Source organism: Rhinolophus sinicus, chromosome 5 (genome assembly GCF_057876585.1).
Source record: "Rhinolophus sinicus isolate RSI-liver-muscle chromosome 5, RSI-T2T, whole genome shotgun sequence".
NCBI lineage: Eukaryota > Metazoa > Chordata > Mammalia > Chiroptera > Rhinolophidae > Rhinolophus > Rhinolophus sinicus.
This window is the reverse complement of record NC_142505.1, coordinates 41,265,624-41,470,456: the sequence shown is the minus strand read 5'-3', so window position 1 is coordinate 41,470,456 and position 204,833 is coordinate 41,265,624. Positions and strand designations below refer to the sequence as shown.

Sequence of the window (204,833 nt, the reverse complement as noted above, 5' to 3'; positions counted from 1 at the left end):
ATGCAGAGTAGAACCATTGCCAAATGAATGGTTCAGACTCTAAGAACTATTAGGAGTTCAAAGGAAGTGAAGATTAATGAAGATTGGAAGACTGAAGAGTGCCACCAAATTCACTGAAGTGGGCCTCAAAGGATGGGCTGGATTTGGGGTAGGAGGAGAGTAGGAGAGAAGACGTTCTAGGAAAGCGAGACAGCAGGAACAAAAAGAAGGAGCCAAACCCAAACAAAACGTGAATAAGGAAGAAGACCCAAGTTCTAGTTCTAATGGATGTAGAGCAGTTTTGCTAGAATTATTCCTGTTGTCCTCCTGGGGACCACCTTGCCCAGCAATCTCTTACTTTTCTGATCTCAAAGGTTAATGCTCCATATCGTTTAGGGAATGCATGCCTTCCCAGCAAGTAGGTTATATGTTCCCTAAAAGCGGGGTCCTTCTTGGCACAATAAACAGATTTCATTGATTGTGGCCACCAAATTCTCTAGCATTGCTTACCGCAAACTTGTAATCCTCTGACTTTGAAGAATGCCTTAGAAGCAAGCTATCCTGAGGTCTCTCTTCACCAGGATGATTATTCCCACTGACCTAAATTATTTTCCTGCTGCTTCTCCCTTAATTTATCTTTCCTTATGGTATCGATACTCAGGAGGACATAACTTTACATTTGAGTCTTTCAAGCCAAAATATCAGGAAAGACTTTTTAATCCTTTACCCCCACCATAAACAGATCTCCAAAGAGTCAGGTTAAAGAAGGGAGTCCTGACCCCAGCCCTAAACATGTAGGTTCCCTATAACGCTTTAGGAGAGACAACTGCTGAGCTCAAACCCTGAGAACAACAGATAAAACCACGCCATTTTCAGACTAGTGACTAAAGCCATTGTCTAAGTGATACCAAAACGTGAGGAAGAAATGTGGCAAATTCAGGTCTTCATATGGCTATTTTTTCTTTCCTTCCTTGATGCCAAACATCAGGATATTTGGAAATAGCCCCATGACTGACTAGAGGATTCACTACTGTTCCATGTGGAGAAGTTATCACCCTGGAGATCTTAAAAAAAAAAAAAAAAAAAAAAAAAAAAAGGAACAGGCAAGCAGTAGATGAGGTGAGGATTCCACCTCAGAGGAATCCCTTGTTTACAAGATTTCCCCAACAAAAAGCCTTTCAGCGCGCTGCCCGCTCTCCGTTCCCACCAGCGCTCTGCAGCCTGTCCAAGTCCTTTCCACATTCTCAGAGCTGTGGCTGCCAATGTGGGGAGGAAGGGGATACTCTCCGCACTCTGGCACTGATGATTAGCATTAAATAGCTTTTAAATCCTGGCAGCTTTCAAATTCCCATCTCTCTGACTTTTTCCCTGCGGTTTGGACGATCATTTGCTACATATTTTATGACAAATCATATACAGCCACAAAGCTCCTGCTCCTTTCTCTGTCTCCCTTTCCCCCAGGATGATTTAATCAACAACTATATCATCAGTTATTCATAGTACTTTCTCCGGACACAAACACACTTATGGATTTGTGTTAACAAAATAGGAAGAAAAGAACTTTGGTCAAGAGTCAAAAAAAGGGTTTCCACGCTCCCACGAGAGCCTCCCCGCAGCACCGCCCTTGCATATGACCTGGCTCCTCTCCCATCCCCATGCTGTACATGGACCCAGGAGCAGCAGGCTGCATATGCAAGAAGCCATAGCTGTGCACCCTGATTCTCTAGCCACAATCAAAAACTGGCCTGGCCTGAGTTTCTGACTTCTTTTTGAAAATGTGGGTGAAGAGCAAAAGGATTGGGGGTTTTTCAATAAGAACTCAAGAGAGTCAGGCAGTACTACTAGCTGTCACACTGCAAATTCTCAACTATTAGTTCGGGGGCAGAAACCAGAGGGACAGCTCCATCCAGTCCACGGAGGAAAAAGGGGTGGGGGGCGTGGGAAATGAGGCTTCTGTGGTAGGCTTCCTTAGCTGCTACTGGATTCCACTGCCTTTTTCTTGGCTCCCTTGAGGCTACCGAAGGCAGATCGTTTTGGTGGGCGGGCCTTGACTTGGTTGACATCTACTACTAACTGGTGCTGATAAAGCAGGTCAGGGTGAAAGGGGTTGGGAATTGGCCCCCGGATACCTATTCCCTTGGAAACACCTACTGGGGAGAAGGGGTGAGGCGGGGACTCCTAAAGAAAGCCGATTTCAGTTCGAAATCCTGAGAGAAAGAACCAAAGTTAATTTCCAGCAGGAACATCCCCTTCGCTTTCTCTTTCCTCCACGTTCCCCGCACACTCACTGGAAGAGTTTGGGGTGAAGAGACAAAGGGACTGAGACACTGGTTCTTCGCTAGGTAGCCACCTCCCTGTTCTTCTCTTTCCTCACCTCACCCTGCTTCTTGGCCTGGCTCCTGCTGTCTCTGTTTACATTATTATCATCCTGACTATCTCTGTAGCCCCAACCCTTACCATGTAATTGTCCATCCATTTAATGTTCATTGAAATTAAATAAAATAGCAGGATCAAACGAGTTTAAAAGACCATCAGATGTCATCTAATCCCCCCTCATTCATCAAATATATACTCAGTTCATACTCCAGTCAAGTCGGCCACCTTATGAAGTTGAGGGTGACTAAGCCCTGCCCTGGGGGGGGGGGGGGGGGTGTCACGGTCTGTTGATGAAGTCAGATGCGTAATTACAATTCAGCATAAGTGACAAACTGCCTAAAGATGTGAAAAAGGACTCAAAGAGGATGTGGGTAGACACAGAAGTATAACAGTGCACAATGTGTTCCTAAAACAGCGAGAATTTAGATATGGCTGCCATAACTTAGGGGGTGAGAAATGAGGTGGCTAGGTCAGCAACAGATTGTGACAAGCCTCACACTCCACGGTAAGGAGCTACCTTGGAGAGTATTCCTAGGCAGTCAGGATCTGGTAGATGTTGCCAGGCAGAAGAGGAACAAGATTCAATTCGCATTTTGGAAAGTCAGCTGTCTAAAAGTCACATGCCCTCTACAGTGCTTCTAATGGCTGTCCAGACCCTGAACAACTACCCAAAGGGACGGGAAGCTCTCTCCCTTCTCATCTCCTTGGTGATTTCCATCTTGTAGGCCTAGCTCTGCCCCTGGGGTCACACGTACCATGCGCTTGTTCCTCCCTCCCCTCCTCGGGGTGCTGACTCACTTCATTCTCTTCAATCAGGTTATACTCTTTTGACCCAATCTTTTGGCCAGCTGACAACTCTGGTTCACCTCTCCCCTGCACTGTCCATTCCCTACTGCTTCTAGAAACCAGGGCCTCACATCCCCCTTACTTGCAAAGTTCTTCTGCCTGGATGGCAAGGTCATTTCAACCCCCATGTATCAAAACTTGCATATTCTACACCCATTTCCAGACAGGCCTTGCAGCTGTCACAGAATTCTAGAAAATTAGAGCTCAGAGGAGTCAATCAACTCAAATAACAGATGAAAACCCTGAGGATCAAAGAAGTTAAGTAACACACCCAAGGTTCTAAGAGTCTACTAGGATTAATTTATTAAAAGGTGTTGTATGACATAATGACACACGTAGTATTATCATCACTGACATGGCCACCAGGGGGATTGGCAGTTTAACCAAAAAATCACAAAGTCTGTGACAGACATGAAGCTACTATGAGTATCTGCATTGGGGAGCAAAGGGAAAGAATGGAGCCAAGTCTGGGAGGGATTATTGTGACGATCAAGAGATTATTATATAAGTCACTTAGGTGGCACATAGTAGGTGCAACTGTTATGGGAGACAATATCCTAGTGTGGACTTTAAAGTTAGTGATTTGGGTTAAAATTCTAACTCCACCACCTACCTGTTCTATAACCACCCTATGGCTTCTGGCCAATCTCTTAACCTCTTTAGGCCCTAATTACCCTCGTATGTAAAATGGGATAATACCCATCTTATATGGTCATCCTGAGGATTAAATGTAATGGTGGTTGTAAAACACTCCACGAAGTTTCTTGGCCCGCCTTAACCAGTCAATCTGTGCTGGCCACAGAGATCATTGTTGCCGTTGTTATTGTAACAGTGCTCTTCATTCAGGAAGGCATCCTGGGTCCATGGTACAGGCTCTTCCTGTGCAAGTCTTCTGGGCCTTCCCCGAATACCCTGTAGATGCAAAGGCAGGTAAAGGGATTGGATTTCAGTATTGGGCAATGCAGTAAAAATACGTTCTTTCAAAAGTATTTTGCCCCCAATCCATAAGTATTAGGAGAAAATAATTGTTTGAAAGACAACTGCTGTGTTCTGATTTAGAACAAATGCTGGGATGAGCCTAAGAAAACATTTTCTCAAAAGAAGTGGGACTTTTCTCTTGTGACTTATGCTCCTAATTTTAGACTGATATTACATAGTTTACATTTCCAGAGGGGTTATGAAGAATAAGAAAATTGCTAATTTGGGTCTGTAGGGAGTGGGTTGGGATATTTCCATCCCCTCTGGAGTTTTGTAAATATGTTCCAGGCCAAAAGGTCCCAGGAGAGTGTCATTCCTGGGATCTATTTAGTGCCATGGGCTGGGCTCAAAGAGGATCCAAGTGGCTTTCTTCAGGAGTTGGGAAACTGATCTTCTGGCCCCTTCTCCACAATACTGGAGGCCATGAAGTATATATGAGAGAATCCACTGTTAGTTTGGAGCTTAGTTCTGCCACTTTCTAGGGGGGTGGCCTTGGGTAAGTCACCTTTCTCTCTGGGGACATAGTACCTGGCTTCTAGAAGTCCCTCAGCAAATGATATCTAACTCATTCATCATGAATAAAGGAATGGGTTTCAGTTTCCCTATCTGTAAAATGGGGATAATAGGAACTACCTTAATGTCTTATAGAATATCACATGAAGGAAGCAGGACAGGCCTGATCACCATTATTCACAAGTGAGGCCTGATGAGGGGAAGGAGCTAGCCCAAGGTTACACAAAAGAAAGGCAGATGCAGAGCTGAGGCTAGGCCTCGGGCTTCCTGAGGCTCACTCCACCTAGGGCTCTGTTTTACTGTGTGCTGCTGCCTCTGGAATAACCTGGTTAGCAGAGTGCAACCTTACGGCATAAAAGACTTCAGTTTGAATGTTGGCTCCACCATGTACTAGCTGTGCAATCTCAGGCAAGTTGCTTTCTGTCTCTGGGCTTCAGCTTCTTTATCTAGTTTGAGAAAACCCCAATTCCTACCTTGTAGGGTTGTTGTGAGGATCAGAGGTCATATATTATATTGGTGACGTGCCTAGAGCTGCTAAACAATTAAAATTTTCTAAAGACAAGTACCTCCAACCTGACCCAATTTGCTAGGCGTTCATCCTGACCTGGGGACATGGGCGACCAGTGTCCTCAATCAGAAAAGAAACCACGCGACTCCACCCAGTGTTGTGGCCTGGGTTCTGACAGTGATTTGCTGTGGCTCTTGGGAAATCACTTTCTCTGGGCCTCAGTTTCCCCATCTACACAGTCAGAAGCTCTGTTCTGCCCTCCCAGTTCTGACACCCTAAGACCTTGGGAGCTCCAGGCGAGGCTGGAAGGAAGACAGAGTTCTCTGGCTGATCATCACAGGACTGTGTTCTCTGTTGCCTGAGCTTTCTCCCCTCCACTGGCCTGGGCCTGGACAGGACAACAGCCAGCACTCATTAAGGGCCTGGGGCTGCTCCAGCCAGAGGGGGCGCCGCCTCCAAGGGGAGGGGAGGGGCCACCGGATGGCTGGTTGGTTCCCACCCAAGCCAAGCTGCTGAGAGAGGGGCGTTGTGCTGAGTCAGCGCTCTGGCGGCCAGGCACTGGGGCTCCCTGGCCGCCTGAGCCTGCCAGATGAGATGCAGCCAGGAGGGCCTCCAAGGAGCCCTGCGTGTTATCAATGATGCTGCCGCTGCTGCCACAGCCACGGGAACCGTGCCCTAAAAAAGCCTGTCCCCAGCCAGGCCTCCCAGGGCTCCAGGGTGGGGAATGGCTGTTGAAGGAAGACATTTTTAGGAGCTGCCTCCTTCTGGGAAGATTCTAGCCAGGGCTGCCTCTGCCCTCCCCGGTCTCCCCACTTGGTCCCTAATGATAGTCATTATTCCTCTCAAACACCAAGTACAAGCTTTACTTATAAAAAGCTTTGCAGCCATTTAATCCTTGCAAAAACCCAGTGAGGTTGTTTATGGGTCAGGGTCCCACAGGAAATAACTAGCTCACTCAGAAGGGACCATTGGAGACAGTTTAGTCCAGGGACCATTTACAAAGTTTGGGATGGGGATGTAAGTGAAACCAGTAAAGGATGGTGAGACACCCCAAGTCTAGCCATGGCAGGAAGCCTTTCCCAGCCCTACACACTGAGGGCAAGAGAAGAAAAGGTTACTAGAACCCCAGAGAGCTGTAGCCACAGAAAAGGCTGCCTGGCAGGAGCTGTGGACCAAGGCGTTGAGGTACGCCATCACTGCTATCCTCCACACAGCAAGTGGGAGATAAAAGCTTCATCCTCCCAGCCTCCTGTCTGAGTCTCCTCTTGGCCAGATCCTACCAGCAGCTAGAACAAAAGAGCCCCTTCGCAGGATGCATAAGATTCAGCCTATAGGGGCACAGAGCCAAGTGAAGAAGGGTAGAGGGGGAATCTGCAGGGGCAGCAATGGGTAGATGGTATCATTAAGCCCATGACACTTGAAAAAGAAACAGAGAATCTTAAGTCTGAGGTCACAGAATGGTAACTGTCCCCTCTAGGATTCAAACTCAGGTCTGTCTAGCTCCAAAGCCACTTCTCTCCATTGTATTAGACCAGCTATAGGAGCAGACCTGGGGAACCAGGGCAGGAAGGAGGGAGGGTTGACGCATTTGACCTCTCGTTAGATCCCTAGCCAGGGTGGCCCCAGTAGCTGGGAACTGCCACAATCCTATTGGGTGCTTTCCACATATTTCCATCATATTCCCTAAGGAGTGTAACCCAAAGCAGCCCATGCGTGTTTTATCCTGAAAGTCATGTGAGCTTTGTATAATAGTTTACTCCTCAAAATACATATTTTTAAAAATTAAATTGTTGAAAATATCACTTGCCCAGCATCACACAGATGATAATCAAACATTGAGTCCCATGCCTCTGCTCCCTGCGTGGTTGAGACACAGGAAATCTGGCCCAAATAGAGCCTAGGAGAGTACTTCCCAAGGGAAAAGGGTCACCAGTGGTCACAGAGAGGTGAGGAGGAAGAGATTTAAGCTCAATGTCAGCAAATGTTCACTGACATTCTCTGTTCCCAGCTCTGGGGATATTCAGATAAACCTGGTATGACTCACACCACCGGGAACTCACAGTCTCGTAGAGGAGATAGGCATATAAGCTGGCAATGCCAATACTACCATGATTTCTAGTTTATAGTGTTTGCAAAGCATTTTCTCCTCCCTTTTTCCCATTTGACCCTCCAAACAGCCTCGCTAAAATGTGAAATTTTAATGTAAAATGGCTATTACTTCCATTCTATGGATGAAAAAACCGGCCCCAGGCCTGAAAAAAATGGGCGTGGAAAGGAAGCATACCCAGGGAATCAGACTGGGGGCTGAATTTCAACCACAGCAAGTCTAGTTTTTGGTGCTGGCTGAGGTGCAGAGACACAGGTTGAGGTAAGGTGAGAGGTCTCCTGTGCTAGAAAGTGGAGGCAGACAGGTGGGTTCAAAGCCCAACCCTGCCATGTCTTGGCTATATGACCTTGGGCAAAGCCATTTAACCTTTTCTAGGTTTCTGTTTCCTCTTTTATAATTGGGAAAGCTCATACCTACCTGATAAGTGATCGTGAGGAAAACTGAGATGAAGTATGAAAGCACACAGCCCTTTGTCTCAGCAAATGTGAATTAGTTACTGTCATCTTACTGTAACAAACATTAGGATAGAGAGCTGTACACACCATGGCTAAGTAAGACAGCCATCATTTTCCAACCAAACATTGCACTTACGTTCCTACATCAAAATGGGTTATCTTAAATTTCCCAGATAATCTGAGCTCTCTGGTTTTTGTTGCTATGGAAATGTGGGAGAGGTTTAACTCTGCCTGGCTTTGGAGGTAAGGGAAGGCTTCACGGAGAAAGTGACATTTTGAGATGGACTGAGAAGATTTATAAGGGTTGTCCAAGCAGACAGGGAAGGGTTGTCCAGGCAAAGACCTCATGCACAGAGGCACATGGTATGTTGGGAAGAATGAGTATTTTGATGGGTACTGAGGGGAGGGGAAAGCCTGGAACAGTAAGATGGAATCAAATTAGGGTGGGAGCCTATTGCATGAAGGGTTTTTCAACTTTATCCTAGGGGAAGCGGAGAGCCATGGGAGATGTAAGTGGGTAAGTGGCAAGTCAGATACATTCACTGTAGTGATCCCTCTGTCAGCTAGAAAAGGGATAGGACATGATGGGAGGTGGGAAGACCACTGAGAGGCTGTGACGGCCTTGTGGACAAGAGGTGATGGTGTGTGGACAACAAAAGGGGTTCCATGGAAAGTAACCTCACAGGGTGACGTGATCATGAATTCCTAGCTGGGCAAGTCATGGTGGGTAGTCCCGCCCCAGGCATATAACTTCTTTAGTGAAAGGTTTTAAGCAAACCCTGTCCATTGTTCTTGTGCATCTAGCTTAACACACCTTTGAAGTGCCAGAAGTAATACCCCGTGAAGAGGGGATTAACCCTCAAGAGAGCACCTGTTCTTGTTAACTATCCTGTAATCCAGTCCCCGCCTTGCTTTCTCCATCTTCTTTGTGTTCCCTCCTTCATTTCAAATGCATAAAAGAAGCTGCAAAACTCATTCTCTGGAGCATTTGAGATCTTGCTCCCCAGCATATGTCATCAGTTTGGCTCCGATAAACTGTTATAAAAATTCCCTATAGGTTTAGACGTTTCTTACGTCCACAGTGGCATGACCGAGGGGAGGGCGTTGGGAATGGGAACAGAAGGAACGGACAGATTTGGAAAACAGTCCAGGATCTGCTTCATGTGGAGGCAAGAGGGCAGCAGTCCAGGCTGATTCTCAGGGTGTGACTTGGGCAACAGGGCAGGACAGGGAAATGCCCATTACTGAGATGACAGCTTGTTTGAGGGAAGGATACCAAGTTCTGCTTTGTAAATAGTGAGGGTGGGAACCTGTTGGATATCCAGGTGGGCGGTAGGGGGGCTAGCTGGCTGTTAGATAGATGGTGTCTGCAGCTGCAGGCGAGGTGGGCCGGCAGGGCAACGTGGGGAGCGATGGAAGGTGAGGTCAGTCACAGGATGGTGAAGTAAAGGACACGTTCAATAAATAGTCCAAAACATGGCCCCGTTTTCTAACCGAGGTCAACAGGAAGTTTGACTGCCTCGCTCTTCTTTTTATCCATTAGTTCCCTAACTATTGAGTGGTTTCTACATGCTAGAGGCTGTTGGCAAAATAAGATTCTATTCAACTACTAGCTCTTAAGAGCCTACATTGGGCAAGGACGTATGTATGTCACCTCATTTCTTCTACACAATGATGAACAGTATTCTTTTCATTTCATTATTGCCTCCAGGAATTGGGGTTTAGAGACCTACCTATACAGGTCCCCCATAGGTGCTTCAATCCAGTCTGTACACTGAGACACACACTCCACTTCAGAGGCGTGCCTTGTTCTGACTCCTTCACAGGACTTTATTCTCTCCCGTAACTCAACAGAAAACTCCCCTGAGCTCCTATCTCTCCTTTTAGAGCAAGAGTTTTATTATCAGGAAGCAGTGGCCCAGACAGAAGGCGGGGCCCAGGGCCAGAGTCCTTTCACTCTTAGATTCCTTTTTCCTCTGGGCTCCTGCCTTCAGTTTCCAGCCCAGGAGACTTCTCGCTTTGCCCCACCTGTGTCCCTGCACCTCGGCCAGGGCCAAAACCTTGACTTGCTGTGGTTCCCTGGATATGCTTCCTTTCCACCACCACCCCCTTTTTTTTTTCGGGCCTGACACCCTGGGGCCTCGGTTTTCTCATCCATAAAATGAAGGTGATAGCCATTTTACATTAAAATTTTACATTTTAGCAAGGCTGTTTAGAGGATCAAATGAGAAAATGGGAGGAAAAAGTGCTTTGCAAACTCTATAAACTAGAAATCATGGGACCACTGAGTTATTGTTACTCTTTTTAGGGCCATAGTCTCTACCTGCCTCCCTGAGCTCGGCCTCAGAGCAGGTACACCCAAGACTAAAGCCCACACTTCAGTCTGAGACTAGGAAAATAGCCCAGGGCACTACAATTCCACCCCAGGGAATTAGCTCTTCTCCCCGGAGCTATGGGAGGTTCCCAAGCCAACTCTGCCCAAGTTTTATGAGCTCAGAGAGGGTTTACACTATGACTAATATCCCATCCTCTCACTCCCCAGGTCGCCACTACCTGCTGGGCAGGAAGTCTGAGGGATTCAACCCCCCTTAATCACCTCCACCTCCCCATGACCTGCCTCAATCAGTCTCTTTACAGTCAGACAGAGCAGGCTGGGCCTCCTCAAACTTCCATATCTACGCTAGGAGATCACTGATAGTGCTAATGGTTTGCTTGCCTCCACGCCCTGGGCCCAGCATTCCAGAGTCACGCAACCCCACAGGCCCAGGGCGGAAACTGATTCCCACAGCAGCGAGGCCTGAGCCGGGGAGCCTCCCCACTCCATAAAACTTGTGAAATGAGCCCTTCTTCATGGCCACCTGACCAGCCAGTCTCAAAGCCATGGGACAGTCTTTCTCCTTCCCAATTACTGCCCACATCCACCACCTACCTACGTTCTCTGGGCTCCCAGGGATCTCTAGATACCTAATCTCCCCTGCCAGGGAGGAAAGAAAGTGCTAACCTGATAGCCACTCCATCCATCCCTTATTTATTCATTCATTCAGCACTCACCTGGCCTCGTCTCTGAGCCAGGCCCTTGTTGCTGAATGCTGGGGACCTTAAGATGATTGAGACAATCACTGCCCTCGAGAAGTGCATAGTCAGGATTGGAAGGGGGAGAGGGGACATCAGGAGGCCATTAGGGCAGCTGTTGCAGAATCCAAGTGTCAGAGTCCCACCCGTATCCCTAGCCCTTGCCAGCTGAGTGCCCACAGCCTGACTTGAGCTGCCAGCCCCTGCATTGCTTTGCCTGATTGAGTTGTCAGGGTCGTAATGCTCCTCAGGAACAGCCCTCAATCAAAGACTGATAGGAATGGGGGTAAATACCCCAGCTCCCTCACTTCCCTGGGAGGATACGATCTATACTGACTCCCAGAGTTTCGAGTGAGATGAAGATCCGGTCTCCCACAGTGGTCACCAGTTTGAGAACACACCTTCCCTTCCAGGTCTCACTTCCTCACTCCCCTACTGGTGTTCTCTTCACCTTCCCAACAAACTGCTAATACTCGGATCAATCCTTGCTCAGAGTCTGCTCGTGGGGGAGCCCAAACTAAGACACCAGGGTAGCGATTACAGTAGCCAGAGTTAGGACAATGGCATTCACCCATTCATATGTACAGTCAGTGAGAACACCCTGTGCACCTACGGTATACCAGACCCTGGTTGCTGGGGACACTAGGGGAGACCCCATCAGGGGCTCTGCCTCAAGAGCTGCACTGTCTAGTGAGGGAGACAGACAAGTAAACCAATCGTTACCAGTCAGAGTGACACGGGCAATGACACAACTCAGGTGAGGATGCTATGGGTACACAGAAGGGTGCCCCAAACTCAGCCTGAGGGATGGAGGCGGCAGCAACTAAGCTGAGTCTTAAAATTCCAGTAGGAGTCCATCAAGTGGAGAAAGTATGGAAGGGTATTCCGGGTAAAGGAAAGGTATTGGTGAGGGCACAGAGGTATGAGCAAGCATGCCCTGGTTCTGGAAACATTAAGGACTCCACTGGTGATGGGACACTGGGTTCATTGGAAAGAACAGTGGGAAATGAGGCAGGATCCAGATCCCAAAAGGAAATAAGAGTATTTTTTCAACATCTGCATTTTCAAAAGGGAAATCTGAATAAAGCAATGGTTAACCGCATGAAATGAAGCTCCACTGGGGGGGTGTATGTCAGACATCTGAGGAACAGTTGTGCTAAGCAAGGTCTCCTTGTCCTGCTTCATTGATGTTCCAGGACTGGCTGCAGCCAGAAGGCTGTTTGCAAAGGATGCTGGGGGCATCTCTGCAGCAAGGACTCCAAAGATTTGGAGCACAGATTAGACCAGAAGGTCACCAATCAGAGTGCACCCAGCTCCCGCACTTCAGCCGGCCAAAGCCAGCCATTGAAGCCCCTCCTTGGCAGGACACCTCCCAAGTCCATCTCCCACTCTACCCTGTCTAGTGAAAATGTGGGGAAATCAGGTTTGGGTTATAATTTATGTGGATTTAGGGGAGGGGTGATTCAGACATGCCTGAGCACCTCAGGTGAGCCAGTGGAATAGAGCCATGGAAAGCCAGTCCCCTTGGACAACTGAGAAGACTGTGAATTGGGAGTGAACAGCCCAATTGGGTAGCAATGCCTTTAGTGGAGGGAGGTACAATTCCAAGCACAGCCGGAGGCTGTTGCACAAATCTCTTCCCCCTGCCCAATTCCGTTGACATATCTTAGGAAAGCCGTCCTAGGAAAGAAGAGGACTCTGGGTAAAGCCCAAAAGGCTATTTTAATAAAATCTCCATTCTAACTTCTTATCATGAGTTCTCAGATTTAGTCTTACGTGAATCCAATGAGGCTCTTGTAAAATGCGTATGCCCCTTTTTAAGAATAGGTAAGTGAAGCTCAAAATTGCTAAGTCATTTGCCCAAGGGCACACTATCTTTAAGTTCAGCAGAGAAGGAAGGGAGCCAGTTTCCCACACTGCACTTCTGCTGTTCAAACTCCGGCTCCCCATAGAAGTCCAGGCAGCCCCAGAACAGGAATTGCTGGTGTTTTGAGGTAGCACATGTGGAGGTCCAGAACGTCAACCTGATTGGACCAGCCAAAGTCATATGATGTATCATGTAACCAATCACTGTTTCCAGAGGAATGCAAAAGCCAATAGGCTTCTCCCTACACCACATACCCACCCCTGAAGCAGGGGAAGTGAGAACATTTCTAAACAAAAATCAGGGGAAAAGAAAATGGATTCTGATGGAGCAAATACTTTGTGACCACTGCAGTCACGTGAGGGAAATGTGATGTATTCCATCCACAACAAGAAATGGAGCAAATACAGAATTGTGTCAGGGTCCCACCAAGAAACAGCAAGCACACTCAGATGGGGTAATTTGAAGAGAGCTTAATAAAGGGATTATCTACAAAGGCATGAGGAGGGTGTTAGAGAAACCTCAGGAATAGGGCAGACCCCAGGGCTAGTCACAATGACAAAGAGAGATAGCAGTCACCAGAACCTGGAGAGAGAGGTATGGAACGAACGTGACCTGACAGGAGCAATGGGCTTGGTCCAGGGAGGTAGCCAGCTCATGGGGACCTCAAGGGAGAGAAGCAGGGGAATGAGCCCCAGTCCCTCTCTCCTTCCCTGTCTGGTCCCCTGCATGTGTCCTATTGACTGAAGCAAGCCAGAAACCAGAGGGCAAGGATGTCTTTTGAAGCAAACCATTCAGGTCAGCCGCCAGGGTGCAAAGCGTGGAGGAGCAAGGTGGGGCATGGACCTGGAGAGGCAGGTGGAAAGTGGCCAGCACATTTGACAACTCAGCAACTCTTGGAAGCAGATTGGAATCCCTGGTCCTCATGCTGGGGTACTACTTCAAACAGCATTCTCCACATTATTGAGAATGTCTCAACATCATCACTGTGGAGCCCAACAAGTTGTACTGTACACAAGCATCCCAGGTGCTCCTGAAAGAGATGGGTAGTAAACCACAATTGGGATAACTTCCATGCAGCATGGAACATCAGGTTTTAGGCACTGGGGACTGTGAGCAAGTCAGAGTCCCTCAGAAGACGGAATGAGTGGTTAATTATACTGTGTCATTTTGTAATCTGAGTGCATCAGTTATCTACCGCTGCATAACAAGTTACCCCAAAATCTGGTGGCTGAATACAATGATAATCATTTATTATCTCACACAGTCTCTGTGGGTCAGAAATTCAGAGATGGCCTAGCTGGGAGGTTTTGGCTCTGAGTATCTCATGAGGTTACATCAAGATTCCAGCATCTCAAGGCTTGATTGGAGGCATGGAATCTGCTTTCAAGACGGTCCACTCACAGGGCTATTGGCAGGAGGCCTCAGCTCCTTGCCATGTACACCTCCCTGCCCGAGTGTCATCACAACACGGCAGCTGACTTTCCCCAGAGTGAGTGATCCAAAACAGCAAGGCAGAATCCACAACGCTTCTTATGACCGAGTTTTGGAAGTCACATTTCATCGTTTCCACAAGATCCTATTGGTCACACAAGTCAGCCCTATTCACCGTGGGAGGAGACTACACCAGGGCGTGAAGACATAGCAGGAGGCTGGTATCATTGGGGCCAAGTGTTAGCCCGACGCCTGGCACGTACAGGTAACTCAATAGGTGTTTAGTAAGTGTTGACTAGGCCCTAGCACTGTGCAAGGCCTGACCCGTAGCACCTTCCCCCAGGCACTTAGATTCTTTTTGGAAAATTAGGAGAGAGATTGAATGAGAGGCCAGTACAAGCTGGTGCTCAAGAGAACCAGGACTTGAAGAGGCATAAGTAGCTCAAAGTGGCCCAGGAGAGTATGCGGACGCCCTCATGGCAGGCAGAGGGCCAGCTGAGCCTCTGTTCTGACAGTGCCCGGGAAAGTTCCTCACTGCTTGGAAGCGGGGGGCGGGAAGACCTAGGCCTCTCTATGGCTTGCTCGGAGCCTCTAGCTGAGTGGCTGGGTGACACTGAGCTGATTCTGCCCTATTTCCTGCCTGATGGCTCACACCACCCAGCACTGTTGTTCCAGTTTGGTTCAAGCCTAGAGGGTGTGAGAGCTGGAAAGGCCCTGAAAGGCCATCGGGTCTCATGTCTGATGTGAAATACAGGTCTCATGTCATCAGATCTCATGTCTAGAGAGAAAAATAGGTTATCTAAGGTTACTGGGGAACTAACACATACTCAGCAGCCACTTCATGCCAGACCTTGTGCTGGAACCTTCATACCCACCATGCTACTTAATCAAAACTGAACTACAGGAATGATAAACCCCATTTTATAGATGAGGAAACTAAGAGTCAGAGAAGGGAAGTGAGCTGCTTCATGGTCACAAAGCTGAGACTCGGTGGAGTCTAGATTTGAACCCTGGTCTCTTTGACCCTTAAGGCCATGGTCTTACAGGGTAGAAGGTAGACAAATGGAAGAGATGGTGGGGTTGGACGTCTGTGCCCCTACCAACGGTGGGCTCTGGGGACTGTGTCTATCTCCAACCCTGGCATGAGCCCTCTCAATGGTGCCAAGGGCACATGGCCATGTTTAGCAATCTCTAAGCAGAGTGGGCCTGCTCTGGGACGGAGCACACAGCGATGACACTGCTGAGCTCTTGGCTGCCTCTACACTCCCCATTGCAAGAAGGGCGGCCGCCATGTGAGACAATTATTGCCACACGCGTGGAGCTCAGCATCTTAGGATAAGGCCATAGGGACTCAGGGGACCTGAGCTCTGGTGCAAAGGCTCATATGATCAGGACCAATGTTATGCAATGGTTTGGGTGAAGGGTTTGCCAGTCAGAGGCCCCGATAAACAGTGCTGGGCTCCTTGGATACAAACACAACATTGAGTGACAGCTACAGGACAGGGCACTAAATACACATTATTTCATATTTTCACAGCATTTCTGGGATGAGGAAGTATCATCACTTTCTTGTAGACAAAGAAACTGAGGCCCAGAGAAGGGAAGTGACCCCCAAGTTTGAGTTATTAGGTTATTTGTTTGAGTTATTAAATTTCAGGTATTGAGTTATTAAGGGCCAGAGGCAGAATTCAAACTCAAAGCTACATGACTCAGATTCCCCACCCTCACCCCAGACTGCCATCTCCATTCTTAAGACGGGGCTCTCTGCACCGAGGCTGCATGGTTGGGGAGGAGGCCTTTTCCTTGTGTTCACAGCAGGAGGCCTCTTGCAGGAAGTGTCCAGATTTGCAGTATAGCCCAGGGGTTAAACATAGGGCGGCAAGGGCCTGGCAAACGTGCATTCAAGTCCTGATCTGCCACTTACGAGTCTGTGGCTTCAGGCAAGCGCCACGGCCTGTGTGAGTTTCGGTTTCCTCATACCTACATATGGTGAGAATCTCCACGTCGGCGGTCACTGTGAGAACTGAAGAAGCGGATGCCTCTGGAGTGCCTAGTGTCCGGTGCACTTAGTTAACACTCATCACTCCAGTGGGTGTTTTTCAATCAATTTAGACTGTTGTCCTGCAAGGCAGATTGGGGATCAGGGCCTCTGTAGCAGGGACCTTGAGTTCCCCATGAGCCTGGAACCCCTTAAGGTGGGACAGGCACTGTCTTATGCTGTGCGTCTCCTGTACCCAGAGCCTAACGAACTCCAACAGATGACTCAAGGCCCCACAGAAATGTCATCACCTCTGAGAAGCCGCCCTTGATTCCTCTGGCTCCATCATCGCGTTCTCACTTCTGTGTTCCTTTCCCACCCTGGACAGACCTCGGTGTTGGCATTTATCAGATTGGACAAGAATGTGATAAATGGCCAAGAGCAAGACAGATCTAGAGTCAGGCCCACCTCTGCCATTTTCTACTTGTGTGGCCTTGGACAAATTACTCAGCCTCTTTGAGCTTCAAGATTCTTTTCTGTAAAACAATGATGGTAACCCTCTTGGGGTGATTATGAGAATGAAACTCTGTTTGTGTTCTTAGCACAGAGATCGACACAAAATAAACGCTTAATAAATGGTAGCATCATCATCATTATTATTGCCATAGTGAGTAAATATTCTTCTAGCCTCTCCCCTCGACTCTGAGTAGGTAAGTTGCAGGAGACCCAAGAGAAGAACAGAGGAGCAGGACCTCTACTAAGCATCTATTATGTGCCAATCTCCATGCTGGGGGCTTTGCATATGATGTTATACCATTTAACCCAGGTGACAGCCTCCTGCAGGGCAGGTGGCAGTCTCCTCATTCTTACAGGGAAATGAGCTGAAGCCCAGAGAGGTTAAGTAACTTGGCAAAGGCTGCACAGCCATAAAGAGGTGTACTTTGGGCCCAGGGGCTCAGGCAGTTAGAGCTCCATGCTCCTAATTCCAAAGGCTGTCGGTTCGATTCCCACATGGGCCAGTGGGCTCTCAACCACGAGGTTGCCAGTTCAATTATTCAAGTCCCACAAGGGATGGTGGGCAGCGCCCCCTGCAACTAAGATTGAACACGGTACCTTGGGCTGAGCTGCCGCTGAGCTCCCGAATGGCTCAGTTGGTTGGAGCACGTCCTCTCAACCACAACGTTGCCGGTTCGACTCCCACAAGGGATGGTGGGCTGCACTCCCTGCAACTAGCAATGGCAACTGGACCTGGAGCTGAGCTGCGCCCTTCACAATTAAGACTAAAAGGACAACAACTTGAAGCTGAACAGCACCCTCCACAACTAAGCTTGAAAGGACAACAACTTGACTTGGAAAAAAAGTCCTGGAAGTACACACTGTTCCCCAATAAAGTCCTGTTCCCCTTCCCCAATAAAAAAAAAAGAAAAGAAAAAAAAAAGAGAGGTGTACTTTAATCCAGGTCTGTCTGAAGAAGGGTATGCTCTTTCCACCAAATCTATCACATTCATCTCTGCATCCCAGGGCCTACAAATGCCTGTTGAATGAATAATCACAATCCAGGCTCACATTGAGTGAAACATGAGAGGCCTACCCTCCACTTATCGGGGCCTCAGGGCTATATACTTTACAGGGGTAGATAAAGTCGTCTTCACAAAAGTTTGATGCAATGCTAATGTGGAGATGGATGAAGGTTTGATGGACAGCCTTTGGAATCCAGGCCCTCTTCCCCTGCCCTGCCCAACCTCCTTGCTCAACACAGGCTCCTGTAGGGATGGTCCTCAACTCCGCCCCAGGCCTTTGCTTAGGCCACCCTGCACCTGATGTCCTTCCTTCCTCCCATTTGTCCAGGAGGGGCTGAGATGAGAGTGACGAGCGTGGCTCTCTACCGCCCCTTTTGAAAATATTTTATTCAGTTTTTCTTGACTATACAATTCATTTTCCTGTTAAAAAAAAAAAAATATATATATATATATATATATATATATGTATATATATATGCATATGTGTGTGTGTGTGTGTATAGTCAATGAAATTCTCTATTCATTTTAAAATGAGAAATTAAGAATCACCTGCAACTTGACCACTATGACACAAGTGCCCTTAACATCTCCCAAGCTTTTAGTCTAAGTGGATACGTACAAACATTTACATACTTTTTTTTTTTTTTAACCAAAATGCTGTTTTCAGACTTGCTTCATCATCTTTAAAAAATGTTATGTGACAAACATAATTCCTGTTCACTATTGACAAAGTACAAACTGTGGTGACACAGGCCAAAAGCCGACATCACCACCACTACCGATATGTGGTGGTGATTTCCTGCCAACCGATTTTTCTGTGCCTATAGAATGAGGTACGACATTGTTCCACAGCACTTGAGTAGAAATTAAAAGTAAGTATATTTTCTTTCTAAATCAGACAAGTATGTCTTTAGGGTGGGGGCAATTTGGAAAGTGGAGGAAAGGCCTCTAATCCCACGACCGCCTCTGCACTTCTCACTGGCCACTCAGAGGCAGGGGGCTCCACCCCTGCAGGCCAAGCCACAGTCCCCAGGTCATGGCCCCAGTGTCTACCCAGGGACCTTTCTGCCTGCCCACCGCTCAGTGGTTCAGCTATCTCCAGACCACTTCCCAGCCCCCCCCCCCCAGGCCCCCGGCTCAGTGGACACAGCCCTTTCCTTCCTACTTCTGTTCCCTCTGACCCTTGAACTCCTCTTCATGTCCAGCGCCCTCACCTATCGAGCACATGCTTTGAGGGCTGAGGGGGGAAGCTGGTAAATTCTTCTCTGGGAGAAATTTAATGTGGAGGAATGGAGATGATGCCTCTCTTTCTTACACTAGCAACAACAAGTCAGAAATGAATATGCCAACACATTATCTTGCCAAAGGCATACTCCTACACTAAACAGAAGTGCAAGTACACTGTTTTATAACCTTTTCCATCCCCTCTTCATAATATTTCCTCTCCTCCTCAAGCTCTTCTCCTTCTCAGTTCACTTTCCTGGTCATCCCTGCCTTCAGTGGCCTCGTCCTCTTTTGACCTTCTGAGGCTGTGAGATCATGGACCACAGGGTCCCTGGACGGGTGACTTGAGCCACTGCTGCATGAGCTGGGCTTGGCTGGTCTCTGAGCGCTGGAGGCTCCGAGCAAGCCATAGAGAGGCCTAGGTCTTCCCGCCCCCCGCTTCCAAGCAGTGAGGAACATTCCCGGGCACTGTCAGAACAGAGGCTCAGCTGGCCCTCTGCCTGCCATGAGGGCGTCCGCATACTCTCCTGGGCCACTTTGAGCTACTTATGCCTCTTCAAGTCCTGGTTCTCTTGAGCACCAGCTTGTACTGGCCTCTCATTCAATCTCTCTCCTAATTTTCCAAAAAGAATCTAAGTGCCTGGGGGAAGGTGCTACGGGTCAGGCCTTGCACAGTGCTAGGGCCTAGTCAACACTTACTAAACACCTATTGAGTTACCTGTACGTGCCAGGCGCTGGGCTAACACTTGGCCCCAATGATACCAGCCTCCTGCTATGTCTTCATGCCCTGGTGTAGTCTCTTCCCACGGTGAATAGGGCTGACTTGTGTGACCAATAGGATCTTGTGGAAACGATGAAATGTGACTTCCAAAACTCGGTCATAAAAAGCGTTGTGGATTCTGCCTTGCTGTTTTGGATCACTCACTCTGGGGAAAGTCAGCTGCCGTGTTGTGATGACACTCGGGCAGGGAGGTGTACATGGCAAGGAGCTGAGGCCTCCTGCCAATAGCCCTGTGAGTGGACCGTCTTGAAAGCAGATCTACAGCTTCAATCAAGCAATGTATCCTCAAACACATGCACTGAGAATGAGCTCAGTAAATAGCTAGTCACTATGCTAGCTGTGTTTCACATATAGGATCTCTAATCTCTACGGCAACCTAGCAAATTAGGCACTGCTTTCCCCCAGTTGAAGAAGTCTCAGGTTAAGTAACTTGCCCAAAGTAATATTTGCTTAGCTTCAAAGCCACAGCTCTTTCCAATGTGTGTCTAATTGTGTCTAATGTGTGTATGCTCAAACACACATATACACACAAACACACACAAGTCACTCTGCTTCATAGAAGTAACATTACCTGGACCTAATCCCACCTCTCCTTTCTTGGGCCTGTGTGTTTTTTGAGCTCCCTACCAGGCACACAACCCCTTCTCTCAGTTTCAATATCCTCAACTGTCAAGAGGCGTGATATTAATAGCTTCCTTCTTAGGCTGATGGAGATAACAGCACAAAGCATGTGACCTTGTGATAAGTCATCTTCCTTCCTGGGTGCCCTGCCCCATCTCCATGCAGCTTAGGTGCCTCATAGATGGCTGAGAAGTGCTGGCTGGGGCAAGGCAGGAGGGCAGGGCCAGGTCCCTCCTAATTGTCCTCCAGAATCAGACATCTGGCTCCTCTAGGTGGGAGGGGGGAGGAAGCCAGGCTCCCTGGATGCTGATGCAATGTGTCTGTTGTGGACCTATTGGGAAATGCTGAAACTGGGGAGGAAGGAGCAGCAGGGTTGTGTGTCCCGGCTGCAGTCGGAGGCAGCTTGAGCAAGCCCCCAGCAATTGCTCCATCTGCCAACCCGGATGATGAAGCCCCAGGGTGGGGTGTTGCACCACATTCTTAGAAAGCTGCCTCTGTGCATGCATTTCCATTGGGGGCCTGGACTGGCTTTATTTAATCACTGCCTTCTTCACTTCCAAATTTCTGAGGGCAAATTGGGAGACAGCAATGTGGTGAAATGATCTTTATTAGCCAACTTTCCCTAAGTACTTACTCAGTGCCCTACCCTAAGTGTGAAGTAGGCATGACATGATCTTGCAGACATGATCTTGTAGAATCCACACACCAACCCTCTGAGATAAGCATTATTCCTCTCCACACTTGCCGGTGAAGAAACTGAGGCCCAGAGAGGTCAAGCAACTTGCCCATGGTCGCACAGCTTGTCAAAGGTGGAGCCAGGCTTTAGGCTCACACTGTATAATTCCTGGACTCTTCACCACTCATACTGCCTCCCATGAGTAAAAATAAAAAAACCGTGGGCCGTGAAATCAGGCTGCTCTGGAGTTGTATCTTAGGAATGCTCCTGGCTTACTACACGTCAGCAGGCCCTTTCTCCTCTCTCCTCTCTGGGCCTCCGTTTCCCCATCTGTAGAGTAAGTGAGTGAAAATAGGTCACTGGTTCTTAAATTTTGCTTTAGCTTTTTAAAAATAAAAAATAATAATAATAAGATGCTTCAAGCAGGGATTGACTGCAAAAGGATACAAGAGAACTTCATAGAGTGACAGAAACATTCTAAAACTGGAGTGTGGTGATGGTTGCACAACAACATATGTTTCCTAAAACTCCTGGAATGGGTGGATTTTATGGTATGTAAGTAGTACCTCAATTAAGAGGTAACTTATAGAACATTTTATGAAACATCGATTCTCCACCACCAGGACCCTACCAGATTGTTTGAAAGTCAGAGGGCTATGTGGATTCTGGACGGCCTTCAGATGCCGACCTTCTGGAATTCTGAGTTCATGTCTTGCACCTTATTTGTGCAATTGCTATGGGTGATATGTGGACAAGGATTCCATCTTCTACACTGTCAGCCCAGCCCCAGCACAGCGTCTGGCCCATGGTAGCTGCCTGAGCATTTGTTGAATGACTGAAGAAGGAATGACGTGTACATTTTTTGCAAGGGTATACCAGGCTTTGGGCTGCTTGGAGACGGGAACTGTTTCATCTCTCTGAAACCCCAGCTCCCAGCACAGACTTGGTACAGAGTACATATTCAGGAAGGATTTGTTGAATAAAGACATGAGTGAATGAATAAATGGCTTACATCCTGCTCATGAAACAAGTGGAGGAGGCAAGAGAGTATATTTATGCACACTGTGTGTTACTGAGAATGCCTCGGTTGCAAGCAACAGAGAACAACTGTAACTGTAGGACAAACAGAATGTCCCAGGAAGGTACAGGGAAGAGGGCTCGCAGATCATGCTATGGAACACATGGGTCAGAAGCAGCTCCCAGAGTCTAGGCAGCAGACCTGGCGCTTCTCTTTAGGGCCCCGCTATGGGATAAAGCAGCTCCAACTATTTCTAGTCCTTGTGTTGTTCCCGTCAAGATTCAGATCCCAGGAGAAGGGCATCTGATTGGCTTGCCTGGAATCAGAGACCCTCCCTTGGCCAAAAATAGTTGGGCACTTCTAGTGACGGTATGTGAAGACTGCATTTAGTGAAGGGAGAGTGGCTTACAACCAAAGTGAATTAGGATTCTAGAAGGGAGATAAATGCCAGGCAGATGAAAACAACCAATGTCCACTGAAAAGTTCCATTACAGCAAAAGATGATAATGAGAGTTGAAAGAATTAAGGGAGATGTCACCCAAGCAGGTAAGTGCAGAACCAGGAATGTGGGGTTACCCTCGAGTGCCATGGGGGGCAGGAGTCAGAGAAAGAAGTGAGCAGGTGGCAACATATACTTTCTTCTTTTTTCTTTCATCCTCCTTTCAAAGTCTTGGCTAAGCTACTGACTAATAACCGATAGCCATCTCTTAGCACCAGGGCCATTTCCTCTGTTCTGGAAACCTCAGGATGCGTTGATTAAATCAGCCAACGAGGACCATTCTGAGCAAGGTGCATTGAGGGTTCTGCAGACCTACTGGGCCTTCTCCCAAGACATTTGCTGTGTAGCACTTGCCTCCAGGTCTCAGTTCCTGCTTGTACTTCAGGGAAAATGGGGGAAAGAAAGAATACTTGCCAAACTCCTGTGGCACATGGTGTGAGTCTATTTTCTGATTTAATGCTCCCAGGTTGTCGGCGAGCTGAGTATTATTAACCCCATTTGGCAGGTGAGGCAATGGAGACTGACAATGTGACTTGCCCGGTGACAAGGGGCAAAGTCAGAATTTGAACCCAGGACCAGCTAGCTCCAAAAACCCTGTTTTCTTGCTATACCAGGTGCTTCCCTACTGGTGAGTTCAGCTTAGACAAGTCATGTAACTTCTCTGGGTTTCCCCCTCTGCAAATCCATAGCCTAAAAGACAAGGTCATCTCCTGCCCTAAAGAGACTATTCAGAAGCGTCCCAGATGGCCCCAGAGGGCCATTGGTGGGTGCAGCCCTTTGGGGTGGATGCACCTGATGTGGTCTGGGCCCACAATGAGTCTGTCCAGCTGGAGATGACTGATTTAAGTGGCTTTCCGCAAGAGGAGAGCCAGCCCACTACAGGCTGGAGGCGAGACCTGAGTGTTTGAGTCACCCCACCCCTCCCTGCCACCCGAGGGGATGGTGACAACCCCATATCTGGTCCCCCTGGGCGCCTACCCCACCCCCAGGGGTGTCCTGTCACCGGGGCACAGTGATTAGGAGTACGTGCTCAGACACACACACAGACTTTGCAAACAATGCAGGGAAATAAAGTTCTCACAGGAAACATTATCATATTGACTCACGACAGACCCATCCATAAAACAAACTCCGGGTACCTGGGGCGGCTCAGAGAGCAGTGGCCTGGGAGATAGCAGCCAGGCTGCTCTCTCCTGGGCCCCAGAGGAAGTGGGTGCCACGGGGGGAAGGGTAACATGCCCTGGCCGCTCTAACGCTGGCCCACGATCTGAATTATTTGTCAAAAAGAGGAAAAAAATGAATTTTTAAAAAGAGGCACAAATCCCAGAGCACTATGACCTCTTTACCTTGTCACAAGAGCTCTGTTGCAAAAACCTCTCTTAATACCGTGGTATTATGCAAGTCATCTGCCATGTGCAGTGCGGAAAGTATTACTCTCTCCAGAGGCCTGTGTCTTCATCAATCCTTGCTTAGCAAAGCAGGCTTATAGAAAGAGATTTTAATCCAAGTCTGTTTTCAGATTTGGGGAGGCAGCTTAGAGCATCTGCCAGGCATCAGATGGACAGGCCTCTTACTTCTTGTCTGGAGCCTCAGTTTCCCCATCTGCAAAATGGGAGTCGTCAGATAATTAAAGTAAGAAAATGTATGTACAGCATGTGGCACAGTGTTCATCTTCCTGAGACTATATGAGAAGCAGCCTGGAAAAGTAACTCTACCCTTTCTTAATCCTGGGAGCTGGGGCAAGCCCCAGCTCCTTTCTGGACTTTGATTTCCTCCTCTGGAAAAACAAGGGATATAATCATCCCTGGCTGCCTGCCCACCCAGGTATGGCGTGACTGTTAGGGGAGCTGGGTTGTCAGCCAGGCTTAGGACACTGGGTTGGGAGGGGTTTGAGTATCAAGGAGATGTTGCAATCCCAGCTGAGTCCTAGCCATTCTCCCATCTTGGATCAGAGTGACAAGTGGAGTCCCAGGATCTGCCCTAAGAGAGGAAGAGGGTCAACATCCCCTTTCTGGTTGTGGAGATGGAGCTGGGTGACCACTGTGAAGGGGTCATTGGTGGAGCAGAAGGCATCCCTCCTTCAGCCCCCAGCAAGCTCTAGCTTCCCCTGAGAGTGCTGTCAGCTGACTTCCAATCCCAGGTACCTGGCGTGGAGTTGGCACATCACACGTCCACGGCCCATGCCTAGTAGTGACTGAGGCCCTCATGAAGTTGTTCCCAGCCTTGCTCTGTTCATCCATTCTCCTAGTGGTGACTAGGGTGCTTTCTCAAGAATATAGTCAGACCAGGTCACACTCCTTATCCTTGGTCCACAAGGTTCTTTGAGATCTGGCCTCTGCTGAGCTCACCAGCTTCCCTTTCACCTTTTCTCTCACCCACCCTATACTCCAGACTCACTCAAGGACCCACAGTTTCAAGAAACCTACCATAGTTTCATGTCTTAGTGCCTTATGCATGCTCTTCCAACTAGTAGGCTGTTCTTTCTGTTATCTTCCAACAAACTTCTATTCATCCTTCAAAGCCCAACTTCAATGTTCCCTTTTCTGTCAAGACAGCCCTAAACCATCCTCCAAACAGTTGCTTTCTCCTCTGTGCTTCCACAGTGCCCTTTCCATTCTCTGTCATCACAGCTTTCATGCCATCTTACCATCTACTTCTTTATAGATCTGTCTCCTACTTGGGACAACGACCTTATTAATAAGTTAGGAATTGATTTCTGAGCATTTTGCTCTGAACTCTTAAAATGTCCACATCACAGTTAGGAAATTTCCCTCTGCAAACTGGTGATTGTGTGGGTTGTTGCTGTTTAAGGAATCTCTGATGGTGGCCAGATTGAAAACCAAGTGTGTTTCAAGGGAGCCAACTTCACCTTGAAGCTTTAATAGCTTATTTTTCTACCAAATAGACTCCAAATGGGTCAGCAGTGGCTGGTGCACTAATGGCAACTGATGCATGCCTGCATTTTTAAAAGGTTTTAATGTGTAACTATTTAATTCTTCCCAGGGAGATATTTTCTGGGCGATAGAGATATTTTGTAAATAATACACTTCTTTCATGTTGGAGGTAAAGTCAAAGCACCAGATGTACAACTGTCTTGCCAGCCCCTAAGTCAGCTCCAAGGATGAGAAATAGGATGCATTTCAGCCCTAGGGAATGAACTCCTTGGGATATATGTCTGTCAGGCAGAGTTGTCTGGAGCACTTCCTAGAAATCTTGACCTGTCGCCGTCAGGGGGAAGGCTAATTAAAGGAAATAAAAGACTAGTAGCCAGGAGATTCCAATGTGCTGAACAAACAAAGGCAGTCCACCTACAAACTGCAAAGTCAGCTCTCTGCTTTGCCCCTGCCTGGCTCCCCCACCTGCCCACCCAAATGTTCTTTCTTTTCTTCGTCCTATTCAACAGATGTTTCCACTACTGACACCTTTTTTTCTGTTTAGCCAGAGAGATCAGCAGAGACAACCTTTGAAGTGGAGGCTATGCGGTAACTGAGGCCCCTGATGTCAACTGTGGACCCCTCAAGAGCTAGTGTTGTCCCCTCCTCATCCTGTGTCCCTTACAGGACCAGGCAGCTGACCATGGTGGTTCAGAGTGAGGGCAGGTAAATGCAGATTAAAACTACTGGACACCTCTATGCCTCTAACAGAACAACGAAAACTAAAAAGACTGACCATAGCAAGTTTTGGTGAGGATGGGGAGCAACAAGATCACTCATACACTTCTGATGGGAATGCAGAATGGTACAATACACACCAGAGAAAACACAGTGGCAGTTTATTATAAAGCTAAATATATGCTTTACCATAGGACCCAGTCATTCCCTCCTAGGCACTTTCAAAAGTGAAGTGAAAACATGTGTCTACACAAAGACTTGTACATGAATGTTCAGAGCAGCATTAGTCATGTGAGCCAAAAAGTAGAAAGAACTGAAATGTCCATCAATAGACAAAGGAATCTACAAAATGTGGTCTATCCATACCATGGAATATTATTTGGCCATAAAAAAGGAATGAAGTACTGATAAATGTTATAACGTGGATGAACCTTGAAAACAATATGCGAAATGAAAGAAGGGATTGACAGAAGACCATATATTGTAAGATGTCATATATGTGAAATGTCCAGAATAGGCAAATCTATAAAGACAAAAAGTAAATTAGTGGCTGCCAGGGGCTGGTGTGAGGGGAGAATGAAGAGTGACTACTGAAGGGTAAGGAATTTCTCTCAGGGGTGCTGAAAGTGTTCTAAAATTGACTGTGGTGGTGAATATTTAAAACTCTCAGTTGTACACTTTAAAAGGTTGACTGTACGTCTGTGAGTTACGTCTCCGTGGAGCTGTCCCACTCGCACATACGTACATCATGGTGACGAGGCCCATGCCTCGAGTCGGACAAGCAGCACGCACATGAGGAGTCTCATCACTCGCCCTGTGGATTGAACTGGGCTGTGGAATCTTGTTTGCCTGGCAGCGTTTGAAAATGCTATTTGATCTCTGTGCCCATAGGCGAGGCATGTGCTCTCCAGTCCTGGTAGGCACACAGGATTTACTCATTTATACAACCTGCCTGGCTTGACGTGTCCGCCCCTACAGCAAGGCTGGGGACCCCTGAAAGCCCAGGGGTGGGGGGACACCACCTGACCTGGAATGAGCTCCTCTAGAAGTCGCTGTGCCTCTTGCATTCACAAGTGTTATGTTACTATCATGGGATGCCACAACGCCGGCGAACAGGCCTACCACGTTTCTGAATTGGCAGAGACTGGCGCCTGGGACGAGGCCCCACGTCAGTCAGTGTGAGCCGGGTCTGAGGTACCATTGCACGCTCTTTTGCATAAGAGCAATAGTGGAGGACATTTATGGAGTGCTGACTGTGTGCCGGCTTGAGCACAAACCTTAGTGTGCAGCACCTCATTCAATCCCCACCACGACCTGAAAGCGGACCTTCCAGTATTACCCTCCAATGTACCCACTGGTGGGTGTGTACCTTGCTTAAGGCCACCCAGCTGTGAGTGACGGAGCAGGGATTGGAACTCCAGTCCGTCAGGCTCCAGACAGTGGCAGAGCCAAAGGGGCTGAAGTGTCACCTGTTCCTACAGCACCTGCACCAGGAGAAAGCGGAGGATGGGGAGGACACAGGGCTTGCCCGAGGGTGAGACAGCCAGAACTGGGCTCTTCAGCCTGTGACTCTCCAGCCAGTCACATTGGCTGCAGGTCAGGAGCCCAGGAGCCGGGCATTTACCCTGTGACAGGTGAGAAGAAAGGGAGAGGAACACCATGGGCGTTTGTCCTGAAGAGTTCAATTTGGAAAATGACCAGGCAGAAAGGGGGCTTTGCATTGAAAGAGGACGGGAGGGAAGGAGTGGGGGTGGAGAAGGAGAGGAGGGAAGGAAGGAAGGAAGGTGTCTTCTCAGCCCAGTGAATGTTTAGAAGGTGAGTGGTTTTATTTCTTGGTTGGATGTTTTTCCAGGTCATTAATAATGGACAAAGCATAGGTTCAGTTGCCTGTTCAAAGTAGTTCCTGAACTTTCTCATTGAAGAAGACCCCGGTAGCCAGGCATTTAGCTCCCCACCATCCCACCCTGCCTGATTCTTCTTTGACAACCACCCCTCTGTGTCTTTACCTCCCACTTAATAGACTCAAAATCTTGATTTTGAAAAGTGTATCCATTTAGGAATACTGGGTTGGGTTCACCCTTACACATAGTTACAGGTCATGTTCTTAGGTACGACTCATTTTAAACTTCATGTAATGAGTCCAAAAACTAAGTTGGCGTCATTGCCACATCGTAATGGTAAGAGTAGCTGGCATCACGGTGAGACTCGGCACACGGTATCATCAGACCTCTCAGTGTCCTTGCAAGGTTAGCTCTGCTTCCTCCATTTTACAGGTGACCAACCTGTGGCTTCGGCGGGTCATGTCACACAAGGGCACATAAGTGCGAGCTCTCAAATTCTCCAATCTTTGAGAGCAGATACTTTTTGTTTTTATCTGTTTTACCTTTTGCTGATGGCTGGCGATAGGGATTTCTACAACTGGGCCAACTTTCTCTGCCCAGCTCTTTGACAAACATTCCAAGTGGACTTATCGTCCTGTGGGTTATATGGGAAATTCTCATTCATTTCATTTGTATCACAGCCTAAAAACAAAACAAACAGGGAACTGCACTCATACAAATATGCATTAAATTTTACTAATCAAAAGAAGTCTATAGATTTTTTTTCAGCATATTTACAAATTCCTTTCTCCTCTATACTTCATTAGTTTAAGTGAAACTAAACTAAACTAGTTTAAGTGAAACATTTCTGGTATCAAGACCAAGACCGCTACCACCCAGCTGCTGTTTTTGCCTTGTGGCCAGTCCAGAAGCGTTCACCGACACCTCTCTGGAGAGGGTCAAGGGTTCGATGGGCACAGATGAGTAAGACCCAGGCCATTGGAGTGATAGAGCATGCTCATTAAATAGCAATGGGTGCCAGGCCTCGTCTGATAAGTGCTGTGGGAAAGGCTTAGATAAGATGCCATGGGTGTGTGAAGGGAAAGGCCTTTCTGTCGAGGGGAATCAGGCCAGGCGGAAGGATGCATAGGGATTGGATAGGAAGACACAGTGAGGAAGGACTTCTTGCTCTGGACTCCTTCCTCCCCGTCACTGCAGCTCCCACGGATGGCCACGTGTCAGGCCCTGGGCCACACACATAATCCACATCGGAAGTTACTGCTATTACCCACGCCTTTCAGATGAGCAAACTGAAGCTCCAAGGTCACAGGAAAGTTCCACAAGCAGCCTTTGAATCCAGCTCTATTGGAAGCCAGAGCCCCTGCTCTTAGGCTGATTTATCATTTTCAGAGTACTTTCAAATATGTTATCCCATCTGATCTTCCTGTACCCGAAGTTTCTCTATGTCTCACCAGCCTGTTGGCACAGATGAGTCACTCTACCAGTAATAGCATGAATTTCACTTGCCTGGCCCCTCCCGCTCCCCTTGCTCACCCTGGTCCTCCGGCCACCTGCAAAGTCTCACCCACCGCTGGCAGGAGTCCCCAGGGGTATCTATAGTCGCCTTTTCCTCCATCTCCCCCTATTAAAGTTCACTGCCCAAGAAGGCCCCACCCCCTCTGCCAGGTATGGGCCCCCTTTGAGATTCCTTTCCCAGCTAGCGACCTCCGGACACTCAGTGCTCACAGAGGGGTACCCCATCATCGCCCCTCTGTGAGCCTCGGTTTCCTTATCTGGAAAGGAGAGGTGTCAGTTCAGTTCCTCATATGTACCCTGAACAGTTGCTGGAATTGAAGGAATCAGGCCAGGCCCTGGATAAGACACATAAGCAATTACATCCCCACGCCCCGAGTGTGTGTGTGTGTTTGTGTGTGTGTGTGTGTGTGTGTGTGTGTGTGTGTGTAGGAAGTGCCACGAGACAATCAAATTGTTGTGGGGAAGGGGCATTCCTGGCTGGGGAGAGACCCATATGGTGGACATTCGCGTAGATCTTAACTCTTAAATAGGCCCGATCCCAGGCTCCGAGCTTTACCAGCATTAACCCATTCAGTCCTCCCCCATAGCCAGTTGGGCAGGGACCAGTATTATTCTCATGGGAGAGACAAGGAAACTGGGGCACAGAGAGGTGAAGTCACTCTCCCAAGATTATACAGCTCGTAAGTGGAGGAATCGGGCAGAGTTAGGTCTGAAGGATGTGTGATCTTAATTGCTGTCTTCACAGACATGGGACCCGTAAATATGGACAGTGACATATCAGCTCAGCCCTGATGCTTCTCAGCTCCATCCCTTCCTACATTAAGCTTCTTGGGCTAGACTCATACATTGTTCCCCCATCTAAACAGTCAGCTGGGACAAGAATTCCTGGAGCTCAAGTAAAGCCATGGGGATTGTCTCCCAACTCATGGAAAAAATCAAGTGGACAGTCAGAGCTATTTTAGTCAGGAGTTCTTCTCCTGTGCAGTTTTCAGAAAACTTGGGAGCCCTGTGTCCCTTGTTCCTGCTGGACCTCACATCTGATGGTATCTGGCTGATCAACAATAATTATAACCATGAATGTCCTCGAGTACTGGCAAGCATTGTACACGCATTGCGTCACTTAATCCTTACCACCGCATGTGGCAGATATCTGATCTCTGTTGTACAGAGATGAGAACCACGGCTCAAAGAAGGGAAGTGTCCTGCCAGAGGTGACCCAGACACTAAGTGACCAGCCCTTGAACCAAGTCTGGCTCCCCTAAAGCCTGTGCTCTCAACCACAACCTGTGTAAGTTTCTTATTTTCCATTTTCTCAGTGGTTCTCAGCCCAGGCTGCACATTTGAAATGCCGGGGATCGTTTTTTCAATACTATGGCTAAACCCATCCCAGACCAATTCAATTGGACTCTCCAGGAGTGGACACAGCTTGAAGATCTCAGCCCTAGGGAATTCTTAGGGTTCCACCAAGAGCCTCAGCTTGACCTGGAACTGAAGGGAGAGTTGGATTGTGGTGAGGGAGAGGTGAAGGTTAGCAGATTCTTCTCCCTCTCACCTTCCCTCCCATCTTCTCCTTTTCCAGCCCACCCAAGAACTGGCCTCCAGATTCCCTCTGCATCTGAGACCATTGTGCATTTGGGTTAAGATCTCTATGTGGCCCCTACCCCACAGGGTGTCTGGTGAGACTGGTGCATAATAGGTGCTCAGTAAACATTTGGTGAACAAATTCATTTAGAGACCCCTCCAGCCATTCCTTCCAAGCAGATGAGATTGCATGGATCTGTTCTGCCGGAGTTTAAAGAACATACACAATAGGACCAAGACTTGCCCACCCCGGCAGGTAGCGTTATGCTCCCATCAGCAGCACATGAACGGGTGCCCTTTGCACCACCCCTTTCCCAGCAAGATGTATTAACTTAAAAAAAGAAATCCTTTCTAATTCAATAGGTAGAAAACAATCTCGGTTTTGGTTTGAATTTACATTTCTTTGACTACTGGTGAGGATGAACTTTTTTTTTTTTTCATGTGCTTATTAGTCATTTGTATTGCTTTTTCTGCGAATTGTCTGTTCCCAATTTACTAATTTACAATGAAAAATATAACTGCCAAAGGGACCGGATACACGTGTCCTCCAGCCAACGCACCAGCTCCCTATAGGCACACCCCACGGGAAGCCAAATTCTAATCAGAACGATGCTTGGTGAGCACAGAATGAAGGGAGGGGTCGGTTACGGGATTCCAGGGTTTACCGGCATCAGGGCAAGCTAGACCTACCACTGGGATCACAGAATCCTTGGCCAGCACATCCTCCCTCTTTCTCTTTCTTCTGCCTCTCTGGCTGCCCAACACTTCCTCAGATGGACTCGTTCTTTCTTTAGAAACATTACTACATTCACTTAGGGTTCCCTCCTGGTTTGTATGCTTCAACTCTCAAGGTAATCTTCATTCCTAGTTCCTTTGCCTCCTTAGACTGCCTTCTCATTCCTCGGGGATTTACAAAGTGTAGCTGATACCTTGTGTGGTGTCTGCCTTCCTTGCTGTCTTGGAATGGCCACCTTCTATAAGGAAAAGCAGCTCCAGGAGGTCTGCGAGACTCCACAACACATTCCACGCTTAGAATATTCATGTGCTTGTGCAGTTTTCAAGACTTTCCTTAGCCTCTCCCAGGGTTGTCTGACCTCCACAAGGTTAAGACCCATTGCCGTAGAGGACTTTGAGAGTGGAGAGGAAGGTGCAATGGCATAGCCCAAAGAATAAGAACTAAAGGAGCCAGGAAGAGGGGCTCCAGGGAGGTATGTGATCTGGAAGGGTGCCTGGGGCAAGAAGGGCAGGAAAGATTTCATTCAAGGACAGGAGGAGAAACAGGATTCTAGGTGGATAAGGGCTGGGTATCTCTGGCCTAGAACACGCAGCAGCCTCCTTCCTGGTGGCCCTCGCCCTCTTTACCCTTCTTTACTCCAGACCTCCAGAGTGACCTACCTACACCAAATCTGACCAAGTCACTCCCCTCCTGTAACCCTCCTGTGTCCCCACCACCCATGGGATAAAATCCAGATTCCTCAGGACCGCATTCAAGGCCCTTCACAGTAAACAACTTTCTTTTCCAGGCTTGCTCCTCTTCCCCAGATGACTACTGGATGGTTGCTGGATATACCATGCGTGGTCACAGCTCCAGGCCTTTGCTCAGGCAGGGTCTGCTGCCTGGGATGCCCCTCCTGACTTGGCCAATTCCTCCTCATTCTTTAAGACCCAGATCAAATGTCTACTCCTGCTTGAAGTCTTTCCTGAGCCCCTCCCTCCTTGACACCCTTAGTTTTAGCATTTACCACATTTATGAGAGTGTAACTTTTCCAAGCATCCTCCCCACGGAACTCTGACAAGTATTGTGTTTGGTTTACCTGGCATCCTAACCTCCAGCATGGTACCACATGTCATAGGGACTGGATGAGTAACAAGTTCACTATTGTAGACTTGCTCATGGGGAAGCACCATGCAGAGAGAATCGGAGAGCTGGATTCTGGTTCTGGCCCTCTGGGGCCTCAGGCAAATCCCTTATTCGCTCTAGCCCTCGGGTTCCTTCTCTGTAGAAGGAGAGCATTGGGACATGACTATCTGCAATGCTATTTACTCTGTACAAAGCACTATTCTAGAAATAAACATAATGATTATATAATGTATATAAATATATCTGGTAGCATGGAAATATAGAAACAAAGTCCCTGAAATTATTTGCAGTCTAGTTCTGGAACCAAAGAAGGCAGGACCAAGACCTCTTAGAGAGAGGGGTTTTAAATGGGAGGGAGAGGTGTATTTCATTACAAGAAACATTATGCCACTCTTGGCCCCAAAGTGGCAATATGATGAAGCGAAATAAACATGGATGTGAGAGGAAGAGCACAGCTCAAATCCCAGCTCTGCAACCCTCCAGCTGTGTGACCTTTAGGAAGTCACTTTACTTCTCTGAGCCTTGAAAATTGGAGTTTTTCTCAAAGAGTTGTTGTGAGGACTCAGTTGAATGTAAGACTCTATGAATTCTAGGAATCCTTTCTTTTTAATCCCAAGGAACATAAGCTACAGGAAAGAGAGTTTGGACAAGGGACTTCATCTTTCTAAGCCTTATTGTCCTTATCTGCCAAATGAGGGCTGCCAGGAGGGAGGGCTGATTTGAGGTGAGGTGATTTGTGGGTGATTTGTGGGTGCAGAGAACTGCTCTGGGATGTCCCATGAATGTCATCTTCTCTCCCAGCCTGGCAGTGTGGTATAAACCCTAGCTCCATCTTCTTGGGCAGAAAGCTAGGAACAAGAGATTCAGCGCTCTGGAGACAGCTGAGGAGGAAGCATAGTCAAGAAAAAGAGTCAGAGGAAGGCTCTGGAACACGTGATGATTGCCTCTCCCATCAGAAAATGCTCTTAAACAAACAGCAAGTTTCCTCCATTAATAAGGCCTGTGGAATGCAGATGAGATTTTTTTCCTCCTCCTTTTTTGCTGATTAAGTTCCCCCAAAACCCCCTTAAGAATTTTAATAAGAAATGCAAAAATCAACAAAAGTCCAGCAAACCCTTTCCTGTTATTAAATAAAGGGAAAGTAAATATTGCAAATTGGACATATTTCATAAGAGGATGTTTTGTTTGGGCGAAAAAAAACGAGAAAGAAAAGAAAAAGCTATTTGCTTTCTGGCAGCAAATACATGTCTTTGCTGAATTTTGGTTTCAAATTTGATGACTGGGGCATTATTCCTGGTTTGCCTGGAATTCAGGCCTTTTGACATCTGAGGTGAACGTAGCCAGGCAAGCAGGAAAGCCAGGTTTGGGCCATGTTGGGCCTATTCTCCCCTGTCTCCTGTGAGCAAACCAGAGTTCTTCAGCTACCCAGGAAATGATGATTCTGAGCTCAGAGGTGGGGACCTGCAGGGGGTCATATACAAGATAAAAGCAACTTCGGACAAAGAAGAATTCTATGAGAGAGAGAGAGAAACAAAACACAAAAGGATAAGTAAGATATGAGACCATAAAACATACGTATGAATGCAGCACAGCGGCCCTTCAGGCAGCTGGGTTTAAAGCTACCTCTGTCACTTTTTAGCTGGATTACCTTGGGTAAATAACTAACTTCTCTGACTCACTTTCCTCACCTTCAAAATAGGGATAAGAAAAGTCGTTACTAATAGAGCTGGTATGAGCAATAAATGAGTGGTAAAATGAGCCAATGCAAGGAAAGTGCTAGGCTCTATAGCTATCCCATATTATTTTGTGTAATATGACAAATGTAAAGGAAGAGGGGAAAAGAGAAAAAGCACTAAGATTTTATTTTGCTCTATTTCTTTTTAGTGATTGATAGTTTGCAAAGAACCTTGGTGTTCGTGACTTTACATGCTGGTCACCTCAGCTCCTTAATTTCCTGTTGGAGTACCTGGTGCTGGAAAGTGGGTGTGGCCTCTCAAAGACACCCATTAAATGTTCTTATATGACCCTGAATTCAGAGAAAATGACGAAAGGAAAGGGAGGAAACGAGGGAGGGAGAGAAGCCAGAGGGTGTGGCCACTTCCGGCCATCTCTCTCCCATAGTGGAGGCATATTTTCCCCAGGGCCCCTGCACCTCCTACTGGTCCTCTCTGTCCTTCTTGTGGGGTTCCCATAGCCTCACCTGGCGCTCGCTTCTCCCAGGTGGGAAGGGCATTCACAGGTGGCGGGAACTTTTGTGGGATGCCAGGAGTTGGACCCCATCAGCCACATTCCCCTAACAGAGTCTAGGACTGTGCTTCTCAGTGCCAGAACCTGTCTCGCTTCCTCTGATGACCTTCTCCCAGTTTCCTCTCAGGCCATCCCAGAGTACTGGCAACTTGTAGTTTTCTAGTTTTGTATTTATTTGTTTGGCCAAAGCATCTTTCTGTGCAAACATTAAAAGAGATAAAGAAATACAAGTAACTTATCATCTATATTCCCACTCCTATATTTGCTTCTAGTTTTGTTTTGTTTTTTTTAAGAAATTAAACATAGAGCTAAAGTCCTATTATTTCCTACCCGACTCCCACAGATAGCTAATGAATTTGGTGTTCACCCTTCCTGCTATTTTTAGTTTAGCTTACCTATAGATACATTTAGTATTTTATATTGTTTTGTGTGTATTTTAATTTACACAAATGGCATCATAGGACTCATATTGTTCTGCATCTTGCTTTTATCACCAAACATTGTTTTTTAAATCTATCCATGTTGTTATGTATGAGTATATAAGAGCTAGTTCATTCCTTTTAATTTAAGATGCACAGTATTGCATTCTATGAACCTTTTAAACCGCACTTTATATGTCCATTTCTCTAGGGACGCTCATTTAGGTTGTTTCCTTTTTTTGAAATTACAAATCACCAGGCTTTAATAAAGAAAAAAAAATGTTGTGTGTATGTCTCTTCCAACATCTATGCCCAAGTTTCTCCAGCAAATTTACCCAAAGTCAGATGTGTTTGATTGTTAGTCACAGGGCAGAAGTAGACATACCTGTGATCCAATTCCCCCTCTGGTGCTTACTCCCTGTGTGACCTTGGGAAAGTCATTTCACCTCTCTGAATCTGTTTTCTTACCTGTAAAATGGGTGCATGATAATCCCTAACTCACTGGGTTGTGAGAGAATTGAGACTATTTCTAAAAAGCACCTGGAATTGTGCATATAGTAGGAGTTCAGCTCTCATCATCCATGCTACAGGTTTTTCTAGCAACCAAAGTAGGATTTAAAGGCAATGCCCAACGCTTTGCACAAGGGCCCAGCAAAGCAATGCCTTGGCGGCTTGCCCAGACAACCTCTTACCACATCGTATCAACTATTTCCCCTGCCTAGCCTGGTGTCAGCTTGGTAAATAATAGAGCAAATGTACCCCTCCGTATCTCAGTTTCCTCACCTGTAAAATGGGGTAATAGCACCTTCCTTGAACGGCTGTCGTGAGACTTAAAGGCTAGATAATATAAGCAGAGCACTTGTTAAAACTGTCTGCCCTTTCCTGCTCACCCTGACACTTTCTTTCAGTTGTGAAATTATCTAAGGTTCCATCTCACCGGCAGGGTGAAGCTGGACTGTGTTCTTGATTTGATTTTGGTTTCACGGCCCTTGCATTTTCTGTTGCGGATGCTGCGAATAAACACGCGGAGGGTTTGCGAGGACCCTGTGTTTGTTTTCCTCGCCGGAAAGCAGCGTCCGCGAGAAGCTGTGTGGTTTAAATTTGCTAAAATATCTCCATCTAGTGGACTAGCTGCAACACTGCAGGGTTCGGCCCTGTCTGGGAAAAACAATGGGGTGACAGCTGGGGCCGCCCTGCCCTGCTCAGAAACGCCAGTGGCTCCCCATTGTCTACGGGGTGAAGTCCAAAGGCCAAGCCTGGAATTTGAGCGCCGGTACAGTCGGGCCCCGCCCTGCCTATCGGACCTTATCGGCAGCTTCGACCTCCTGTCCCCGCCAGGCCCAGCTCCTCCCCGCTCTGGAACCTTCAAGCCCACACCTGCCTGGCACGTGGACCAGTCCTGTGCGACAGACCCCATCTCCCTTCTCCTCTCCACTCTCCCCAGGCTAAACCTCCTTCGAGGCTCAGCTTAAAGGCCACCTCTTCCGGGAAGCCTCCGGGTCCTTCAACCCATCTCTGTCTTCTGTGACTTCCCACCAACATTTGCTGTCGGTCATTTTTGTATTGCCATATTTAAAGCTGTGTTTTGTCAATGCACTACCCTCCCATATCTAGCCTGATGGGTTAAAATAAATGCAAGCCCCGTTGTCTCCCGGATCTCGATCCTCATCTGGCCTCCACTACTTCCTAGCTCTGAGAACTTGGGTGAGGGAAGGAACCCCAACTGTGCAATAGAGATGAGGACACCGTCTCTGTGTGTCACATTCTGTGGTGAGAATGAAATAAGATAGGATGCAAGGTGGTCGGCGCATATTAACGCCAAATAAATTGTCCTTAGGGTGGTCAGATAAAATACAGGATACCCAGTTGAACTTGAATTCCAGATAAACAATTTTGTTTTTAGTATAAGTATGTCCCAAATAGTACATGAAGTTTCCGTGTAACATATCACAGATAAACGCTATTGTTGTTCATTTTGTTAGATGTGCTAATGATATTAGGGATATATATCAGTTCATCCTCACTATTGATGGATTCTGCACTTGCAAATTCACCTACTAGCTAAATTTTACTTGTAATGCCAAAATCAATACTCACAGAGCGTGGTCATTTGTAGACATACACATGCATACAGCGGAGAAAAATTTGTATCTTCCAATATGCACGCTCTCAGCTGGAGTCAACAGGCATATACTTTCTTGTTTTCAGCTCTCATACCCTAAACAAGTGTGCTTTTTTTCAGTCTCTTTAGTGCTATATTTTTCTCATGTTTGCACTTTCTCTTGGTGATTTTGCTGTTTAAAATGGACCCCAAGCAGAGTGCTGAAGTGCTGTGTAGGGTTCCTTAGCCAAAAAGGCTGTGATGCGTCTTATGGAGAAAATAAATACATGTGTTAGATGAGCTTCGTTCAGATGTGAGTTATAGTGCTATTGGCCATGAGTTCAATGTTAGTGAATCAATAGTAGATGTTAAATAAAGTGTCTTTAAACAGAAACACACATAAAACAAGCTTATATATTGATTGGTGGATGAAAATGTTGTGTCCAGAGACTGGCAGTAACCTAACCCTGTATTTCCCCTGGGAGCAATGGTTCAGTATTCACTAATTCAGTGTTCGCAGTGACACTATAGAATTACTGGAATAATGAGAATCAAATATATATATATATATATATATATATATATATATATATATATATATATATATAATAAAATTTAAAAATTAGAGGTACATACTGAAATATTTTGAGTGAAATTATATGATGTCTGGGGTCACTTTAAAATACTCCAGGAGTGGGATAAAAGTGTGTATATGGAGTGTGTAAAAGAAATAAGATACTAAAGGCTGAAGATGTGGAAGTGATGATTTATTAGATAATTCTATTTTATGTATGTTTGAAAGTGAACATAACAAAAGGTTTAAAATACACATTCAGGAGAAAGTCTTGAGGGAAGAATATTTTATTCAGTAACTTCCACTCTGTGGGGACCCTCTGTGGGGACAAGGCTCCAGATGACAGCTACCTAAGATTCCATTATGGGGGAATCCCAAGCCCCTGGCTGTGGAGCAGGAGGAGGTTCAGGAGACTGGCTCTAGTCTCAGCATCCCCCTCAGACTGCTCAGCTACCTATGACAACTCACAGTGCCTCTGAACCTTTTTTCTTATAAGTTAAAATATGAAGTTGTAATGGATAACCTCTGAGTTCCCTTTCATTGTTAAAACTCTAATTCTAAAACCAGTATTTCCTAAACTGGCACGTTCTGGTACAATATTATATCTCGCCCAACTCTGTTTCCTGCCCAGTTCATTCTGATACCACTCTCCTATGAATCCTGCTGAAGTTCTCCCTTTTTCGCAACACTAACAGAAAACTATTCTGATTTTGGTTTATCTAAAGTCTGAACTCTTCAGCTAAGCCATTTAAGGCCCATCGTGTCTTGAGCTCTTTATACCAAGAGTTCATAGACCAGTTAAGGAGGACCAGGAAACAGGGGACACAGAGGAAATTCATCCAAGGTGGTCTAGGGAAGCAAAAGGAAACCTCCTGGAGGAAGAGATATCTGACTGAGACCTAAATGGTGACCAGGAATTACTGCTGCAAAGAGAGTAGGGAAGAATGTTCCGGGCAGGGGCAACAGCGAGCTCCAAAGCTTGGAGACAAGAGAAAATTGGGAAAGGTCCAGATTCCAAAGCCCATCACACCTAGCCCCACCCTTCCGTTACCCACCTTCCCCAACTGCCTAGCATGTGTGGTATGCGCCCTGAGGACCCTGGAATTCATATTTGGGCAGGTATATAGTATTGGACTTCCTACAGGCCGCCTTTAAAATAACCAAGTCGGGAGAAACTTTTACACTTCCCAACACACTTTTGCTCATCCTTCCTAATCCTGGCGACCCATTTTTCAGTAGAGGGAACTGAGGCTCAGAAAGATTGTCACTCACTCAAGATCACACTTCCAGTGAGATCACAAATGCAGATCTGACTCCTGGTCTGCTCTTTTTACTGCACAGGGCAGCCAGTGCACAGTTTTTGATCAGGTGTGTGCGAAGGGGTGCTTACTTGTGCCCTGCATACTGCAGCTTATACGTATGCATTGAGTAAGCTGAAACCAGCGTCAGGGCTGACTTCAGCAGCCTCATTTCCTCAGGGTCGGGGTCGTGTAATAGACTGACTGGTCGCTCAAGAGTCCCATCTCCCCAGGGGCGAGGACTCTGGGTTAAATCTCGGCTCCTAGCTACGTGATATTGGACGAATAACTTCGAACCTCATCTGTAAAATGGGTGGTGAGGGATTGTTGTGAGGATTAAATGAAAACAGCAACTGTGCAGGGGGACTCCGTATAATACCCGGGAGCACAGGAAAGAGGACATGCTACCTCCGCTTTATACTCGAAAGTCGAGACACACGGAGAGGAGAGCTGTACGCAGGCGCGCTCAGTAAAGACTCGGCGGCGGACGGTCCCTCGGGTTCTGCGGCTGCGCATTACGTCCGGCTTTGCGGCCGCACTGCTTGACGGCAGCGGGGTCCGCCCCCCTGGCCGGCGTTGTCAGGGTAACGGCGAGTGCGTGGGGCCGAAGGAGGTAAGATTCTTGGACTTAGGAGCGGGCGGCGTATCCCGGTGTTGGGCGCTGTGGCCCCAGCACGCGGGGCAGGGGCGAGGTTCTGTCAGTCCCAGGAGGAGACGTAGCCTTCTCTGGAAGTCCTCCGGGGCGACAGTGAAAAGGGCCTAGAGACTTTCTCCGGGTTGCACAGCCGGACGAGGCGCTCGGCTTCCTAGTTCTGCCGGAATTAACCCCCCTTCCCCTTCTCCGTGCATCTGTAGTCCTTCGTACTTCTCTTTCTTCCTTCTTTCTGGAAACATTGTCGCCATGTCCAGGGCTGGGGACGTCGAGGTCCATCCAACACCGCCTTGACGCGGGAAGACCTCAGCCGCTAGTGGGGTTGCTGGGGGGTGGAGGGCCCTCAAGGAAACCAGCAAGGGGATAAGTTCAGACAGTGACGGATTTGTTGAGCCCTTAACGCTTTTTGGCTTGTGTGCCATCATTTATTGCAGTTGCAGCCACCGTCTGGCTAACACTTCCCCGTGGTAGTAGGCCCAGTACTGGGCACCTTCACACAATTACCCTTTTAATCCTCACAACACCCTTCAAAGGTTTATCGTTTGTTTGTCTTAGTCTCGGGTTCTAACTTGAAAGATCCCCCGAGGGAGGACTGTTTGCCTTGTCCCTTTTATCCCCGCCTCCCCTAACCCAGGACGTAAGCAGTTGGAGTTTCAAACATTTTTTAATTGGGAGAAGGTGAACTTGCTAGATGGTAGGTATTAACCAGGCTTGTTTGGCAAGGCTGACCCAGGGAACTGGAAAACTAAATGTAGCTTACCTTCCCCGCTCTTTGTTTTGCTTGGAATAAACAACTGAGTGCCTAAAAGGTGTTATCTGCTCAAGGGAAGAATAAAGAGCAAGCCCTGGTTTCCATAGAAAAGTAAATTACTTAATGATCACTGCTGTTGTCTGGAGTCAGGTGTGCCCAAGTTTGGGAAAGGAAAAGGAACCACCTCTTACAGGTGCATAACCCTCAGCCCCCCCCCCCCCCAGTCCTTTTCCTCATCTGTACAATGGGAATAGCAACGTCCTTACCTCAGGCTTATTGGGATTAAGTGTGTATGAATAGGCCATCCTCTCACCAGTGGTTGGCAACTTTGGTTACATGTTGAAATCATCTGGGTCCCACCCCAGAATTTCTGATGTAATTGCAGGTAAGGCCTGGACAGTAGGAGTTTTAAAATTTACCCAGGTGATTCTAAGGACAGCCAAGCTTGAGAGCCATTCTTATGAGCCACCCCGGGTTAATTTTCTTGATCTCTTTTCAGTTGTCATAACCTGCACTGGCTCTTAAGTCTAAACCAACCTTCACATCCCAAACCCCCTGACAATGGATGTAGTCCTTCCTCGTTATATATCTTTGTGCTTCAGACATACAGGTCTTTTAGGCCTGTTTTCTTACCATGCCTTCTCTCCCTACCTTACTAACCTCTTACCTTCCTTCACTATGGGGCTTTGGGCAAATGACCTGTCCTCTCTAAGCCTCCGTTTCCTTGTCTGTGAAATGAGGATAGTACCACCTGTGTAGCATACACCACAGTCAGTACCTACTTCGAATGCTGTACCTACCCATAATGGTTACCCTCTTCTAATCTTGCATTCCACATCTGGCATCATGCTGTTTTCCTATCATGGCACTAAAGAAATATTTCTTAAATGCCTGTGGCAGTTTTGGACAGTAGTGAATTCAGTCCTTTCTCCCCTGCTTTGCCTTCTAAGTTCAGCACCAGACAACTCTTCCACAAAACTATGAAACTAGAGATCATCTGGTTTGTTCTATTGAATCTTTTAGATACAGCTTTATTGAGAGATCATTCACATACCATAAAATTCACCCTTGTAAAATGTACAAGTGAGTGATTTTAGTATAGTCACAGAGTTATGCAACCATCACCATCACTGCAGTCTAATTTGAAACATTTTTATCACCCTGAAAATAAACGCCATACCTATTCAGTCACTCCCCATTTCTCCCTTCCCCCAGCACCTAGAAGTCACTAACCTACTTTGTGTCTCTATGGATTTGCCTATTTTGGACATTTCATATTAATGGTCTACAATATGTGGTCTTTTGTGACTGGCATCTTTCAATTAACATAATGCTTTTAAGATGCATGCACATTGTCGCATGTATCAGTACTTCATTTTTATTATTATTGCTGATAATCTATTAAATGGATATACCACATTTTGTTGATCCATTCATCTGTTGATGGAAATTTGGGTTGTTTCCTCTTTTTAGCTATTACGAATAATACTGCTGTAAACATTCATGTACATATTTTTGCACGAACATGTTTTCAGTTTTCTTGTATTTATACCTAGGAATGGAATTGCTGGATCATATGGTTACTCTGTGTTAACATCTGAATAACTCCAGACTGTTTTCCAATCCTGTTCAAATTGAAGATGAAGAAACTGGGCTCAGAGAGCTTAAGTGGGTTGTGAAGGTCAAATGATAATAATGGCAACTTCCATATGTGGAAGGCCTCCTATGAGCCACGTTTTTGATGTGCTTTCTGTCACTTGGGCAGAAGTGACATTAGATCCCGGATTTTGAGGTTTTTGTGAAAAAACAGTGTTTTGTGGCAGGAACCCCTCTATCAAACACTCTGTTGGAATACAGAGTTCTTGCCATCAAGTATTATAGCTCATTCTTTCTTGTTTTAGAGTAACAGCAGTCTGAAAGCAAAAACACTAAACAAACCAGGATTAAAATATACCTTTTCATTTTTGCTTGTTTGAGAGAATTTAATTGGAAGTTCTAGAAGTTAGCCCTTTTAAACATTTTCTCTTTAAAAATTCCAAAGGTAATATATACAAGTCAAATACCAACCAGAGGTTAAGTTATAAAAGTGAAAATCTCATAAAAGTCTGAATCATTCCTGTAAATCTCTAGAAAGATCCTCATTAGAGATTAACATCCTGCCTCAAAATAGCCAAAATAGCATTGTTTGAGTTTTAGAATAAATTGTGGTTTCTTCAGTTGAATACTAAATGCAATAGTTGGCTTGGATTGAGGAATAAGGCAGCAAGTGAAAATCTAGTTAAAATGTTCTTGGAAGAAAAATACCTTAATTGCAGTATACATGGTTTTGTTGTGAATGCTGTACAGCAATGTGTGTGTGTGTATAAAATGTGTACAGTCATGCTCAGTATGTGATTCCGTTGAGGGATCTTAGAAATTAAATTATTCTAGCGTTTTGCTGCTATGAAGGTTCCAACTTGCTGACCCTTATTTTTCTTACTTATCTCTATAACTGATGTATCAGTTTCTCTAACTCTTCCTTAGTCTGTGTTTGTCTTTGTCCTCATTTAACTCCTCAACTTCTTTGAGAGGGTGAGTAAAGGTACCACGCATTGGACAAAACTTTTAATTTCTTTTGAATGGTCATGAACCCTTAAAACCACTGACCTTCCTTCCTCAGCTTTGGCCACCTTCATTGCTGTGTCAGGCCTGATTACATCCATCGCCAGTGGGATGCTGCTATTGAGTGCAGGAGGCACCTCAATAGTTAGTCCTACTTTTCTCCTTTTGAGGGCGTGGAGCCACATAGGCTAAAGGTGTGTGTGCTATGGCTCCACTGGGTCTCCAAGCACCAGATTCTGCTCTCCGTTTAAATCAAGTCCAGACCTGGGAGTGAAGCAGGAGGAGATTCAAATCTCCTGTCTCATTCCAGGGCATCCGTCCGCTTGCACTGTTTGCATTTTTTCCCCTTGCGTATGGTTGAGTTTTTCCTAAGTTAAATGCATCAACTGTGGCTCTATGTCTTTATCGCACAATACACTCAACTTTACTTCCTTCCTCTAGCCATTATTGAATGGCAGCCTGTTGTGTGTTAGATGCTTGTTTTGTCTCCTCAGGCTGAGTGTAAAGCCTGGAAGGGAGAGGTACTGACTTCAGCTTCCTTGACTCTCTTGTAGTGCTGGGTGCACAGTAAGTAGTCCCACAGTTCTCTGTAACTCTGACGTGCAGCAGACCTGGGAGTGTCCAGTGCCCCTACTCCCTGGAGACTTTTATAAAATCTCCCAAACCTGAGTCTGTTTCCTCATCTGTATAATGGTGTTGGTAGTACTAACCCCTTCATAATAGCTACAGCAAACACATGCATAGCACTCGGTGTGTACTAGGTCCTCTTCTAAGCAATTTATGGGTCTTAATTATAAGACAGAGTCTGTTTTTACCCTTATTTTGCACATGAGGAGACCAAAGCATGGAGAGATTAACTTTTGCCCACAGTCACACAGCTAGGAAGTGATGAAGCAGATTTCTATCTTGGCACGCTGGCTTTAGAGGGCCTACTCTTAGCCATCACCCATGGAGGTATACAATAGAGCCTTAAATGAGAACCGCTGCTATCGTTGTTATTATTTATCAATTTGCCTTAAATATTGAAAAATGATTGACATAATGTTTGGAATGTATTTTAAGGTCCTGTTTTTTGGGAAATGAAGTGCTCACTAGATTTCGTTCTTTGAGGACAAGGTCTTTTTTGGTTTTATCTTTATATCCCCAGCACCTCTGATTATTAGTTGCTGCTGATAGGTGCTCAGTAAATGCCTATTGACTGAGTAAAAGAGTGGGAGTAATCCTAACAGACAGAAATCCTATAGCCATCAGGAGACTGCATAGCAATGTGACTTGGGGCATGTCACTAGACCTCAGTCTTATCAGCGTAATTAGAAGTAATGCCACTGACTTCATGGGTGTCGTTATGAGAATTAATTGAGATATTCTAGGTGAATGAGATTTACACTGCTCTCAAAAATATTCTCATTACTCTGTCATTTAGTTCATTGCTTTATAAATATTTTCCTACAGACTACAAAGTTTTCTGAGCCTAGGGATAAATGTATTTGGAGTTTTGATCAGTGTAGTTATTGATTGACTATGTTTCTTTCTCTTCATTATACTCTTCAAAGAACAGTTATGCTTGAGAAATGGCAGAAGCAGTTTTCCATGCCCCAAAGAGGAAAAGAAGAGTGTATGAGAATTATGAGTCCCCATTTCCGATCCCTTTTGGTCCAAACTGTGGTCCTAAGAAAGACTTCAAAATATTCCACGCTGAAATGATAAACAACAATGTAATTGTAAGGAACGCAGAAGATATTGAGCAGCTGTACGGGAAAGTAAGTACAAGTGGCCATGGCATGCTACCTCCTGGCAGCCCTGAGCCAGCTATCGTTTCTTCTTCTAACCCCAGAAACAAGCCATAAGTGACACATACTCTTTCCTTGCTGCCTGGACACATGTAGGAACACTACAATTTGACTCAGGTGCTCCAAAGCCATATGTCATGAGGATAACACCCATCCTGAACCCACATTTCATTGATGAAGTAGGGTCAGTACATTGACTTTTCTTGTCTTTCAATGATAAAAACAATGTGTGTTCATTTTTTAAAAAGCACGCAGTTTACAGAAATTAAATTAATGGGTAAAAAGTAAAACTTCCCCACTTACTCCTGTTCCATCCCAGAGGACCACAGAGTGGCATATTGTTCTGGCTCATGGACAAATCAAATGGGGCTTCAGCATGTACTCTGGCTCCTTGTCTGCTCTCTCTCCTAGTTGGGGACCTCTCCTTAGATAAGAACAAGTTCTAGTTTTTGCTGCTTTCCATCTGTAATAGGTTTGGTTTGAGATTGGTAGCTTGCTTTCCTTCCCCCCACCCATGGCCAATTCACCACTGAGGGCATTTTTTAAATAGCTTTATTGAGGTATAATTTACAACCATAAAGTTCACCTATTGTAAGTGAACAATTCAGTGATTGTAGTAAATTCCTAGAGTTGTGCAACCACTGCCACAATCCTGTTTTAAAGCATTTCCATCAGCACAAAAAGTTCCCTCATGCCCATTGCACTTAATCCCAGCCCAAGGCACCCACCAGCCTACTTCCTGTCTCCATAAGGTGCCTTTTCTAGATATTTTATATAAAACATACAGGTTGTAGCCACCTTCCCAAAGTGGGATACACTGGGTGGCATTGACCCTGGTGAGATTGGGGTCTAGGCCAAGGGCATTTTCTCTCCACTTTTGCAGTATGTAACATTAAGCAAGAGGCCATTTATTCTGATTGTTAAGTCTAGGCGAAGGGTAAAGGGTGTTCATTTTATTACTCTCTCAAATTTCTGTGGGCTTAAATATTTTATAATTTTAAGAAATGGGGGGAAAAGTCTGTGTTGTTTTTGGAATCAGCTGGAAGAAAAGAAATACTTCCATTCTAGGTACAAAAGAATCCAAGAGCTTTTTGTACCTGGGAGACTTGGCTCTTGCTTTTAGGCACACTGTTCCTGACCCACATGTGAAGAAAAAACCTGCCTCTGCCTGCCCTGTTGCCTTCGACTTATCAGACCTAGACTGAAATCATTAGTTATGAGACAAACGAGGTGTACTAAACACTTACTAGTACTCTTGAAATAATCAAAGAGATAAAATGCTAAGATCCTCATTAGTGATCGTTAGGCAATCAGAGGAAAATGTAAAGCTGTAAAAAGTGAAATGAATCTCTTATTAACTCAAATAGTTAATTGCCCTCAGCCAAGAAATTGATAACTAAAGGTGAACTAACCTTATTTTTCTGTCTTCCCGGAAGGGTTATTTTGGCAAAGGTATCCTGTCTAGAAGCCGTCCAAACTTCACAATCTCAGATCCTAAGCTGGTTGCTAAATGGAAAGGTAAACTTGGGCATCTTTCAGTTCTTTGGGAAAGTTATTCTTTTCTTTTCTTTTCTTTTCTTTTCTTTTCTTTTCTTTTCTTTTTGATCTTACACCTCAGAGTACATAGTAAAATTCTGTTATATAGAGGAGGAGTCAAAATATTAACTAGAATAATTCTAATCAAGGGGAAAGAGTTCTTGTAATTGGTAAAAATGTGTTTTGGCTAATTTCTGGAATTATCAAAAGTGTTATTCAGGCTTTTCTGTTGTTAAGCATTGCCTAGCGGAGTACTGTGCATGTGGAAAGTACTGGTAACTAAGTACCTGCTCACCTGTATGCAAAATGAGTTTTATTTCTAGAATTTACAACAATAGCCATGACATCGATGTATTTGTTAAAACATACTAGTGTGTATAGTTCTCACTTGCTGGCCCTCTCCTCTTTAGTTTATAAATCTTTTATCTTAGTGTATTTCTCTAAGGCCTTCTCGCGGTAATTACATAACCAATACCAGCAGGTTAAAACATAATTAAAAAGGATTTTCTAAAACATTTTATTGTAAGAAAAAATACAAATTAAAACTGTAATGAGATATCATTCCAGCAATCAGATTGGCAAAAATCCCAAAATTTGACCATTGGTAAGGACCTGAGAAATACCCTCTTGCATTGCTGGTGGGAGTACAAGTGATAACAACCATTACGGGGGAAGTTTAGCAATGTCTAGCAAAATTATATATACCTTTACCCCTGCCATCCTCCTCTCCTTCTAATCACTGGTAAACTTAATATGCTTTCTTCGTCTATGAATTTGCCCGTGCTAGATTTTTCATATAAATGAAATCATACATTATAAAGATTTTTGTGTCTTTCACTTAGGATAATTCTTTCAAGTTTCATCCATATCAGAATTTCATCCTGACTAATATTTCATTATATGGAGATGCCATGTTTTGTGTATACATTCATCCAAAGATGGATATTGGGTTGTTTCCCCCTTTTAACTGGTATGAATAATGCTGCTGTGAACACTCATATACAGGTTTTTGTGTGGACATACTATGTTTTCATTTCTCTTGAGTATATATACCTAGGAGTGGATTTGCTGGATCATATGATAGTTCTATTTTAATTTTTGAGGAGCTGCCAAAATGTTTTTCAAAACGCCTGCACTATTTTACATTCCCACCAGCATTGCACAGGGGTTCTAATTTCTCTACATCCTTACCCACATCGGTTATTTTCTGTTTTTGTTTTTGGTGATAGCCATCCTAATGAATGTGAAATGGTAAGTTTTTAATTTTATAAGTCCACTTTATCTATTTTTTCTTTTGTTGCATGTTGTTTTGGTATCATATTTAGGAAACCATTGCCAAATCTAAGTTCTAGCAGATTTTCCCTGTGTTTTCTTCTAAGAGTTTTAATAGTTTTAGCTCTTAAATTTAGGTCTTTGGTTCAACTTGAGTTAATTTTTGTATATGATATAAAGTAAGGGTCCAGCTTCATTGTTTTGCCTATGGATATGCAGGGCCCCAGTATACGCATTTACTTTTAACCCCGCAATTCCATTTCTAGGGATTTATCTTAAAGATACAGTGGCAAAAATATGAAAAGAAATACCACAAGGCTATTTACTGCAACATTATTTCTAATATTAAAAGGCTGGAACCAACTCAAATGTCCATAAGGAGGGGACCAGTTGAATAAACTATAGTGCATTTATATAATGGTACACTATGGAGCTGAGATAGGAACGAGGGATCCCTGGGGTGTATTATTATGTGAAGAAAGCAAGGTAAAGGAAAGCCTGCATAGTGTGCTACGGCTTATCTCAAGGGGGGGGGGGGGAATATAAACATATTTTTGAACTAAGGATAATTTTAATTATGGGAAAGGGTTGGAACACGATGCTGAGAGAGGTGAGATTTTATAGATTTGACTTTGGATCCTTGTAAATGTATTACGTGATTACAAAACAGTTAAATTTTAAAAAGCAGTTCTTAAAAATAAAAAATGGAACTTGTATACCAATTTGGTGGTAAAACTGTTCTAAGAGTTTTGTTAATAATAGTTTCAGCCATTAAATTTAGGTCTTTGATCCAATTTGAGTTAATTTTTTTATATGGTATAAAGTAAGGGTTCAGCTTCATTGTTTTGCCTATGAATATGCAGGGCCCCAGTATATGCATTTACTTTTAACCCTGCAATTCCACATCTAGGGATTTATCTTAAACATATAATGGCAAAAATATGAAAAGAAATACCACAAGGCTACTCATAGCCACAAAAGGGAATCAATTTTGAGTGACTTGAAAACATGGTAATTTGACTATTCAGTCCTAATGGGATAAATAGACTCTGTGCCAGTTATCTCTTTCCACAATGTTGTTTAACAAACCAGCCCAAATTTCAGTGGCTTTCAACAGCCACCAAATTCCTCACAAGTCCGTAGGTTTGCTGGGTAGGTCTGCTGATCTTGACTGGATGTGCTCATCCCTCTGCTTAATTATGGATCAGCTGGCTGCTCTAATGGATCAAGTCCAGTAATGGGTCTAGCTGGACTCACTAGTAGCTGGTTATCTGTTGGTCAGCTGGTCTAGGATGGCCTCAGCTGCAAGTGGGGGCAGGAGGCACCATGTGTATCATCCTCCAGCAGGCGAGCCTAGGCATGTTCTCATGGTTATGGTGAAAGGTCAAGAGCAAGCCCCAATGTGCCAATGCTTTTCAGGCCTCTGATTGCACCATGTTTGCTAATATTCCATTGGCCCGGAGTCAAAGGATTTGGCAAATGGGAGACCTGAAGAATTGGGGCAATCAACTTGCCATCTAGAAAGAGCTACAAAATAATCTTGACATTGTTTTCAGCAATTATTTCCTGGGTGATAGTGTTGTTACCGTTATGCTGGGACAGTAAAGGAAATGAGTGATATGTTGGAGTGGTTGAGAGCAGCCAGGATTTTCCACACGAAACGTCTTGTACCGGGAAGCAAGGAAGCGGTCAAAAACTACTAGGCTGGTTTCAAAAGAGGCTTCCACTGGCCATGGAAACATTTGGGCATTGTTAAGAATAATGCTATAATTTATTTTAAAATCCATTCATAATAATACTCCAAAAATGTTTAAATCCTTTAGTTCTTACTGATACATGCCAGGAGAAATTCATTATTCACCTATGGAGAATGCATCGTTTTGAAAGCCAGTAAATCTGCACTGGTTCTCAGGGTAACCAAATGGTGAGGGATTTCTCTTTATAGCAGAGTCCTGCTAATAAAGAAGGAATAACAGGATTAGAATATCACCATTTTACAACCTCTAATGAATTATTAGATCTGGGCATTGATCAACAATGGTGCTGATGACATAGAAAGAGCCAACAGAACATTTTGTGTCTTCTAATAGAAACATGCGACATCACCTTTGAAGTAGGCTTGCCAAAAAATTGAGCCTGAATCTGATCAAACCTCTAATTCCACCAACTCACAGAAGACACAGGACAGGGGAACTTGTTAAGCCAGTGCTGCTCAAAGTACTGGAGTGAAGCAAGATAAGACCTTTGCACCAGAATGGAAATGGATCCCATTCCATTTAGCTTCAGCTATTTAGCTATTTACCTACAGCCTCCTTCTCCATGAAAATATGGCTGTGAAAACAAGGTGAGCAGAACTAAGCAGTGGGCTGAGTAAGATAGTTATTTAAAGGTTGGCACAAGCCCTTCATCTCTTCTTGAATCAGCAGGCCTGTGACCGCCTTTGAGTAGCGCTGTCTTAATAGCATCTGAAGGGATGCAATCTGAAGCCACACTGGGGGAAGTGGTACAAGAACAGAAGACCCATTTCGTCAACAAATGAATTCCAGAGAAAAAAGTCATGGCAGGGAAACCTATATATTAGAATCAACTTAAGATACATCAATCAATTGCAATGTATGGGCCGGATTTTGAGTCAGACTTTCCTTAAAAGAAAAAAGCTTTGAGACGATGCATAGATTTTGGATAATGCTAAGGAATTAGTATTAATTTTTAAGTGTGATAATGGTATTGTGGTTATGTTTTTCAAAAAGAGTGCTTATAGAAACACATACTGAACTATTTTGAGATGAAATGATATGACATAAAGGATGTGTTTCAAAATAATCTGGGGGTCGGGAGTGGGCAGAAAAACAGATGGAGCAAGATTGGCCATGGGTTAATTGTTAAAGCTGGTCGATGGGAGCATGGGGATTTATTATACTATTCTCTCTACTTTTGAATATTTAAAATTTTTTTGCTAGTAACTATTTTAAAAAGAGAGAAAAAAGGCAGAGCAAATAGCATAATGACCCTGTCTATGCCCATCACCCAGCTTTGGCAGGTACTAATGTTTGGCCAAAATAAAGAGGAAGTTTTCAAATTGTGTGGTTATCTTTCAAATAGTGTAATAATCTTAACAATTGAGAATTTTTTCCTGATCTATGTAGTAACTAAGTTTTAAATGATGATAGAAATTTGAAGGAAATGAATTAATGCCAAGGAAATCGAAATTAAGCTTGTAGACTGTCCTCTAGAAGTAAATCTCAAATGTCCACTTTAGGAGGTTCTGTAAAAACTGGCTTCAGCCGCATCTTTCACCCTCCCCTCTACCCACTCTCTTGTGGCACTGGCCACCTGGGGCTGCTTGCCATTCCATGAGCCTGCAGCGAGCATTTGTTGTGTCTCAGGCTTTGTGCACTGCTCTCCTCTTCCTATCCCTCCCCCCACCCCCACACCCGTCCACCCAGTGAACTCTTACTCATTCTTCACAGCCCAGCTCAGTTATTCCTCCTCCTTTGTGTTTTTGCCTAACCCTTCCGGGTAAAGTTAACCTGTCCCTTTATAGTACTGTTCTTGAACATATATCAGGTGGGGTTAGAATCAGTCATACTGCTCTCTCTCCCCAACTAGACTGTAAGCATCTCAGGAAAGGGGATTTGCCTTGTTCTGTATCTCTAGTGCTTGGCACATGGAAGGCTGTCAGTAAAACTTGCTAAATTGCTGTTTGTTGTTAAATTACCAGGGGAGGGAGGCCATGACACTGAGAAGACAAATTCCTAATGAGGTAGAAGTCTGTGAACTCACTTTCATAGGGTCTTAAAGCAGAACCTCATCTATTTCAAGCCTTTAATGCACTGGAGAAGAGGCTGAGTTTAGGAAAGGAGAAATGACTTGCCCAAAGGCAGAGTCAGGGAGGACCAGGACTAAAACCCACACCATTAGGTGACCCAATAAACATTTTCAGTGGAAAGAGTCTTCCAGCCAAATGCCCAGACCTAGAAGTAGAGATGGGAACTCCCAAATCCACACCTAAAACTAACACCGCTATGAAATGTACTTTAACAACCCTTTCTATAGGCACAGCTTTCGCTGAAGGTGCCTTAGGGAGCACGGGGAATGGGAATAAAGCACGTAACTTTAGGGCCTCCATATTCTCATCTGAAAGCTGAGGGCATGTGCATTGCAAGGTGGCAGAGAGGCTTCCTCTTGTTTTCACCTGCGCAGAGTGTTGAGTTAAGGAGTCCACGCTCACACCGGAGCCCAGCAAGAGCACTGACTGGGCAGCTGTGCCCCCCAAGAGTGTGTGGGGGTGCAGGGAGTGCTGTTGCTGGTTGGACAGGATTAGTCAGCCTTCCAGGTGTGTAATTTTGTGAACCTTGAAATTCTCTTTGTCTTTTCTAGATTTTTCAGTGTTTTTTCCACTTAAGGAAAATGTCTGAACTCATAGAACTTCTTTGTTGTTACAGATATGAAGACAGACATGCCTATCATCACGTCAAAGAGGTAAGTCATGGTGACCTTTGGCCCTGGTCAACACTTTTGGTTTAAGTCAGATCTGTTTTTAGGTAATCTTTTCTGATGTGGTAGTCTACTCACCCCCTTTTTTTGTAGTAGGTGTGTCCTTGAAAATTGTCTGAATTTAACGTGGATCAAATCATATTTGAAATGCACTAATTAAGTTTATTTTTAACAATAATCCTAAGCCAAATCCTTTGCCAGTTGAACTCCTTCCAAAACATGAACTACTAACACGTAATGTATAAGTCTTTAAGTGCTAAGGTGCTGAGATTTAGAACCGGCCTCCTGTGCTGTGTGGGCATAAATGGCTCTAACCTCTTTCCTTACTCTACACCTGTAGGGTCGGAGAAAGAGGCTTACACAGAAGCTCTTCCTCGTCCACTCATAGAGTCGTGACTCCTCCCTCTGGGTTCTTGTCTGCACTGTTCCCATTTCCCAGAACATTTCTCCCTGACCCCCAAGCGCTCACACTGCCTGGCTATTCCTGCACATCCCACGTAGAGCTTACTTACCACTCTTGGAGTTTCTCTTCACCACCTTCTCTCAGCTGTGCTGGGGTCATTCTTCCGGCCCCCTCGGGGTCTGCTTTGGTGCCCTCACTGTGCCGTTTGTCAGACCCCTAGATGTAGATTGTCAGTTCTTGGAGAACAGGGACTATGCCTTGTTCCTCTCTGCAGCCCTCACACTTAGTGCTCCCTTGGTAGGATTTTGTCGACTAAATATTCATCCATCGAAATCCTCATCATCCCTGGGGTGCTGCTTGAGTTGCAACTCTTCCTTCTAAAACTACTCAATCCCACAATGATTTTTCATCTCGCTTCTAGCACTACTGGCAGGATCTGATAGCTCCATTTTGGTTACATGCCCAATAACCTCATGGCCAGAGGCGGGCCCGGAGGTAGTGGCACCAGGGAGACACCAATGGCTGCTTTGGCTAAAACCACAGGCTGAGGATAGGGGTCGGGTTCTAGTCTGTGAGAGGGGCCTGCTAAGAACCTGGCAGATCCCCTATCCCAGGAGGGGCTGCAGTATAGGCAGGTTGCTGCAACCAAAATTAAGACACAAATAGATCAGAAGCCCACCCCTCAGAACTGCATCCGGATCAGGCTGGCAATAAAGATGACATAACGTCAAGCCAGTTTTAATATGTGAGGTTCTGGAGGGGAGAGATTGGCACCTACCTGAAGGTTATCCCTTTGTAAGCTACACAATGTAACATTCCAAGAATTTTATTCATCTTTGTATTAGTTTCTTAGTGCTGCCATAACAAAATACTGCAAACTTGGTGGCTTAAAAGAACCGAAATTTATTCTCCCAGTTCTGGAGGCTAGAAATCCAAAGTCAAGGTGCAGTGGGGCTCTGCTCCCTCCAAAGGTGCTAGGGGAGGATGCCTCATCTTAGCTTCTGACGGTAGCCAGCGTCGTCATCACCACCATTATCGCCAGTGGGTACTGATTGCTCCAACAGTGCCAGTTACTTGTCTGTATAGCTGTATCTAAGTTCATCTTCTCAAGAAAGCTTTGAGGTAGGTGTAGCCATTTCCATCCCACATATGGGAACCTGCAGAGATCTTGCCCAAGATAACATGAGCTCAAACTAGGCAGTCCAGCTCCAAAGTCTGAGAGGAACTGACACATAATAAGAACGATAATAAAGTTTTACATGCTGCATTTCTTGAGTATGTTCCATGTGCTAGATACTATGCTAATAACATGTTTATGGATTGTCTTCATGATTCCTTGCATCATCCCTATGAGATAGGTCCTTTTATAACCTTCTCAGGTTCTGTTTCCCCACCAGTCTTTGACAGGTGGGGAAACAGAACCAGAGAAGGTTAAGTAGCTTGCTCAAGGCCAGTACTTGGACCTAACCAGATTGACTCAAAACCAAGTTGCTGTGAACTTCCGGTAATAAATGGGCATTAATCAATAAGATGGTAGAGAAGGGTGTTCTATGGAAATGGAAGAGGGTGTGTGTTCAGGATTTAGAAACATGAGAAGCTGAGGCATATTCACACGGTACCACTCAGTATTGTCGCTGCCCTAGAATGGGTCTGCTTTTCATCACTCTCATTACTGTTTCTAATCAGAGCTGCCACCTTTCTCTTCCGCCACGTTCCCCCTTATGTTTTCTGACTTTTACTTTTTACCTTTCTCTTCCTGCTGTTTCTCCAGCAGTATTTGGGGTTAATCACAGCAGGACTTGGCTTTTGAAGGCATTACCAGCCAATGAGAGGAGACCTGCTCTGTGACTCATGTGCCATATGTCATTTGTGTATCTGGCTGTTTTCATCACCGGGCCTGCTCAGAGGCTTTCTTCTACATACTTTTGCAGCCACAGTCTCATTTGAGATTTCATAAACGAACACCTGAGGTCATTATATAACACAGGAATGAAGGCATGATTCTGGCATTTGGCTGTGGAGCAAAAGACATAGAGATGCTAAGTGACTTAGCTGAGAATCACAGAGAGCCACCTCCAGAACCCACATGTGGTACAGCGCTTGTCCCCACATGGGTGCCCCTGCTCTCAAAGAACAGTTATATAAGGTGTACATTTCCATTCATTAAAATGTTATTTGCATTTTTTAATGTGATGCAGATTGAATCAAAATGTTTTTATTTTTCAAGTCTCCTTAAAAACCCCACAATCATATAGTAACAAATGTTTATTGAGCACTTACTATGTCCCGAGCACATTACATATCCTGTCTCCTTTAATCCTTGCCACAAATCCATGAGGGAGGTACAGTTGATCCCTGGTTCACAGAGGAAGAACTGAGCCTTAGAGCAGGGTCTGTAGCTAGTATGAGAACATGATGGAGTGAGGGCTTGTACTTACATCTACCTGGACCACTCTTTTGCAAAGACCAGAGCAGTGACCTGTGTGTGTTCTGTCTCTCTCAGTTCTAGACCTTCTTCTGCTCAAAGAAGGAACTGTTGAACCTTTAATTCAGTAATTCTTTTGCATACGAGTTGTAATCAAACAATGCGATGAATGTTTAAATTTTTAAAAATGTTTTATAGTAAAAAATACATTGCCATTAATCCCTCTCAAAATACTCCCCCTTGCTTCAAACACACTTCTGCCGTCATTCTTGCCACTTTCTGAAGCAGTTCTGGAAGTCCTCTTTCATGAGTATCTTTAGTGGCACTGTCTTGGCTGCCTCATTTTGACTTTAGGGAAGAGCCAGAAGTCACACGGTATCAGATCCGGTGAATAAGGTGGATGAGGACACACCGTAATGTTTTTATTTGACAGCAGTTGCCGTACCAGCAGCGATGTGTGACACAGAGCATTGTCATGATGGAGGATGATTTATAACACACTTTAAAACACACCTTTCAACCATAGCTCACACCTGGCTGACTACACCAAACAATTTGAAACTTGTCACACACTGTTACTAAGGTTCGATGTACCGCTTCCTGTATTGAAGATCCCTGCCTTTCTGTTGGATGGCACTCGGCACACTGTATTTGTTGATCATAGTGGAAAGGCTCCATGTCACACATCGCTTCTGATATACGGCAATTTCTGTCAAAGGTTTGCCTTCAAGTTTAAGAAACTAAGCATGTATTGTCTCATTAAAATATACTTTAAAAATTATTACGGAAAATGGGGCCATTTCTATTAGGATGCTTGGCTGTATGTATATAACCATAATAATTTCTTTCCATGTGCAGTGGAGACATTAGGAACTAGTGTGAACAATATTTATTGAAATTCTCGTTTTTGTTTTCCAATACTAAACAAAGGCCCTTTATATTGTGAATGGAATATATATCTGAAAACATGACATCTAAAATTGAAAATAATACAGAATAAATCCTGAAAAGGATGGCCATTTTCTCTTTATATTTACCTAAATCATTTGGTCCACCAGTTTTAAATTATAAAAATGTTCATACTTTGTTAAACTAGGATCAACTTTTTTTCAAATTAAGCAAGTTAAATGAAGCTCTGTAATAAAAACAAACACAAAGTAATACATGCATATTTCAGAACAGTTAGAATCTGTAGAAGCGTATAAAGACATTTATACTATTTACTATAGCCCACCATTGAGACAACCACTATAAACCAGTATTTTGGCATATTACCTTCCCATCTTCTTTACATGCTCTGTTGTCTTTTAAATATCAAAATTCAAGTGTTGTTACTAACAGTATTTCTGTTTTGCAGGTATCAGCGTAGTGTAGAGTGGGCCACAAAGCTCATGCGAAGACAGGGGCAGGATGAGAATACAGTGCATAGAATCCTCGAGGATTACACAAAACCACTTGAGCACCCTTGTGTAAAAAAGAACGTAGAGATTCAGGTGCATGATGAACTGAACTCTGAAATGGTTTCCAAGATGGAAGGCACAGGGGATAGAGAGAATCTTTCTGTGATGAACGGGGACTCGGGGAAGTCAGAAGGTTTGGAGGATCCCAGCAAGCAGTCAGACCTCCTGCAGGACTCTGGGCAGGACCCACGAACTGCAAATGACCTGGATGAACATGGGGTAGAGGTCGCGGCACCTCTCCCCCAAGGGCATTGCAGCAAACAGGATGTTCTCCTCCCCCAGTGTGGTGCTCAGCCTGAGGACAGCAGTCGACAAGTGGGTCTCATCTGTGCCAGGGAGAGAGGGCCTGATGCTGAGTACGTTCTGGTGGAAGAAGCTATGTGTGATGTGAGCGAGAGGGAAGATGCCCCAAATGAGGAAGTAAGTACAGGAAAAGACGTCCCTTCCTCCAAAGCCCTCTCTTTCTAGCCTATAGGAGGTATGGCTAACCGGATGTCCCCTACTTGGAACTGGTAGCAGGCCCATATTACGCACCCAGGGTATGTGAGAGGTGGTCAGGACACCAACCTGCAGACACTGAGGGAACCAGCAGGCACTAGGCCCTGCCCTGGTGGCTCCGTGGTTGTGAGGGCTATTTCAACTAGAACCTTAAAGTTTGTGAATAACTAACTTTTAAAAAAAATGTACAAATTAAAGCAGGTCCAATAACCCCTGCCTTGTTTGGGAGAAAAAGAAATGCAGTGGTGACTGCAAGAGTTTTGAGTATAGCCGTGGGGGCAGGCCTCAGGTGTGGAAGTCGGCCATCACAAGAGAAGTAATGGGAAGTAGATGAACAGCCACTTCATTAAGGGACGCTCTGTCAGAGTTGCCCTAGAATTATCTGTGATCGCTAAAAATGAGAATCAACCTAATGGTCAGTATGGGAAGCACCCACTTGATGAAATATTATCTAGCTTTGCAAATGAGGTGTATGAAGTCTCATTAAAAACGCAGACACACACTTGTGAGGTACAGTTGGGTAAAAAAAAGCCCATAAAATCAACCAACAAAATGATCACAACTATGGGGAAAAAATTCATGGGGGCAAAAAGAAAGGAAATAAATCAAAATGTTAATAATAGAAAAACTAAAACTGCTTTGTCCATATAAGTAATACAAAATTATTTTTTAACAGCATGAATCCAACAAATGTGAATCTGGGAAATTTATAAGAAAATTGTTCGTTTTAAAATGCAATCTCCTCTATATAACATGTAGCGCTTCCATTTGTTCTATATGTATTTTATTTCTCTTCAGTTGGCACCAAAAAAGAAACTAATATGCAGAAGAAATCCATATAGGATCTTTGAGTATTTGCAACTCAGCCTAGAAGAGGTATGTTTCCAGTATGATCTCTTTTCAGCTATTGGTCTCTGGGCCTGGGTGACACCATATAGAGGAGTCTACCTCAAAATGAAGTTCTGTATGTAATTCAGTAACTGAGAATTTGGTAATTGAATGTCGTAATTTAGTATTGACCCTAGGCAGTTTCCAAAGTAAGCCTGCCAAAATTTCACTCCTTAGCCTTCATTTTATCAATTCTAAGATATGCGTTGTGGGGGTGGGGGGTGCTCCCTATATCATTTCGCAGAGGTTTCGAGGGGTTTGCTTAAGCACTTCTTTTCACATCAAGGTTTTAGATTGGCCAAATATAATGTTACCGATTTTCACCAGGTTCTGAAAACAAAAAACAAAAAAAACAGTTTATTGAGATAGTTCACATACCATATACCATTCACCCATTTAAAATGTACATTTCAGTGGTTTTTAACATATTTATGGAGTTTCATCAGCTTTTAATAAGCTATGATGCATGCTTCAAGTCATATGACTGCTAATTACCTGATGGTCTCTAGGTATTTCCTTCTACAGAATTACTAATACATGTTCTCTTTATTTAAAGCAATAGTTGCATTCTCAAAAGTTGACCGAAAAAGTGGCTTTCTAATGATTGTGTCATGTTTTTTCCTCTGATTTGGAGTGCCTCTATCCTGTATTCACATGACTGTCAGCCCCTCCTTTTTGTTTATGTCTGTGCTGTCCACAGCAGTGTTCCTTCTGCCCTTGCAGACAGCACCCCTTCCTCAGTCTTACACCCGTGGGTGTGCCTCTTCTCCAGGAGCACCCCAGCCTGTCTGGGATAGCTTCTGCCATGTCGAGCATAGTTCTTGGCATATATGTAGGTCTCCAGGAGTGCTTGTTGAATGTGTCCACATTGGTAATTTCATAAATGTGTCCACAGAGAAGTAATTGTGTCTCCATATCCCCTTGATCTCCTGGTCTGTGCTTGCTTTCTTGCAGTGAGTCTAATGTCAGGTTGGCGCAAAAGTAATTGCAAAAAACGCAGTTACTTTTGCACCAACCTGATAGTACAAAGAACAGACTTTCCGAGCAGGAAAGGATGTTTGGAATTACTTTAGCTCCTCATTTTACAAATGAGACAGCTTAGCCTACTGTTGAATACAGTAGCTACTAGTTGCGTGTGGCTATTGAATTATTAATAAAATTGAACAAATTCAAAATTCTGTTTCTCAGTCGTACCAGCTACATTTCACATACTCCACAGCACATGTGGCTCGTGGCTACTGTATTGGACAGCACGTGTGTAGCACGTTCTCATCACAGAAAGTTCTATTGCACAGCATGGGATGCCCGTTCCCTAAGTGCTTACCTCTGAGCCTTAGCTTTCTTCTCGTAAAATGAGGGCTAGGTAACCCCTTGTTCATAAGATGTTTTGGAAATTAAATCATGCGTGGAATGTACAGTACCTGGTACATAGTAAATACTCAGTAAGGGTTAGTGCCTGCTATTCTTATCATTATCGTCATTATTAAGTTACTTGTAAAAGCTGTTTAGTAGTTAGTTGGAATTCTTTCTTTTGCAATCAGTACTTTGTGAAAATATTCTTTGGGTATTTACTATATGCCTGGCATAGGGCTAAGTACTAACAGTACAGAAAGAAATAAAACGTGGGTCTGGTCCTAAAGGTGGCCCCAAAATCATTGCAATTCAGTGCGATAGGCAGTGTGGTAAGTGGGTTGTACCAGTGTTGCTCTTCTTGTGTCCTTGTGCCAAAGCCTGACATCTATGAGGTGTTTAATAGTTACTTACTAAATGGATGTGTACGAGGAATGGGATTTGCACAAAAACTGGTAGAGTCCAAAGGGACACAAGCTAGCTGGAAAGACTTACGGAGTCGGCGACATCTGAGGATGCTAAAGGATAAATAGGGGATTGCCAGACGGACACAAGGGACAGCATGGGCCCTTTCATGTAGCTCCGTCCTGGGAGTGGCGGCGCAGGAGGGCTAGATCGTGGACGGCGTATCTGTGAGTAGGGGTCTGACCTGGTCCTGCTGGCACCAGGGCACTGCAGATGGTGATGTAGGGGAGTGGCAGGGACCAAAGCTGGCATCAGTATGAGTGTGGGCCGGAGGGCTGAGGCCAGAAGAGCCTGCCAGCCTCTCAGCTCTGGCAGGCAGCAGCAGTAGGCCTGGAGAGAGTATCGGGCGTCAGAAACTGGGGGTTCAGCCTCATTGTTCCAGGTGGGTGACCGGTTGATGCTTTTTACTGACAAGTAAAAAAAGATGCTGCTATCTGCTGCCTCCTCCCAAACACTCCTGAAGAAACGCAAGAGTAATAGGAAATAGCAGATGAGGTTGCTCTGCATTCTTGGAAGCTACTTGGCTTCTGAGAACATTCCAGAAACATGTTGGAGAAGTTTTCAAGAAGCATGCTGTTAAACCTGGCTCTGCTTCTGAGTTCTGTTTGGCAGATTTCCTTTGAATGATTCACCCATGTTTGGCACACCTCTTGTACAGTTTAATGTGTTTCCATAAATGTCCGTCAGGAACACAAGCAGCCGTTCTGTGGTGATTCAAAGCAGTTCTTTTTAGGGATTGAGAATGGTAATAACACAGCTGACTTAAAGATCTGCTTCTTAGAGATCTGTTACTGAGAGCTGTTTTTCTGTTATAATGTTATAATGATTCTGTTATAGTGATATTATGTTAAATCATCATTAAACTCATCCCTCCATCTTATTAGTACTATCAAAGTAAAAACTAACAGGAACTCAAGGGACATAATCACCAGCCTCCACAGACCTCCCCAGTCTACTAATGACTTAATTCTAAGTAAAACCAATGCAATTGAATTAAGATCCTCTTCATCTGTAATACGTGCCTAAGAGCAGTTTGCATAGATTCATAAAAGCCATTTTAGGCCAATAAAAATGAGGCATTGATTTAATCAGTTCTTAGGGAGATGCATGTTTGCTGATAATGGAAAGTTTCTGAAGAACTTAAATTCTAACAGATAACTAGGAATAAATCTCTTGCTAGGCAAAATTTAGATTGAACTTTCCCTTGCTAGGCTACAATATCTGTATGGTTCTTAGAAAGGGAGGGAAACTAAAATGAATTGAGCAGTCGGGTGCTTTGCATAGCTTTTAAAATCTTTATGAGATTTAACCTGCATTGAATCTCTAACTAAGGAGGCATTATCATCCCCATTTTATAGATGAGGTAGGAGAGTTTAATAAATGAGATGTCCAAGGCCTTAGCTGTTAGTGAAGATTCCGTCCCACGTCTGTCATATCTGAGTTCATTCCTCCTATCACACCATTCTGAACCAAGAAGTGAGGAAATGGAAAAAAGGACTTGGCTGTTTGAGGAACCAACTTTGTCTTTTCCATTGCACCTGTTGGCCACCATCTGTGTCCATCTGAGAAAAAAAAATGGTATTCTGTATTAATAAGTAGTGGGCCATGGGAAGAGAAAGGGTCAAAAGAAGATTGTAGGACACCGGGGAAGTCACCAGTGGCTGAAAGGAGAAGTAGGATGTGTTGGTGTCCACACTGAGGAGAAAGGAGCTGAAAGAGCCAGGCCTGCAGAGACCTGCTCTAGGTGGCTCCTACGCCTGGGGCCTAAACCAAAGGCAGGATCCAGGGACCTAGGTCGTTATTCTTTCAGCACCGGCATTGAACACCGTCAGTGTGCTAGACGTTTGTAGGCCAAGGGAGCAGCAAACAGAGTCTCTGTTGTCACAGCGTTGACATTCTATTTGGAGAGACACCTATAAGAAGGATATCTTCGGACAAAAATAAATGCTCTGAAGAAGACAGTCAGGATGAGGGTTACTTAAACTGGGTGGTCGGGAAGTCCTCTCCAAGAAGGGACCTTTGAGTCTGCGGCAGATTGTGCCAGATGTGGGAACAGCGATTAAAGGGCAAAGGCAGGGATGAGCTTAGTGTGTTCAAGGGCCAGAAGTGAAGCCATGACAGCTAGAGAGAGTGGTGGTCAGACATGCAGAGGCTGCAGGTGGTAGGCGGCAAGAGTACAGTAAGGCCCTCCGGAGAGTTTCAGTCATGGGAGCCACGTGGCCTTCACCTGTTAAGAAGACGGCTCAGGCTGCTGTGGAGAAAGGACTGTGAGGGACTAAGAGCAGGGAGGCCTTTGCAGAAGTCCAGGCAGGACGTGATGGCTGGACCAGGGTGACTGGGACCAGCAGGTAACCACCTGCATTTCAGAGAAGCTGTAGATTTGGTTCTGGGTGAAACTAAAGCAGTAGTTCTCAAACCATTTACTCTCTTAAAAATGATTGAGGATCCCAAGGAGCATGTTCAAGTGGATTGTATCTGTCGGCATCTACCAGTCACCTCCTTGATTAAATTTATTCCTGGGTATTTTCTTCTCTGATGCAATTGTACATGGGGTTGTTTTTCTCATTTCTTTTTCTGTTTGTTACTAAGGGTACAGAAACTCAGCAGATTTTTGTAAATATATTGTGTATCTTACAACGTTACTGAATTCATTTAGTATTAGTAGTTCTAATAGTTTTTTGGTGGATTCTTCAGGGTTTTCTGTATATAATGCCACCTGCAAATAGTGACAGTTAACTTCTTCCTTTCCAATCTGGATGTCTTTTATTTCTTTTTCTTGCCTAATTGCTCTGGCTAGGACTTCCAATACTATGTTAAATAAAAGTGGCGAGAGTGGATGTTTTTTACTGAGTTTAAACCAGTTTGTGGCGTTCGTATTTTCTTAGATTTTTTTTTTTTAATTTTTTAATTTTTTTTTTTTTTACTTTTAATTTATGAATTGTTTCTGTTAAAAATATGTGACCATTTTGGTGATGATTCAAGGACTTTAATTTGTATTGGAGGCAAAGAGAAATCAATCTATAAAATTTCTCAAGAAATGTGGAATAGTTTCTAATGAGAGTTTTCTGCTTGCTCTGTTTTTAGGCTTTCTTCCTGGTCTATGCTCTGGGATGTCTAAGTATTTACTATAAGAAGGTAAGATGTTTTATTTAGATATAATCCACTTTAAATTTTCCTGATGTTAAAAGATGGTTGTAGTAGTTTCCATGTTGCTTCAATACAAATGTACCACTTGCACTAAATAAAACAGGAATTGAATTTTTCTCTTAAGTTTCAGCTTTGGATCTTGAATTGGGACTGTTCAGGCAAAAGCCAGCTTTGACCCTTTTAGACTGAGTTTCATTCCCAGAGGCTAAGAGAAGAGCAATATCTTATATAATGCTCAGGAAATCCGTGTCAGAAGAGTACTACAAATTAACAACAAAAATAAAAGCAACCATTGTTTAGCACTACTTCAGTAAAGGCTGTGTGTTAGGTGCTTTACATCCAATACTTCTAATCCTTAACCTCCCATCTGCTAAGAATTTTATAGATAAGGTAACTGAGTTTTAGAGAAAATGAATAAGTCACCCATGGTCACACAGCTAATCTGGTTAGAATTAGTGTTTGAACCTACCTCAGGGTAGCTCCAAAGCCTGTGATTCTGTATTACAGCCTGCTGCCCTTAGAAGAATGGTCGTCCAGTAAGAAGTGGGCTGGGTGCACAGTTGGGAGGGAGACTTTTCACTATATACTTTTTGTACTTTTTGAATTTTGAACCATGTGCATATAATACCTTTTCAAAATAATTCAAATGAAATTAAAATTGAAAAGACAAATGTAAGTAGAACAGTAACTAGACCAGAGAAAGCATATTTTATTCTGTTCATAGAAGTACATAATTTTATCATTCATCAAATTCTAATTATATAAATCTTTTTCACAAGTATTACAGTGATTTAGAAATGAGTGTCTGGCTGAGGGGTGACTCATTTTCCCAGATGGTGGCCATTTTCAGCCCACCCTGCCTCCTCTCCTGGGCCCTAGATGAAATTTGTCAGAACATTCCAGCTGCTACATAGAATCCTCAATGTCTGAAACATGGTGGGCTACTCATATTGGAAGTTCACCCTTCTCCACAAGACTGTTGCTTCTCACAAGAGGGGATGAGTGTTTCCTCGCAGTGGGATTTGAAGGCCACACACATAGGGAGTTTCCACCTTAGGAACAACTGCCAAAAAAAACCCCACAACTCTAGCTCATATTTGTGGTATTAAAATCTTCGTCTGAGCCAACTGAGCAAATCTTATCAAGTGACTGAACCCTAAACCAACTGAAGAACTGATCATTTTACTGAGCACTTAAATGAAGTGAAAAGCTTTCCAGACTTACCTAGTTTTTTGTTGTTGTATTTTTTTGTCTTGATACATCAGAATGTTCTTTGAACTGAACCATTCTCAGCCTCCTCAAGTCCTACATGAGAAAGTAAATTTTTCTTTTCAGCAGTTGGATTATTAATTTGTGCCACCAGATAACAAATTCTCTAGTTTTGAAGACTAAATGGAGCATTTTTAAAAGCTTTTACAAAGTTATTTGTGACTTTTCTGAATGTGGCCTGACGTGCAGTAGCTACTCTTTAGGGACTGTGAAACGTTTGGCACGTGCTGCCCTTGGGGACATGTTACACTAGAGCATCCCAGCATGCACTCCTTCTTCTGCCTGGAACGTGCGTCCCCAGCTACCACCACCTCCTCTAGGACCGTCCGGCACCCCCTTTCACTTGGCTACTGCCTTCTCATCTCAATGTTACTATCTCAGGGCAGCCTCTCCCAGGTCCTCTAGAGCAGTGCTCTCCACTCGAAATATATTGGGAGCCTCAGACAGGCGCCCCGTGTATAATTTACTATCGTCTGGTAGCCACATCTCAGGGCAGGTATGTGGCTGGTGGCCTCCACATTGGATAGCACAGGTCTAGGTCTAGTGAGAGCCCTCTGTTATGAGTACCATGTTTATTTTATTCACTGCTTCAGCTTCACATTTACACATGTTGATTCACTGGCTGAATGATGAGTGAGTACATACATAATAATGCCTTGTTTTTTTCAATAACTTTAGGAGCCTTTAACGATTGTGAAACTCTGGAAAGTTTTCACCATAGTTCAGCCCACATTCAGGACTACGTACATGGCATACCATTACTTCCGAAGCAAGGGCTGGGTGCCCAAAGTAGGGCTTAAGTACGGAACAGATTTACGTAAGTAATTCTTGACTTGGTAGCTGTCAGAACTAGGGTTTGCTTCAGATTCTAGGGTGCAAATTGAATTGGTTATAGGTGCTGTTGCTGATCTTTTCTAAGAAATGTCTTCCTTCTGGCTTAGATGAGAATATTGGACTTTGGATTGGGTGGAGGGTATGTCCAGAAGGAGTGAAATGGCAGTCAAGGAGAAAAGCCCGGGAATAGAAGCTTGCCGCCCCAAGTCAGGCTTTTCCTATCATCTACTCTAACCTTAGGGAAGAGTTCTACAGTACCCATCCCCCACCTCTCATTAGCCATGTGATATGGAGCAGTCCCTTATGCTCTGGGCCCCCATTGCCAAATGAGAATAATCATATCATTGTAATAATAGTCACAGCTATCATTTATTGAATATTTGCTATATACCAAACATTGTGCTAAGTGTTTTACATTCATCATCTCATTTAATCCTTACAGCAGTCGTATGCAATGGATACTTACTACCCTCATTTTTCTGATGGGGAGACTGCAGTTTTGGGATAGTAGGTCATTTGCCCCCAGTAGTTTTCAGGGCCAGTAACTTACAGAGCTGGACTTTGAATTTTGGAGCGCAGGTTCTTAGAAACTTCTACACAGTTCTTCCTCCCCTGATCGTTCCATAAAGTGAGAAGTCAGAGGCAGGTGAGCACCTCATTTAGGAGATCATTACTGAGGGTCTCCTGTGGGCCAGGGTGTTTTAGATGCCACAAACACAGAGGTGAACAAGACAAACACAAAGCTTGTGTCCTTGATGGAGCCACTTATAAATGGGGGGAGAAGGGGCCACAAACAAGCAAACAAATACCAACATAATATAATTTCAGGCACTGATAAGTACTATGAGAAAAGTAGAACAGAGTAAAGGGATAGAGAGTAAAGGAGTTAGTGACGGTGGTCAGGAAAGCACTGAGAAGATGTGATCACAGTGAGGGAGCAGGTCGCTTGAGAATCTGAGGAAGAACACGCTAGGCAAGGTGAACAGCAAGCATACAGGCCCCGAGGCAGGAACAAGCTCAGCAGGTCTCAGGAACAGCAAAAAGACAGTGTGTCTAGAACTTCGAGATCTTTTTATCCAGGAGGAGAGTGACGGGAGTTGCTGTCTGAGCGTTAGGCCAGGCCCAGGCCACATAGGGCCTGGCAAAGACTTTTGATGTTACTCTGCTGATTGGACATCTGGGTAGATTTCGAGCGAGGGAGTGACTTCAATGTAATGACTTAATTTAACGGGACCCTCTGTCTGCTCTCTTACTAATGGACTGAGAAGAGCAAAAATGGAAGCAGACTAGTTAGGGAAGCTGAGCCCAACCAACTCTGCAGATGGAATGGACGTGAGGTTTGTGGTAAGAGAGGAATCAGGGACGATGCCTAGCTGCTTGGCTTTATGTTTGGTCCAGTGGAATACTGGGAAGATAGGCAGTGCTGGAGCCCAGGAGAGCCTTGAGAGGCAAGTTTGGAACTGTCATGATATACCTAGCACTTAAAGCTACCGGTGTGGGTGAGTGAACATACTCGTAATCGGCACTAGCGTAATGTCACTCCTGCGGTAAGTCCCCAAAACTCATTTTCCTCATCTCCAAGGGAGGGTGCTGCCTGGATGCTTTTCAGAATTCTTAGTGAGGTTCAAACAAAAATTTCAACATGTATGAGGGGCCCTCTAGGAAGTCATGGCCCTTGGGGTCTTTTGAGCTCTGTCACATACTTGTTCCATGTATTTTTGAGCCTTTTTAAATGTTCTAAAATTGAGTGTGCTTAACCTAGATTCATTGGATGGTTCTAAGTGGGCACCTGCACCCCCTGGCATTTTATTCAAAAGATTGTGCTTGTATGATGGTGTGTTTTTCTGTGTCGAGTTTATACCTTTCATTAAATTCTCAAAGGGGGTCAGCAATTCAAAATAAAAGTTAAGGATCACCTATCCCTCTAAAATAAATGGTTTCTTTTGTTTCTTCCATGCCTGGATTTCAGGTACAGATATCCTAACTCAGAGTTACCACACGAATGATCAGGATTAGCTTGAGATTAGTTTACTAGGTTTACAGATAATTGTGTTGGCCACAGGTCACGTTGTTTAAATAAGTGATGTGCCTGTTTCATTTTTCTTCATGGGCTTCCCAGCCTGTTCTCCTTTTCATGCTCCTGTAAGAATAGCACTCACTGTAAATGTTCGGTAGGTCTTCAGCTTTTTCATTATATGGATGAAATTTGAGTGAATTTTCCAGTGGACAAAGCTACAGTGATGCATTAAGAGGTGGCATGGTGTGATGGAAAGAGAGCGCTTTTGGGTTTACAGCCGGCCCTACTTCTTACTACCTGTGTGACCTCAGCCAAGGATTTTCATCTCTCTGAGTTTCCATTTGCTCATCATATGACATGGATAACAACTCCTTCTTTAGAAATAACATCTTTATTTTAAAAAATGAGTTGCAGGGGGACAGGGCCATTGTTGCGTGCCTTCTAAGCATACCTTATCTCCTGTATTTTCAATGCTCAAGCCATATTTGTGGATGATGAGACAACTTTCCTAATTTAAAAATAAACTTCCTTCTAAGGATGGATGAAAGGACAGATGAATTTTTTAAAAACAAAAAATAAATCAACTGCTATTTCCCAGCTCCCTGGAGGCCTTTGTCCCAGCCGGGGCATATCATGCACTTCAAGCCACTTGTATAATTAATGTGAGACCAGGTCTCTAGCCTAGCAGCAAAGGGAGGATATCTTCACAGTTCCTCTTTAGCAAGGGTTCACGAGCAGTGCTAGCCTAGGATGAGAGGATTGACTTCCTGAACTTGACTCCCTTCTCCAGGTACAGCTGCGGGGTGCCACTGGTTTTTGACAATATTATTTTCTTCCTGAAGGCTAGTGATCTTCCCCAGTGTACCCTAGAACTCTCAGCACGGGTTAAACCCAGGACATTCTCTTTTTACAGTTTGTTTCTGCTTACAGAGCTAATGACTCATGACAAAGGGCCGTTATGAAATTCACATCTTATCAGGGAAACTCCTCCTTAAATAAATTTTGTCAATCAAATTTCATTCCAGGAGCAGTATTTGGAACAAATGTTATGGATCTCAAATCAAGTGCAGCTGCTGAGCTAGTTGACCTTGATTGCCCAGTGGTGAAAACCAGACTAGAAACAGGGAGCTTTTCCTTACACTCCCCACCCAAAAGCTCCCATGGCTACTGGCTCCTTTGGTGACCAGGAACCTTGCTTGCCTTGGTGCTTTTCTTCTCTCGTCTTTTTTAATCTTCATACGCCTGTGAGGCGTGTAGTATTCGCCTCCCTGCCACAGACTGTGTACCTCGGAAGGGTTCCCTGTGCGATTCCTGGGTCCGTGTGGCAGAGTCCCTGCCCAGGACCCTTCTCTGGGTGGCAGCTCTTGACCTCCACACATTGAATTACAGCAGTCCCCCGTTACCCGAAATTTTGCTTTCCTTGGTTTCAGTTACCCATGGTTAATGGCGATCTGAAAATATTACATGGAAAGTTCCAGAAATAAATGATTCATAAATTTTAAATTGCGTATCACTCTGAGTAGCATAATGAAATCCCTCACTGTCCCCCTCCATCTCTCCCAGGATGTTGAGTCATCCCTTTGTCCAGCGTCCCCACACTGCATACATTTCCCACCCAGTAGTCACTCAGTAGCCGTCTCAGTTATCAGATCAACTATTGCATTATCGCAGAGCTTGTGTTCATGTAACTTTATTTTACTGAATAATGGCCCCAAAGCTATTCACATAACTTTTATTACAATGTATTGTTGTAATTGTTCTATTTTATTATTAGTTATTGTTGTTAGTCTCTTACCATGCCTAATTTATAAATTAAACTTTAATATAAGTATGTATTCATAAGAAAAAAACCTATATATACAAAACATACATACCCTGTTTCCCCGAAAATAAGACCTAGCCAGACAATCAGCTCCTGATCGTTTGGAGTAAAAATTAATGTAACACCCGGTCTTATATTATATAAGACCCAATCTTATAGTAAAATAAGACTGGATCTTATATTAATCTTTTTCTCCAAAAGACGCATTTAGAGCTGATTGTCCAGCTAGGTCTTATTTTCGGAGAAACACGGTAGATATATTTAGGGTTTGGTACTATCTGCGGTTTCAGACATCCACTGGGGTTGTAGGACCGTATCCCCCTTGGATAAAAGGGCACAACTGTAGTAGGGCAGACTGATCTCTTAGTGGTGCGTATGGTTGTATGATTTTTTTTCCCCCCACTTTCCTTTGAATTTCTTAAAAATAGGCGTGAGTCTTGTTCACCTCTAGCACCAACACCTAAGTCAATACCTATCCAGATTGGCTCAGACACTTTGAATTACACTGATTTGACAGGAATGATAAAATGCTGATCCCCAAACTTCACACTCTCGGTACCCTTTCATGATCTCACTCTGGAGAGCGTAAGAGGCAAGACAAGAGTCACTTGTCCTTGACTTTGGAATTCATTTGTGGGGTGGGAGTGGGAGGAGGGTTTAGGGTCTTAGCAACAGATTTGCTTTACTAACTGCATTTCGTTTCAGGGGTGAAAAACAGTTTGGGTTTTAAAAATAGACTACAGGGCATATTGCAGATCAGCCATATAAAGATAATTGGATGTTTATGTCCCTTTGGAAAAGAAAAAACTTAAGTAATAAAATAAGATTTTCATTTCAGGTGGTTATACATTTTCTTTCTTTTTCTTTGCAGTGCTGTATCGAAAAGGTCCTCCATTTTACCATGCAAGGTTTGGAATGATTTTTAAATAAAGTAATGGCTTAAAGGGACATGAAGGAATCTCTGGCCTCCACTTTAATTTCAGTGCCACAGAAACAATCATGTTCCTGTTGGTTTGATAGGGTTAGATACTATATGTTGGCGCCTTATACACGACACATAAAATAATAAATAGGTCATGATAATGTGTCTTTTATTATTAAACATTGAGTTTATGTAGTAATTGTTCATCTTAATATCAGTGACTGCTAGTATATAAACAGTTGAGTGAATTCTCAGCTTTCATGTTGGGAGAAATATTTCTGTTCCTTTCCTGCATGTGTTGAAATCAGCCTGAAAGTTTGTAACATAAACTGTGAGTTTTCCGTTAATATTTTCTCAGTAGCAGTCTAGGGGAATTTAGGATCAGATAATGTACATTTTATTTTTCATGTATCTTCAATCTTGGTAGGACAGAATATTATTTTTTAACAGATTGATTTCATGCTTTTTATTTTTAAAACACCCTTTGTGTTTTTCAGTTACTCTGTCATTGTTGAGTTAGTCGATGACCATTTTGAGGGCTCTCTTAGAAGACCTTTCAGCTGGAAGTCGCTGGCTGCTTTGAGCAGAGTTTCCGTGAATGTCTCCAAGGTAACAAACAGCAGCAGCTCTGGCATTCACGTGTCACTTAAATGGTTGGATTATTATTTTTTTAATGTAGTAGAAACAGAAAAATCATTTGTAGAGACTTCAAAGCGTTTCTGCCAGAGAAGTTCTGGATGACTGGCTGGAAGCTGTCCTTCCCCTACGTCCCGTCCCACTACCAATTGATTCTCAGCTCCAGGAATTGAGCTTCCGCGTTTCCCATAGTGATTAATGTCAGTGAGTTGCCTTTCTCCCCAGGGTTGGTAAGCCGTGGGTAAGCACAGCTAGCACGTGCTCAAAATGCACATTCACAGAGGAATCCAATCCTTGCCACACTTCTTTTCAGTTTGCAGATCTCTTGAAGAAGACGGAAGGGAATTAATATTTATTGCTAAACACTACGTGTTTTTTCACCACCTGTTTACCGTCCTCATCCTAAGAGTGAGGAGTCTGAGGGTCAGAGGTGTTGACTGAGGAGCCCATGACCATGCAGCTCATACACAGAACTGGGATTCCAACCCAGTCAGCTGACTTGCTGGCTGTGTTCTGTATCCTGCTGCCCTCAAGATAGAAGGGAAATTTCATCTCACACTAGGACTAGTAAGGATGAAAGCTTTGCGTTTTCTCTGTTATCCAGTAACTTGCTAACTGAAAATGAATTGTGGGCCCCCTCAAACTCTGTCCCACTGTTGCTCGAGGCGCAGTGGGAGCTGAGCTGGGAGGTCCAGAGGGGCCCCGGTGACAGCTGTGTTGAGTGCAGGTTAAGTTGCTTAGGCCTTAGTCTGTAAAAAGCAGCTTTATCCTGTAGAAATAGGGAATCTACCCTGTTTATAGTATTTTTATGCCCACTTTTTGGGACTTGTAGCATATAGTAAATATTTTAAATGCTCTGTTTATGACCAGTATACCTACTTTATTTGCATTCTCTTGCCATGTCAATGATGAGTAAATGGTAGCTCCTTAATCTGGCATGCGAGCCCAGTTACGAAGTTCCCCGGAGGGAACTCATACACTTGTGCTATGTCCAGGAGCACACAGTGAGAGGGAATGGAGACAGCCTGCATTTCCTGCTGATGCACTCAAGTTTGTATGATTTTGTGGGATGTAGAGATTGTTTTTCATTGTTTCGATAGGAACTTATGCTGTGCTATTTGATTAAACCTTCTACCATGACTGACAAAGAAATGGAGTCACCAGAATGTATGAAAAGAATTAAAGTCCAGGTGGGTAAACTCAGAGATAGTTTACATCATCCTAAAGATTCCATCCACTGTATTGTGTCCTCTTGAACGTGTGCTCCCAAGAAAAGAACTGAAACCCACCTTCCTTGGTAACAGAAAGCCTTCTCAAGCCCTTTCCTGCTAAATGCGTTCTCACTCCCCCTTAATTCCTGCTGCTTCCTTACCTGCCATGTGATCTGAAACTGCTCAGCTGAAACTGCTCTCCCAGACAGCCCGGGGCCTTCTATCCAGGCAGGTCCTCTCCTCAGTCTCAGTCCCAGAGATGAGAGGTATTGCTGTTGACTCGTTCCTTCATTGAACTTCTTGTCTTGCTTCTGGGGTTCTGTGTTGAGCTGAGTCTCCCGCTGTCTTCCTGGCGGGGTTTTCTCTGCCAGGGCTGCCACGTTCTTTGTCCAGTCACCCAGTGGTTGTTACTGTTCCCATCCCTTGCCCTGTCTGACTCCTCCCTAACACCGAGCATCTGCTTGTTCTTCTTCCGCCTCTAACATTGCACCCTTCCCTCTTGTTCACACTGCCCCATCCCCCTGCAGACCTGCTCGCGGGCCCCAGCGCCTCATCCCCACAGTTGGTCCTGTTCATCCCCACTAGGTTAGCTTTTCATGAAAAGCCAGTCCAGACCCACTTCTCCCCTCTCAGTGCTGACCTGGAAATACCAGCACCATCATAGACGTGGTTCTGATGTTAAGTACGAGCTTTTGTGCTGGCACTCCTAATCCTAGAAAGTGCCAGTAGAGGCAAGTTTAGTTTTTACAATCTTTGCATGATTACAGTAGATACTATTTGCATGTAAGGTTGATATTGCTACATTCACAGTTTCTCCAAATGTTTAGTTACAAGAAATGGGAACAGGTATCCTCATTATATAAACAGCTTTTTCTGAAATGCAGCTATAATGTCACATGCCTCGCATGCTCTTTCATTTCTTTTTCTGAAACTCAGTCACCTTTTTGTTTTGATTGGTTACAGGAGGTGATTCTAAGCCGTTGGGTTTCTTCACGAGAGAGGAGTGATCAAGACGAGCTTTAACAATTCAGCCTCAGATTTCTGATTTCACCAACCAATACTTATTGAGTCTCCTACAGTAAACCAAGTTCAGGGCGAGGTAAAGAGTCCATTTATTGTAATTGTCCATTAATTTAAAAGTTTCAAAGGGCATGGTGCTCCCATCCACAGAAAACTTAGTGTTTTAAGATAAAATTACACAGGGAAGAAAAAGAGCCCTGTGCCAGGACTTGAGATTCTATCCTTGAATCCATCACTGACTGACCGACCCTGAGCTCCTCGCCTCTAGGCCTCAGTCTGTGTCATCATCCATTTAGTGAGAAGGGTGGACTACATGAGTCCCAAGAAGACTCTTCCAGCAACAGGGAAATTCTGTTGTTACTGATTTTGCCAGAAAATGGTAACAGTTCACGTTTACGTGGCACTCTGCAGTTTCCAGAGCACTGTTGTACACAGAGATCTCTTGTTACTCACATCTGATCTGTTCCTAAAAGTGCTAAAGAGCAGATTGGGGGATTGCAGGACGCTGTGTTCCATTATTTTAAATGGAAAAAATAAAGTGTCTCAGCTTATTCCAAGAACTTCAACCAATTACTCCAACCCATAAAAATCCATTTACTATTTTAACAAGGATTTCTGTATCATAGAAAACATTTAAAACATCAATTACCAAATTATTTGTCAATGAACTCATTGGTGAGCAAATTTGTATAGAATATACAATAATATACATTAGATAAAAATTGTATCTTGCTTCAGTGAACTTGTTATGAAATAAAAATAGGTGGTGAAATAATGTATGAAGATACATAATGAGTACAATGAGCATTTAGTGAAACACAATAAACAAAGCGTTTTTAAAATTGGTTAGATACCAATGAAGAGTTGCCTGGGGAATGGCATATGGAGACAGGAGGGAAATGGACAGAGGGCACTGGGGAGGGGGCGGAGCAGGAGGAAGTTAGTGTGGGTCTGAGGTTCATCCACCGTCCAAATTCAAGACACTGGCTGACAGTCTTCTCCTTGGCACTAAATATTCCAGCAGTAGATGGTTAAGAACCATCTTTGGAAGCTGAGATGAAAAAAACAAAAATGGGTTCTTGTTTGCATTCCCGTGACACATGATCTTAGAGCATCTGACAGGCTCCTTAACAAAGTGAAAGATTTCACTATGAATCATCACTTTCTCAAAACCTTGAATGTTGGCCAAAAATTTCAGGAGGCATTTCTTTCCTATTTCATTCTTCATTTGTGGTAGCACTTCTTTCCCGGCCTAATCAGTGCATCAAATACCCTTATGGTAAAAATTCTTCCAGGAATTGTTCATCAAGGTACAGTCATCCTATCAGCTCTCCACCTCAGATGCTTTATCATTAGCGAATATGCCTTGAAGGTTGTGGAGACTCCTTAGTATAAAGGCTACGTAGAGAAGCCAAAGACCACACAGAGATTTGTAACTGAAAGCTCTAAAGGATGTCATCATCTTTAGTCAAAGAGCCTTGTATGAAGGATATGCCTTCTTTATGTAGAAGATTTGAACACCATGCAGCAGGCCATGCACTCTTCAGTGTTACCTGAGGGCCCTTGGGGTTCTGAAATGATACACCAGCAAAGGCTTTGGTTTACGTCACCCTCACAGTTTCCAGCTGAAAGCAGTATTAGTTTATCTTCGGAGCATTAAATCCTAGCAGTTTTTTTTTTACCTTCTGAAATAAATGTACCAGATGGCATTTGTTTTCAAAAAAAGCTCAGGTTCAAGATTGGAAATTTTCTCTGCGGTAAAACCACCATCAAGAGATTCTGCAGTTCACTGGGAGAGATGTTACAGCCTCACTGAGAGCAGAAATTGCTTCTCCCACACTCTTCAAAGCATCATGCTTACATGATTCTTAAATCTCTCAAACTGTCCAGACTTGCTTTAAAACTGAAATCCTTCACCAAGTCCTCTCTCTCTTCCATCACTTTCCAGCTGTCCTGAGGTGTTCAAAGCCACCCACTGTACCACATGTGTTTAGTGGCATCAGGCTGACTGGCCACTCAGGAATTTCACTAGCTTTATAAAAATAACTTGCCACACTCAAGAACACTATGAAACTCTGTGGACCCAATATTTTTCACAAGTTGTATTTTCACAACCCAATGCAAAAAAAAAATATATATATATCTATATATATATAGATATATATATCAAAAAAAAGGCAGATACCTGTTTGGCCAAGAATATATCTTTTATACGATCACCTTTCTCAATACATATCACTTCCACTTTTTTCTTCTAATGTAGGGGGATTTCTTAGGCCTCTAAAACTCACCTACTTCCTTCATGGGCTTTTCCATTTCCACAGGAGACATTTTTGCTTAATGAAGTTGGGAAAAGGATGTGATAACACACTACACATCCAAACAGCACAAGCACCGTGTAATCAACTAAGACAGCGGTGCCTGCGGTGTTCTCTTTCTGGTCCAGACACGCACAGCTGCAAACTCTTACATAGTCGTTTTTTTATTTGGATAACCAAGGTGGGCTACCATTTTTTACAAATCGTTGCAGTACATATTCACATCGTGGGAGTTGAGATGGACAGACACCTGTGTTCTTGTTTATCCCACAATAACCTTTGGAGTTTAGGTGGTGGGACCTCCATGGGAGGAAGGTTTGAGGCTTAGAGATGTGACTGTTGTATGTCACCACCAGGAAGTACAAGTGGAGGACTTGACCTGAGAGGTCCTGGGCCTACATTCAGTGCCCTAATGAGATCTCCACAGCTGACGTGACACCAGCCTAGAAAATCACATGAAGTCAGAAGTATTGCCCCGCTAGGGCTTGTGCAGGTGGAGGTTAAAGAGGAAGCCAGCCCTCCGCGCCAGGCCAAGCCAGGTATCTGCTGGCACGGCTGGGCGGTGGTCCCCCACGTCAAGGCTGGGGTGCAGCCTGAGACCCCTCTCGCCAGGAATATGCTCGTGTATGATTTTGCATACATCTGAAGGAGGTTCACAGATGCAGTGAGGACCACTGGTGGATCCAACATTAAGAACCTAGTGAGCCTTCTAGAAAGGAACCATTCAGATCTCAGCTCTGCCTCTCAGTGGTTATGTGACCTTACGCAACTTACCCTTTATGAGCCTCAATTTTCATACCTCTAAAATGGGGCTGATGATATTTGCCTCGTGTGTGGTTATGTGGATAAAGGAAAACTCAAAAAGTACCTGACACAAGGAGTTTCCCCTCTCTTCCCAGAAGGAATGACTCAAACCCACCAAACAGGCAAGAGACATAGTGTCAGTTTACATTCAGAGCTAAGTCTGGGTCAAGAACTGAAATGTGTTTGTGGAAGTTAGGCCCATCTGAAAACAGACACAAGCACTGTTTGTTCACAGAAAGTGGAGAGACATGAGAGGACGTTTGCAGAGGGCCACCTATGTGCTGAGGGGCTGTTTTGTTGTTGGGGTGAGCCGAATTACCTTTATCCTGCTTTCTGAAGAACCTGCGACCGGAATCAGGAAGTCACCCTTGGAAGGTGCTGGACCTGCCCAGAGAGCAGCGGGACACTAGTAAGTGGTTCTGTAACCTCAGAGCTGCCCTGCCTTTAGATTACCACCTCCTCGGGCTAGAGTCCGTAGCTTACAGTTTCCAAGATTTTTAAACTATTTATGAGACTCTGGCTTTGGTATTAAGTTTCAGTAATTCCTTGGTCTCTGTGATTGGCCTCAGGTGGATGGCAGGATGGCTAAGAGCTCCTTGGTTTGGAGTCAGACCCACGTTTGCATCCCAACTCATCTACATGCAATCTTAACCTCAGTTTCCTCGTCTATAAAATGAAGTTAATGTTATTAACATAAACATACAGTGGAATGCTATTTAGCCACAAAAGGAAATGAAGTACTGACGTGCTACAACATGGATGAACCTTGAAAACATGCCAGGGGAAAGAATTCAGACGCAAAGGTTGCATATTGTTTGATTCCAATTATATACCCCAAATAGGTAAATCTATGCGAGAGAACAGATCAGTGGTTACCAGGGACGGGAGGGAAGACTCGGGAGCAAATGCTTAGTGGGTACAGAGTCACCTTCCAGGGGGATGACATGTTGTAGAACTAGATAGACGTGGCGGTGGCACAACGTTGTACTAAATGCCATTGAATTTTTCGCTTTAAAATAGGCTTATGTAATACGAATCTCACCTCAATTTTAAAAAGTAAAAATGATAATGTTATCAACCCCAGAGGGTTGCTGGAGGATTACGTGGGTTAGTCCTCCCAAGGTACTTCTTAGTACAGTGCCCGGCTCATAATGTACTTTCAGTAATTTGCAGCTATGATGATTCATTTTCGGAGGAAGGTGGAAGCACTCGTGTCCTAAGAATCACAGTTACCTGTCATCTATTAAGGCTGTTACTTGTGCAGTTGATTATTGTATGTTGATTCTCTTCGCTTCTGTTTTAAACCTGAGCTAATGTTTTCTGACCTCATCCCCAAACTGTAAGGGGAAATGGTGACATCTGTGCCTTTACTGTCCTGAGTTCTCTCATAAAGAGATTTACTTCTATAAAGTAACTGATTCATAGGTAACACTTGGCAGGGATTAAAGCAACGTGAATGGGACTTGGTCTTAGGAAGGTTAGGCTGATGTTGATGAGGCTTCCCTATGATTTTGAGCATAGTATATACTAGTCTGAAAATTCCTCATTACTTATTGAATACTTTTTATTTTGTTTTCATTTTATTATTTTGCCTTTATTGTTGAAGCATTTTCATTTTCTCTTTTTAAAAAGTTACTATTTACTTGAATGTGGTTCTTAACTTAGTTTTACCCTTGTGGGGGAGTACTTGGGTTAAAAAGAAATGAAATGCCTCTCCACCACCCTCCCTCCATTTATGATTTTACCAACTGAATTGAATTTTTAAAAATCTGATTACAGACTCAAATAATTATCCCATAAATGTTAACTTCCTCAAAACTGTAACTGAGGCCCATTTCTAAAACTGATTGGGAGATTTAAACCATCAATTTATCTTCAATCTTTGCTTTTTTATATATATATATGCTGAAAAAATGTAGTCTTTTTACCATTTTGTGAAATATAGAGATGCCTCACTTAAAAATACATGATATGAAAAAATACATTTGTGAAATTGTTAAACTAGGAGGTAACATTTTTTATTTCAAAGTAGTTCATTTCATTCTAATTTCTTATAAGTGCAAGTTTTCAAGCATTTAAAATTTTTTAGAATCTTTACATTTTCAGAAACAATATGGCAAAGGTAAATACTTAACTTTTTTTATGTTTTCATTTTTTTACATTTTACTTCACCAGTTTATTATAAAAAGATATAACTCAGAACAATTTCCAACAGATAGAAGAGATGCATAGGCCAAGGTATGAGGAAAAAGCGTGGAACTTCCATAACCTCTCTGAGCGCACCACTCTCCCTGAATGTCACCAACCAGGAAGCTTTCTTCTTAACTTTTAAATGGAACATTCTGATAGAATAGAAACGGTGGAATCAGGAAAACCTGGGTCCACAGTCCCTAGGGAAACAGGGACAATCTGGGGAACATTGCCTAATCACTGAGCCTCAGTTTCCTGAGCTGTGAAATGGGGATAATTACTACCTCCTGAGTTTGTTTTGCAGAATAAATGAGATGTCATATGAAAAGGTCTGGCACATGGTAGGTCTCCTTTTTTCCTTTTCAGATAAACCAAGAGTGTAAGCATTGGCATAATTCTTTTCTCTAGGGGTCATAAGCCTAGTTTATGCCCTGGTAGTTAACACAGTGGAGAAAGAGGTGATAGAAACATAGTGTGAGGTAAAGTGGTGAAGACAGCTCTGGAGATTGGGGGAGGTAATGCTATAAGCACCTCCTGTACAAAGGGAGCTAGCTACGGCCATTGGGTGGGGGGCATTTAAAAAATGTTTATTGGGTTTTCCTGGCAATGAGACTAATCCGTGCACAGTAGGCTTTGGAAAAATACCTTTGCGTGGGCCATTTTAGTCTTTCACATCAGTAACACTGAGGCAAATTCTCTGACCTTGCTGTGAAAAGGAGCCCAGTCATTGGTCATTCAGGGAGCACTGATGGAGGATCAGATGTGTGCCCAGTGCAGTGCTAACTGCTGAGGTGAAGAGGTGTATTTTGGGAGGTGCCGGGGACACTCTGAGACTTCATCAGGAAGGAGAGCTGGTGCCAGCGCTGAACCGCCTCATCCTTCAGTTAGTGTTGAGCTGGTCTGATAAAGGAAACAACCCAAGGAGTCTGTTTATAATTCTAAAAACTGGAACAACATTGCCATCTGTTGGTGTCATGAAATGCTTAATTCCCTTTATTAGGGGTAAAACCTGTAGGGTGGTGCTGTGATTTTATGAGTAGGGAATGTACAGCCTGCTGAAGTGAAGACTATGAGGTCGGCTGCTGTCAGTGTCACCTCCAGGTAGAAGAGTGGCCCCTAAAATAGGGAATGGGGACTGTTAAAGCTTTGAGAAGCAAGTAATGCTGCACTAAAAGAAAGCAGCATGAAATTGGCATTTCTAATATTAACAATTCTTGTTTTGTCTGCATTGTTTTCTGACATTTTTTACTTTCCATATTTGAATGTTGCTGAAAGCAAAATTCTTATTTTCACCTTTATCTTTTCTAATGCAAAAATTGCTGGCCGAGTTACTGTATATTCTAGGTATCACTGGTCTCTTTCACGTTACCAAGTGGCCCAGGAGTTAAGTGCATGGGCTTTGCAGTCAAATTTGGCTTTGAAGCCTGGTTTTGTCACTGTGTGAGTTTGGGCAAGTAATTTCCTCAGTTTCCCTTTTCATCTGTAAAATGGGCATAATGTTAGTACCAACTTCACAGGGTGGTCTTGAGGATTGAAAAGGAAGAATACAAGTGTTTATTCTGGTGTGGAGTCCTTCATGGATACTCAGTAACTGCGGCTGCTGTGATTACCCGTCATCAGGTAAAGAATGGGGCCAGAGAAGTGGGGCCCGTAGATTGCATGTTAAGAGCAGAGGGGCACATTGGAATATTTCCCAAACCCAACACTTTTTCATCTTTACCTACTGAGGTGTTTACGAATTCTTGAACACCACGGAATAGTAGTCACAGTTCTGTTTAAAGTGGTATCACATTCTGGGTGGGAAGTTTTGTTTCTCTTAAAGAGAAGTACCAGAACTTAAAAGTGCAAACATTGGCATGCTGTGCATTTTTTCCCACTGCAGTTGCTGGGGCTGAAATGTTGACCAAACTCCTCTTTGGAAACAAGCTTTCAGGATCTGTAGCAAGTTTTCTTAATATCTTTATTACGAAGTAATTATTGGTACCTTGATTATAGGTACATTGAAGATGTGTTTGGTGCATTGAAGTTGAGTACCTTGAAGATGGGTTTGGTTTGGGGAAATTAGACATCATTTTGGTGCCCAGGCCAGGGAATAAGATTAAGTGGAGTAATATATCACATTTGGCCAAAAACAAAGTGATTTCTGGAAGCAGATTCCAAGGAGGAATTCTGACATGTTTTGCTGATTGGCTGCTTAAAGTTTGATGATTACTTGGGTATACAAATGCTAATATGCTTGTTAAGATCACTTCGTTTTGTTATAGTTGCTCACCCCCGTTTTCCCATTTCTTCTTCTGAGTATTAGAGAAAGAAGACAACCTTTCATTGAGTCCTTTCTGCATTCTGCATTTAAAGTGGGCAGAGAAGTTGCTGTTTTACATGGTAAACCCAACACCTCAATCTTTTTATGTCAGGTCAGGCAAAGTGAGAAGGAAACAGACTGGTGTCACACTACAAGGAATCGCCAGTCCAGTCTGTGCATATGGATTAGAAAGGCTAATTCAGGGGTGCCTGTTTCCTAACTTAAATTCTGAGACCTTTTCTGTTTTGTTTTTCCTTCTTTTTTTACTACTGTAGACCATCAAAAGGTTACCATATCCTTTTTAAATAAAAACAATGAGGTGAAGGTGCTCATTACTTCATAAATTTTAAGTCTCGCTCACCTTCTCACAAATCCCCACCTTCTGGACTCACATTGAAAGGTGCGTTTGTTTAGCTCTAATTAATTTATAGGAAGAGCTTTCATTGCTCTGTGAATAAAAGATGCTGCCGCTTTATGCTGTAACATGGATTCTCAGATTGAAAAACGAAGTGATAGGAAAAGAGTTTAATTGTAACACATACAATTTTGGAAACCCAAGGCAATTTTTATTACTAGTTTTATAAATTCCCATACTGCAATAAGCTGAAATATGCTTAAAGGAAAGCCGTAACACTTTTTTTATTAACCAGAGTTTAATACATTTAGAAATCTCCGATACCTACTAAAGGTAGTAACCCCCAATGTCCTGTCCCTTCTCTCACACTTCGCACTCAGCACAAACCGCTTCCCAGAGCAGGGCTTGGCTCTTGATCAGGGTGGTCAGTCACGTAGAAGCCACGCTCTTCTATCGCCCGGTAGAGTGTGATGTACTTAGAAGCCTTCCTGGTCCTCGGGACCACGAATTTCTCCGTGAACTCATTCTTGTCCAGTTGCTCCTTGCCTTCTGTGGTCAGAATGCAGTTAATGAATGTGAGGGTGTAACTGTAGCAGTTGTGGTGGTCTTCTTCATACCTTACAAACAAGGACATGGAGAAGAGAAGGCTTAGCTTTAAAAGCTGCTCAGGAACAGGTTGAGAAGCTGCTGGGCCATTCATAATTGAAACTGGGCTCACTCAGCGAGCTGGGCCCCTACCTGTGCCAGCCCACTTGACGACAAAGCTCCGAGGGACACTCGGCATCTTGGGCTATTTCTGTTTGCAACTTAAGTACAGATGGGACTCAACTAACTGTTCAGAGTAGCTACTTAAGTTGCACATAAACCCCAATTTGGAGCACCTAATTTCACTTAAATTCTAGATTCTAGAAGTGGAATTCCATATCTTAAGTTTTAAGATATCCCACAGTATCTAAATTTATTTCCAGGGAAGCCTGAAAACAATTGAAAATTTTAAGCATGCTATATATCTAAAATACTGAGGAATTGAGAAATTAATTTCAAAATTGTTAACACCAATAAAAAGCTTTAAATATTTATAAATTTTGAACATCATTTAAAAAAATGTTTGTATTAAAAGAATATATCACAGCTTTTGCTGTACATATTATTAAATGTTAAGTATTAAAAATACCTAGCCAAATAACTAGAGTACTAAGTTCTGGTCCTTTCAGTTCTTAAAATGCTATACTTCTATTAATACTATTTAAATGTTCGTGGGCTCACCTCTGCAGAAACCCCAAAGTAAATCAACCCCTGCTTAAGTTTCTGTTCCAGACACTACTATCTTGGTATGGGCTCATATAAACACAGCTCAAAGTCCTCTGTGACCTGAGATCACACTTGCATGGCGAATGAGGGCCAGGGAACGGGTGGTCTCTGCAGCCCTGTACCTGTGTGGCAGCCAGGCCCCTGTGGTGGAGAAGTCTTCCAGGTACTTGTCCCACTGGTCCATCAGTCCAAACATGCCAGGCTGCAATAACGGGATACTTATACTCTGCTCCCAGCCTGCTTCATCTCGCTGGATGCCGTGCATGGTGTAATTATACACAACTCCTGCAACCAAAACCAGAGTTCTGCAGAAGCTTAAGGGAAAATGCACCTCTGTGAAAAGGGGATGTCAGAAAAAGACAGCCCACTTCATGGACGGTGTAGATGCTTGACTGCACTGTACACCTGAAGCTGAAGTTGAATAATATTGTATGTCAACTATAATTTAATATACATAGTCACGGGATATGGAGTATAGCATAAGGAATAGATTCAATGATGTCAGAGGGGCAATAGATTGGGGGCGGGGGGTTATCACTTTGTGAGGGGTGAAATGTCTTCTTTTGTACACCTGAAACTAAAAAAAAAAAAAAGACAGCAATCACCATGGTAACTACATATCGGAAACTCAGGTTGTACTTTCCGATTACGGTCAGAGAGCCATGGGCCACGAGGGGCTCTAGAACCTCCTTCCTCTAGAGCATCAAGTTCAGGGGGCAGCCACCCACCTGGGAGAGTTAGAGAGGGCCTTGCCTGCAGTCAAGGAGAGGTTATGGAGCCCCTGCCTCCTCTGCTGTCAGCAGAGCAGTTTCTTCAGGGAAACCGAGTTCAGCACCATGAAATCGCCCCCAGGAAAGAGAGACTATAACAGGTGCCAGGATAATCAGCTCCAAATATTTTTGTTGATGTTCTCTATTTACAAATGGGTCTATCTTGTTTCTTTAAATCAGCAATAAATTTCCAGTGATAAGATTGGTGGCAAATTTGACTACTCAAGTGGGTAACAGTTCAAAAACCCAGTCCCAGGTTTCTATTCATAGCGTCCATTTCTACTGCTTCAAGGAATCGCGGAAAGGCTGTGATTACAGCCTCGTCTGGCTGGCCTCACTCACCATTCCCAGGCCTACAACTTTCTGCAAGGGGCTCACCCAGGCCCTTGTCCTGCAGACATGGATATTCTGGTTTTAGGGGTTGCAGACTCCGTGCCTTGAGAGCTAGATCTGGCCAAAGGAACTGTTTTATTTAAACATGCTTCTTTTAATTTTTTATAAAACAAACCACAGCAGGCCCCACCACATGCTCAGGTGTTGTATCCCCTGATTTATCCCTGAGGTCCCTGCCTAAACCCTGGAGACTCTGGAGTATGAGGACCAGTGGCAGGGAGCTGAGTATAGATTTGGGGGTAAAGGGCCTGGGTCCAGATTCTGGTTCCCACACAAGATGAGGTCTTGGGCAACTTAACCTGTCCAGAATTCTATTTCTTCCTCTTTTAAAAACCAACAAAAATTTAACAGGTTTGTGTTGCTCTTGGCTGAAAAAATATCAAACATTTTTCAAATATTTAGTATTGTTAGTAATAATACCTTGCTGTAAAGTCTAGTATTTCTCATTTTGTGGGGTAGCATTGCCCACTTCATGGCACAGCAGATGAACCCAGGGAACAGAGAAATCACTAATTAAATGTTGCCACAATCTCTTTTTTTCTAGAACTACTGCTCTCCTCTGACTGGGTATTTTGGGGACTAAGCTAAAAAAAAAAAAAACAATGAAAATGCACTCACCATTTGTGTTGGTTATTCCAACGTGAAGATCAGACCTTCCATCATACTCCCTGAAAGAAACAAATTTTTTTTTCCTTGTTTGCATGTGTCTGGCATGAAGAATTAGTACCTAAAGTAGGAGGAGAGTGATAGGCCTTCTCTCTTGGCTGGTGCCAGACTTACCATCAGTGAATGAGGGGCTCTTAAAAAACAGTTTGGTGCAACACATTTTATATACTTTGGTTCATTTCAGCCTCATAGTGACAGGAAGGAAATCAGTTAAGGATGTTAGTAGTGAAGTGAATAGTCAACTCTAATTTTCTCATCCCACACACTCTGAAGGGCACGAAAGAGTTGGAAGGGCAGATTTCAAGGAAGCAAGTAGTTCTCAGCATTAGATGGTGAGGATGCACATGGACACCCTTCTTAAAGCATCTGCCATCATTCAATAGCATCCATGCTCTCTTACAACTTGGCTTGTGCAGGGCCAGTCCCAATTCCATGTGTAAACTACACAAGGACTCTAGGGAAGCACAATCTTTTGATTTTTGAAGTCTTTCTTAATTCAATTTAGGTGGTGTCTACAATTGAAATAGACCAACTCTAGTCTTCAATTTAATTCACCTCCATGCAAAATAGTCTAAAAGTGGCCGTCTTCAGACTCAGTACTTTGTCCCTGTTTTGTCACAGAAATTATAAACCAACTCACAGTAAAGGTGCTATTTTGACATTAGCTACTGGGTCATTTTCCCGAATAGCCTCTTATCTCAAAATCTCTGGGTGAAAAAACTCCAGGCTATCGATTTTTCTTGAAATCATATAAGCAGGTTTGACGTTGATATATTCTTGCACTATTGCTCCAGGAAAGTATGCACACCATCTATTTCTATGAAACAAATAGGCCTACATTTTAGAATTTAATGCTAAAATACTGGAAAGATTATCTCCCAAACCTCACCCTGTAAAAGAAGATTTTAGTGAGTACAACACAGAAGGGAAAGTTTACACGATTCAATGTAATACTTAAAAACACTGTACCTAAGAAATGTCCCTTGAGTTGGCCTGAGGAGGAATGAACATTTTTCTTGATGTCCATTGGTAAACGGATTGGAGATGCTAACAGGTGCTTCCTCCAGCTTCCTCGAGCCCACGTCCTGCCGGCAGAGGGGGCAGCATCGCGGCACACTGAAGCTGTAGATGTATTTCCTGCAGTGGTTGAATTTAATTAAAGGCTTTCCGACCTCTGCGCACTGCATTGCTTTCCCTTCCTGGGCAACCGGGAGCGGTTTCCCCAGACTTCCTTTTCCTCATTGAACAGATAGCAAATGCACGCAGCCCGAGTAACTTGATCAACAATGACGTCATTCTGATTGGCGGCTTTAGAAGACAAACCCTGTCGGATTGAACTGGTGTCTTGAAGAGCTTTCATTTTCATTTTCATTTGTGCTGCTTACAAAATTTCTATCCTTCGTACATTTTGCAACTGTCGGCAGCCAGCTCCTACTCATCCCTTAAAGCCCTACATTTCTGTGAAACCTTTCTCCTCTTCCCTCAGCGTTCCCTTGCGAGGGCAGCACTGGATTCATGTTTCTACCAGAGCTCTGTTCTTTAATTAGTCATTAGTCTGTGAACCTCTGGAAGTTAGGGACCCACATTTGTTTTTGTGTTGCTAGAAAAGGTTATATCGTTATGGTTTTGAATAAGCAAATCCACTTTGAAGCCATTTTCTTTTGATGTTTTATATTATAGAAATAATCTTGCCCAGAAAAAATTAACAGCACAGTTAGAAATAAGGATAGCGGTTACCCTAGGTGGGGGTTACTGCCTGAAAGAGGGCTTATCAGACTGGGTTTTAAAATTACTCAACTGTATACCATTTACAAGAGATACAATTTAGATATAAAAGTACCAGGTAAATTGAAACTAAAAGGATGGAAAAAGATACACCATGCAAAAGCTATCTGAAAGAAATCTGATGTGATTATAATAATATCAAAGTACACTTTAAAAGAAAAAATTTCTAGACATTTCCTTTTTAAACTAGCACTCTTTAGAAACATCTGTTATACAGGTATCTTTACGTAGTATATTACAAGCATCAAAGTGTGGTCAACAATTCTTTCTCTGAAAACAGTACCCTGATGCAATGAACAACTAGCATTCTTAGAAACATCTCTCACACACGTCTTTACATAGTGTATTATGTGCACAACAGTGAGGTGAATTGATTCATTGATACAACACTGCTAATTTACATGTGCAACTATAATAGCACAAAGAAGGACCTTTCTTAGTAATAATGTGTTGACAAAACAGAAGAGTGCGATCTTTGTTTGAACCTAAAAACATGGCTTCAAATATATATGAATAAAATGTTGCCCAAACTAAAAGGAGAATAGACAATTCCACAGTGGGATTATACTAGCAATCAAAATAATAATAATATCACTAGAAAATCCTCAGTAGTTTGGAAATTAAATAGCACATTTCTAAATAACTTGTGGGTCAAAGAATAACAATGGAAATTAGAAAATATTTTGAACCCAATGGTAAGGAAAATATGACATAAAAACTTGTGGAATACAACTAAAAAGTGCTTAAAGGGAAAATTATAGCTTTAAATACTTAAAAAGAACAGTTGAACATTAGTGATCTAAACTTCCATCTCAAGAAGCTCTGTCTGAACTCAAACAGAAAAAAAGAAATAGTAAAGAGCAGAAATCAGTGAAATACAAAATCACATGTACAACAGACAAAATGAACAAAGCCAAAGTAATCTCCATGCTGAGATGGCTTCAGTGGTAAATTCTTCCAAACATTTAAGGAAAAAATATATTACACAGATTTTTCCCAGAGAATAGAAAAGAGGACAGACTTCTAAACTCATATACCGAAACCTGACATGGACATTACAAGAAAGGAATACTATATCTCATGAACAAGGATGCAAAAGTCCTAAACACAATATTAACAAATAGAATCTGATGATTTACAGAAAGAATAATAATATGTCATGCCAAGTGGGGTATATCTGAGTCATTCAAGTTGATTTAACATTAGAAAATCAATTCAACACACTAACAGGATAAAGGAAAAAGACTTCCTTAATTTGATCATGGATAACTTCAAAAACCCTAGAGCTAAGATTTTAATTAATGGTGAAATATTAAATAATTTCCCTGAATTCAGGAAGAAGACACTATTACCACTTCTATTTAAGGTTACATTTAAGGTTCTCAGCAGTGCAATAAGGCAAAAAAATGAAGGCTATAAAGATTGAAAATGAAGTAAAATTGTCATTATTTGCTGATGGCATGATTGTGTGCATAGAAAATCCAAAACAATAAACCATTAGAATTAATACATGAATTTAGCATGGAACAAGCAACACACAATTAGGACATTGTAAAAAATATTTAAATAGCATTTAAAAACCCCATCTAGATACCCAGGAATAAATCTGACAAAAGTTGTTGAAGATCTGTATGCTGAAGACTACACATTTTCCAATATATTTCCTAAATTTCTGAGAAATTTCAAAAGTTCCAAAGTAATTGGATTTACATACTGTGCTCATTCATTGGAAGATTCAGTATTTTTACAGCAAAGTACAACATAGACCTATATACAACAACACGTATACATCTCACAGATTTAATGTTGGTCAGAAGACAGACAAAAGAGTATATACTGAATGACTTCATTTTTATCAAGGTCAAGAACAAGCAAAACTAATTTGTGATGATAGAGGTGAGAATAAGCAGTTATCTTTGGGAGATACTGATTGGGAAAGGGCATAAAGAAGCCCTCTGGTGTGTTGATAATGGTCTTTGATCTGGGTGGTGGTTTCATGAGTGAACAGGTAGGTAAAACACAGAGACATGTGTTTTGTGCACTTTACTATAATCTGTTACATTTCAATGTTTACAAATTTAAAAAAATTAAAGCAATGGGAAACTTTTGAAAGGGTTAAAGGAAGTTAATGACTTGATCTGATTTATGTTTTAAAAATTGGTTTCGTGTAATAATTGACTAGAAGACGACAGGAGCAGAAGCCAGAAAACTTAAAAGGCCATTACATTCCATGGGCCCAGGCAAGGACTGATGGTTGCTTAGACTAGAATCATGAAGGTGGAAACGGAGAGAAGAGGGTGCAATTGGAGAGAGTTGTAGGAGCAGGATTTGCAGGATATAGAGAACCAGAGGAATGAATATCTTTGGGTTTCCACCATAGGTAATGGAGGACGAACAGCAGAGGAATGCCAGGGAAGAAAATGACTAAAACTTGGGATGGGAGTAGAGATTTTGTAAACGAGCAATTGGGAGAGGACTGAGGAATTCCTTACTTGGGAGGTGAAGTCTGGCAGGAAGAGTAGAGACAGGGCCTGAGAAAGGGGACCGAGGAATATAAATATGGATATAGGTACGAGTATTTAGGATTAAGGTGCGATGGGGACAGAGCCAGGAGAGCAGTTTCCGGGCTCTAGGCCTCAGGTGGAAAGGTGCTGGCTCAGGTAGTAAATGGCCATCAACTGTGATCGGATGACCATCAGCTGTGGCTAGTTGGCTGTCAGCTGTAACCAGTTAGCCATTAGCCACTGATATAACTGCCATGGCTAAGCTAGCAAGCCAGGATTGCAGCTAACAAGTGGAGTTGGTTGGCAGAGAAGCAGAGGGCAGGCTGCAGGTTGTATGGCTCCTGCTTCCTGTGTCTCCAACCCAGCCACCGGTGAGAATATAGTGGTATGACTCCCCTATCTGTGTCTCCGTGGATGTGCCTTTTTGGCCTCACCATTTCCCACCATATCCTGCGTCCTTATGCGGGGAGTGGGAGCTGAGACCCACCCCCCCCATGACACCCCATGTGACAGATGCGCAGAGGAGAAGCAGGAGCTGGGCCTGGGGAGAGTTGAGGTGATTCTAGGGACGCGAGAGGTCGCTAAGTAATGCTGTTGGAGATGGCGACAGACCCGTAGGAATAAACAGCTGGCAGTCGGGATAAGAACTAAGACACTAGGTAGGCCCCGCCCAGAAAAGGCTTGGAAATGAGTGACAAGGAGTTGAGGGGTTGGGGGTCGGCTATGCCTCACCCCCAGGGCGGAACCAATTGTGACGGCGGCGAGGTTTCTGGCCGGCGCTACAAATGTGACACACAAGAGGGGCGGTGTGCGCCGGCGTGACGCGGCCGCGCTGAGGGGGCAAGGCCAGACCGAGGCGGCCACGGTGATAGCTAAAGGCGGCGGCGCGATCACGGCCCTCCAGCCTGACCACCATGAGCACCAAGCAGGTCACTTGCAGGTTAGTGCGCGCTTCCGCGGAGTCCAGGAGCGCCGGGACATTTGGGGTCCCTCCCCGGGGCCCAGGGCGGTCGGTTTGCCCCAGTCTTGCAGCCAGGGAAACTGAGGCTGGTGCGGATTCGTGTAAAGTTGCTCAGCTGTTCGCGGTTGGGCTTTTCAAGGCCCTGGTAGCGCTGCAGCCCGAGCCCGGGACCCGGCCGGTGCGTGGCGGTGTGTCGTGAATGAGGCCAGCGCGGGAGCTGTCCCGCGAGTTTGAAGCGTGACCCTCGTGGGTTGGAAGGACGTGGTAGCAAGGGCCGTGCACGGCGCTGGCGCCCTAGGACAAGGGCTCTTGGAGCTTCAAGTTTAGCTGGAAAAGGAGATTCGGAGTTGAGTAAGGGGATACTAAGAGGTCATTGACCCGTGGAGATGCAGCACAGGAGTAGGTTGTTAATCGATAAGGGCCTCAAAGAAGCTGAGGCCCCCAACGCGGCCTTCCTTTCTTGCGAGTTTGAAGAACTCCCGAAGCAGCTTAAACTTACAGAGAGCTAGCAAGTAAGCAGTTGTGCAGAAAATAACGGCAGATAGGATTTACTGCAAGTTTAAGTGCCCTATGTATTTCCAAGTCCTTTGTATTCATTGTTTCTAGACTTCACAATAACACTACGAGGCAGATATAATTCCCATTTTTACAGTGCAGGTAACAGACTGAAAGAGGTTAAGTGATACTCTTATCCACCCATTTACGTGGAGAAAGACAATGGTAATCGTTGGATGGTTGTAGAAAATTCAGAACTGAATGATTGCACTGTGACTTAGTGAAATAGAAATAGCTTGGTTGTATAACACCCTCGTTCCTTGGTAAGCTAGTGGCTTACCAGTATTGGGATCCTAGTCTAATTAAACTAATACTGGCAAAATACACGTTTTATTTTAATAATTGGTTTCAGTAAAACTTATGTGGGAAACATTGCTTGAAAAAAACCCAGTTGTTAGCTTGATTATGTAATGAACAGTTTAAGTATCATTTATGTTATGCTCTTCATTAGTATGAATAATTGAGAAGTGACTATGTAAAAATTTTCTGTTAGCATTAGTGTATGTTAACGGTTCATTCGATTTATGTAAGGCCCGGGTGGCTTATGTTAAGCATTTGTCAGAGATTTGCACTTAGTGCCTATAGGAAAGACTTGCGCTAGAAGATATTTTGTGACGACATCTGTGTGTGTGTTTTATTTGTATAAAGTTTCCCGTTACCCTAAAATTAAAAGGCCTTTCAGAGTGAGAGGCATTAAGCATTTATTTGAGATTTTTTTAAAAAGAATGGCTATTTGGGAAGCACTGATTCAGGCAGAAACCCAAATAGTGTTCTAATTAGGAAACAGACAGCGATATTTAGGAGAAAGGGAAAAGGAACAATTACATCTATAGAAAGAAGGCATTTCTATTGATGCAGATAAGCTAACACAGTGATGCTAATTCTAAACAGTGTTTTTCATTTTAAGTCCCTTAGTCATAATATCTCCTTTCTTGTTATCCTTGCAAACAGTTTTTTGGGGCACAATGTTGCTTTAGGCCCAATAAAGGTTATCTTGTCCTGTTTTAACATTCCAAAGGTCTGAGGCTTAAGATGAGCAAGGCAGTACATCTGGGGTGGCAGCTCTGGCTCTATTTAAAGTGTGTGTGTGTGTGTGTGTATGTGTGTGTATGTGTATGTATGTGTGCATATATATATATTTTTTTTTCTTTTTTTCTTTTTTTTTTTTAACACTACTGTTGAAGTAGTTTCTTAGTCATTGTGGATTGTAGCAGATTCTGGCTACTGCTCCTAAGATGGGTCCACAAAACAGTGCCCATTTATATAATGCTTTATAATTGAATCTCAACTCTATATAGTATCTAATTTTACAGATAAAGAAATCTCATGCTCAGAAAGACTTGAGACTTGCCCCAAACTTCACATCTAACTGCAGGAGCACCCTGCAGGGTGTTGTTGCATATAGACTAAGAATGGGTTGGAATGTTGGGAAGAGAGCTGTTTAAGTACTAACTGATTTTGTGTATGGAGGGGTAGGGGGAGGCTTACAATTTGCTAGGTGCTCTTTGAGTTGCTCTACGAGCCATATTGCTTGTAATCCAACAACCAGGACTAGTCCATAGATCGTGAAACTGAGCCTCAGCATTGAAGCGATTGCCCAATGTCATTCAGCTTCCAAGTGGCAGAGCTGTGGCATCCAAGTCCGTTTTCTTGTAGACTGTATGGCCTCCAACTAAGTTTGGGAAAGCTGAATGAAGGTTTCTTTACTGCAGGAATTTTCTAAGCTTTTAATATGCTCATATGAAAGGAAAACACGTACAAAAACATATAAAAGTAAAAGAAGTTCACTTGCAAAGGGTATGAAGGAGTCAGCCCTCATGAGGGCTGCCTGGCCAAATAAAAACAACACATATTTAAATGAAAAAAGCTGCAATATTACCAAGAGTACAAGTTAACATTAGTGTGTTCATGGTGGAAAAGCTTTTCTCACTTTATTATCTTATTCACTAAAATCTTATCTGCAGACATTAGTAACTTATAGGAAGTGTTCAAGGTATGATTTATTTGGGGGAACCAGACCTAAACAGGTATTTGGGTTTTTTGGTTTGTTTTCCTGACTGTGGAGTGTGATGTATATGCTTGTTCTGAATGACAGCAGGACATACTGTTAGTTTTGTTTCCGTTCTGATTCACGTTATGTCTCTCCAAGAAATGGATGTGAAATGCTACGATTTCCAGACTTAATGACAAAGACACTCTATGTTTATTGCCTGGAATGACAAGAATGGCGGCTCACAGAGTTGTGCTGTTAGTCAGCTCTCCTGATTCCTTCATATGCCGCGCTATCCATTATCTCAATCTGGGGATCATTTTTGCTGATTCTTCTTCCTAACCGTCTCCTGTGTCTTCCAATCTGTTTTAAAGCCCTGGTGCAAGCCTTTGTTATAGCTTGATAACTAGTTTCTTTGACCTCATGTGATAAAAATCATTTTGTCTTATTACTACTATTACTAGCGTAAGACCCAGAATTCCAGTTTCCTGAGAAAGTCAAGCCTAGAGCTTTTGATTTTTTGGAAGTCACAAAACATGGGGCACCTTGACAGCCAGTAAGTGGTAGGAAGAACTTGAGCTCCAGGGTTGGGAAGTTCTGGATTCTAATCCCAATAACGCCTGTGCCACAATTTTCTCATCTATAAAATTGGGGTGATAATGCCTAACCAACAGGGTTAGTTCAGAGATTAGATAATAAAACAAATTATTTTGGAGAATTTACGATGTGTTAGGATAAGCACTTGGGGAAATTTTATATTAGTGTAGAGAACAGTTTACAAGCCAACTTCCAAACACTAGACAGGGGCCCACCAGCCCTATAAGCAGGACTTTCTAAAGATAGCAAGCTCAGACTTGCTGTGTTAAATAGCTCTTCTGCATACTTAATATCTGTATTGTGAATAACGATCCCTTTGGAATAGGCCTTTTTTTCAAGTTTCTCTTGTTTCCTTTTTTTTAAAATTATTTTTTAATTACAGTTGATGTACAGTATTATATTAGTTTCAGGTATACAACATAATGATTACACATTTCTTGGAGAGACATAACATGAATCAGATTACCTTACAAAGTGATCACTCTGATAAGTCTAGTATCCATCTGACACCATACATAGCTATTAAAATATTATTGACTATAATTCCCCATGCTGTACTTTACATCCCATAACTGTTTTTATAACTTTTTTTGTACTTCTTAATTCCTTCACCTGTTTCACCCATTCCCCCACCCCCTCATATCTGGCAACCATCAATCTGGTCTCTAGCTATGAGTTTGTTTTTGTTTTGTTTGTTCATTTATTTTTTAGATTCCATATATGAACTCATACGGTAATTTTCTCTGACTTATTTCACTTAGCATAATATGCTCTAGGTCTATCCATGTTGTGTTGTCGCAAATGGCAAGATTTCGTTCTTCTTTATGGCTGAGTAATATTCCATTGTATATATGTATACACCACATCATCTTTATCCATTCCTATGTCTATGGACACTTAGGTTGCTTCCATATTTTGGCTAAATGTAAATAATGCTGCAGTGAACGTAGGGGTGCATATATCTTTTCAAATTAGTGTTTTGGATTTTTTCAGATAAATACCCAGAGGTGGAATTACTGGGTCATATGGTAGTTCTACTTATAAATTTTTTAAGAAACCTCCATACTGTTTTCCATAGTGGCTGCACCAATTTACAATCCCACTAACAGTAAACGAGAGTTCCCTTTTCTCTACATCCTCACTAACACATTTATTGATTTGTTGATGATAGCCAGTCTGACAGGTGAGAGGTGAAATCTCATTGTGGTTTTAATGTGCATTTCCCTTATTAGTGATGTTGAGCATCTTTTCATATGTCTTTTGGTCATCTATATGTCCTCTTTGGAGAAATGGCTATTCATGTCCACCCATTTTTTAATCAGATTGTTTTTTTGTTTTGATGTTGAGTTGTATGAGTTCCTTATATATTTTGGATATTAACCCCTTATCAGATGTATCATTGACAAATATCTTCTCCCATTCTGTAGGTGGTCTTTTCATTTTGTTGATGGTTTCCTTCACTGTGCAAAAACTTTTTAGTTTGATGTAGTCCTATTTATTTTTCTTGCCCAAGGAGACATATCCAAAAAATAATAGTAATGCTAAGGCCAATGTCAAAAACTTTACTGCCTATGTTTTCTTCTAGGAGTTTTATGGTTCAGGTCTTACATTTAAGTCTTTAGTTCATTTTGAGTTTATCCTTGTATGTGGTGTAAGAAAATGGTCTACTTTCATTTTTTGCATGTGTCTGTCCAGTTTTCTCAACACCATTTATTGAAGAGACTGTTTTCCTGTTGTATGTTCTTGTTTTCTTTGTCAAAAATTAATTGACCATATAGGTGCAAGTTTATTTCTGGGCTCTATTCTGTTCCGTGTCTGCTTTTATGCTAATATCATGCTGTTTTGATTACTATGGCTTTGTAGTATGGTTTGATATCAGGTAGCATGATACCTCCGACTTTTCTTTCTCAAGATTGCTTTGGCTATTCCAGGTCTTTTGTGGTTCTGTATAAGTTTTAGTATTATTTGTTTTAGTGCAAAATGTTTACAAGGGTTATATCCTCTTGTTGGATTGATCCCTTTATCATTATGAAATGCCCTTCTGCGTCTCTTGTAACACTTTGTTTTAAAGTTTGTCTAATGTAAGTATTGCTACCCCAGCTCTTTTTTCCTTCCGTTTGCATGAAATATCTTTTCCATCTCTTTCAGATTTGTGTGTCTTTTGATCTGAAGTGGGTCTGTTGTAGGCAGCAGATGTATGAGTCTTGTTTTCTTATCCATTCAGCTGTCCTCCCTCTTTTGGTTGGAGTATCTAGTCCGTTTGCATTTAAAGTAATTATTGATAGGTATGTAGTTATTGCCATTTTATTGTTTTCTGATTGTTTTTGTAGTTCGTCTCTGTTTCTTATTCTCTTGCTCTCTTCTCTTGTATATTGATATCTTTCTATAATGTTATGTTTGGATTCCTTTCTGTTTATTTCTTGTATATATCTTGTAGATTTTTCTTTGTGGTTACCATGTGCTTCATACCAACCTATGCTTATAGCAGTCTATTTTAAGTTGATGGTCGCTTAAGTTCGAACACATTCTAAAAACACTACAATTTTTATTCACCTCCTCCACATTTGTGTTTTTTGTTTTTTTACTTTTGTGCATGTGTATTCCTATGTATCCCTTAACTTATTGTAGTAATTACTCATGATTTTCCTACTTTTGCTGTTTAACATTTATGATTTTCCTACTTTTGCTGTTTAACATTTATACTAGCTTTATACTTGGTCGATCCATTGTTTTTAACTGTTTGCCTTTGTCGGTGAGAATTTTTTTCCCTATTTTTTTAATTCATATTTTTTTATCTTCTTGAATTACCTTTAACATTTCTTGTAATACTGGTTTAGTGGTGGTGAACTCTTGTAGCTTTTTCTTCTTTGAGAAACTCTTTATCCTTCAATTTTAAATGATAGCCCTACTGAGTTGAGTAATTTTGGTATAGGTGTTTGCTCTTTTGTCAGTTTAAATATTTCTTGCCAGTCGCTTTGGGCCTGCAAAGTTTCTGTTGAGAAATCAGCTGACAGTCTTATGGGAGCTCCCTTGTATGTAACTAACTGACTTTCTTTTGCTACTTTAAAGAGTTTCTCTTTGTCTTTAATCTTGGGTATTTTAATTGTGATGTGTCTTGCTATGGACCTCTTTGGGTTCATCTTGATTGGGTGATGGACTTCCTGGATTTGTATATCTGTTTCCTTCACCAGGTTAGGGAAGTTTTCATTCATTATTTCTTCAAATGGGTTTTTAATCCCTTGCTGTCTGTCTTTTTCTTCTGGTACCTCTATAATGTCAATGTTGTTATGCTTGATGTTGTCCCAGAAGTTCCTTAAACTGTCCTCATTTTTTTTTAAGTTCTTTTTTCTTTTTGCTGTTCCAGTTGGATGTTTTCCACTACCATGTCTTCTAGATCGCTGATTCGATCCTCTGCTTCATTTAATCTGCTGTTGATTCCCTCTAATGTAGTCTTTGTTTAGTTATTCTTCTTTTCTGAGTGGTTCTTTTTTATGTTTTTCATCTCCTTTTTTATGTTTTCTATCTCCTTGTTGAAGGTCTCACTGAGTTCATCTTTTTTAGCTTAATTCATTGAGCATCTTTATAACCAGTATTTTTAATTCTGTATCTGGTAGATTGCTTGTCTCCATTTTGTTTAGTTCTTTTTCTGGAGTTTGTCCTATTCTTTAATTTGGGAAATGTTTCTTTATCTGCTCATCTGGACTGACTCCTTGTGTTTGTTTCTAGTTACTAACTCTGTTACATCTCCCAGTTTTGGCAGAGTAGCTTTATGTAGTAGGTGTCCTGTGGGGCCCAGTGGCACAGTTTCCCTGGTCACCTGAGCCTAGTGCTCCAGGGGTGTCCCTTGTGTGGATTGTATGTGCCCTCCTCTTGTAGCTAAGCCTTGATTAGTGTTGGCACATCTGTGAGTGGGGTTGACCCTCAAACTGACTGGTTATCAGGGTTGGCCATGACTACAGTGGACAAGCTGTTGTGCAGGGTCTGATCTCACAGAGCAGGAGTCACTTTACTGGGCTCCCTTGAGGTGTGTCATTTGTGGAACTGGTTGAGTGGTGCTCTGGTGTGGTCTGAAGGAGGCCAGCAGGTATGTTGGTTCTGAAGCCTGCACTCCAGTGCAGGGACTCCAGTGCAGGCCAAGGTCAGCCACTGCTTGTGTCGGGCTTGGGGCCACCAAGTAGGAGCTACAAAGTGATCTGCAGTTTATTTCCACTTGAGCTAGGCCTGTGGCCACTTAGTTGCAGCTACTTTCCAAGCCAGTACTGGCTACTGCTTATGCCAGGCTTAGGGCCACCTGATGGGAGTTACGATGCAAATTAAGACCAGTTGCCACTTGTGTCGGGCTTGGCACTGCTTAGAAAGAGGTACAGGGCATGCCAAGGCCAGCCATTGCTTGTTTGCGGGTTGTGGATCTTTGAGGGAAGCTAAGAAAGTCCACAATACAAGATGAGGCAGGCTGCTTATGTGGAAAAGATGCTGGAAGTGGCTGAGGCTGGGTATGTGAATTGGGTGAGGTGGGGTCTCAGGTAACCACCAGGGCAGGATGAACAATGTTAGCCAGGTTAGTGGAAAGCACAGATTTGGCCCACCTGTGCTGAGCCATCTGGGTGGAGGGAAAGCTCAACAAAGGAACAACAGCACCTGCCAGTGCATCCATCCCCATAGAGAGCTGCCCTGGCCCCTGCTCCTCCAGCCCTCGCCATGAAGCTAGTCAGTTTAGGTCCTTCTGTATATGTTCCTGGTGCTTTATGAGCTTCTGACCTTGTTCTGGGGCTTTGAGTGAGTGAGTTTTGTGAGGAAGCAAGTGTGTAGGGCTGGGACCCCTCGCTCTTCAAGGGGGACCTCTGCAGCCAAGGTATCCCTCCCATTTCTTAACCATTGCATCATGGGGGTGGGGCCTGCTTGTCCCGCATCTCCACCCCTTCTACCAGTCTCATTGTATCTTCTGTATATCCTCAGTTATAGGACTTGTGTTCAGCTAGTTTTCAAGTGGTTCTCAATAATAGTTGTTCCATAGTTTAGTTGTAATTTTGATGTGGTTATGGGAGGAGGTAAGCACAGCGTTTACCTACTCTGCCATCTGGACCAGACTCTTAAGTTTCTATCGAAGACTACCCCTTAGTCTGTTAGGTTCTGTGCCGTTTCCTTCCTTCCTTCTTTCACCTACAGCAGACTTACAGCAAGTTACTGTACGTCTCTGATCTAGAGGAAGACCCACGAGGAGGTGTTACCTGGGAAAAGCCTAACTGATTTCCTAGAAAAGACTACAGGACAGCACCTCGATGCGCTCACCTGAGTCACAGGATCCAGTTCTGGTCTTTGTAGACTCACAGATTTAGTTGTGGCGGTGTACTTAAAGGGGGCTCATGGTAGCCAAACTCAGGAGAGACTGACAGCAAAATTAGAAGACCCTTTTATCATTTCCCTGGGAGAAAAGAAACTGTCATGTGGGCCTGGTCAACACTTCCTCTGCTTTGGGGAAGATGAACAGGTGAACAAAGTTAGAGGAATGCTTGGTGAGCAAGGAGGGTTGGAAGGTCTTCACATTGTATGACTTCCAGCTGAGGCGGCCTCCCAGGCCCGTCTTGTGGGGGCGAAGTGCAGCATGAATTGTCACTTGTGTTGTCTGGTACGTTTTCTCTAGAAAGGGCAGTCTGGGCCTCTTGGGCCTTCCTGACCTACCTTAAAGGCCATTCCCTGCCTTCTACTGTCAAGCCTCTTTCCAGTTCCAGGCAGAACCATATGATCAGTTAGGTTTAGGCTTTCTACATTCAGTGGCATTTAGTGTTCCAGATGTGCCTTCCTTAAGTTATTTCTAGTCCTTCTTCAATAGAGACCAGATGTTCCCGACGCTATGGATATGAGCACTAGCTCTCTTGGGGCAGGGGCCCCAGATTGGGAAGCACCATGTGTGCAGCTGCCGCCAGTGAGTCTGCGCGGCTGGAGGAGGGACATCGTGCTGTGAGCTGGAGGGGTGAGGGGGCTTCTTGGGCCCATCAGGACTCATTCAGGAAGGTGGGTTATAACAATCCAGTGCACTAGAAGATGGGGTACAATGTTTTACACGGGGCCACAGTATGGACAAAGGCAGAGTGACAGGGAAGTCATTTTGGGTGGGAAAGGTCAGGGCTATCTGCGAAGAGCAGAGCTGGGGTCCCCTACCTGGCAGTTAGATCTGTAAGTCATCATTCCTCTCCGAACCTCAGCTTTTCTATTTGTTTCATGGGCATAGTAATAATACTCCATAATATTTTTAGGATTAAATGAAATAAGGAAGTGAAAGTGCTAGACAATATTGATAGTACTGTTTATTAGACCTTTGTAATTTTTTTTCATTTCATATATTTCTTATAATGTACTTGTCGGGTGGGCGGAGTTCTTGTACAAAATTCTTCATTCAAGGTGTATGTGAGTCATCCCTCTTTAAAAAGGATAAATTGTGTAAATCATACAGGAAATGGGAAGAAGGGTCAAAGCAGATTGGTTGTAAGTTGATAATGTGAAAACTGGTCCTGGTATATCTTGAGAGTTCATTCTACCTTTCTGTTTGTGTATGTTTGACATTTTCTATAATATCTTTCTAAATAAGTTACAACATGGTTCACAGATGAATCTCCTTAACAAAGCAACCTCTGAAGAAGGTCCTCACCTCACTTTCAGCCCTCTCCACTCTGTCGTCCACCTGCAGCTCAAGTGGCTTTTTCTGAAAAGAGCATGGGAAGGATGTATATAATAAGAGTAAACAGTTTTCTTTATGACGGGACACCCAGGACCTTTCCTCTGCTGCTGTCTGTTGTAAATCTCCAAGAAAGACCAGACTCGTGGTTTCCTAAGTTGACTTGACTGTGAGACCTTTATTCCTTATTTTGAGATGCACTCATCAATATTTCCGCTGATAACCAGGGTATCTTGGCTCACAATTGGAATATTGGTACTTCAGTCTGGTCACTTAGGAGGCTTCCCTCACCCCCTCACCGTGTCTCCCTTCTCTGCCTTTTTTCTTGCTGTCCACTCTTGTGACACACACTCCTCTTACCCACTGGCACCCCCTTCATTTTGCAGACTCTGCTTGGGCATGACCTCCATGGAGACGTTACCTCCTGTTCTCCCTGAGCCCCTCAGCACTCTGCATACATTGTCATAAGACACAGGTCACTCTTTACTGTCAGTTTAATTGTCAGTGTTCTTTACTAGACTTTAATAAGAGCTGAACTTCTAAGGGCACCTACTATGTGACAGGTACTGTACCGAGCTTTTTATGTATTTTTTTAACCATACCCTCGCTAGTATTGGATAGTATTTATTTATTTATTTTTTAAAGCTTATAAGAGTTTATTTGAGCCAAACTGTCGACAATTGCCAGGAAGCAAAACCTCAATGGATTGAGAAAATGCTCTGGAAAGTGGTGGTTTTGCAACTTATTTTATACATTAGAATCCAAAAAGGAGGCTTACGTGATATCCATTGGTGGTGTATTAAGGGGGTGGGAGAAAACAAAGTGGGGAAATCTCTGGGATTGGATAAAAAGTAGTTTGGTGGGCACAGGATCGTTAATATTAATAGTTCACATTTTATAGCACATAGAGATGGTAATCAAGGGCCAAGAACAACAATGAGGGGTTCTGTAGTTTCCTGCTAGGGTGTGGCACCTTGTGCCTTGAGGGCTCTGGAAAAAGGAATTACTCGACATTCCAAGGGCATGCTATCTTAGATGAAAAAAGACGATGGACAGGCTCGCTTAAGGTAAAGATTGACATTTATCAAGGAAGCTACAGGCCAAGCACGTGACTACCAGCCATGACCTGCTTTTAGTTAGGAATTTTTATGTTCAGACCATCCTATGTGGTTAATTTTGGTCTCTGAGTTTGTAGGGACTGACATGCAGACCCCCCGAGCTTGTCAGGTTTAGTGTGTGGCTCCTTTTTCATCCACATTTCCCCCTTTTGGTCATATCAATCCAAAGGACGCACTGAAGACCAACTTTTTGGTTAGATAATGTGGCCCCATGATGGTAGGAAGGCTCATTCCTAGGAAGCCTTGGTGTCATCATTGGTCTTGCTGAAATGGTGGACCATTGAGGATGGGACAAGACCATAACTCTGGATGGCAGTCAAGGCCGAATTTTTTTTTTTTTTTTCCTCAAGGAAAGGTGAGTAAATGGGAGGCAGTCAGGTCTTATGGGCCTTCACTAAGTAAAAAAAAAAAAAATCACCAAATCATTTCTAACCTGTAAGCTGTCATGATCCAAGTTTTGCTGTCTGTCTTTTCTGTATTTTACACTAGTATAACATTTACTTATAGTTCGAGGACACACCATATACGTCTTCACAATCTAACCATGAGATGGGTTCCCATTTACTGATGGTGGTGGTGGTGTTATTTTAATACGGCCTATCTACTTTCCATTGGAAGCACTCAAGTGTCATTCATTTAATCTGATTTCTGCTAGTTGTATAATGGAACTGTAATTTTAAAGTTTAACAGGGGCCAAGGCTGTAAGAACACAATGATATAAATTATAATTGCCATCTAAAAATTTCTAGAGGACAGTAAGAATTTCATAAATAAATTTTCTGTGCCTCAGCAGCCATTATAGTGGACCTTTAAAAAAAAAAAAAAATACATCCACTTCAGCTTCTATTTGAATTAATAAAGTTAGTAGTCTTTGTTGAGTTAGCGGATGAGCATAATTGGGTTCTAATATTTATATGTAAAATTCCTTTCTTGATATTTTTTCCCACTAACTTTCTACAACTTCGCTTGCCCTTCTCAGTTTGTCTCCTTTTTCTCACTCAGAAATAATCAACTTACTAGGACAAATTACTTCCTTTTAACTTCTCTCAAAAATACACACACATCTCTTCTTCCTTCTACAATAACATTCCTTCTAAATTTCAAAACCATAAAAATAGTATTATTGATAATATAAAAGTTATCTTATGTACCTTCAGCAATTATTAATAGTTGGACTATGTAAGTACATGTTTGAGAAAAGCCTAAGGAACAAGTATAACTATCATTATGACTAATGCTATTAGCAGGCAGGTAAAGACAATCAAACAAATGGTCTTTTTTCTTTAAGTTCAATATCAATTATGTAGGTATAAGGGCCTTCTCAAGGTCGTGGGATAACTGTCTATTCCTGATGATGGTGGCTTCTCATCCTTGAGGAGTCTTTGATGTCCACTGATAAGTCCCTTTCAACGAGGTTAGAGAGTCTTTAATTGATGTCTTGTCCAATGGACAAAATCTCCTGGTTGTGAGTTGTGGTCTTTAAAGGCTTCGCCTTCTGGGAGTACACTGAAGTGAATCAGTTACTAATTTATTAATTTCTTTAAGCTATTATTAATTGGTAAGTCTTTGATAATAATGTAGAATTTCTCCTTTTATTAAGGTTATGTCATATGTCCCTTCGCATAGGGTGAATAATGACTAATGAGGAGAAAGGCTGTGTTTACCAAAAGGAGTGTATCTCAGGTTGAGAAGAAGCACTCTATGGAGAGCTTTTTGCCAAGGGAGATTAAAAGCTGAAAATTTCCCTAGTTGAGTTTTAATTGTATCATTTGTACATTCCACCAATCCAGAGGACGGGGGTGATAAGCACAATACAGATGCTGTAAAATACCCTGTTTCCCCAAAAATAAGACCTAGCCAGACAATCAGCTCTAATGTGTCTTTTGGAGCAAAAATTAATATAAGACCCGGTCTTATTTTACTATAATGTAAGACTGGGTCTAATATTATATTTTATTGTATTATATTATAATACCAGGTTTTATATTAATTTTTTCCTCCAAAAGACACATTAGAGCTGATTGTCTGGCTAGGTCTTATTTTCGGGGAAACACGGTAGGCCAAATATTACAAATAGATTGCATTATTGGCCCAATGAAATGAGTCCCTCAGTCACTATGTAACTCACAGGGAATTCTCCAATTGGGGATTTATTTATTTATTTAATAACCTACCTTTAAGGCTGTTACTCTCCTGCAAGGGGATGCCTCAACCCAGTGACACAACATATAAATCATGATTAACACATATTTGTGTCCTTGAGATGGTGGCATTTGGATAAAATCCAATTACCATACCTCAAATGTACCTAAAGGAAGTGGAAAATGTCCTTGGGACCTCTGAAGTGATTTTCCAGGGTTACATTTTGGACACATAGAACATCTGTTATGGGCTTTGTGAGCTACAGTAGGAGAAAGTTTCCAATAATATTCTTTACGGTATCATCTTTCCAAAAACCCACTGCGTTCACTCATGTACATGTTGAAGTGTAGGTACTTGAGCCCCTATAGGTAAGCTTGGTTTCTGACTAGGTCTAAGCTATATCTTTTGGGGTCAGAGGTCCCCCCTTTTGTTGCCACATTTTCTCCTTCTGCAGCTCACTTCTGGAACATGGAAGTTACTGCATATCCAGATTCACAGTGTCCCTGTTCATCTTTCAGATAAGAGGCAGCCTTATCAATAAGGGCATCCTGTGAGTCATTCCCAAGGTCACCCGATGCGAAGCAAGGAGCCGGTGCAGCACCGTGGGCCCCTGCTGGTACCTAGCACCGAACCCGGGTCCACAGGGTGGTCCTGGGTGGGCTTCTTTGGAATCTGCCGACTATGCCAAGTAATGTTGATGAAAAAACATCCGGCCTAAGAGAAAGCTTATGAGTTTATTTGAGCCAAATGGACAATTGCCAGGAAGCAAAATCTCAACAGATTGAGAAAATGCACCCTATAATTTCTTAAAACTAAAACAACCACTTATTATTACAAAATTAGTATAGTTCATGGTAGAAATGTTAGTACATACAGATCAGCAAAAATGAAATGAACATATTATAAACCGTACCATCGATTGCCACCTTTAACATGCTATTATATATATTTCCAGATTGTTTAATGCTTATATGTATGTGTATATATATTTTTAAATTATTTTTTAACAAAATGAGAGCATATTGTATGTGCTTTTTAAAAAAATGTAATTGTAGTAAATATACATAACACACATTTACCATCTTAACCATTTTTAAGTGTACAGCTCAGTGGCATTAAGCACATCCACTGTGCAGCCATCACCACCGTCCCATCTACAGAACCCTTTCATCTTCCCAAACTGAAACTGTTCCCATTAAAAAATGGGAACATTAACTCCCCGCTCCCCCTCCCACTGTCCCCGGACAACCACCATCCTACTTTCTGTCTCTATGATTTCACTACTTTAGGGACCTCATATAATACAGTATTTGTCTTTTTGTGACTGGCTTATTTCACATAGTATAATATCCTGAAGGTTCATCCATGTTGTAACAGGTGTCAGAATGTCCTTCCTTTTCAAGGAGAAATAATATTTCATTGTATGGATAGACCACATTTTGTCTATTCATTCATCCGTTCATGGACACTTGGGTTGTTTTCCACCTTTTGGCTACTGTGAATAATGCTGCTATGAACATGGATGTACAAATACTTGCATTCTTGTTTTCAGTTCTTTTGTGCATGTACCCAAAAGTGAAATTGCTGGATTGTATGGTAATTCTATTTTTAATTTTTTAAGGAACTGCTGTATTGTTTTCCATAGCAGCTGCTCCATTTTACTGTATATACTGTTTTATAACCTGTTTTTTTAAGTTAATCTTCAACTTTCCATGTCAGTAAATTTTCATTTTATCTAATACATAGTCTATATTCAGATTTTCCAATTTGTTCCAAAAATGTCTTTTGCATCTGGTTTGTCCAAACCAGAATCTAATCCAGGACTAAATATTACAGTTGGTTACTGTGTACCTTACATAATATCTACTAACCTAGTACAGCTCCCTTCTGTTGTAATTTTCTTTTTTTAACAGCTTTATTGAAGTATAATATACATACCATAAAATTCACCCATTCACAACTCAAAAGATTTTTTGTAAATTTAGAGTTGTACAACCATCACAATTAAATATTAGGACATCCCCCTAAAAGACCTCTTGTGCCCATTTGAAGAATTAAAAGTTTTCCCACATTCCTTATATTTATAGGTTTTCTTATCGTGTTTCCTTTAATGTTTTTCAAAACACAGGATGACTGAAGGCTCTCCCATGTACGTTACATTTCTATGGCTTCTGTCCATAATTCACATACTCGTATGGCTTGTGTCCAGTTTGACATCTGATGTACATATTATGGGACGAATTATGCAGAAAGACATTTCCACGCATACTGTATTCCCATGGTTTTACTCCAAAAAGTTTTCTTGTTCAGATTGAGATTTGGAATTAAGGCTGAAGTTTTCTTCACATCGACTTCCCACTTACCTCTCACATAATCTGTCTCCCATATGACGTCTTAGTTTTCTCTTTCTGGTTTTTGTACTGATTTCCATTGTCATGATCTTCCCTCCCCCCCCCCCCCCCCCAGTTGAGGCCAGGTTCCCAAGGTTTCCTGGATCACAGGCCTATAAGAGTTCCTTCTCTTAAGGATCCAGTGAAGCCCACTCCTCCAAGGGCGAAGTTCACGGCCAAATGAGTCCATTTCTAGGTTTCCTGCAGATCACAGCAGGAGAGAAGACGTGACACAGCCACCAGGGCCGTGAAGGGCAGGCAACACGCGATCCTGCCAGTAGATTTGTTGAAAGACTGTTCTTTCCCCCATTGAATTACCTTGACACCTGTATCAGAAGTCAATTAATCGTGTATGTATAATTCTATTTACAAACTCTTCAAAAAGCTTCCATTAGCCTCCTTGAACTCCAATCTCTGTGTCTTCAACTCAACTACTGTGCTCTACTTGGGGTTCCCTTCTCTGCACCAAGGTCCATAATATGCCTGCAGGCAGGAGGCCAAGCTGAACGTGGGACTCGCCTCCTTTGTTTCCCTTCTCTCAAGGACCAGTCCTATGTTGCCTTTGTCCGTGTCTGAAAAACAGCTGTTTCATAAATTTTGGTCTGTTTTCTAGCTTTTTACATTGTAGGGCAAGTTATATACTCCTTCATAGCTAGAAGCAAAAATCTCTTCTCTTTCTTTCTTTCATCTTCTCTGTGCTCCAGTTTGGATCGTTTCTGTTGCCATCTTCAAGTTTTCTGAGATTTCTTTTTGTAGTGTCTAATATACTGTTAAGTTCATACAGTATAATTTTCATTTTAGATATTGTAGTTTTCATTTCTAGAAGTTCCATTTGGCTCTTTTTATATCCTCCATTTCTCTCTATATTCATGTTTTCCTTTAAATCCTTCAGCATATTGAACATATTTATAATAGCTGTTTTTAAAGTACTTGTCTGCTGCTTCCATATCTGTTATTTCTGTTCTTGACCAATTTTTCTCCTGGTTGTGGAGAAAGCATATTTGCCTGCTTCTTACCATGTCTAGTAATTTTTGATTGGATGCCAAAAATTGTGTTTTTGAGCTTTTGGATTTTGTTGTCTTCTTTCAAAGAGCATTAAAGTGTGTTTTTGCTGACAGTAAGTTATTTCCTATCAGATTGATTCTTTTCTTGTTTTTAAGCTTTATTAGGGTATACCTAAAATACTTGTTACTTTAGGACTTGTTTACCCTTAATACTAAGGCATGCCTGTGCCTCTTTACTGTTTGTTCTGAGTATTCCACCAGGTCTCCCTGCTTGCGCTGGACAGAAGGAGAAGGCCTCCCAGTTATTTCGTCAGGGCCAGAATTGAACAGCTCAGTGGAACATTATTATATATGTCTTTTGGTGCTACACTATCTAATTTGATCCTCACCACAACGCAGGAAAGTAGGTAGTGTAATTTTCACTTTATAGATAAAGGTAGCAAGGACCAGGGAAGTTGGTTTTGACTTGCTGATACGTGGCAGGGCTGGATCTTGGGCTCAGGTCTTTTCTACTCCATTACGAGCATACTCTGTAAGCTCCATGAGAGAGCAATTTTTCAGAGAATGTATTCTTAGTTATGAGGCTCACATTTTACATATGTAACATATCTCAAATCAAGAAGATGTATCTTAAAATAGAAATTTATAGGATCATATTTTTTCTGGAAAATCTGTCATTGAATTAGTTGTACTTCTAAAGTCACTTAGAATCAAGGAAATAATGTAAATCCCCAGTGCCTAATAGAGCCTTGATACGTAATATGTGCATAATAGACATTTGTATGCTAGGTTCAAAATTGTGATTTTATTAAGCAAAGTGTACTTCTAAAAGTTTTATGCCTCTGTTTGTCTCTTCAGGTATTTCATGCATGGTGTGTGTCGGGAAGGAAACCAGTGCCTCTTCTCACATGACTTGGCAAACAGCAAGCCATCCACCATCTGCAAATACTATCAGAAGGGCTATTGTGCCTATGGAACTCGTTGCAGGTAAGAACCCCACAACTGCCCCCAACTGTTACATTGAGTTAAATACTATTGGAGATTGAGATCCTTCCTTTGGAGCATGGGTCTTGATGAGGGGAAAATTTTAATTTAAGTAATATAACGTTACAAAAAGTATGGCAAATAATTTTGAAACCTCACTTTCAGTACCCGCAAATTTTGATTTTTCGAAATCACTTTTCAGGCTTTATTCTTATGAGTCTCTGGTTGTAAAATTGCACTTATAGTATACGTAAGATTTTTGTATCTTGCTTTTTTCCCCACGTAACATGTCATAAGCTTTTTCCTGTGCTGCTACTTTATCTCCTAATTGTAATTTTATAACGTTTCATGATGTTAATAGACCATCATTAAGTATTCCTATATTGGATATTTAAGTGGCTTCCAATTTTTTGCTGTAACCCTGTAGTAATTTATGTGCATAGGGAGTCTTCCTTTTTTCCATTCACATCTGTATGCAACTTTTGTAGCTTCTAAAAATATTCCAGAAACCTGTTGTTGTCCTTTTGTAGTGAAGCGCTGCTTTGTTCCTTCCTGGACTGCAAAGCTCCTTCCAGTGCCTCCTCTGGCTAGTTGGGGGATGACGGAAGTTGGCCAGCCTGCCCTCCCCCTGCCAGTGGATGCCCAGAGAGACAGCCCAGGGAAGGCTGGTCTCCAGCTGTTACATTGTCCATCATGAACACTGTGGAGACGCCTGCCCAACAGAACACTGGATTGGGTGTCAGAAGATTTCAGATCAACATCTGTCTAGAATTTTCAGGGTCTTTTTGTGTGGTCTGGGGCAGTATGTCTGTCCCACTCGAGTTCTACAAGGACACGTAAGGGTAGGTGATAGACAGCAAGGTACCACTCATCCTGAATTGCCAGGCAGTTTGATAAGCCTTTTATCAATTAAAATACAGGAAAAGATTGTTTCATTCTCCAGCTCCCCAAGTGGAGCAGAAGGAAGGACGTTCACTCTGGGCAGGGTGGGAGGCATGTGACTGTATGTGCCCATAAAGCGTCTGCTGTGTGTTTTGTTTAGATATGACCACACAAGGCCCTCTGCTGCAGCTGGTGGTGCTGTGGGCACCGTGCCCCACGGGGTGCCCTCCCCAGGTTTCCACAGTCCTCAGCCCCCTTCCGACCTCACTGCATCTATTGTGAAAACTAACTTACATGAGCCTGGGAAACGTGAAAAGAGAACATTGGTACTTAGAGACCGAAGTGAGTAAGCAGAATCCTTTTGTTACCTCTGTTTGAAAAGCAGTCTTGCTTGTTCTTGATGTTCCTTTCTGGCCTTCTCTTGTCACGAATACTGCTAACCTAATGTCCCTCCAAGGTGTTCGAATGTAGAGACACTGGATCTGCCCTGAGAGTAGACTTCATTTGGCTACAATGTTCGGATGATACATTCAGCTTTGTACCCAAGGCTGGGCTGAACCCCAGCCTTGGCAACATATAAACAGGGACCTTTTTGTCAGCATGTAACTGCCCTCTGCACAGTGTGGTTGCCCAGTTCTGAGAAGCACCAAGCTGTTACTACAAAGTTACGTATTTGTGGATAAAGAGCATATATCACTGTTTGACTTCTAGGTCGTTTCATAGTCTTAGTTCCTATGCTAGGCATTTTAGGTTGCACCTTTGGTAACAGAATACCATGTTGGGGTTTAAGGAGTGGTCTGTACCCTGGAGAAGTGTTTGGGGAGGAAGAAGGCTACAAATCGTCAATGTTTTTATTGGCTAGTCCTCAGCCTGTGAAGGGATTTCTAGTTCTCAGAATTGTGCAGCATAAGATAGGCAGATTCCATCCTAAGCAAACAAGTAATCAATCCAGTCAAACGTGTCCCCTCTAAAAAAGCCGGAAGTATGTGTGATGGGAAGGGGAAGGCTCCAGGTGTGAGAAGAGGGCCCATCGGGCAATTTAACCTTGACCTCAGGACCCAGAGACTTGCTCCAGATTTTCATTCTAGTTCACTTTAAAATGATAAGTAACTTTACTTGTGTAAAGTCAACCACTATATTCTATTGACCTCATTCTAAATTGCTTTTCACACACACACACACGTATGTGTGTGTCTGTGTTTATATATATTAGTGTTAACTGGTCCACGTGTTGATTTTGCCATTTTTAAATAGCGACTTTAGTGTTCTTTTGTATAAATATATCATAGTCTGTTTTGCTATTTCCCTATGTTGCCAATTATGGGTTTTTTAAATTATCGTAAGTAATGTCACTAGGAACGTTTTATACTATCCCTTTTATTTTTCCCTCTTGGCCTGTTTTTTCCTATATGTTCCCAAGAGTGGAATTCACGAGGTCAGAGTTGCTTAATTTGTTAGGTTTTGACTAACTGCTTACCAGGATGGTTGGGCCAATTTTTATTTGTGTTATGTGGTTTGTATTAAGATCTCTCTGGTATGGCTGAAGAAAAGTCTTACCCAAGTGTGCTGAGTAATCCAGGAGGTGGCAGTGAACCCCAGAGCAATCCAGAGATGAAGCCACATTCCTACCTAGATGCAATCAGGAGTGGCCTTGATGACTCAGAAGCTAGCAGCTCCTACAGCAGCGAGGAGCCGCTCTGCCCCTATGCAGCCGCTGGGGAGTGCCGATTTGGGGACACTTGTCTCTACCTGCATGGAGAAGTGTGTGAAATCTGTCGGTTACGAGTCCTGCACCCCTTCGACCCAGAGCAGAGGAAAGCTCATGAGAAGGTAAAGTTGTAAGCCTTTGTATAAACTCGTTTAAGAAAGTTGAAGTGCACTAAGTGACAAAATTGTTGGTATTTCTGCAAGCATCTTTCTGCCAATAATACCCGCTTTATGTACCTGGCATTTTTATACGGTATTTTCAAGCCTTTTTCCTGTTGTCATTTTGCCAATTCTTGATTATGTAGAATAAATAAAAAAGGAACAGGTATCAGAAACAGAAAGCTATGCAAAGTTCAGAGAATAAACCTACCTCAGGAGCACTGTGTGTGTGTGTGTGTGTGTGTGAGAGAGAGAGAGAGAGAGAGAGAGACAGAGGTACAGAGATACATCCACCCTCCCTCTCTAGGTTTACATATCACTGTGGCTGTGATCCAGCCAGGCTAAGTTCTGGAGAATTCCAGGAGACCAGATCACAGAGTCGGGAGCTTTCCTCTCCACCCAGGTGTGTAGAGGTGTTGTGCGGGCTTGTTCTGTCTCCTATCTGTGTCCAGCGTGAGCTCCCAAGGGCAGGACCTAGGGCTTCGGACTCTTTTCACTGACTCCAGTGACTGATACACAGCACTGTACATGGAAGGTATTCAGCACCTGCTTCCTGAATAAATGAATTCATTCAATAATTTGTTCTCTTGAGAAGTACGCTGCTTACCTCTGACTCTCGACTACCAGACTGACGTTTCAAGTTAAGGACTGTTCGGCATTTCTGTTATCACTGTGGTTCAGAGCCGGGAAAGCTGGTGCCAGAGGAAGCAGGAGACCAGGGTCCTTCCCACCCAGTCCTTGGGAACTCTGTGATCCCACAGCAGTCCTCTAACCTGTGGGACCTCTGTGGTCTCAGCTCTCAGCTGGAGGTGAAGCAGGGGGCTGGGCCAGTGATGGTTTGAAGTCCTGTCTGTGGTCCGAGAGCGCTTTGTGTCCTGACTCCATGGATTGCTGGGCCTCGCCTAAGGAGCCACGGTCCGTGTTCCTTCCTGACCCTGGTGGTGGCAGTGTGGCTGGCAGCTGCTCCCGGCAGCCCAGGACCTAAGGGTTCCCTCCTATCCCTCCTGCAGATGTGCATGTCGACATTCGAACACGAGATGGAGAAGGCCTTTGCCTTCCAGGCCAGTCAGGACAAAGTGTGCAGTATCTGCATGGAAGTGATCCTCGAGAAGGCGTCTGCGTCTGAGAGGAGGTTCGGCATTCTCTCCAACTGCAATCACACATACTGCTTGTCCTGTATCCGGCAGTGGAGGTGTGCCAAGCAGTTTGAGAACCCAATCATTAAGTAAGTACAGCCTGAGTCTCAGCTGTGGCAGCAGGGAGAAGGTTTGGCTGGGGACCTTCTTCCACGCACTCTTACGCCCTCCTGTCTTCTAGAGGTTTCAGTGCAGAGGCTAACTGCTGAGTCCTGGCCCTTGGGCCAGTGAGCTTGGGCCCATCATCCCCCTTCCTGAGCCCAAGTGCCTTTTCCTTTGAAGTAAGGGTAACAGTTCTGCCGAGCTTTCAAGGTGTTGGGGGGGGGGGGGGGGACACTCAGCAGGGGTGTCTGTGTGATGAGGTATTAATGGCACTGGCCTGTTTGACTCCGCGCTCTGCCCTTAGGCCAATTGGCAGGTGACCTTTTTAAGCTTCTTTGTTTTCCATCTGTAAAATAGAGTTACTTGAGGATTAAATGAAATAAAGCATATAAAACATTTCACATAATGTCTCATACGCAGGGTCTACTCTATGGAGCCAACACAGGGTTGTTGGTTTTTTTCCAGCTTTTTTGCAATACAGTTGACATATATGTCAATTATTCTTACATTATACAGTGGCACAGGGTCGGGGGAGGAGAGCTAAGTCATACTGAGAAGTTACTGCATGTCACTGTTTTAGAAACTCCTTACACACATTAACTTATAATTCTCTCAGAGACCTACGACCGTCATCCTCATTTTACAGATGAGAAAACTGAGGCATGGCGAGCCCAAGTAACTTGCCCAAAGTCACACATTTGTGTGGTAAAATAACAGCTTTATTGAGATAAAAGCATACAGTTCAGTGGTTTTTAGTATATTCATGGAGTTGTCAATCATCACTACAACCTACTTTTAGAACATTTTCATCACTCAGAAAGAAACCTCCATTTTCAGTCACTGCCCGTTCCTCCCTCCTTCCAGCTCCTGACAACCACTAATTTACTTTCTGGCCTATGGATTTGCCTATTCTTAGCCATTTCATATAAATAGAATCCTCCGATATTTGGCTGTTTTGTATCTGGCTAACTCTTTCACTTAGCATGATGTTTTCAAAGTTCACCCATGTTGTGGCATGTACCACTGCTTTCTTTTTATGGCCATGTGATAGTGCATTGTATGGATATCCACATTGTGTTTCTCTGTTATCATTTGACGGACATTTGGGTTTCCACCTTTTGGTTATTATGAATAATACTGCTATGAATATGCACGTACAAGTTGTTGTGTGGACATGTTTTCATTTCTCTTGGGTAGATAGCTAGGGAGTTGTTGGGTCATATGGTTACATATGTTTACATTTTCAGAAACTGCCAGACTGTTTTCCAGAGTGGCTGACCCATTGTACATCCCCACCAGCAGTGTATGAGGATTCCAATTTCTCCATATCCTCGTCAACACTTTTTATTGTCTTTATTTCTGATTAATAAAGACATTCTAGTAGATGTGAAGTGGTATCTTATTTGTGGTTTTGACTTGCATTTCCCTGATAACTTAATGATATTATGCAACTTTTTCTCTGCTTTTTGGCCATTTCGGAGAAATGCCTACTCAAATTCTTTGCCCATTTTAACACTGGGTGGTCTTTTTATTGTTGAGAAAAACATGTTTTTAACAGTAAATAAGGTTTGGTCAGGAAACACTTGGAGTGGTCCACGCATTTGAGCAAGAGGTTTAGTGGTAGAGTACGCACAGGATTTGTAACTTATTCTCTTTCATACTAACCTGATTCTTATTTCAGGTCTTGTCCAGAATGCCGTGTGATTTCAGAGTTTGTAATTCCAAGTGTATATTGGGTAGAAGATCAGAATAAAAAGAACGAGCTGATTGAAGCTTTCAAACAGGGAATGGGGTAAGTGCTGGGAGTCCAGGCGTCATCCTGGCGCCTGCCGGGGCTCTTGTTTCTGTCTTTGCCGTCACCTGTAGAGCCTCCCCTTCTCTCCCAAGAATGTGGTCTTGGGCGCCTGAGGCCACTCAGCGTCTCCTCTCAGACATCACGCTGGGCTGTGGAGATGCAGAGATGAGCAAAGCCGTGATGCAGTGGACTTACTTAGTGTTTAAGCTAAGCAGTATCCCGTAGAAATCCTGTGTCTAGTGCTGAGGTCGACTTGTCATCTGCAATCATTCATTCAACAGACGTCAATTGCAGATCCGTATGATAGGCATTTTCTAGTTGCTGGGGATACAGCATGAAAAGAAATCCGACAAAAATCCCAGTCCTCACACAGGTTACATTCTAGTGAAGGAAAGAAAAGAAGAAGAAACAAAAAAGATGAATGAGGAAAATATTATACATTAGATGGTGGTCAGAGGTAAGGAGTGAAATATACCCAGCAATGGGGACAGGAAGTGCAAGGATTATAATTTTAGTGTGGAAGATCACAGAATGCTTCAGTGGGGTGACATTTGAGCAAAGACCTAGAGCAGGTGAGGCAGTGAGCCATGCTGCTGTGAGAACATTGTAGATGGAGGGAATGGTCATTGCAAAGACAGGCTGAAGCCAGTCTGCCTTGTTCAAAGAACAGCAGGGAATGGCTGGACGAGAGGAGCAAACTGGGGGAGAACACGAGACACGGCCGGGCGACGGGTGGGGTGGGGGCCAATTGTAGGACTTTGTAGGTCATTGGACGGACAAGCCTTTTTATTCTGGATGAGATGGGCAGGTGATTGGAGGAGTGACGGAAACCCATTGATACTGTGACAGGATCACTCTGGCTGATGCACTGAGAATATATTGAAAGAGGAGGCAAAGCTGGAAATAGGGAGACCAGTTAGGCTATTGCAATAATCGAGGCAAGATACGACAGTGGCTTGGAGCAGGGTAGGAGGTGTGGAGGTGCTGAGAAGTGGCTGGATGCGGGATCTGTTGAGAAGAATTGCTCATGGAATCCGGTGTGGGTGTGAGAATGGAGAGGTGAGGATTCAGATTTCACTTCCAGCATCACCACTTCCCATGTATTTGCTGCACTTCCATCTTTGTGGACCAGTTTTCCTTTTAATTATCCATTTTTGTAAAATATCTTGTGCGTTTATCACTGGGAAACAAGGGGCAACACAGAACGGTGAGGACCCACTTCCTGCTTCAGAGCTGGTGCCTTCTCGCTGTCCCCATGTGTGGAAGGGGTCTCTTCTATAAGAACCTCCCATTCTTGAGGACTCCACACTTGACTTAATCACCTTCTAAAGGCCCCACTTCCTAACCTTCCCATGTCAGGCATTAGGATTTCAACATGAATTTTAGGGGGCTAGACATTCAAACCATAGCACATGGTAACTGAAAGTATGCAGATCAGAACTGTGCAAAGCAAACGCTGCCTGTTTACCATTTTGGATACCTGTGCTGTTTCTGTCTGTTGGCTATTCTAATATTTTTTAGAATTCCATTTTAACTTAGTTTTCTTTTTTAGCTTCTTTTTTTTCATGTTTTTTTCTTAGAGCTACAATACACTCTTAATTTTTCCACAGTCAGAATTCATGTTCCTACTGTCTTATATAATATGCAATTACCTCATTACCATCTTTTATACATATACATTATATTTACATACGTATACAGCATAATGTAATTTTTTAAAATTTCAGCTTTATTGAGCTATAACTGACAAACCGTAAGATGCTGAGAGTGCACATGAGGATGACGGGATGTGCGCTGTGCACGGATGCCTTTCGTCTAGTGCACTAACAGCGTTGCCTCATGTCGCTTTTTTTTTGGTGAGAACATTTCAGTTCTCTGATAGCAAATATCAATTATGTGATACTGTTATCAACTATAATCACCATGTTTTGCATTATATCCTCAGACCTGGTTCATCTAATAGTTAAAAGCTTATTACCTCGCTGTGTTTTATGGTTTCGGGTCTCACGTTCAAGTCTTTAATCCATTTTGAGTTGATTTTTGTATATGGTGTAAGAAAGTGGTCAGTTTCATTCTTCTGCATGTATCTGTCCAGTTTTGCATGTATCTACACCATTTATTCAGGAGACTGTTCTTTCTCCATTGTGTATTCTTGGCTCCTTTGTCACAGATTTACCATATAGATCAATGTGGGTTTATTTCTTGGTTCTGTTCCATTGATCTGTGTTGTCTATTTTTATGCTGGTACTGGACTGTTTGATGAGCTTTGTAGTACAGTTTAAAATCAGGAAGTGTGATGCCTCCAACTTTGTTCTTCTGTCTCAAGATTGCTTTGACTATTTGGGGTCTTTTGTGGTTCCACACAAGTTTTAGGGTTGTTTTTTTCTATTTTGATAGGGATTGCATTGACTCTGTAGATTGCTTTGGGTAACATGGACATTTTAACAATATTGTTCTAATCCGTGAGCACATGGTATCTTTCCATTTAGTTGTGTCTTTGATTTATTTCATCAGCGTCCTATAATTTTTCAAGTATAGGTCTTTTACCTCCTTGACTAAATTGATTCCTAGGTATTTTATTTTTGATATAATTGTAAATGAGATTATTTTAATTTCTCTTTCTGATAGTTCATTTTTAGTGTATAGAAAGACAACTGATATTTGTATATTGATTTTATACCCTGCAACTTTACTGTTATGTAATATTTTACATACATTAGAACCGTGCAAGGTAATAGGACTTTTTGCTTTTAAAAGCTTGTATATTTTTTAAAGAGGAAAAAAAGTTGTTTATATTTACTTAGATATTTACTATTTCCAGTGCCCTTTCTTTGACACATAATTCCTTCCAAATGGTGTAATTTCCCTTCAGTCTCAAGAACTGCCTTTAACATTTTGTTGATCTGCTAGTGATTAATTCTATTTATCAGAAATAGCTTTTCTTTTCATTCTTAAAGGATATTTTCATTGAATATATTGATCTGATCAGACCTATTCCGTCTTTGCCTCCTCTTTCAATTAATAGAATTCTAGTTTAATAGTTTCTTTTCTGGCCCTTTGCAAATGTTGTTCCACTATGATCAGGCCTTTAACCAACTGCTCCCTGTTTCCCCCACGCCCCCAGCCTCTGGCATCTGCTTTTCTGCTATGTTCCTATGAGTTTGACCTTTTTTTTTAAGATTCCACATATAAGTGATACCATACAGTATGTGTCTGTCTCTGTCTGGCTTATTCCACTTAGCATAGTGCCCAAGCCAGACAGAGTAAAACGAAGACTGTACGGTACCACAAAGTGACAAGATTTCCTCCTTCTCCAGGCTGAATAATGTCGCGTTGTATACATACACACCACACCTGCTTTATCCATTTATCTGCTGACTGACACTTAGGTTATTGCCATAGTTGGCTATTGTGACTAATGCTGCAGTGAACAAGGGAGTGACAATACCTTGTCTAACAGGTGTGAGGTGGCATCTCATTGTGATTTTGATTTGCTCCCTGATCGGTGATGTTGATCACCTTTCCAGGCACCTGTTGGCCATTTGTATTTCTTTGGGAAAATGTCTATTCAGCTCCTCTGCCCGTTTTAAAATGAATTGTTGTTATTGTTGCTATTAAAGTATGAGTTCTTCATATATTTTGGATATTAAGCCCTTATCAGATAGTTTGCACATATTTTCTCCCTTTCAGTAGGTTGCCTTTTCATTTTGTTGATGGTTTCCTTTGCTGTACAGAAACTTTTAGTTTAAGATAATCCTACTGCTTTATTTTTGCTTTTGTTGCGTTTGCTTTTGGTGTTAAATCCAAAGATTATTGCCAAAACCAATGTCTAGGAGCTTATTACTACCCCTTACAGGTTCTGATTAGATAGAATTCACTGGTAATTTTGATTGTAGTGAAGTACATGTGATAGATGTTTTAATATTGTCCCACAGGTCTTGTATTCTGTTCATTTTTCCCCCTCTCTTTTCATCACCTTGAATACATTTATAGTAGCTGTTTTGAAATCTTTGTCATCTTGAACTTAATAGTAAATCATTTAGACTCAAACTCTTGGGCCGCAGTTCAAATATCAGTTTGGTTCTTTTATCCTGGGGCATTGAAGTGGGGGTGAGAGATTTGGGCAGAGTTAATGCACAGTGTTTGGAGTACTCTCTCAGGCCCTTTTCTCTGTCGTACTGCTTTTTCCAGTGACTGATTTCCTCCAACTCTGTCTTTTGGTTCTTCAGGCTAGGAAGACTGGATATTTCCACTGCAGTTTTAGCCACCCTGCGCAGACACCCGACTTTGACCTGCTTTAGACTAAAAGCTTTTTTTCCTAAGATAGCTCACCTCTTGCCTTTCCATTCTTCCAGGTGTCTAATCTTTTGAAGAATCTTCCTGTTGCTGTTCATTCTCCAGTGTCTTTTAAAAATATTTATGTTTCTAATTATCTGCAGGAGAGACAGGTCTGGTAGAAGCTTACTAAAAACAGAACTGTATGTTACCTTTTTTAGTGGTTCCTTTAAGTTGCTTATCACGTATTAAAGGCTTGGTATTTTCCTGTTTTACCATTTTTTCCTTGTGTGGTGTTAACCTGTGTCCACCAGAGGGCAGGCGTGGCAAGGCAGAGGGGTCCAGCCTGTAGGAAGGAGCTCTGCTGGAGCCGCCTGAAAATTCGCGTTGTTGTTTGGGTCTTTCCTGGCCTTAGTTTCCATTGGTGACTGTTTTTATGCATTCCACAAATACTTACTGAGCACCGTCTATGGACCAGGCACCTTCTAAGCACCAGTGGGGGCTATAGAGTAGACATTAGTAAGACAATTTCATGGGAAATTACAAAAGGGCAATAACGTTTTCTGGTGACAAATTCTTCATCAGAGGCCCAAGCCCGATGTTACAACAGAGAAAGCATTTGGATCCACCTGGGTGAGAGCGTCAGGGAAAGCCTCTCCCTGGGTGTTAAAGGTTGGAAGTGGATGAAAGGCAAGGGTGCAGAACAGTACAAATTTCATGTTTGGGGAGCAGTGGGAGTGGTCAGGGGGGCTGAAACAGGTAGGATGTGGTAGCACCTACCACCACGGGCAGATGGACTGGACTGAAGTCTAAGGGTGCAAAACAGGTGACTGCAGTTTTGAGAAGCTCCTCTGGTGGGTGGGGTCCAGTTAAATGTCTGACAGGCAGGCAGCACAGGATGGCACCCCCAGTGGCTTCAACAGTGTGGGAGCTGAAAGGACAGCTTGATTGGGGAGGTGCTGTCAGCAGAAGACAGTTGGATGTGAGAGCTGAGAACAAAGGGGGTGTGAACTGGAGGCTTTTGTCTTTGGTGACCAGATAAGGCTAGAGGAAGAAAAAGAACAATTATTTTGGGGGTGTAGACTAGAGAATAATGTTTTCAACCTGATGAGTTTGTTAAAGCCGATGTCCAGCAGACCGTGGTGAGAGCTCACCACTTGAGCAGTCATTTGAAGATCTGCTCAGAACCTCGGGGGAAAGAGGGTCCTGGGTGGTGTCTGGTCCACACACCTCTGCTTGACTCCTCCCCAGCCGCCTGTGCTGGCACCAAACCTGGTGGGAGTAGCACCCGGGCCGGCCAGGTGCTCCTTCACTCTGGACAGTCGGAGCTTTTCTTTGCGCTGCTCTGAGGTGAGGTCTCAGAGACCTTCAGCACTGGTCTGAGAAACACTGGAATCAGGGAGTTCCGCGTCCTTGTCACCTGCCCCCGTCACATACCCCAGCTGCCCCTGGCAGCAGCCCTCCTTTCTGCTGTGATTTGCTTGCTTTCTGCACCTTCCCTTCCTGAACACTCCCAGGTGGCCCTCTGGGTTTGGGGGCATCTCTTCAGCTTGGGATCATTTATGAAAATTTCATTGGAGCAAGAAGAAATGGGCATTCTCTATTAGGTTGTGATTTTCCTCAGGAGCAGGGGTTCTTAAAGTAGAGGTCTGTGGATATAATTCAAAGATAAGGGGAATTTTTAAACTTTTTGATACTTGTATTTTGTAGACCTATGTTTTACTTTCTGATTTAAACACACTGGTCTGTAGTTAAGTACCCCTGCTCGAGGGAGGAGACCAAGGAAAATTGGAGTGAGACCTGTAACTTTAGGCAGCTGCTCAATTCACTACTTTCCCTGTGACTCCTCAGTCGGGCTTCCTGGGGTCACCTTGACATCACTGCTGCCCAGGAGGGAGGGAAACCTCCCTGGGCGGAGCTCCTGTTGGGGACTCGGAACTGAGGCCAGTAGTCCAACTTCAGAACCGGGGAGCCCATGACAGCTGGCGCAAAGGAGAAATCAAGCCTAAGGTTCCCTTTTGGAGCATTGTGGGCTCAAAAGTCCCCACGCAGGTTAGATTCTGTGTGAAGCCACATGTCACAGTGGGATTATTATCCCGCTTGGAAATCAGTGTCCATCCCTGGCTCTGGCCTCGGAGGCAGGATGGAGGAAGCTAGTGGTTCATCTGGACCCTAGATTCTCCCACCACCTTGATATTTTTCTTTCTGCTTTTCAGGAAAAAAGCTTGTAAATACTTTGAGCAAGGCAAGGGGACCTGCCCGTTTGGAAGCAAATGTCTTTACCGCCACGCTTACCCTGATGGGCGGCTCGCAGAGCCTGAAAAACCTCGGAAGCAGCTCAGTTCTGAAGGCACCGTGAGGGTAAGGACTCGGCCATCTCTAGTCAGGCACACTCTCCATGGGCGTTTCCAGACACTGCTCCTGGCCCTTCCTCTAACCACTGGCAGCCAGGGCTGGGATAGGCAAAAGGAAAAAAGCTCCCGCGCCTTAATGTTGCCCTTTATAATAACCAGGCATGCTTGCCTGCTGTTTTTGCAGTTCTTTAATTCAGTGCGGCTCTGGGATTTCATCGAGAACCGAGAAAGCCAGCACATCCCCAGCACTGAAGATGTCGACATGACGGAGCTTGGGGACCTCTTCATGCACCTGTCGGGCGTGGAGTCCTCAGAACCCTGAAGAACAGGTGGTCGCCCCCGCATTGTGGGCTCTGCCGGCTGAGCCTGCCCCAGCCAGGTGTGCAGAGCTTCCTTTACTGCAGCACAAGTGACTTGTGTGCTTGGATTTGAGTGGGGTTGTATGTAACCGTGGTCTCATGCATTCTCCATTATTACAGCCATGAGAAGAGTGAAAGATATAAAATAACAAGTATATGGAGTCACTACTTTTATAGCTGATATCTTAGTTGCACCTCAAGCTCCTCAGGGGGACCAACTAACCAGCCAGACTAGACTGTTTTGATTGCTTGCTTTTAAAACCTACCTGGCTCTTGTCCTTTGTGAGCTTTTAACTCCTTAGAAATAGCTTGCTGTTGTACCTAAAGCAGATTTTTTTCTTACCAAAGGATTCTTCACCCCTAAAAAGATTCCTCTATAGTGAATTTCTCTAGTGTCCTTAACTAGTGTGTGGTCAAAACTTGATCTGTATAGGGCTTTTCCAGGATAAAGTGGGCACTGCACACTTAGCATAAGAGTCGATTTAGGACTCTTCAGTGTCCCAGATCAAAGCAAGAGTCTTGCTATATATTCAGTAAGCAAAGGAACCTGTAAAGCACCTTCCCTGTAAGGGGGGCTCATGAAGTAGCAGGAAGTACAGGTGGCAAAGCAGAGGTATGGCCCCTCGTTTCTGGTTGGTGTTGGGGCCACGATACGAGGGAACCTTGCACACATGCCTGCAGGAACATGTCCCCTGTTCTCCCCTGTGGGCACGGGCGCCAGGGCAGTGTTACTGAGACATTGGTGCACACGTGCTCTTGTGTTTGGCTCCTGCCCGAGCCATCTAGTATTACCTGTAAAGCCTGGCTTTGATTTGAAATTTTGTAAACATTTAATGGACCCTGCAGTGGTCCTGAAGAGAACTGAGTATGAGTCCTCTGTCATCAGTTGTGATTTTAATTGAAGGAGCATAATCTTGTGAATCAGAACTCACTAAGCCTGAATTATCTATTTTTATAAACAGCTATAGATACCAAATATTTTGTAAAATGCATTAAAGTGTGGGTAGAAAAAGGTCTATTCTTACCTGAGTTCTGAGTTTAGAGTGCTTTTTGCATAATTTTTATTGTCTTTAGTGGAAGGTGACAAAGAGCGTAGGACAGGGCAGAATTAAATTCACTCCCAGGTTCTAGGCCCATTTCCTGCTTCTTGAGTCCTGCTCCAGAGAGGGTGAACAAAGAGAGTTCAAGCTGTGAGCTCAATATTACTCTAAAAGGAAGAAACAGCATTAAGCCTACATTTAATTTATTTTATTAAAATAACATAATTGAACCATCGGGTAACTGTATTTTGTCAGGCGCAATAAAAACAAAATTAAAACCCAAATCATCAAGAAAACCTGTATTACTGGCTTCCTTGCATCCACATGATGTGACTGTTGAGACGAGGCTGGCCCGTGGCCCCGCCCCATGGGGGCAGCTCCTGGAAGACAAAATTCAGCATGATGGAAGACTGCTCCCTGAGAGGGGGGAGACTGGGGGGGGGCAGGCCAAGCGCCTCTTCTGGAAACCATCCCAAATGCCTGGAGACCTCCCAGAAAAGGACGTGTCCCCAAACTCAAGTTCCATAGTACCAAAGCAGACTCCTTCAGGCGGCCGGGTCTCGACAGTCCTGGGCTGTTTGGTGCATTATGTGCAAAACTACCTGTTTGGCGCCACACCACTATCTCTGAAGAAAAGTCTTTCCTGTGATAAGCAATCCTTATAGGAGCTGATATTCAAAATCCATGTGTCACGCCATCTGGGCTGGTTTGCCTGCTACCTTCATTTCCCCTCTGAGTGCTTTTTTTTTTTGCCCTAAAAATACTCCTTTAGCCAACAGATGGGGCCCCAGATTGCGTATTGCCACCAGCCGCCAGTCGTGCATCTTGAGAAGGCTCAGCTCATGAGCATGGGGGATGCAGGGAGGGAGCAGGACAAACCAGCATTGCGAATGGCTTCCTTCTCCAGGGCCAGAAAGGGTAGAAAAGAAGGCAACTTGAAGTTAAGGCCCTGTGAGTAGTCGAGGAGGTCCTTAGCAGCAGCTTCTCGGAAAACAAGCTCTGTTCCCATAGAAAGGGAGCAGGAAGGTGGTGCCTGCTCACTTCCCTTCCTCCCCTGATGGCCTGAGTGCAGGTGCAAAGTCAGCTAGAAGACAGGCAGTCTTGGGGACGTGGTCAGCGTGCAGGCATTGATATCCTCAGTGTGGGCCGCCCGATGCAGGGATGGCTCAGAAGCGCTCCGGTTGATTTTCGGTAGAGAGTGTTGGAGCAGCTCAATGGAAGACAGGATCTGAAACAAAGCCACAAAATGGTCTCAGGTGGGTCTCGGTGTTTCCACAGCAGCAGCTTTCTACCAGCAGTTCAGATACAGGCTGTTCCCCCCCCATCCCACCCATACCATCTTGTGGGGAACACGAGCCCCTCCCTATTAAAAGAAAAAACACACTTCCCTCATTTCTGTCATTAAGAACTGCTTTAATTTCATCAGTGCCAACACCCTGAGCTAAGTCTTACCTGGGGGAAAAGAGGCCTCTCTTCCTTCACTTTCTTCACACAGTCGGCAACCAGCCTCTTCATTGCTTTGGGGCAGTTCTTGTACAGCTTACTAAGGTCTGGGGACGCATACCCTCGGCCCACCATGAAGATGATCTGAGGGAAAGAAGCGAGTTGAGGGCAGGGGCGGATAAACAGTGGAAGCAGTGACGGGGCGCGGGGACTCTGAGCGGCAGGGCACATACCTGATCCCGGTTGTTGATGTGGGAATAGGGTAGCTCCCCCGTCATGAGCTCATACAACACAATGCCATAGGAGTAGACATCAGACTGGAAGCTGAACGGGTTATGATCCTGCATTCGGATCACCTCGGGGGCCTGGAGACAAAGCGCATTCATCACCATGGGGGCCACACACACATGGGGGCCAGGCTCCCCTCCACTGGCCTTTCCTCTGCCCTCTGCAGCTCTTCCCTAAAGGGCCGACACCCTCAGGCTCTGGCTTATTCGAGCACTGGGATCAGGCACTTCCTACCACCCCACTCCTCTAAGCTCTGCTTCAACATGGTTCTTAATCGCCAACGTCCTCCAGGAGACCCAAATTCACCCCAGGTTCTCTGATGCCATTGAAAGCATCACTGAGGTGGCTGGACTTTGGGGGAATGTGGAGAAAGGCTTTAAGTTTGCACATAGACCTCCAGGGCACCCCACGTGTCCTGCACCCTGCTAGTGGGAGCCTCGCCTCACCATCCACAGGATAGAGCCGGTAGGTTGTTCCACCTGCTGAGAACCACTCCAGCGTGACTTGACTGTCGCCAAACCAAAATCTCCAATTTTCACCGTCAGGCCTTCATGGAGAAATATATCTCAATGCTTGTTAAGGACTCTGGTTTCAAAACAATGGTCAAGTTAATTTTGAAAACCTTCCCGATGTTCTTACCGGCACAGCACCTCTCCACCTCCCACCTGCCCAGCCTTCTCTGCACTGGATTTGCTAGGATTTCTCAAGTTTTTAAAAAGTGCTTTTGAAATGCCCCTTCTTCCGGGAGGCATGCAAGGATTGCTCGGGGAGCCAGATGATTTGACTCCAGCCACAAACATGGCAGTTCTGCCCCTGCTGCTGCTCCCCATTTACACATCTAGATGCCAGGTCCCTCGCCGTGTGACCTTCCCACATAGGGTAAGTGCCTTAAACCTCGAGACTTCTAAGCGCACAGGCTGCCTTCCAGTCTCCTCAGCCCAGCACAGCCTACTGACTGCTGACGTTCTGTGCCTGCATTCTGCCTTCATGACTAACTGAAGCAACGTGAATAACAGCAAACCTTCACTGAGCACCAAATGCTGTCGTAAGACACTTCTCACTAGAACAGGGACCGCTCAGTGACTTCAAAATCAGAACCAAACTCACCTCAATTCTGGGTAAAGAAGTCAGGCAGTTTAAGGCTGACTTGTGATCTGCTGATGCCCAGGAATTCACACCACGTTAAAATCTGTGGTGTCTGCTTTCATGGCATAATGTGTTGATCCCCAAAAACCCACCACTAAAAGGTATTCCATGCCTCAGACATGTGCCCCAAATAGGGCACATAATCCAACTCAACACAAATGCCACGCCTCTCATTGGCCAAGAAGCCAAGTTCAGCTGCAATGCCACAGTCCTTTCAAAGAGAAAGGCTGGGGGAGGGAAGGAGGCAGATATAAAATTGTTACACTTCATGCCCTTTAGTGTGAAAAATTCCTTAATTCCTTCCCCTTCTATAAACACACATTAAAGACCTCTTAGAAAGGGAAATGGTTGATTCCAACAGTGACCTCTAAGGAAACTACTATGCATTTAAGAAAGACGATTTTAAGTAGTAATTTTGAAAATCTTGCAACATTTGGTTTACAGCTAGCTACTTTCTGACCAAATATACATTCTTCACAAACTAGAAAAAAAACAAAGGACAAAAAGTCCCATCCCCCCTTAAGTTAAATTTAGTAATAAAAGCATAATAAAACTAAGCCTATTTCAAGCATGAGCCAAACACGTATCTCAACTCTTGTGGAAATCTTCCCAAGGTCACTTTTTGCTGAGATAAACTTTAAAAGTCTCCCTTCTGTTTTCCTATATTTAGAACTGAGCAGTCAAATGAAACCACCACCAAAGGATACTGTTGGATTTCATGTCTCTGTGGATGATGTTCTTTGCATGCAAATAGCTGTGAAGGGAAAACAACTATTAAAAACAGTGAGAAGGGGCGTGGGTAGAAAGAAAGCAGCTTCAAACTACCGCTATAAAATAATAAACCACCTGAAGGCCTGGAGTTACAGGGGTTGGCCCTGTGCTGGTTCAGGTGGGGCCAACACCGTCACTTACGTAAAGATGAGGCCACAGCACAAACAGGGCAACTCTTCTTTAAGCATCAATTTTACTCAAAAACTAATTCTCACAACCCAATGTCCATCAACTGATGAACAAACAAAATGCAGGCTATATCCATACAATGGAATTCTATTCAGCCATAGAAAGGAATGAAGTACTGACACACCACGACATGGATGAACCTCCAAAACACGCTAAGTGAAAGAGGCCAGACACAAAAGACCTCATCTTCTGTATCAAAATAAAATAAGATAGTGATGGTTACATAACTCTGAATATACTTTTGAAAACCACTGAATTGTACACTTTAAAGGAGTGAATTTTATGTGAATTATATCTCTAAATTTTTTCTAAAAAGTAATTGTGACTAGTTATTAAAATGTAAGCTAGAACGTGAGATTTTAAATAGCACTTCCAAGCTCAGCTTCAGCTCCAGCTCCCAGACATCTGGGGGTATGAAGAGTTCCCGCCCCTCCACACGGGGCGCTTCAGAGGAAAAGTTTCAGAAGCACTGCTCTGGCTGGGCTAGCCAAGGATGGGATGAATGAACACACGCACACAGCCCTTTCCCAAAGAAATGTGTCAAGCACAGAGACCCAAAAGAGTAGGATTTAATGCAGGCGCTAAGGATGACCTTTAAAACATTCTCCAAAAGAAAAACAAATTATCCAAAAAGTGACATCTGATCAAATCCTCATGTGGAACCAGCACACCTGTGGATGGGCCATGCCTCTGACATCTGATGCCTGCAGAGGGCACTGCCATGGCTGTAAGGCTGGGTATCTGGCTGAATTTGGGAGACAGTGGCTGGAAACTGAATCTGAGCCCCAACGCGGCAGTCTCAGTTTGGGCGAGAAACATGAGTTTGTCAATCTCTCAGCCCACCACAGAGGCTTATTTTCAGCTATGCAGAAATATCAAAGAAATCACTTAACAGACTTGGCTTTTCCTAGTCCTTGTTCCGATTTAGGGACAAGTTGATGCCTGGACCCCAGACTTTGTAGTCCTCAGGCCATCTACTCACTCCATTCCCTGAGCTGTCTGCCGGGCGATGTCAATCAACTGGAACATCTGGAACTTGGTCTCTTGGACATGCAGGTGTTTATAGAGGCTGCTGCCCTCACACCACTGGGTCACAATCGCCAGGTTGTCCTTCGTCATGTACCCCATGAAGAGCAGGATGTTCACGTGCCGTGTTTTGCTGGAGGGAGAAGGCAAGAAAAGGCTCTGAACCTTCCCTTGCTTCAGAATAGAGAGATCTACTCTGCTTTCCCACAGACAACGAATCCTGTGTGTTCTTAACTCCACCCGCACTTACAACCTGGGTGGCTAGCAAAGCAAACCCCCAAGACCACGGATAATCCAGCTGGTGTTCTGAGCTCACGAGCCCACCATGCTTCACCGCACTGCTGGCCTTGTTTAGAAAGGGCATTCTCTTTCCCAGCATACACTCATGATTCTCCCCACAGGAGTCACAAGGACCCCTCCTCTGTGGGATTCATCATGATTCAACTTATCCTTACAAGTCTAAACAGTGACTCAAAGATTTGAAAGCTGAAGGTTTGAAGTCCAGAATAAGGCAACTTGACTATAAAAAGAGCTCTTGGAAATAAATGTGAAAACCACCTCTTTCTCCCTGCTTCAACCCAAAGCCCAGAGACAGAACCTATGCTGTTGAGTATCTTGTGCCCAGACACCGACAGCAGTGGAAAGGGGTGTGCTCATCAAAAGGGGCTCTTCTAAAGGCTTGACAACCACATAAGCTGGAAGGAAGCCATCCACTCCCTTTCACTTATAAGGGAGGAGTGTCAGCCACAGGACTCCACAGCGAACTCCATAACCACCAGTCCCAGCCACAGGCCCTCAGACAGGTCTGCACTGTGCAGCCCCGCCCAGTCCCCGCCCCTGCCACTGCAGGCCACCTACTCACCGCAGGACAGCCACCTCATTTCTAAAGGCCTGGAACTGCTCTGGTGTGGGGTCGACAACCTTTAGGATCTTGACTGCAACGTCTCCTGCAAATTAGTGTGAAGTCGGTACAATCAGTTAAATGATCTTACTTTATTTTTCATATACACTAGTTTTGAGATACAGTGAATCGTTCATTCAAAAATCACATACCTGCACAGATGGAACAAATATGCATTTTCTAAATGATTCAAGTGGCTGAAAAAGGTTAAATAGGTTACACTACTATCCTTAAAATACCACCGCACAGGCCTTGAACAGGCTTGGTTTAATCTATTCCTGTCAGGCCTGGCATCCCCGGAAGTACAGTCGTCACAACTGGGCCTGAGGATGGCAGCAGAGGGTGGGTAAGAATGGCCCCGCAGACACTGAATCTTTGGGGCCAGAAGGCTGGTGCCGGGAAGCAGGTCATTTAGCATGTAGTTGATGTTAAACTCAGCAGTTACATTTCAATGAGACCTGCGATGGTCCCTTGTACAAAATCAAAGGTATACATTGAAGTTCAGCTTCTTTGCCTTCAGTCCCATTACAAAGGAATCCCAACAGTTAGCACTTATGCGCATCATTCCCTTGGCACTATGTTCCTTCACAGGCGTTACCATCTCCTTTAGTCCTCAGTTGCCCTACTACGTGAATACTATTGTCCTCATTTTACCGAAAACAAAGAAGTTGAACCACTTGCCCAAGGTCACACAGCCACGACCCATGTGCTCCAGCCGGGATCTGACTCCCATGGCTGCACTTCTAACTACAATACTGACAAGTGCCTGTTAATCACTGTCAATCACTGAGCCTCTTTATAAACCTTAAGAAATATCCATAGATCAATTCTACTTTATATGTGCTACCAATTTAGAAGCCACTTCAGAAGTGCTTTTCATGTCATATTTATCATAGTACTTGTAATAAATTACTTGAAGCCCCATTAGGACCTCAAATTTTCATGGCAAATCAATTTACTAAAACACAGCCTTCCAATGATGAAACAAGGTAGAGCCAGTGGATGGCACTGGAGGTGACTTAGTTCGTCCACATATCAAGCACGTTGCCACCTTGCAGCCTCTGCTGTATCACGCGTGTCCCCTTGCAGCCTGTTGGAGCAGTCCTCGTCTCACTTTTGGGGAGCACCCACTGGTACAGAGATGGTTCTCATGCTAGCTCCCACACAGGTGCCTTGTGACCACTGGTTTTATCACCCAGAGCTAAGGCCCCACTTAACAAAAGCCCCACGATGGCTCTCATCCAGCTCCCCAGCACTGTCTTTACCACGGCCGGGGGCTGCCTGTGAAGGGGCTGCTGACGAGGCGGGGGGAGATGCATGCTCTTCACAGCGGCCTTTTATCGAGGAAGAGGGAGCTAGTAACCCATGCAGCCCCAACCTCGTCCCTTCTGACTGAGAACGACGACAAGGAACTTGCGTCACTGCTCATTCTGGAGCGCTCTGAGCCAAGACTGGGAGGGTGGGGGACAGGGACGTCAGTCTCTTGGCAGAGAGTATGGAGAAATGTCTGAAGGAAATGGGATGTACCCAAGGGAAGGATTTTACTAAGTGGGAAAGAGGCTGTTCCAAACTCGGAACAAAGGTGAGGCAAGAGGGATGAGAGAAACATGAGTTGTGTTTAGAAAACTCCAGTATGGGATCTGGGCACCTGTAACAGGAGGGAAGCCAGGAAGGAGTCTGTTGCAGGAACCCAGTTAAGGTAAAAGCACAGTGGTGACATGGGAACAGAAAGGAGGTGGAGGCAAGAAACCCTGTGAAGGTGAAATGACCCAACGTGGCAGTCAATGGAGTGGCGGGTCCAGGAGATGGCAACGCTGGTGGCCCAGGCACTGGGCAGAGTCTTAAAGGGACAGGCCAGGGTGGGGGTGCAGGAGGAAAGTTTGGGGAGACGATGGATGGTCCCTCAGGAGAGGTTGCTTCTCAGGACCTTCCTAGTTTGTGAGCCTTTCCTTTTCCCACAGCTCTCCTCTGGACATGCTCCATTTGTCACTGAACTCACCCTGCGGTGGCACCAGTTCTGGACCTAATCAGTGATGCAACCTCAAAGCAGAGGAGACACCGGCAGCCAAAGCCTGGTCTCAGTGACACTCACCCTAACCTTAGACAGCTGAACATCCTGCACCTCTAGCCTCCACTTTCTGGAACAAGTGAACAGAACTCACGCCTGTTAAAAGTTCATCTTTTCTTTGTTCCATCATCACAACCAGTTCAAATCCTCTCATCTTTCTAAGTCCCATTATCCAAATATGCATCACACGTCATTGCAAATCAACCACAATACCGGAGTCTTATGCAAGTCACTGGGGGGGAACTGAAAAGGGCTGAACCAGACACGGGCCCCGCAGAGACCCACGTGCCAGCCAGCTACTGTGAGCAGTGACAATACCAGAGTAAATGCAATTTCTCACTGAAACCCAGAGACTATACACGACCCCACCCCCGTGTACATAGACATATTCCAAGGAGGGCCATGACAGGGATTCAATCTGCTAGGAACAATGGGCAAACATCATAGGGAAACGGATTTTAACTCATATAAAGTGCAGCTTCCTATGGTAGGAATTGCCCAGAGCTAGAATTTCTCACAGGACCCTATAACCCACACCCCAAATCTTCTATCAGCCCCCCTCGCTCACTCTACTGAAGCCGTCAAGACCTCCTTGAGTGTCTCAGACAGGCCAGGTGAATGGCCCACTTTGCACCTGCTGTTGCTGCTTCCCCAGGTAGGGTGCACCACCCTCAGGGCTCGTGTGATGCCACTTCCTTCTTAGCAGACTCCTCCCCTGCCAGCCTACAACAGCTATGAACCGGGCCTGCCGCGCCATCCCTGCTTTCCTCCATTTTCTCCTTAGCACTTGTAACACACTATACGCTTCATTTACTTTTCTTGGTTATTGTCCCCACCAGAATATAAACTCCAGTAAGACAAAGAAGTTTTATCTGTTTTATTCACTGCTTCATTCCCAGCCCCTAGAAGAATACTTGGTATTAGAAGACTGCTCAGGAAGCACTGAATGAAGAAATGAGTGGATTCTAAGATGGAACTGTCAGCAAGTTAGGAATTGACAAGCTGTCTGTCTGAAGTTCTGGAGTGGGAACTGGGGACAGCCTCTGGCGGGGAACACTGGGGACTGAGCTGCATGCAGCACAGGTCAAGAACCAGGTTCCGGCAGGGACTCAGTGCCCAGCCGGAGGCCCCAGGCCCTGCCTGCCCCAGGTCTGTAGAATTAGGTCCAGGCTGCTCTCCAAACTATCCAAGTACCTTTATCACTGGCAATCTTACATGTAAAGGATGGTACCTATTTACTTTAGCAAGTGATATAAATGATAAAGATAAACGCCAGCAAACTTTTTATGGAGGGTAGCTTATAACTACATGACACAGTTAACCAGAGCTTCTTACTTTCCCTTACTAGTAAAGTCAGAGGTAAATACAGTACAAACAAGTTAAGACAAGTTCCTATTGTTTTTTAATAAGATATTAAGTTGATATTTCATTCATCCCTCACTGAAGAAGGAAGAGCTATATCATTTGGTGAATTTTACCTTTTTAAACCCCAGTTCATTTCCCTGCATTAACCATTTGGGATTGTCTAAAATTTATTATACACACCCGCTTTCTAGAACCGAAGAGAATGAACACTATTCCTCCGCTTCTTACTGACGCAAAGTTATAAACCTCAGCGTTAGGCCAAGATGGGGATCCCCAGACGTGGGTTCCACCAGACTGCTTGCCCCACACTAAGTGGCCCGACTGTTCTCCAGTTGGGGATCTGCTCTCGAGGGGTTTGCTGCCCTCTCCTGCTATCAGCCTGACAGCCTCCACTCCTGCTGCCTTCACCCTTTTTAATGTGTTGTTTGTAATTAGCAAAGGCTAGTGAATCGGACCCCAAACTTATGCTCAAAAGGAGGCTCTATGCTTGGGCCCTCCTCTTTACATAAAGTAGGTGAGCTTTTAGTTCATGGAGCTGAGGCCTCCATCTTGGCCGGCTGCTCTGAGATCCTTCTGTTTATTTTCACCGCTGCTAGGCAGAATTTAAAAATTTTTAAATCACCAAAACAGTTTAATTTTTAAGAAATTGAATAAAACATATTGTATACAAGAACCAGAAAAGCATTAACAAGAAAAATGGGGCCGGGTAACAGGACAAAACACTCAATCTAGAAATTATGGTTTCCTTGACCGTCTCACTTTTCTTGTTTATTCAGAGACCAAATGCTTTCTGAGGGGCTGACATAAAAGGCCACTGCTCCTTGACCCTTGGACTTTTGAGACTTAACTTAAAAATACTAGAATCTTAAAGGCATTAGACATGTTATCTACATTCTAACAGGAGTCTCCATGGCAGTAACACTAACAAATCAATCTCCTTACCACAGTCTAAAAGCTCACAAGATTGAGACAATATACAAGTTCATAAGCAGAACTGCAACAAATCTAACTAAAGCTTTAAAAATTATGTGCTCAATCAGAAGAAACTTAAATTTGGGTACAACTCACACTGCATCTATTGGCTTTTAGCTGAGGCTTTAAAATGTGGTATAAAAATGATTAAATGCTCCTAATGGAAGCATTAAAAGCAATATTCACTGCTCCACCTCCTACAATTATTAATAGTAGCAGCCTTGTCTCAGATACAAGCATTCTCTCCCACAAAACTGTGTTTTTTTTCTAAAGGATCACCTAGACATTTATGACATTTATTTGGAAAATAATTCTGCAATAGTGTAATTTCTGAGGTACCCAAAGAAAGGCCACTAGTATATAAGATGGAATTTTCAAAGGAAAAGGAATCATCCTACAAGCAATTTATAAATATTCATTCCTATACCAACCAGTCCCTTAAAGAACATGAAATTTGTCAGATGATTAGTTACAAGCGGCAAACCCATATATTAATGAACATAAGGTATTTGTAAAATTGGAGGTGCTTCTCAGTTTTCAACACCTTGAATTTTAATGCTGAACTATCCATTTGTTCCTCTTAACTTCTCTCAATCTTTGCCCATTTACAAATAAAGATAAATCTAGTGGCATCCAAAGTAGAAATATAGGCACCTAGGCACTTTAGGTATTTCTTTTTGCTTGTTTTGTTTTGGCTTGTTTTTTTTTCCTTCTTTATTAAAACTTGATTTATAAGAGGTGTTTTTTTAGGAACGTGTAGCATTTTCAAGACAATACTCCCTATATTTGTTAACATCCTAAAACTAAAGCATTACAAACCTGACAGAGAAATGCTAAGTATGTTGCCAAAATATACAAGCTGTGGCTACATACATTACAATAATACTTTTCTTCCAAGTGACAACATGTTTCCATTAGAATAAGAACACTAACACTCCACAGATTCAAGAATTAAGCCTGTGTCCTCCCAGTTTGATGGGGATTCCCACAGCCAATCCCATAGCAGAGCAAAAAGAAGTTGTTGCAGGAAGCTCTTGCCTTCCCTGTGCCCAACTATTTAACCATGGGCTTATTTCTTCCCCTTTCAGGACCTCAGTTTTCTTGTACATAAAATTTCTAATGTCCTTTCCAGCTTTAAGTTTCTAGAATCCATGCTCCCCTCCCAGCAGCAGACTCTTGCTCATTTAAGAAGCTTCAAAGCATGTTCCATGTGCAGCCTATATTTGATCATCTTATAATAAGAAGAGACCCTGACATACAGGACCCAACCTGTTCACCAATTTCTAATTATCCTAGAAACCTCACCATGCCAATTATAGTATCCTGGAATCTAAAAAGAATGCTATGAAATTTCACCGAGATACTAAGTTCAATGTTCAGATGTAATCAAGTATCCCTGGACAGTACCGCTGTGAGCTGCAGGACTCCAGGAATCTTATCCCGCTCCTGACCCCCTCTAGACTGAAACGTGACCTCATCCCGCCTGAAGTCAAGGCCCAAACTTACCATGCCACTTGCCCTTATAAACAGTTCCAAAAGAGCCTGACCCAATCCGAGTGGAGAGCATCACTTCACTGGCTTCTATTTCCCAGTAATAGCTTGAATCTCTCTGTCCACGAGGCCTCTGAAACAAGCAGAGATCATTAAATAAACTCCATAGGATGAGAAAGGTCTGTTTAACAAGCGTGTCAACAAAAAGATCGATTCCATCCATTCCTGTATCTTTTAACGATAGACATATTAACTATAATTCCAATTTTTTGTCTTTTGAGACAATACCATTTTAGGTGTGTCACAATGAACCAGCACATTTGCTAATGCAAGCATGCCAAAAACAACACTGATATTTGTGATTCATTAAATGTTATTAGAGTCCCCTGCCCCTGAAAATTAGAAGTATTCTCATGTCCCAGCTAAGTTTTTCGTATTAAACCCTAACTGCAGGAGGTACTGTTGGCCACACTCACAATTTTGTTCTTTTCCTGGGTCCCGGATCCCGGTGCCCGCTCTCTCTGTGCCGGCACGGGCGTTTTGGGCTGTGACCAGCCCGTTGGGCTCAGATTGTTGGGGCTGCTGGACAAGGCTGAAGGTGAAGCTTAACAGACGAGACAAACAGAATCCATACATGGTAAGCAAACAGAAGATACACAGCATAAAGAGAACAAGCCCACTACTATTTGCTAAATGACTTTGAACAAGTACCTGATTCACTGTGACTTCGAATTGCATCCTGAAACAGAAAAGGAAAGCTGCTCAATTTCTGAACTAGAAAAGATGTTCTCTGGGGAAGGGCAAGGGGAGGAGGATTTGCAGAAACAAAGTAGATTATAAAACCTCCAAAATACAGTCTAATTACACACTCTATCCTTTGATTAAACTCACCAAATGTCAGTGGCCAATATCTCTAAGATTGTTATCAAATATTAGGAGGAATGATATTAATTTTTCATATACAACGAAAACCACATTATCTCAGAAAAAGCAACGCACACAGCAAACTGATACTCTTTACGGCTAGCAAAGTTACTGTCAGCCAAGACCTTTCCAATGACTGAGGATCTTGCTCCACTGAGGCTCCAAAAAAAATAAAAACGTATACGGGGGATTCAGTGACAACCCTATTCTTCCTCCTCTAGGAGTTTATCAGGGCACATTGACCAGAAGTTAGATTTGATACAGGTGAGCACGATGACTGTATTACTTTATCTGAGCCTAAAATCATGGAAAGCTGGAAGGATCATAATCCCCTAGCCCAAAATCTACATCTGAGATTGAGAATACCTATTAGAACAGGGCAAGGGACTTGGCCAGGGTCACACAGCCAGTAGGTGGCAGAAATAGAACAACAAACCATCACCATGGACATCAGCTCTGAGCTAGTTTACTACAAAATATCCCTGAGACCTTATGGGTAAGCTCTGAAATTCATTTCATTTTACTCAGGTGAGAAGTCAAAGGCTACCTTTAGAATTTATTACATACCAGGGGGTCAGTTTAAATCACAAGGCCCGCCACAAGACCTAAATCCTCATTTTACAGATCCTCATTTGGAGTTATAAACAGTAAAAATATAAAACCACTTGGCCCCCACATTCTCAAAAAGGATAATTTTCTGGGAAGTTCTATTCTCTGTTTTCTTTGTGTAACCACAGTAAAGACAAGAGACTTTTCTCACACCACTATTACTGGAATGCTCCCACTCCACGACATCTTTACAAGATAAAAAAAATAAAAACCATAAACCAAGCTGCCCCTCCCTGCCTTTGGCAGCCCCACCAAAGCACCTTCAGAGTTTACCAATAAAGTCTGGTTCTGGGGTTCCCACACTTGGCGAGTCTTCAGGAATCACCTCGAGAGGTGTTTAAAAAATCCAGCCTCCCAGCCCCACCAGGATTGATTAGCCATGTCTGGGAGAGCAGGTGGGAAGCACAGCAATCAGTATGCTTTTTAGTGTGACAGGATGACTGCCAAGTAGGCAAAACATTGGCCAAAAAATAAACCTGAATTTCAACAGAATATGCAGCAGTTATAGCTTTATTATCCAAATAACCTATTCTTTGTTTTTAGTCAAACCATGGCACAATGTATTTTTATGGACCAGAATTATATTCCCATACACTAAGATTTTTTTTCTTAATGTCACAACATTAACTTTCTTCCCTGTATGTGTTATATACCTCACATTTTATTCTGTGCTAATTTCTACAGTTGGATTGATTTATCCTAGAACATTTCAATCATCTTGGAATCTAAATATCAGTTAAAAAGAAACACAAATGGCTTAAACAAAGCAAGAATGTGTACTGTAAAAATGCTGAATCGTGTGATAAAATAATCAAAAATTTGCTCTGCCTCTAAAGCACAGAAAGGATTAAGCATAACAGTAATGCTAATTATTTTATAATAAAAATTTGAGAATTTTCACTTTTAATAGTTCCTCTAAATATGAGAGGAACAAATCACATAAGATAAGTAACTGGTATGTTACTGTATTATTATCAGGGCTAATCATGATAAAAAAAGAATGAAAATTCATAGCTTACATACACGACCTCCTCACAATAGTCTTGTGATATTCCAAGTGCTCCCACCCCGCAAATGACTACTTTAGACCCCACATTCAGAAGCCAACATTTCTGTTGAATCCCTGCCACCTCTGGTTGGTAGAACAAGTATGCCTAAGGTGATTTGAGGGTCGAGTGAGGTAAGCTGTGCCTGAGGTGGCAGGTGTCCCTGAGGTTTTTCAAGGAACAATTCCTAATGTAGAGACAATACAGTTGTCTCTGATAAACTTTCAACAAAGGATTTTCAGGGCACATCAACCAAACTGACACATTTGGTTTCTAAACAAGGTATAAACAGCATAGCGATGCTGTGAGTACCAACCAAATAAATCTAGTGTTAGTCTTAGGCTGGAACGATTTTTTTTTTTTTAATGCCCTTGGCCTCAAAAATCACACTTGAAAAACTTTTTTCACCTATCTGCAATACCACATACAGAATATTTTTTTACTCCTATATAATCTATTATCCCCCCATGAAAACAAGTCTAACAAGAAATACAAAATTTAATTTAGTGTTTATTTAATTTTTGATAGTCTACTATCTGACAGTCTTAGCAATCCTGTTAATTTACAAGAAAGCAAAGGCATGAAGAAGAATACCTACTCTTCCCCTCAAACAAAATCGTCTGGACCACGCCCTGGGAGAAGCATTCAGGCTGTTATTCTAGTCCAAAGCAATGAGAAATAAAGAAGAATAAAGAACAAAGGAAGTATTTTAAGTGTATTCAGTTGTTATTAAAGATGAGCTAGAAAGCAAACCAAACAAATAGAACATACCAAAAGGCCAAGAAAAGAAAAAGCAATTTGAAAACACTAGCTTTGGGCACTTCTACATCTCCCTAAATACCTGCTTATTAAAATCCTATGACTCCACCCTTTGATTTCTAAATAAAAACACTTAAAGTCTTTCAGAGTTTGTAGTTCTCCATCATTATTATTTTATTTCCCACACCAAAATGAAACTACTCTTTATGTATTGCAATCACTAGTTCACTGAAATCCTATTCAAATCTCACATGGAAAAAATGAGTTCAAATGTTCACATTTCTTCAGGAAATTTTAGTTCTCCACTTGAATGATACATACCAACTGGATTATTCAGCCAGTCTAAAGATGGAGTGGATGAAAAAGAAATTCCTGTCGCCCCAATAAATTTAAAAAAAAAAGAAAAAGAAATTCCAAAAGTCCAGAGACCTGAAAAAGTGCTGCAATATTCCTCATCAGGTTTGAAACCCAAAACTCTCTGACACAACGGTATCCCCCACCTGAGTAACTGACTGATACCCATCACCACCCCAAGGGGCCCTATTACCTCAATCATCCTGCTGTCCACAGGCAGGGTGGTGCTGACCATGTGGACATTAGGTGTGGACGTCGACCTCTGCCTCTGGGAGAGGGAACCTTCAGAGGAGGGGCTGGAGGTGTTGAATGTGAAGGCGTGGGGTGTGGAGTATCTGTGCTGGGAACTAGGCACAGAGGAGAAAGACAATTTAATGATTGACACTCAGGCCTCCCCACTGGTCAAGCTGTTCAACTACCTAGCATTAACATACTCTGGGGCAAATCCTACTTGTATTACAACCTCTGACAAAATGTGCCTTTCTTTCAATATGCACCATTTAAAAAAATTTCTTCTGTCTCGGTGCTATTGCATGCAAATTTTTGAAAAGGAAATAATGTATGTGCTTGGAATTCACATGAAAAGAACACATCTTCTTTTTAATAAATCACCTTTAGCGAATACTCCAAATGTTTAGACCATCTCTGAGAAGAACAGATTAGTATTTGCCAACCTACTAAGCTGGAAGTTGCCCAGTTCAATTGAGAGACTAAATCAGAGAACTTTAAGGAAGATTATTTAACAGATGGCTAGACCTGCTGAGTATGTCTGCAAAAAGGCCAGCATTTTATCCATGTGCATCCTCTCCCCCAATAACCAGCTCACAGTTTATTAATGCGAATTCAGTTTTTAGGTTGCAATAGCTAACTGTGAAATTAATCACTGGCCTCTTTGAGTCAATGCCACTCCCCCACCAAACTGGGAACAACATACTAAGCATAACATTTTTCTTATTTGCTCTAAAGATGTTTTGTTCAGATTTAAGTAACACAATGCATGAACTAAGGGATAAAAGTGAGTTCAAATGGTAACATTTCTAAAGGCTAGTTTTCCAAGAGAAATTGTTCTATTGCCTTGAAAAATTGCCTTCCCAGGTAATGCAATGTTTATGCCCTCAGAGGCCGTGGTTTCTTCTGTGAAATCACAGAAGCAAGTACAATTTGTTGGTCAGACTTGCTTTTCAAATTATCAAGAAAAATAAAAGTCATACACAAATATATATCCATGTATCATTTCAATACAAATTCGTTGTTCTGAGATATGCTGCCTTTAACAATTCCATGGTAGTTCTACAAAGGCCATTAAATATTATATAATTATATATAGAGCGTGCCAAAACATGTATAAACATTTTAAGAAAGAAAAAAACTGTAATACTATATACCAATAACAAAAGATGAATACAAGTCATGTGTATACATTTTTTTGGCGTCCCCTGTAATAGTATGTTGGTACAAAAGTAACTGCGGTTAAAAAGGTTAATAATTGCAAAACCCGCAATTAATTTTGCACCAACCTAATACATTTAAAGTCAGACTTTGGACAAACATGTAGATTTTATTTTAGGTTCCTAATTCAAGTGTAACACTGAACAAGACGTGAACTCAACAAAACTGATTTCAAAGCTGGAAAACAGTAAGGACAAGGTATGCTCAAACTCACAGGTACATTTAAAAGGATATTTATATTAAAAATCTAATTAGATGCCTTTTTTTTAACATAGCAGTCTATTAAATACTCATGGTTTTAGCAATGCAAGGCCATAATAACATTTCAAAGTTGAGGGTTTCATTTTTATTGCATCACTGCACATAGTTTTGGAACCCTTTCCCTGAGGCTCATCTCACTACATATTGAGGAAGGCAAAATCTCAAGGTCTTTAAAATGTGATGATATTAAAGGGCATATCATGATAATAAAAGAAACCTGTAGTTAGTCACTTTCCAGAATGTAAGAACTACAGGACCACAAAGAGAAAGTTCTACATTTTGCTCTAACACTAATATTAAGTTCCACAGAAGTAGCAAGGGGTTTACACGGAGAGGAGAGAATGCAAAGGAACTCTTGTCTTTTGTATTCAGGATTCCATCCTACTCACCCCAGTGTAACTCTCCAAAAGAAAAGCTGTAGGTTAAAAGAAAATTTTTACCTAACAGGCATCCGGGAAACAGACTCTCGCATCCGGCGCATTGTCAAAGAAGGCAGTGCTGGGACCCCACTATCACCAATAGTGGAATTTGGAAACAATCTAAATGAAATCAGAGAAAGACTAGTTTACAGACTTGCAGTAATTTTTGAGTCAGCCTGCCTTGTCTTGTAAATCAACAGCTCTTCAAACTAAACTTTTCCTAGTCACATTTCCCTCAACCATTCTAGAATACCAAGGATAAAGGGACCACCAGCCCAAACGACTGGGTTTGAATGACTACAAAATGTGAACAATATGGACGTGCCCATGCACATACACGCTTCATGTGTTTCTAGGAAACACTGGTCCAATGCCTGGTTGTGTAAAAATAGTGTTTTTTAAAGTTATACAGGGGGGCACTTTATAACATAAATCATGTAGAGCTTTATTTGAAATATTGTTTTGGAAATACATACATGAAAAGACTGAAATATGAAGAATAAGTCACACTCTGCACCATACATCATAAATAAGAGGAAAAATGATACTGATATTAACTGGGCATCCTCTTTCCATGAGATGAGCGAGCACTCATACTCGGCAATTTCACGTTGTCTCAGGTAATCCTCACAAGAATACTGCAAGGAAGGTAATAATCCCCCTTTTTCAGATGAGTGAACTAAGTTTCAGAGGTGGTTACAGTTAGTTAATGACAACACTGAGATTTTGACCCATGTCTGCTGGACTCCAAAGCTTGTGCCGTTTATGCTACACGAGGTCTCTTCACAAAAGCAACATGTCTCTACAACAAAAGACGACGTTCACATCATGGTTTGATAACACTTCCTTAGTTTATCCCTCAACAAAGGATAAAACTTCAACTTTGACTTTTTATATCCTTAAACAGCTTTTAATTTAAACCTTACTAAAAGGTATTTGTCTGTATGAAATATATTTTGGTATCTCTCCTGAAAGATACAAATGTCTTTTGTAACATTTTATACTCAAATCATTTAAGACTGTTTCCAGTTTGAGGTGAAGACTGTGTGTACTAGCAAACTAGTATTGATAGATAGCAGTCAAGAGAGAAAAGACAAAAGTCTCTTTGATTTTCATATCCCGTTGTCTTATGAATCCCAGTATGGTGATCTCTACATGACAGATAATAGTTTTACCTGCTCATTTGAGACTCATGCCACACTAAAACTGGTTTCAGAAATGTCACGTTTCTAAAGTAGATGGTTTCCGGATCATGACAATTCATTTATTAAGTCCCAAACCCCGACTTGTCATTCAAACATATAATAAGCATTCTCAAAAGCGTTTACTTCTCCACCCCCTTATGTTCTTTGAAAAAAGAATGACTCCTTACAAGAGTTGCCTGACATTACTCCAGTCCACACACATAGTAGGTACTTTGGTGCTACAGTGCTCGTGAAATTTGTAGCCACAAGTTTGACATCGAAATCCATTTAGCAGGAACTTCTGACACATGTCACAGAACGCAAGCTTCAGGAAGGTCTTCCGAGCCTGGAACAACAAAAACACAGGTGTAAATTATGCTGAATAAATGGAAGACGACAAAAGACAAAATAATTTCCTTCTTGATGATCCCCAAGAGGTTTCATAGAAGAGTCATCTTCCAACATTTGTAAAATTCATACCTAGAAATTCAAGTATATCTGTGACTAATGAAGCTTAAATTGCCTTACTGTAAAACAATGGTACAACTAGAACTTTAAACAACATATATGCTTATCATCTGAGAAATTCCTGTTGGCCAAAGGACCCAACATGCCACAAAGAGAGAAGAGATCTGCAACTTACAAAATTGTGTGTTGTGAGGGGAACATGATCCAGGAAATCTACTTGAAGTTCTTCTCCAATCAATGAGGCAGCATCAGTATTCCAATCTAAACGTGCTTTTTTACTAAAGGAGGTTTTAAAAAATATATAATACAAAGGGAAATATTTAAACAAGGTAAGAGTTCAATACCAATAATAGCAGCTACCATTTATCTCATGCTATATAAACATAAAACCTAATCCTAGACAACATTAACTTATTTAATTCATACAACAAATCTATGAGGTAGACATAATTACCCCCATCTTTAAAATGAGAGAATTGGGCCCTAAGAAGGTAATTTACTCAAGGCCACAGAGTGAGTGTAAAGGCCTATGTTGGAATCCAGGTCGGCTGGACTACAAAGCTTATGCTCTTAAAGTTTTCTTCAAACAATGAAATATAACAATCTCATGATGAAGCAAATATGCAATAAATTGGACTTTGTGACATTAATATCCTATAAAAATCCTAAAACCCTCTAAAATAGGTTACTAATATTGTTACAGCAGAAAGTCAACCTAGAAAATACAAAATACATAAATAGGAAGAAATCACAAATGAAATGCACTTTTCTATTAATAATAGGCTCAAATCTGTAAAGTTGTTTGCAGGGTCTATAAATATAAATTGACAGAAGACTTGACTGTCTTAATATTTACTCTGAGACCACTCTTTCTGTGCCTAAACTGGACGGAAAAATTGATACACTGAAGCAAAACTTAATGCCCAGCTCCTTTTTCATGTCTTGTCTAGTTAATCAGTCCCGACTCCTACATGATGACTATTCTCAGGTAGGGAGAGAACACATTCATAGCACCATTCAAACTTCTCCCTTTGCTTACCAGAAGACTACTTCAGCCATTTCTCCGATCATCCAACAGTAAATAAGCCACCCCTTAATATAATTCCCTATACAAGGTCTGGGACACCCCATCACTCCAAAGTTCTGTTTTACCCTAATGAAGAAAGAGGGGGCAGGCAGTTTTCTGAACAGTCTCAGGTGCTGTCAAAGAAAGAACCTAGGGTAGCTCCAAAACAATGCAGCCTTGGATGAGAGTTGACCAAGCCCCTCACTGTCTCAGAATCTCTCTCGTCTGTTTTCTTGAACAACAGATTAATGTCTCACAGTTCTGGAGGCTGGAAGTCTAAGATCAGGGTGCCACCAACATTGTTAGGTTCTGGCAAGAGCCCGCTTCCGGGCTTGAAGATCTTTGCCTTCTCATTGTGTCCTCACATAGCTGAGATCTCTCATCTTTAAGGAGTATTACAGACTGGTTTGGAGACCAACCTGGGGCTATATCCAAATAAAGCTGACATCTGCTTCAAAGATTTACCCTTGAACAATTGCCTGCTAAGCTGAGAGGTTTAGCCTACTCACCCTTTTGAGGAGACACATTCCCTGGGCTGTACTCTCAAACTGGGGACTCCTTGAAACATAACAGATGTAAGCCGAAGCTCAGTACAGAACTAGTATCTTCCAAGATGAAGGTAGAGGCAAGGTAATTTCCCCACATTTTAGGGGGGATAGTAATAGACAATGGATAATTATGGATGGCTCTCATACGCTGGGGCAGTGCCTAGCCTTTGAGGAGAAGACTCTACTTTGCCACCGCCATTAGAAATTGATGGAACTATGGATCTTCCTTAAAGCAGAAATTCTCCTGCGTCTCTTAGCCCTGTGTCTGTCAAACTGTAGGGATTCAGTAAATATTAAGCGAATAAAGATGAGTGAATTACAAGAATCAATCTGAGAGCAGCATTCTTTAACCACACGCAAATACTTTCTCAGCACTTACTCTGTGCACCTCATAACAGCAAAGACAAAAATTTTTGCTCAAGAAACAAACCATCATACCATTACTGTTTCCATCTATGGAAACACTATCAACACCTAACATGTATTTTATTTTCCAATGCAATGTTTTCAAGCAATAATTTCAAGCTCTTACTTTATTTTTCTGCATTGTCTCTTTATAAACAAGAATGTACAAATACACAATATTTTACAGGAAGCTAGTAAATGTTTTAGAAACTGGATGTTTACTATATGAAGGAGGAGCTAACTTTTGAGTCCTTACCCTTTGTGCTCATGGAGAAGTCTGAACACCGCACAGCACTCTGGTTGCAGGCCCCTCACTTTGAGCGCTTTCATAAGGCAGTCATGCAAGCTCATTCCATTTCGTACATTGACCTGGAAACAAAGGACCAGCTTGAGGAACAACACAGGCTGCACAACGCTTGGAAAAGTTGAGCATAGAAATAAATGTGCCAGTCTATAAGAGTGTGTGTAGAAATAGATTTATGACAGAATGGTTTGTAGTGGCATGCACATACACACACACAACCAGAATTTCCAGCAGTGAGTGCTTGTATGGAACATCTGTATGTCAGATTATGCCCCTACTATAGTACTCTTAATGACCTGGGGGGAGCGGGGTCTATGATAGGTTAATTGGGGAAAACAGTTTTCAGAATAATACAAAGAGTAAGGTTATTTAAAGGGCAGAGAACGTGTGTGAGTGTGTGTGTGTTTGTGTGTGTGTGTGTGTGTGTGTGTGTGTGTGTATGTGTCAGAGAGAGAGAGAGAGAGAGAGAGAGAGAGAGAGAGAGAGAGAGAGAGAGAGAGAGAGAGAGAGAGAGAGAGAGACCCAGCTGTTAACATCAAGAGAGAGTGGTTGGGAGAGATTAACTTTCCCTTTACACATCTCTGGTTTTTGACTCACTGAAAGGTACATGCAAGCATGAACATCCACCAAAGGAAAAATAAGCCAGTCTGGTCTATAAACAAACATGAGTTTTTCTGATCAAAACTTTCTATTTCTACTTATTTTTGACAAAATAGTTGATCTTCCTAACAAAAATTCCATCTCACATGCATTTCACGATCGTGAGGGCAAGCAGGAAGTATAGGAAGTGCCCTGCTGTAAGAGCAACAACACTGTTAGTTTAACAAATGTGCACAGCAGTCCACATAGCCTTAGCAGTATATAGCCCCCCACATCCCCCTGGACTTAATCCTCAAAAGCTAGGCAGTAGAAAGTGTGGGTGCCCAGGGTGCTAACGCTGCCAGCTGTATACACATTTCAACTGTGCTCTTAAGAGTTTTGCTAAAAAGCCCTATACATTTTGTTTTTAAAGCCTATACAGTTCATCAAAAGTAAGGCAACTCGAGTCAGGATGGCCAAGGAGAGTAGAATGTAAATTTGCAGTACTTGCAAACTGCCTACAATGGAGCTACCCACTGGGTGAAAGTGTGACAGTTGACGGACCGTGGCCGCCCAGCTCCCACAGGGAGGGGAATGAATGTTTGTATCTATTCTAAAAGTTTGAAATATCTTAAAACACTCATTTAAAATGTTCCACAACAAGTTTATTTTAAAGGTTCCTTATGCAGTGATACTCTTAGAAGATCCCATTAACTTCCAGCCTTCGAGAAACAAAACTAAGTGAAATATACGTATAATGATCTGAACTATGAAGACAGCAAGAATGAGAACAAAGAGAAACAAACACATACTAACAGTATCATGACCTGTATCACACACTGCGCAGTAGTGCTTTGAAAACTGTAAAGTGATATCTGTGTTATATCATTAACCTTCATTAAAAGTAACAGACTCCAAGAGCTAGACAGTTCTTTAAATATCCTCTACTCTAGTGGGGTTCTCAAATGTGGCTGCCATTGGAATCACCCAAGGGGCTCGTGAAATGCAGAGTCCCAACCGCTCCCCTCCAACACATTCAAGGATTCTGATTCAGTTAACCTTGAATGAAATCCAGAAATCTGTATTTTAACCTGCCTTTGAGATGATTCTAATGATAAACAATGGTGTTTAGTGACAGTCTAATCACTCATCCAACAGTAGTAGCAGCAGCAGTGGTGGTAGGAAGGAGGAGGAGAAGAGAGGAAGCAGCGGCTGCAACAGCAGCAGTTAAAGAGACACGTATGTTTACAAAACCAATGACAAGAAAAATTCAAAAACTAAGCAACTACTAATTACTGCTTCTAAACTTATTTAAATCAGATATACATCCTCTCTGTCATTCTCCTCTCTACAACTCCCCATGGATACATGTTGAAATCAGCTAAATCCGACTAATTTCTGGAGCCCCAAGTAATGATGAGAGTTATTTTGTGTTCCAGCAGTAAAGCAACCTAGGGATGATTAGAAACAGCTGACTGATGGTGCTGGCCAGCAAGTGACTCCTTTCCCCTTCCGGGCTCCCCTGAAGCTGGGTGCCTAGTGAAAGAAGCTGGTTCTTCCAGAGATAGATGGTCCAGCTCTACCATTTTACTTCTGAACTAGCCACTGTATTCAGCGTAAGCCTCATTTCATAAAGATCAGGAAACAGGCTCAAAATAGTATGTATCGTGTCTAGATGACATAGCTAATAAAAGGCCATATAGGGATTTAGATTTGGGCCTGGTTGTCTTACAGGTCCATACTATGCCAAACTAAGTCTCCCCATCTCCCAGACAGACTGGTGGTGCATGGAGGTCAAGAGCCGCAGAGCACGCAGAGCAACACCAGACGGTCCTCAGCGTCCCGTCACATTCACACTGCCCACCTGGGCTTTCCATCAAGGTTAGACAATGAATGCGAAATAGGAGGCAAAGATCACTTTGCAAATGAAAGATCACATTGAACTATAAGGAGATTATTACTATTTGTTTTGCCAGCCATTAAACTTTCATTTTTAGGAAAGGAAATAAAAATAAATTTACTCAAACTTGAAATGGCTTTTGAGTTTTGCCTTCAATATAAATGTACCTAAATGTACAAATACTATAACTGGGAGGCTTTTCAGTTCACAAAAAAAAAGTATAAAGGAATTTATTAGTAAACTGAGGAGAGTGGAACTGTTAAAAACAAACTGAGAAAACTGTGGCCTGGACTTCCCAATCTCAGAACATTCCCTCACCTAGGTACAAAGAATAAACACAAAGCACTGATTTTACACAAAGAATAGAGGGTGGGAAAGGAGAAGGTGTGGAAGTTTTGAACTAAGGTTTTCTGAAATGTCCCACCAAGCAAAATTAGCACAACTTCACTTTTCTGTTCTAACCAGATGGGGTTTTTTCTCCCAGGATAGCAGGAAACATTTTTGAGCAGTACTTTCTTAGAAAAGTTGGGGTTTTGTGTCAGAAAACAGTGGCAGTGTCCTACTATGATGCCACTACGAATCTGTCACTGGTACCACAAAACTAACCTCTGCAGGAATAACTGGCCAGTGCCAGTGTCCTGGAAAAGAGGAAGACGCTGTGATTTCTAAGCTACCTCCAGTCTTGCTCGGGGCCTATGAAATTTAACAAAACAATTTTTTGTGGGTAATTTTATTTCCTTCTAAGTACTTGATTATCATTACCCCCCAAAATTTAAGTGAACATTTACTTTAATATTTAGAAGAAAAAAAAATTTTATTAGTAATTTCTTTAAATTCACTAGAAAGGTCTAAGAGAGTTTAAAAAAAAAAGTCTTTGAAATATATCCCCATAAGAATGTACTATTTGTTTGGATCAAGTGGCAGAAGACATTCCAGGCAAGAGTAATAATAGAAGGCCAAAGGGTGTGGGGGGAATAGAGAGTGTGGAAGGAACACAGCAATATAAAGCAATAAAATCTGCAATTGGAAAGCCAATTAATAAAGACTCTAAGTGACAGTGAATATTTTCCGTTTATAAGGTGGACGACATGACCCATAATGTTTTCCTATAGGCAGGTGGAAAGCTCAATTTTCTGAGAGGAATGTTCACATACCACGGTTCTTTGCTTGTTTGGCAAGAAAACCCGGATAGTATTGCTTGTCTTAGAAGAGTCCGTAAGTTTGCCATCATCTGACGCCCGACGCTGATAGCCAAACTGCTGAACTATCGTGGGGGAAATGCAGCTGGGGCCATCAAACACTGCGTCTTTGAGTCCAAAACCATTGCTGATCGTCTTCCAAGCCCCCTGTATGTGCTCCATTGATGCAGCTGATGCAATACTTAAATCTGGGTTAAAAAAAAAAGAAGACAAATAATTATAATTCTAAAACAAATGCAATTAACAACACAAGATATAAATTGTGAAAATAGTGGTATGTGGGCATTCTTACATGTGATACCTTCTGCTTAAATAATCAGAAAACTTCTATATTAGTATATTTTCATAAAATATTTCATAGACAACTGAAAAATTAGCAAAGTGGGGACTGGAGATCAAGGGTTATATCATCAGTTAAAAACCAACCTGTCACATGAGCCCAGGTCTCCTGACTTTTAGTCTAATACTTTTTCAACTGAATTTCTCTTCTTTGATTATTGTATATCAAGTATGAGCAACTACCCTTGAGTATGAGTTCACATGTTTGTACTATGAGAATTTTTTTTAAAAGCATAAGCCAGTCTTCTGCCTTCAAGGAAAAGAAATTAGTACTTCTAGGACCTGTATTAGGCACTTTATATATAAATTATCTCATTTAATTTAAGACTCCAAAGATTTTAAATCCCTTCATCCACCCTTCATTTTTTAAACAAATAAGGCACAGAAAAACCATACTATTTGCCTACGAACACCAAAGTGATAGGCAAAATAACCAGATTCTATATCTGTTTAAATTTAAAGTCCATGAACTTTCCACCAGAGTTCAGAGTGCAAAAACAAAGCTTATAAACAGAAGTGAGCAGAGACAGTCACATAACCAAAAATAACCCAATGTTTTTAATTGGGCAACAAGAAAACTGCAGTAGAAGTCCATAGATAGTCACACAATGACAGTAAGTCAGACCGTCTGCAGTGAGGACACACAGTGCCCTGGCAGTGCCTGGAACTTAGCAACCATGCAGACGTGAGAGATTTGTTTCCTCCTTTAGAAAAGGGTGAAGTTGACAGGAAATCCCACCTTTTAGAAACTTGTCTTATTAACAACAGCTACCATTTTCTGGGTGCTACTATTATGAGGCCGTATAGACTATATACATCCCACTCATTATCCAAGCTAATCCTCAGAATGATGATACTCTAGGCAGGAATTACATCCCCACTTTACAGTTGAGAAAATTCTCACACAGCTTTAAGTGTCATAGCTGAGATTCAAAACCTTCAACTTTGACTCCAGAGCCCTTACCTTTTCATATACAATACTAACACTTGAAATCACTCAGTCACAACTGAAATGGCCTAGAATTAAAGACCATTTAATTCAAACCTCTTGTTTTCAACCAGAAGCTTCTGTCTGAATACCCATTATATGCAAAGCTCTTTCTCACATCACATGCCTGAATCAAGAGGGGATGACAGATATTAACTATTCTTAGCAGACAACTGAGGAAACCAAAGGTTTAAAAACTTACTCAAGATCACAACATGGCATTACTCTCGGTCTTGGCACAACTTTTTTGAAGGAGAATATGGTAATAACTATTAAAATTTTGAAATGTTCTTAAAGATTGATGGTCCATCACTTCGATTCTCTCTAGGAATGTACCCTACAGAAATATAAGGCAGTGTATAAAGATACAAGTTTACAGCATTGTTTATATCCTTGAAAACTTGAAAAAAAGACCAGATACCTCACCCCAGAGTCCTAAATGTTAATATCCGTGATAAATGAAGCAGATTTGGGTGAACAAGATGGAAAAGGCTGTGCAACATAAACAAAACTGAAAGACATAGTTTGAACCTTTTTATATTAATCTAGAAAGAGGAATATCTAGAATTATAAAAAGGTGAGAAAATCTAGAACAAGTATTAGTGATTATTTCAGCAGAATTGTAAGCAATTTTTACTTTTTACATATTAACTATTTACCTCTTGCTTCTGATAATTTACTATTACACTATAAACTTGTATGAGCCCGTTTTATTTCTGTAAGGGGAGGTGGGACAAGACCCCACGACTGTCAAAGTGGCAGGTCATGACACACTGCATCCGCCTCTGGTACTTACACCTGAGCCCCGACACACTCCTAACTCCATCCCTCAGTTACCAGGAGGTCACTTTTTAGGGGCATCCACAGTTTCCATTTTCCCTAGATCTTTTTTTACCAACTACAAAGGAAGAAATGAAGACGTCTGTAACCAGATGAGACCGCAACCAGATGAGACCGCAACCAGATGAGACCACAACCAGATGAGACCAAAAATGAGGGGAGGGAGGGAAGGAGAGAGGGGGGAAGGGGAGAGAGAACTCATCCGAGCATCTCACTAGCCTGAAATGAGGTGGCTCCTATGATCTATAGATATAAAGCAGCCACCACAATTTTAAAAACGCAACTCAACGTGTCCCCTTCTAGTTAAGACTCAGAATAAAAGCTAAACTTCTTTCTGAACATGCCAAGCTTCACACCTCAGGACTTTCGAACTTCTCGTTCTCTTCATCTGGAAGGTTGAAACCTCCAGAAACAAGCAAGTTGCCTTTTACCCATCAAGGTCTTCACCTAAAAGATCTCTTTAGAGACGTTTTCCCCTAGCCACCTTAGCCAGAAGACCCCAAGCTCAGCCCATCAAACAATCCTGTCTTCTTTTCTTCACGGCACTTACTACTATGTCAGGCTGTTTACAGATTTTGGTCAGTCCCCACCCTTCCTTCAGCATCCTGAGGTCAAGACTGCCAGTCTTGTTCACTGCTATGTTCTTAGTCCTAAATACAGTACCTGGAACATGAAGGCATGCAACTATTTATTAAATGCATTAAATTAGGAACAAGAATGCTGCAAAACTGTACCTTTTTTTAATAGAAAAGACCTGTCAAGGACTAGCAAATGTGAATTACATCTCCAATTGATAGTACACCTTTAAAAAAAGTATCTACCATTCAGCAAAAGACAAACTGCATTCTGGATTTAATTGTGGAGGAAGACTGTATTATATAATCTACTGGCTAAAGAGCCCCTTACAAAACTTAAATGTAGCTTAAATCTAAGGATGTAGTTATTTTATGATGAATTCTAAATCTTGTAGGCCCTTTAAAAATGTGTTGGTGCTTAGTAGAGAACATACCACAATAACTTTAAAAGTGACAAAATAAAAGCAAATCCACTTTAACAAGTTTTAGATTAGTTATCATTCATAATTTTTATTTTTCTATGCTATATCAAGACCACGTACAAGCTAAGAAGCTGCTAAGTCAGTGCTTCCAACCTTTCTCACATCACTCATACAAAATGATAGCTTAAGGCAAAGCACGCTGAGGTAAGCAGCAAGCCCAGTAAGGCCAGGGGCCCTGCCAGCTGCCCCAGGGCTGATGCGTGCACCTTAACCTGTTCATCATAGGAAGCTGTGCAAGGGTATTCCTTAAGCAATTTACCATAGAGTAACTCACCTGAAAACAAGAAAGAAGCATCTCCTAAAAAGCATACAGCAGTAACATACTTCAATCTTAAATGGAAACATTCAGAGGCCCCATTGATACTAGTAGTCTTAAATGTAACATAAATGTAAATCTAGCTCTAGTATTGTGGTCTCTCCCCTCTGATCTGTTGATTAAGTGCTCTGAATCAAAAAATAGAGAAATTAACTGGGTTAGAAGAAATCAATCATTTTTAAAAAGACATATGTATCTCCCTACAAAGGACTGCTATTCCTGGTATACAAAGAACTCCTGAGAATTAATAAGGAAAAGATGAAAAATGCCACAGGGAATTAAATTCACAGAATAGAAACACAAAGGCCATAAACACATGTGTGCATATACTGGAGACATAAGAATTTTAAAAATGAAATACAATTTTTTAATATTAGATTTATAAAATTTAAAAGACTGAAAACATCCATCACAAGCATTTGACAAGAAAGCTGTTACTTGTGGTAAGAGTATAAACTGTAACAATCTCACAACTTAATAATGTCTATTAATTATTTAAAGATTTAAATTCACATTTAAATTCACCGGTACTATTTGACAATCTATCCTACAGGAAAAAAAAAAAAAAAAACTAACCCTACAAAAACACACAGGAGTATTTACTGCAGCATTGTTTGTAATACCAATAAACTGTGAATTACTTCCGAGTCAAAGTCGTGGAACTAAACCAGAAAAACTTAAAGCACGGCTGGTTTACAAAAACAAGACCTCCGAGGAAAGGGTGCTGCTCCAACACATTGGCTAAAGGTCTAATTTAAACAATATTTATCTAGACATTTTTGTCTAGAAAAACTACTATCTAAAGCTATGAAGAATCCTACTTTGTTTTGCCTGAGCAAACTTTTTAAAAAGTTTTAAGCTTTAAATAATATTTATATTTAAATACAAAAACTATTGAACAGCACTGCTAAAACTGTAAATTATTTTCCAGGATGTAAGAAGGGGGCCAACGTCACCTGTGACTAATACATTTTAAAATACTTTAAAGGACTATACAAGTTGTGTAGTATCAAAAGTAAATCAAACATCAAAAAAGATCAATTTAAAATGTTCATAAAGTAATTCTTGGTATTCAACCCTTACATTAAAAAGTGTTGCTTAAAAAAAAGATTGTTAAATATTCCACTAGAAGATAACTTGGTAACAAAAAGTTTACATGGAATCCAACTGCAAAAGTCCCATCATAAAAAATAATTTTTTTGTAGGTAACTCTCTTCATATATACAAATGCGTAGCTTTATTATTACAAAAGCTCCCTGACTTTAAACATTTATTTGGTGAAACAGCCTGAGAATTTGTATTCTACAGACTAAACATTTACCTTTTACTGGAACAGACACAGCATATTCATAATTTCATTTATTGTGATAACGAAAGTCCATAAATTACTTAGGGTGTCTACAATTTACTATGAATTCTTCTAGCCTATTCTAGAATTCAGGTTCAGCCAGTTCCAAGCGGCTTCCTTCTGCATTCCAGTTCCCCTCCCCCAACCCACCCCAGCATCACAGAACACCTCAGAAATCAAAAAGCCTAGACCTCCCCTACTCTGCTTCCTCCATTTTGGCTACTGTTCCATCAAAGAACTGCCACGATGCGCCTAGTCACAAAGTCAGTCTCTGAAAGGCACCAGGGTGTGGGTATTTTATGACAGAAAAGGGGGACAACTCATTAACTGCTACATAGCTTAGCTTTTTGCAGTCATCCTACTCTGTCAATCATGAGTTTACCTAAATTTCTCTGAATCTATTATTTTTAGCCTACATTATTTCTTAGGATGGTAGATTCCACTGGTTCAACAACAAAAAAAATTACCTTTTACTGGCTTCATGCTTCATTCTGCCATACTGGAGTTTGAAGATATGTTCACTTAAGGCACGTAATTCAAGATTTTTAAAGTATAAACTCTTTTCAAAGCTTTATCTTTCTATACAAAACGTCCATTTTTATTATAATAGGTCTTGTCACATTCTCAACCTCATTTATTCTCTATGTGAATATTCCTTTTCAGAAAGTTAGAGATATATCCAAGTTTCTAGATCTAACTTAAAAGATGGTTTATAAATTCTAAATAGTACTAAGTTTAGGAGAAAAAAATAACCATACTAGAAAGACACATAGCCCTGAATTATGCAGCAAGGGGACTCAACAAAGAGTCAAAGGCCAAGCCCCTGAGCAATCCGATAGGCTCTACTTGGAGATCCATTTCAGCTGCCTTCTTTGGGCCCGCTCTGTGGTGTAACTAAAATGGTTTCAGACAAGGACAGAGGAGGTACTCTCTTTTTAATAGACAGCATCTTCAGAGAAGAGACTTAAAAAAACTCAAGTCTCTTTCTTTCCTAGAGTATATAACTCAGCATTTTTCAAATTATGGGGTATGACCCACTAGTGGTCAGGAAATCATTCTGGTGAGTTATATGACCAGCTCTCTTAAATTAGATAGAGCAGAATGTATCTCACATAGTACAGGTTAGTATTTCAAGAAATCTTTGATTGAGGTGCACACACACGTATGTCTTCGTGTTGATCACTACTAAGTTTGAAAACTACAGATGTAATTCTAAAGCCCAGAATCTCTAGAACTTGTACGGATTTCCAAAGGCATTTATCCACACAAAATACATCTTCCTGCACTTGAATAATGGCTTTTATTAAGGATCCATCTAGTCTTAAAGTGTCTTTATTAGTTCTACCAATGAACCCTCTCCATGTGTGCTAATTCCACCTTATGTTACATTTAAAAAATAAGTCATTTCCCCTACTTTCTGTTAATTCTTCCAGTTTCATGTATTTCATTGCTATGTGGATTCAAAAACTTAGTATATTAAGTTTTCATTCTTTTCTCAGGTACCATTATTTTGTGACCTTATTCATCATTCAAATTTACTATGAAGCTATCTACTTTACTGGATATGCTGACAGTAACCTGAGACCATTCTCCAGCACTGAGTGGGCTACATGATTCACTAACTTAATGTGACATTTTTAAGGCTGGAATTTACATACTATGGTTCTCACACTATATAGTCTCATTTACTAAATTATTTTTGCCCTATGTTGAGTTCTAACATTTCTCCCTTTCTCTCTTTCTCTCTCTCTCTCTCTCTCTCTCTCTCTCTCTCTCTCTCTCTCTCTCTCTCAATAGCCTTTCCTCTACTTTCTCATTTACCACTTCTTATAAAGATCTTTGGTGCTGTGAGGCCCTCTGTTTCCTGCCTGCTGAGATGATGTTCTTTTCTGCTTTCAAATAAAATACCAAATGAAGAGTGTGGTGTTAACTCTCTTTCACTGAACTTAACATAGATTCCCTCCCCAGTTTAAAGCCTTCTCCAAATTATACACAACCAAGACTCATCTAGTCTTGCAACCTTTTTTACTTTCTCTTCTAGATGGTTTGAGAGATCCAGTCTTTGCATGTAGTACAAACATCTTAAAATGTACAAAGTGGGTTTCTAAAGTCATTCTCTGAGGGCAGTCCCTCGATAGAATACTGTGTGCGTCTCTTGAGGCTTTGGGTCCTCTGGGATGTTCTTCAAGTAAAGCACCTGAAATTCCCCCTCATAAAGCCTCCCCTCTTTGCTCCCTATTCATAATTTACTACTCCCTCCTCTTTTTCATATTTATACTATTCACATATATATTAAGAGCACTTCCCACCTTGTATCATAATTATTTATTTACATGTCTGCCTCCCTGCCTGCTCTAAGCTCCTTAAGGATGGAGTACAAGCCTTCTTTGTTCTCTGTTCTCTCAGAACTTAGCACGACAAGTGACCCACAGGCATTACTCAAAAAACCAATGGGGTGGTAGTTGTAGGATCCACTATACATTAAATATTAAAATGTATATAAATTAAGGAAAATGGCTATTTTGCGATATAATATATAACCACAAGAAAGCACCCATAAAAAAACACAAACATTTAACAAAGACTGTTTGGCTACCTAAACAATAACAATATTGGTTGCTCTCTATTTTGACCCCTGCCAAAACTCATTAGGCAACAAGACCCATTCATCAAAAAATAAATTTCTTAAAATTCTGTACCAACTAAGCAGCAACAATGATAATACTGAGTTCTTTACATTTCAGTATGTACATAGTAAGTTTCAGTTCTTTACATACAGTGTCTCATTTAATCTTCCCAACAACTCTATGAGAAAGACTATTGTTTTGATTTTGGAGGAAACTGAGGACCAAAAAAGTTAAATAAAATTGTCCAAGGTTACACAGAAAGATAGAGAACCAAGATTACTGACAGAACATCTGAGGTCAAAAGCACTCACAAGTTTTACCAAAGTTTTATCACACCATCATTCTTTATTCTTAAGACAGATAAGATCAGTGCATTTGTGGGACAAGCTATTGCTCAGATGAGGTACCAGATTTCAACCTTGTGGCTGCCTGCACTAGCTTCCTGACAATTTGGTTCTTTCCTTCCAGTCTGGTACCTTTTTAAAAATTATACTTTTATTTAAAATAGGATATAAGCTCAAAATAGTTTTGGAATTTTAGTTTTAGCATAGTATTTAGGCTTGGTACAGTTGCTTCTTCCTTCTGAGAGTTTTGCTTTTTATTTAGCTACATCTGAAAACATTGATAATCCCATCACTTAAAAATTTAAATATGTATATGAACTTATTGTTTCTACTACCTACAGGAGATTACTGGTAATAACAATTTGGTGCTCACACTTTACCAAGACGATATCAGTCATTTAAACTTTTGTCAATCTAATGGTAATAAATACTAACTCATTAATTTGATTTTTACTTAACTCTAGTAATGTTGGATATGTCTCCATGTTTTTTGGCTATTTGTAAATTGTCTGTTCTTGTCCTTGGCTCGATTTTCTATTAAACTATTTGTCTTTTTCTTCTTGAAAAAAATAAAAATATGACCTAAGAATTAAATTGTGGAGAAGGATAAAGGGAAAAAGTTACCCATAATCTTACTCATCCTAACACATTTTTTTGGATATCATCTTCTAGTATTAAAAGCAAAATTACGTGGATATCAGTTCAAAATCTACCTCCACCTTTTATTAGCTGTGTGGCCTTTTGCTTAATTGCTTAACTTCCCCCACACCAATTATCTCAGTTATTCATGCAATAAACATTATTGAGTACCTACTGTGTATCAGGCACTGTTCTCGATACTTGGATTACCTCAGTGAAATAGAGATAAAGAGCCCTGATTTCAGAAGAAGCATATTTTCTAGTGGAGACACACAATAGAGTAAATTATATAATACAATAGTGAGTCATAGAGAAGTGCTGGAAGAAGGGAGGCAGGTTGAAATTTATATAGTGAGATCAGGGGAGCCTCAGTGAGGAGGTAACAGCTAAGCCAAGACTTGGAAGTCAGGGAGTCTGACTCGCAGAGAGCTCGGAAAACAGCCAGTGAAAAAATCCTTGAGCAGGAGTGTCCCATATACAAGGAACAGCAAAGAGACCACCGAGGTCAGTGCAGTGAGAGTACAGTTGGGGGGAGAGGGGACAATGCAGATAACATACTATCTTGTTGGTCAATATAAGGACTTCTCCTTTTACTGAGTGAAACGGGAAGCCATGGAAAGTTTTTAGAGCAGAGGAGACACAATCTGCCTTAGGTCCTAAAAGGATATAGCCACTATATTGCAAATAAACTACACAGACAATAGATATATAATTATGGAGTTCAGAGGATGTCTGGGCTGAAGAATTAACTAACTGTAAAAAAAGGAATACCTCATTGAGTTGTTAATGAAAATTGTTCAGTGTTTGCAAGGCACTTAAGCACTGTGGCTGACACTGTGAATGATATCGTTATAACTTCTGCCTTACATAAGGACACCCAGCATAGGAAATGAGACAGGTCAGACATTCAGCCAATGCTTCACTTGCTAAGAAGTTACGTCCCTAGTACTCACCACCATCGGCCTGGAGGAAGGGGATTCTAATTCACATGAAGGGGGCCAATCAGTCCTGCCGGCTGAGCTGCAGACCTTTTGCTATTTGGCAATGATTTCTTCGGGGCTAGTTGTGGCCTTAATCTTTGTCCATATGTACGCACAATCGCATTCTCAGTCCAAATCCCATGCTACATTATTCTTCCAATTTAATTTTAAATATTTGATCATTATTTGTGTAATCAATGTTGTGTGGGATTTAATTTATTCTTACCTATTTTAAGACACACTTTTTTCCTTCAAATTTTAAAACCTCTGGAATCAGAACACCTCTTACAAACAGTGGTATACCTTATTTATCCTAACAGAGACCCTGAACTAAACACCTTCAGGAATATAGGTATTTTGCTTAACACCCTAGGCGTGGGATTACTGGGTGAAAAGGTAAGAATTATGTGTGAATGCTGCTACTGTCATGTTTTTAACGTTTAAATTGGACTTGGGTGAAGTTTTGTCCTTAAGATAAGCTTCTTGTCTGAAGCAATTAGTCACTTTTTTTTCTGATTATTTTTTCGGGTGGATGGGGGGCGGGTTGGTAAATTTAACCCAGAAAAAGCAGGTCGTACTGCTACTTCATCTTCTTAGAAGTAACGAAGCGTTCTAAACGTTTAGAAAGTGTAGAGATACACACTGATAAAGGCAACACCAGTGGGTGTAACTTGCATAAGAATTTCATATTCAGACAGCTCTCCATCAGATTATGTGTTGAGTAAGATAATTTTGTGTTTTTTATACTCCTTCAAAGAAAAGTATAACTCAGCAGCCTAGTTCCCAAGAGCTCTCTGAAATGCTTCTAATAAGAAGGCCCAATACCTTTTATTCCTGAAAAGGTAAAACAGAAGGTCTCTAGGGGTGGCCGGTTTGCTCAGTGGTTAGAGTGCAGTGCTTATAACACCAAAGTCGCAGGTTTGATTCCCACATGGGCCAGTGAGCTGCACCCTCCACAACTAGATTGAAAACAACAACTTGACCTGGAGCTGATGGGTCCTTGAAAAACATACTGTTCCCCAATACTCCCAAATAAAAACATTCTAAAAAAGGTCTCTAGGGTACAGTTTAGAGTGTGGATGCCATTCTAAAAACTATGCTAACTGAATGTTTGAATGCAGAGACCAACAGCCTCTTTCTTCCATCGCTGGGCAACCAGGCTCAAAGAAACTGACATGAGTTCTCCTACTGTACAATGAAGCTCAAAGTTGAGCTTAACCCAAGCACTGAGAGATTCTAATCAGCTCTTTAATCTTATCCTCTCAAAAACAAGCAGACTGCCATGGATTAGCCGACATTTTAGGAAAGCCTCTATCTAACATGTAAAGAACCCAACTGGTTGATTTGAGCTGTCAGATTAACTAGAGTTAACACAACCCATCGAATGCTTATAACATTCAATTTTCTAATAATGGAGGACCCAGAAGAGTCTAAAGAAAAAAATACTGAGGACCACGAATCAGAATGACTTCAAATTTCTCAATACTGGAAACTAGAATGGAGCAAAGCCTTCTAAATTCTGAAGGAAAATTATCTCCAACTTAGATTAATCAGTAAAACTGTCAATGAAGGTAGTAGGGAGATATTTTCTGACATTCATAGCTACAAAAATTTTACCCTTCATGATCTCTTTCTCAGGGAATGTGTTACATGAATAAGAGTAAATCAAGAAAGAGAAAGACTTGGAATATAGAGAATAGGGCATTAACACAGGAAAGAAGAAAACAAAATCCCCAGGATGCCAGGGAAGGGAAATACTTAGATGAGAAGTGGGCATCAGGGACCGGAATCCATAATATTGTGGCCCTTTCTAGCAATCTGAAACTACCACCAATAATACTCACCTACGTAATGGCTTTTGCTTTTCTTCAGAAAGGAAGGGAGGAGAGGGAGAACAGAAAGAAAAGGAAACAGCTCACATTTTAAAAGTTTTTCATGATCCTATATATACCTTTAATGACACTCTTCCTTGTGGAGGGGGATGTAAGACCTGTGCTGGCTCCTGAAATATTCTAGGTGGTCGAACAACTCGAACAGTCTAGCAGCACAGAATTTCCCAAAGCATGGGCCCATGTATTATTCATGGTTTACAAAATGATTAGGAGATTTGAGAACAAGACATCAAATAACACTGAATCAATCAGTTAAAGATTATGATAAGGAAAAGGTCTCAGTCTGGCATCTTTAATTAACACTTCCTAATCTCCCTTTTTAATAAAAAAGAACAGATTTCAAACTCAAAACCACTGACAGAGCCGGCAGAGTGGAAGTCTTCCGATGGTTACTGAAAACTGAAATGAATAAAGCAGACACTGACGGAGCTGAAACAAAGGTGTAGATGCAGCCTGACCAGAGACTGCGAGGACCAGTGGGATCCCCAACATTAAAGGGACCCAAACCAGTCCACTCTATTTACCGCAGTAAGATGAGGAATCTGATTAGGAATCCCCTGGGGAGATGGTCAGGAAGATTAATCAAGGCCAGGGTCTTCTGTCCCCGCCCCAGCCAGGGACCCAAGGCCATATGCACATATGCACCCTGTTTCCCCGAAAATAAGACCTAGCCAGACCATCAGCTCTAATGCGTCTTTTGGCGCAAAAATTAATATAAGACCAGGTCTTATATTAAAATAAGACCAGTATTATACTGTATTGTATTATATTATATTATATTATATTATATTATATTATATATTATAGACCCCGTCTTATATTAGGACCGGGTCTTACATTCATTTTTGCTCCAAAAGACGTGTTAGAGATGACAGTCCGGCTCGGTCTTATTTTCGGGGAAACATAGTGGGTAAAATGGCCAGAGGGAAAAGAAACTTTTCTGAGACTCCATGATACAGAGGCACAATGCACTGTAAAACCAAAACCTCTTGATGAAATTACATTAGTAATGTAAGAGTTTATGGAATTAAAAGTTTATTGGAAAATTGGGGGATTTGAACAGATTTTGTGTGAGGTGGTCCCATCTCCTATACCTAAATGCATTATTGGGATAGATATTATGTCTGACTGGGGATTGCTTCCCCCACCTAATAATATTGTAAAACAAGGTATGTAAGTCTGCCCTCAGGCCCGTTTTAATTGGGTATGCTAAATGGGAACCACTAGAACTGCCGGAGCCCACACACGTGGTTAACTTAAAGCACTATAGAATACCTAGTGAATAAAAAGAGAGTCCCACTTTAATTAATGACATGCTAGAAGCTGGAGTGCTGCAACCAATGACTCTGCTTGGTAAATAGCCCTGTGTAGCCTGTGAAAAAGGCAGATGGCTCATGGAGACTAACAGTAGACTCTTGAGGCTTAAATAAGTTGTCCTGCCCATAGCCTCAGCAGTTCCGGACATGGTCCCGACCACACAGAAAATACAGAAGGCTAACAGAAGCTGGTACTCAGTGTCGAACCTTGCAAGTGCTTCTCCATCTCAATCTTGGAAAAGAGCCAACCACAATTTGCCTTCACTTTGGGAAGGACCCCGATTTATTTTTACTATGCTGCCATAGGGTTATCTGAACTCACCCGCTTATTGTCATAATTTGGTCAGAAGGGATTTGAACTTGATGCACATCTCAAGTGTAATAATACACTATATTGACGACATTATGATATTAGAAACCAAAGTGCAAGCTAGGACTGATCTGAATGCAATGGTGATACACATCACAAAGCAGGGCTGGTTAATAAATCCAGCAAAGAGCCATGCAGTCAAATTCTTAGGAATGACCTGAGCTGGAACCACTCGGGATACTCCACAATCAACTAAAAATAAACTGCTGTCGCTGCCCACCCCTAGTACTAAACAAGAACAGTATTTGGCTGGTTGATTTGGATTTTGGAGAACGAATATTCCACATCTGGGAATCCTGCTAGCTCTCATCTCTAAGATTACCAGAAAGGATGCTACATTTGAGTGGGGACCTGAACAAAAGCAGGCCATGTCTGAACTACAAAAGGTAGTAGTATCTCCCTTAGTGCCTTTGGGCCCTTATGACCCCCGCTCACACATGATTTTGGAAGTGTCTGCCACCCGGTCCTCACACAGACTGAAGCTTATGGGAAAAGCCCACGAGCGCTTCCCAGCGGTGACCACTGCGATTTTAGACATGAAAATTCCAAGATGCTGTCAACCAACACACACCATTTGAGAGACTATTAGCCTGCTTGGGCACTAACTGAAACTGCCTCAATGACTGAAGGACAAAGCAATCATGAAACCTGAGATACACATAACGTCTGGTGGTATCAAAGGAACATCTGCTAAGACAACTGGATACACACATGCAAAAGAATGAAGCTGGACCCCTACTTCACAGCATATACAAAAATTAACCCAATGGGTCAAGACCCAAATGTAAGAGCTAAAACTAAAAAAAACTATAAAACATTTAAAAGAAAACACTGGATTAAATCTTCATGATCTTGAATTTGGCAGTGGCTTCTTAATAACACCAAAAGCACAACAAGCAACAAAAGAAAAAAAACATAAATTGGACTTCATCAAAATTAAAGCATGCTTCAAATGACACCATCAAGAAAGTAAAAACACAACTAAAGAATGGGAGGAAATATTTGCAAATTATATATCTGATAAGGGACTTCCATCTAGAATGTATTCTATAGAATATAGAAAAAAGAACTCTTAATAAAAAAGACAACCCAATTTAAAAATAGGAGAAGTATTTGATCTCCATTTTTCCAAAGACACAGAAACAGTAAGAACATGAAAAGGTGCTCAACATCACACTAATCATCAGGGAAATGAAAATGAAAACCACAATGATATCACTTCACTCCCATTAGGTGACTGTTATCAAAAAAGAAAAGAAGTGTTGGCAAGAATGTGGAGAAATGAGGCGGCCGGTTTGCTCAGTGGTTAGAGTGCGTTGCTCATAACACCAAGGTCGCCAGTTCAATTCCCACAGGGACCAGTGAGAAGCAATGGCTTGAGCTTGGAGCTGAGCCACTGGTGGGCGGCCGGTTGGCTCAGTGGTTAGAGCGAGGTGCTCATTAACATCAAGGTTGCAGGTTCCAGTCCCACATGGGCCAGTGAGCTGCGCCCTCCACAACTAGATTGAAAAACGCCTTGACATCCTGGAAAAACACACTGTTCCCCAATATTCCTCAATAAAAATTAAAAAACAAAACGAAAAACAATGTGGAGAAATTGGAACTCTTGTGGATTGCTGGTGGGAATGTAAAATGGTGTAACGGCTATAGCAAACAATATGGCAGTTCCTCAAAAAATTAAAAACAGAATTACCATGCGATCCAGCAAGTCCACTTCTGGATATAGACCCCAAAGAACTGAAAGTAGTTACACAAAAAATATTTGCACACCCGTGTTCATAGCACCATTATTAGCTAAAAGGAAACAACTCAAGTGTCTAACAAACAATGAATTGACAATAAAATGTGCTATACATGTATAAGGGAATATTATTCATCCTTAAAAAGGAGGTTCTGGGGTGGCTGCATGGCTCAGTTGGTTAAGAGTGCGAGCTCTTAACAATAGGGTTGCCGGTTCGATTCCCACATGGGCCAGTGAGCTGTGCCCTCCACAGCTGGACTGGAGACGGCGACATGCCACTGGGATTCCGGAGGGGCGGCCGGATGGCTCAGTTGGTTAGAGCACGAGCTCTCAGCAACAAGGTTGCCAGTTCAATTCCTGCATGGGATGGTGGGCTGCGCCCCTGCAACTAAGATGGAAAACGGTGACTGGACTTGGAGCTGAGCTGCGCCCTCCACAACTAGATTGAGGGACGACTTGGAGCTGATGGGCCCTGGAGAAACACACTGTGCCCCAATATTCCCCAATAAATCTTTTTTTTTTTTTTAAAAAAAAGGAGATTCTGATAATGCTACACCATAGACAAACCTAAGGATATTATCCTAAGTGAAATAAGCCAGTTACAAAAGGGCAAATATTGTATGACTTATATGACACAACTAAAATGTTCAAATTCATAGACAAAGTAGAATGGTAGCTGCCAAGGGCAGGAGGGAGAGTAGGAGAGGGGAGTTAAACGGGTAGAGTTTCAGTCTGGGAAGATGAAAAGGTTCTGGAGATGGATGGTGGTGATGGTTACAATAGTGTGAATGTACTTAATGCTACTCAACTGTACACTTAAAAATGGTTGTTAAGATGGTAAATTTGTTATGTATATTTTACCACAATAAATTTTTCAAAAGAATGTTTACAGTTGCCTAATTCTACCATGTCATTAAAACAAAATAGCACGTTGATCCTTATAAGTCAAAATACTATCAAAGTCACTGATGCTAAATTTGGAGGCGCTGAGAGGCCCCTGTACCTCCCTGGACTACGGGGCTTCAGCTTAAAAACGAGGTGGGTAGGACTAGATCAGTCCTACTCCCAACTTTGGAGTCTCCGGACCCTTGTGGACTCAAAACAAAAAAGATCCTCTGGTTCCCCTGGTTACTTTCAATATTTCCAAATAAAACCTAATAAAATTATTCTTTTACCCTCCAAAAGCCTGCTCAGAGCCATGAAAAACATCGGGGTTCTCTCGTACCTGCAGACTGGAATTACAGGACTTCAGGGTTGACTTGCAGGTTATTAGAACCTTAGGACCTTAGAAAGTTCATAGCAGCATTATTCCTAACAGCCAAAAGGGGAAACACCCCAAATGCCCATCAACTAATGAATAAACAAAATGTGGTAGATCCAAACAATGGAAATGCAATATTACTTGTTCATAAAAATGAGTGATGTACTGATACATGCTACAACATGGCTAAACCTTGAAAACATGCTAAGTGAGAGGAGCCACTCACAAAAGTTTATATATTACATGATTCCATTCATATAAAAGTCCAAAATAGGCAAGTCTATAGAGATAGGAAGTAGATTAGTGGTTGTCTAGGGCTAGGTGGGTAAGAAGGTTTGGAGGGTTATAGCTAAGGGGTTTCTTTTTGGGAGTGATGAAAATGTTCTCAAATTGATTGTAGTGATGGTTGCACAACTCTTAATATACTAGAAGAAAACAACACTGACGTATATACTTTAAATGGATGAATTGCATGGTACGTGATTTATATCTCAATTAAGCTGTTGGGAGGGAAAGGTATGCAGTAATTTGGCGGGAGCTATCTGGGTTTCTGAACTTTCTAATTCCTGGTTTCTCTCTCTCATAAATCCTGGAACTTTTCCTACTCCATACCCCAGTATCGAAGATTCACTATTATATGTAATGTAGTTTGAAATTGATTCTGTTCTTTGCATCTAAGGGTCCTAAGAAAAAACATTTCTATCCTTAAGAACTAAAGGTATGAAGGGTAGTTGCTCAAAAAAAATATCTGCTAAGTAAATGAACAGCAGCCGCAACCGTAAGACTACTTACTACTACATCCTGGGGGCTATACAGACAGAACACGTTCTATCAGTTACTTAAGCAAAATGGTTTAATGAGTAAGAAGAGAGGTAGTACTGGGTTTGAAATCCAACCTCACTGCTTATAGGCTGTCTAAACTTGGACAACTTACGTTTAAACCCCCTCAGGCTCAGGTTCCTCAGCTATAAAATTAAGATAATAATAATGACAGTACAAACATTACTGAATCCCAGTGAAGAATGAATAAGATAATGTACGCAATGTACCTAAGAGTCTGGCACATGAAAAGAATTCTGAAAATTAGTAAAAATTGTATCTATTACAAATTCTTCAGGTGTGAAGCTGAAATTACCCATTTTTGTTTTGTTTTGTTTTGAAGTGTATTACACTCACTAGTAAGTTTACAGAACCAGAGCATCATTTAGTGGTGGGTATGAAGGTTAACTTGAGACCTTCCACTTCTGAGAACTTCAGTAAATTCAAGAACTCCCAGAAACTGAATAGAGACTCTTAGATACTGTGTTTCCCTGAAAATAAGACCTAGCTGGACACTCAGCTCTAATGTGTCTTTTGGAGCAAATGTTAATATAAGACTATTATAATTATACTATATTATAATATCATGTAAGACCCGGTCTTATAGCAAAATAAGACCGGGTCTTACATACTATTATAATATAGTATAATACAATTAATATAATATAATACTAGGTCTTATATTAATTTTTGCTCCAAAAGATACATTAGAGCTGATGGTCCCGCGAGGTCTTATTTTCGGGGAAACACAGTACTATAATGAGTAAGTTCTGTTTACTGACAATATAAATTCTGGAATAATTCGTTACATCCAACAGTTTTACTCAGACTTAGTGAGGGGGGTTACTAAGGTAACTAACGTTCTTAAATATTTTTATAATATACCTATTATGAAGTAAAATTCAAGAACCAAAGATTTAAGATAAAACATGACTTCAAAGAACTTTCAGGCATTTAATCTTCTCTAGTATTTACTGGAAAAGTTTCAAAAACAGTAATGATAATGAATGTAACAGACAACCGAGTTCTGTGTCTCCTTTGTATTCTTCAGACACTTTACACTTGGGTTGCCAGAGCCACTTCTGACTGTCATTGTACATAATGTATTTTGCCGTGTATAATGCGCACCCACATTTTTGGCCCAAACTTTCAGGGGAAAAAATCTTTCGTTTTAATTTTTTAACTCAAAATTTTATTTGTTTACATTTAGGTACTTGTGTTATGGTTAAGATTTCTTTTGTAAAAATATGGTTAAGATTTCTTTTTGGTTATGGTTAAGATTTCTTTTGTAAAATACAAAATATTTTTTTAAACTCCATGAGCGCAGTGACTTGGCTTTAACCTCTGTAAACTGAACTCCTAGAAGAATATTTGGCAAGTAGTTGTTAAATGACTAAATAAAGTGAGCATGTGCTTTGAAGTCAGAGAGACCTGTAGTTGAATAACCTTCTTGGCTGTGTGGACCTGGGCAAATCATACTGAAGCCTTAATTTCTTCATCTGTAAAACGAGCACTATATTTAAGAGGCTGTTGTGAGAAGTAAATGAAAAACTACAAAGAATGCAAAACTCAATGCCTGACCCATCGTGGGCACTTAATCCACGATGGCTATTACTACGATTGCTCTATTCCCACTACTGATGCTATCGTGACAGGGCTTGTCAGCACAACAAGGTCACCAAGACCTCATCCTCGATCCCTTTCTTTCCCTCACTCACCACATGTACTCATGCACCATGTCCTGTTCCTCCTTCAAAATCCACCACTTTAATCTAACCCCCGCCAATCTAACTTAAGCCACCATCATCTTCAGACCTACATTACACTCCAAGTGTCACTGTGTCCACTCTCAATCCCTCTAAATCTATTCTCTAGAGTCATCTTAAAAGACAAATCTAGTCACATTGTTCACCTCCTAAAATCCTCCATCGGTTCCCCATTACTGTCAAAATAAAACCCAAATTCTTTATGACCTACAAAGCCACATGATGACCTGGCCTCTATCTATCTCCCTTTTCCACCTTACTTTCTACCCTCCTCCCTTGCTCACTTTATTTCTGTCATACTGGCTTTCTTACTGCTTGCTCACTTCTTATGTTTCCACTCAAATGTCACTCCTCCAAGGGGACCTCCTGCACCATCCTGCTCAAGTATCTCTGCCCCAACCCATCACTCTTTTCTCTTTATTCAGCTTTACGGTTTTCATTAATACTTTACACCATCTAATACAATACTTAGAAATTGTATTAGTTACCTGCCTACTCAGTGGTCAGGGCCTACCTCCCCACTAGATAGATGCTCCAAGAAGCTGAACTCATTTCACCCTCACAGCCCCACCACCTTTAATGGTGTCTAGCATACAATGGGTCCTCGAGACATTTCCTGAATAACAAATGCTGCCATCGGGCCCAGTGAGTGCTGAGTTCTGACAGAACTCATCAGCGCAGTCGTTTCGCAACCACACTCTGCTGCGGGACTACACTCTAGAATGAGAACACTAACAACTGGGGAATTGTACAACTGCAGAATCACAACACAATTGTTGAGTGGCAGACAGTGAAGTCCTAGATAACAGCTCATCAGACAGATTCTAGACAAAACCACCTGGTAACACCCAATTGAAGCCATTATGGAATTCTGTGCTGGAGTTATTTCCAAAGTTTGATTTACTAGTATTGTTTGGCATTTCCCTTCATAGGTTGGTTTTTTTGGTTTTTGTGTGTTTTTTTTTAATAAAACCAAGCACCATTCTTGTTCACCTGATCTGTCACACTAAACTGTAAACATTTTCCACCTACACATATACCCAATTTGTCCTAAATATACACTGCTGAAAATAAAGTGGTTTTAAACCACAGTGCCCCTACTAAGAAATGTAATGTTTTTTTAAACATGCAAGAATGCAAAAGGATGTAGAATGCAAAAGAATATGTAGAAAGAAGAATTTCATATTGGGGGAAGGCGTAAATCATTCAGTTTACAGGAAATACAATAATTCCCAAATATTTTGGGTACATGTCCCAGAACAAGAATGCTTTCCTAAGCACTACCAAACAAAGCTAGTTATAGTTTAGATTCTTGGGTGTTAATTTAAAATATTCTTGTGTACATAATTTGTCAACCATGAAACCAACCAGACATTCCCTAAGATTAAGGAGTAAATAGTTAATAGTTAAGGGGTAAAATAAATAAATCATTAGGAGTAACAGTAAAATTAAGTGATAAACAGGAGTGATTCAGTAAAACAAGTTTAAAATGTTGTTACTGTTTCCAGCAATTTCCAGAATGTGCAAAAGCTAAATAGTGGAAGATCTGCTATATTTTCACATTATGTTTGCAAATGATTCTGTGACTGAATAGTAGTCACTTCTTTCTCTGTATTTGCTATGCGCCAAACTCCATTGGCCATAATGTCGCTGCCCTAAGAATAATTCTCCATTTTAGTAAAACATGAAGCGAATTTCTCAATGAAGATCAACAAGGGACTGCTGCATGTCCACAAGTTTTATAGGCCACCATTAATGAGCTGATTTCTATGGTGCAACATAAATTTCTCAAACCTCTTCTTGAATAATTAAAAAATACACAGTTAAGAAAAATTCAACTTTTACAGCAAACTCCTATTTTTTAAAAACCAGGAATACATTCCTGAGGGTTTCCATGAACAACACGCACCATTACAGCCAATGAGTTTTTTGCTATATGCTAAGCAGAAAGCTCTGAAGAGAGTAGAAGCAGGAGGCCAGTGATTTTCATCTCCTTACACTTTCAAGAATTATCTTTTTTAAGTCTAAACATTGGTACGGCATGGTACAAGTGCCATTTATAATACTGCACTTCTGTCCTCAGGCAACAAAGCAAATGCCCTTAAGAGCAGAGTACCTACCACTCAACCCCAAGGCATCAGCAAAGTGGCAGGCATACTGTTGGCTAAGGCAAAAGGCTATACTGTATGTATTTCCAGAGAGCCTGCAGAGTTCTGAGAACTGTTCCCACAATCCTCAGGCCCCAATCTACACAAAAGCACCATGTGGCTGAGAAACCGGTTATAGCACGTAGGAACACTCAGGTATGTAAACATGTTAAGGATGGAACAAAGTAAAAAGGTAGTAAATATAGAAGCCACACTATGTTTGTGAAAACTTACTTGTTAAAAAATTTAAAAGAAATCAAGTTATCTCCTAGCACAATTCCTAATAAGCTGTTCAAAGTGATCTTTACCAAGGATGCTTCTGTAATTTATTCTGATGCTCAAAATCCAGAACATCGAGTTGTGATAAAAGCATTTTTAATTCAACACATTCATTTCAGCCTTCTCACACTGTGCGTGAGCTCTAGCAATAATTTCAGTGAATTGCTATACTCAGAGGCATTTCTAAAAATGAATAAATAATGCCAGATTAATAAAGTATAGATTAGAAGACAAACTTTTCAAAGACCCTACAAGGGTCTTGTTTTGCTTTTTGAGTTTACCAAATGCTATTAAAATGTTCTGAAAGCAAGACTATGTTTAAGGTGCACAACTATTAGGGAGCAGCACACATACAAAATACTATTAAGTAGCCTCAGGACAAGTCAAATCTGATAAGACTACAATTATGAAAATGTAACTAGCAATACTTAGTGTATAATTTTAAGTGATTGGAGTCCTATGCTTTAAACTTTAAAGCTTAATCTGAGGCATAAATGTTTGATGACTGGAAATGCTACTATACCAATTTCTGGAGATAAAGCTCACACTAGGGCACTCACTCAATATTTATCATTGATTCTTCAGTCACACAGCTTCTCTCCTGAAAGTGGGGTTAGATTCCTTTGGACCATGGTAAGAAAAATCAATTATAGCAATCCTGATTAACCCAGGAAGCTTTTCAGGAGTTCAATGTACAAGAACCAAAAAGTCCTAAAACTTCTGCCTAAGAGAGTCAAGAGGTTTTAAGAGACTCAATCTACCTAAAACCTCGTTTCTGAGAATGTTAGCAATGCATTCTGTGTAATTGAGATTGATTTCAGAAAGTTTACTTCAGTCAAGAGAACTTATAATTTTACAGACCTTTACAGCTCTCCTCACAGGACTGTTAAAAGTAAACAGGCTAAAGCAGGTACTATTCCTACTACTTTTTTAGATGAAGAAAATATGAAGTTCAAAGGATTTAGTAACAATTTAAGAGAAGCAAAACAAATAAAAATTAAGTTCTCATTAAATTACAGCTGTATTATAACATACTGATTTAATTATGTGTTGTTACTATTATGGTACTTTGAAATAAATGTTATTTATAAGTAATGCATCAGACCTGTATGTGGAGGAAAGGAAAATATATACCATGTCCTATACATTATAACTTTAATTTTTCTTCGTATTTAAGTGATGTTTACTTCACTTCTAAACAATTTAAATTCACTATCCTGGTATTCCTAATGCTTTTTCTAACTTGGCCTTCCTTTCTTATCCATTGAATGATAAAGAATAAAGGGTGTATCAAAAATATAATCTTTTATTCAGAAAGCTAATTCTTATAATCTGGAGTAAATGGATAAGGATTTAAGACAAATACAATGAAGATTCTATAAATTTCTTTAAAGCCATTCTTTTTTATCCTCATTCCAAAAATTTTCTCCCCAGGGCCGGCCCGGTGGCTCAGGCGGTTGGAGCTCTGTGCTCCTAACTCCTAAGGCTGCAGGTTCGATTCCCACACGGGCCAGTGGGCTCTCAACTACAAGGTTGCCAGTTCAATTCCTCGAGTCCCGCAAGGGATGGTGGGCTCTGCCCCCTGCAACTAAGATTGAACACGGCACCTTGAGCTGAGCTGCCTCCCGGATGGCTCAGTTGGTTGGAGCACGGGCTCTCAACCACAAGGTTGCCAGGTTTGATTTCCCGCAAGGGATGGTGGGCAGCACCCCCTGCAACTAGCAACCGCTACTGGACCTGGAGCTGAGCTGCGTCCTCCACAACTAAGACTGAAAGGACAACAACTTGAAGCTGAACAGCACCCTCCACAACTAAGACTGAAAGGACAACAACTTGGAAAAAATCCTGGAAAAATACACACTATTCCCCAATAAAGTCCTGTTCCCTTTCCCCAATAAAGTCTTTAAAAAAAAAAAAAAGACATACTCATGTAAAAAGCATATTTAACAAAATAATCTCCAATTTACACAGCTTATTTGCTATATTAATAATTGTAAGTGGGCTTCACTCATCCATGAAATAAAAATATTTCTAGATTAGATTAAAAGAAAAACTCCGGGGCCGGCCCAGTGGCTCAGGCAGTTAGAACTCCATGCTCCTAACTCCGAAGGCTGCCGGTTCGAATCCCACATGGGCCAGTGGGCTCTCAACCACAAGGTTGCCAGTTCAATTCCTCGGAGTCCCACAAGGGATGGTGGGCTGCGCCCCCTGCAACTAAGATTGAACATGGCACCTTGAGCTGAGCTGCCGCTGAGCTCCCGGATGGCTCAGTTGGTTGGAGCGCGTCCTCTCAACCACAAGGTTGCCAGCTGGACTCCCACAAGGGATGGTGGGCAGCGCCCCCTACAACTAGAAAACGGCAACTGGACCTGGAGCTGAGCTGCGCCCTCCACAACTAAGATTGAAAGGACAACAACTTGACTTGGGAAAAAGTCCTGGAAGTACACTGTTCCCCAATAAAGTCTTGTTCCTCTTCCCCAATAAAATCTTTAAAAAAAGAAAAACTCCGCTGTTTCCCATATACAAAAGACTAAAATGAAGTGATTCAGAAAGGTTCATTCACTTATTCAACAAATAAAGTGATGGGTAAAGGCATCATAAAAGAATGCAAACAAAAAAGAAGGAAAGGGCAAAATCTTAAAAAAAAAAAATTAAAAAAAAACAAATTTTCTCCCCAGAGTTGGTAATACAGGTTAAATAAAATAAAATCTGCATGTAATTAGAAGACTGAACTACAAACCATGCCTCACTAATTCTGAATATTAGTCAATATAAAAGAATTTCTATACATCAAAATAACCGAGGCACTGCCCTTCAGTTAAAATTCTGTTGTAATATTACCTAGCTGCCCTGAGTTTCTCCTTGGTTTGCAAGCAGAGGAGGAACTGGTAGCAAGAGCTTTAAAAGCCTATGTCTGGCACACTCATAAATGACACACTAAGTAAGATGCCTGTATTTTTAAATAGCCTTTTCCTTACTGACATCTAAATTTAAGACTTACTTGTATGTCTTTCTCCTGTACTTGGCATGTTTTATTAACATGTGAGGATTAAATAATATATGGGAAGCACATAGTGTTAGCCTGATATAGTAAATGTTACCGATTACCATTTGTTTTACAAACAATGATGGTTCTATTTTTACAATAATCAGGAATTCTTCTGAGTTCAAAGCCTAAAACACTTAACCACTATGCTGCTGTGTTCCAAAAATTAAGCCCCTGGTTCCAAAGTACAGATCAACTGTGAAAGACCTTGTTTAGCTCTCACATTACTTGAGGGGATAACATTTGCTATACAATATCTTATTCATTTGCTCGTTGCAAACTGTCTCCATATTCTCTGAGATCTTCTGTAGAGACTGCATGGACCAATTCTAGATGCTTTATCCATTAGTCTGTATCTTGGAACCTGTGAATGATATCAACACACTCCTAAATTACCTAAAATTAACCAAAGCACCTTGTTGGAAAATACCTCTCTCCAATTATTTCCTCAAAAAGCTTCTTATTTTTATTTCTCTAGATAGGAGAAATAAGACAAGATTATTTATCAAAGATAAAAAAATAAACATATGCCACATGTTTATACAATTTATAGTAACTTAATGCTTAAGAGAAATGTAAAATATCCTATTTCACTGTTCTTTAAAATATAGGTAAAAGTAACTCTGTTAACTATATATGGTATGCAATTTTATTTTTTGAAGTACATGCCAGTTTATATTTTAATCAGTTAACTAATTAAAATATTCTAACACTGTAAGAATCTCTGATAAATCAGAAAATTAGGTAATAGATTGGAAGTATAGAGTAGGAGAAATGGTAGCAATAAAATATACTCAGTACATAATTTTTAATGACTCCAATAGCATTTCTGATCAGAACACTATTCCAAAGACTTTTGTCTACTCAATTTTGATTAGGTAATTGTATAATGAACCTTTAAAACCACAAAAGCCAATGTAATTATTTTAGAAATCTTTCCACAAAAGCTCACTTTTCAGAGTATTACCTATCATATAAAATTACAAGCATCTTAAACACTCTCTTAAGAACTGGCAAAACTAACACAGAAAACTTTCCAAAGAGGGAAGTCCCTCCATTAAATGACAAATGTTTAAGAGAAAACATTAGGCGGGTACCCCCTAATCACCCCAAGCTTTAGATTAAAGGCTTCAGTATGAACCCGCAATCTCGCCTAAAGTGCTTGTATAAACTCGGTACGTTTTACACATATTTAAGTGATAAGAAGTTTCCTAGAAGTTTATGAAATATTGATTAGTGATAAAGGGAAACATTTAAAAAGAATATTTCTAAAAGTATTATTTTAAACTATATCCCTAAATGAAATAGTTAAGATTTAAAGAAGAGTTTTCACATGTAAAGCAATAGAAAATGATTCATTATCACCTTACAGAAAGAAAGAGTAATGAAAGTATTTCTACTCAGGTCAGGAAAGGTGGCTAAAATTCCTGAACTATTAAAAAAAGTTTTTTGTGGCAGAGCAAAAACATGGTTGAATACTCATATTTTAATGTGGTTATCATGCATATTACTGTATCACCATCTGAGAGACCAGATAATCAATTTTTCAAGATTACCACAATTTTCTTTAGGAAATAGGTGCTTTGTTCATTTTTTTTTTTTTTAATTCAATTGGTCACACAACTCTAGAAAAAAAATCACCCTCATACATGAAAAGTTCTGCTAAACAGACATGCTCAAACACTTAAAAATCAAACACGTCTCATTCAAGCTAAAAAACAATATGTCTAGTTTGGAAAAGGCTTAGGCTACAGTTTCCCAACCAGTCCAAAAGGGCACTCTGACACTGCAAGGTGGTATGTGTGTCAATATTTTGAGTTTCCTCACTCCTCTTTCTCAATTTCTGACCACAAACTGGTAACTGCATCAGATGACTGGCCAGCATAAACGCACATGAAGAAATGTGACACTCTACCCTTCTAAAAAATTAGCAAGCAGGGGCTGCCCAAGTTTAGAAAGGATTCTAACTTTTTAAAAAGGTAATTAATTTTAAAATACAAGTTTAAAATGCTAGTTCAAAACAATTATGTTAAACCTATCAGTTCCATAGTGAAAGACGTCTGGAGCCAATTTCATTTTTAACTTTCGTCACAAATTAGTTTTTCATTATTTTTATATTTTCATTTTAAGTCACTTTGTCTGAACTCAAAATCCAAGTTTTACTTTTCATCTCCAAATCAGTCATTTTTTCTCATTTAGGCAGTAACTGCTAATTTAAAATGAACATTTATTTACAAAGCATATCACTGACACAAAATATACAGTGCACAAATAAAATGTGCTGTGCTTTAGAGATGATCATACTGATGGCCAGGTAATGATAAAGAAAAAAAAAAAAAAGGTTACATAGTGAAAGGGGAAGGAAGGGAAACAAACAAAAAAATTCACCCAGATATCTCATCCTGCTAAGTTAATACCTGGAAACTCTGACTTAACCTTGTACCATTGATTTCTGTTCCACATAAAAGGCATGAATTTTAGTGGCAAACCTTGCATAATCAACAAGTGATTTAAAAAATAGCATTAGCCTTCCTCAAAAAGACCTGAAATATAAAGTAAGTGAATCCACTATCTACCACATGAAAATACTGATCTATAACGAACCAGAATGCTTCTCTATGTATTGCAACCTGGTATAGAACTGAGAGGAAAAGAAGAAAAAGGAGCAATACTCATTCAATAGTTCCTAAGAAAACTAGTTTCAACTGCTAGCTGCTTTGAAAAATATCAAGTTCAGAAAGACATGGCCCTTGCCTGCCAGGACGTTTTAAAGTAGAAGGGAAAAACCATCATCATTTACCAAAGACCATGCTAAGCACTGTGCTAAGGGCTTTCAGGATGACAAGCAGCCCTACAACAAAATGCGGTGGCATTTTCTTTTTCTTTTTTTTTTTTTTGCTGGGGCGGGGTGCAATTTCTTAAGAAAACTGCTACGAGAATTCAGTGTGGAAAGGTCACTTATAGCTTGAGTGGAGGAAGAGGTGGGCAATCAAGGATGATTTCACTGTAGTATTTGAACTATTGGGTTAGTGCAAAAGTAATTGTGGTTTTTGCAATTATTTTTAACCTTTTAAACCGCAATTGTGTACCAACCTAATAGAAGGGGTAGCATTTCAACAGATAGACACATAGGTAAAACAAAAGCTAAAGTGTATCTATCCAGGGACTGAGAGGAGAGGAAAAGTCTACAAAGAAATAAACCTGACCATGAATAGTACAGCTGTTTTTACTTTTTACACAACTTTGTTTTCCTCTTACTTTAAATCTTCCTATTTAATGATTTTACAAACCCAGCTATTTTAAACAGCAATCAACCTGTCCCCATCCTCAGTAACATCTAAAATGTTTGCTCTGCTTTATTTTTTCCTATAGTATCTAAATGATATATAAATGAGTGATCTTTTTTTTTGAAGGCCTTCTTTGCTTTACCCTTCCTTTCCTTCTCCCGTCTGACCCCAGCAAGCAACCTATGTTAACAGCCTAATATGCTTCAGTGTTTCTCTCCAGGCTCATAATCCCATACAGATGTCACATACACATATATAGGTTTTAGCAATCATTTATATTTACCAATCAACTAATCTTTAAAAAGATACATTGACTGATTGCAGAATACATGTTGGGGGGTGCTGAAAAACATGGAAAAATACAAAAAATAAATAACCTATAAATGGCTTTTGCCAACATTTGTGGACATATAGTCTTTTTTTGCATATATATATACTTATATTTTTCTTTATAAAAATGGGATCTTCCTGTACATATTTTAGTGTCCTACTTTTTTCAGTTACTATATCTTATCAACCAGTATTAACTGAAATCATCTTTCACCAGTGACTGAACACATTTTTAGATTAAGACGGTATGGGGGTATAAAGAATGGTAACTACAACTACATGTAGCAGCTTATACTATTAAAAAAAACATTCTTTTCAAAAAAGATGAATCATTAATTCTGATTAATTTATCTCTTTGAAGAACTTTATATACAAATACATTTATAAGGGAGAAAAAAGTCCCTAAGATGCAAATATAGCCAACTTCTAAGCTTCTGATTTACCTATTAGATCTATTAATAATTAGCAGAAAGAAAAGGCCCAGGGCCACGTCATATCCATTAGGACAGTTATCATTAAAAAAAAACAGAAAATAACAAGTGTTGGCAAGGATGTGGTGCAATTGGAACCTTCATGCATTGCTGGTGGGAATGTAAACCACCAGCAATGAAAACCATTTGGCGGTTCCTCAAGAGTTTAAACAGAACAACATACAATCCAGCAATTCCACTCCCAGACATATACTCAAAGGAAAGCAAAAACTAAAGACACTTGTAAACCGATGTTCACAGCAGCATTGTTCACAACAGCCAAAAGGTGGAAACAACCCAAAAGGCCATCAACAGATGAATGGATAAACACACACACAAATATTATTCAACCATAAAACGGAATGAAATTCTGATACATGATACAACATGGATGACCCTTCAAAACACACTAAGTGAAATAAGCCAGACACAAAATTACAAATAGTGTGTGATTTCCCTTATATGAAGTACTTGGAATAGGTAAATTCATAGAAAGACTATAGAACAGTTTACCAGAGGCTGGGGGTAGGGAGGAATGGGGAGTTATTGTTTAATGGGTATGGAGTGCTGTTTGGGATTGTGAAAAAGTTCTGGAAATAGTGGTGATGGTTGCACAATCTTGTGAATGTACTAAATGCCACTGAATAGTCCACATAAATATGGTTAAAATGGTAAACTTTACATTATGTATAGTTTACCACCATCACCACCCCATAAATTGAAAAAACCCTTAGGGGCCCACTCTGCAGTGTCAAACAGCTAGATAAATACTTATCATGAAGGTTATGATCTCTTCTCTCACAATTCACAATCCCACTCTAATTCCAGTCCAGACTAAAGTCAAGGAATGTAGAAGAGTATCACTTACCCACTCATTCTCTCTGGTTAAAACTTTCTTCCATGTATAAAGCCCATGAATGCAGAAGGAAATAGACAGCAGCTTGGGCCAATGAATCAGGAGCTGCTAAACCAGGCAAAAGTCTTCAAGGAGCTGGCAGTAAGAACCCAGAGCACTCTACAGATAATGCCCAATAGAGGGGGAAATTAAGCAAAGTAACTCTTTCAAGAGATGTCCTAAATTACTAAATTCAGAGTATGAGTTTAGTAAGTATATCCACTTAATTGTAAGCATTTGTGTGTAAATGATGGGCGGTAGTAAGGAACTACTAAATCCACAGGTGATTAACCTCTGAATCTCCAATCATTCAATTAATATTTGTTACATAATCAAAACAAAGTTTTAGGAACTGGAGATTTATAAACAAGAGTAAGACATTGCCCCACTTTTAAGGAGCTTAAGTCTACCTAGAGATGTAAAACATCTATACAAAAACAATTCAATAAACATTATTTAGCACCTTACATTCAACAAATTGAGCCGCAATCAGAAGCTATGCCACTGTGCTAAACTGGGTATTCAAAGGTGATTAAGATATAGTCTTCTAAGGAAAGGAGAGAGGGGTAAACAAATATTTAATAAAATACATATCACAATAAATACATATAAAGTCTACAGTGCATAGTACCAAAAAAGTACTTACACAAATCACTAAAATTTAAATAAAGGGTTGCATAAAAACTAGCATTAAGTGTTGGAATCTAGAAGCAACACTTTCACCAAAGCACAGGGGGGGGGTCCTTCAGGCTCTCAAAAGGAAAATTTTCTTCACAAATATCAATAAATAAAGAATGCACACTGAGTTTGAAGCATTAATTTGAGCTTATAATCTAATGGAATGGTAAGCTCACAAATGACCATATGATAAAGGCCGTAAGAAAAATAAATGCAAAGGGTAGAAGACAAGGCTCAAGGAAGGAAACAATAATAAGAGAGAAAAAGATCAGGAAATGATATTTAGAAGATGGTGTTCAAAATGGCTCTTAAAAGAGGAACAGATAAAAGTGAGGAAATCAGGCCAATCTCTCTTCATTAGATAAGGTCACTGAAGGCAGGAACTTGCCTGTTTCACTGTGCACCAAGCACAGTAGCCTGCACTTATTAAATGCTAAAAAAATGGTTTTTGAATTCCAGTAAAGAGGAATTCATGTTAATAAAACATAAAAGAACTGTATGCTTAGTCTCACAGGCAATGGAGGAGATTATTGGAAGATTTGCAAAGGAAGTAAAGCCATCACATCTACACTTGAATATTCCTGTATCATCACAGAAAGGATACATAAGAACCCCAAAACATATTCCCCTCCATGAAAGAAAGCTGGGTAGCTGGGGAACAAAGAGGAAGGTAGAGTTACTCTGCACACCGTTACTTTCTGTATCCTTTTAACTTTGTAGCACGTGACTGTATTAGCTATTCAAAAAACTAATAAAATTTAATTTTTAACCATCTGCACATAAAGAAAGTAAATATGGCAGTAATGTGGAGAATGCACTGGCATGGAAAGAAATAAGAAAAAGGAGCTCAGTTCAGAGGTTCTAAGAGTCAAGACAAATAGTAATAAAAGCCTGAACTAATCTGAAGGAAGTAGAAAATAGTTGAAAGTAGTTCAAAAATAAAGTTGTCAATGTAATCTGATAGTGACTGAATGCTTTAAATGACATAAGGGCCCATGCCATGAACTGGATTGACTTATCTTTATTAAATGTACTTTTCTATTATAAAAGCAATATATACATATTCAGAGAATATGGAAAGTATAAAAAGGAACATTTTCTTATTTCTACTGTTTAACAACCATTGCTCACATCTACATGTATTTTCTTCCTATTTGTAGGTTTGGAATTTTAACAGCTTAAGATATATAATTCACATACCATACAACTCACTCATTTAAAGTGTACAATTCAATAGCTTTCATTCTATTCAGAGTGGTGCATCCATCTTCACAATCAATTGTAGAACATTTTCATCACCCCAGAAAGAAACCTCTATCAGTCACTGCCTATTCCCCACTCCCTCCAGCCCTCCCTGGGCAACCAGTAATCTGTCTCTGTAGAATTGTCTATTCTGGACATTTCACATGAATGGAATCATAAAATATATGGTCTTTTCTGACTGGATTCTTTCATTTCACATGTTTGCATGGTTTACACATGTTGAAAAATGTATCAGTATATCATTTCTTTTTATTACTAAATAATATTCCACTGTATTTATATTTTTTTATATATGTTTTTATATACTACTGTGAGTCTTCCAGATACGTAATTCTGTGTTAAGCGTTTTCCATGTCATAAATGCTTCATATATGCCATATTTAATGAAAAGCATAGTGCCCCATCAAGTGGCTGTACCAGTTTATGCAATCATTTTATTATTGTTGAACATTTGAACTCTTTCCGGTTTTTCATATTGTAAATAAACTTCGTTAAATGCAAAAGAGAGAACGCTCCTTTCAGTCTGAACCATCTGTCCGGATCCAGGGAAATGCCTCTCACAGAAACTCTGAGCTTCCTAATGAGATTTGCCACAGAAAACCAGTCATAGGAAAACTCAAGATTTCATCTATTCCAAACCTAGGTAAAGACAGATATTAAAAGCTATTCGAGGCTGAAAAGGATGCCTCCAAAGTACCCATTTTAAGAATAAAAACTCATCATTTTAAAGATATATTAACACAGTTAAACATTAAGTAGCCTGACTCATCCATCAGAAATGTACATGGATGGAAAGGTAACTACTTTGACCAAATGTGATACCTAGTATTAACTAGCTTCAAAGACGGCAGACCACTTTTGCTTTCCATAGCTGACTGGAAGAAAATAGGAAAGAACATCTTGACTAAAACAGGAAAGATGTACTTACTCTCGCTATTAAACGACAGCAAATGAAATGCAACAAGTAGAAAGAGGAGAAGATGACACTGGTGGAGTCCACAAGGTCCTCAGAAGCAATCAGACATATTGGGTTCCCCTAAAACACTGACTGCCATTCATTGCCTGCTGCTTCCCATTTATTAACCAAAAATGCAAACAATCTCTAAATCACAATGGTTTCAAAATTCTAAACTAGTAGTAGGATTGTTAATCCCCACCCAGTAAAATCCCTTAGAATCTGGTCTAAAAATAAAACTATGTGTCAAGTGTTCCTCAAGAAAAACTATGTACACTGGAATGTGAAGCAATTAACACACTTTGTGATTTGCCAAAGAGACTTCAGATAGCCTGGGCCAGTAACAAAAAACCAGTAACAAAAAAACAACCTTCACTTGACGTTTTCCTTGGTTAAACTGAGGTTCTAGGAGTAATTTTAGAAGAAAGGCTAACAAATCTGAAGTTAAATACTAAAATCATTGAAAGCCACACAAGTATTTTGGGAGAGATGAGGGAACAGAAGACTGAATTACTGTAAAATCAAGATGAAAACTTTACACATAATTAAGGAATTTTTACTTACAACTTTTAAAACAAGAATAAAATACCCAGCCATTACTATCATGAAGATTATAGACAAGGTAGTTTAGCCCTATACACAAAATACTAACTGAATTGTAACACAAATATCTAGTATTACATTTTGAACCTACTCAGTTTATTCAATAGTTCTTATCCATCCATACACATCCATGAACACAAATAATACACACAAAATAAGACAACCTAAATCCTGAACAACCTCATTCTAAATGAGCCCCGTGTTCCTTGATTTCCAATTAATTTAGTCAAGGTGAGCAATTTTCCAACTACAGCCATTTGTTTTGAAATCAAACTTCAATGTTCTACACAATTTAAAAAACAAAAAACCTTTTCAAGTCAAAGCATGATTTTGTGGCTTCATAAACCCCCTACTGTCACACTAGTCCACTGCCTTTCAAAGGCAATATTTAAAATTCTCCTCTGCAAGTCAACATTGAGGCATGCTGTTTGGCTAACAAGCTCCTCCCAAGACCAGGATTATTATGTATGGCCTATTATGTTCCTAACATGCAAACAAAAAGCACTCCCTCATGTAGCATTTTTCTGTTTTTAGGCAGATTACCAACAAAGTTTTATCTGAAATTAAAATGTAGTAGAATAATACATCTACTACTAATAGACTACTTGAAACAGTAATTTGAAGTTATTAATTATATTTTCCATTTAATGAGTAATCTAGTGCTTCTGGAAAAGTCAAACTTAACTTCCAAGTTGTTTAATCTTCAGAGCAAACCACCTACTTTGGATTTCACAAATGGTATGTTTTAAACTAAAAGCAACTAGTGTCAGAGCAGTTGTAATACAACACTTGATGTTTAACCATTCTCCATTTCATCTTTTAGATACTTTTCATCATAAATGACCAGCTTAATCTGCTTTTCACTGTTTTCTTCTGCTAAACCAAATCCCATAAAATATGTTCTAATGTATTTCACTCAAGCCTTCTACTCTGAAGGTGTAACCATTTTTTCTACTATTGACAAAAGTTTATCAAGACTAAGCAATTCCACTACAATTTATATCACAAATACCACATACCTAAAAGATAAACTTTTACAACAGAAACAGTAACAGATTTATTTTCCAAAGTATCCAGTGTTCAATCAATTGGGTCAAATGTTTCTGTTGCAATTTAAACAGTTTAGCCCTTGAAGTCATAAAGGTGAAAACAAGCCAAAATAATCTTTTTTAAATTAAATTTACGGGGGGGAGGGGGTAACAGTGGTTAATAAGATTATATAAGTTTCAGTTGTACAGTTGTATAATACATCATCTGACTATTACATTGTGTGCTCACCACTCAAAGTCTACTCCCGTTCTGTCACCATGAAAAGAATCTTTTTTTTTGTTTTAAGTGAAAAAAGTTTACTAGAAGAGATAGTACACTCCAAAGAATTAGGAGCAGACTGAGCACCAAGAAGAGCGGCTCAAGGCCCTTTGTTGGGGGGTGGGGGTGGGGGGGCCTGGAGTTTTTATTTCTTTTCTCTGGGATGGGCTGTTCCCCTCCAGACAGGGGACCACCTGATTGACACCTGTGATTGATGAGTCTGAAAAGAACCTTAATGTCCTCCCGTGGTATAGAAGCATCACAACCCAAGAAAGATTTAGGAACTGCTAAACAAAGCCTGTTAATATCACAATAATCACTTTAGCACAGCACTAATCACAACAATACGGCTATTTTGAGCAAATTACGTTCATAGAGCTAAAGACTTGATAACAGAATTGGAATCCATGGAATCAATCCAAAGAAACAGTTTACTATACAGAACACATATACTAAACTAAAAATGCCCACTTGCATTCTACATTTTTTCAGATGTTTTATATAATCTGGCAATTTATATATGACTGGGGAGCATGAGTTCTGTTGTCAACAGCCATTCAGAATGCAGTATTAGTACACTACATTTATAAAGTCAACCTTTTTGGGAGCAATTGTAACTTTAGAAAAATCTTCTGCAAGAATCCCTAGGACTATGTTCAGTTCATTCACCGCTGTGTAAAGCACTTATCCAAAATGTTAACTGGGTTTAACAAAGTACATATTTTCAATTATATCAGCTTCAATATCATCAAAAGAAGGAGAAAATAAGCTATCAGCAAAAAGAAAATTAGCAACACTCATTTAAAATAATCCAAATTAAATCAATTAGTTCACTATCTTCAACAAATATCCTTCACAAGCTAGCCAACTTTCCTTTTAGACCCTGAACCCGCACGACTTCCTTCCTGCACCCCAAACTATTTGCTGCTCCCCAAACTCATTCCAACCCCTGCATGTTCCTAAGCCTTGTACCAGCTGTTCCCTCCCTTTAAAATGCTCTCCCCTCCTCCTCACCTGGTGACTACTTACTCATCACTCCAAAACTCGGCGCAGAAGTCCCCGCCAGTGGACAGGCTTCCTCAACTCCCCCAGGAAAAACTAGTGGTTCCCAATTCCCACAACACTCGGTAAGTCCAGCCTTATCACAGCGCATTGTTTTCACGCCTTGGGAGCCAACGAAGGAAAGAAACTCCCTGCACTAAGCCCACAAAGGAAAAGGCACACAGAAATACTAAAAGAACGCGCCCTGAATCCATCCCCTACTTAGATTATGTGATCCTCTAGAACCCGGCCACATCTCAAGGAGACATAGGAGATCCTATCAGTCTTCCCACCAGAGACTGAATACCAGAGGGCACACCCAGAGCGCTGGAAAGAGAACAATGAATGAACACAGCCGCCTCCCCTCTCCCGATGTCCAAACTCCTCTCTCTGGGCATCGCCTAGCGCTGCAAAGCCTCTGCAGCTGCAGCGAGCGTCCTGGCGGCTCTCACTCTACACAAAAGAAAGCCCTGGATCTTCACTCCAAGGCATCCATCCCGAGGCCAATTGTCAGTATAAGCATCCCAAACCTTTCATTAGTAACCCACAGAGTCCCGAAACCCAAGGCGAGGCCCCTATGCCTTTGTGGAGCTGTGACCCATTTCCTCCTCTCGTCCCGGATTTCTCTCGTCTTCCCTAAAAAAGGGTGTCACTTGAGTGACGGACCTTGAGAGAAGATGCAAGCCCAGGTCTCCCACTCCGCGGCCATAAGAAAAGGTAGTGACAACAGACAGATACAGGGCACCAATGGGCGGATTTCCCCACTGCCAAAATATGAGAAATGTGCACCAGGTACAGGGGTGGCGCTGGCCCGCTTCCCCGAAACACAAGGAAATTAGAGCGGAGATGTGGGAACTCGGCTCGCCGGCCATGACACCGAGTCCTGGGGTCCCCCCGCCCTTCAGCGCCAACCGGGGTGACAGCGGCCTGGCTCGGGCCCTCCACCCAGCAGCCGTTGGGACCACTCCGTCAGCACCGTCCAGGCCGGGCCACCAGGGAACCCGGCCCCTTCAGCCCCACCGCCCGGCTTCCTCAGCATCTAGGGCCCGGCCCTGCCGCCTACTTGAAGAGCCGGGCCGCCTCCGTGTCCCGTCGTCCGGCAGCGGCGTCTGGCCCGCTCCTCCTCCCCGCGGCGGGTGAGGGAGCGGGAGGCGGTCACATTCGGCGCGTCCCCAGCCCAGGGGACGGGGCCCCGGGCAGCCCCCGCATCGTCGCACTCGCGCTCCGAGCCTCAGGGCACACGCCCCAAAGCCCGGCCAGCTGGCCCTCTTTGGGGCCCAAAGAAAGCGGCAGGAAAGGAGCGCGTCTCAAGCTCGCTCTCGTCTTACTCCCGCCATCTAAGATGGCGGCCCCAGCACCCGCGATGAAGAAACTCTCGGGCGGCCCCGGCGAGCGAGCTCTCCACTCGGTGCTCCTCCTCCCGACCTGAAGAGCCACCGGCTGTCTGCTTCTGCGCGAGCCTGGCAGCCGACTTCAAACTTGGCTCCGGCATCTATCGCTCCGGCCTGAATTCAGCCCCGCCTCCCAGGGAAGGGGCGTGGCCTCGCGAGGAGCTGGTCGCTGGTCGCCATTTCGGAGCGGGGAGGTTGTAGGCTGGTAATGACCGAGGCTGGGGAGAGGCGGTGGGCAGTCGAGAAGGGCCGAGTTTAGCCGCCTCGAAGGGGGTCTGAGGTCTAGAGAGGGGAGGAAGGCAAGCCTGCCAGCATCACAAGACCCAGAAATAACCAGAAATTCCCGAGGATGCACAGCGTAGAACACTGTCCAGCTTTGGCTCATCCTTGCCAGGCTGGGACACAGGAGACGTCGAATCGCGACTCCGCCACTTACTGATTATGTGGGAAAGTCCCTAAACGTCTCTGAACCTCAGTTTTCTCATCTGTAAATTGGGGGTTCCTTTTCCCCCCATGAGATTGGCAAAAAGTTGAAAAGACTCATAATATCCAGTCTGGTCCAAGGTATATGAAAACTTGTGTACCCTCGTTGAGCACTGGCAGAAATGGACATCAGGAGGGCAATTTGGCGTTATCTATTGGTATTTTAATGTTTATAACCCTCCCAGCAATTCCACTTCTAGGCACTAATTCTAGAGAAATATGTACGTGTACACAAAAAGGTATGTACTAAGATGTTTATTACGTATATTGTATGCCTTAGACATACATACATTAGGGAAAATGTGGATTAATTAAATAGGAAGCTGGTTAAATAAAGGTAATATCTCCACAGTATGGAAGATCTATCATCCATCTGTTAAAAAGAATGGGTAGGTTTATGTACTGTTTTTTTTAATAAAGGACATTGAATTTTTTTTTTTTAAAGAACATGTGCAGTATGATTTTACTTATTCAAACACAGGCACACAAAACTACCCACTATAGTGTGCAACATTCATTTAAATTTTTATTGAGAGCCTGTTGTGTACCACACATTGTTCTGAGTATTGGGAAATCAACAATAATTAAAAGCCCTGCCTTCTAGTGATGAGAGACCAAAATAAAGTATAAATAATAGGTAGTAATATGCGCAGCATAAAGAATAATGAAGTGAAGCAAGATGAGATAATGAGGGAGTATGTGGACCAACATGAAAATAAATGCAGGGGAAACACGAAGGCATTAAATATGAATGAGCCATGAGGGGATTTTTTTTTTAATAGGCATTATAACTAAAAATTCAAATGAGTAAATTCAAAGATCTAATTAGCTTTACTGAGCGATTCATGAATCAGGCAGCATCTCATCTAGCAACTAGAAGGGAGCTCCTACGGGTTGTACAAAATGGAAGGTTTTTATAGGAAACGGTGAGGAAGAGGAGCTATTAGTGAAAGAAAAAGGATTATTTTCTGGCTGGACATCTTTTGGAACAAGAAGGGCAAGGGTTTTTATCATGCAGATTACCTCTTCTTTCTATGAGGGATGGAGAGGGCCTATGTGACATTACCTTACAGGTGCTTGACCAGAAAATTCCAGCCTGGTTAATTATGTTCTGGGAGAGGTTGAAACTGCAATTAGATCAGGTATTAAATCTAGGTTTTGTATCATGGGCTTTTAGCACGAGTGATACCATTTGGGGCCTGTGGTTTTTTGTTGTTTTTGCTTTAACAACAGTAATACCTGCCTCTCAAGATTAAATGAGATAAAACATGGAAAGCCCTTACTACAGAGCCTGGGGTTTGAGACCAGTTTATGGAGGCTAAGTGCCTCTATTCAAATTTGGACTCTGCCACTTCCTCATCTGTGACTTGGACAAGTCATTCAAACCTCAGTTCCTCAGTTTTCTCATCTGTAGTGGAAACATGATAGTACCCACCTGTTAGCATTGTAAGGATTTAGTGAGTTTAAGATGTAAAGCATTTGCAACAGTACCTGGCTCGTATTAAACATTATAGAAGTGTCAGCTGTAATTATTATAGCTATCTTATATCATTACGGCTTAGGGGCAGAACAGCAAAGCCACACCTGCTGACCCCCAGGCCATTCCTTCTTTCAGTTGTACCCAGCTGTTACTTGCCCAGTATTTCACATCTTAGAATCCTTAGGGAGCCCATGCCTTATTCAATCCAGTAAGAGTGGCTACTTCATTTTTTTCAAAAATAACTTTTTGAAGTGAAATTTACATAACATGAAATTAACCATTTTAAAGTGAACAATTCAGTGGCATTTAGTATGTTCACAATTGTATCTAATTGTATCAAAATTGTATCTAATGTTCACACCTCTATCTAATTCCAAAACATTTCCATCACTCCAAAAGAAAACCGCTTACCTACAAAGCAGTTTCTCCCCATCTCATTCCCACCCAGCCCCTGGCAACCACCAATATGTGTTCTGTCACTATGGCTTTATCTGTTCTGGACATTTCGTATAAACGGAATCATACAATATGTGACCTTTTGTGTGGCTTCTTACACTTAGTATAATGTTTTCAAGATTCATCCATGTGGTCGCATGTATTAGTACTTCATTCCTATTTATAGCTGAATATGTAAATATATAGCACAATTTGTTTATCCATTCATTCGTTGATGGACATTTGGGCTGTTTCCATCTCTTGGCTATTATGAATAGTGCTGCTATGAGCATGAATGTACATGTACTTGTTTGAGGATCTGTTTTCAATTTTTCCAGGCATATACCTAGGAGTGGAATTGCAGGGATCATCTTGCACTTCACTGGGTTGCATGTCCTCGCTTTGGAAACCTCTGATTTGGCGTGTCAACGTAAGAAACATCCAGACCTGCAGAGAATTTTCATAAGAGTTTATTTGAGCAAAACTGATGACATATGCTGGGGAACAAGATCTCAAATGCTCTGGAGAATAACTGTTTTGCAATTTCTTTTATGCATTTGAAAATAAGACTACATGAAGGTGGGAGAAAGCGAGGCAGGGATTGAATTATAAGATTGTTAAACTCTTGAGGGTGGGCATGTATTAGAAGGAGGAGTCTGAAACGGGGGCACTTCAAAAATGTGTTAACCTAGATGCACAGAAACAATGGACAGGACTTACTTAAGGCAAAGATAAGCCTTTTAATAAAGATGTTATATGCCTGGGGCGTCTACTCACCATGACCTGCCCAGTTAGGAATTTATGATCAGATCACTCTATGAGGTTACTTTCCATAGAACCCCCATTTTCGTCCACAGGTGCTAGGTGAGGTCAGGAGAGCTAGAGTTATTAGGAAATGTCTCAGAAGAGCAACCAGGGAAAAGGAACGAGTCAGAAATGGCTTGAAGGAAAAATAGACGTGCCTTGATCTCAGATCAAACAGAGGAGGGAAGGAATGGGCGGTGTCACTGGTGGGGGAGTTGGGTGAGGGAGGCTAACATGGAAACTTTCCTGGGTGTTGGAACGTTCTACTTCTTAGTTTGGGAGGTGATCACGTGTGTGTATTATTTTTATAAGTAGTAAATATATTTATACATATGTAGTAACTGGTGTGTGTACTTTTCTGTACATTTGTTACACCTCAATAAAAAATTCTTTTGAAAAATACCCAGTCTCTAAGCCTGGCAAAAGGATGCATTTTTCAGATGAAGGAAAGAAAACCTTCACTAATAATAGCTACCATTTATGGAGCCTCTTCATGTAATCAGGCATTTTACACAATCTCCAATACTCATCTCAACTTGAAAGGCCTGATCTTCAAATGAGGAAGCCTTCTAAGAGGGTAATTAATCCAAGGACAAAGGTGGGAAGTGGTGGAGCAGGGATCTGAACCTGTTTGTTTGTTCATTCCTCCTGAAGATTTTTGTTGTGCCTGACATATGCCAGGCCCTGCCCTCAATGTCTAGCGGAGAAGACAAGCAGCAAACGTGAACCAATACTGCAACACGAGAGTTAGGATTGTGCTAAATCAATAAAGGGAATGACTAGAGAATGACAGAATGGGAAGGGTGTGCCGTTAGCCTCAGGAGCCAAGGAGAGCCTGTCTTAGCAGGTGATAGTTAAACTGGGTACTGAAGGATGAGAAAGAGCCAGGGGAAGAGCACTCGAAGCAGCTGGAACCGCACGTGAAGGGCCGTGAAGTGGGAAAGGAGTGCCGGCCAGTGTGGTTAGAGAAGGAGCGGGAGACGATGAGGCTGGGAGGTGGGAAGAAGACAGAGATGGAGTCATATCCAGTCTGACTCCCACACCCGTGGCCTTTCCATACCATCCTGCCTCTCTGGAGAGTTTAATTTTAGTCACAGATGAGTTTGAAGTGTGGGCCTGCCCTGGGCGCTGGAGAGACAGAGCCATGTAAACAAACAGTTACCCCACCAGGTAATCCAAATGTGCTCTAACAGCAAGCTGTGGAGTTCTGTGGGAGGGCACTCAGAGGAGGGAGGGAATGACCAGTTCTGCCCGGGAGGGTCAGGGAGGTCTCCAAAGAGGCAACATTTAAGCTGAGTCTTAAAGGAGGAGTCAGAATTTTCCAGACTAAAGGGTGGGAGGTCAGGGCAGGAGATGGGAACAATATGGGCAAAGGCTTAGGAGGTGTGACTGAGTATATGTTTCGGAAAGAGCCAGCAGTTCCCAGGCTTGGAGCTTGCCTCCCTGGGGCAGAAAGCACCCCGGGAGCGGTGAAGAAGTCTGCAGGAGCAAAAGAGGTCTGACCCAGGATCAATCTCCCTCAAGTCATAATGGGGGGTCCATAATGGGGGGGCAGGGACCTGAGGAGCCAGCTACTGGTATGTCAACCACAATACCTGCTGTGGTGTCATATACAAGGAAGCCTAGTGCAGTCATCTTAGAAAACACTCTAAAGATCAACACCTGGCCCCAATCATACACTGCTTGGGGCATATAAACTGGAACAATCTCTACTGAAGTCAATTTGGCAATATCAAAATTATAGATATGTGTACGTTTTGCCCCAGAAATTCTCCTGGGAATTTCCTACAGGAACACTTGTAAACATGTGACATGCTGTATGTACAAGGTTATTCCTTACTGCATTGCATGTATTCTCAACAAAGAGATATGCAGCTCTAAGAAAGAATGATGAATTCTGTAAGTACAGACATGAAAAGATCTCCAAAAAATACTATTTCATGACAGAACAAAAAAGAACCAAGAGACAATATAGTGTGAACAGCATGCTACTTTAACATTGGCTTGTAAAGGCTTAAGTCTGAAGGACACACAAAATGCTAGCAGTGATCATAAGGAGGGTGGGTACTGGCTAGATGGAACACAGGAGTGGGAAAATAGTGTTCCCTGCCTAACTTTGTATTTCTTTAATTTTTTGTTGTTGTTTTTTTTCTGTCTAATTTTGCTGTTGTTTTTTATATCTTATTTTTAGTTTATTTTTTCTTATACTTTTTTCTTTCTTAAACTTTTTATAATTTTTAATTGTTGAACCATGTGAGTGTGTTACCCACTCAAAAGTTTAGCTAAAAAAACAAAACAAAACAAAACCCCACAGGTCTGAAGGTCAAATGAAATGGTCCACACTGGAAACGAAGATTGGGAATGAGGGAATAAGGGATGAGACGAAACAGGTGTTCATGGTCTGTCCCTTAGCCCCATTACCTTCTCCATTGTTCACACTCCCCAACCCACCCACCCACAAACTCAGTGTGACCCTCACCAGGACACTACCCACCAGGACTCCAAGGGCTAGGCCTCAGGCAATGCCATCTGGCCGCCTGGGCCCCTGGATGCCTGTGCAGCCTCTCCACGCTTTCCAGTACCTGTATCTTTCCACTCTAGCTCCTCAGCTGCAAAGCTCAGGGGTAAAGAGCACCCACTTACAGCAACGGATGCTGTGTGCCTGCCTCTTGGGTGTGGCCAATGCACAGCCTCTGCCACCGTCTCCATGGCTCACCTCCACTGGCTTCCTCCCAGCCCCAGACCACACCTCCAGCCTGAAGCCTGAGCTGTTCACTGTCCCCTTCCCATAGCCCTACTATAGCAGCGAAGAAAACACATTTTCTTGATAAACCCAACATCTCCTCTTTCCTCTGCATAGGGTGGGCATGGGCTCTGAAGTCAGACAAATAGATCAAATGCCAGCCAGGCCCTCACATCTGGGATTTTTGTCCTCTCCCTTCGCTGATGTAGGAGTAGGAACACTTGCCTTTAGGGGTTGTTGGGAGGAAATGAAACAGGAAAGTAGAAGTACAGGCCCTTGCACACAGTAGCTGCTATTTCTCGTCCCCTCCCTCTCTAACACCTCCCCCTGACTTACTGCCTTTTGCCCTAAATGGACAAGTCTGCCAGGTCTTGAAGAAGACAAACACCAGCACTTTCAAATGTCCCTTTCCACCTTCCAATGACCACCCCAATTCTCTCTTCCCTTTAGGGCCAAATGTACCCCCCAAATGGTGTAGACTCAGTCTCAATTTTCTCACCCATCCCTCCATTAAGCCCCAACAGTCTGCCTTCCACAGCCACCCCCAGCATGCATCTCTTCACTGAAATGTCTCTCGAGGAAGATTTCCAGAGCCCAGACCTCATTGCCCTTTATGACATTTGCTAAGGGCAACCCTTTCCTATTGAAATTTTGCCTCTAAGATTCTCTCCTATTCCGCTGGCCTGACTCCTCCTATCCCAGGAAAAGCTCCTGTTTTCCTCTCAGGCCCACAAAACCCAGCCCACCTGGCAAAGCAGCTCATGCCATTCTCTCTGCCGGAAATGCTCTTCCCAACTTTCAATCCCAGCTCAAGGGCCACATCTCCATAGAACCTCCTTTGGCAGCTGCGACCTCCAGTGTTTCCTGCTTCAGCCCATACCTCATGGCGTGCTTTTTCTCAGCCTCTCATTGCTTCAGAAAAGGCACACGTTTTAGAATCAGACACTGAATTTCCCTCTCTTTTTACTGTTAGCTGTGTGACTCGTGGCTAGGCCAACAAGCTAATACACCTGCCTACAAGGTTTTCTTATCTGTGAAATGAGGATAATAATGCCCATCTCACAGGGCTTTGGTGAGGCAGGGATCCTTTTTTTTTTTAAGGAGGGCACAGCTCACAGTGGCCCATGCAGGGTTCGAACCGGTAACCTTGGTGTTATTAGCACCATGCTCTAACCAACTGAGCCAACCAGCCACCCGAGGGATCCTTATTAAAGCATCTTACCTTGTGTTGGTGAGAGGAAGGGTAGGCTTCATGGGCATAAGATCAGGGCAGTCACACAGGACCCCAGCACTCAGAAGGTCCAGCACTTGGCGTTTGCTCTGTGGTCTCTGTGTTGAAATTCTTGATAATTTTATCTCTGAATTAGTGTTTTGGTAAGTGCAGTCGATGAGACAATGGAGCATGCACTCAAGGGCTTGAAATCGCTCCTCACATGTGGTGCTGACTCCTAGTACCTCCCAAGGGTTCTCAGCTGCCTGTTCCTCTTCCTTTCTGGCACTTTCCTCCACCCACAACCTGTGCCAAGTCCTGCCCAACCTCCTTGTCTCCACCCCCACCCAGCAACCTTTGCCATCCTCTGACCCAGGAGGGACTCCAGCAGCATGGGTCCCTATTGGGGTCTATATTCACCCTGTGAAGATCTGCAGGGAGCCCAACATTTAATAGCAAATACAAAACACCATTACAGGTCAAGAGAAAGTAAAAAGTTGTACATTTTAGTACCTTTAATGGCACTTTTTTTCTGCTTTATGAACAAGGGGCTCCGCATTTTCACTTTGTACTGGCTCCAGCAATTATGTAGATGACCCAGGATAGAGGCCAGGAGGGTTATATGGCCCTGGAAGGGTCTTAAAATTTGCAGTTCTCCCCAAACAAGGCTATAGAGGTACACAGACAAGAATAAAAGGAGAAAACACCCGTCATACAATTTTAACCTGGAGCCTTGCCCCCAGACCCCACTGTCTGTGGTAGACTATTACTCTAGTTATTACTCCCGTTGCCCATTGTTGCGTAACAAGTCACAGTGAACTCAGGCGTATAAAACATCAACTATTGTATAATGGTTACAGATTCTATGGATTAAGCATGCAGAAGACAGGGCCTATCAGGGATGGCTTGCCCCACGATTTCTGGGGCCTCTGTAGGAAGGACTCCAATGGCTGGGGGCTAGACCAGCTGGGGCTGGAGGATTCACTTCCAAAAATGGTTTCTTTATTCCTATGCCTGGCACCTCTGTGGGGATGGCTGGAAAGGTGTGTGTGTGTGTGTGTGTGTGTGTGTGTGTGTGTGTGTGAGAGAGAGAGAGAGAGAGAGAGAGAGAGAGAGAGAGAGAGAGAGAGATTAGCCGGAACTGTCTGACAACACTTCCACCTGGCCTTTCCAGTTTGGCAGCCTCAGGGTAGTCAGAATTCCTCTATCGTGGCTCAGAGCACCAGCAACCAATGCAGAAGCTGCAGGTCTTTTATGATCTAGTCATCCAGCATCACTTACAGTGTATTCTCCTGGTTGAAGCAATCACAAGCCCACCCAGATTCAAGGGCAGGGAATACAGACTCCATCTCTTGATGGAGGCCTGGCAAGTTTACAGAGACTCACGTGGGATGGGACATATTTTTGCAGCCATCTTTGAAAAATAACATCAGCCACAACTATGAATTAAGTTTTAAAATAAATCTTGTAACTATCTCGCAAAAAGCATCATTAATTTGTGTCGTGTTTGTTACAGGGGATTATGATTTAAAAGAATTAATTTGCTGAATATAAGCATTTAAAATATTTTTAATGTCAGCTTTGGCATTTTACATTTTACATTTTAAAAAACATACCGGGAGCTTTAAAAGAATGGAAGTGGCTCTAGCCTCTCTCAGTCTCTGGAAGAGGACCTTATTTATTTTTGTAATATTTTACCACCATGATCCCCCAGCATGTAGAACTGAGCATACAGTTGATGCTTAACATACACTTATTTCACCACTCGCTAAGATGAAAGAGAAACTGTGGCTCCAACTTAGGGGCAAATTCTAAAGCAACAATACTTAATAGACAACTAAAACTTTAATTTCAGGTTATTTCATTGTCACTGCTATCAGGAGTCTAAAATAGGTACAGTTTCCTTTATTGGTTTGAGTTGGATGATTCCTAAGGGAGAATGAAAGCCAGGTAATCAGGGCCAAAGATGTGTTTATGTGGCTTTGTTTTGCATAAATTATACAGACAATCATCTCAGCTCTCCAGTTCCTTCCATTGTCTACAATTCAGTTTATTTCATTGCACATATACTGAGCGTGTACTGCATGCTGGGAGCCAGGCACTGAGCTAGCCACTGGAAATGCAGAGATGTACAGGGTATCTGTCCTCAGGGGTCTCACTATGCTGTGGGGGTGGGAGGTGGAGTTGTGGACAAACGAAGTACAGCCACATGCAAGGAACTCAAACAATAATCTATACAGGGCTCAGTGGTACACAACATGTGACTCAGGCCTGGCCAGAATGGCACGTGCCCCTGGTCGCTGTAATTGGTTCAGGGATGAACACAAGACACAACTAACTAAATCCAATTAAAGTGAATCTCGGGATTTTTGAGGAAGCTCCCAAATGTCTTCTGAGTTTTCCCAAGGACTTGAACCTTGTGGGGAAGGAAGGCTGCCTCGGCTACCTTCACACAATGAGATCTGATCCTGGCTGGAGTCATGCAGGGTCCTGCTGGTATTTGTTCAGCACCGAAACCAGCCTGACCTGCAACCCACCAGACCTGGACTTTTCAGTTCCATGCAGCATTGCATTCCCTTTGTTGGAACCTAAATCCGTCCAGTTAGTATTTCTATCACTTGTAACAGAGTCCTAAATAGATGCTCTGGCGATTACCTATTGATTTCCTCTCTGGCAGTCTTGACACTCAATTAAGGTCATTCTTTTTCATCTTCTGAAGAGATCCTAGAACATGAGAATCACTCAGGGGCTATGCACACACTTGCAGAGGTAGAGCATCTTTGACCTGAAGGAGTGTTCCAGGCACCATGGGAGAGGTCTATCCAATGCCTTTCAGCCTTGCTTCTCCAGTTCTGTGCCCTCCAATGGTCTGCTTCACCCCACCAGCCTCTGAGGCTCTTGTGGATTCACAGAGTTTGATATTGGAGAAGCCAATTGTCCACCTTCACCAGGCTAGGTTCACTACGCGGTAAGAATTTGGGTATTCTTATTATTTTGATTAACAATATTTACATCCTTTACAAGGACACATTGGCCCCACAACTTTGAGGAGGTGAGAATTGAGGAGCTTTGTTCAGTAGGTAGGGATGGGATCCTCTGGGATTCAGCTTAAATTTGTACCCCTTCACCTATCTCTCTAGAAGGGACAGACTTCGAGAAGATACAAGAGGTCAACCTTAGTTAGAAGCTTCTGATACCAAATTAATAGAAATCGAGCCTACCCATGCAGCCCTTTCCCAAACCTCAAATATGGTTTGTACAGAAAAATTCCAGAGATTGTTTTGTCTTATTTCATTCCCTCATTACAATTCTAGGCAACTTTGGTTTTATCTTCCTCCTCAGATTCCTTCTACTAATGCTGTAGTCCTGTCCACATTTGCTCTATCAGGAAAGGCAATTTTTCTGTTAGAAAATACTTACAGAAGCCAAATGACTGCAAAGTAAATTGGTTAACGTAGAAAAGAAATTAACAACAATAGCTAACAGTGATTGAGAGCTAACTATATATCAAGCACAATGCCATAAGGCATATGGTAGGTAGTAAATCATATGATTCAATCTCATAACAACCCTTATCAACCATCTTAGGTACCATAATTAACCATTTTACAGATGAGGGAACTGAGGCAAGGACATACATCTAAGCTAACAAGGGTGAGTTCTGGATCCAATTCAAGCAGTTCAACTCCCCTCCCTTATTTTTTTTTAAATAATTACTTATATTTTATATAATTTCAAAATGAAGATTTGCAAAAGTACTCTAATGAACTCACATATATGGAACCTGTCCTTTTAACCATTACAATATATTTGTTCAATAAATAAATAGTCACTCAAAATAGTAAGTAGCTAATTTGAATTAAGAAAATATCAATATACCCAAAATGAAAATCCAAAACAAAGATTAATCTTGGTTGAAAGTCCCAAAGCTGAAGGGGGAAATGAAGTGTATCTAATATTTTCAACACAGTTCTTACTCATTTCTGTATTTATCCTTCCTGAGGTTTACTTACCGTAATAAATAGATTCACAAAAGCTTAGAGCTTAAAAAAACTTTAGAGACCCTTCAGTGAAACATCCCACCCTCACCCCCACCTCCTGAATTTGGCAGATGGGTGAGCTGGCCTCAAGAAGGGGCCAGGGTCCTGGCTCTGCCTCCCAAGTAGCCATGGGGAGCTAAGAGCCCAGTGGCTTTAGAACTGGATCACCTCAGGTCAAAGGTCAGGGTTGTCAGACCTTGGACTAGGGCCTAACCTCACAGAGCCTTGGTTTGCTTATCTGTAAATAGAGCAAAGAATACGGACCTCATCAGGTTATTGAGAGAATTAAATCAAATAAGATATGCAAAGAGCTTGGCCTCTAGTAGGTATCTAATAAATGTCCCTTTCCTCTACCTTTTCAAATAGCTTCCATACTTCAGATTATTTTTCTAGAATAGAGTCCCAGAAGTGGAATTACTGGATCAACTGGAATAAACATTTTTATGGCCCTTGATCTATATTGCCAGTCTGTTTTCCAAAAGGGTGCTACGGGACCAGGGGTGGCAGGTGAGATAGCCAGTTTCACTATCCTTTTGTCAGCACAACATATTATAATTTTTTTCTGTTGGTTATTAGAAAAAGAAGAGTATTTTATCACTGCTTTAAGTTGCATCTCTTTAATCGTGCAGGTGAATATTTTCCCACATATATGTTCCCTGTTTTCTGACTTATCTGTTCATGACCTTTGACTACTGGGGTATTGGCACATTTTCTTATCAATATGTGTGAATTATTTTTATGATAATGCAATTAACATCTTATCTACTGACTGCAAGTGTTCGTTCCTTGTCTTTTGTTTGCCTTTTTAGTTTGAAGCTTTCATTTATTTTTAGTGACTTTGTAGTTATAGTTATTGTTGTGGTAGTTTTGGAGGTTTTCAAGCCACAGAAGTCTTTCATCTGTATTTTGATGCTTTTTTTTGTTTATGATTTATCCTGTAACTTTTAAACTGTCTACTGGAGGTTAGATAATTTTGATGAACAAATGTTATGGGTTGAATAGTGTCCCCCGCCCCAAAATATATTGAAATCCTAACCCCAGAACTGCTAATGTGGCTTTATTTGGAAATAGAGTCTTTGCAGAGGTAATCAAGGAGAGATGAGGTTGTACTGGAATAGGGTGGGTGCTAGCCCAGTATGACTGATGTCCATATAAGAACAGAAGACAGAGATCCATAGGGAGAATACCATGTGACAACAGAGGCAGAGACTGGAGTGATGGAGCTGCAAGCTAAGGAATGCTAAGGATTGCTGGCCGCCATCAGAAGGTAGGAAAAAGGCAAAAGAAGGATTCTACCCAGAGTCTCAGACGGAGCATAGCGCTAGTGACACCTTGATCTCAGACTTCCAGCCTGTGGAACTGTGAGAGAATACACTTCTGTTTTTTTAAGCCACCCAGTTTGCATTACTTTGTTCTGGCAGCCCTGGAAACAAATACACCAAATTAAAGCCAAATTTTCCTATTAAGATTGGAACCAAGGAGAACTGGACAGAAATTCCATGCTGAACTTGGAAGTACCAAGCATGTAGAAGAATGGGGCTCTAAGTGCTGTTTCCCTAGCACCTAGAAAAAAGAGGGAAAGCTTTGATATCTAGTTTGAAAATGACACCAAAGTGAAACTCAAATGACTGAAAAATTTAAACTTAAAAAGTGAAACCATAGGCCTACTAGAGGAAACCATGGAAAAGTTAAAAAACATTTTTTTTCAATGCAGGGGAGGCAGTTTCAAGCATGATACAAATGCCAGCAGCTATAAAAAAAATGGTTGATAAATTCAACCACATAAAAGTCAACTTCCTGCATGGTAATAAATACCTTAAGTGAAATAAAAGGTCAAATGGCACACTGGGAAAAAATATTTACAGTTCAATTTACAAGGAAAGGATTGGTTTCTCCAATATAAAAAGAGCTCTAAAAATCACTAAGAAAAGACCAAGTACCCCAAAGAAAATTAATCAAAGGATATGAAAAGAAAATTAAAAGAAAGGAAGACGCATGTAACTCAAACATGTAAAAAAGATAACCACCCTCATAATAAGAGAAACCACATTGAGAGGACACTTTTCACCTGTCAGATTGGGAAAAGTCAAAAAATATTTGCTAACTACCTCCCAAATATTTTTGGTGTATTCTTGAGTGAGAAAAGCAGAAGGTTAAGACTACAGTCACTGGGTGACCTTTTAAGAGACTTTTGCAATACTAGGACTCTGTGACCATCATAATTGTCATTATTTTCCTCTTTTAGCATTATCTGAGTGTCAAGACATCAGTTGTATTAGAAAAAGCAGCTATAGCAAAATAGTTAACTATAGTATAATGGTTAACTACCTAGGTTTGATTCTTGGTTCTGCCACTTGCTAGTCCTGTGGTCTTGGGTAAGTCATTTAACTTTTGAGGTTCAGTTTTCTCACCTGTAAAATGGGAATGATATATGGCCTACGTCATAGGGTTGTTATGAAGAATTAATGAGTCGATACATGGATGTAAAGCCTTTAGAACAGTGCCTGGCACATGGTAAGTACCATATAAGTACTTGCAATTATTATTACCACAAGGTGACCCTAAACTCTGGAAAATAGAGAATTTTATTACGCATTATCAATAAACCATTTATTCTGGAAATTTATCTGTTTGCAGACTTCGTGGCCACTGTGTATGTGCTAGATGCTTTTGAAATATATTATTTTCTTTAATCCTCCCAATAGTTCTTAAGGTTTGCTTTATTATCTCCATTTACACTAATAAGAAAACAAGGGATGGAGAGATGAAGTTACCTCTCTGAGATCATACAGCCAGTGGGGGGGCCAGGGCCAAGATTCCATCTTAAGTCTGCTCTGGTTCTTTCCACTGTATTTCAGACCGTCCCCTCCACATTGTCTTTCTCAGTCCCCAAAGGCACCCTTTGGTCCACTGAGGATAGAAAACTTCAGGCCAGTTCCAGATGATAGTCTCTAACGTGCCCTGTTTCGACGTGCCCTGCAGCGTGCCCTGCTGATTTACAGAGAAGGTGGGAGCATTTCCCCTGCACCAGCCTTACCGTGACCCAGGATTCGTACAGTGGAGAGATAGAGGGACTGGCAGCTCCGCCTCCTGAGAACTGGCAGAGTGGGGGTGGAGGAGGAGGGGCGGGAGGGGAAGAGGGGTGAAGGGGGGAGGGGAGGGCGAGTTCTGAGGCCCAGGGAGAGACACCCGGGCTCATATTTACATTCAGGCATAAACAAAGGCCCGACATTCCCTCCAACGCTGCCCCTCGGGTACAGGTCCCAGAATGCATCCATCCAGGCTTGTTCTACCGGACGATCAACGCCTGCAAAGTGTGCAGTGACCTGTTTCTAAATAGATCTCATTTGGGCCGTGACTTTGAAAGTGAGCCAAAGGCCCCAACCTAAAATAGACAGCCTACTGCCCTGTTATTTTCATGGCTTAAAAAAAAAAATCTCTCCGAAGCAAAGCAAGTATTTTTATCACAGGCCTTGCTCAGAATAGCAACACCTATTTACTTGGAGGGAGGAGACTGTTGGGCAAGTTTCAGCGCCTGGAGAACAATTACACTCAGTACACATGAGAGAATCCTCCCTATCAGAGGGCAGGTTCTGCTGTTCTTTGCTCCAGCAGTACTCTAGCTTTCACCCCAACCCCCAGTACATAATCCATATCCTGACCCCCATGCACCTCACTTTCTGAACTGCTTCTGCACTGCCAGATCCTGACCACAGTCAGGGTTACATAACAGGCCTCTCACCTCAGCCCTCAGACAGTCTGTAACTTTCAGCCTTTGCTTCTCTCTGTGACCAGAATTCAGATCTTCCTTGGGCTGGAGGCTCACTGACCTAAGAAGCATACATGAGCCACGAATAATCATCACTGTAGCTAAACTTTTACTGAGCACTCACTGGATGCCAGGAACCATACTATGCATTTCTCCTGATGTATTATCTCAGGATAATAAGGCCTGTTCTTCTAGGAGGTTGGACTACCGTCAATCCATTTTACAGAAGGGAAAACTGAAACTTCGATGAACTACCCAGGATCACACGGGCAGAGGATAAGCTGGGAGATCTGAACCCAGGCTGAATGGCACCCCAGTGTGAGTTCGTGATCATTCTATCATGGCTGTCAGGTTTTATTACTTACAAATATTATCTCATTTTGTACAACATACATTTGTGTACATCTGTGGAGATGACCCTAATATGCTACTTCTGGGGAGGGCTGGGGAGTAAAAGTCTGAAACATTTTTTTTCTTGCTGCTTTAAACTTTCCTGTGTATATATTTTTTTTTTTTTTTCCTGTGTGTGTGTGTGTGTATATATATATATATATATATATATATATATATATATATATATATTCCCCCCACCCCCGGCTATCTTTTTATTTTTTCTTCTTTTTAAGGATTTTTATTGGGGAAGGGGAACAGGACTTTATTGGGGACAGTGTGTACTTCCAGGCCTTTTTTCCAAGTCAAGTTGTTGTCATTTCAATCTTAGTTGTGGAGGGCGCAGCTCAGCTCTCCAGGTCCAGTTGCCATTTTCTAGTTGCAGGGGTCGCTGCCCACCATCACTTGCAGGAGCTCCTTCAAGGAATCGAACTGGCAACCTTGTGGTTGAGAGCCCACTGGCCCATGTGGGAATCGAACTGGCAGCCTTCGGAGTTAGGAGCACGGAGCTCCAACCGCCTGAGCCACCGGGCCGGCCCCTCCTGTATATATTTTTATGAGCATGTATCTTTTTATTATCAGAAAACAAACACTAGTTTGAGAAAAATAAGTAGGGCAAAGTACTCAGTTGTCTCTGGCAGGGGTAGTGCGGAGTAATGGTCACAGTCACATACACTCAGGAGCCAGGACGCCTGAGTTTAAATCCTAGCACCGCCACCACCTAGCTGTGTGACCTTAGGTAATTCATTTAGCATCTCTGTGCCTCTGTTTCCTCACCCATGGAATAGAGGCTAATAATAGCATCTCTGTGTTCAGTGACATGACCACTGCCAGACCCTGGAGCTACATCCAGCTAGATCCTGGCAAGAACAGATTGCTTCCCATAAATCCCCTCAGAGAGTGTCTGACCCACCCTCCCTTATGCCCCAGACATACTGGTTCCCGGAACAGGCCCTTGCCCTGCCCTGGGCAAGTATGTAAGGCATTTTCCCCTTATCTGGGATGGGTCATGCCCCAGTACCCTTATCCATCCTGCCCTTCCCTATATAACCCTTCCGCGCCTGCCACAGGGCACAGAGGGTATCCATGTCTTCTCCCTGCCGCTGGAGACGTGCCTCATCTGTAAGTTCCCTTAATAAACACTTTACGTAATGCTGGAGTTGTCAGCCTCTTTCTCTGGTCTCTCAGCCCTGGGGAAATTTTTCCAACAGAGGGAAAGTCATGATTTCCACTTTGGATAAACTGAGATGGAGCTTTGCGATGTCATGGGGTAGTGCCAAAGGAGAGGAATGTGGGAATCCTCAGTGTATAATGATGGTAACTGCAGTGGAGGGTGCACATGAGCTTGCCCAGAGAGAAGGTCAGAGTAAGATGAGAAGAGCGCCTTGAGGAACCCCAACATTTAACAGCCATGCCTTTGCAGGAGGTCAAGCCTGCCAAGGAGACAGACAAGGGCAGCCAGAGAGGTAGGGGAAATGAGGCATTGTTGAGGAAGCCAAGAAAAGAAGGTGATGGAGGAGGAGAGAGTGGTCCATTAAATTTCATGCTGCTCAGAGGTCAAGTCCGAAGAGGACCAAAGGATTCATCAAGATTGGTAGCCTTCAGGAAAGCCATAAATTCTGCTTGGGTTTAACCCTGCACTCACTCCCTTATTAGACAGCACTAAATGAGTGGGCCTGTGACACTGGAACTGGCAAAGGAGCTGGGGCTGTTTCCAAAGAGTGATAGCAAATGGCCAGAAAACCCTAGGAAAAGGTGCTCAGCTCAGCCTCATTAGTCATCAGGGAAATGTAAATCCAAACCACAATGGGATTCCATTTCACACCCACCAGATTGGCTAAAAATAAAAAGCCTAACAATGCCAGGATTTGGCAAGGATGTTGAACAAATGGAACTCTCATGCATTGTTGGTAGGAGTGTAAGTTGGTACAGCCATCTTGGGTACGGTTTGACGTTAACAAGTGTGGTTGAGGATGTACACAGTGTATTGGGCTAGGTTCCCTAGGAAATAAATTCTGAGGAGGAGGTGTGCTTGCAGGAGACTTATTGGGGAGTGCTCTCAGGAACAATTGTGAGGGAGTGAGGACAGGAAAATCTCACAAAGGGAGAAGATGGACTTCAATGGAGTTCTAAAAATAGGATGGCCTTCAGAGTTGTCCTGAAATGACAGCAAGAGACTAGGCCTCTGTACCCCTACATTGGCCAGTTATTGACTGGGCTGCCCCAAAGGAGGGGTCATAACCTTGGACAAGGCAGCGGCACCATCCATGACAGGGTAAGACTCCTGGCAGTTGAGGAGTGTGTGTCTTGCTCCTGAAGGAGAAGATCTGAGCACACATCATAGTATTCATTACAGTTCTGTACCATTTGGATCCCCTGCTTTGTAAAATAAGTTAACACCATCTGATGACAGCTCCTCCAGGATTCTGATTCATTTCTTTTTCTGGGGAAACTTTAGAAAGTTAGTAGAAGACGCTATAGCTCTCATGCTACAGCTGGTCTACGCGTTATCTCCCTCCCCTACGACCCATTCCAGACCCCTAATGCTCAGCTAGCACCTCTTCTGGTCTAGGTGGCTTACCTAGCAAGATGGCTCAGACCTCCATCTTTAAGGGGTCTGAGACCCTCTCATCATGCTTGTCTTAGTTATGGCTGCTGCATCTGTCTACTTACCGTCAAAATTAGTCAGAGAAGAACAAAGAAACACTGAGTGGGTCACCTGCAGTGTCAAATGTATTCTTCCCTGTCCCGTTGTGCAGCAGCTGCCCTGCCTCCTCAGATGTCACAGTCAATTCACCTGCCAGGAGGGTGGTTCCAATTTTTGCCTATTGGTTTCTTCCCACAAAGAGCCTGACGGGATCAGGTAACAGCTATAGCTCTTTTTTTTTTTTTAAGATTTTTATTAAAAATATAACCAACATACAATATTATATTAGTTTCAGGGGTACATCATACTTATTCAACATTTATATACCTAAAAAAGTGATCACCATCATAAGTCCGGCAACCACCTGACACTGTACCACGCTGTCACAGTATTATTGACTATATTCCCTATGCTGTACATTACATCCCCATGACTTATTTGTTTTATATCTGGAAATTTGAACCTCTTATTCACCTTCATCTTTTCCCCCTTTTAATTTTTTTAATTAGTTTCAGGTGCACAAAACAATGTAATAGTTAGACATTTATCATTTCTATCCCTCACACTGTGTCAACCCCCTCCCCCCATCCACTACCCCTCTGACATCACACACAGCCATTACATTTCCACTGTCTCTATCCCTAATGAACAGCTATAGCTTTAAGTTTAACACAACTTCCACCAGGAGACACGAGATTATGACTCGCTGAAGGCTCAGATGATGGTTGGTAATTTTAGCAATAAAGTATTTTTGCTTTTTTAGACATAATGCTGTTGCACACATGATAGACTACAGGACAGTGTAAATATAACTTTTATGTGTGCTGGAAAACCAAAAATTCATGTGGCTTGCTTTATTGAGATATTAGCTTTATTGCAGCGGTCTGGAACTGAACCACAATATCTCTGAGGCATGCCTGAATTCTACTTTTGTAGACAGCACCCACTCATGGTCATTGATTTAGGGTGAATACTTCATCCTGGAAAATCATGCTTCATTCACACAGATATCATTTCCCAGCTGGTGGCTCCGTTACATCTCTTTTTTCTAGCTAAAGTGCTTTTTATTTTTAGACCCACCAAATGTTTTTAAGATAAGAATTATTTATTATAGAAACTTCAATCACAGCAGCATCTGCAGAACATGGGAGCGGGGCTGGGTTATGAAGGAGAAGGGCAGGTTTTCAGGTTTCTGACCTTTCCTCGCCTGCAATTACCCTTGTTCTCACCTGTAAGAACATCATCTTAGCAGAGGACAAGTCAGGGCAGCCAGAGGCATAGGGGGTCTTAGAGCCTTCTCCAAGGTGGCCTGAGTGCCATAGGCCCCTCCCACATGACACCACTGCCACCTCTAGGGACCGCCAGGCCTGGTTAGGAGACTAGGAAAATGTTACTGAGAGGAACTTTATCATTTATCAGTATTCTGCTGATCACACGTTTTGGACATAGAATAGAGTTTCCTACAGATTGTTAGATTGGCAAGAGATAAAATCTACCTGGGAGAAGAACAGAAATTGAATCAGAGCCTACCTCCTACCAAGATTCCTTGCCTGTGACCCTAGAAAGCGAGAGTCTTGAATCTGCTCAGATGTTTGGGGAAGGGATGGGATGACAGAGCCTTTGGCCCAGCAGGGCTGGAGCCTTGCCAAATATTAACCAAGAAAGTCTCCAGGCAGGCCAGGCAGCTTTTGACTTATAGTACCCAAGAGAGTATGGTGGTACGATAGCTTTCAGGCAGAATTTATTGCACGTGTGGAAGAGAGAAAGGACACAAGTCAGAAAGAATTAAGAACTAAAATACTTGCTTCTTACAGGTCTGTGGGGTAGAAATGAGATGATTCTTTCAGGCTTTTGAAGGGCTGGGCGAGCCCTCAAACTTGTTCTCTCCTTGGAGCCCAGTTTGACTGGCTTAGATGTTGGTTTCAGCTCCAAAGTTCTCCAAAGTCCAAAGTCCTCCAAAGGCCAGCAACTTCTGGGCAATGCAGTGTGCCACAAGTCCCGTAGATCCCACGGTCATGCCCCCACTGCTGCACCTCCTTTGCTATAAAGTGCATCCCTTGGTCCTATGTGACGTTACCTGAGATCAAATGTCAGCACATCAAACACTCTGCAAGTCTTTCGATTGGCTAAGACCCAGTAACCAGGAAAGGCAAACTCATACCCAAGGTATGTGTCCCAGGCAAGATGAACTGCTTCTCCTCCCAGGTGGAAGAGGGTCAGGGTAATTCACTTGCCACTATGTGGCTGGTGGGGCTCCTCAAAGGATGGTACCCCATTGACAACTCCACGTTGATCCTTGTTGCTGGAAAATTGGCCAGCCAGCAGTGGCAGTAGCTAAATCATTCTTAGTGAGTACAGAACCTCTATCCCTGCCACACAGTTTCTCCATTATGAGCCTATTGTGTCCAGACTGGGGCAGCCAATGACAGAAGCTGACTGCTGACCTGGATGAGTCACTCTGTCTGCTCAGTTGTTTAGTACCACTTCCACAATAGATGCTCCCTGGTGGACAGCAACAGGAGATGTCAAAAGATCTTGACATTTTGTGCCCATTCCCATGGGTCCACACACAACCCTCTTTCCCATACCTCCTTGTCCGTAATCTTGCAATATTTATCCTTCCTGTTTTTGCCACTGCCCATCACTCTGTATTTATTTTTACACCATGCCACTTCTCTTGTCCACAAAGCGGATGCCTGGGTGCACCGCCCAAAGCTTTGCCCATTGGGAAGATTCCATCTTACCAGTACAATTGTCTTTAAAGGTCACTTCTGAGTGAGGCTGTAGTGTAGCCATCCTCCATTTCAGCTTATACTCACCTACCAAACACTCCCATCTGTGAATCAAGTTTGGCATTTTCCCTCCTTGTCAGCTGGTCACAAAGAAGCCCCAGGTAGCCACAGGTGTGAGATGAAGGAGAGGTGTTAGTACAAATTCGTGGAAGACATAGGGGTCTAGGCCACCTGTTTATACAGTTTACTTGTGCCCTCTGCCCTGCACAGATGTGCCCTCTGCCCGGCACAGATTGTGCCTGGTCCCAGATGTACCATCTTACTTTGGATTGCTGACAAGCCCACCTGACCTTACGACTTGGTAGGTCTGAGAGATTCCAGCTTGTGATGGGTTGTTTTGGCTGCAGAGTCACTTAATGTTCCATCGTCAGGTGCTCCATTTCTACTAGGGCCTACCACCAGGGGAGTTTCTCAACTGGCTATAATTCTCTGCTGCAGATTGAATGGCCTTGCTCCAAAACTCTAGGGGTCTAGATTGTGATTATCTCCTTAGGTCTTACCATAAAAACATAGCATCTTATCCCCCCACACCCCGCCCCAGCACCTCTGATACCACAGGGTCTTCCAAGTCATATGGCCCAAGAGGCAGAGCTGCTTGCAGTACAGCCTGGTTCTACTGCACAACTCTTTTCTGCCCAGGACAAAGTTGGCAGCCTTCCATGTTGCTCAGAAAATATGTTGGATCAGTATTCCCAACTATAAATACTGTGTTTTCCTGAAAATAAGATCTAACCGGAAAATAAGACCTAGCATGATTTTTCAGGATGACATTCACTGAACATAAGCCCTAATGTGTCTTTTGGAGCAAAAATTAATATAAGACCCGGCCTTATTTTCGGGGAAACACAGTATGCTGACTCCAGCCTGCAGCAGCCTACCAGGGGTTGTGCTTCCTTCTCAACGAGGGGAGGTACAAGATGTAATTATATGTCGTTTCCTTTGCAGGGGTTGTCCCAGCATGCCCCAGATCAGTGAACTCCTCCTCCCCAAAACTACACTGATGTGTTGAGCCCCTGAAAGTAGATTAATTGACCATCCTCTGGAGTCCTTGAATTCTTGTAGGTTTTATCTGCTGCTCTCCAGAACCATGTGTGTTCAGCCAGTCCTACTACCACTTTTCACTAATAGAGTAGACAGACCAATGTGATGTTTCACAGAATGTCTGGATGTTCCAGCCCCTTCCGACTATATTATGACAGAAAGCAGGAGAGTTAATCATAAATGTGTATTGTTGTCTGCCCCACATAACAGTGAACTGTTTCTGGTCTTTTTTCCTGTTAGGGATGGAAAAGAACGTATAAATCAGATCAATGGTTTGATACCATGAACTTGAAGCGATCTCATTCTGTCTAGCAAAGCTACCACATCCCACACAGCAACTGCAGTTGCAGCTACTATTTGGTTGAGTTTGGAGTAGTCCACTATTAGCCCCCAGGAGCCATCTGGTTTCTGAATGGGTCTGATTAGTGAATTAAAAGGGAAATAGATGGTGATCACTACCCCTGAATCCTTTAGATCTTCTTCCATAGAGCTCTCTGAAGAAAGTATTCCTAGACCCATTTTTGCAGACGAGGAAACTGAAGCTTAGAGAGTTATAAAAACAGTGTATTTATCGTAAAACTTGCCATTTTGTCGTATCTGTTTGATTCATAAACTTCTACATTTAACCATTAAGCTATCCAGCCAATAATTGTAATTAGAGCTAATTTAGGAAAATGAAAAATAATCTGAATGAATTGCTACATGTCCACGCACATGTATCATGATTTTTGCTAGAAGTTTTCCTAACTAGTCTAATTTTGGGATCAAAGGATCCAATCCTGACTAATTTCATAACAGTGGGACATCCAACTCAGTTGAGAAAGTTTTGTCAGCTTTTATTCCTGGCAGCATTTGGATGAGCTTTATTTCCTAAGCTATATGCCAGGATGTTTCCTCATTTGAGTTTTCCAGGATCGTGATGGAAAAAAAAAGGAAAAAGAGTCG

At 42.2% G+C, this 204,833-nt stretch overlaps 4 protein-coding genes and 2 long non-coding RNA genes across 15 annotated transcripts; 3 read left to right on the top strand and 3 right to left on the bottom strand.

Annotated features, from left to right (window-relative positions):
• Positions 1 to 39,987: 39,987 nt before the first annotated feature.
• Positions 39,988 to 73,808, top strand: TSEN2 (tRNA splicing endonuclease subunit 2). 4 transcript variants are annotated; one of them, XM_088798398.1, is made up of 13 exons: positions 40,010 to 40,110; positions 45,055 to 45,261; positions 46,728 to 46,809; positions 52,545 to 52,581; positions 56,782 to 56,917; positions 57,167 to 57,304; positions 58,181 to 58,258; positions 63,170 to 63,220; positions 65,180 to 65,318; positions 70,046 to 70,082; positions 70,594 to 70,705; positions 71,833 to 71,922; positions 72,907 to 73,688. In XM_088798398.1, the coding sequence occupies exons 2-13, from the start codon at positions 45,073 to 45,075 to the stop codon at positions 72,964 to 72,966; spliced, it is 1,149 nt and encodes a 382-aa protein (XP_088654524.1). In that variant the 5' UTR covers positions 40,010 to 40,110; positions 45,055 to 45,072; the 3' UTR covers positions 72,967 to 73,688. The 4 variants fall into 4 exon arrangements, with proteins under 4 accessions (XP_088654522.1, XP_088654524.1, XP_088654521.1 ...); XM_088798396.1 differs by having other exon boundaries at positions 39,988 to 40,110; positions 45,060 to 45,261; positions 56,782 to 57,304; positions 72,907 to 73,808; XM_088798395.1 differs by having other exon boundaries at positions 56,782 to 57,304; positions 72,907 to 73,808.
• Positions 73,809 to 81,087: 7,279 nt separating this feature from the next.
• MKRN2OS (MKRN2 opposite strand) lies at positions 81,088 to 85,339 on the bottom strand. Of its 2 annotated transcripts, XM_019732677.3 has the most exons (4): positions 85,042 to 85,339; positions 84,025 to 84,074; positions 82,366 to 82,528; positions 81,088 to 81,549 (listed from the first exon to the last, which is right to left on the bottom strand). In XM_019732677.3, exons 1-4 carry the CDS (start codon positions 85,257 to 85,259, stop codon positions 81,309 to 81,311), a joined length of 672 nt encoding a protein of 223 aa, XP_019588236.1. In that variant the 5' UTR covers positions 85,260 to 85,339; the 3' UTR covers positions 81,088 to 81,308. The 2 variants fall into 2 exon arrangements, with proteins under 2 accessions (XP_019588236.1, XP_074169072.1); XM_074312971.2 differs by lacking the exon at positions 84,025 to 84,074 and having other exon boundaries at positions 81,187 to 81,549; positions 85,042 to 85,251.
• A 3,806-nt stretch (positions 85,340 to 89,145) lies between these two features.
• Positions 89,146 to 120,880, top strand: MKRN2 (makorin ring finger protein 2). 2 transcript variants are annotated; one of them, XM_019732664.3, is made up of 8 exons: positions 89,146 to 89,301; positions 106,650 to 106,778; positions 107,818 to 107,999; positions 109,183 to 109,487; positions 110,534 to 110,748; positions 112,443 to 112,553; positions 119,048 to 119,192; positions 119,370 to 120,880. In XM_019732664.3, the coding sequence occupies exons 1-8, from the start codon at positions 89,276 to 89,278 to the stop codon at positions 119,505 to 119,507; spliced, it is 1,251 nt and encodes a 416-aa protein (XP_019588223.2). In that variant the 5' UTR covers positions 89,146 to 89,275; the 3' UTR covers positions 119,508 to 120,880. The 2 variants fall into 2 exon arrangements, with proteins under 2 accessions (XP_019588223.2, XP_074169071.1); XM_074312970.2 differs by lacking the exon at positions 89,146 to 89,301 and adding an exon at positions 106,059 to 106,198.
• Positions 120,771 to 182,109, bottom strand: RAF1 (Raf-1 proto-oncogene, serine/threonine kinase). 5 transcript variants are annotated; one of them, XM_074312964.2, is made up of 18 exons: positions 181,727 to 182,044; positions 145,674 to 145,906; positions 141,993 to 142,105; positions 139,893 to 139,995; positions 139,438 to 139,595; positions 138,087 to 138,185; positions 136,130 to 136,283; positions 135,422 to 135,481; positions 132,956 to 132,983; positions 132,721 to 132,848; positions 132,260 to 132,377; positions 126,310 to 126,394; positions 125,404 to 125,580; positions 124,169 to 124,215; positions 122,762 to 122,880; positions 122,261 to 122,392; positions 122,037 to 122,171; positions 120,771 to 121,812 (listed from the first exon to the last, which is right to left on the bottom strand). In XM_074312964.2, the coding sequence occupies exons 2-18, from the start codon at positions 145,878 to 145,880 to the stop codon at positions 121,669 to 121,671; spliced, it is 2,007 nt and encodes a 668-aa protein (XP_074169065.1). In that variant the 5' UTR covers positions 145,881 to 145,906; positions 181,727 to 182,044; the 3' UTR covers positions 120,771 to 121,668. The 5 variants fall into 5 exon arrangements, with proteins under 5 accessions (XP_074169065.1, XP_074169066.1, XP_074169067.1 ...); XM_074312965.2 differs by lacking the exon at positions 181,727 to 182,044 and adding an exon at positions 147,248 to 147,369; XM_074312966.2 differs by lacking the exon at positions 135,422 to 135,481 and having other exon boundaries at positions 181,727 to 182,109.
• Positions 182,110 to 182,232: 123 nt separating this feature from the next.
• On the top strand, positions 182,233 to 185,658 carry LOC109455228 (uncharacterized). The gene is made up of 2 exons (XR_002138598.3): positions 182,233 to 182,776; positions 184,791 to 185,658. It is a non-coding gene; the product is annotated as an uncharacterized LOC109455228 (long non-coding RNA).
• On the bottom strand, positions 182,780 to 189,469 carry LOC141567224 (uncharacterized). Its single transcript, XR_012489693.2, has 2 exons — positions 189,222 to 189,469; positions 182,780 to 184,899 (listed from the first exon to the last, which is right to left on the bottom strand). It is a non-coding gene; the product is annotated as an uncharacterized LOC141567224 (long non-coding RNA).
• Between the last annotated feature and the right edge of the window lie 15,364 nt (positions 189,470 to 204,833).

Coding starts and splice junctions, on each gene's coding strand:
- TSEN2 (XM_088798396.1), top strand. CDS start 45,073: ATGGCAGAAGCAGTTTTCCATGCCCCAAAGAGGAAAAGAAGAGTGTAT. Junction 46,810..52,544: donor GCTGGTTGCTAAATGGAAAG/GTAAACTTGGGC, acceptor TTGTTGTTACAG/ATATGAAGACAGACATGCCT. Junction 65,319..70,045: donor TAAGTACGGAACAGATTTAC/GTAAGTAATTCT, acceptor TTTTCTTTGCAG/TGCTGTATCGAAAAGGTCCT.
- MKRN2OS (XM_019732677.3), bottom strand. CDS start 85,259: ATGCAGTGCGCAGAGGTCGGAAAGCCTTTAATTAAATTCAACCACTGC. Junction 84,075..85,041: donor ACTCAAGGGACATTTCTTAG/GTACAGTGTTTT, acceptor TGTTTCTTTCAG/GGAGTATGATGGAAGGTCTG. Junction 81,550..82,365: donor GGGGCCTGGCTGCCACACAG/GTACAGGGCTGC, acceptor CTTGTTTGTAAG/GTATGAAGAAGACCACCACA.
- MKRN2 (XM_074312970.2), top strand. CDS start 106,143: ATGTCTTTTGGTGCTACACTATCTAATTTGATCCTCACCACAACGCAG. Junction 106,779..107,817: donor GCCTATGGAACTCGTTGCAG/GTAAGAACCCCA, acceptor TGTTTTGTTTAG/ATATGACCACACAAGGCCCT. Junction 119,193..119,369: donor GTTCTGAAGGCACCGTGAGG/GTAAGGACTCGG, acceptor CTGTTTTTGCAG/TTCTTTAATTCAGTGCGGCT.
- RAF1 (XM_074312964.2), bottom strand. CDS start 145,880: ATGGAGCACATACAGGGGGCTTGGAAGACGATCAGCAATGGTTTTGGA. Junction 132,378..132,720: donor CCCAGGAAAAGAACAAAATT/GTGAGTGTGGCC, acceptor TGCTTGTTTCAG/AGGCCTCGTGGACAGAGAGA. Junction 122,393..122,761: donor CCGGCTCTATCCTGTGGATG/GTGAGGCGAGGC, acceptor CTTTGTCTCCAG/GCCCCCGAGGTGATCCGAAT.